The sequence below is a fragment of the Barbus barbus genome, assembly GCF_936440315.1.
Source record: "Barbus barbus genome assembly, chromosome: 29".
Lineage (NCBI taxonomy): Eukaryota > Metazoa > Chordata > Actinopteri > Cypriniformes > Cyprinidae > Barbus > Barbus barbus.
In genome coordinates this window covers 5656885-5908553 of record NC_136757.1, presented here as the reverse complement: position 1 = coordinate 5908553, position 251669 = coordinate 5656885, and the positions used below count along the sequence as shown (strand labels likewise).

Sequence of the window (251669 nt, the reverse complement as noted above, 5' to 3'; positions counted from 1 at the left end):
TAAAATGATAGCAATAAAATAAATATGAGTTCAAGAAACTAACATTCTCAGAGTAAATGACACCATATACAGTGGGGAAAAGATTATTTGATCCCCTGCTGATTTTGTACGTTTGCCCGCTGACAAAGAAATGATCAGTCTATAATTTTAATGGTAGGTTTGTTTGAACAGTGAGAGACAGAATAACAACAAAAAATCCAGAAAAACCCATTTCAAAAAAGTTAAAAATTGATTTGCATTTTAATGAGTGAAATAAGTATTTGACCCCTTCGCAAAACATGACTTAGTACTTGGTGGCAAACCCTTGTTGGCTATCACAGAGGTCAGACGTTTCTTGTAGTTGGCCACCAGGTTTGGAGGGACACATCTCAGGAGGGATTTTGTCCCACTCCTCTTTGCAGATCCTCTCCAAGTCATTAAAGTTTCGAGGCTGACATTAGACAACTCGAACCTTCAGCTCCCTCCACAGATTTTCTATGGGATTAAGGTCTGGAGACTGGCGAGGCCACACCAGGACCTTAATGTGCTTCTTCTTGAGTCACTCCTTTGTTGCCTTGGCCGTGTGTTTTGGGTCATTGTCATGCTGGGATACCCATCCATGACCCATTTTCAATGCCCTGGTCCTGATGGTACATTACCCCGTCCATCGTCCCTTTGATGCAGTGCAGTTGTCCTGTCCTCTTAGCAGGAACCCCCCCCCCCCCCCCCCCCCCCCCCCCCCAAAGCATTATGTTTCCACCTCCATGTTTTAAGGTGGAGATGGTGTTCTTGGGGTCATATAGGCAGCATTCCTCCTTCTCCTCCAAACACGGCGAGTTGAATTGATGCCAAAGAGCTGGATTTTGGTTTCATCTGACTTCAACACTTTCACCCAGTTCTCCTCTGAATCATTGGCAAACTTCAGAAGGGCCTGTACATGTGCTTTCTTGAGCAGAGGGACCTTGTGGGCACTGCAGGATCTCAGTCCTTCACGGCATAAGGGGTTACCAATTGTTTTCTCGGTGACTGTGGTCCCAGCTGCCTTGAGATCATTGACAAGATCCTCCCGTGTAGTTCTGGGCTGATTCCTCACCGTTCTCATAATCATTGAAACTCCATGAGGTGAGATCTTGCATGGAGCCCCAGTCCGAGGGAGATTGACAGTAATTTTGTGTTTCTTCCATTTGCGAATAATCGCACCAACTGTTGTCACCTTCTCACCAAGCTGTTGGCGATGGTTTTGTAGCCCATTCCAGCCTTGTGTAGGTCTACAAACTTGTCCCTGACATTCTTGGACAGCTCTTTGGTCTTGGCCATGGTGGAGAGTTTGGAATCTGATTGCTTCTTGTCTTTTATACAGGTAACAAACTGTATAAGATTAGGAGCACTGCATCTTGACAGACTTCACTAGTCAAAAACAGTGTCTAATACTTTCTAAATGAAATGAAATTAAAATAAGTGCTGAAACACACAGGATCCACTCCTAAGTGGAAGCGAGTATATCAAATGCTTTATAATGTGGAGACCGGACAATTATTTCGTTGAGTAGAGTAGAATATCATTGTATTATTAGCATTGTATAAGTAACTCAAAAATGAATGTTCTGTAGTCATTTACTCCTGATTTTATTATAAACTAGTATTACATGTTTATCTTTGGGACACAAACGGAGATATTTATTAAATATCTGATTGGGTAAGTTTACAATAGCAAAAAAGGTCTGATGTCTTTTATCAAAGAGCACACACGGAAGTCACTTTCAAACTAAGTGTCTTTCTATTGTTCACCGGTGAATTCGTGTGAGGAACTTAAACCTGCTGTGAAATCTGTGTTGGGAAATACTTTGACCTCATGCAAAATTCTTCATCGCATGGATTCCTATTGAAATGACAGGATTTTACACACTAAAATTCTCTGAGCAACAAACAATGTGTCCGCATTTTGAGTATAATTGAAATCCATTGCTTCTAGGGTTGCAACAACAAATCACCAAAGTCAGTTTTTATCAGTAATAAAAACAATTTACAACAATTTCTTTTCAATTAATTGCATCTGCCCATCTGGTCATGTCAGTTTAGAGAAATTAATAACATATTTCTATGGACAAAACGCATATGACATATAGAAGAGGACAGAGAGAGCTGCTGCTGTAAAAGTGCATGACCCAAGTTGTCCTGTACGTAAGAATGCTTTATTGCATACTTGACAGATATTTGTGCTATTTAAAGCATTTGAGATGTTTTCCTCCGTGCATAACTTACATTTCACAGTTATATCCTTATCTGTAAATGTGAAAAAGTCATGCTATTTCCATTTTGCATAAAGGCTTGTCCTGAAAGCTAGCAAATCTCTGTAAACTTCACAGACTTCACTGATTGAATGTCAGTGTATTTTTATTTTTTTTAAATAAACAGTGGTTTACGGAACAAGTTGCTCTTTCTTTAAATACATTTAGTTATAATTTTCTTAGTGACAAAAATCTACCTCAGCTTATGCTTTGAACTATAGGGAGCCCTTTTACATTATAAGGTTACAATTAACAACTTAACCCAAACTTAAATTTAATTGCTATTTAAGGTGTTGTTGTTACACAGGTTACATGTACTTACTATTAAAAATATAAAAAATATAGGAGTGCAATAATTCTACGAGAATGAAGTCGAAATTCTACGAGAATGAAGTCAAAATGTTTTGAGAATAAAGTCAATACTACGATAATAAAGTTGAAATACTAAGTTGAAATATAGTTGAAAATTTAAATTGTAGAAATTAAAGTTATAATATTTTGAGAGTATAGGCAGGGCTCGAGTTGAGGGGGGATGGCATCCCCCTGGTTGAAAAAAAAATGACAAAGTATCCCCTCAATACAACCACTGCCCCCTTACCATCCCCTTTGGATTATTAATGTTGTGTATTATGTAAAACCTATGCACATGAAATGTTAAAATTCTCACTTATCATTTATGAACTAAATAACGGTGATTGGCCAATCAGAATTTGGTACTGTAACAAGCCGCGCACGAGCTGAAGCAAGTTTTAGTCATTTTTCACGCAAAATGTTTCAAGCGCAACTTTTAGAGTTCTTTAAAAAGAAGACAACAGAAGGTTGATGATTTTTTCAGATAATTTTTCCTTGATTAGAATTGAAACGCACTGCCCTGACATAGGTTATTGTGCTGTATGTGTGACTGTGAGGGATTGAGAGACAATAGGAGAGCTTACTTGATCCGACTTTGCGAAAAACAAACAAACAAACAAAAAAAGAGTCCAAAAGTATTCACTGCGCAATGAATCCTATTAGAATGCCCTTATAATTCCAGCAATGAAACAAAAAATATTCATGAGTTGTTTTATTTTTTTCACAAGCATGGACTGACTTGTTTCTTTTCTAATTGAATTAGCTGTTTTGAATGAATCGTTTGATTTGAATGATTCAATAAACCATTTATTAAAACGGGCACTTGTTGCCACCTACTGGTGGTTTTATTGTTATATTTATTTATCCATGACAGGCTTAAACCTGCCAAGCTGCCAGCACAAAAACACATTCAGCAAAATATTGTTTAATTATTAATATTAATCAATATCAAAATTATCAATATCAATTCCTCCATTTTAGGAAAAATAACGTATAAATAATAATTAATTTAATAAGGCTTATTTTTCATTAAATAAAAACCTTTTTAAAAATAAGACAAATTTTGTAATGTAAAATTAGCGATTCGACCATTGAGTCTATATTGCGCATGCAAATGGCCCGGATTGAGAGTACCTGGAGAAGTTGCCAGGCTACTGGAATTGATTCGAATATTGTTGCATCCGAACGGTCGCATCATTTTACTGGGATGAGGAAGAGTCAATTTTAAGGACTCGCGGAAACGGCTTAATATCAAGAATATGATATTTATTAACAGACTGAACAGGGACAATTTTTTTTATCTCAACATCAGCTCACACACCCAATTGACATTCCTTTGGGGGGCGCTGTAGCTCTCTTATTGAACGCTTTTTATTTATTTACTTTTTTTATTTTTTTATAATACACTACAAATATATGTGGGATTATTAGCAGAAATCATACCATATGTCATACTCGCGGGGACAGTATGAAATATTTAATGTCTTCCATTGCAGTAGTGTGCCACCCCCCCAATAGTAATAAGCTTTTTGCTTTTGGTAGCCTACTTTTAATTTAAAACAAAGTCTCAGCTTTCAAAATCAGTTTTATAGCGAAACAAAGACTATGTGTCTTACAATAATCTTTAATGTGGCGTGACAGATCGCTGCATTTATGTGAATCAATTCATTAAATTAAAGCCTTAAATTCTTTGTGAAAATTCCACCTACTCCGCAAAAACGTCCAAACTTTCATTCCTCACAAGCAGCAATAAAACGTCCTAAAGGATGAAGTGGACTCCAACTCGATAACATAAGTTATATTGTTGTCTTTTCTGAGGTAGGCTGTATAACGTTAAGTGACTATTCACAAGCTGTTTTATTTATGGTAGGCTATAATACAGTGAATGATTGGGCATAATATTTAACGTCTTCCATGCATTGTTTGTAGCGCACCAGCCACCCAGTAATTGCAATAATTTTGTGCTTTGTTGATTTTAATATAACACAGTTCAGCTTTCAAATTGTGTCAGTTTTATCACTGAATCCAAATTATAAATGTGTTTTTCCTCTTTATTTTAAGTTTATAGCAAGATATAAAAGTGAAGGAACATCAGAAGGCATGAAAAATAAAAACAGTAGGGCCTATAGCCTAATTTATAATGAAAATACTGTCTCGTTATTGTAATCGGAAAGATGATTGACTCACATGCTGCTTAAACTGAAGGGAATACTTGTAATATACATATTCTTTGTATTCCGCTATAAAACTGACAGATTTTGAGACTTTGGAATATTTCCTGGTGCTCCCAATCCGGGCCTCTTGCATGCGCAAAAGGCTAGAATATACTCTCAAAATACTTAAATCTTTATTCTCGAAATATTTCGACTTTATTCTCGGAATTTCATCTTTATTCTCGAAATATTTCGACTTTATTCTCGTAGTATTATGACTTTAATCTCGTAATTTTTTTTTTTTTTTTGTTATCAACATTTTTTATTTTTCATACCCAACACAACATAACATCAAAAAAAACAACCAAAAAAAAAACAACAGACACATACTCAACATCTCAAAGTGCAGTCATAGGGAGGGAGAGAAAGAAGTACAAAAAAACAAAAAGAAAACACAAAAGTCACTCCTCCATACAGTCACGTATTTCAAAGAGAAAGCACTGCCAAGCATCAATGGTAGAAGGCTTGGCTCCATTGATTCGTGCTGTTGTACATTCATTAGTCACTATTTGCTGGAGGCTACGGATCCAATATGTTTTCCCACACATATGCGGTGTAAACCAGTTCTGTATTATGGTCTTCTTCGCAGCTGTAAAACCAGCAAACAACATTCTCTTTTGCATTGAACTTATACAGAGACCAGAATCATCATTAAGAAGACACAAACTTGGGTTAACTGACCAATCAATTTGCAGTAAGGATGATAAAACCAGGTTTACATGTGTCCATAGACTGCTAGTGATAGGACATTCCCAAAACATATGCAGAAAAGTACCTGATGATGTAGTATTACATATATGACAGTTGAAATTTGGTTGTAGTTTCATTTTGAATCTTTTGTAAGGAGTTATGTATGCTCTATGAATGACTTTGAGGTGAATAAGACGATGAGCCAGATTTTTAGACGTTAAACTGAGATTAGACCACACCCAAGAGTTTTTTTTTTAACGTGGCACAAAAATGCCATCGTAGATATTTGAAAGCACCAAAACAAACACGCCCATACCCCAACAGAACCTCGCCCCTATTTTAAAATCTCTGCCCCGCACGTACGTACACAACCCTGGCATAACGACGATCGCGGAAACAAGCGAAGATGCACACAAGCATATTCAAACAAAAGTCAAAACAGATAAGTTGTGTGAAACAATGCAAAATCAAAATTACTCTCATATCAAAAAGAAAAATCAACGCAACCTCGGCGTCCGATTCAAGCCCTTCCTGCTCCTTGAGTTTTCTCCACCGCTGGAAAGCTGCTCCGATATTCACGCGGGTTTTACCTCTTGCCTGGTCGTAACCCTTCTTTTTAATGTTTTGTTCCTCTTTTTTTAATCTTCCAATTCTCTCTATCTATAGTCGATCTGCTAATATTCGTCTGTGCTCTCAAATTGAGCGGTCTCTTCTCTCAATCATTAAAAGACATGCCCCTTACTACTGATTGGCTACAAGTGTGTTTTGGGACTCGGTCCGACACTGTGGTCAAAAGTGTTTTTCAAAAATAGCTTAGTGCACCTTTAATACATTTTGTTAAAATATTTCTTGTTAAACATTAAATGTAGGTTTAAAAATGTAGTTTTCTTTCAGGTCTTGCATTATGAAAAATAAAAGAGTCACTTTATTTGCATAATGTATAGCATAGCCTACATAGATGCATTCACTATTTGTTTTCAGAGCCTTCAAATTGCACATTGTTTGGAAGACAACATTGGGCAGGATGTGGAAATACATTTTTAATAAAAATTATTTTATGTTACATACTAGGAATTAGTGATATTATTTTGATTTTTTTAAATCAGTTTATTTAAAGAAATAATCGACAGATTAATCGATTATGTTAGTTGCAGCCCTAATTGCTTTATTCACCCGCTCTTTCTATGTCACATGATGTGATCTGTTTTGAGCAGGTCCCTGTTGGTGACCAGCCTGAAGATATCGAGATTCAAGTCCAAGAGATGATTCTGTCCTACATCTCCAACCCCAACTCCCTCATCCTGTGTGTCTCTCCTGCAAACTCTGACCTCGCCACATCGGTTGCCCTTAAACTGGCACGAGAGGTGGACCCAGATGGTGAGCGACATGCAGGGAATTCCAGATGTTGTTATTACACATTGAGCAGCACTGTGGGAAGGGAGTGTATTCATTGGCTGTGTGCGCTCAGGTCGCAGGACTCTGCTGGTGGTGAGTAAGCTGGATTTGATGGACGCGGGGACAGATGCTCTGGAGGTGCTGCTGGGCCGGATCATACCCGTCAGACTGGGCATTATCGGTGTGGTTAACAGGTCAGTTACCCTATTACCTCTTACTCTATCTGGATTTTAAATGTAACTTTTAACATACAATTTTAGATCCAAAATTCAGTCTCCAAAGCAACAGACTGATAGTTGTTATTCACTGATAATCTTCCCTTGTATGGGGCCCTATGATTTCCGCAATACGGAAAACGCGGACAGAATCGCAGAATCCAGTCATAAAAATTGAATTTTCTGTGTAAATTTACTTGGATGAATTAATCAAAAATAGGTCATGAATCAAATCGCGATATGGACTACTATCTGTAAATATTATGCATTGATACAATATTTTAAATTGTTCTCTGATATCTTCCACTCTCCACACAAACACACTAGGTTAACATTATATTGAGCGGCCATGTAAAGTTGCTACTACATACATCTTTCAGATGAAAAGCCATATTTGAGGTCGATAATGGATGTCCTGCCCGAGTGTATTACCACATAGACCAGCCGTTAACAATCTGTCCGTTACGGACTGCGTCATTCCCGCCCAGTCCCGCTGACATTTTTTCCTGTCCCGTCTCAATCACGTGATTCGTAGAGATTTTGTTTCCCATCCTGTGGGATTCCCGTGACCCTCGGGATTCCCCAAAATGTCAGCCTCTAGTGACAACAACTTTCACAAATGAGATTTGGGAGGTGTTAGTAAGTTTAATTTGCTGTATTAATTTATTTACAAAATAACAATTTAACATGTATTAAAATACCTATGTTATATGCATATTTACTTTTGAGTTGTAAATATTAATTTTTATAAATATTTCATATTTCAGCACCCTATTTTCAGTTTTCAGCATATTTTCATATTAATTATCTATCGTCAATAAATTGTAATGTTAATGCTGTAAAAGCACATATGGAGAACTCCGTATATCATGTACGTTTAGCTTACTTTTAAACTGTTTATTAAATATCCTCAAGAAATTTGACAGACTGGATGATGATCAGATCAGATCTCTGTGTGGAGCACTGGCTGTTGTCAGACTCCTTGTGCAAACAAACATCTCACTGGATTATTACAATTAATGGCTAAATTAATGTTGGAAATGTAAACTGATATTTCCTACTGACACAAAGATAGAAATAACTGACTTAAAACTATTTTTAGCTGGTGAAAATACTAGTGTTCTAATTATTTTGGCCACCACTGTATAAGTAATAAAAAGAACAGCATTTATTTAAAATTGACAATTTAAAAGTTGTCTGTAACAATTAAATTTTTTTTCTGTCACTTTTAAACAATTTAATGAGTCCTTGCTTAAAATGTACTTAAAGGTGCCATAGAATGCATTGATACAATATTTTAAATTGTTCTCTGATATCTACATAGAAGGTAGGTGGCTTAGGGAAGGACAAAAACTCTCTAGAAACTGTTTTACATGTGCATTTACAACCCTAGGATTTCTCCCTAGAATGAAACGGTCTGTTATTGGCTTATTTGGAAGGGTCATGATTGGCTGTTTCACAGTGCGGCTCAATGTTGAGCTCTGCTCTGATTGGCTGTTTCACAGTATGGCTCATTTCAGTAGCTCACACAGCAGGAAGGAAACACAGATATATAACACACGCAGATATATCGTTGGGTAATTATACTGTAAATAAAATGAGGGCATCAGGGAGCCGCTATTAATATGCTGGGTACTGAAACTGCTTTCAAATGCACAATCGTTTTTTAGTTTCACTTTCACTTTTGAGATTCGCGATCACACGAACTCTGTTTATACTATGGAGCGGCAGTACTTACCACACATTTTACAAGATCAGATGCTTGTCAGTGGTGCTCTGGATCTGTAAATCATTCGCCATCACCCTCAGTCATCTCTCCTTACTCTGTTTATGTGGTAAGTGAAATCGTATGTACTGTAATGTAACAGGCTACCGTTAGCAAGAAGCTATCCATGTCTCTTTAGTGACTTGCGTTATTTTATTAGAGCGCTTTATTTGTTTCTGTGCCTTTCTGAATACAGACACCAACCCATCCCTGCACTTCACATCCCCTGCACAGCCTGGAGCATAACATTTATTTCCATGATCTGCCATTTTCACTGTTGTCCTCGCATGTTTCTTCACAATACCTGCAGAACTTCTGATGGTTCGGCTGGTGGCTGGCCTAGAACATGGGCGGGTATATGCAAATGTTGGGGGCGTAACTATTATTGATCCCGACTGTTACGTCACAGTTGGTGTTATGTTCTGATTCACCTATTTTTCAGTGGTCTTTTTTATTCACGAGATTTACACAAGAAGGAGGAAACAATGGTGTTTGAAGCTCACTGTATGTCATTTCCATGCACAGAACACTTATTATTCAACTATGCCAAGGTAAATACAGTTTGCCATTCTATGGCACCTTTAAAAAAATTCCTACCTAAAAAAAAAAATCCCAATTAAAAAAGAAACACCTCTGAACTTTGACTGTTCTGGGTTTTTGTTGATTTCTGTGAAAAAAATCGTGGACACCTCTAGGACTTTTAGCAACATGGGTGGTCATGTGACCTCGAACCTGCACCAATTTGGACCTGCAGCAACATATTTCACATTTTTCAAAAATGCAGAGTCTGTTTTTTTCTCATGAGGCCGAGTAGATCATTACAGAACTCATTTACATATGAAGTCCTAGAGGCAGAGCAGCAAAAACAGCCTGCTTAAGCATAAGGGTCAGCGAGAGGGTGGAAAATGACCATGTAAAACTGCATCACAACATGCACATGAAACCTTGAATAACATTTTAAGTGCACCTCAGGGGGAAAATAAAGTGCTACAGAAGTGCAGCACGCGGCGCTTTTGACTGCAGTAGAAACTTAATCAACCATGTAAAAAGCGGTGTAACATTTTAACAGTGTAATTTTCTCACATTTCGAGTTTCTCTATCATAACCCAAAGCAGCAGTGACTGTAATATTCCCTACGCTGTTATCCTTTCCTCTCCCTCCCTGTCTATTCATGCACTAGCACCCAAGGGTACCATGTCTTCCCGCTATCAGCTACCGGAGAGCCGAGTTTGAGATAAATCATTGGTTTATTCAGCTTTGGCTTTTTGCAGTGACACTTTTCATTTCTCGACTCTCGTTAAGTTAATCAGACGTAGCTGCGGGCCGTCTCTTCGGTATTAACCTACGCTCTCTTTGAGGATTCAACCGCGAGCAGTCAAACAGGAAAGCACTTGAAGATTTCCTAAGAGAGTGTTTATGGAAAGCAAGCACTGGCGACAAATAAAAGATGTGTTCGGTACAATAGATTAGTCAGTCATTTTCGTTTTATCAGTAGTGTTTGCTAAGGGAAGCATCAGTGTTACTGTTGCTCATACTTGCGGTCAGAGGTTCAAACTAATCCCTGACCTTAAATATTAAATTTGTGCATGCAGTGGTGTTTGCGCAACAGACATAAATGATTCCTCAAATCATGTATTATTGATAATAATACGCGTAACTCCGATTGAAAGAAGAACCTGTGCCGTATATAGAGAACAGAATATCATAAATACTCGGGATAGTTACAGGGATTCATGCAGTATGAAAAAGTCTGGATATTCTTAGATATGGAGAAATACATTTCCAGTTTATTGCCTGTATCTTTTTTCTAAAATATAAAACGGAGTATTTCTAAAAATAAATTGATATTTTAAAAAGCAGAGTGGAGGAGTCACGTGACATGCTCATGAACCTAGTCACACTTGAGTAGAGCTCCGTACATTTGGCCTCTTTTTGCTGCTTTTTTCGTTTTGTTTGAAGTTTTATTCATTGGTTGTGCTTTACCTGATGGCATGCAGTCATAAACAGCAGGAGTTGTCTCCGTCGGCTTCTCCGATTAAGAAGAAATCCAAGACGCCGAACTCAAGCGATATGATGGACAAGATGGCGAACACTGTTGCACACTTTGAGGACATTCCAAGAACCGAGTTGACGGCAATGCGGAACGACTTTGCTTCTCACTTGTCAGTTGTTCAGTCGCTATGCTCTAAACTGGATCTTCTTACAGGGGAGATGAGAGAACAAAAGTAAGTCGTCGCAGATCACTATAGGCGCGTTGCCGCGCTCGAGCAACAGGTTGTGGACTTACAGGATCGCAATAGGCGCAGCAATCTGCGTCTGGTCGGATTGCCTGAAGGTTCCGAAGAGGACGACCCTATGGGCTTTTTGAAAAGATCGCTACCGACGTGGCTCCCGTCTCTGGCGGGCAAAGAGATTGAAGTGGAGTGAGCGCATCGCGTGTACAAAAGGCTCTCCTCAGATCGCACTAAACCACGGGTTTTCATCTTTAAACTGCTGCGGTACACGGACAGGGAGCTCATTCTGCGGGCCACCAGACTTCATGTCCCGGTGAGAACTTCCGACGGAGCAACGCTGTCTTTCTTTCTTTCCAGATTTTTCTCCGGTCACCGCAAAAAGAAGAAGTGCATTTGCGCCAGTTAGGAAGGAAATGAGAAGCTGGCATCCAGAATTTTCTGCTTTATCCTCTTCATTCTCAATCAAGGTGAACCTAAAATGCTACACTCCCCAGAAGAGGCAAGAGTTTTTCTCAGATCCCTTTCATCCACCAACTCTCAGTGGACTTCAGCTGAACATTTGCTCTCTAATCGGAGAAGAGATGCTCTAAATGGTTAGGTGACTGTGTCTTTCACTTGTTCACTTTAATGTTCACTTCTTAATTCATAATTCATTGTGCATACAGTATCGCTTACTGATTATGATATTTTATTTGTTTTAGTTGTATTCTTTATCTCTCCTTTCTTTCAATTTTTTTTCTTTTTTTTTTAAATAGAGATACTACCTAGTCAATATGTGACTATGGGGCCAAATGTTGGTGCTTCAGTAATGTGCAGGGTTTTGTTGACGCCACGGACTATATTAAGGGGTGCTGGCAGATCAAGGTTTGTTCTTGGTTTGATCTGCCATAGTTCATGGGAATGTGTGTTTTTTTTTTTTTAATGGTAACGGGGAGGGTGGGGGGTGGTTTAATGGTCGACTCAACTGGTTTTATTTTCAAACTTGTATTTTGTCTTATTACGCAGTAATTCTGTTTGATACCTATACCAAGTGGATGCTGCACACTGGTGGTGGTTGAGGAGAGACCCCCCCGCTTTGGGCGTACAGCAATACACTAGGGCTGTAACTAACGATTATTTTGATAATCGATTAATCGGACGATTATTTTTCGATTAATCGATTAATCGGATAAGTTTTTTTTTATTCAGTTTGATTTTTTTGTTTGTTATAACTAAATAAAACCCTAAATCAGGGTATTTATGTGTCAAAGTGTACTTTAAAAAGTGCAAAAGCCACACATTGAGTTTTACTAATATAATCTTTAATTTTTACATTTTAAACCTTAAAACACAAAAGTTTGTCCAGTTTTTAAACAGTAAAACTTCTTTAAATATCCTAAATATAAATAAACAAAACAAAATATTGAGTTGTGCTGCTCATATAAACTTCACATTATGAAATTAGGACACAAAGATGTTTGTAATAAGATATTAAGCAGCGTATTTTGTTGAAATATCAAAATTATAAATAATAAACAAACAAACGTTACTGTTTGATACAGAGGTAGAATGCAGAAGAAGAGGAAAACTGTCACTGTTCAGTGTTGGTCATAAGAACATGTTTCTTATTCACTCTTCCAAAACTTTGAATTGGAATGCAAAAATGTCAGCATGTCCACATGCTCTGGGCTGAGGCTGGCTCTCTTTTTGGAAGCTATGTTACCTGCAGCGGAAAACAGACGCTCAGATGGTGTTGAGGAGCTTGGGATACACAAGTAGGATTTAGCTAATTTTGCCAAGGTGGGATATTTATCTTTATTATCTCTCCACCAATCCAAAGGATTTTCTTCCTTGGCTAGGGGCCTCTCACCAAAGTAAGCCAGGACTTCATTTCTTATTTGAGTGTTGAGGTCCTCCTCAGCTTTCTCCTCTCTGCTCTCTTCGTCACTGCTGTTTCCAGCCTCAAGGAGTGAGTCAAGCAAAGATGTTGAAGGTTCAGCTGCGGTTCTTATGGTTGAGGTGGTAATTTGCTGTTGCACCATCTCCCTTCTTGCTTCAAGTGCTTTAGTTTGCACTTTAGCTTGAACAGTTATAATTTGCTCAGGTGACAGAAATTTCAGTCTTCTGAACCTTGGGTCCAGAGCAGTGGAGAGAACCACAGGATTATCTACCTGATCAAAGAGTGTTTCCTTCCATCTGTTTTGAAGCTGCTCAACTGCTGTGACTTGGAAGGACTTCACTGAAGCTGAATCGTAGGCTGCACCTTCAGTGGACTTCAAGAGCCCTTTCACAAGTGGAGGCAAGGAAGAGACTGTTATATATTCCTGCCCACTCATAAAAACAGTAGCACATTCAAATGGCTTAAGAGCAGTGCAAAGCTCTTCAAGCAGACTCCACTGGTCTGGTTTCAAGTCAAGATAGCGTTTGTCTCTGTGAGTGAGGGATGGGTCAGTGTTACGTTCCACGTGGACTTGTGTATTGTTTTTTTTTTTTTGCGCTGTTGTATGTTTCCATTCATACCCGTAGGTTGTGATCATTGGCTGTTTCGTTGTAGGTGACATCACTACGCCACGCGTCGGCGCTGACGTTCTACCAATTCGCTGACGCTCTGCTGGATTTAAAAGGCCATAGAGTTGCAATAGAGTTGCAGTTACAGGCCACCTCTGTTCAATCAGTCTGTTAATCATGTAGAATGTACTGTTCCATCTAGTACTTACATCCTGAACAAGTTTATGCTCAGGTGTGCCCATTTGTTTCTGTTTGTCTTTCAGCTTGCTGCAGGCTTGCTCACTTTTTTTTAAATGCTCCACAAGACATCTTGCAGCTTCAACAGCTCTTTGAATGCCTGTGTTCTTTAATGCAGCATTAATCACCAACTGCAAGGTGTGGCCAGTGCAGCGTATACTGCTCCACCCATGTTTCTCCTCCAGTAATTTTGCAGCAGCCACAATGTTCGCACCATTGTCATGTACAATGGCACAAATTTTCTCAGAGGGGATTTCAAACTTGACTGCTACTTCTTCCAACCACTCTGCAATGTTGGTTGAGGTATGTCTGTCTTCGAGTGGCATGGTGGTAAGGCAGACAGATGTCATCTTCCAGTCATTCCCAATGTAATGGCATGTAATGCCAAGGTAAGCTTCAGTGGCAACACTTGTCCATATATCAGTAGTTAAAGCCATTCTACTGTTGGTGGTGTTTATAGCACTCTTAATTTTTTGGAATGCCTCCTGATACTTCCTCTCCATTAATTTTGTGAAGTGGGTCCTTGAGGGAAGAATGTATCCTGGGTTGAGTGTGCTGACCATTTTTTTGAATCCTTCATCTTCCACCATTGACATTGGCCGCATGTCAGTTACCAACATATTAAGTATGGCATCTGTTACAAAGGCTGCTTGTTGAGGAGTGCATGGGGGATTTCTCCTCTGAACAAACTCACTCATGGTGAGCTGTTTCTTTCTGAAATAAAAAAAACAGCATTTGAGTTTGCAAGGAAAAACAATTTATGTGTAAATCAATATTTGCATTGTTTTAAATGATAATTACTGTTGGCAAGTTGACAACCATGATTAATGTAAAAAGAAAATCAAAATTATATACAACATATTATGTTTTAACAATTTTTGGTAAAACAAATTTACACAGACATGATGTTCAGATGTGAAGATATAAACCAAAACATCTAAAATATATAATCAATAATTTTTTTATTTAAAATTAAATTAATTATAAGGATATACTGATAAATTAGATATAGAAAGACTGAAAACAAGCGTGTGAACGTAGTAGAGCCGCAGTAGATCGCGTTTGAAAAGCAATTAAAACTTTTTATTACATGGCTTGGTTGAATTCCAATGTAGAATGCGGTCGGTGTGTTATTTCTTGATAACAGACCGCACGATGCAAAATATAACACATCGTTGCCATGAAAAACAGAGTGTTGCTATGGACGCAGAATTCTAACCGTAGAGACGGAATGGACTATTTTCTTTAGCGGAAGCAAAACAATCGTTTTTAAATCAATAAACTCAGGACAGGAAAAATTATGCATTCGCTAAAAACCACTGACTACAGTGACTAAAAAACAATCTTTTATTACTGCTGTTATTAACTGCCTTTATATTTAATTTGCCTTTAACCATTTAATTTAACCTATTTCTGCGGTAGAGCTATTTTAATCCATCACATATGTTGCGAGCGAACTGCTATTGAACTGATTGCGCAACCTGATGCTCGAGACAAAATAGATAGTGTGACTGTCCCGAAGTTGGTAAACAAAGCTGTTTACACAGTAGTATTGAATTATTAAACCAGACTATACTATTTTCACATCTTCATGTAATGAGGATATACAGTTGCTTACCGTGCTGATGTTTCACCTTCATCCGTGACACCAACGTGTTTCCTCTTCATGTGTTCGTGCATCACTGTGGTACTTCCATGCCACACAAGCTCAGCTTTGCATAACTTGCAGATTACAGTCTTATTTGCTGCATTTAATGTAAAATGCTCCCATGCCTTAGATGACTTGGGGCGCACACTTTTTTCTGCCGCCGATTGATCTGTCCTACTCATTTCTCTCCGATTAACGTTACTCTCTGCCATTTCGCGTGTGACTGTTGTCATGAAAGTGACGTCATCAGTAACGCTCCCCGTGACGTGAGCAGACCAACTAATCGACAATGACATTCGTTGACAACGATTTTCATAATCGATTATTATCGATTTTAGCGATTAGTTGTTGCAGCCCTGCAATACACAATAAAGCGCTATATAAATGCATCATTCATTCATTCATTCTATGACTGACCTTAATATTCTGAGTTGTAATATTAATGGGCTAAATGGCCCTCACAAACGTAAAGGTTTTCTGGATTTTTTGCGAAGAAGAAAGATTGATATAGTGTTAGTTCAAGAATCCCATTTGAGAGAGGAGGATATACACAGGTGTAATAATAAGTTTTATAAAGTGGTATCTCACTCATCTTCGGATACTAAAACCAAGGGTGTATTACTATTTTAGATAAAATATTACTATTTTAGATAAAGGCTGTGATACAGATGGTAGAATAACACGTATAAAAACAATAGTGGCGAATAGGAATATTGTATTTCTCTCAGTTTATGCCCCTTGTACTCCTGACCCTACTTTTTCTCTGTTTTGTCAACCTATCTCTTGAAGTTTTCAGATTTTGAAATTGTATTGGGTGCAGATATGAATTCTGTAATGTCTCATATCCTAGATAGATCTGGACCAGAGGAATCACTCTCAAGCTTTGTGTTCTGACAAACTTCGGCAATGTGTAACCTCATCCTCGTTGGTGGATAGTTGGCGTTTATTAAACCCTTCTGCTAAGTCTTTCACTTTCTTTTCTGCTACTCATAAATCCTATTCGCGAATTGACTATATTTTAATTTCTACTTCTTTATCTTCAGCTGTTCGTGATGCCGATATCTGTTCCTTATCTCTGTCGGATCATGATGGAAATTTGTGCAGATTATCTCTGATCCCTCGGCCATCTCGTGCCACTAGATGGATATTTAACCCTAAATATTTTAATTTTTGCAGTCAATTCAGAAATAAATTTGCTGAGTTTATTGAAATTAACCAAGGTTCAGTGGATGATCCTCGAACACTTTGGAATGCAGTGAAAGGGTTTATAAGGAATAACTAAATTGTATATGCCTCTTTCCTTCAGAAAAACCGACACAAAAAGATAGTCGAATCACAGCTCCAGAATCTGACTAGAGATAATCAGCGTTGTTTCTTAGACAATACACTCAGTAAAATCATGGCGGTTAGGTCCAAACTCAATTCATTACTGAGATCCAGGGAAGAATTCCTGATCCAAAGATCCAGGCAGGATTATTATTTTCAAGGGAGTAGACCAAGCCACCTTTTAGCCCTAAGATTACGCAACAGTGAAAAGTTTGCTAATATTTCAGCTAATATACCCAATCTGGGCTCATTATGACAGACCCAAAAGACATTAATATTGCCTTTTACTCTTTTTACTCTAACTCTATAGTACTTCTGCTGATGGTGACCCTGGCTCTTTTGCATCTTTTCGGTCCAACCTTGATTTATCTAGGCTGTCAGATTCAGATTCGGAATACCTGGCTGAACCGATCTCTCTTCAGGAGCTGGAGTCAGCAATTCGATCTATGAACAAGGGGAAATCCCCAGGGATAGATGGCATTCCAATCAAATTGTATTATACTTTTTGGACGGATTTAGGCCCCCTCATGTTAGATATGATCAATTTTTCAGCTACTCGAGGCTCATTTCACCCATCTATTAATATAGCTGTTATTTCTCTCTTGTTAAAAAAAGATAAAGATCCGACTTCCTGTTCTAGTTACCGGCCACTTTCTTTGATAGGGACTGATGTTAAATTATATGCTAAAGTACTATCTCGTCATCTAGGGAAATATATGAATAGGCTAGTTCATGATGACCAATCTCGCTCAGCTTCGGATAACTTACGCAGGTTATATCATATTAATTCAAATAATAGTTTGCCCTCTCCTTGTGCAGTATTATCTCTAGATGCGATGAAAGCTTTCGATCAGCTAGAATGGAACTATTTATGGGCGGTTCTACCGCATCTGGGTCTGGGATCGAGTTTCATAAATATAATAAAGGTTCTGTATCCCAATCCAGCAGCCACTGTTCTCAGGTGCTGTTCGCTCTAACCCATTCTTTATACACAGAGGTACTCGTCAGGTTTGCCCGCTTTCTCCTCCGTTATTTGCCCTATCCTTGGAACCCTTAGCTCAAGCGGTCCGACAATTTGAAACTATTACTACCATAAATATCCAGAATGCTCATCATCATATTTCTTTGTTTGCTGATGATATCTTATTGTTTTTGGAGAAGCTGTCACATTCCATTCCTCATGTGTTGTATTTATTTGATCATTTTGCATCTCTCTCTGGGTTTAAAATTAATTGGAGTAAGTCTTGTTTACATCCCCTCAATTCTAAAATTGATTCCATGTCCCTTTCTATATCTATTCCATTGGTTCAAAACTTTAAGTACATGGGGATAGATGTTTTTCCCTCCCTGCAGGACATCGTCTCAAAAAACTATAATGGTATTCCAGCCAAAGATTTGGAAAATTGGTGTCGTCTTCCTACTTATTTTCAGGCGCGTATATCGGTGATTAAAATGAATGTTCTCCCACGTATTGATTTATTTTCTTCCATGATTCCTCTCGCTCCACCGGTTGGCTACTGGAATAAACTAGATGCATGTGTTTCACGGTATATATGGGATGGGAAACGTCCTTGTATTAAACTGACTACCTTACAACGATGTAGATTACATGGAGGTCTTTCTTTCCCTAATTTTAGACTGTATGCTCAAGCCTTTTCCCTCCGCCCTTTAGCAGTTTGGTTTGATCCTGACGCTTCTGTGTCTTGGAGAGCAATTGAGGAATCTATTGTTTATCTGTATAAATTGAAGCATCTTGTTTTTTCGGGAGTTCCGCTTAGGCAGTGTAAATCTAACATGCGCTAACATGAAAACTGTTAATTCATGGCATTCAGCTTTTAATGTTGTCTTCTTTTCTAAAATCTTTGTAAAAATGATTTTATTGTTATTTGTTTATCTATTAATATTAATTAATATGTGTTTATTATTATTATTTATGTTATTTTATTTATTTATTTATTATTTTTAAGTCTACCAAGGGGTGGGGTGGGTTTTAAGTTTGTACAGCTGCTTTTTGTTTTGTACTACTGTTCCACAAAATAAAACTCAATAAACAGTTGTTAACAAAAAAAAAGAAAAAAAGCAGAGTGTTTGATGGCATTTGGAACAGTTTAATGATTATTTAGTGATCATTTAAAGGAACAGTTCACCCAAAAGTGAAAAGCTGTGTTTGTAAGAAACAAATCCATCTTTAAGATGGTTTTTAACTTCAAACTGTTGGTTCCAAGTTTAAATAAACTCTCTCCATCCGTAATATTGCTTTCTTCAGTGAAAAATGTATCTTGTCTGAATCAGGAGAGAAATATGCACAGATCAAGCACCGTTTACAAGCAAAAAAATTTATGAACAGATATGTCCTTGGATTTTGATGCGAGGGACAACGGGAGATGGACTTTTTCACTGGAGAAAGCTTTATTGTGGATTATTGATATTTTAGCTGGAAGCAGCTGTTTGAAGTTTAAAAAATACTTTATTATGAATCTGGAGTGGTGTGGATTATTGTGATGTTTTATCAGCTGTTTGGACTCATTCTGACGGCACCCATTCACTGCAGAGCATCCATTGGTGAGCAAGTGATGTAATGCTAAATTTCTCCAAATCTGTTCTGATGAACAGACAAACTTATTTTTGAGTGATTTCCTTTAACAAGCCTGAATGAGTTCAAGGCGCATATTTTCATTACTCAAAACTGTTTTTCTTAAACTTTATTAAATGAATGAGTGTGAGTACCTCAAACCGACAACATATACAGGGAGTGTGTGCATCTTTTAAATCAGTACTGTGCTGTTTGGTGATCATGCAACAACAAACCATGATTGGAAAGAAGGAATATATGCAGTGTTATATAGGAATATATAAAGTGTTTTTGGTTTCTTCTTTACTTGTAAGCACATTATCACTTTGAGAAAGCTAATGCATTCAGTGAGTGGATCTGCACTGCAGATGACTGCCCTATTGATTACAGATGACTACTATATAATGCTGAAAATAATGTCATATGGGCGAATACTTTATGATTGAGGTTACTGCCTGATAATCTTCACTAAATATATAACTGACATTATTATACTAGAGTGACAATATTATGAATTTAAAGTATTTAAAATGTATGTAGTGAGTGCAAGTGTGAAAGTATACCTCATGTAATCCATAAAAGTAATAGTTTAGCATTGCAATTTTAATAAAATACTGTGCATTGAACTTGTCTGGGTTTGGTGTAGAAACCCTGCAATAAGCAAATACACCAAACCCACTGAAACACCCTAGCAACCACCTAGCAATGCCCTAGCAACCATTCAAAACACGTTTTCTTAAGAAAATGTAAAAATGTGTTTCATTCCTAGTTAGCATGTGCAGAGTACTTCAGGCTTTGTTAACAGAAGCAAAGGTAGAAACTTGTGTTTTCCAGTAGTGGGCAGTATACTAACAGTTTTCAGTTTAGCTCTATCCTCTAAGAATGCACTGCAGATCTTTGAGGAAACTTTGAGTTCAGTAAGGTTTGTTTTTAAAAAGAATTTAATATTTTTACTCAGCAAGGATGCATTAAATTTGACATTAAAGACATTCAAAATGTTATAAAAGATTTGAAATTTTGGTGTGAACTTTCTATTCAGCAAAAAAAAAAAGGAAAAAAAGGCAATCACTGTTTGCACAAAAATATGCAGCACAACTGTTTTCAACATGGGTAATAATCAGAAATATTTCTTGAGCAGCAAATCAGCATATTATTATGATTTCTGAAGCAACACGTGACACTGAAGACTGGATAAATTATGCTGAAAATTCATTTAAAGTATATTAAGATAGAAAATAATTTTTCACAGTATTTCTGTTTTTACTGTAAATTTAATTAAATAAATGCAGCCCTGATGAGCATTAGAGACTTTCAAAAACTGTACAAACCCAAGCTAGTGTCCTTGCTGCTCAGTCAATAATTTTACAGTCACTGAATTTTTTTGTCATTTATTTATTTATTATAATTTCTCAAAAGATTGCTTTGAAAGGTTCCTGATTCCTGAAAAGAAGAGACCAAGGCTGCATAACATCATGTTTAATGATCTAGAACAAATTCAAATGAGCTTCAGAGATAACCAAGTAAATAGATGTGATTTTTATGTTTGTGCCCTACCACCGAATCACACACACAGAGGATTATGGGATATTATAAGAAAGAAGCAATAGATACTGCCTAAAACCTACATGATGAAAGCATCTTATCAGACAGGATGTTGAGCAAACTGAATTTGGATGCGCTCTGGTGCCTTCCTACTTCTTTTATAATTTTTCAGGCTTCGATCCAATTTTCACTGCCCAGTCCTATAATCCTTTTTTTTTTTTTTTTTCCTTCACCAGGAGCCAACATGATTTGAACACCCAAAAGAGTCTCGCCGACTCCTGCAAAGACGAGCAGGTGTTCCTGCAGCGGCATTACCCATCATTAGCCTCCCGCTGCGGCTCGCGCTACCTGGCTCGCACCCTGAGCCGACTGCTCATGCATCACATCAGAGACTGTCTCCCGGAGCTCAAGACTCGAGTCACGGTGCTCACCGCCCAGTACCAGAACCGACTCAACAGCTACGGCCAGCCTGTGGAAGACCAGAGTGCCACTTTGCTGCAGATCGTCACTAAGTTTGCCTCCGACTACTGCAACACCATCGAAGGCACTGCCAGACACATCCAGACCTCTGAATTGTGAGTACCTGCACCACCATTAGGATGTTGTTTCTGCAAATCAATCTTATTGCCTCTAAAGGTCTTTCTACATTAAAGGCATAGTTCTCCCAAAATTAAAAATTCTATCATCATTTAATCAGCCTTCACTTCACCTTGACCAAACTGTTGACGGTAGCCATTGACTTTCATAGTATTTATTTTCCATACTGTGGAAGTCAATGGCTACTGTCAACTGTTTGGTTACCAACATTCTTAAAAATATTTTATTTCAGTAGAATAAAGAAACGCATACAGGTTTGGAACAATTTGAGGTGAGTAAACAATGACAATGTTCATTTTTGGGTGAACTGTCCCTTTAAGAGCAAATGTTTATTACCACAAACAATATTTTGAATCATTAAGAGGTTTGCTTCCCAAAAGCATGATTACCCAAGCTATGGTAACAAGTTCCATCACTACCAACATAGTTCAACAATTTGATATTTCAAGAAACTATAGTTAAAATAAACATCGGAAACACTCACAGTGTCATAACTACAGCTCTCAAGCTGACATAAGATGGATCATGTGACGAATTAAACATCACATAAAGCAAAAAATAGTCAAGTAGTCCTCAGATTCTGTGGTTCTGTGATTAGTAGTAAATCTCCATCACATGCTTTCAGATGGAGCGGCATTTACTAAACAGAGCCGTAGTTCACTGACAAGCTACGCAATATCGTGTTCATAATCACAGGCGATACATCGCCGATAATGAATGCAATATTACGTAGCTTGTCACATTTTGCTCCTCATGGTTGCAAGCAGTCAGTGTAGAAAAAATTTCTTTATTTTTAATTGCATTTTCATGACTACCCCCCCCCCCCAATGATTTTGTTTGCCCATTTTTTTTTTAATCTTACTGTGAATGATTCATCCATGTATGTTTCAATGTTTAAAAAGTGTTTTAACCTTGTAATTTTTCAGGTTAAAAATGCAGGACCATATAATGTCTTATATTCAGTTTTGATCAAATTTAAGGGCATAAAAAGTCTCAAGAGTGTAGCACTATTAATTATAAGACTTAATCATTTTAAGAGGACTTTGACCCCAAAATTAAAATTGTCATCTTTTACTCACCCTCCACCAAACAGTTGATGGTAGCCATTGATTTACAAAGTATTTTTTCTATACTATGGAAGTCAATGGCTGCCGTCAACTGTTTGGTTGCCAAAATTCTTCAAAAAAATATATCTGTTGTGTTCAGCAAAATAAAATTAAAACTGATACAGGTTTGGAACTAGTGGATGATGAGTAAACAATAGCAAAATTTACATATTTGGGTGAACTGTCCATATTTGGGTGTTAAACTTGGGGACTGAAAAACAGAAATCCCATTGAAAAGTTTAGTAAAGCCGGCCAGTTAGACTTGAGCTTGTGATCTGAGAAAGCTCTTGCCATTTATGAGCGCAATAATCATCAGACAGTCAAAGAACAGCATTTGTGAAGCCACTTAATAAAGGTTTCCTTCTTACACCATGCTATTGAGTTTGACATACTGTCATTACCACGGCTACTTTCCTGCTAAATCTTTTTTTCTGTGACTTCGGCAGCGTCTCAGTCTGTCACTTTCACACTGAAACTCATGACAGATATCAAGCACACCATGTTTACTTTGCCTGCTTGGCTGAATCTGACAGGCAGATAATCTGCGAGTCTGTCCAGCTCCTTATTTACACCCTGTTCACTGTTGGATGAAATGCTGTTCATCTCTCTTATCTGGCTAAGTCCACACCAGCTATCGATTAATTAAGTGCCTTGTATTGACGTTTTCTGGCTGAACGTTTGGGTCCGACTCCAGTCCTGTGTGCCAACGTGCCTGTGAATCCCAAAAGAGCTGCATGATTTTTAATTTTCATGGATTGTGTGTGAATTTGTTAATTGCAGGTGTGGAGGAGCTCGCATCTGTTATATATTTCACGAGACGTTTGGAAGAACCCTGCAGTCTATTGACCCACTTGGAGGACTCGCTGAGCTAGACATTCTCACAGCTATTCGAAACGCTACGGTATGATATTTGCATGTTTATGCATGCATGTGTGTGTGTGTGTGTACAGATAACCATATACAGTACTTTTTGAAAATCTTTGTGGATCTTCTCAACTTCCTTTTCTCATTTTCTTCGAAGTAAAATGAGCAGTTTCTGCATCACCAAACTGCATGGCTAGTGACAAATATTTTCTAATAAGGTTTTTCCGAGACACAGTGTTGTGGTACAATGCATAGCATTCATGTCCTCATCCTGATGATTTTTTGAAACAAATGCAAATGCAAATAGATGCTGAATTTAAAAAATATATATAATAATTCCAGGCCTCCAAAAATTCTACATTTTTAGAATAAAACAAATCTTTAAAAGTCATTGAAAATGCATGGAAATGTCTGTAGTGTATAACTACACTACTGTTCAAAAGATATTTGTAATGTTTTAGAGTGAAGTCTTTTATGATGACTTATTTGATAAAAAAAAAAACTGTAATATTGTAAAATATTATAGCAATTTAAAATGGGTGTTTTGCATTTGTACATATTGTAAAATGTAATTTATTCCTGATGCAAAGCAGAATTTCTGCATCATTACTCCAGTCTTAAGTGTCACATGATCCTTCAGAAATCATTCTAAGATGCTGATTTGATGCTCAAGAAACGTTTCTGATGATTATTATTAATGCTGAAAACAGCTTCGCAACTTAAAGTGATAGTTCACCCAAAAATGAAAATTCTGTCATTAATTACTGGCCCTCATGTCATTCCAAGCCAGTAAGACCTTCGTTCATCTTTGAAACACAAATTAAGATATTTTTGATGAAATCTCAGAGCTCTCTGACCCTGCATAGACAGCAACGCAACTGAAATGTTACCAGACCCAGAAACATAGCAAGGACATCGGTAAAATAGTATATGTGACATGGAATCAACTGTAATTTTACGAAACTACGAGAATATATTTTGTGCGCAAAGAAAACAAAAATAATGACTTTATTCAACAGTTCTTCTCCTCCTCGTCATGTCTGCCGTGGCGCGCCGCCATTGTGGAGACCATTTCAACGTAAGCAGCAGAAAGTGCATTATTTGTGTCACATGGACTATTTTACCGATGTCCTCGCTACATTTCTGGGTCTGGGAACATTTCAGTTGCATTGCTGTCTATGCAGGGTCAGAGAGCTCTCAGATTTCATCAAAAATATCTTAATTTGTGTTTCAAAGATGAACGAAGGTCTTACTGGTTTGGAATGACATGAGGGTGATCCCTTTAAAAAAAAAAAATTGTGAAAACTGTTAATACACTACCAAAAGAAAAAATAAGTGAATGCATTAAATTCATCAAAAGTTATGGTAAATACATTTAGAATATTACAAAGGATGTATATTTAAAACAAGCGCTGTTCTTTTGTACTTTCAATTTATCAACAAATCCTGAAAAAATATATCATGGTTTCCAAAACAATTAAATTATTTTCAACATTTATAATAAAAAACATTATCAATAATTGAAAACCAATTATAACTGATGATAACTGAGCAGCAAATCAGCATATGATTATGATTTCTGAAGGATCATGTGACACTAGACTGCAGTAATAATGATGCTGAAAATTCAGCTTTGATCACAGGAATAAATTACTTTTTAAAATATATTCAAATAGAAAGCAGCAATGTTAAATTGTAATAATAGTTTACAATATTCCTGTTTTTACTATATTTTTGATTAGATAGGTGCTGAAAATTACACACATTTAGGTCTTAATAATTAAAGCTTAATTATTCGAGACTTTTGACTGGTAGTGTATAGATTTGTTTTTAAGTCTGAAATATTTAGAATAATAAATGTAATAATATATAACAGATGCAGACTAGATGTGGGTTGATTGTATTTGGTTGTTGTGATGGATGTAGGGTCCTCGGCCGGCGCTGTTTGTTCCTGAGATCAGTTTTGAGCTGCTGGTGAAGAAACAGATCAAGAGACTGGAGGAGCCCAGCCTGCGCTGTGTGGAGCTCGTACACGAGGAACTTCAGAGAATCATCCAGCACTGCTCTGCCTACAGCACACAGGTGCTTCACTGACTATTAATACTGTATTTGATGCAGAACATCCACGCTTATATTATAACGTGTAGTTAGATGTTAAAGCAATAGTTCACTCAAATAATAAAACTTCTTGAAAAGGTATTCACCATCAGTCCATCCAAGATGTAGGTGATTTTGCTCACCAATGGATGCTCTGCAGTGAATGGGTGCCGTCAGAATGAGAGTTCAAACAGCTGATAAAAACATCACAAGCACTCCACTCCAGTCCATCAATTAACATCTTATGAAGCCAAAAGCTGCGTGTTTATAAGAAACACATCCATCATTAAGGCATTTTAACTTTTAAACTGTCACTTCTGCCCAAAATCTAAGGACATATTTGTTTAGAACCGTTTTGGATTGTTTGCACTTGTAAACAGTGTTTGATCTTTGCATATTTGTCACCTGATTCAGACAAAACGACTTTTTCTCTGGAGAAAGCATTATTATGGGCAGAGAGAGTTTATTTTAGTTGGAAGCAATGGTTTGAAGTAAAAAACTATTTGTTTCTCCTAAGCTTCATAAAACATTAATTGATGGACTGGAGTGGTGTGTATTATTGTGATGTTTTCATCAGCTGTTTGGACTCTCATTCTGACGGCACCCATTCACTGCAGAGCATCCATTGCTGAGCAAGTGGTGTAATGCTACATTTCTTCAAATCTCTTCTGATGAAGTAACAAACTCATCTACATCTTGCATGGACTGATGGTGAGTGCATTTTCAGCAAATGTATTTTCTGGGTGAACTATTCCTTTAATGCTGTCGATACCAGTACCATTTTTGAGTAGTGCATTTTGTGACTCATAAATGTTTTGGATGAACTAGGGAGGAAGCATTGCGACATGAATGTAAGAACGTTTTCTGCATAGTCCATCAAACTCTGTTATTTCAAACAAGCATGACAAATTCTGTTTCCCATTTCTACAAATTGAAATGTGAAGAGGAGAGTGAAAGCTTTTTAGCGGCACAACAGATTGACACACACACACACACACACACACACACACAGACACTCAGAACAGCCTGCATTAGGATTCTGCTCCTCATTCTGCTCTTATCTTCTCTGTCCTGCTGCCTTCACTGTGTACATTTGTTTTACATTAAACATTTTTTCAGTTTCCTTTATTATATACATACATTTAACGTCAGAATCATGTATGCTGGAGCGAAAGCGAAGAACAGTTTTGATGCAGAAATGTGTTCTGTGAATATTATTCTTCCACACAGGAAGTGTAAAAATGCTGTAAATAATTGACAGCTGACCTGTTGTATGTATGTGTGTGTGTGTGTGTGTGTGTGTGTGTTTATATCCGAAGGAGCTCTTGCGATTTCCCAAACTGCATGACTCGATTGTAGAGGTGGTTACCAGCTTACTCAGGAAACGCCTGCCCATTACCAATGAGATGGTAGGAGCACATGCCTGTAGCTGCAGGTCACACCAACCACTTACACTTGCCTGGAGGGCTAGTTTAGGGAGCAGTTCTCTCTATTAACAAGTTGCTTATCAGCATGCGTATTACTAAAATATTGGCTGTTTATTAGTATTAATAAAGCACATATTCTACATCCCTAATCTCTACCTCATATCTAAACTTAACAATTTACTACCTTACTATTAATAAGCAGTAATTAGGAGTTTATTGGAGCAATAATCATAGTTAATAGTTAGTTAATAGTGAGAACTGGACCTTAAAAGTAAGTGTGATCTTATGAGGTTGCTATTGGATTTGTAATTGTGTATGCCCATTCCCCTTATTTTTACATGTTTACAATCTTCATCAAATCAGAACAAAATAAATATGCATTTTTCATGCAATACATTATATTGTTTTGCTGGCTAAATTCACATTGTGAGTTAAACTGCTAAATCTGTGTGGATAAATAATTCACTCTCACACAAAATTCCTTGAAATAACTGGATTTCACCAAAAATCCACAGATCGGATATTCACCAAACAAAAACAGTGGTAAATGGTAAAATCATAATTGATTTGAATTTTTAGCGTTGTATTCTAAATTTATTAAGATAAAATAGTGTATAATGTTAATATTGGCCATGACACAATCATAGCACAGTTTTGGCTAATTCTGAAAATGTGTTCTTCTCAGGTTCATAATCTAGTTGCAATCGAGTTGGCCTATATAAACACCAAACATCCTGATTTCACAGACGCTGCCCAAGTGTCTGCATCTGTCAACAGCCAGCAGGTACTGAAACTCTCACTGTCTCTCCGTCTCTCTCGCTCTCTCTCTCCAAATCCAAACAGGATTAGTTTTTGTTTTGTCATCTCTTTCACAGGCGGAGGCTGGGGATGGAGGCAAGCGATGGAAGAATGAGAAGATGCTGTCAGAGGACATAGGCACCGTGCCGGGATTTGGGAGTCCCACTAAAGCCATCAACCTGCTGGACACGGTACTATCTCATAACTATAGAAGCCAACAGTACCTGCATATTCAGAGAAAACCGTGAAAAATTAACAACTTTTGAAAATGTTTCTGTAGGCCGTGCCAACATCCCGCAAGCTGAGCACTCGAGAGCAGAGGGACTGTGAAGTCATCCAGCGGCTCATCAAGTGCTACTTCCTGATCGTGCGCAAGAGCATCCAGGACAGGTCAGATTCATAGTGCCAAATAACTGGATGAACAGGAGTCAATTCGCATCTGATGTTTTTTTCTGCTTTGTGTAGTGTACCAAAGACAGTGATGCACTTCCTGGTAAATTTTGTGAAGGAGCATTTGCAGAGTGAGCTGGTCGGTCAGCTCTATAAACAGCCTCTGCTGAAGGAGCTGCTCATCGAGTCTCAGGAAACTGCTCAGCAGCGCACAGAGGTTGCACAGATGCTGGAGGTATGTCCGTGTGTTTGAAGTACATTTAAGCCTTATAATGCATCGGTGTCAGTTTTGACCTTGAAGAAATTAATAACATTTTTTGAATAGGAACCAAGCTGTGCAAATATTTTTATTTATTTATGAGGTTTTTTTTTTTTTAAAGAGAGAACCATTTTTAAAAAGTTACTTTTTGTGTAGCCATTTTGGCTTGCATATCACCTGATATTATGCTTTTTTTTTCTCTCTCAGAAAGTTAAAAAAAAAAAATCTTATTTCCCAAACACTTTTTTCACAATTATGAAAATTAATTATTTCACAAATGTATATATTTTGTTTTAATACTCTCTAGATTAATATTGATGTTGTTTTGTTAATTAATATGTAGATACATTTTTTTTTTACTGATTTTGAGCAGCCAAGAGTTAAAATGAATTTAGCAAAATCCATTTCTCCATGCTTTTATAAATTTCATACAATGATATATTCAAATAAAATTTCTCATAAATATTGATCAATTATTTTATTGCATCACATTTTTGCTGTAGTTGATGTATAATTTGTCATTTGAAAGATTTTCTCATTTAAAAAAAAAAAATAGGTAACCCTTTATTTTAAGGTGTCCTTGTTACGCCCGTTTCACACCGCAAGCATCAGTGGCGCGTGAGCAGAGCAGGAGCAGCGCGCGCCCATTGTGCTTTCATACTGGCAGCGTTTGTCGCACGCAGCTGAACTGCAATACAAACGAGTATCGTCATTTCTGTCATATTTTCCAGCGTTCTCCTCCGAACACTGTGTGCATGATATGACCAGCATACTCTGTGATGCGACCATGTCCCCCTCCCCTCTGTCCCACACACATAAATAACATATACTATATAGGTAGTTTGCACAATAAACTTGAGCCAAGTTTTCAAGATGTGTATATGAAAAAAAATGCTGACCCTGTCAGGAATAATTATGTCTGACCCTTCTCACATTTTGTACGAAGAATATTCAGTTTTGCCATCTAACAGAAGGCTTAGTTGCATATGCTAGACTGAATTGGCTATGTTACGTAAATCTTTTGTGTATCAGTCTGTAAAATTAATAAATTAGAATTGGGGGTTCTGGGCTCTGGAAAATAGAAAGGACTCGCTATTCTAATGCACTGTAGTCGTGTGTTTATGTATATAGGCTTCTGTTGTTTTTTGTATTAAGGTGCATGCTGTGAGATCCAAGACAAATTTTGGAAAGAATTCCAACAATGTGTAATTGGATTGAATAATTGAATTAAAAAAGTAATATTAAAGCTAACAAATGACTCTAGATTTATTAATTTAACAGATCTTTGAAGTTTAGGCAAAAACTCGTGGAAGTGGGGTGTTTTCGTGCATTTAATTTTTTTCACATATGCATGGTGTGAAACACATCACTTACATGATTTTATAGTGAAATTAGTTATTTTTTAATGTTAATCGGTTTCATTTTGATCAAGAACAATGCACTGTGACTTTAATTCAGCACAAGCGGCGCAGCAAAAGTAGACTCAGCGCTGAAACGATCGCGGCACTGCTGCTCACGCGACGCTCCTGCTCCCGGTGTGAATGCACGCATTTGTTAACATGCACACCGGAAATACGCACTGCTCACGCGCCGCTCACGCTTGCGGTGTAAAACGGGCGTTACACATGGTACATGTACTTACTATAATTATAACAATAAATGATGCATAATTACCTGTAAGTAACCTTAAACCAAACCCTAATCGTAACCCTAACTATATAGTAAGTACATGTAGTTAATCAATGTTACTCAGTACTATGTGTAATTACACTGTAACAAGGACACCTTAAAATAAAATGTAACCAAAAATTAATAATTACTTTTAGCAGACAAGTCTTAATAAAAACTTTTGTGTAAAAAACTGTATATGAAACTGCTGGCAGGTTAACACAAAAAAACAACTTAGTAAAGATAGTAGCATAATTTTAGTTTCTATATTCCCCAACACTACTAGTTACTAGGTACTTAGTAGGATCCACAACCAAAAGGTTATTTATGCAGTTTGCTTTGTTTTACTAATGCTGCTCTTTCTGCTTTCTCCTTTAGGCGCTCAAGAAAGCCAGTAACATTATCTCAGAGATCCGGGAGACTCATCTTTGGTAGCCAAACGTTCTCATGAACATTCTGTCCAGGAAAGTGTTTACATGTGTGTGCGTGCTGAATGTGTGTGTGTGTACGATATAGGTCAAATACACATCATCTGAAGAAATTCAATGCCTCTGCCAGCATGAACATTCAACAAAATGTGTACAGTTTTCCAAATAGCCCTTATTTCTACTGTATATGCACTGATTCCATAGCTGTGTGTTTGACGGAGGTCAAAAGTGTGAGTGTGTTTGTACTCAGTAGCTCAGATATAGTGAACATATCAAGTCTGTGTCATTATGATAAATACTCTTTCATTCAATGTTATAAGAATTAAGTAATGTCTCAAATGCTACTAAGAGCATCCCAAGAACAAGTAAGTTCTCATACGCTCACATGATTGAAAACAGGAATCACACAACAATGAACTTCGTTATTTTTTCATCATTTACTCAACATGTCACTCCAAACCGTGTGATATTCTAGAATACAAGAGATGAAAAAATTTCACGCAGTTTTTTTCCATTCAGTGAAAACATTAAAGGCTTTCAAGCTCTGAAATGGACTAAAAGCAACATAAATGTACCATAAATCATCATAAAAGTAGTTAATGCGAGTCATTCATTGGTCTTATGTGAGGAACAGACTGAAATATAAATCATTATTCACTGAATATAGATGTGGAATGACATGACGATGAGTAATTGACAGATTTGAGTGAACTATTCCTTTAATACGCTGTAAATATCATGTAATAAACGTGGTGTCCAGATTTACAGTAAATATAAGAAACTAAAAACCGCCCCTTTATTAGATTGTCGAATTTGTTCATGTTGGCACAGTTGTATGTTACATATAAGCTTAAGTTATCACAGCCAATATGGGTGAAAAACAAAAGCAGTGCTAATATATTTGATAATGTGAATGAGATAGACAGACAAAGGAAACTCAAATGTTACATTTAGAATAATTAATGATGTAACGCATGACTGATGTCTAGACGTGGTGCAAATAAATGGTAGTGCAGTGTGAAGAGCCACAGAACAAAGAGCCATAGTGTTTGGTTGTGCTCTGAAACACTTCAAACCGTGCTTGGATGTGCCGGAGACTTGATTGCTATGTAATATTTATGCTTGTATGAATATTTATTGTGAGAGTGAGTACGCCTGTGTCAAAGAAGGTAAAATGAGGAAGAACAAAGATATGAAAACATTGGCTGTTTGAAGCATTGAACGCCAAGAATGAATAGTGTTTAGTGTCAAATACAAACAGTGCAAAATTAACACACTGCACAAATATGGCCAGTGGGGCTGTAGAGGATTTGGTAGTTATTTTATTGCCTGCTAAAACCAATATTAATGTGTGTGGGTGTTTATGTTGGGGACAATGTTGCATATTTTTTTATTTATTTCTTGTGATGGGACAAATTATGCTTCAAACATTATGCTTCTCTACCAACCAATCAATCATAAAAATAGACATGCCAGGAAGACTAGAGAACGGGGATTAATAATCAACATAAATATATTTATATACATTGTCAAATAAGTAATAAGCATGCATTTCTTGTTTACCTCAAACTTAAAACTGTTACATTGTGTCCTGCCTCATTTATTTATTTTTTATATTTCAGTGGATATGTGTGACGCAGTGAGGATGTACTGTAGAGGTGTTGTAAATTACAAGAGGTTTGAGCAGTTTACTTATTAGGCTGCTTGAGTGAAGTAGGATCCGTAGAACCGCTTCAGAGGTTGATGGGGTTTAATGAGCCCCGTTGCAATCTCAGCACTAATTACATGATGTATGTTTCCTGAAGCTGAAACCTGCACTGCAATTTGATAGTTTCTAGCATTTTTCTGAATCTCATGGAACCTGTCAGTAACATATTCAGGTCATATTTCTCACTAAAATGAAAAGAAAGTAGGAAAATCAAATTTTGCATCTAGAAAGCCTATTTCCAAAATCATTATGATTTTGCACTGTAACAATTTTCTTCACAATTAAGCACATTAATTCCCCAAATCATTTTAACTTAAGAAAAAATCTTATTCTCATAATCAGGGGCACATTACGCACGGGCTTCTAGGGGCTGAAGCCCAGGGGCCTACACTGAAAGAAAATTATATTTTTCAAATAATTATTTGAATGGGAGTTTGCAGCAGTGAGAACACCATTCTATAGACCTTATGTACGCCTGCCCCTTTTCAGTGCTGCGCTTGTTGTCTTCTGTATTCTGCTTGTATTTCCACTGCGGGAACGTAAAATCGTACAAATTTATGAATGAACTCATCGTTTAAAAAAAAAAAAAAACTCAACTCACAGACTCATACATTTTCAAGACTCGCAATGGCATTTTCGGCGATGCCCTGCTGTGTGAAAGGAACCGGACAACTAGTTTTCTGTCATAGCGAGTTCAGTAACTTACAAATGCGTGGATATAGGCTAATATGTGTCAGCTGAAGGGTTTATATTCAGTAACTGTGATCCATCAGAAATGCTGCAACGTCTTAGTTTTAATTACAGGAGGTTTTAAATCTGGGGACGGAAAAATAGGAATCGTATTATTGCTTAAATCTGATACTTTAAACCGCTATGATTTAATTAAACGCAAGCATGGCATGTTTAAAAATAAAATGCAGTTAGAATTACAAAATAGGCCACATTTATGCCAACTTGCCAAGTGATAGTTTCTATTTACTGATGCTGAGTAAAGAATATTTTGTGCAATGGTGTTTAAATCATACCTTTTCATAGTACCTCCATATAATGCCTGTAATAAGGTAGTGTTTAGTTTATGTAAAGGCTGCAAAGCTGTAGCCCAGGGGCCTCTGGTTATCTTAAGGTGCCCCTGATCATAATACAAGGAAAAAAAATCTAATTCTCATTACAATAATATCAGAAAAAAATATTATCATTACCATAATGCAGGAAAGAATACTACTAACATTACTATAATGCAAGAAAGAAAATCTTTTTCTCAAAAATATTGCTCTCATTACTGCAATACAAAACAAACAACAACAAAAAAATCACATTAATGTAAAATAAAATCTTATTCTCATTACCATAATGCAAGAAAAAAAGAAATTGTATTCTCATTACCATAACAAGAATTCGTACTCTCATTACCGCAATACCACAATTAAAAAAATAACACATTCACATTAATGTAAGAAAAAATCTTGTTCTCGTTACCATAACGCAAGACAAAAAAAAAACTTGATTCTCATTACCATAGCAAAAATTCGTACTCTCATTACCGCAATACCACAATTAAAAAAAAAAACATATTCACATTAATGTAAGAAAAAATCTTATTCTCGTTACCATAACGCAAGACAAAAAAAAACTTGATTCTCATTACCATAGCAAAAATTCGTACTCTCATTACCGCAATACCACAATTAAAAAAAAAACATATTCACATTAATGTAAGAAAAAATCTTATTCTCGTTACCATAACGCAAGACAAAAAAAAACTTGATTCTCATTACCATAACAAAAATTCGTACTCTCATTACCGCAATACCACAATTAAAAAAAAAAAAACATTCACATTAATGTAAGAAAAAATCTTATTCTCGTTACCATAACGCAAGACAAAAAAAAAACTTGATTCTCATTACCATAACAAAAATTTCTTACTGCAATACAAAAAAAGGATTCACATTAATGTAAGAAGAAATCTTTCTTATTGCCATATTGCAAAGAAAAAAAGTACTCTCATTACCTTTATTTTGGTTGTTTTATTCAAAATTTTAAACATTTTCATTATTACATGATTGATAAATGGATTGATATGATGCACTCCTATTACTGTGATACAGTACATTTTTTGCTACATTAACAAAATGCTGTTTTAATAAAATTACCATAAATTTAAACCACCCTACGTTGAATTCGTATCAGTGTTTTACAATTAAAATTTCACATTACAGAAATGGCAGTTTTGGGGAAAATGTGCTTAATTGTCATGATTTAGTCCAAAATATGCTTAATTTGTTTTAACTAAAATGTAATTTCTAATTTCTTTATGGATTTGGTGGTGAAATATGGCCAGGATAAGTTATAAAACACTGTCAATCTCTGTCCAGTCCAAAGTTACGTCTCCAGTACCTGTGTGTTTAGCATTCTTTCATAGTCTACAAGTGTGCTCAAAGAAAAAGTATATTTTAACTGTATAACTCATTTAGTCTTCCCGTTGAGCATGTGCCTGCATTCATATGTGTGTGCGGAAGAGAGTAATTGTACGTGTGAGAGTTCGCTGTGAATCATTTTAAATAACTTGCCATTTTTTTGACAAATGCCTTTAAGCACCTGCCTGCCATTTTATTTTTGTGATACATGTTGATGTGCCGTTCACTGTTCAGAACATCATTAAAATTAAATTCAAAGCTCTCCTTTCCCCTTATTGAAAGCAGCAATAGAACAGATTTTTCAATATTGTGCGGATCTCACATTATTCCTGTTATAGTCACATAATGCACTTATCTGTGCCGAAATGAAAAAAGTAACAAGTAATTTCTACAAAGTCACAAATTTTATCAGCTTGGTCTGATTTGTTTTTTTGTTTTTGTTTTTGAGTGCCTACAGGCAATAAAGCCAAATGCAGAAAGGAAAAAGCATTTTGTGTAGTAAAAACTAGACATGGTCTTTTAGATTAGTGAAGCAAGAAAACAGTAACATATTTTCCCTTATGCATGTTCTGTTTTGGGTGTGAGAGAACCAGAGATTTTTTTTACTTCTTATATATGAATTTTACTCTGAAATTAGATTAAAGTTAGATGGCTTGTGAATGCCGTTTTTAAGTTACAATCCTAACAATACAATCCTGTATTTTTAAAAAATATATAAAAATAAAAGTTCTGTCTACTGGGTTTAACTTTAGGTCACATGAACATATATATATTTTTTTTTTTTAAATGAAGGAAAATAGGTTAATTTTGGATGCGTTTTTAAATACAGCACTCTGGGACCTCAAACATAAAGACGCTAAAGTTTGAATTAACCCTTCAATGTATTAATGTTTTTCCAATAATTATTGTTGTAAATTCAGGTTAGAACCTATATCTAACACAGATTGATCTCTAAACGGCCCCAATAGTATAAAACTTTCCTGAGATTTTAATAAAAATCACAAAGCATATTTTTCGATCTGTTGGATGGGTGCATCTGCTTCACCATTAACATATTCAGCATCTGGCTAATATTGAGGATCTGAAACTTTCAATAGTTAATGTCAAAATGTTTTTGTTTTCATCATCTTCGAAATCAGCATTTTGTTCGCTGACAGCTTCGCCATCAGATCCACCGTTAAATGATGCTAGTATTTGATTACAAACCTCCCTGAGTAAATCACTGATGCATGTCAAGTTTTGCTAATGATACTTAAATATTCTTGTTTTATGCCTGCCATTGTTTATCTCGCAGTTGCGAGTTATAACCAGAATTGCATTATATAATGTCGCAATTGCGAGTTATTGCCCCGGGATAGGTTTGGAGAGGGACCACATACCCACAGCCTGTGTAGCCAGACCTAAGATCAAGGCCACAGAGCTCCCTGATCCGCCAGGGTCACCCAAGCTCCCTGATCCGCCAGGGCCATCCAAGCCCCCTGATTCTCCATGGTCATCCAAGCTCTCTGATCCGCCAGGGCCAGCCAAGCTCTCAGATTCTCCATGGTCATCCAAGCTCCCTGATCCGCCAGGGCCATCCGAGCTCCCTGATTCTCCATGGTCATCCAAGCTCTCTGATCCGCCAGGGACATCCAAGCTCTCAGATTCACCACGGCCCTCCAAGCTCTCAGATTCACCACGGTCATCCAAGCTCCCTGGCCCACCATGGCCATCCGGACTCCCTGATCCACCATGGCCATCCGGACTCCCTGATCCACCAAGGCCATCCGGGACTCCAGTCCCGCCAAGACCTCCCGAGTCTCCTGATCCGCCATGGCCATCCGGGTCTCCAGTCCCGCCAAGACCTCCCGAGTCTCTTAATCCGCCATGGTCTCCCAAGTCTCCAGTCCCTCCATGGCCTCCCGAATCTCCTGATCCGCCATGGCCATCCGGGTCTCCAGTCCCGCCAAGACCTCCCGAGTCTCTTGATCCACCATGGTCTCTCGAGTCTCCAGTCCTGCCATGGCCATCCACGTTCCTTGTCTCACCATGGCCTCCCAAGTATCCAGTCCCACCAGGACTTCCCGAACCTCCTGTCCCACCATGGCCTCCAGAACCTCCTGTCCCGCCGTGGCGTCCCGAATCGCCAGTCTTGCCAAGGCCTCCCGTGTCCCCGGATCCACCATGGTCTCCCGAGTCCCCTGATCCGCCATGGTCTCCCGAAGTCTCTGGTTCCGTCCTGGATGCCTCCCCAGTGTCCTTCTCCTCCATCGACATCCAGGGCGCCCACCCCCCTCCCCGGTATTTTGTTACGGCGCGGGACGCGCCTTCCGGGAGGGGGAGGTAATGTCACAGAATGGTCCGTCTCCACCGTCATCACGATCACTTTCACCTGCACCTTGTAATTGATCATACGCACCTGCACCTCATCATCGTCATCAAGAACAACATAAAGGCACTCACCACAGTCACTGCGGTTGTCCGATCTCGTTTATCGAACGTGGACCAACGTGGACTCTCCTGGTACGATCCTCTCATGTTGAGTATTGTCTCTGAAATCCTTACCTGTTTGTACTCACCTGCTGTTCTCCTCCTCATTGTCTCCCTAGTCTCCAGATCGTCCAACGCTGTGATTGTTTCTGCCAAAGATCTTGTTATCTCCAGTCTCCGCTCCTGTGAAGAACAAAATCAAGATCAGTGTCACTTCTTCAGACCCGCCGAACTCACAAGACAAAGACTCACCTCTCGTCACCTACTCCACTGATATCTTTCACGATTCCTGTAAATAAACTCACTGTGTTTTCACCTACCTCTGCGTCCAGAGTTATATATATAACAGTTATAAAGTCAGAATTGGTTTATATAATGTCACAATTGCGAGTTATAAAGTCAGAATTGGTTTATATAATGTCACAGTTGCGTGTTATAAAGTCAGAATTGGTTTATATAATGTCACAATTGCGAGTTATAAAGTCAGAATTGGTTTATATAATGTCACAGTTGCGTGTTATAAAGTCAGAATAGCGTGATATGTCACAATTGCGAGTTATAAAGTCAGAATTGGTTTATATAATGTCACAGTTGCGTGTTATAAAGTCAGAATTGCATGATATAAATTACGTTTCTAAGAATTTATTTCCTCTGAATTGGATTTTATTACTCACAATAGCAAGTTTATATCTCACAATTCAGCCTTTTTTTCTCAGAATTGTGAGAATTTAACTTAATATTGCGAGTTATAAAATCCAATTCTGAGGAAATTCTTAGAAATTTAATTTAAAAAAAAAAATCGCAATTACAGAAAAGGTCTTCCACAGGCATTCTTTTACATTTGTTTTTTCTCCCCTTGTAATATTGTTGATAATGAATATAGTGTGGAAAGGTGTCAAGGTGGAGGTCTAAATTCAAGAAATAAATGAGGGGGACGGTAGTGACTAAAGACCCTATTCAGGCGTTCAAGGGTTTACATATCTGGCACTGCTTGCCTTTCAGAGGGAACATATCATCAAACTGAACATGCAAATGAGATGATATTCATTCACCACTTCAGTATCAGTATCAGGTTAACCTGGAGAAATTTTCTTATAAAACTCATTTATGGGTGTCAATCCATGTAAATATAATGCACCAACACGTCTGGAAAGACAGCAGCAATTAATCACATCTGAATTACACACTATCGCTTTCCACGCTGTTACGCAGAAGTAATTGCAACAAAGCAAATATGCGGGAAAGCTGTCATGAATTATGATAAGATGACTGAGGGAGGGTGGTGTATTTTCTCATAACGTACATGCATGACTGATCTGGGGTAGCTGCTGATGTTTTATCCTGCTAAAACTTGCAACAATTCAGACGCATTTCTTATACTGTACAAATCCAAAATTTGATTTATTGCGATGTGGCAGACTTTAGTTAAAGAATTTGTGACTTTAAGTTTCTGCTCCATTAAAAAGTACTGTGTCTTTATTTGAAGACTACAATGAATATGAAACATCACTTTCAAGGTCACTTTTATGGAAACAAGATTTGGCTCATTCAGATTCTCAGAACTTTTTGCCTGTATACTCTTTTAGAATAATACATTCAGTGACAGAATGAGAAAAAAAAAATCGTGGCTTCTTAGAGAAAAAATGTCTTTGTTGAAAAAGTTTCTTTTAAAATGATTAATAATTGTTAACCAAGAAATTAGAAACTTGTTAAGTTTAATGACAGTTTTTCATCAAATTGTTCCTTTTTGTACTCTATCAACTTGTTTTGGATCGACTCTAATTCTATAATAGTAAATAATTTCTGTGCTAGCAAAAAATCTTTTTGGTGACTCTTTAAAGGTGTAGACCCTTTTCATATAAAGTTTATAATAATTTATTTCTATTACATGCCAAATTTTATATTCATACATTTATATGTTTTTTATTTTCAAGAAAGATATTGATATATGAATTCTTTAATGAGCTCTAAAAGAGACTTGTCTTCCAAATATCTGGCAAAAATAGCTTGCTAAGACTTTTAAAATAAACCTAAATTTTATTTCTGATTTGCTAATTTATATTAATTTCTGTTATGACTTGTGTAAATTTTTTTTTTTGTGTAAAGTTTTTTTGTTTGTTTTTTATGTGCAGACAAATGTGAGTGACAATTAAAATGGTAAATTTCTATTGCATAACACCTTTAATATAATATAAGTTAATTTAAGAATTTAATGTATTTTAACCCACTTAGAATATTTTGTTTGTTAATTCTTGTATTTTTTATTATTATAATTTTTTTATTTTGTTTTTTGCAAAATATTAAATATAGCATTTAAACGTTCAGACTGGAGCAATCGCAATTCTTTCACCACACTATGGAAGTCAAAGGGGACCATCAACTATTTGCTTACCAACATTCTTCTTAATATGTTCTTTTCAACAGAGGAAAGAAACTCAGGTTTGGAACAACTTGAGGGTGAGCAAATGATGACGGAATTTTCCTTTTTGGCTGAACTATCGCTTTAATGCATTTTGAGCCATTTCAGAAAAACAGAAATACTTGACAAAACTGAAGCTGGTTGCAACTTCCATTTCATGCCAACTTTAAAGCTACAGCAGAAAAATAGGCTGTTTAATTCCACAATCCAGAGAGACATGTAAAACTAAATACCAAATTCTTTGATGAAATGCTATACCTATGAGGAAAAAAGATAATGCGCTGCTAAAGTGTATGTCCATTAAAAAACAACCTAACACCTGCATTATCCCTTTTTAAACAATGTGAAATTTCATTTATATTGGAGTGCATAATTTGTTTCTCTCATTTGCCTTGCTGTAGTCTAATAGCATAGTCAAGGTCATAAGTTCAATTCCCAGGAAACAAACAGGCTCTATAAATTATTCCTCCATACAAGCGTCTGGCAAAATTACCCTAATAAATGAGACAATCCTTGTATTGCACTACAGACACAAACAAAAATGCTTCGCGATATACAAATGACTTTGAGAATGAAGGTAGTCCACGAGTCCAAAGCTAATAAATGCAGTAATAGCTCAGTTTGCCTCAGGACACTGGAGTTACTTCTTTCGATTTGTGGAATTCAGCATGCTTTGTGTTTCAAAAACTATTGTCATTATTCTGCTTCCATAGATAATGTGTATTATACTGAATTCACATATTTCTGCAGTCATGAAAATTGTTATATATCTTAGCCCAGCTATTTTAAACAGTCTGATCACATTCTAGGGTTACTATTATGCATAAAAAACCCTTATACAGCATTCATAGGAATACTGAGAAAAAATACAACCATCAACGTTTTTCAAAATTGTTAATTTTTTGTAAAATCTATCATGAAATTGTTATATTAGTGCTATCAATATTGTAACTTATTTGTAACATTTGAACTTTCAATTTAGTGCAATATTTATTGCAACATTTTAGTGCAGCTTTCACTTACAACTGCAGTTGCATTTATATGTATACCAAGTTCACTGTTATGAACATCTTATGTCAAGATGTTTACTCATTCTATGACCACACTCAACAAAACTGAATATATGTGAATTCATATATTAATACTAGACATCTTAAAGATAATGTGTACCAAAAAAATGGTCATATCTTTATGTTGACACACTTTACTAGCCTTTTGTTTTGGAGCTTTGATGCAGTCATCATCTTCTCAAGGTGCAAACAGGAAATAAACTGATCTGGTCATGTGACAATTTGCACTAATCATGTGAGACTGCACATATTTAATTGAGACCCTTTAATTTTTTCCATATTAGCAGGAAGCACTCTAAATCATCGGTTAATAAGGTTGTTAGAGCTTTATAAATTAATATTTTTTTTACGGTCACTATTGTGGGATTAAATGGGTTAAGTGATTAGATGAAAGCAAGTGTGAGTCACTAAATCCTTCATCCACAGATTTGTTTGAAAAATTATTAATTCAGGAATTAATTCATAATTTAATTAATTGCATGTGAATTGTAATTAAATAAAAAAACATTTTTTTTATTTGTATTAAATGCAATTATGTGAACTTTAGAGTGCTTTTGACCCTCTTAAGTAGGACTCAAGTACATCTCTAAATGTACATCTCTTTAAGTGTAACTGCTAAATGTACTGATAAACATTTATTGTAAGCTAAAATATACTTTAATGTCATTTCTATTGAAGCTTGCATGTATGTATTTAAATACAATTGTAATAAGACATTTAATGTAATTTAATTGTAAGCAGGTATTTTAGTGCTTTAGTATGTATGTCAACACATCAAAATAAGTGTACTTCTTTAAAGCCTTACAAAAATTATTAAAACAATTATTTAAAATATAAGTGTCACACTGCTCGAGGAGTAGAGGAGCACAATCAAAACCTTCCTTTTATTGACGCAATCACTGGAGTGGGAGACGGAGACACAGGGCTTAAGAACACTGGGAAATCAAACGAGGAAGAACAGAAACAGGTGAGGAGTAATTAAACACAGATGGAGACTAAGTAACTAATAATGACACCAAACGAGGACAGGAACAGGAAGACCAAATAAGAGCATGAGAAAACAAGAGGGAGGAAAAACACAGGGACACAAGTCTGACAGTAGTTTTGACATTTTTACAAAGTACAGTTTTCAAAAGTGTATTAAGAAGCATAGTGATGAAAGTGAACTATGCTAAAGTGAGGGAATAGGGAATTTTAAATATACTTGTATAAATTGTTGTATTGAGCACACTACGAAACTCACATCACACAACATTCTGTTTCCTGTAATATTGTTAATTTGCATTGTTGTTCATTAAATATAGCATTTATATAACATATAGGATCAACAGAGCAGACAGTGTCGGCACAGATAGTCAGAAGCTCTGCTGTATAAGAAGATAACAGCTCACTCTAATGCTGATATTCACACCAGAATAACATGCAATTATGGATAATTATTATTTTGGCTGCTTGTCCCTAATATTGGATAAACTGAGAGAAGTTTGTCCCACGGAACGCCATTCAGTTCTAAAAGTGGTGTGGTCCAGTGAGATCCAGACATAATCAATTCAAATAAATTACAGGACCAAATACATACAGTAAAGCCATGATTTCTTTGGCGTATGATGGATGGATGGATGGATGGATGGCATATGTATGTACAGTCATGGCCAAAAATATCGGCACCTTTGGTAAATATGATCAAAGAAGGCTGTGAAAATTAATCTGCATTATTAATCCTTTTGATTTTTTATTTTAAAAATCACAAAAATCTCATCTTTCATTGGATAATAAGAATTAAAAAAAGGGGGAAATATAATTATGAAATAAATGTTTTTCTCAAATACACATTGGACACAATTACTGGTACCCCTAGAAATTCTTACGGGTAAAATATCTCTGAAGTACATTCCCATTCATATTCACAATTTTGAGCACTCCAGGGTGATTATGAACATGAAATTATCCAGCCATGGCTTCCTGTTTCACAGAAATATAAATAGGAGGGAAAACAAAGCCCAAATTCCCTTAATCATCCATCACAATGAGAAAAACCAAAGAATATATGTCTGATGTGCAGCAAAAGATAATTGAGCTTCACAAATTAGTGAAGTGGCTTTAAGAAATGAGCTAGAGCGGTGAAAATTCCCATTTCCATCAGAGCAATAATTAAGAATTTCCAATCAACAGAAAATGTTACGAAACTGCCTGGAAGAGGACGTGTGTCTATATCGTCCTAATGCACAGTGAGAAGGAGAGTTTGAGTGGCTAAATACTCTCCAAGGACAGCTTGATAATTACAGAAAATAGTTGTCTCGGGGTCAGAAAACCTTAAAAAGAAAAAAAAAATTGTCAAACAGCACCTACATCACCACATGTTGTTTGGGAGGGTTTCAAGAAAAATTCTCCTAGCTCATCCAAAAACAAACTCCAGAATATTCAGTTATCAGACACGACTGGAACTTCAAATGGGACTGGCTTCTATGATCAGATGAAACTAAAAAATGAGCTTTTTAGCAGCAAACACTCAAGATGGGTTTGGTGAACACAGGGATAAAAAGTACCCCATGTGTACAATGAAATATACTGCTGTGTTTTTGATGTTGTGGGCCTATATTTCTGTTGGAGGTCTTGGACATCTTGTTCAGACACATGGCATCATGGATTCTATCAAATACCAACAGATAAAAAAAATCAATAAGTGACTGACTCTGTTATATATCTTATAATGGGCCATGTTTGGATCTTCCAACCGGACAATAATCCAAACACAAACCTCAAAAACAACACAAAAATGGGTCACTGAGCACAAAACCAAGCTTCTGCTGGCCATTCCAGTCCTCTGACCTGAACCCTGTAGAAAATGAGTGAGATGAACTGAAGAGAAGCACCAACATGGAGCTGTGAATCTGAAGGATCTGGAGTGATTCTGGATGAAGGAATGCTCTCTGATCTCTTGTCAGGTGTTCTCTAACCTCATCAAGATTCAAGATTCAAGAGTTTTATTTGTCACATACACAATTATACAGAGTATAACCAGCAGTGAAATGTAGGTCAGGTCCGCTCCAAGGACAGTGCAATTATAAAGTATACAAATATTAAGAGAAGAAAAGTAGAAAAAATAAAATAAAATAAAAGAATAAAATAAAATAAAAGATAAGATAAAATGAGTTTAGGAGCCTGATGGCCTGGGGGAAGAAGCTCCTCCTAAGTCTCTCAGTTTTTACCATCAGGCTACGGAAGCGCTTACCAGATGGAAGCAAAGTGAATAGACGGTTACCAGGGTGATTAGAGTCCTTGAAGATTTTAACAGCTCTATTTTTGCAGCGTTTGAGGTAGATGTCCTGCAGAGAGGGGAGAGCAGACCCTGAGATGCGCTCAGCTAAGCGCACAACTCTCTGTAGTGCTTTGCAGTGGCATTATAGGAGTTATCAGGCATTAAAGGAGAAAATGTTGAGCTGTTAAACTGGCAAATGGAGGTTTCAAAAAGTTTTTATTGAATAAAAGGGTGCCGTTAATTGTGGCGAATGTGTATTAGAGAAAAACAATAATTTCATAATGATATTTCCCCCCATTTTACATTCTTATTATCCAATGAAAGGTTAGATTTTTGTGATTAATTTTTTTTAAATAAAAGATCAAAAGGATTAATAATGCAGATTAATTTTCACCGCCTTTTTTGATCATATTTACCAAGGGTGCCAATATTTTTGGCCATGCTTGTATGTATGGATGGTTGAATAGATTAATGGGGGGGGGGGGGGGGGGGGGGTGGATGGATGCATCGACTGATAGATGGAAGGAGGGATTATACAGTGCCCTCCATAAATATTGGAACAGTAAAGACAAAATTGCTCTGTTGGCTGTGGAGTCAAGACATTTGCAAATATGTTTAAAAGATGAATATGAGACAAAACTACAGAATGTCACATTTTATTATTAGCCGTTTCAACACATACATGTTTTGCCAAATAAAAAGAATAGTACTTTTAGAGTTCATCCCACTCATTGATGTGAGCATAAGTATTGGGACAGTTGAACATAAGGCAGATATAAAAGATAAAAAGCTATTATTTAGTTGCAGATCCCTTGAGCACAATCACAGCAGTGAGTCTGTGACCCATAGACATCACCAGACTCTTGGTCTCATCCTTTGAAATACTTTTCCCAGCCTTTAATGCAGCCAATTCTAATTGTTGCTTGTTTTGGGGAGTTTCTGCCTTTACTCTCCTCTCCAGCTGGTGAAATTCATGTTCAATCGGATTTAAATCTGGAGATTGACTCGGGCAATCTAAGACTTTCCATTTCTTTGCTCTTATAAATTCCTTGACTGAACTGGCAGGGTGTTTTGGGTCATTGTCCTGATGCAAAATGAAACACTTCCCAATGAATCTGGTGGCATTTTCTTGAATATTGGTAGGCAAGATAGATTTGTACCATTCCAAATTCATTCTGCTACTGTCATCATACATTAAGTCATCAGTAAAGTTGAGAGGGCCTGTTCCAGAGACAGCCATGCATGCCCATGCCATGACACCACCTCCACCATGCTTTACAGATGAGGCTGTATGCTTGGGATCATTGCAGTTCCCTTTTTTTCTCCACATTAGTGCTTTCCCATCACTTAGTTAAAGGTTCATCTTTGTCTCATCGGTCCATAAACACAGTTCCAAAACTCTTCTGGCTCACCTTTGTGCTTTTTTGCCAACTCTAATCTTGTCTTTCTATTTTTGGTGCTGGTCAGAGGTTTGCATCTTGCTGTGTAGCATCTGTAATTCTGTGTCAAAGTCTCCTGAGGACAGTAGATTGTCAGAGCATCATCCCAGCTTTCTGGAAGTTGTTGATGATTTTACAGACACGTCTTTTAGGATTCATTCTCACAGTTTTTATGATTTGTCTGTCATCAACTACTGTTGTTTTCTCAGCTAATCAGGTTGTTGTTGGTTGCTGGTGTCGCTGGTGGTTTCCAAACTCTTGATTTCTCCATGCCCTTTGTTTTAGCTGGAGCTCTAATTGACTTCCTCTTTTCTTTTAGCATCCAATTTGCTTGCTTTTCTCTCATAGTCCGTTCCCTCATCTTCATCCTGGTTTGTGTGTGTCATCATCGAATACAAGATTCAGAGTGCAGAAGTAATGGATATAACTGATACGACACATTCCCTGCTTTTAATATCTGAAGAATTAATGCAACAGGACACAGCTGATCACTTAGAAAGACCTGTGAGGCAACTGTTCCAATACTTATGCTCACATCAGATAGAGGGATGAAACTCTAAAAGTGCTGATCTTCTTAGCTGGTAAAACATCTATGTGTTGAATCACCCAATAATAAAATGTGACATTCTGTAGTTTTGTCTCATATTCATCTTTTAATCATATTTGTGAATGTCTTGACTCCACAGCCAACAGAGCAATTTTGTCTTTACTATTCCAATACTTTTGGAGGGCACTGTATATGGGTGAATGGATGGATGGATGGATGGATGATACATGTTTGGTTGGATGGATGCATGGATGGATGGATGGATGATGAATAGATAGATTATCCATCCATCTATGGTTGGTTGGTTGGTTGGATGGATGGTGTATGTATGTGTGGATGGGAGGATGGGCGGATGATGGTTGGATGAATGGTGTACAGTATTTACTGTATGTATGTAGTATGTATGTATGCATGGATGGATGATGGAATGATGGTGGATTAACGGATGGATGGTTGATGAAAGGTTGGATGGATGGGTGATAGATAGACAGACCGACAGACAGTGTTTTGTAGAAGTGTATTTGAGCAGGCTGGCGTTTGTTTGGTGTTTGTCACATTAAATCCTGACAGTTTTTTTACCTCATTTCTGATAGAATGAGAATATCAGAGTAGCAGATATTTCCTCTCCAGGCTCTTCTGGGATTTGGGAGGTGCCCATTATGACAACTAACATCAGTAATATGCTAGTAAATATCAATCTCATATTTACCTTCTGTTTATTTACCGAAAATAAATGTTTGATGCTGTAGGATGAAACAATGAAGATGTACAGTAATTGGACTGATAAAACCCTGCATGACAACAACAAACCTCATTACTGAACTTTAAACCTCTCCCTCATGTTCACTAAACACGGCATTAAATACTGATAAGATCAGAAATCAGCTTTTATCACTGCGTATCAGGGCTGTAGCTGGGGTTTGCGGGGCCCCGGTGCAGTTTGTACCAGTGGGCCCTGTTTGAAATTGTTTCATTTGTATATTCGTTCTATTTATTTATTTGTGCTATTTACACAATGTTAATTAATTTTTTCAAGTTTGTAGGTGTCCAGATACAGAAACCGAATAAATGTAAAATAGCACAGCATAGTCTTTACTCTGATAATGTGAGAAATGTTGGAGTCTGAATAAATTTTGGTTTGACTGTATATTTAATTTTTACAGTTTATTTGCTATAGTTAGAAAATAGTAATAAAATGTCAAGAACTCCGAGTTAAACAGTGTCAGAACAAATTAATCTTGATAATGTCAGATAACTTTTATAGAAAGTTATGTAATGGATTACAATCAACCAAAAATTCAGACAACTGTTAGTATGACAATATCTACACCACTATCATCAAAGTACCCTCCACAAAGAGGGTAAGTCACAGACGGTCATTACTGAAAGGTGTGGCTGTTTACAGAGTGCTGTATCAAAGCATATTAAATGCAAAGTTGACTGGAAGGAATAATTTGGGTAGGACAAGTTGCACAACAGGGATGACCGCAAGCTTGAGAATACTGTCAAGCAAAGCAGATTCAAACACTTGGGAGAGCTTCACAAGGAGTGGACTGAAGCTGAAGTCAGTGCATCAAGAGTCTCCACGCTCAGACGTCTTCAGGAAAAGGGCTACCAAGCCACTTCTGAAACAGAAACAACATCAGAAGCATCTTACCTGGGCTGTGGAGAAAAAGAACTGGACTGTTGCTCAGTGGTCCAAAGTCCTGTTTTCAGATTAAAGTAAATGTTGCATTTAATTTGGAAATCAAGGTCCCAGAGTCTGGAGGAAGAGAGGAGAGGCACAGAATCCAAGCTGCTTGAAGTCCAGTGTGAAGTTTCCACAGTCTGTGATGATTTGGGCTGCCATGTCATCTGCTGGTGTTGGTCCACTGTGTTTTCTGAAGTCCACAGTCAATGCAGCCATCTACCAGGAGATTTTAGAGCACTTCATGCTTCCTTCTGCTGATAAGCTTTATGGAGATTGCAGTGTGGGCAGGTGCCAAGTCCTGCTGGAAAATGAAATCAGCATCAGCATTGTACCAAATTATTAATTTAAATGTAAGTACACAGTAGATAAGGCCACAATATAAAGTGGGACCAAATAAAGTGTAACCTTGTTATATTTTAATGTACTAATTTGTAACTTCTTCATTATAAATGTTAATTGCAAATACATTACATAAAAGTTAAAAAAGAAATACACTGTAGTATATATTAATTTACCACAAATGTTTGTCAGTACATTCAGTAGCAAAGACAACAGATGTTATTATGAAATGCATATAAATTAATACATTTCATTTAAGTAGGTCTGAAAAACACCCAACTATTCAATTAGTTCAACTGCATTTAATATTACCTATAAATGCTTTCTTAAATAACATCAATCAATCAATCAATCAGTTTACAGAGCTTAAAGGAATTAACTGGAGGATGAACTGTCACTCAAATCATATAAATCATATTGTTCAATAAACATGAAGTTGATATTGACGGACTTACATTTTAAATAATATTGCCTGTTACCAGTTTTGGGGAAAGTTACTTTAATGCATTACAATATTCAATGTTTTTATGAGGAATACTGAATCAGTTTTTGTGCAAGTGAGAGGAGTAAATGCATGTTAACATTTAGTTTAGATCTACAGTAACTATCATGTTCACACAGTGCACACAGCACCTCTTATGCATGATTTCTCTCAGCAAAGGGACAGTAGAGCTGTCAGTCAATAAATGGGAAAATAAAGTAACTGGTGTCACTTATTTGAAAAAGTAACTCAGATATTTTCTTGTAAATTAAAAAGTAATGCATTACTTTTAAAAAAAGGACATCTTATTACATACCCACGTTACTTGTGATGCATTGCCTGTTACATTGTCAGCATTGTGCATCTCTGAGCAAATGCACAGACTGATGGTTTGTCTGGAACAGTGAAGTGTTGCAGATATGATGAACTCACTCGTGCAGCGTTGCTTGTCCAATCAGATTAGAGGACCGGAAGTGCTGTATAAAGTAGAATGCAGAACAAAGCTTATTCACAGACTTCTATTTCTACCATTTTCATATTAGATAGGAATGTATACAGTGAATATTATCCTTTTTGTGATCTTTGTATACAAAGATCTTGTTTTAATTCACAGAAGCAGAAATAAGCTTGTACTGTATGTTTCTTGCCCATTGATTTTGCGCCATAAGCTCTGCTGATGCTCTTGTTCTTGTTATTCACTAGTGGTGTTTATGAGGGCAAGCATCACTATTACTATTGCTCATACTTAAGGTAAGGGAATTGAACAAACCCCTCGATGCATAAATCATCCTGCAATGGATATGAATGATTCCTCAGATTGCTTGTTGAGAAGAAATTGTATTTCTTTTCCAAATGATTTTTGCCTAGTGGACAATAAAACAGCACAGAAAAGCTTAGACTTGCATAGAAGGAAGCACTCCTATATTTCATATTCAAGCTTATTTTATTTTAATACATTTATATTTACATCTTCGAAACACTTTTTATATACATCTTTTGTCGCTCTTTTCACCAGTCATGCCCATCCTGAGATTCACTACCAATTAGAATATTATTATATATTAATAAAATATCACGATTCTACTAAATTAATCATTAGCATCATCATTAATGTGTAATGCATTTGTATGTATTATTTGTATGTTTAAATATGTGCCATCAAGAAGAAGGGTTTCCCCAGCTGAGTGCTTGTAACTTCCAAGGTTTCCTTGGACCTCCTCATCTATTTCAACATCTTGGTAAGATCTTCACGTTCGCCTTTGGCTTTGCTCACAGGGGGTTTATAAAAGTAAAATACTTGTTTTGCCTGAGAAGATCCTGGTTTGGAGGGTTTGAGTGCTTTATTATTAATTGGAGGCTGTTGTTGGCTGTTTACTTCATTAACCGAACCAGTCTGAGGTTGCATCCTCTATTAAAGGGGTTTATTCACCCAAAAATGAGAGTTCTGTTCTGAATGTCTCAGTGTTTTGCCTTCCTTTTTTGTTTGTTTTGTTTTTAATTTGATCGGTTCTTTATTTTTCTGCTTTGGGTTTGTTTTCCCACTGTCTTTGTGCTGTCTTGTCATGTTCTTGTCTTGTGTTGTGAGTGTTTCTCATTCTAGTCCAGCCCTGCCGCCTGTGATGCCCTGCCCACTGGCAGCAAGACCGGTTCAGAGTCTGCATTCATTAAGTCTGCTTCATGGTGTCTTGCCTGGTCTTTCTCACCACAATCTGCCTGGTCCTGCCACTTCTTCTGCAGTTCTCCAACCTGTTGTCATCCTCACCGTTTCCTGAGTGCCCTGTTGTTGCCTCGTCTACCCTCTTGTGTCCTGTCTGTTGTGTTAATAAACCCTGTTATTGGTCATTCTGTGTTTGGATCCTCTCTCACAGATCTTGACAAGAGCATAAATTGAGAGACAGTAGAAACATACCGAAAGCACATGGGAAAAGAAGGGAGGAAAGAAAGTGGGTGCAGAAATGAGAGTAAGAAAGAAAGATACTTAAATGCCTTGTCAGTGTCCTTTTTTATTTTCCACAATAAAAGATAGTTTGGCACAATATGATGGTGACTAATTCATTAGACTATCGGTTTAAGTTCGTGGAAAGAAAACCCGTTTCAGATTTCCTGCAGTATGGCGCTATTCTTTGCAAAGCTGCTTTGGGACAATGTGTATTTTGAAAAGCACTTTGCAGATAAATTGAGATTGAATTGAAACTAGCACAGGAGCACAGGCAAACACGCTCACATTTACTTCAGACGATGCTATAATTTGAATTCTTTTTGTGATGATCATGCAGAACAAACAGCTCAGATCTGGGGCTCCTGTGCATCTGACTGAAGAACATTTGCTGTCACGTTTGCCTCTAGAGGCAGCGACTGTTGAAATCAATATAGCTGTGCTAATGCATCACAAGTTTTATGCAGGCTGTACTCATGTCTCTGTATAGGAATAACAGAAGCAGTAAGACTTTGTTATAAAAAATACAACTCTCTAAAACGTGATAAGAGTTTTAAAGTGTAATTAACAGCGTAATTGTTGATGCTGAAGCCGAATCGTGTGGCAACGAATCAATGGAGCATCAATATATGCTGCTTGATGTGCTTAAATGTGCCATTTATTTCTGCGGTGCATTGATTCGGCTAACTTTTTATCCTGACTGGGGGTAATTTTGCTCTTCTGTAAATGCACACACAGCCTTGTGAAGGTGAGGTCACATATGGGTCTGTTTCAAATTACCTCCATCTATCAGCTCCGAGTCGCATTGGATTCCAGGTATTAGTGATTAGAGCAGATGACAGAATCTGAGAAGAGAGATTTAAAGGCAATCTCAGTAAAACTGCAGGCTGGAAACTTCAGCATTTTCTTTTCCGCAGCATCTAGACCCTTTCATCCACACACTTTCCCACTCGTCCCATTTCAGTCAGTTTACTCTCTCTCATATACACACTCCTGAGGTGCTTTGCATCTACAGTATCACCTAAATAATGATTTTTCTGCTTGTGCAGTTGAATTAATTAAAATGACCTAAAGCAACACAATAGTTGAACATTTTTCAAAACTGTATTCCATTGCATTCAGTAACTGAAAATAAAACTGCAATACTAAAAATGCATTAATCATTTTTGTTGCATTAAATAAAACTCTAATAATTCTATCTCAAGCATGTAAGCAATGAAATCTTTTTATAATTGGGATATGACTATGTAATGATATAATTAGCCTATTAAATTATTCTGCAGTTGGTCCCAATGATCAGGGGCCAAATCTGAAGGCATAGCAGACAAAGACAGGGTTTATTATAGGAACATTCTGGAGGATGCAGGAATGACATTGAAGCATATTTTCAAATTAACTGATCTCAGACCAAAGGTCCAGCAAATAAATGTAAGCTAATAAAGTTCTTGTCTAATATGCAAAGATAGGCAGTTTATAATAGAATTAAAGTCAAAGTGAAGAGTTTTGGAGGTGACATCTGTACACAGCATCTCCATAATCACATATGGGGAGGAGGATGCAGACCAAGCGTGTTTTGGCAAACAAAGTAGAAGAAGCTGCCTGGATTTCACCTTCACCTGTACGTTTGCTCCGTAGTAGTTAGATGTTTTAAACTAACATAGGTGAATACATTTCAGTCTGTTCTTGCAAAGCTATAGACTTATCTTGATATAGCTCACAGACATTACAATATTTTTAAATGTGCTTTTTGGAGCTTGACAGCTGTAATCAGCATCCTCTCACCCCTTATCCATCTGCTTTTCTTTTTCACTGATACAAAATAAAAAAAATTAAAATAAAAAAACATGGGGTTGACTTTTCTTCTTTTTGTTTGTTTGATTGGTTGGCTATTTATTCATTTATAAAATAAAAAAGGAATGTACACTGAAAAAAATTATTTTTTTCATAAAAAATAATAGTAATAAAAAAAAAATTAAAGTTAAATTGTAATAATTCATGAATGCTTTTGAATACAGACCTAAGATTGGTCTCCTTTTAAATAAGACAATCAGCAGATTATTGCAGAAGTTAAACAATTAAAAAAAAACGAAAGTAAAAAAAAAAAGTTATAAAAGTTTAAATTTACTGTAAATAACATGTACGATACTATTATTATTATATATTATATAAAATAAATATTTTACAAAATATATTTTAATCCAAATTTGGCATAAAATTAAAGCCATATGTCTAAATATGTTGCGTTCCAAATTTGAAGTTGATATAAAAAAAATTGAGGTTACTATGCAATTTTGTTTAGGTGTTATACCACAACCAGCCACCGGGTGCCATTCAAACCCCATTGAAGTTTTTTTATGCACTTTTCTGTAACAAATGGATCAATTTCTCTCTCACTGTTACTCCTATCACAAAATAACCCCCAAATATGGAATCTTGAGACTCAGACCTTTCCGATGATATGTATTTTGTCAAGATTATAAAAATTTTTGATTCTATAAGACCGTAATACATTTAGTCACCACTAAGGGGGAGGAGCCCGCTAAAAGATTTTAAAGTACCATTTCTATGGTGACGCAATATCCGATTTCAAAACGGTTTTCACGGGATGAATTTTGAGATTTTAAGCTTTCAAATGATATATAATATATGATGATTACTAAAACATGTGATAGGAAAAAAAGGAAACAAATATAATTTTTGTGTCAAAGGTCAGAGCTCCTATTATGGTGTATATGTTTTGAGGTGCGCTCTTGTCATAAATTAATCTATTACTGCTCCTACATAATTTTTTATAACAAACAGTGGTGAAATATCTATTTAGGAGTCTTGGACCTTTCCAATGATATATAGTTTGTCATGATTAGATTAGGATTTAATGGTAATATATTGAAGTAAAGTTAGGTGTCCCGTATACGGGACGGTGACAGTTAATTACAGTAAATTGTATTTTCTTGTAAAACATACTCCAATAATATTTTATTTAAAACTTTTTAGATTTTTTTGGCAACTTTTATCCAAAAAAAAAGAAAAAAAAAAAAAGACAACCATGTAGGCCTAGAAGGTTAAGTCTTAAAAAAGATTGGTTTCAAACATAATGATATTTAGTAGGCTGTGGTTTATTTATTTAGAATGATATTTTCCCTTTCGAAAAAGAAGTGCACTTAATTGTATTGAATGTGCACGTATATAAGTATGCAAGTATAATAAAAAAATGTACTTAAAGATAATATAATGTTAATTAAATATAAGGCCACTTTAATTGCAAAGTCGTCATTATGAATATGTAATAACCAATACATGTAAATGCAAGTTTCAGTAGAAAGCAGTACACAACCACATTTTAAAGACAATAGATTTATGACATGACATATAAGTCCTATTTAAGTGAGTCAAAACACTCTTAATTTCAATAACTGCATTTAATATGAATATAACCTACAATGCATTTACATTTAATTACAATTAGCATGAAATGAAAAGATTAGATTCAGTTTGCAAATTATTTTGTATATTGTAAATATATTTTCATATGATATAAAATGCACATGAAGGCTGCTGGTAGAAAGCAAAAAGACCATGTTCAAATGCGTCCTAGTTTATTTCCATAACTGCAACATATTGGCCAGTTAATCAGCCTGGATGATATATTGGTGTATTACTACTCAAACCAATTCTATCTGTCATCGTATCAGCAATGGAAAGATGCTATTATCCTGCAACACCACCCAATCACACAATAGAGTAAGTGTTTGGTTTTTCTCTATTCTAGTTCTACACTTTCTGTCCTACTAACAAGTTTCCACTCTCTATGCAATATCACAGACCTAATAGCAATTCCATCATCATCCGAGACTCACACACTCCAGTGCTTTAACATGATGAAACCTGGAGAGATGAGACATTTGTGATCGGTGGAGGCACTGAACAAGCAGAGGAGGTGATTACACATACAGCTTCTCTAAAATAACATATGATGAAGTGTCATAATGGAGCTCATCGCTTTTGATCATTTTCTTTGAAAGTGTCTCCAAATATTAGGTGCGGAATGGAAACATTTCATAATGCCATTTTATGTATAAACGTGCAGCCAGTGGTTTGTTATGCAACAGTCTTTTGCGCTTAACTTATCAAACATGTGTATCCCGAAACCTACAGGCATAATTAAAAATAATTATTAGCTGGTAAATGTGAAGGTTAACTGCGAGATGAAGCGCCGAAGTTCTTTCTAAAAAAAGAAATGCTTGTGGGTCTTTATATCTGCGGCGTTCCCTTCTTCACAATGGCAGTTTCTTTAATTAAAAAGCCAGCAGGGATCTAAATGCCATCCAAATACTGCTGCTTAGCATCAAATATGATATACATGTTTTCTGTTCAAAATAAGCTCTATCAATGCAAAGATTTGTGTTTATGGTGATGCATTTACAGCTGAAGTGTTCGAGACAGGTTATTCCAATGGGTTTAAAAGCAATGTGCAGCTTGTGGTTTTATTAAGCGCTTGTATTACATAATTCTTACCTAAAAATTTGCTTTTCGTTCAAATCGTCCTTATTGAGATGGGACAGATGGATGAGGTCCTGGTTATGTGATACTGATGTAGTTCCTGTGGGTGGATTGTCTTCTGTTAACAGTCTCTTATTGAAATTCATCTGTGTATCAAATGAAAGCCAGAAGGTTTATTGGCTTTACATGGTCGTGACTGTCAGGATTGTGGACTGTTTTGTGTGTGATTTGCTCCCCATGTGTTCCCTGTGACCCAGTTTCTCCCTCATGTTGAGTGTTAATTTGATTCCAGGTGTGTCTCGTCTTCCTCCCTGATTACCCTGTGTTTATAAGCCCCAGTCCTTTCAGTGTTGGTCAGTTCTTGAATGTCTTCCCTGTGCTCTATGTTCCCCGTTGGACTATTAAAGAGTTTACCATTTTAGGGTAAACTAAAATATATTTACATGTCATTTGTATTGAAACTTGCATGTCAGCTGGTATTTAAATATATTGTAATTGCACAATTATAATGATGTAGTTGCAGTTTACTTCATTCAATATAGTTTAACTAAGTATTAAGTCTGTTTAAAGACACTTAAGTGGCCTTTAATTTCAGTATTATTGATATTATATTACCTTCCAGTAAAAGTGTTTTTTGAAGTACAAAGTGCATATTCAAAACAATTAAGCACACTGCTTTTCACAAGGGCATGTGTGTCAAGCTCCAAAAAGGAGATAAAAATCACAATTAAAGTCCATGTGGCTCATGTGAATGCTTAAGTCTTCTAGCTTTGTGTGATGAACAAAAGGAAATTTGAGTTGTTATTCACTGAAAGTATTCCCCTCGATCATAGCCTTCCAGTCAATTATGGTGCCTTTAGAGGCATTGTATCAGATTTGATGTTCTGTTCGGTCATGCAAGAACTAGTCATTTTACTGACATCCAATCTGGCACAATGTGTCTACTCTAAAGGTATCGTGGTCACTAAAAAACAAACACAGGTTTGGAACAGCAGGAGTGGAAAACCCATGCTCTTCTTTTCCATAACAGTTTTTTTTTTTTTTTTTTAAGTTATCTGGTCTTTAATATTACTCTCAACGTCTGAACAAAAACACCTTGTTAATGTCGTTTTTTTTTTTTTTAGACATTCATCTAATGTTTTTTAAATGTTACTAATGGTTTCAGAATGTGATGTTCGTATTATGTTTGCAAAATTACAAAATGAAATGTTCCCTTAACCTTCCCATTACCAAGAAATTTAGATTTTTAAAACATTTAAAAACCTGGACATTTTGCGCATTGAGAACATTCAGAAATAACTTTTTCATAACTTAATGGGAACATTAGCATATGTGTTAGCTGGGAATGTTTTTAAATAAATGAACATTTCTGAAAATCATTTCACTCTCATGTTGTTCCAAACCTCTTTCACTTTCTTTCTTCAGTGTAACACAAAAAGAGAAATTTGAGATGTATTTTATTTTTCAATAGCCCAGAAACCAACATTCTTCACAATAACTTATTTTATGTTCCACAGACATGAGCAACATGAGAGTGAGTAGCCTAAGTGACAGAATTGGTGAGCTATCTTTTCAATTGCTGTGAAAATAATGCCACAATGACTTCCCTTATTGTCCTCCTCATATGATTCATTCTCAAATTTCATTCTTTTGATTTGAGTGCAATATGACCTGCGTGTTCTTGACAGGCTTTGTGAGATTCACTTTATTGCTATTATCATTTGTTCACATTGAGTTTTGAAATGTTCTCTGTTGTATCCAGTCCAATTATTACCTCATTATTACTTGATAGCGCTTTTATCGTCTTTCATTATCTTATGCATCTCTTCCAGTGTATGCCTATATCTCTCTCTCTCTCTCCCTCTCTCTCTCTAGGTAAGAATAAACCATCCTTATCTGTACAGGGGTGCACATGTCGTCTTAATACAACAGCATCACATTAGCAGCAATTTTTCCTTCTGAATATTCATTCCTGCATCAAAACTCTCACGTACGTTCAAACTCGTAACATGAACCATAATTGTGTCATTTTGTCTTCCCCCCTCCACCCCATCGCACACAAACGTCTCTCCTGTCCCCCCTCTCGGTCTCACGCTGATGAATCGTCTTGGATGGAGGAATGAACAAAGCCGAGCGCGAGCGAGAGAGCGAGTGTTGCTGAGGAGAGTGGAGGAACACACTCAACTCAGTGATGCTGTCAACAGTACAGAGACACAAAAGAAGCAGTGCAAACAAACAGCTGCCAGCATAACGCAAAGCAAGCCAAAAAATCCCTCAGTGACAGAAATATAAGGAGTCTTGTGGTACACTAAGATTTCATGAAGTAGTTTGTGGTGTTTACATTAAGAAACAAAGACAAGTGCTTTGACTCGCTGGCACTGAGGAAGTGCAAAGCTTCACGTCCATCCACGAGTGACTCAGGTAAGACCTTTTTAATTCACTTCAACATCATTCAGAATAAAAGTAAACAGTCGTTTTGGTTGATTTGATTGTAATCAGCTGAAACACAGACATTAGACAAGATAAGAGTAAAGAGAGTGTCAGTTGTTCTCAAACCTGGATCACTAAGGTGTGATGTTTTCATCTCATTCGGCATCTCCAAAGCTGCTTCTAATAAGAAAATGCGCACGTGTGTTTTTCTACTACTTTCCATTAACTTCTGTAAGACAGTGCTGTTTTTATTATCTAAACCTAAACATAACCCTCATAGAAACCCTTCTGCGTTTGTATATTTTCCTAAATTTTGACGAAAACCATCGGCTGGCCCTCATAATGCATGTGACTTTCAGGTTTTATCTTGGTGTGGACATCTGAAGTCTTTAAAAACACATACTCCACACCTCCAGATCTGCAAACTCTCACGCATCAGAATTATTCATCCCGTGCGAACCAGGAGCGCTGGATCTAGACGCGGCTGCTAGTGGACACATCCGTAAGCAAGTGCTGGCACTGTGCTCCATACGCTTCATCTCTCATTCTTCTGCTGCCACACGCACATTCACACTCACACTGCCTTCGATAACATATTTAATAGACCTATAGGAGACTGATTTTTTTCTTTGCCTCCAGTGCATTTCTGCCGTGTCTGGGAAACAGACGGGAGGTTATTGATACTTGTGAACTTTGGAGAGCGACTAGTGGAATGAGTCACTGTTGTTCAGTCATAAATGATGCTCACCGTCGAGATTGATGCTTGTTTAAAGTGTGGTGTCGCACACTTCACTCTTCAGTGTGTGTGTGGAGAAACGGAGGGTGGGATTCACATTACATGAGGTGGTGGAGGAGGATGAGGAAAAAGGTGAGCAGAGGCAGGTGAAGAAAGAAGGGGAGGGGGGGCTTGACTATTTTTAGCTTCCATCTGATGAGAAGGTTATATAGTCTGCCACATAAACCTTTGATTGGGTTTGTGCACATATAAACACAATGCCTTGGAAATGCTTTACAATATAACGAAACATTTGGAATAACTCAAAACAAAGGGGGTTTTGCATGAGTCTTATTATATTGATATTGTTCGCTGACGCTGCTTTATTGCATTTCCTATATGAAGGGAGTTCACTGTGCAAAAATCAATGTTTAAAACATCAGCATCCATAAACGTCAGTGCCAGTGTGGAGCATGTTCAGGTAGATTTTTTTTTTTACACCGAACCAATTCAATATGAATGCCTTTGAGGTTCATTTCTGATATTTGCATTATGCATGGTCTGATGGATTGATGGGATATTTGATCATGTGCAAATACACACGTTGAAACTTTGAGTGAAATGTTATTATTAATGACCGCAGTGGAACGGTTTCATCTACCTAGGGAAGATAAGACTCATGCATTTGCATCCGACTGTACTGTAAGTGTGCCCTTTTGAAAGGATAGTTCACCCAAAAGTGACAATGATCAATAATGATTTACAACGTCATTCAAAACCTGTATGACCTTTTTTTTCCTGGATAACAAAAGAAGTAGTTCAGAGGAATGTTAATGCTGCTCTTTTCCATAAATCACAGCATATGACTTTTATTTTTTATACAAATATATACAAATTGTCAATTTTCTCAATCTCAGGGGTGTTTCTAAGATTTCATCAGTATTAAAGGTGTCCATATTTTGCTTGTCTTTTTTGATAAAGATATAAATCATGTTTACCTGCAGCGTCGTTTACAAGCCTCATACGCAATGAAGAGTTGTTTTTCATCATTAACAAACGATATGACATTTGCACGCTTTCTTACAATGGATAAATAGCCACCTCTTTTTGTGTCTATATATAAAATATCTTATTATTTTAGTGTGAGAAACTCCTGCAAACGATTCAATTGCATGAGTGAACTGTCTGAAAGAATCAAACTGAATCCTAAACAATTTCAGACCTTTTTGCAAACAGATATTACCAATTAGTTAAAAAAAAGTGATTCATTTGTGAATCTGCGATCACTAGTTCTGCTTCTAAACAACTGAACACACGACTTGATTGAAGTATTATGAGAGAAAATTAAGATATTTTAAGAAATAGTTACCAAAACTGGTTACCAACATTCTTCGAATATCGTATTTTGTGTTCCCTGTTTTGAGTAAATTAATTATTAGTAAATTTTTTATTTTTGGATGAAGATGACTTTAATGCTATCATGTGGCTTTAAAAGACTTTTAATGTTATTATACTCTTCATTTTTTGGAGAATTACCATTGACTTTCAACGTATGGAAAAGCGCAGCTTGTACGTTCTACAAAATATCTCCTGTGTTTCCCTGAAAAGGAAAGTCATGCAAGTTTTGAACGACATGAGTGTGAGTAAACAAATCTCTTTGTGTGGCCCTTTGAGAATTCTGTACACACTAATACGTTTCTGCATGAACAGAAGAAGAAATGCATTCTCCAATATAAAGAGGTTTAAATAAAATAATTATGCAAATGTGGATAAGCGTTATAAATTAAAAGTACACAATAACAGTGTTTCAATACTCTGAGCTAACAGCAATCCCAGTACGTAAATCCCACCTCTGTTTCGAAAATGCCAACAAAATCCCTGGTTAATATTTGTTTGCAGACTATAATAGTTACACCTAATCTAAATATCTGCATGTTTGTTATTTTAATTCCTAAGGGTGCTTCAACTGTGTTCTTGGCCTCCAGCTCTGATAATAATTTAAAGTGAAGTGATCCTGCTTTAGGTGATTAGTTTAGCTGGTTATTGACATCATCCTGCGGGACATGAGAGGCAAAACAGAAGAAAGAAATCAGATTCCCTTAGACTGATCACAGCTAATTAAAAAAATCATAATAATAATAAAAAATAAAGTCATAAGGGAATTATGATATTTAATCCAAATGTAATAAATTATCCTGCTTGTGACATGAAATTATTTAAATTATATTAACAATATTAAAAATAGTTATTAAAATAATGATGGATCTCACCCACATTACTACCTTCATAATATTCGGTTCAGCTATTAGGATACTAATAAAATACTATATCTGCAAAATATAATAGACAGTGTGCACTATGCAAAACAGGCAGTATGCAACAGAGCACATGGCATTGGTTCCTGTATCCCACAATGCTGCTGACTTGACCTTGGCTGCAAATATGACTTCTTTCTTGATTCATTGTTAGATTTCAAAACGTTAAGATGTTTTTACTCTAAAAATAGATTCAGAATTCAAAATGTATTTTTATGTCAGACGCGATACTGTATATTGAAGCAACATGAATTCATGTGCAGCATACTACTAATTAATATGTGTATCGTTGCATAATTTATTCTTGTACATAGCAGACAGTCCACATTTTTATCAGACATTGATCATGTAGCCCTCTCACCATGTTTGATTCAGCAACTCTGGCTGTGTCTTGGTTATCTTTGCTTTGCTTTAATTATTTAAAACACTGCAGTAGTGAACAGTGAACTCCCAGATAACCTTAGATATTTCAGAGTCTTTTATCACGTGTTAAAAAAAAAAAAAAAAAACTCTTCAAAAGCAGAACTTGTGATATGAAAGAAAAAATATGCTCAGTCTGTCAGTGTAGGGCTCTCCGCGGGGCTGCAACCTTGACAGAGATTTGATTCCACACCATCCATCAGTCTGCTATGGCCTGAGGTTTCTCTCTAATGCTGAAAGTTTCATTTTAACCTTTTGGAGAAACGACTAGAGCTCTCCGATCCGATGCAGTGGGACACTCCAGCAAACCCCTCTGAAAACAGCCTGAGAGTCTCCAGAAGGAACAGAGAGCTGGTACAGCATTGTCAGTCATGGCCTGAGGCGGCACGCCCACGTACTGTCTGATGCATATTCAAAAAAATCACAACAGTCGTCTCAAAATGACACGCTCCGATCTGATTGGCTGGCTTCATGCAATTTCTGGGAGTTGCTGTGCACAGGTGTTTATCGGTTCACAGAGAAACAAAAGTGCAGAGGCTGCAGCAGTGCTTCCAAAGGGAGAACCATGCTCCAAATACAAACCTAATAATTTTATGCACTTTGCTTTGTTTTGTCTTTTGACGAAAATATCCTGTAAATTTGGTCAATATTTCATTACGTCATATTCATTCATTTTAGCAAGATAATATATAGTGAATTGTCTCTGAACAAATAAATAAAATGAATTATACCCAACATTCAAGCATTTAGCATTTTTATTTAAATCAACATGTTATCCTGATCTCCTGAAATATGTATACTATGAGTACGTAATGAGTGACACAATATTGTGATCTTTTTTTTTGTGTAACTTGCTATGGAAAAAGCTCATTCAGCTAAAAAAACTTGCCTGGCAACATTGCTCAAAAAAGTTGCCCCGTGTATCATCACCTTTACATATACATCCTCTCCAGTGATTTCCATGCTGCCTTCCATTTACCTCTGAAGTCAAATGTCGGAGCTGGGAGTGACGTCACACTTGACCGCTTTCCAGTACTTGTTGGAAAACCAAGGTGGATGCGTCTTTCGTTAGCCGTCTATAAAAATCCATAAAAAAAACATGATTTTACACGTAATGCTGAAGTATCATGTCCACAGATAGAGGTTGGATAGTACTGTGTGCACCACTGAGTTTACTGAGACCGATCAACAGAAGTGCTAATAAACAATATATCACTATTAGCAGTGACGACAGTTGATCAGTCAGATGAGCCTATGGGCTGTCCTTAGCTGACACGGGGCACCCTCAAAGTGCAGGGTCCAGTGCAAACACACCAGTTGCACCACCCAAAAGATTGCCCTGGATGAGCCATTCCCGTTTGCACTACTTAAGGCCATGTTAAACCCAAAGTATACTTCAGTATTTACATGTATGCTAGGCATCTATGTAAGGCATCATTTTACTAAGTAGCCTATAATTAATGAAGGCCAGTATCACTGATACCAATACTGCTGTCTCTATTCAATACATTTTCCCCTAATTTTAGCCATTAATTATAGCCATTTAACAGGCTTTGAAAAATATAACAACTTAACTGAACTTCAAACAATTTTCACACAAGCTATGAATTGTAAATGCAGAAACTTTGAATTGAACATAGATTCATCTTTATTCAAGCTAAGTTAATCAGTGAAGAGCAGTGAGTGTTTTTACATTTTCTTTTTTCTTTGATTTACATCAAAGAAAATGTAGTAATGTAAAGCAGCGCTTTTTTAAACATGCGTCTCTTTAAGTCTCTTTAAAACCTGATGCATGAGATGCAGATATGACACACACTGTATCTGGATTCCTCCCAACTCTTTACGTTCATTTAAGACTTTTTAACTCATTTAAGACTGTGTTTGCGAGGTCACTCACCAAAAAACTGCATTTTGACACATTGGTGTGTGATTTTGTCCATTGAAGCACTATTGCACCAGTACAGAATAAATTTCTTTTTTGAGTCTTACCATGCTTGAAAGCTTGATTATATAGTCTACTGTAATACTAGTCAAAGGATGAAAGGGAAAAAATGGATTGCTGCATTAAAAGAATCACACCATTAACGTGTTAATTTTGACAGCCCTAGTTTGAATGAAACAAGCAAGATTGCGGTGTTGTCATGTGACAGGCCTGAAAGAAGTGCCGACCTCAAATACAAGGTGGCATGTTATTCAGTGCTACTAATAATGAGAATCATTATCGGTAAATAACATACCTTTATTCAAGCTACTGACCAATCACGACTGAACAGTCACAATCAAGTATTCCAGTGAGCGATATAATAATGACAAGTGCACCAAGTGCACATACATCCAGAGCAATGGGCAGCCATGCTGCGGCGCCCGGGGAGCAGTTAGGGTTCAGTGCCTTGCTCAAGGGTCTCACCTCAGTCATGGTATTGAGGGTGGAGAGAGTGGTTATTCACTCCCCCACCTACAATCCCTGCCGTACATGAGACTCGAACCCACAACCTTTGGGTTACAAGTCCGACTCTCTATCCATTAGGCCAAAATTATTTATTGTTGGTTTCTGGTAGCTGTATCCCTTCTAGCCACAACTGCGAATATAACACATAATTACTGTATTTGCATGGGTAGGTTAGGTTTAGGGTAGGTTTAGGGTTGTGGTAGGTGTAGACATTGATAAATCATAATTTAACAGGTAGCATTTTTCTTTGCCGAATTGTACTACCTACTGTTTTAATGGGAGGTAGGACAATCTGACAGGGTAGCACAAGTCGACAGAGCACAGGGACCTCTATGCATTTATGCACACTCTTAAAAATGGCACTGATTGCTGACATGCTAAAATATATAGAATGAAATGTACTATATAGTTATACAATGCTTGTTTATTTTACTCAAAGTGCCTGATTTAAGTAAGTCCACATGTCATACTAACAAGAAGTTTCTAACCACAGGTTGAGAGCTGTATTTCCAAACATAGTTTTGCTATGCTGATTGCGAATGTTCAGCAGAACTGTGGATTCGGGAAACACAGTATCGTTGAACTAGGTTGATAATGATGCTTTTCCCATGAACGCCTGACTGGTATTATGATATAAATCAACCAAAGATTCATTGAAAAGATTAAACTGAAAAGAACCTAAAATCTAAATTTTGGTCTGTTAATCACACCACACTATCATGTGGCTCAAAAATTTAACATCTTTTTGTTTGAAATTAAACCTATATTAACATTGCTTAAAGTAACATTAACTAAACTGACATTTTAATTAAACTCAAAAATAGTATTAAACTATAAGCAGATTTGGAAAAGGAAGGGGAAAAAGGCTTTAGACAGCCTTCCGTTTTGTTGTTTCCTCGGTCTTTCATTTTCATGAGTCAGGAGGGAGAGAGAAAAACCCAAGCAGGTAGAAACTAGCAGGTCTGGCCCATTTCTCAGCTGCGAGTAGAGAATCCCGGTGTCTTTCACGCATGGGGACCAGCAATGACAGCACAGCAACAGCACAAGAGCAGCCATAATTAATGTGCTCATGATATGCTATATCTGCCATTGTTTCAATTCTCCAAGCATGCATGCTTACAGTAAATGGATGAAGTCTCAGGCGACATTCAGCGGGAGTTTATTGGGGACTGTTTTCCACCTGCTTCAGGGAGAAGAATTAAGCTATTAACCCTTTTAACCAACCACACTCACAGCAAGGGAGTTTTAAAAACATCAAATCAAAATAGACCCTGGTAACTAGCGGTGTGTATGTTACAATGGCAAAATTATTTGTACTTGTATTCAGATAAACCAATGTGGACTGGCCTAAAGCGTATGTTTGTCTAAACTAAAAATGAAAAGCCCATTTTAAATGTCAATTTGTTCACTTTATAGTTTACTTGTAGCAAATATACCTTGTTATGATACGTGTGGTTGTAGATGAATGAAGAGCGCTCGACGAAGGAATGAAGAAACAGGAATCTTTTTAATAGGCTTCAACTCACTAATACCATTAAACAACATACAATCTCAGACAAAGACTAAGGAAAACTCAGGACTTATAAAGGGACCAACCAAACGAGGAAACTAGATAATTAACTCAAGACAGGTGAAATGGATGAATGATAATTAACTAATGACAGGAAACTAGAACAGGAAATACCAAATAAGGGCAAAAGGGAAACTAAACAGAAACCAAACCATGACACTTGTATATAACATTAATATATATATATATATATATGTAATTTTTTTTTTAATCAAACAATAATACTAAATGTTAAATAAAAGTAACATTCAGTAGAGATTTTTGCCTGTTTTACTGTGGATTGCTCTCCCTCTTCATCAATACTGCTTTAATAAGAAATCACTCCAATTGGTGAGAAACTACAAAAACCAACAGAAAGCATTATAATCAGTGAAACAGTCTACAGTGAATGCGGTGCAGCACAACGAGTCAGTAAAGTGATTTCCCGTTCTATTCCTCAGACGCGTCCAGTACAGACAGCCTCGAGCTGTTGCAACGCACCCGATGTAGACATAGTGTTACATCACACGTCTGCTCACCGGCTCGGCGAGCGAGTAAAACAGAAAAGCATTGCATTGTATTTCAATCTTGGAGGGGTTTGTATATTTAAATACACATTTCAAATAGAATGTGTATGATGTGGTAGCCTATCTTATTTGATGTCTCTCTTGACAAGCTCTGATTTCTAAAAGATGCACAATATGCACATAGTTCAATTAGGACATGTAAGTAATTTTTTATATACATGCCTTAGAAAAAAGCATTACTGGTGTGCATCTTAAGACAAAACAAAGGCACTAATATGTTTTAAGATCAGTTAGTGCAAGTTTTTCAGTTGAAACAGCTCAGATTTACATTTTAGTCTAGGACTAGGCTTAGGCCTTGTCTGTGAAACCGGGGGTATGTTTTGTAGTCTGGAATATGTCACACAATGAAAGTAAAGTGGAAATGCCTTTCATACTGACTTTAATAAATGACTGCACGTATTGGAGGAATAGTGTAAAGAATATAAAATACAGTAAGTGGGCTAAGAATTTGTTATTATTTGGTGCAATATACTGACATCTAATATTGTGGAAGCAGATAAAAAAAAAATTTTTGGGGGGGGGGGATTTGATGCCATTATAAAAAATATTACATATTTCTCACCCATTATTAATAAGTGTCCAAATGTGTCCAATAGTAGTGTGGTTTACCATAATAAAATGAAAAATTGTTAGCTTGTCATGTGATCTCAAAATGGCACTTTAGCATACTTTTAAAAAGAGTCTTTATTACACTTAGTGTGAACTGAGTGTACTGTTTTCAGATGCTTACTTGCATGTTATTTGCAGTTAAATGAAAATAGTTTAGATTTATATTTAAGAGTGCTTTTTGAATTATTAAATTAGTACATATTTGTACATTTTTCTGTCTAATTTCATAATTACTTGTTGTTCGTCCATCGTTTTCGAAAAGGATCTTGACATCTAACTGGTTGTGGGCTGTCCACGGTGTGTCCGCAGGTGGCTGGTAAGGCCAATACGGGCACGGAATGTTCTGCCGCATGTCGAATAGACATGTGTGGGCACCACTGTTGCAGTATTTGCAGCTCTGGCTTTATGGAGCGCTCGCTTCTCTTGTGCTATGGTTGTCCTTCTAGCTTCAAATGTCTGGCAGCTTTGGTGGATCAGCGTATGTCGATCAGTCTTGTGCCAGGGTTTCCCAGGAGGTGGTGTCAATATCTAGGGACTTGAGAGAGGCTTTCAGCGTGTCTTTGTATTGCTTCTTTTGTCCCCTGTGCGATCGCTTTCCTTGAGACAGCTCACCATAGAAGAGCTGTTTGGGGATGCGATGGTCTGGCATCCTTGCAACATGGCCTGCCCAGCGTGTCTGGGTTTTCATTAGCAGGGTGTGAACTGACGGCAGAGGATGAATCTGTCAGGGCACCCAAACTTCGACATGATGCACCACAGACATTCGCGACTGACGGTGTCAAAAGCCCTGGTGAGATCCACGAAGTTGGTGTACAGTTCACGATTCTGCTCTTGACACTTTTCCTGGAGCTGTCGGACTGCAAAAATCATGTCCACCGTGCCACACTCCTTACGGAAGCCGCACTGTGTCTTGGGGAGTTAACCCTGTTCCAGGTGGTCAGTCAGGCAATTCAGCAACACTCGTGCAAGGATCTTGCCTGCGATGGAAAGCAGTGATATTCCTCTATGATTATCGCAGACTTGTTGATTTCCTCTCCTCTTATAGAGGTGTACGATGGACAAGTCTTTTCAGTTCCTGAGGAATGGATCCTTGATTCCAGAAGGACTGGAACAGCTGAGTGAGTTTGTCGACAAGCATTGCCCCACCAGCCTTATAGACGTCCGTTGGTATCGCGTCAGATCCTGGGGCCTTGCTACTGGACCAGCTGGCTGATGGCCTGTGAGGTTTCAGTCTCTGATGGTGGAGCGTCCAGGCTGTGGTTGATATCCGCCTGAGGCATTCTATCAATCGCCTCGTTATTGATGGAAGATGGGCGGTTCAATATGGATTGAAAGTGCTCAGCCCAGCGCTGTAGAATCAGAGTCTTCTCAGTAATGAGAGTTGCACCATCTAAGTCCAGTATAGGGGAGCTCCCTGAGGGTTGAGGTCCATACAAGGATCTTAGGGAATGTAGAACAGTTTGGCATCGTTTCTATCAGCAGACTTCTGGATTTCATCTGCTTTGGCACTCAACCAGGAGTCCTGTATCTTGTAAAGCTTGCTCTGTACAGTCCTGCAAGTGTTATTGAAAGCATTTTTCTTAGCAGTTGACAATGGGTCATTCTGATGAGCATGGTGAAGGTGGTGCTTTTCAGCAAGTAGGGCCTTGAACTCTTCATTGTTTTCATCAAACCATTCCTGCTGTTTCCTGTGTGAGGGTCCAAAAACCTTTAGTGCAGAAGAGTGCACAATATCCCGGAAGCATTCCCAGTCCTTCTCAGAAGTTCCCTCTAATAGTAGCTCTGAAAGTTGGTTGTTAATATCTTCTGCTAGTGAAGCTACTGTATTGGGGTTCCTCAGTTTGCTGACGTTGATCTTTTTCATCACAGCTTTGTTTTCCTGCGGGCGTCTCTTTGGCTTGATGTGAAGGCTTAATTTGGAGATGATGACTCCAACAGTGAGTCCAACAGTCAGCACTCGGCATGGCCTGAGTCACCCTTACATCCTGTCTGTCTTTCCTCCGCAAGATGACATAATCAATAAGATGCCAGTGCTTGGAGCGTGGGTGCATCCGGGACGTCTTTTTGCGAGTGGGCAGGAGAAAGATGGTATTAGTGATAATCAGATCATGACCCGCATATGTCTTCAACAGTAGTAGGCCATTGCTGTTACATTTGCCAATTAAATTTTTTCCAATGACGCCATCCCAGGCAGAGTGATCGGACCCTACTCTCGCGTTGAAGTCGCCAAGTAGAATTAGAGTAAAGCATAGAGATCTTCATAAAACTTGTCCTTTACTTCATCCGAATTTGTCATTGTGGGTGCGTAGGCATTGATCAGTGTGGCTTGCTTTCCACTCGGTAGTGGGAGATGCAGTGTCATGAGTTGGTCATTCACTGGCAAGTTTGCGGACAAGATAATTCTTAACCACAAAACCAATTCCAGATTCACGACGTTCGTCACTGCTGCGTCCACACCAGAAGAATGTGTAACCGCCTCCTGTTTCTGTGAGCTGACCTTTGTTGACTAGACGAGTTTCACACAGGGCCACAATATTGATGTTAAATCTTGCAAGCTCTCTTGCTCAGTCACTCAGGTAGACTCCGAATCCAGCTGTTGCTTCGGTCAGCGAGAAGATGACCATTAGACCTGAGGGGAGGTGTGGCCTGATTCGCGGCTTGTCGCAAGCGCCCAAAAATCCTCTATTGTGTGGTGTCATTACGATTATTTATCTGCTCCCGATCGAGACATGTTTGATATTTACGACTCTTGATCGGGCTGCCTCTGATGTGATACTCGCGATAGCCAATGAGAGCAAGCAAGCGTCACGTGTCACTGTGAAATCGTTCCTACAATCTTCAAGTGTGTGGTCTCGCGGTATACTCGAATCATCTAGTTTGCACGTTCAGAGGATTATAAGGCTATAAATCGGTTGAGCTGTCTTCATGCCTGTGGTCTCCTATGGTTTTAAAATCGGTTAAGATTTGAAAATCATCTAGTGTGCAGCCAGCTTTAGTATGTTAGTCAGCACATCAGTGTACAAAATCATAAGTAAATCACAAGTGTACAAAATATTATTAAAACTGATTTAAAATGTCCTTTAATGTAAAACATTTAATTTGATATTATTACAAAGTGCACTTTTCAAAAGTGCACTTAAGTGTTTTAAGAAACATACAGTGTTTTAGCACATTCTTTTATTTCATTAATATAATATCTGCAAGAACTTTTTTAAACATATACTTTTAAGATTGAATTACAATAACAGTGCAAATTAAATGCAGTTAAGCATGTCTTTTTCACAAGGGTTATGGAGCAAACAACAGCTTTTCTAGGCCAATCGTATGCAATTAAAAAGACCTGACAAAAGTACTATTCATTTCTTTAGATGTAAAACATTATTGAAATTGGAAAATACATATTGCATCTTTAAGACATGGTACTAGAGAATATTTCTGACAGCACCTGCTGTAATTGCTTTTATGAAATCGCATCAGGTTATTTTGGAACATACTGAATAAGCAAATATTAGAACAAATTAGAACTGGCATGTTGACATTTCAGAATATTTTCTGTCTTCTCAGCATCAAAATACAGCCCTAGTAAAGCATCATGACTCTCAGCTGTCAAAACGGACATTAACCCGGATTGCGTAAAGCTGCTGTGGTCAGCACCAGGGATGTGTATTTGGTGTGAATGATAAATTGGTGTATTTGACATCGTAAGAGGTATTACCTCCCTCTGATCTGGGGACAACTAATGTTTATTTAAGAGATATAGCAAATGCGCAAAGCATGCATAATGGTGCTGTGCTGTAAATAATGGGCCTCATTACCTGAGGTGTTAGAATGCAACATCTTACATGGTCTCTTAAGCTGTTTAGTATCAAGGCTGATACAATAAATGGATTGCAGGTCATCAGGGAGCACTGAATTAATCATGACTACTCTTCAGTCTCTAGGATTCCCTCAACAACCTACAGCTATATATCTCAGATGGTGCAACCACATTTTACACTGCAAGAAAGATTCACAAATCATTTTGTGACAGATCTGGAATAGGAAGTGGTATTTTCAAAGCAGGACACGTTTTGTGGCACTTACATAAAGCACAATGCAGTTGCTAATTTTTATTGTGGTGTAAAAGGTCATACTGCTCTGTATTGGTGTAATAAACAGTATTAGCCTGTAGTTTGACAGTGAGAGTCTAAGAAACTGTGACCATCATTAGCTTTGAGGGCAATTTTGCTATGTGAAACCACCTGTAATCACCTGGCGTACAGCACAAACTTATGTTGCAAATAGCAGTTATATCATGTGGCCATTAATTTGAACGCAGAGTAACAACTCAACATACTGAACATGTTCATAGCAGTTGAAGAATATAACGGTCAGTCCAGTGTAGCGTTATAAATATGCTTTTGTTCACACACGGTTTGATTATGAGAGAGATCAACAATTAAATAATACTATTCATTTATAAAAATAAATTAAATTTATAAAGTTTCTTGAATACACCACTTCTGTGATCAGCAAGTTTTTAATTAATGAATTATAATTGATTTAATTTAATTTAAATTAAATTCATATTATTTTATGGCGTAAACATTAAATGTCAGGGTGACACAACTGTCTTTATATCATAATGAAGAAGAGTACAAAAAACATAAGTTTATTCCATAAGTGGTAATAGTAATAATAATAATAAGATTACACATACTACTTAAGATGTTCTTTGGGAGAAATTATGGAATGATCATCATGCATCGTGGTCAAATCAACATGTAAATCACAGAACAAAAAATAAAACAAAAGGAATGAAAAAAAAAACCAGAACAAAGAGCAGAACAAAACTCAATGCAAAACAAAACATACAAAAACAAAGAACCAAACTAAACAAAGAACAGGGGAAAAACACAAAAGAGAACAAAACAATAAAAACAGTCCTTGTAGAGAAAGCCCCTGCAGACCCTCATGACTGTAAGACAAGTTCAGGTGGTAAAATGTCATGTGGTGCAACATCCCAAATTGAGGTGACGTGATGTAACGTGACAGGACATGTGGCGAAGAATGGTAACCCATACTCAGAATTTGCTCCCTGCATTTATCCCATCCAAGTGCACACACACAACAGTGAGTAGTGAACACACACACACACACACCTGGAGCATTTATCTTGTAATAAAAAGATGTCTTAACAAATATTTTACAACTTCAAGGTTCACTGACTGTGTGAATGTAGCTTTAGATTGTCTCTCTTCCTCTGTCTGTCTCTTGCTTTTTCCAAAAAATTATTCTCAGCCTAATGAATTTGTCCTCTGCTGAGGCAGATGTTGAGCTCTTTACATACTGTGGAAACAGATGTTGGTTCTCATCCTCTTGAGACGCCACTAACCAAATATCCACCTCAAAATAACCATCTTCTCCTGTGGAGAAACACAATATGCTGTCATCATGACTGAACTGAAAGCTTTACTAAGACAAAAACCAATTAAAACATCTTGAATGGTTTTACTTTGATAAATGCAAAACAAACCAAATGCGATCATATCACTGATGAATGTTTAATTATATATCCTGATCCTGTCATCATAGTTCTTTATTGATTTAGTGGTGGATTTTCGATGGTATTGAAAGATTTATTTTCCATACAGAGAAAATTGATCAGCTGAGCATAAGCAAATGATTATTGACAGACTTGCAATCACCAGAAGATTATTTCACATTCAGAATGAATTACAGATTTAATTTAGATGTTTAAGCCATGATAAAGGAAATGAAGGTCTGCTGTCATTCAATCTCTTCACATTGCTTCCCATCTTTTTCCAGCACTATCAATCAATCGATCGATCGATCAATCAATCAGCTTTGATGTGTGTAATTTTGTTGAACAACACAGGTGAGAGTAAATGATGACAGGATTTAATTTTTGGGGTGAACTATGATATTTTGTTGAAAATGAGCTGTAAAAGTCTTTTAAGACAACAAATAAATACTTCAAATGAAGCATCCATCTCACGAGAGCCCATAGAGCTGAGCTTAGCCTGCGGTGTTTGCATTGAAAGGTGACTTTTAAATGGCTCCTATCTCAGAATGCTAATTACTACCTCAACAGCTTATCAGTTTTCCAGGAGGGTTTATTTAACGCCTAAATCAAGCATCGATCCACCACAGACCATCTGATCTCAGGAGGAAAATCTTCAGAATCTCTGTGGGCCAGAGATACGGGGATGAAGCATCTGTACCTGTCTGCCTCCCCTCTTTCTCTCTCTGTCTCTCTCGGCCCCTGGGCTCTGCTGAAAGTCAATGACTTCCTGGCCTTGTGCTTGCACACAGGGCTCTGGGGGCAATCTGTGTTGAAAATGAAATGGTACAAGCTCAGCTGCCTCGGGCTGTATTGTACATTAGGCAGGTTTTACATTGGACTGCTGTCTCTCTGTCAGCAATTAGGCAGGCTTAGACGAGTTGAATGATTTAATTTTCAGTGACGCTGCCAACTGTGTGTCAGCTGCTGATAGCATGTTATCTCTGGCTCTCTTTCCCTGCTCTCTCTCTCACTAGTTCGCTCTCTCTCTTGTGTGTGAATAAGTTTAGAAATGCTCAGAGCAATGTGGGCTTTTTGACAATATCAGCATACATCCATATCGTTTGTAGTGTAAATGCAATAAAATATCTTGCAATTAGCACTGATGATTAAAGACCAGTAGTAGTGATTTTCATTTTTGATTGCATAATAATGACAATATATTCTGTGATTCCTGAATACTGAATTAAACTTGGCGGAGGTTTATTTTATATATATACTATTTTGTAAGCACTTAACAGATTAATTGGCAATTAACATTAGTAAAAACCTTTAGAGAGGTTTTATAAATACTTCTATTTTTATGTTTTGTCAACTGATGTTTTAAGAAAACTGTTCATAGTTTGTGTTATGTCACTACAAAATGTGATAGTATTAAATAAGTGGTTCTCAATTGGGGGCTGGGGCCCACTAGGGGGCCTTAGAAAACGTACAAGGGAGCCACAGGATGACTTAAAAGACACAACATCAAAAACAGATACAATCAGGAAACCGCAATCATACAGTATACACTTGAACGTCCGAAATCACAAAATGAATTGTCAATAATTAATTTCATATTAATAAATCATTTTTGAGAGAAAAGTTTAGTCATAACAGCAGAAATACCAAAAAAATATTTGCCTGGAAGGGGGGGAATTTGAGTCCACTGCATTAGATAACAAATATCAGCAAGGCATCTGTACTCAAATGCTGCTGAATCTAAAAAAAAAACTACCTTTGCTTTTTGCAATAAATATCTTGTTTCACGGTGATTCATATTGGATAGATTTTTTTAAAGGAATGCAAATTAGATTTTTTTTTCACAGTAGGATACTGATAATTGTGGGAGGATGGTTTAAATATGCTAAATTATGATGAAAATAATTTCACAATGCAGAAAAATAGTAATGCTTCCAAACTGATTCCTGCAGATATGGCCATATAGTATTCACAATGGTCCACTACTATGAAATCTCCTCACAGTTCGGAGAGAAGAATATATTATCGCACACACGCACGTGCTTCCTCTCGGTTCAGCATCTCATACCAGAGGCCAAACCATCTGTCAGCCTGATCGCTGGCCTGTGAGACTCTGTTCACTGTTTCCTTCATTTCTTTTTACCACTCACTACCCAGAGGCCAAAACCTTCCACGATTACATTTACAGAATGACAGACTTCACGGCTGTGTCCTTGTCTTAGCAGCGGCCAGCTGAGAATAACCTGCCACTCTCTTAAGGATGCTCTGTAAATCAAGTGCACTTTATCGTTGTATTCACCTGTCCAGACGCAAACTGGAGCACCCAGAAGGCCAAAAGGCATTAATGTAAGTGTTTTGTGTCTTTGTTGTAGTGGCTGCCATGGATTCGGAAGATGAACCCTTGTTGCTCCAAGGTACCTGGAACCTAAGTGAGTTTGAAGAGCAAGAGGAGGAGGAGGAGGAGGGGGAGGGAGGAGGAGGAACAGAACAAGCAAATGGAAATGAGCAGGTCTGTAAAGGTTTGTGGTGGGCTTTCGGATGGGTGTACACGCAACCCTGGGCAAGCGGACTAGTTCTGACCGTGGGATTTATGGTACCCTTCGCACTCTCGGCTTATATGTTCCTTCGCTGTGAACCGCTAGACATTGACCTTTCTTACAGTGCATTCGAGGTCAGGAGTCATGCCTCGGCAGAACGTTTTGACGCTCTCACCATTGCCCTGAAAAGTCAGTTGGGGTCTTGGGACAGACACAGGCGTGACGCCGAGGGATTTGACCTTGAAGCCAATGCTCTGAGGGACTTGTTTTTGCTCAAGGTAAACAGAAAAGGGAAGGACGTCTCTACAATGGTGAATGTCACAGAACCTGCAGGGATCTTGGGACAGAATGAGACGGGGGCACACAATGACAACAGACGGTTTGGAAATGAGAAAAACAACAAGACTAAAGAGGAAAAGACAGAATCTGTAAAACCTAACATAGCAGTAAGCCTCAATTTAAGTGATGCTGGAGATCACAGGAAACCAGACTCACCTTTAATGAGGAAGCGAAGATTTGCGGGTTACTCCTACCTCCAGACTCAGGCTTTGTGGAGGATAGAGCTAGTGTTCGTGGCCCAGGGCGACAAGGATAACAACATCTTCACCCCCGAACGCCTTCACACCATACACCATGTAGAGAGACTTTTAATGCAGCACCATCAGTTTCAACAGTTCTGCTGGAAGCCACTGGAGACGATGCGAGACTTGCCTTTGGGACCTTCCTTCTGCTCCCCTCCAAGCTCCCTCCTGTCCTACCTCTTTCCCAGTGAGCGTGGGGGGAAGATCTACTATGATGGAATGGGACCTGATCTAGCCGATATACATGGTGAGTCATTGGGGGCCAAACTATCCCACTCTCCGTTAATAATTCAGTAATCCTCATTTATTTTTAACTTGAATACTTTTGAATGCTGTACAGCATATTGAGTAAACAAAGCTTAGTTACAGCAAATAAGCTGCAGCTGGTTCTTCATGGTTTCTGGCTAGTACAAGTTGGTCAATAGTTGGCTCAAATTGGTTTAGATGGTTGACAAGTTGGACTCCCAGTTGGTGGAGACTTTGTTGATCTATAAGACCACCTTGGAGCAGAAACACACCAGCTGGATCAGGTTAAACTGGAATGGCCTGGTTTACCAGAAGGGTTAGACTTGATTAACATATATCAGTGGTGTCCAATCCTGCTGCTGGAGAGCCAATATCCTATAGAGCTCCAACACACTTACCTGGAAGTTTCCAATTATCCTGAAGACCTTGATTAATTGGTTCAGGTGTGTCCAATTGACCCTTCACAAAGACCCCCTTTCGTTACTGTTGCTATGTCCGACAAGCCATGGCGCTCTCATGCCCAAAATCATGTTCTCACGCAGTGCAAAAAACATTGCAGAACAAAGAGGACACTGACAACACACTGACAGACAAGACAGAGCAGATTACTTTAGGTATGCAACAAAGTCCCAGCTTTCAATTTTTTTTTTTTTTTTTTTTTTAAGAAATTAAATATTGTTTTGTGGCTTTAATGTGTTGTGACCGATCACTGTAATGCCACAGTTCAAGTGGCATGTGAACCAATCAGCTCTTCCTCTTTACTAGTTATAGCATGAAATATACATGAATGAACATCAGAGGTAGTAGTAGTTTCTGTAGTTGTTTCAACTACATCAAGATGTCAACACACACTAGTTTTCAAGTTCAAGTCCACCGATGTTAATCTACTCTCCAGTCTGGTTTATTTGTCAGAAATAAAATGGCAGATTCTGCATTATGATTGGTCAGATCACCTGCCAATAAAACTTCTTGCGAAGGGTCAGTTAGGGTTGGAGTTAAACTTTTCAGCAAAGTGTCTCTTTTGGAGCAGGACTGGACACCCCTCTATATATATTGTAAAGAGTAACCACAAATGGTGGCTCTTTTAATGTTCAAGGCCCCCTTCACAATTTTGTTCAAATGAAAACTGAAATCTTTTTTGATTGTAATATCCTCTTTTCTTAGGTGCCCTGAGCTTGGCCATCACTCATCCGCAATTTTACTGGTACGTTGATGAGACACTCACACCGGACCAGCTTCAGTCCTCTCTTCTTCGCAGTGAGATCCATTTTGGAGCTCCTCTCCCCTCCTTCTACTCTCTTCAAGACAGACCTCTAGAACAGAGACGTCTCTTCAGAGACTTTGTGGTGCAGTATGCGGACATCCTGTCACAACAATCCACCAGGTGGGTGTTGAGATCACAGCTAGTGTTGGGATCACTTTAACAAGAAGGCTTATTGTTTATTTGTTTGGTCTAATACCATGAATGGTTAGTAAAAGCAGAATCGATTTAACAAACATACAAACCAGGGAATTCAGCATGAGATTCATGATTGCTTGTGGTGCATGGATCCTAGTGCTTGTCATTAACCAAACATTTGTCCTTTGGGTCCCACTTTATATTAAATAGCCTTAACTACTTTGTACTTACATAAAAAATAAGTACATTGTACTTATTGTGTTCATACTATATTGCAAAACACCGTTTCTGCTATTGAGGTGGGATACGTGTAAGTTTAGGGACAGTTTTGGTGGTATGGGTATGGTTAAGAGTGGGTTAAGGTGTAACAGTGTAATTATAAATGTTATTACAGAAATTAATTACAAATGTAGTTACATGCAGGTATTTGTTTTTAAATATAAGTAAAATGTATAACATGTATGTACACAATAAGTGCTTTGTTCCAAATTATTAGTTTAAATGTAAGTACATAGTAGTTAAGGCCACCTAATATGTGACCCTGGAGCACAAAACCAGTCTGGGGTCGCTGGGGTATATTTGTCGCAATAGCCAAAAATACATTGGATGGGTCAAAATGATCTCTTTTTCTTTTATGCCAAAAATCTTTAGGATATTAAGTAAAGATCATGTTCCATGAAGATATTTAGTGAATTTCCTACCGTAAATATATCAAAACGTCATTTTTGATCAGTAATATAGAACTTCATTTAGACAACTTTAATGGTGATTTTCTCAGTGCTTAGATTTTTTTGCACCCTCAGATTCTAGATTTTCAAATAGTAGTATCTCGGCTAAATACTGTCCTTTCATAACAAACCATACATCAATGGAAAGCTTATTTATTCAGCTTTAAGATGATGTAGAAATCTCAATTTTGAAAAATTGACACTTATGACTGGTTTTGTGGTCCAGGGTCACATATAAAGTGGGACTATTGTTTTTATAAATGATGCTATCTTTCAAAATTTACTGAGGATTAGAATGTAGTCCATATTGTCCTATATAGCTGTGTGACATCTCACTGATCAACTTGGCAATATGCAGCATATGGACATTATATGCAGATACATACAAGGTGGGGAATAAAACTTCCACCAACTGGGATCTAAGTCAATTTCACACATATTTCTATTCAATATGGACTACATTCTAATCCTCAGTAAATGTTATATATATATATATATATATATATATATATTCATTTAGAAACGTCTAAACATCCTTAAAGTTATAATTACAAAATATTAGGATGTGTTTTCAAATAATTTATTTTGAATATTCTTTTTCCACCAGTTGGAAATTCCTACTTGTTTCCCCACTGGGAAATTCCTACTTGTAAATCAAATAACTTTTGCAGGGCAATTTATCGTACTAAGGTTGTTTTTTTCTGGAAACACAATAAATACACTATAAATATACTTCACAAAGTGAAGAAGGTAAATGTTACCTTTCAGAGAATAGTGCTTTAATTGCAATCAGGGCTACAGTTCAGTGTGACTGGTAACCTATTTGTCTGAATGTTGTTCTTTGTAAAATAAATTCATGCAATTCAGAATACATACATAAATAAATAAAAACATGAAGCTTTCCTGCCATGAAAAATGTCTTCCAAAAGCAATCAGTTTTGTAAAATGAATGAACTCCTTTCAGTGCTCAACTCCATTCATGGCATTTTTTATTCTAAAAGTGATGTACTGTATTAAATGAAAATTAAAGTGTGTGTGAAAATTGTCATAAGGCAGAATTTGCTTTCATAAATTTAGCATCCATAACGGCACCATGAACTTACGAGGAAAATCTCAATAGCACAATGGTGATGAATCATGGCCCAGTCCTCCTCTTCTGTGAAGCAGCTGGAGACACTGTTCGCTTTAATAACGCAAAACTAACGAGTTATATATAAATGATTAAACACACAATGGGAGACTATTAAGTCACAAAGTGTTCCTTATAGTGTCAGTGACAAAAGTCAGATGCTTTGATTTTGGCAGTAGTCGTCTTTGCAAATGAAACCCCAGAAGGATGATCACAGAGACAATCAGAGACAATAACTCAAAAATGTATTACATCTGCAAAACACCCCTAATATACTTACTGCTGTCAAGACACTGTATGTAAGCAGATGCTCTTCAAATGACAATGGTAGGAGGCCTAGAAATGAGCCAGTGGCCAGACGCAGAATAGGCATTCATTGAAGCTCTGATACTGTAATAACTCCTTTAAGAGCCCCCTGATGTAATTAAGATAATCTTTTTCCATCTGTTAATGTTCCCATCTCTCATCCCCCTCATCTGGTCCTTCTATTGTAATGTATCATCTGATGTCAACCATAACCCATATTGGCAATGCTTCTCTCTCATCCCTTGTTTTTGAATCTCTCTCTCAGTAAAGTGAAGGTGTTGTACGGGGGTACGGAGTTATTTGACGATGAGGTGCGGAAGACCTTCCACAGTGACATGTTGCTGGCTTTGTTCAGTGGAGGATGCATTACTGTCCTTGTGTATGTTCTCACCTCATTTTCTGGTAAGACACTCCCCAAGCATTCTAATCAAATAAACCTGCAGACACCACAGTGATTTTAGCACAGTTAAGGATGTTGTTGTACAGTCACCACAAAGTATAGATGGCAGTGTTCAATATATAATTATGTTTACAGTTCTTTCAAGTAACTAGTTAATTAACTGTATGCTGGTTACATTTAGCAAGCAACAGATAAACTTGGTGCATAGATTGGCTGAGCACTGATATTTATTGCATTTAGTTTTATTTGTTTGTCTGTGCTTGCTGTCAGTCTGTGCAGTGGTGGTGGGGATTTTTAAGCGAGTCTTTCTGCAGGTTATCTATCAACCTTATTTTTAACGCCAGAGCTTGCGTAGCCATTTTTAACTTGAATGTGCAGGGCTTTTAAGCTGCTTGCAGTTATTTTAGCTGTGCACTCCATAATACATTTATGCTGGTTGATGTTGCAGACTGGTATTTGTTATCATATTATTTTAGTTTATTATCATAATCACTTTAAATTCATCACTTTTAAATTCATTATAATTTAATACAAGCAGGAACACACTGGTTAGTAGCAAAAATAGTTTTATTGTACTTTGTTATTAAGGTAACACATTACAATAAGGTCCCGTTAGGTAACGCTAGTTAATGTGTTCATTAAAATGAATTAGCACTGAGCAGTTAATTTGTTACAGTGTTTATTAATCTTTGTCAACGTTAGTTAAAGTTAAAGGGTTAGTTCACCCAAAATTGAAATTCTGTCATTAATTACTCAAGCTCATGTCGTTCCAAATCCGTAAAACCTTCGCTCATCTTCGGAACACAAATTAAGATATTTTTGATGAAATCTGAGAGCTCTCTGACCCTCCATAGACAGCAATGCAACTGCAATGTTCCCAGGTCCAGAAACGTAGCAAGGACATCAGTAAAATAGTCCATCAAGGGATACAACCGTATTTTTACGAAGCGACGTGAATACATTTTGTGTGCAAAGAAAACAATAACATAATTTATTCAACAATTTATTCTCTCCGAGTTACCGTCTTCCTGCCATTTTGGAGAGTACCCCAGAATGTAATCAACATAATCAGCATAGTTTACGTTCAGTAGACAGCGTGCGCAATTAATGACTGAATTTTCATTTTTGGGTGAACTAACCCTTTAAAGTTTTAAAACTTTTCATCGTCAGTTCATGTCAGCTCAGGTCCATTAGATAATATTAACAGATACTTTTAATGAATATTAGATTTTAATAATGTATTAGTAGATGCTGAAATTAACAGGAACTAAGATGAATAAATGGTTTAGATGTGTGCTTTTTTTTGGTTAATTCATAGTTTTAGTAGTTCAACTAATGTAGGTAATTAGTGTTAACAACTGGAACCTTGTTATTGTTACCATTATTCTTCTAGTTATGTATCTATTGGCTGATGCATCAGAAATCTCACACATCCACATCCAAAAAGTTGGATGCATCAATTAGTGGCAACAAGTGACTGGCAGCATTTGAATATACTGTACATATTTTCCCACTATATAGCAGGCAAGGTATGTGAACAGAGTGTGTCTGAATTCATAGTATTCATAAAAGAGTAGGTGGAAGTACCTGGATGACCTATTACTTTTGGTGAGATTCTGAAGTGCGCATACACTTTATTATCCAATGAGGCCATGGTGAGAGGATTTGTAAATGAGAGTGAAGTGACTCAATTGACAATGGTAGGTTACATGAAAATGACCACATGGTGAATACATCAAGATTTAATTAGTTCTACCCACATTTATTCTATATAGAACATGCTTTTTTAACAGTCACAAAGTAATTACTTATACCATAAAAGTACTTAGAGAGTATGTGATTTTAGACACTGCCACTGTATGAATGAGTCATTGAATTATTCACTCAACAATTCATATAAATGCACCAATTCATTCAGCAGGGAAACAGCACTTTGTGTTGCTCTGAAATAAACTGTTGGTTTTACCTTTGATTTCATATTGAACTATATTTGTTGGAAGAGCAAACACAGATAACGTAACTGCCAATTTTGTGTCTCATATCTAACTATATTTAAAACATTATAAAAGCAGTACATGCTGCCAATTGTGCGGTTGGTTTGAATATTGAATACTTGAAACGCCTTGTGTGATTGATTTCTTGAATGTAGAATTTAATTGATGAGTGCATACTGTCTATTTTATTTATTTTATTTTAGGAATCACGAACAAACAATGCACAAAACTGCTACATGCTATTAATTTTTCTTGGTTAAATTCAAGTCGTCTAAATTAAGAGTAGCTAATGTATTATGAAAAAAGTAATTATCAATGAACAATAATATATTTCTAAATTAATGTTAATATAAATTAATACATGCTGTAAAAATGCTTAAGTCATGATGCCAAATGTATTAATATTGTTAACAATTTGTGTTGTTTTTTATTGTAAAGTGCTACCTATTTATAAAAAATAAAAAAATGCTTGTTTGATCAGATGGATACTGACTGATCAATACATGGTTTCAGCCTTACTAAAATATTGTAGCAGATATGATTCAGTGTTTTTATGATTTGTTTTTTCATTGAAATTGCAACTGAATTTCATTTTCTCGTCTACAGAAAGGCCTCAGTATGCTTTGAGTCAACAGATAAACTGCAAATGATTTCTGAAATGAAATCTGACTGATGTTTTGAACCTGCACAGACTACCCACACATGCAGCAGCAGGATTTTACAACTTTGTGCCGTATGACTTAATTAGGCACAGCAGTAAACATGTATTTCAGCTACAACTCTATTAAAAGCACAAGACTATACAGACTTGAAGGTGTACGAACTGTGACTTTGTTGTTGTGCAATTCATCAAGTAAATCTTATCGATTTGGCCGTCTCTTAGCTCCACAGCTGGTTTTCTTGGTATATTCAGGTCATTATACTATTTTTGTCAGAACATTGCTAAAATGAGGCTTATTTTCTCATAGCTGCTGCATCAACAACCGTCTGGATAATGGAAAATTGAGCACCACTTTTCCATTTGACATTTTTACAAAAAACTCAATGACGCTTTTTCGCATTATGTAACTTGACCTCTGTGCTTCATCTGAATATCATATAACCTTCCCTGAACCTTCAGAATTCACTTACGCCAGCTGCATTTGTAATGTGTCGCCTTGTTAGAGAAACAATAGAGAGCTCTCAAACGCTGTCGTTCCACTCAGCTTGTGCACCAATTTGTAAATGTTTGTTACGAAACCTTTAGCACTCTCTCTTTGCCACAGCACTTTCGGTCAATTCAGGGATAAAAGCGTGAAAGCACAGAAAACATCTTCTTGTGCTGTAAAGCATGAGGGTCAAAAATATCTTGGATAATGCTTAATTGAAAACTGTGGTTTGTAATGGTGACGTATTTCAAACTTGACAGTAAAGCCTTGGTGAACTCAGTGTTGGAGCAATTAGCTTGATTTACTGATGCAAACTTACATTTTTAAATAGCATTACTGTGGTTCAGCCATCAAAATAATGTAGTTCTCATAGTAAAAAGGCTAATGTTTCAGTTCTACTTTTGCTAGCTGTTAATTGTGTGTGCAGTAGTTCAAAATAGAAATGTTCACTGATTCATTTGAGTCCCTGTGCAATATAGCAAAATATTTTGCTAAATTGCGCTGTTTATTACTGTTTTTGACTGAATTACTACCATTGAGATGTTTGGTGTGAGAAAGATTTACTTTTATTCAGCAAGGACACATTACAATAATTAAAAGTGACAGCAAAGGCTTTTATATTGCCACAAAAGCTTTATGTTTCAAATAAATGCTGTTGAATTACAATGATTTTTGAAGGATCCCGTGACCCAGAAACTGGAGTAATAATGCTGAAAATGAATCTTTTCATCACATTAATAAATTACATTTAAATATATATATTCAAATAGAAAAGTGTTATTATACATTTTAATAATATTTCACAATTATTGCTGTTTCTACTGTATTTTTGATCAAATAAATGCAACATTGGTGAACATTTCAAAAACATTATAAAATCTTACTGACCCTAAACTTTTGAATAGTAGTGCATATAATATAGATGCTCTCTTGTTATATTAATTATTTTAGTGAAAATTTAGAACTAATAGAAGTAAATTATACTTAGTGTAAAAGTTGATATCTATGTTATGATGTTATTTCAGTGGCTGATAAATACTGTTCCGATTGCAAGTGCAATTATCAAATTGCAGCAATATAATTAAAAGAAACCTCCTTTTTAAATAGATATTTGGCTGATTTTTTAGTATCTTGGAGGGAATAGCTAACTAAAGATGACCTTTACTGTGGTTGAACTGAGTAGCTTATGACTTGCCAAGATATACTCTCAAAATAGTTTTTCCAGCACTGAAAGTGCAGTAATTTCTTGATTTGAGATTATGCTTCATAAAGTTTCCATTTCATTTCTCTGCAGTGTTTCTGACGTTCTTTGGCTTGGCCAGTATTGGTCTGAGCTGTCTCGTGGCGCTCTTCTTGTATCATGTGGTGTTTGGAGTGAAATATCTTGGCATTCTCAATGGAGTGGCAGCTTTCGTCATCATAGGCATTGGTGAGAATAATAAAACATCAAGCTATGAGCATTGTAAATGAACATATAGTTTGGTCCTACAATCTTAAGTTGAATCTTCCTCTTTCTTTCCTTCCAGGTGTGGATGACGTGTTTGTGTTCATCAGTACGTTCAGACAGTCAGCCCACCTGACTTGTTCAATGCAGCGTATGATTTACACAGTAAAGACAGCAGGACGAGCCACGTTCCTCACGTCATTCACAACAGCAGCAGCATATGCTGCAAACACCTTCTCACAGGTGCAGTCAGCCGAGCAGAATAAACATGTCCAGAAAATCAATTTTCCAAACAGAGATGTGTTAACAGTAGAAGTAAGCTAAGTAGAGTACTCAGGCTAAAACCTATTCTTAGGGAGGATTTTGTTGAGTTCACTTACATTGCTAGTCAAGGTTTCTTGCACCAAAAACAGTATTTTAGTTCCCATTCAGTCGGTCACTCCGAGTCACGTCGGATGACCGACAAAATTGGGATCTCGCCAGAGAGACCAATCGCGTGCAACTAAACGAGCCAATGGATATTGGCATGCAATCATTGCATCAAGCTGCTGCTGATCACAGCGTGAGCATAAAAGGCAGCAGATGCACCGCATTAATTCATCCTTTCGCTTCGGAGCCGAGCGGTAGTGGTGAAGCTACTCCTCTCCCCTTCCAGAGAGTGTTTCTGCGAGCGAGTGCGGGCGTTACGGCGCAGCAGCGGTGGTCACGTCGGACAGGAGAAAAAGATCGTCTTCCCGCTGACAGCCACACTAGGAGTGTGCAGTGGCCAGCTCCCCTGCGTGCTTCAGCACTAAAAGAGCATTTCTCTGAAAGAGCAATTTCTCTAAAAGTGTAACACAGGTGATCGCGTCTTTTTAAAGATGTCTTATCACCCGTGTGTTTCTGGGTGTGGTCATTTCCTGGCGCCTCAGGACGGTCACGATTGCTGCCTCACGTGTCTGGGCATTCAGCACGCTGAGGAAGCTTTCGTGGATGGTTCATGTTCTTCTTGTGGGGACATGACCATCCCAGAGTTGCGTAACAGACTCTGTTATTTCAAACATAGTGGAGTCCCTCTGCCTCTGCCGCGATCCAGCGTTCGTCACGGCACCCGGGGTGGCGCTGCATCCGGTGGAGTCAGAGGTGATTTGAGGATCACGGTGAGGGCTTCTCCAAGTGGAGCTCCTCACCCCTCAAGCACTCCGCTGCCGGTGGAGCTGCTGAAGGAGCGTGCTGGGCCCTCTGCTGGACGGGGTGCACCAGGCGTTTCCTTCGGTGCCCCCTCTGATGACCAGATGTCGATCGCTGCATCGGAGGGTGAGCGCTCTCTCTCCAGAGATGACAACTTGGCTGCGTTGCTCCCTTCGGGTGTGGTAGCGTTGTCCGTGCCAGACCGAGAATGTCCCGATCCTTCGAGGTTGGACGAGTGGTTTCTTGGGCGGGCTCGCGCTGGTTCTCAGCGCCCCCCTCCGGTGCCATTCTTTCCGGAAGTTCATGAGGAGCTTACAAGTTCGTGGAAGGCACCTTTTACTGCCCGAGACAAATCTTGTGGCTCCTCCTGCCTCACCACCCTCGATGGTAGGGCCGCTCTGGGGTATGCGTGCATCCCCTCGGTGGAGCGGTCTGTGGCCATGCAACTATGTCCAACAGCCGCTACCACCCTGCGGGGTGACCCATGTCTCCCCTCACGGGCCTGTAAGTATTCGTCAGGTCTAACTGGCAGTGCTTAAAGAGCCTGTGGGGAGGCGGCTTCTGCCCTCCACGCCATGGCGTAACTGCAGGTCCACCAGACCAAAGCCCTGAAAGACCTGCACGAGGGTGGTCACAATCTGGCGGTTCTACATGAGCTGCGAGCTGCGTGCTGCGACGGACCTCGCGCTTCGAGCGACGAAGGTGACCGCACAGTCTCTGGGTTGTGCAATGTCCACGCTAGTGGTCCAGGAGCGCCATCTCTGGCTGTGTCTCGCTGACATGAAGGAGCAGGAGAAGGTACAGTTCCTGAATGCTCCCGTGTCACAGACCGGCCTCTTCGGCGATGCTGTCGAGAGCTTTGCCCAGCAGTTCTCGGCAGCACAGAAGCAGACTGAGGCGATCAAACACATAATGCGCCGGAGGAAACCTGCTGCTTCCACCTCGGCTGCAGTCCCTCAGCCTGATCGTCGCTGTGGGCGCTCCAGCCAGCTGTACCCAAAACATCAATAAAAGAGCGATTTCCTCAATCTCAGGGTCTCAAGAGGAGGAGAGTGGTGAACCGTGCATCACGGGATCACTTCCCTCCTCCTCTCTCGCCAGGCAGCGGGTGGTTGCCCAGTAAGGGCGGTAGCACTCGAGTCCCCGCTTCAAGTCGTCAAACACCAGGCTGTCACAAGCCTCAAGCCGGGTTCCTGTGTTGCCTCAAGACTTTATCAGGCAGGACGGCGATCCCACTGAAACGCTTTCAGAGGCTCCTGGGGCATATGGCTGCAGCTGCGGCCGTAGTTCCGCTCGGTCTGCTCCATATAAGATCACTTCAGCACTGGCTTCATGGCCGAACCCTGAGGTGGGCGTGGAAACGTGGTACGCACTGGGTTCAGATTACACCGGCCTGCCGCAAAGCCTTCAGCCCGTGGTCAGATCCCTCGTTCCTTCGGGAAGGAGTGCCCCTGGAGCAGGTATCCAGGCATGCTGTGGTATTCACAGATGCCTCGGCCACTGGCCGGGGAGCCACGTACAACGGGCACACAGTGTCAAGGGTATGGACGGGTCCCCAACTGCGTTGGCATATGAATTGCCTCGAGCTGGAGACTCCATCCCCAGGCGGTCCAGCTGATTTGGAGTCGGTTCGGAGTTGCTCAGGTAGACCTGTTTGCATCTCCGGAAACCACCCACTGCCAGTGGCTCTACTCCCTAACCGAGGCAACGCTCGGCACGGATGCACTGGCACACAGCTGGCCCCAGGGCCTGCGCAAATATGCGTTCCCCCCCAGTGAGCCTACTAGCACAGACACTGTGCAAGATCAGGGAGGACGAGGAGCAGGTCTTGTTAGTGGCTCCATATTGGCCCAACAGGACCTGGTTCCCGGAACTCATGCTCCTCGCGACAGCCCCTCCCTGGCCGATTCCTCTGAGGAAGGATCTGCTTTCTCAGAGACGGGGCACCCTCTGGCACCCACGTCCGGACCTGTGGAAACTCCATGTGTGGACCCTGGATGGAACGCGGAGGTTCTAGGTGACCTACCCCATGAGGTAGCACTCACTATCGCTTCAGCACGTGCACCGTCCACAAGGCGGGCCTATGTTCTGAAGTGGAACCTGTTCGTCGAATGGTGTTCCTCTCACCATGAGGATCCCCGGAGATGTTCAATCAGAGCCGTGCTTTCCTTTTTGCAGCAAGGGTTGGAGCGTAGGCTGTCCCCCTCCACCCTTAAGGTTTATGTTGCTGCTATTTCCGCTCACCACGACCCCGTAGAGGGGAGGTCGGTGGGGAAGCACAATCTTGTTGTCAGGTTTCTTAGGGGGGCTAGGAGGTTAAATTCTCCCTCCTCTTGGGATTTGGCATTGGTGCTAAGAGCCCTACAAACTCCCCCCTTTGAGCCTTTGCAGTCAGTCGACTTGAAGTTTCTCTCTATGAAAACCCTTCTCCTGACTGCGTTGGTCTCGATCAAGAGGGTGGGGGACCTGCAGGTATTTTTGGTCGACGAATCGTGACTTGAGTTTGGGCCGGCCGGCTCAAAGGGGGGACTCCAGTGCAACACTGAGGCCCTGGCCCGGCTATGTGCCCAAGGTTCCTACCACTCCCTTCAGGGACCAGGTAGTGAACTTGCAAGCGCTGCCCCTGGAGGAGGCAGACCCAGCCCTAGCTTTGCTCTGTCCTGTACGCGCACTGCGACAGTATGTGGATAGAATTCAGAGCTTCAGGACCTCAGAACAGCTCTTTGTCTGTTACAGAGGACAGCAGAAGGGGAAGGCTGTCTCCAAGCAGAGGATGGCCCACTGGATAGTGGATGCCATCACCTTGGCCTATGAAGCACAATTTCACATGTCTAAATGTCACTTAACCCCCTCTGGGAGGAGGTGACTCCGCAGTGTGCATCTTCCAAGTGGAAGGGCACGCTTCCCAGTGTTATCCAAATCCTACTGTTTGGGTTGCTCAAGGAACGACAGTAGTTGACCTCCTCTGTGTAGAGCCCGGTCCTATCGTCTGCCTTATAGGAAGGATCAGGAGGCCTACACAGGGCACTGGAAGGGACAATTCCTGTGGCGCTTTGGTAGGGATCCCAATTTCGTGACTGAATGGGAACGTCTCGGTTACGTATGTAACCCTCGTTCCCTGAAGGAGGGAACGGAGACGTCACGTCCCGTTGCCACAGTCGCTGTACCACCGCTGAGCTGTCGGGTCACCGGCTCGGCTCCTCAGAGAAAGCATGAATTAATGCGGTGCACCTGCTGTCTCTTATGCTCAAGCTGTGATCAGCGGCAACTGGATGCAATGATCGCATTCCAATGTCAATTGGCTCGTTTAGTTACACTCGAAGTGGATTGGTCTCTCTGGCGAGTCATCTGACGTGACGTCTCCGTTCCCTCCTTCAGGGAACGAGGGTTATATACGTAACCGAGACATTTTTCTGAACTATTTTGCACAGGCTGTTTTTTGCTGCTGGAACTTTAAAGTCTGCCTGTAAAGCCTCACATATGATATAATAGTCAGAATTTTAAATGGACGTTTATGGAACCTTTAGACAAAATATTTCAAATAAATCCTAAAATAGTTGTAATACCATCTTTATCTAGTTAAATATTAAGTGTAATATCATATTTTATACATCAGGCTTTTATGGGTCATATAGTGAGGATATGGAGCTCAGACTTGAGAGGGGGAAAAACACCTTTAGTTTTTTTATTTAGAGGCTCAAACTGCAAAAAATATGCGGTTCCTGATATTTATAAGGCAAAAAGAAAAAAAGAAAAAACGTTAGATGAAATTCTGATAGGTTGTAATGTAAATCAATGTGATTATAACACACTCTCGGAAAGAAAGGTAAAAAGAAAAAAAGCTGCTTGTGGTACCCTTTCAAAACATACTCCTTTGTACAGTAACTTATTTACCCCTACAGGGTGCATATTTGTATCTAAATGCTACATACTAGTACCTTTTGAAATGGTACCACACCAGCAGGGTTTGGGAGTAACGGAATATATGTAACTTAGTTATTTATTTAAAATACAAAATATGAGTAATTGTATTCTATGGAAGCCCATTTCCGCCAATTAATAAAAAAATAAAACAAGGTAATTGCGACTTTTTATCTCACAATTCAGACTTTTTTTCTCATAATTCTGAGATATAAACTCACAATTCTGACTTTTTTTCTAGCAATTCAGACTTTTTTTCTCGCAATTCTGACTTTTTTTCTCGCAATTGCGAGTTTATATCTCACAACTCTGACTTTCTCGCACCATACCCTGATAGCACACGTACATCTCCGAGACGTATTATTTAGGGTGTTTGCTCATCTGCAATACGTCTATAGGACGTTTCCTTTTAGATGTCAAATAGACGTCTATTACATGTCTTTAAGATGTTTATGATTTAGAATGTATGTAAAACTGACATCTGAAAGACGTCTGCCAGACGTTTGTAGAGAGCAGATGCTTTCCAGATCAAGAGATCTTTAACAGACATCTTGCAGACGTACGTGTGCTATCTGGGTAGCAAACCACTCTCCGTGTAATGCTTTGCAGTGCTTTGTTCAATTTGCTTTAGATGAACTATATATTGAACTAGATGAATGTTGCGTCCGAATATGATTTTTGAACAAACATAAAAATGACTCATTATTCTTTATTTCTGTGTTTTGCGCTCACGGTTGGACAGTACCATTACCACCGGGCAGGGCACGCACAGCTTTCAGACACAACATTCTTCATTTCTTTATAGTTCTGAGTTTGAGGCAGCTTCTATCGCGTTATTTTAATAAACAGCTGTCAAGTAAAGAGCGTATTCTATTCTGAGAAAAAAAAATCCGAATTGCGAGATAAAAAGTCGCAATTACCTTAATTCATTGGCGGAAATGGGCTTCCATAGTATTCTTTTTCAATTTGAAAATCAGGGTAAATTTAACTTATTTTGTCTTCTGGGAAACATGTAAGTATCTTCTGTAGCTTCTATAGGGCAGTAGTAAATGAAAAAATATCATATTTAGGCAAAATAAGAAAAATGTACATTCTCAATAAGAAAAATGTACATTCTCCATTCTGTTCAAAAGTTTTCACCCCCTGGCTCTTAATGCATCGTTTTTCCTTCTGGAGCATCAGTGAGCGTTTGAACCTTCTGTAATAGTTACATAAGAGTCCCTCAGTTGTCCTCAGTATGAAAAGATGGATCTCAAAGTCATACAGTCATTGTTGGAAAGGGTTAAAATACAGAAAAATGCTGGAAAACCAAAGAATTTGTGGGATCTGTAGGATTTTTCTGAAGAACAGCAGGAAGTTTAACTGTTCAGGACAAACAAGGGACTCATGAACAACTATCAAAAAAAAAAAAAAACACAGCTGTGGATCATTCAGGTAACATTTGTATGTTTTGAACGGGGTAATTTTTATACATTCAACTATTTATTTTCTACTGTGGACTATATGTAAACATCTTTTATGTGAAATATCTTATAAATATCTGTGACCTGTACATTCTGTAACTTTCCTGTCATCAAAGCTTTAAGTGGTGTGATAAAACGAGCTAAAGTTCTGAGTGAACTTGAGGATTTGTATGTGACCTCCTACTTTGAAGCTCAGGATCTAACATCAATCAAAAAATAAACACCATGAGTACAAATGATGAAATAAGCCGCAAGATAATGTAGAGTAGACAGTCAAACCTTGCTTTATCTTTAAAGAGGGGTCTTATTTTATTCACGGTAGCTTTTGTACCCATGGGGCTTTTATGTTTCTGTCACCGATTAATGTTTATTCAGTAGCGTATACTGGCGTAATGAGAACCCCATTGGTTAATTTATTTTAAAACATGCAAAGTAGTCAAAAAAATTCTGACAACACCTGACGCGCGACCTTTATCTGTTTTGCATGTATCATTAGATCCCAGCGGTTCATGACTTTGGTCTGTTCATGTCTCTCATTGTGAGCTGCTGCTGGCTTTGGGTGTCCATTCTTATGCCTGCTGCCCTTTGCATCTGGAGCCAGTGTGGAGCTGCCCATGCCAACACCTGTCCCAAATGGTAGATTGTGTTATTTCTTCCAAAATGTCTTTTGACAAATGTGCATGTTCTTTCTTTATTTATTACCTGCTTTCTTCTGTGGAATACAAAAAGAGATATTTACAGATTTTTGGTCTATACAGTCGGAGTCAATAGCCACTAAAACTGTTTGTCTACCAACATTTTTTAAAATTTCTCATCCTGTTCTCATGGGAAAACTCAGCTACTTTACAAGGTGGCAATTTCATATGTATTTGTACGATGTCAATCATATTAAACATATGGGAAAAGTAAGCATGAGGGTCCACCCTTTTAACATCAGAGAGGCATAAGCAGTTTGTACAAAAACATACAAATGAATTCAGACGAACTAGCCACCATTTGACCAAAATATAAAAGAGTTATGATTTGCTTTTTTGTTGATTGTGTTTAATTGTACAATTGTAAGATTGTGTTGAATATCTTTTGTGTTTCACAGAAGAAGAAGTCATACAGGGTTTTATAACAACATGAGAGTGATGACAGAAATGTAATTTTTTGGCCAAACTATCCTTTATTTCGCCAAGAAATCCAAATTTTGTCATCAATAATGTCATGCTGTTCCAAACCTGGACGTCTTTCTTTCTTTAATGGGACACAAAGAGAGAAATTTCAACATGCCGGTTCCACGCAGTTACATTGAATGAAGACTGAACCTTTCAAGATTCAAAAAACGATGTGAAAGAATCATAAATGTATCATAAAAGCAGTCCAAATATCATGAGAGGAGTAGTGATGTCTGTTTAATGAATCATTATATTGAGTTGAATCTTGTTAATGAATCAGCTGATCCAGTTCGTAAAACTGGTCTTAAAGGTGGGGAAAGCGATTTCTGGTAGCCAATGTTGATATTTGAAATCACCAAAACAAACATGACCCTACCCCAAAAGGGTCTCAACACTATTTTGAAAGCTACGCCCCACACATAAATAGCCCACGCAACGATTAGTTCTGTGAAACTAAATTACGCCCTCTAAAAGTTAAAGACACTAAAAAAGCTCATACTTCAACAGCAATGGTAGTTTCTCCAACATTTAAAAGACATAGACGAATACACAACAAGCGAAAAGAAGAGAAAGGAATATGATCGGCCCTGGGACTCGAACTCCTGTCACTAAAAGCAACACCATATGGCCGCAATGAACGCAAACCACGGAACTACAGAAATATGATAATTGCTGCATACAGATCACTGTATGTCACAAACACAAAGGATGATAAAATTTTACAATTTGTGCACATAAGACAAATAAGACGAAGATACACGTGTAACCAATGAAAAAATAAAATCGAAATGATGAAATTCCAAAAATTGGCCGCAATAATGTTTGAAAAAAAAATCAGGGTCCTTAAAATGGATCACCATTCAGATGGACATTGTACTACACATGTCTGACGCCTACTTCATTCATTCCATCGGTAAAGTGTACAGATAGGCTTATCTGTATAAATACAAAAGCACAAATTTATAGACATTCTTAAGGCAAAACACTAATTCAAAGGACTTGTGATTTGTTGTGCATGAAATAACGGGTACAGATATAGTATGAGGATCATTCTGTGAGCAAAGAAACAATAATGCACTTGCCTTTGCTTGGATTGCCGTGTGCGCACCTGTGGATCTCTCGCGTGCATTTGTGGATCGCCCTGTGGATCCTTCGCGTGCATTTGTGGATTGTGTGCGCGAGTGTGGATCTCTTGCATGCATTTGTGGATTGTGTGCGCGAGTGTGGATCTCTTGCGTGCATTTGTGGGAGGATATGATACTGTTTTCACTCCATACTCGGCCCCTGACTCAGATTTCTAAAGCATTTTTGAAAAATTACATACCCTACCTTTAATGATGTTCATGAACCAGACTGATCCAGTTCTGGAGTTAAATTTACACACAGTGATCCATGTTTGAGTTAACAGCTCATTGGAGGGGAAGTTTATTGGTGAATAATGTGTTAAATGGTAACTCTTTAGAATAGGGAACACATGTTCACTATTAACTAAGTTTTTCCTGAACAAACTCCTAGTTTGCTGCTTATTAATAGTAAGGTAGTTATGTCATGCAGAATAAGGCATTAACATGTGCTTTATAAGTACTAATATACAGAAATTATGTCAATATTAAAATCATGTCATTCCAAACCTTAAAGACTTTTTTTTTTTCTTTCAATGTGCTGGTCACCCTTTTCCTTGCAGTTACATTAAATGGAAACAAAACCTTTCAAGATTAAAAAACAATGATACAAAAGGACCATGTATCATAAAATCAGTCCATGAATGAATGAATGAATGAATTTTAAGCTGAATCTCGATCCAGTTCTCGCGTTAAATAAAATTTTACTAAAATTTGACTAAGTGATCCATTTACAGTCGTTTTAGAGTTAACAGCTCATTGCCGGGGGACAATTATTAGCGAGTAATTTGTCTGTTTATCACTTTAACTTTAAGCTATTGCACAAGTCAGATATACCACTTTTTTTTTGCATTGCTTTTGAAGCTTGAAAGATTCAGTCACCATTCATTGTAATAGCATAGAAAAGACTGACAAGCTCAGCATTCAAAATATCTTCTTTTGTGCTCCACAGAAGACATAAAGTCATACAGGTTTGGAATGACATGAAAGTGAGTAAATGGTGACAGAGCTTTTATTTTGACAAAGAAAATCTGTCATCAATAATATCATGTGGTTCTAACCCTGTAAGACTTTCTTTTTTCCTTTCAACATGCTGGTCACTCTTTTGCAGTTTCACTGAATACTGATAGAACCTTTCAAGATTCAAAAATTATGCAAAAGGTCCAACAATGTATCATAAAAGCAGTCCAGATATGACCCATGAGAGAAATAGTGATATCTGATTCATGAATCCTTATTTTGAGTTGTAAATTTTAAAGAACTGGTCACTCTTTTCCAAGCAATTACATTGACATTTACATACAATTACTTGCTTTTTTTGTGTGTATTTTCCCTTTAACCCTGAGACTGTCGACCCTAACAGGTGGACTACTCTAAACTCTAAACTGTCCGCCAGCCCCAGTCCACTCTCAGATGAAGATGATGTTGCTCTAATAACGGTAGAAATGGAACCAGGTAATGATTGTCATCACCACAAACACTATTTCATTTTGATAAAAGATTACAGAGACAGTTTGGAATATTGGAACATTTAGAACACTGTGCACCGATGGTAAACAGGGTCTATTTTGATTTCACATTGATTTGAAAATAAAAACCATGGTGCATTATCTCAGATCATCACATTCAGCAGCTAAATCATGTTGTTGATTTCTGTCCAGGTTGCTGAGTCAGCTGCTGAGTCACTCCTTGTATTGTTGATTTCTGCACAGGTGTGTATGACTCTGAATCAGATGCGGTGCTGCTGTCGCTCTCAGCTGAAGCTCCTTTGGCCGTGTCCACTGAGGGCAGTGTAGGGGTGGTCAGCGCTCACCTTCAGAGGCTCCTGAGACACTGGGTGGCAGAGCCTGTAGTGGAGAAACGGAAAACCATTATAGGTGAGTAACGCTTGTCATGAGTTATCTGTTTTTACAAACAAGCTCTTCGTTTAGAGGTTTATCTCAGAAGAAGAGATGTGCTTTCATAATGCTTGCATTAGTTAAGCATCTTTATTTACTTGCTCTCAGCCGCAGACAATGCTCTCACAGGCCACCCACAGAGCACTGGCTTACTGTCTGATGTATGTCATGCACAAAACTACCAAGAGCTGGCTGAAACCTTTCACTCTGATTTTTTCTGGAGTTGTGCACAGATTTGTATCACTTTGTCTGGACCCAAAGTTATGTCAAATTATGGTGCAAAGTTAAGGTAATTGAGGTGATTTGCCAGTGTTTGTGAGTTTCATGTCAAATATCATGTAAAAGCTGAATTTCAGCCATTTAGTAGCATGTAAATTGGCAATATTTGAGCACATTGTGTGCCTACAGTAGCTAAAGTACAGCATGTCCAGTTTCAGATTTACTTAGCTTTTGTTAGTTTGCCCTTGTGAAAAGGAAGTGCATTTTAATATACTTTATTAAAAGTTAGTCAACACACACACAAAAAAAAGTACTTCTTTAAAGCACAAAAAATTAAATTATTTTAAATATACTTCAAGGTAAAACTTTTAATTTTACATTATTACAAAAGGCACTTTTAAAAGTGTACTTAAGTGTGTTAAGAAACACTCATGAAAGTGTTTCTCTTTAAGTGTACTTAAGTGAGCTATTATTTTATTGATATTGTAGTATCTGTTATTAATATTGTATCATTGATATTATCTATATATATTTTTTTTTATCTATATACTTTGTGTTTGAAGCACAGTGTAAGTGCCCATTTCATAGAATTGTGGAAAAAGTGGACAAAATTAGCTGCAATGTGAACCAGAGTATGATTATTTTAAAAACATACTAAACATACTATCATGACTCTCTTTACTGCATCATGAATACTCTATATAGGGTATATATATACAGTTAGGTCCATATGACACACTGACACAATTTTCATAATTTCGACTGTATGCCATCAGAACAGAATTAAAAATAAAACAATCAAGATGAAATTGAAGAGCAGATGTTAAGCTTTATTTCCAGGAGTTGAAAAACAAACAAACAGAAAATGCTTAGGAATTACAACCATTTTTATACACAGTCCCCCCATTTTCAGGCGCTCAAATGTAATTGGGCAAATAAATATAATCATAAATAAAATGTTGAGAATCCTTTGCAGGCAATGACTGCCTTAAGTCAGGAACTCATGGATATCACCAGAGACTGGGTTTCCTCCTTTATGATGCTTTGCCAGGCCTTTACTGCAGCTGGCTTCAGTTGTTGTTTGTTTGTGGGTCTTTCTGCCTTTAGTTTTGTCTTTGTTTTGTTTTGCTGCTTCTGTCCTCTGTTACATCATCACTAAACACCAGTAACCCAGTGCCACTGGAAGCCATGCATGCTCATGCAGTCACACTGCTCCACCATGTTTCACAGATGATGTTGTATGCTTTGGATCATGAGCTGTTCCAAGCCGTCTCCATACTTTTTTCTTCCCGTCATTCTGTTACAGGTTGATCTTAATTTCAGCCGTCTAAAGAAGGCTTTTGCAGAAGTGGTCTGGCTTTTGTAGATGTTTTTAGAAGTCTAATCTCGCTCTGACTTTGCCAGTGACACGTCTACCTCCTTGAAAGTGTTCTTCACTTGGCTGGATGTTGTGAAAGGGTTTTTCTTTCTAAAAAGTTTAAAAGTGGTAACGTTTCGGTCAAAGACCTTCGTGCCTGACGTAGGTCTTTGACCGAAACATTGCCACTTTTAAACTTTTTTGAATAAAGGGAGATTAACAGTGTGCAGATGTTTTTTTCTATTATTTGATGATACCCTTTGATCTTGCACCTGGCCAAGACATTTTTGGATGTGCGTACTTTGACCCTTCTTTCAAAGGGTTTTTCTTTACCATGGAGAGGATTCTCTGATCATCCACCACTGGTGTCCTCTGTGGACGTCCAGGCTTTTTTATGTTGCTGAGCTCACCAGTGCATTCTATTTTTCTCAGAATCTACCAAACTGTTGATTTGGCCACTCCTAATGTTTCTGCTGTCTCTCTGATGGATTTGTTTTGTTTTTGAAGCCTTGTCTGTTTAACTTGTATGGAGAGATCCTTTGATTGCATGATGTGGGTTCACAGCAACAGCTTCCAAATGCAAATGGCATTTAATGAAATAATGAAGGAATAGCCCACATCTGTCCATGAAAGCTTTTGAGTCAATTGTCCAATTACTTATGGTTCCTTGAAAAAGAAGGGGGGGGGGGGGGGGGGGGGGGGGGGGGTGTTAAAGTGCTGTAATTCCTTAACCTTTCATCCAATTTTCATGAGTATACCATCAAATTAAAGCTCAGTGTTACAGTACATAACTGTAACTTGAATATGTTTTGGTCAGCAGCTAAAATAGTAAAAACGTGCCTGTGTCCAAATATATATGGACACAGGCACAATATAGAAAATTGCTTGTATAGTATAGTACAGTATAGTATAGTACAGCACTGCAAAAGTCAGAGTTTTGGCATACTTGCCAAAGTGCAGTGCACAACAGATCTACTACATGAGATAGTGTATCCCACAATCTAATGCGCTTGACATGACCTTCCATTTCCAGTGTGATGGATGAACCAGTAATATCAGCCACAATCTCTTTCTTCACTCAGTATTTGATAAGACTGCCAAGTGTGGTAACATTTTTACACAAAATGAGTGCAAAATAACTGGACAGCACTCATTGAATTAAAAATGCAACGTGATGAGGTAACATGTCAACAATGTTGTGTGCTATTTGACATGTTTATTTAGAATAATACCTATTCTGAGTCGCTTACTATTTAAATGAAAATCTGAAACTTAGAAATGTAGAAAGGCAACTAACTGTAATAATAATAATAATATAAAATGAAAAAATCAATGAAAATATAAAAATAAAATCTAATTAAAACAGATGCATTATTATTTAAAATATTCATAAATGCTATAATAGTAACTTTATCAGGATTGTGTCTAAATAATTGCACTGAAATTATTTTTAAAAAATATTCCTTTACACCTTCATAAGATCTTAAGAATGGTTGACAAAAGAATGCTGACAAAGGTATAAAGGTCTGATAAATGATTATCTGAAAACGAACAAAGAGTACAATAGTGAACTCATGCAAGTCAGATTCAGATTTTTCTGCTAATGTACACACAATTTGTGCAAGAGTAAGATGAAAATTTCCTGGCTGTTTTGTTTCAGACTCTCTGTATTTTGTTCTACGTCTCAAGGTCAGTCTATTCAGTTCAAACAAAGGAGCTAAGATCCGCATCCCTTATGTGTCTGCAGCAATGCAATTATGCTTGTATTAGCATGTTGGAGCGTAGCAAGAAATTCCACAAACACCTATTGTGTAAATGCATATTTATGCACATGCATGCATGTCAATACGCTAAACTACAGCCAGGTTTCTCCCAGGCCACCACTGCTCTTTCCTCGTATTAGGTGAGCAGCCGGAGCAGTGTTGATACAAGTGTGCTATAATTATAGACTTAGAGACAGTAACAATACAGTCATGCATAATGTAGCAGGATGCATTTAACCCTTGTGCTGTGCAAAAATGACTGGTCTTTTGAAGATTGCTTGTAAATCTCACAATATGCTATGTCATCACCAAATACCGGATTCAGCCTTTTCTGAACTTGTTTTCTTTCAAACAGCAAGGGTTTTGTATTACGTTTTGGACGTAATCAATGGTAGGCCTCACTGATCTGAGCTTACACTATATGGACAAAAGTATTGAGACACCTGACCATTATACCTACAGGGACTTTAATGGCATCGCATTCTAACTACATAGACATTAATATGGAGTTGGTCCCATCTTTGCTGTTTGAAGGAAATTTAAAGAAAACAAATTGATAAAAAATACATTGAATCCAATATTAATAAGTAATATTGTAGCCAGTGCTTCGTAGATTACTTACAATTTGTAGTTTGTTACTGATTTCGAATTACGTGACAAAAATTGTAGTTAGTAAGGTAATCCATTACACATTTTAGGTAATATAATCAGACTACTTTCTGATTACTTTTAGATTATTTTTGACCTAACTCATTTATGACATTGATTTAAGTAAGATAATCATGTATCGTAGAGAAAGATAATATATTGCATTTGTTATTAAAAACATGAAGTGCGTTAAACATTACGTTGCATCAAGGTTTCACAAACGGGTTGGGTAAATAAAAATTAACGTGTTCATCAGTAGTTGATGCAGTGTTAAAATGTTGAGAAAATATTTCTTAAAATTGAAATAATTCTTGTAAATTATAGCCACCAGAGTAGTCATCGGTCTTTGTGTGAATGTCCACGAAATTGAAAGGCTTTCTGAATGTATTTGACTTTATGAAAAACGTATTGCTTTCATGTGAATAAAATGTAATCAATAAAAAGAAAGTAACTGTAGTCTGATTCTCGAATGTATTTTCAAATGTAATACGATCTAATTGCCTAATTTTTGGAATCTGATTACATAATCCAGATTACATGTAATCATATACTACCCAGGACTGATTATAGCATAATGATAAATTTATAAGCAGTTTTTAAGACATTTTTGACCACATCACAAGTATAATCAGTCAGTAAGCAAAAAACAATTATGATATACAGTATATATATTGAATGAATGAATGAATGAATGAATGATGCATTTATATAGCGCCTTATTGTGTATTGCGGTACACCCAAAGCGCTTTACAATCTTGTGGGGGGTCTCTGCTCAACCACCACCAGTGTGCAGCATCCACTTGGATGATGCGACGGCAGCCACAGCACAACGGCGCCAGTGCGCTCACCACACACCAGCTACAGGTGGAGAGGAGAGAGTGATAGAGCCAATCAAGTGGATGGGGATTATTAGGAGGCCATGATAGACAAGGGCCAGTAGAGGGAATTTGGCCAGGACACCGGGGTTACACCCCTACTCTTTACGAGAAGTGCCATGGGATTTTTAATGACCACAGAGAGTCAGGACCTCGGTTTAACGTCTCATCCGAAAGACAGGTTTATTGTTATATCCTGTTTTAGCAAAGTCTTAGATTTAGTCCAGTCCATTAATATTAGGGACACAATGAGTGTTAAATCCCAGCATTAGCTTTTTGTGATAAACATCTTTCCCCCGTCCACTTGTTCCATACTACAACCCTCTCATCCTGTCTGTTGTTGCAGGTGTGTATGTTCTGGTTCTGCTGAGCTCGGTGTGGTGCTGCTGTCTCCTGCGGCCGGCCAGTCACGCGCCTGTGCTCTTCCACAGAGACACCAACCTGCAGAGACTGCTGGACCTGCGCAGCAACCTCAGCGCCCAGGGCATCGCCTGCCATATGTGCTCGGGTGGGTCTTCTAAACATCGCTGCTTGAGTATATACTCTAGTGGCTCATTGAAAACAATTGCTTGACTCATTTGCACTGCCTTATTTAATTAGCTTACAGATTTTCTGCTTAGGGAAAGATACAGTAGATGAAGACGGTAGGCAATGAGCCGAAACATTTGCTTTTGAGTAGTGCCAATATTTGGGTGTCAGACAACTTTCATCAATAAGCCATTACATATGGGATAATGTCTAGTGTCACCCTGAAGGGATTTATTTTTTTGTTGTTTTGTTCGACTACATCGGTACATTACTCATTATCAGTTACATTGTTTTGTTTGAGCATGAAATGCCACAATTGAATCGGAATCAAGTATCCCAGAGAGAGTGCCATAACAAATATCATAATATAAATGATAATATATTCATAATATATGAATACATACTGTATAAGTGTTTGAGAACAGATTTAAAATCTGGTATTCAAAATATGAAATATAATTAAGCTTATACCTTGATCGACTCATAATATTCTATCATATCTCTCTATATCCTGACAAATAAACGTCACAAATAAAGGCCAAAAATATCAACTATACTTTGCTATACTATATACTATACTATATTACACTTTTCAAACCTATTTGAATGTTCACTACCATTGAAAAGTTTGAGGAAAAAAATTGTTTTTTAAAGAAATTAATACTTTGATTACAAGGAAGCAATACATTTATCAACATTAACGAAAAAGACTTTGAACCTCTTACAAAAATATATTTCAGACAGATGTTTTTCTTTTGAACACTCTTTTCCATCAAAGAATCCTGAAAAATAACGATCACCGTTGTCATAAAAATATTAAGTATTCCTCAAAATTAAACATATTAAAGATAACTGCTTTTATTGATGATAACCTGAAATGTTTCTTGAGTATCAAATGAGCATATTGTACTTTTTAAAGGATCATGAAGTAATCTAAAAGTTTGATTACTTTTAAATGACTGAAGACTGGAGTAATGATGCTGAAAATTCAGCTTTGATTACGAGAATTAATTACCTTTAATAGAATAGCTGTGCTATGATAAATACCACGGTACTAAATGATTACCATAGTTGTATACCTGTCAGTCATGTGTCGTGTGTCTTGTGTTTCCCTCTTGTGTCCTTATTTGGTTTGTTTCCTGTCCTCGTCTAGTGTGATTATTAGTTAATTATGTCCCAGCTGTGTTTGATTATTAGCTGTGATTATCCTGTGTATTTAAGTCCTGTCTGTTCAGTTAGTTTTGGTTTGGTCTACTCGTTACTTTCGGTGTTTCTGTGTGTCTGCCCTGCCTTGTCGGATGTTATTAAAGACCGTTAATTTGAGTTTATCCTCGGCTCGTGTTCCTGTGTGCACCGTGACAATACCATGGCATTTACATAGTACCGTACACCCAAATACTTGTAGTAATATTATTAATACTAATATTAATCTTTATTCTACGTAGTACATGCCTAAAAATTCCACTATGTCTAAATTTAAAACAAAATAATAAATAAAGTGGGGTCTAACTATTATACTAACTATTAACTGACTTTTGCCTCAATCAACTCCTAATTTGCTGATTATTCATAGTTAGTAAGGTATTTGTTAAGTTTAGGTATGGGGTGGATTAAAGCATATGGTCATGCAGAATAAGCCATACTACTAACCAGCCAATATGCTAGTAATATGCATGTTAAAACAACTAGCTGATACTAGTGAGAATTGGTGTTTTCTAAAGTGTTAAAGACTGACGTGTCCCACCTCTCTGTATCTCACAGGTGTTTTTATGGAGCGACCTCATAATCTGCACAGCACTGCTGACTTCACAAGCTCTACCTCAGGGAATCATCCCGCAATTTCCTCAAACCAGACCAAACCAGCATCCAACAACAGCACACAGACGCTCGCAGGTTTGTTTCTCTGCTCTGCTGGGAGGAAAGGGTGGAAAAACACTGACACCTGTTTTATCAAAGCTTGATCAGTCTTTGATGCAGTCCCTGCTGGAAAAACCAGGTCATAGCAGCAGAAGGTTGTCAGGCTTTTAAACTGGTTTAAGAGCACGGTTAATCAGCTCACCAGGCCTCCACCAGTTTAACTGAGGTGCTCTAACCAGCTCTAACCAAGTTGGTCGAGATGGTCGCCCACACAGGGTCTCTACTTCAGGTCCATTTCTATCCCTTCATCACTGAAGACTGTTTTATATATAAATATATATATTCAAATAGAAAACATGTTTAACATATGTTACATTGTAACAGTAGTCCATAATATGACTATTATTATATATACTGTAAATATGTTTTTACTGTATTTTTGATCAAATAAATGCAATAAATTAAGCATAATAGCATATCAAACCACTAAATAATCTTAATTATTCAAAATTTTTGACCGGCAGTGTATATTATTACTATATTTATATACAGTGCTGGGTAGATTACTTACAAATTGTAGTCCGTTACTGATTACAAATTACATTATGGAAATCATAGTTTGTAATGTAATCCATTGGATTACACAAATGTATTCTGACAACCTTTTGATTACTTTTAGATTACTTTTGACTTAAAATATATTCCATTCTTTATCAACATCATGCAGTGTATTAAACATTACATTATGCCAGGGATTCGCAAACTGGAACTACATGGGATTTGTGAGTTGATGAAAAGCAGGATGACTTTCTAAATATAAAAAACCAGTAGAATTTTAGAAAGAAAAAAATTTTTAAGAAAAAAATCTAATTATGAATCATTTACTGCCATTCTGTAAATATGTAATCATGTAATCTATAAAAAATTAACCGTAATCTGATTACGAGTAATATAGTGTAATTAGAAGTACTTAATTGTTGGAATTAATTATGTAATCCAGAGTACATGTAATCATTTACTACCTAGCACTATCAGCAATATCAGTTTTTATATTGTGTCTGGACACAATACAGCTTTCACAGAAAGTATGACAGCTGTGCTACAAAAAGCAGAACAAAATAATAGTAATAGTAATAAAATAACACTGAAATAAAAAGTTGTTGCTATGGAAATTATATATTGTTGATTCCGTTCAGTTCAGTACCAGCACAGTATCCATCAGTTATGAAACTAATTTGATTCAGAGAGCAGCTCTACAGAAGACGAAAGTGTCATTATTTGGCTACTATACTACAGCGTATCTACAGTAATTGTATAACAGCTAATGTCCTGCTAGAAACCATGAAAATCCAGTTTTAATCTGATTTTAGTGTGTATTTAGAAACTTGCTTATTTAGAAAGTCTGCTTAAAAATTACAAAGTGCATTTAAATAAAATTCTGGCAAAATTCCCACAGTTAATTAACCTAATGAACTCAGTGTGCTGTGAAAACATACATTTGGATGTTCTCTAAACTGCAGTGGCTTTTTGACGTTATTTTTGATGTTATTATGCAGTCTCTCCTGCCTACAGTAGCTAACTGAGAATATTTTTCTCTGAATCCACCCCTTACCAGCTGTAAAAAAATGCAGAAAATAAAATTATATATATATATATATATATATATATGATAGGACCCTTTTATGGGCAACATATTCATATAGATCATCACTATTTTATGTGGCGCAGACAGCTCTCACACACACCGCTCTCCTGAGCTCTGCTCCTGTGAAATCACAAAATAAAATGCGAACAAATGCTCCCCATTATTAATATACATTCACTGACATGCTTGCAATGTTTTTTAAATTCCCCTTTAAATCCAAATTAAGGTTTTGTTGCTTTTATTTCATGTCTGTGTGCTAGAGTGCACTTCTAGAGGTTTAGAAAAATATGTTTTATAATTTAATATATTCAAAAATAATCATCCTAATACCTTATACTACCTTACATTTAAAGGGTCAAATTATTTCAGCTGAACAATTTTTCACCAACTTTTGCTTTTAAAAGTTGTAAACATTACTTTTAGACATCTCATTTGCTATAACTTTAAAAGGTTGAGAGTTGGTAATATTTAGAGGTTCAAGCTTGCTGAAACCCTATATTGCACTGTAAAAAATTTCAGATCTCCCAACTCAAAATATTCTAGTGATTTCATCTACATTTTTCCATTGACTCAAACATATTATTTCTCATTGAGCCAATGTTAATAGACTGTTGCCACAATTGATAGCAGAAATTGCAATTGGGCCAATGGAAAAATTTAGATGTAATCAGTCACTAGAAAATTTTGAGTTGGGAGGACTGTAAATTTTTTTCTAGTGTGTAAATGTTAACATTCTGGCCTAAAAGTGAACGGGCAGACCAAACCATAAGGCGTAGAAACCTGAAACTTTGAGGGAAGGTGGTACCCTCCCTGTCTACAACGTCACCAAGGCTCGCTCCGAACAGCCTGACGAAAAGTATGAAATCGCTCATAACTCCGAAAGTGCTTATTGCAGACTCTTATATCACTGAAATCCTTAGGTCAAGACAAAAAAACGCATATGACAAAAACTTTTGGCTACTTTGGATTTTTTTTAAACCTACTTTTGCAGACTAGTCCTAGGGTTTTCGCACGATTGGAGCCAAACCAAAAAAACTATAAAATAAATAAAGTTCACCATTCCAAACGGGCGCCAAAACTTTTGAAAGAGACGTGGACACTTTTTCTAAAACAGCTATAATTTTTCAACGGAATGAGATATTTGCATCAAACTCAATACGCATATTAAGAACTCAATCAGAGGTCACATGAGAAAAATCTGAGTCTTGCCACTGCGTGGCGCTATAATACGTCAAAGCATAACGAAACTGGGTGGGCTTGTTTGACTCACGGCCCTAAAGGTCTATGAGAAATTTAAAATAAATCAGCCACTGGGGGGTGATATTGCAATTTTCAGATGTGTACACAATTGTATATTGTGCAGCTTTTCATACATGCACACATTATTTATATCATATGATAGACCTCTTTCATTCTGAACAACTGCCTCAAAAACCACTGCTGTCAATCAAATCGTTTAAGTATTCAAGATTATTTAAAAAACCTACTTTTGTGAACTAATCCTAGGTTTTTTGCTTAACTTCAAGAAAACCCCTGCAGTACAATTCTCTGGACTCTTTAGGTCAATAATTATCAAATAACTATTGAACTTTTCACTTTGGTTAGCTATAACAGGGTCATCTGTGACCCTGCACCACAAAACCAGTCTTAAGTGTTAATTTTTCGAAATTGAGATTTCTACATCAATGGAAAGATTATTTATTCAGCTTTCTGATGATTTATGGTTTGTTAGGATCGGACAATATTTGTCCGAGATACAACTATTTGAACATCTGGAATCTGAGGGTGCAAAAAATGTCAAAATATTGAGAAAATTGCCTTTAAAATTGTTCTTACCAATGCATATTACTAATCAAAAATGAAGTTTTTATATATTTACGGTAAGAAATTGACTAAACATCTTCATGGAACATGATCTTTACTTAATATCCTAATGATTTTTGGCATAAAAGAAAAAACGATAATTTTGACCCATACAATGTATTTTTGGCTATTGCTACAAATATACCCCAGCGACTTAAGACTGCTTTTGTGCTCCAGGGTCACATTTAGAAAATGGGTGTGGGCAAATATACCCAAAAACATATCATTCTTGATTAAAAACTCTGAACTTCACGAAATTAGCTGAGCACATGCAGCATATGATTCTAATGAAGCAATCCAAATTGTATGGATATCTGACCATAGGTGGCGCTATAACATCTATAAATATTTTAAACAATATTTCTATTGTAAATGTAATTGCCAAAAATGCTTGTTTTAATCATTGATTTAGGTGGTAACGGGCTTGCTAAATAATAATTCATGTCTTTTTTGCCTTAAAGTTTTTGAACCCCGGTAATCGCTGCTTGCAGCTATATTTATGCATGTTTTTGAAAGAAGATTTATGTTCACCAAAGGTGCATTTATTTGATTAAAAATATATAATACAGTAATATTGTGAAATAGTATTACAGTTTACAATAATGATTATATATATATATATATGTAGCTATATGTACAGTATGTATATTGGGATTCTTTAGTGAACAGGAAGTTTGTTTGAAATAGAAATTATTTGTAATATTATAAATGTCTGTACTGTCACTTTTGATCGTATTAATATACCCTTGCTGAATAAAAGTAGTCATTACTTTCTTTCATGAATAAATAAATGCATACATAAATAATAAAGACCCCAATCTTTTGAATGGTATCTGATGTCTGCTGCCTTGATCTAGTAAAGCACTGTTTCTTTGAATTTCTGCAGGTGGTCTCCTTACTGTCTATGTGTTTAAACTGGAGCTGGGCTCTGCTGTTCCTCTATATCGTTATTCACTAAGTGCCAGTGTACCTGCACCCTGGCAGGCATCATCGTCTACACACGGGGATGTGCCCTTCTTTCAGGTCTGTTTGGCCACACATTCACTCTAACACACACACAAACACCAAGATTGTGTGCAATATACTGAAATGAACTGAGAATGCCTTTAAATTCTCGTTATGCTATGAGATGAAATTGAATTAAGGAGGCAAATATGAAATTGTATTTTGGATTTAAGGGAGCAGAATTAAAATGTAATAAGATTCAAAGAAATTCATATTACTGTATGCACTCTAAAAAATGGTGCTATATAGCACTAAAAGGTGTTCTTTGACTCGTAATAATAGGGGAACCACTATTGGTGCTGTATAGCACCAAATCTTCAGCGGTTCTTCGCTGATTCTTTGGCATGACTGAGGGGCTATATGGCACCACTGCCATACAAAGAACCTGTTAAGCCCCTTTAAAGGTTCTTTACGAGCCAAAGAACCACTGTTGGTGCTGTTTTGCACCATTTTTGTTGAAGAAATACAATGCAGTATAGCACCTCTTATGGTTCCACATATCACCATTTGTCAAAGGTGCTGTATAGCTCCTTTAAAGATATGGTGCTATATAGCACCAAAAGTTGTTCCCCTATGATTACGAGCCAAGAACCACTTTTAGTGCTATATATTTTTTTTTTGTTCATTTTCACTATAAATTTACACTTCAAACTGCACCAGTGTTGTTTTCATTTTATTTTTATGTTTTAGTAATTTTATGTCCTGTCTTTTTTTTTTTTTTTTACACATTTACTTTAAGCTTTAATTGATTTTATTTCGGTTTTAGTTTAAATAATTGTAGTACTTCAACTTATTTCCTTTCAGGTGGTTGCAACATTTTCTATTTTTTAAGTTTTTTATATTTTTATTTATATATTTTTATGTCAGGTTTATTTCGATTAATGAAAATTATTTTTAATATTTTTAGTTTTACTTATCAAAAACACTGCATCTTACACACAACATAAGGACCGATGTTAAAACTAAACTATTATAAATATCCAATATTGTAAGCACCTGTTTAAATGAACCTATTTAATTTTTATCATATTTAATTATACCTTTCTTTTTATTGAACACACAGGAAACACAATTAATTTCCCAAAATGCTCTAATTTACGTAATTCCACAGATTCAAACACAGATTCAAATTTTGATATTGTTATTATTTTTTATTTAAGTTTACATTTACATTTATTTAAATTTACATTTTAATTTGAAAACAAATGTGGTGAACATTTGTGGGACTACAGCAAAAACAAAACCTGTTTTATGGCTTAATTAAATATTTTGACAGGATTGAAATATGTCAATACTAAAATATATTTTACAGGCAAATAAGTGGTGAAATGAATAATGACGGTGTTAATATTTTTTCTAGTGTTGAACTAAATTCAACTCTAAATTCAAATTCAATTCCTCTTCCTGTCATTCCAGTTCAACATCCTGTGAGCCATGGTCAGTTCAATTCAGATTCACACTCATGAATTGTTTTTGCCTGACCCAGACAAACACACGCACACAGTTGAATGTTCTCCATTAAGCAAAGAAAAGAAACAATGGCGAGCACAAACAGTCTTGTCGAGAGACAGCTGTGATAAGCCATTTTCTTGAAAACATAATTGTGACTAGCAAATGTGTTTTTCACATCGCTTAAATACCTTCAGTACACAGACAAAAGCCATTACCACCTGTCTGCTAATGCCTGAGTGAAAAAACAAAGCTTTCCATGCACACAATCTATAGGGAGCTCTCAGAATTCATTGTCCTCGGAGGAGTTTGCGCAGCGTAATGTTGTATCACCTCAGCGCGCGTCAATTGCCCTTACAGCCCTTTCCATCTGAGCTTGACAAACACTGATGGATGTGTTGTCATGGTAACAGGCCTACAGCAGTCCCCATAGCAACTTCAGCACGCGGATGAGCGTGTGCGTGTCTCACGCGTATCACCCCCGGCCGCGCTGGATGCTGACTCTGCGCTCGTGTGACGCCAGCCGGCGTTGGAGATCAGAGTTTGACTTCTACGTGGCGTCGGTGGAGCAGCAGCACAGCAGGCAAGTGTGAAAAGCATGTGATGAAATCATTTTTTATTGCTCCTCCATCGTGCAACATTTAACCATGTGTGACTCAGTGCCCCATTTCAGCATATCAAAGTGTCTGGAAGTGAGCTGGGATGATAGGAATCTGGTCTATATTTTGGGCAGGAAGCTGTATTTCGCCCAACACACGATCAGCCCGTACCCCAGTCGTGTGTGTGAGGGGCCGCCGGGGTGTGTGTTCAGCTCTGGACCGGATGGACCCACTCAGGGCAGCTTCTACGCACCTCTACCTGCAGGTACAGGCGCGGGTTTTATTGTATTTGAAGTTGTGCATTTAATTTAAAGGGACAGTTCACCCAAAAATTACAATTCTGAAGTCACCCTCATGTTGTTCTAAACCTGTATGTGTTTCTTGAACAGAACAGAAAATATATTTTGAAGAATGTTGGTAACCAAACATTTGCTGGTAGTCATTCACTTTTTTTTTTTTTTTTTGTTAACAACTGTTTATTGAGTTTTATTTTGTGGAACAGTAGTACAAAACAAAAAGCAGCTGTACAAATTTAAAACCCACCCCAACCCATCCCACCCCTTGGTAGACTCAAAAAATAAATAAAATAAAATAAATAATAATAATAAACACATTAATTAATATTAATAGATAAACAAATAACAATAAAATAATTTTTACAAAGATTTTAGAAAAGAACATTAAAACATTAAAAGCTGAATGCCGTGAATTAACGTTTTTCCCGTTAGATCCATGTATACGAGAAGTAGAGAGTTCCATTGAGATAATGTCCAACAAACACACAGTCCAGGTTCATCTGTCCATTGTGTGAGGAGGATTCCAACGGTTGACCAGCAATTGTTTTGCTGCTGTGAGAGCAGCTAACAGTAAAGATCTTTGTTGAACGGACAAGGTGAAGTCCCAAAAGTCATTCATGAAAAAATGGCGCGGAGTCAAATATATCTCAGTACCCAACAAATATGATAGGTCCAGTGACAGCTGAGTCCAAAAAGGTGAGAGAGGGGGGTTTTTTTTGCAAAAAAAATGCAAAAACGTGCCTAAAACTCCTTGGGAACAGAGATTACACTTAGGAGAAGACGACCGATTCATATAAAACGTTTCATTGGAGTCAAGTAAACCCTATGCAGCAATTTCCAATGAATCATTTGGTGATTAGGGTTTTTAGAAGACAATTTAAACATACCCCATACCTGATCGGAAAATAAAACATGCACATCCTCATTAAGATCCTTAGCCCAAAGAGTTGTAATAGATAAAGGTTTGTATGAATGCTCAAGAAGAAAGAGATAGATGACTGAAGCAGAGGAGGGAGATTCCTCAGAAGGATGGATTATTTTGCGCAAAGGCTGAACAGACAGTTGAGAGTTCCAAGGCACCCCATATGACCTAATGCGCAAATACATAAAGGAGGTGCCTGGCAGATTATATTGAGTTTTAAGACTCTGGAAGGATTTTAAACCACTATCATCATAGATATCTCCCAGTGTTGAAATGGAGTACTGCCTGACAAAAGGTTATTATTGTGGAAAATAGGCGAATGCCTATGCCATTTTGTAACTAGTTGTGAAAGTCTTTCAACATCCCTCCATGTGGAGAGGAGTTGGGTTACAATGGGACCAAACCAAGATTTACACTGCCTAAGCGGAACTCCTGAAAAAACAAGATGCTTCAATTTATACGGATAAACGATAGATTCCTCGATTGCTCTCCAAGACACAGAAGCGTCAGGATCAAACCAAACTGCTAAAGGGCGGAGGGAAAAGGCTTGAGCATACAGTCTAAAATTAGGGAAATAAAGACCTCCATGTAATCTACATCGTTGTAAGGTAGTCAGTTTAATACGAGGACGTTTCCCATCCCATATATACCGTGAAACACATGCATCTAGTTTATTCCAGTAGCCAACCGGTGGAGCGAGAGGAATCATGGAAGAAAAGAAATCAATACGTGTCAGGATTGTGGACTGTTTTGTGTGTGTTTTGCTCCCCGTGTGACCCAGTTTCCCCATGTTAATTGTTAATTTGATCCCAGGTGTGTCTCCTTAGGTCCCTCGTTATCCTGTGTTTATAAGCCCCAGTCCTTTCAGTTAGTTTTGTCGGTCGTTGAATTGTCATCCCTGTCCGTGATGTGTTTCCTGTGCCTCCCATGCTCCTAGTTGGATTAAAGATTCTCGTGTTTGTGAATTCCTCGTCTCCTGGTCTCCGTGTCTTCGTGCTCCCGGGCAGAGATGTAACAGAACGACCGACCTCATACCGAAGACGAGTTCACCGCTCAGGATGCTTGAGCTTGTGCCCGTCGTTTGCGGGGGTTCACGCCGCCGTTCGCGGCTCGCCCCTGCCCGTTCTGCGTGGGCTGTTGGGCTGCCTGTCGCGGCTTACCCAGGCCACCCGTTTTGGGGAGAACGGGTCGCCATTCGCCGCTCGCCCTTACCCACCGCCCAAAAGAAATTCGTCCCGCCTGAGACGGCGATGAATGTTCCGCCCGCGGCGAGGAGGATTCCGCCGCAAGGGGCGATGAACGTTGCGCCGTCCGCGCTGAAGAGGATCCCGCCGCCTATAACGGTTCACCCCGAACCACCGAGGAAGGAAAGACAGGTGCCGGTAGGGATTTTGATTGAGTTTGAGGGCATGTCAGTCCCTCCAGTGCCTGCTCCTCGCCAGTGCCATCCAGTGCCAGCTCCTCGCCAGTGCCATCCAGTGCCTGCTCCTCGTCTGTGCCCTCCTATCCCTGCACCTCGCAAGAGGGTCCCGTCCAGCCCTCCTGAGTTCCCGCTGGTTCCGCCCAGCCGTCCTGAAGTCCCGCTGGTTCCGCCCAGCCGTCCTGAAGTCCCGCTGGTTCCGCCCAGCCGTCCTGAAGTCCCGCTGGTTCCGCCCAGCCGTCCTGAAGTCCCGCTGGCTCCGCCCAGCCGTCCTGAAGTCCCGCTGGTTCCGCCCAGCCCTCCTGAGTTCCCGCTGGTTCCGTCCAGGCCTCCTGAGTTCCCGCTGGTCCCGCCCAGCTCTCCTGAGTTCCCGCTGGTCCCGCCCAGCTCTCCTGCGTCTCCACTGGTCCCGTCCAGCTCAGCTCTTCCCGAGCGCCCCCAAGTGTCCGCGCTTCCAGAGCGCCCTCCAGTGCCGGCTCCACGCACGTGCCCTCCAGTGCCGGCTCCACGCACGTGCCCTCCAGTGCCGGCTCCACGCACGTGCCCTCCAGTGCCTGCTCCTCGAAGATCCCCACCCTCCCACCCACTCCTGCCTCCTCCACCGCTGTCGTCTGGCAGCCCCCCCGCTCGCCCTCAGCCCTCTATCGGTACGGTGCGAGCCCCGTGGGTCTGCCATCCTCCAGCGTTGCCGGGGCTGGAGTATCCCTTACCTCCGCCTCCAGCCTCCGAGGCCCGGACTCTGCCTCGGTCCGTAGACCCAGTGGCTCCACCTCGGCTCCTAGCTCCCTCGCCTCCACCGTCACTCCTCGATCCACCAGCTCCACCGGGCTCCCTCGTCCCTCCGGCTCCGCCTTGGTCGGGCGTCGACCCGCCATCGCCTCTGGACTCCTCTCCTCTGGCTGCGCCTCGTCGCTCCGTCCCACCGGCTCCGTTGGGCTCCTTCCTCCCTCCAGCTCCACCTTGGTCCTCAGTCGCTCCGGCTCCGCCGCGGATCTCCGGGTCTCCGCCTCCACCTCGGTCACCAGAGCCCTCGGCTCCACCCTGTCCCCCCGGATCCTCGGCATCACCCTGGCTCGTTGGCTCTCCGTCTCCGCCTCGGGCTCCTCCACCACCTGCTCCGCCGCCGTTGCTCGGCCCCCTGGAGTCGGCGGCCATCCCTCCTCCATGGCTCCTCCCTCCGTCGGCTCCACCTTGGGCCATTTTCACGGCTGTGGCCTGGGTCCAGCTGAGCGCCTCCTGCTCCGGGTCCCTCCTGTCTCTTCCCTGGCTCCTCCCTCCTTCGTCACCGCCTTGGCCTCTGTCTGCCGGCCCCCTCCCGGGTATCCGTCCTCCTCCTGAACCGCCTCCCTAGTTCCCACCCGCCCCTCCCCTTTGGATGTTTCTACGGTGCGAGGACGCACCTTCCGGGAGGGGGGCGATATGTCAGGATTGTGGACTGTTTTGTGTGTGTTTTGCTCCCCGTGTGACCCAGTTTCCCCATGTTAATTGTTAATTTGATCCCAGGTGTGTCTCCTTAGGTCCCTCGTTATCCTGTGTTTATAAGCCCCAGTCCTTTCAGTTAGTTTTGTCGGTCGTTGAATTGTCATCCCTGTCCGTGATGTGTTTCCTGTGCCTCCCATGCTCCTAGTTGGATTAAAGATTCTCGTGTTTGTGAATTCCTCGTCTCCTGGTCTCCGTGTCTTCGTGCTCCCGGGCAGAGATGTAACAATACGTGGGAGAACATTCATTTTAATCACCGATATACGAGCCTGAAAATAAGTAGGAAGACGACACCAATTTTCCAATTCTGAGGATACTTTGGCTGGAATACCATTATAGTTTTTTGAGACGATTTCCTGCAGGGAGGGAAAAACATCTAACCCCAAGTACTTAAAGTTTTGAACCAATGGAATAGATATAGAAAGGGACATGGAATCAATTTTAGAATTGAGGGGAAGTAAACATGACTTACTCCAATTAATTTTAAACCCAGAGAGAGATCCTGAATGGATATGATGATGAAATATGATGATGAATATTCCGTATATTTATGGGAGTAATAGTTTCAGATTGTCGGACCGCTTGAGCTAAGGGTTCCAAGGATAGGGCAAATAACGGAGGAGAAAGCGGGCAACCCTGACGAGTACCTCGGTGTATAAAGAATGGGTTAGAGCGAACAGCACCTGTGAGAACAGTGGCTGCTGGATTGGCATACAGAACCTTTATTATATTTATGAAACTCGATCCTAGACCCAGATGCTGTAGAACCGCCCATAAATATTTCCATTCTAGCTGATCGAAAGCTTTCATCGCATCTAGAGATAATACTGCGCAAGGAGAAGACAAACTATTATTTGAATTAATATGATATAACCTGCGTAAGTTATCCGAAGCTGAGCGAGATTGGTCATCATGAACTAGCCTATTCATATATTTCTCTAGACGACGAAATAGTACTTTAGCATATAATTTAACATCAGTCCCTATCAAAGAAAGTGGCCTGTAACTAGAACAAGAAGTCGGATCTTTATCTTTTTTTAACAAGAGAGAAATAACAGCTATATTAATAGATGGGTGAAATGAGCCTCGAGTAACTGAAAAATTGATCATATCTAACATGAGGGGGCCTAAATCCGTCCAAAAATTATAATAAAATTTGATTGGAATGCCATCTATCCCTGGGGATTTGCCCTTGTTCATAGATCGAATTGCTGACTCCAGCTCCTGAAGAGAGATCGGTTCAGCCAGGTATTCCGAATCTGAATCTGACAGCCTAGATAAATCAAGGTTGGACTGAAAAGATGCAAAAGAGCCAGGGTCACCATCAGCAGAAGTAGTATAGAGTTAGAGTAAAAAGAGTAAAAGGCAATATTAATGTCTTTTGGGTCTGTAATAATGAGCCCAGATTGGGATTTCACAGCTGAAATATTAGCAAACTTTTCACTGTTGCGTAATCTTAGGGCTAAAAGGTGGCTTGGTCTACTCCCTTGAAAATAATAATTCTGCCTGGATCTTTGGATCAGGAATTCTGCTCTGGATCTCAGTAATAAATTGAGTTTGGACCTAACCGCCATGATTTCACTGAGTGTATTGTCTGAGAAACAACTCTGATTATCTCTAGTCAGATTCTGGAGCTGTGATTCCAGTTCAACTATCTTTTTGTTTTATTAAGGTCAGTCATAGAATGAATGAATGAATGATGCATTTATATAGCGCTTTATTGTGTATTGCTGTACGCCCAAAGCGGGGGGGGGGGGAGTCTCTCCTCAACCACCACCAGTGTGCAGCATCCACTTGGTATAGGTATCAAACAGAATTACTGCGTAATAAGACAAAATACAAGTTTGAAAATAAAACCAGTTGAGTCGACCATTAAACCACCCCCCACCCTCCCCGTTACCATTAAAAAAAACACATTCCCATGAACTATGGCAGATCAAACCAAGAACAAACCTTGATCTGCCAGCACCCCTTAATATGGTCCGTGGCGTCAACAAAACCCTGCACATTACTGAAGCACCAACATTTGGCCCCATAGTCACATATTGACTAGGTAGTATTCTATTTTAAAAACTCAGTAAATAAAGAAAATAAAATAAAGAAAGAAAGAAAAGATAGAAAGAAAAGAGAGATACATATATGCGATACTGTATGTACAATGAACTATGAATTAAGAAGTGAACATTAAAGTGAACAGTGAAAGACAGTCACCTAACCATTTAGAGCATCTCTTCTCCGATTAGAGAGCAAATGTCCAGCTGAAGTTCACTGAGAGTTGGTGGATGAAAGGGATCTGAGAAAAACTCTTGCCTCTTCTGGGGAGTATAGCATTTTAGGTTCACCTTGATTGAGAATTACCTTCAGCGTTGCAGGATAAAGCAGAAAATTCTGGATGCCAGCGTCTCTCATCTCCTTCCTAACTGGCGCAAATGCACTTCTTTTTGCGGTGACTGGAGAAAAATCTGGAAAGAAAGACAGTGTTGCTCCGTCGGAAGTTTTCACCGGGACATGAAGTCTGGCGGTGCACAGAATGAGCTCCCTGTCCGTTTACTGCAGCAGTTTAAAGATGAAAACCCGTGGTTTAGCGCGATCTGAAGAGAGCCTTGTGTACATAGTAATTTCTATTCAGGTTTTCACTTTTTTGCAGTTCACTTGCAGTCCTGTGGTGAGAACAACGAATTTTCAAAGACCCCATGAAATTAAAATTAGAGTTATGTGGCTTTAGTCCAAGTCTATTAGATTTGAAGCCTGCTAATCTACTCATAAAAATTGACCAAATTATATTACCATTAATAAGAAGTATGGGGTCAATCAGATTTGTTAATGAAGTCTCTGTAACACTTTAGTATAGGGACCAATTCTCAATATTAACTAGATGCTTATTAGCATGCCTATTATTAACATATTACATATAACATAATAAAGCACACAATTTTATTTGGGCTATCCCAAAACAAAAGCGATTAAACAATATGTTGCTTCTGAAACATACCCAGGTGCAATCTTTCTCATTTTAACACTAAATGCTGTCAGTTATTGTTTAATTCTTTCATAAGTGTCATCTGATCAGCTCCTACCCAGGTTAAGATCTCCAGGACCTCCGGCTTTAACCCCTGCAGTGGAGGTCAGTGTGGGAAACCAGCAGTGCGTCCTCTAGTGGACACCGGAGCCATGGTGTTCGTGGTGTTCGGCATACTGGGCATCAACCGCACTCAGCGCTCAGACAACCATGTTATCGGAGACCTGGTAAGACAAAATAGAACTCTTTACACTGAGTGCAGAAGGGAATCATGAATATAAAGTCTCTTCATGAAAATGGATAATGGATTAATCATATTCAACATCCAAAAATGGCTTGTAACTTAAAAGGATAGTTCACAAAATGAAAACAAGTCAATTGTCACTTTGAGAGTCAAAAAAAGCAACACACAATTAAGTCCTGTGGCTCCTGACGGTATATTGAGTGAAAAGAATGTAGATCTCAATATATAGTCAGGAGCCACAGGCATTAATTTTGTGTTGCTTTTTTGACTCTCGAAGTGACAGCATTGACTTGCATTTAAATTTTTTTTAGTATTTATTTTCAATTATCCCTTTAGGGGGATAATCAGAATCAAATCTCAATTGGCATACTGTGCTTCATAAATAGTTAGAGATTAGAATTAATTTGTCCCAAGTCATTTTAAAAGTGGCAAGATAAAGCTGGATAGTTAACTGTCTCTGGTGGATTTTCAAAATATGAAGCCCTGCAGGCTTTGAAACTTTTTCCACAGCTCCCACTACTATGAACAACAGAAAATATCAGGCACCCAAAAAAAAAAAAAAAAAAAACCTGCTGCATGTCATTTTATTATGTTTTGAAAGAAACATATTTCCTCTATAATTCATGACCTTGAAACTCAACCATATAAAGCATACTGCATGATTTTATACACGTTTTGCTGAAAGCTTGCTCAAAATTTAGCTGAAAAGCCCGTTGAACACAATCTACTACATGCTTTTTATAATCTGATTGATAGTTTATACGTCTTAGCAAGTAAAATACATTTTAGTATACTATTTTATTACCACCTTCAGCTTGTGGTTTACATGTCCTTTTGCCATGAATTTCTTGCTGATTTTAATAAAAAATAAATGTAAGAATAACTTTTAAGTGAAGTGACATACTTAAGTGAGTGAACGGTATTATATTGGGTGTTATATTGAGGTATTATATTGTTAATAATACCTCAAGATGAACATTTACTGGTCTGAAGCAACTTTTTGTTTACTTGATCTATAGATCTTTTTTTTTTTTTTTTTAATCATGTTCATCATGAGTGGCAAATATGATCATCAGGCATTTGTGGAACGTTTATTTGTTGATCTCTCAATCATCACTTTATTGCATTGCATGTTTGGGACTACAGAGCTTTAATCATAATATTATTGACTTATTTAATCAACATATTATTGTGAGATATACAGTCACAACTGATATTTATATGCAATTTATGTAATTCGTCTGTTGCACTGTTATACAAATCTAATTGATTTACATTACAAGGTATCAGAATTAAATTTTACTTTTAAACCTAATGTTAAAAATGTAAACATCAGCATCTGCACCAAATTGTTTTTTTTTTTGTTGTTGGTCACTTTGAGACTGAATAAATCTGAGGTGTTTTGTCCTCTTTAAGTATGAGGTCCATATTCTCTTATATCTTACTATACGAGCCATACAATCAAATATGATGCTCAAGAAAAGATTTTTCAGACTATTGTTTCATTTGTCAGACTTTAAAGGGTAATAATTTTACTTCCATCTTCCATGATTGTTGATGTGGTCTCAGTCTTTACACTGTATATTGATTGTTTTCCTTTGAAGCTGTTTTATGAATTATTAATTTAATGATTATTGATGTTCCTCTCCCTCAAAGGGTAGTGTGATCTATGATCCAGACTTTGATGTTTTTAATGAGATCGGGCACTTGTGCAAGCTGTGCAAAGCCATCAGTGCCAATACCAAGCTGGTGAAGCCTGGTGGAGCTCAGTGTTTGCCATCAGGTGAGGAGGAATCATCTGAAATACTTGCTTAACGCTTTTAAATACAACTATTATTAGGCAATATTATTGATTTAAGTGCACTGACACCATCAGAAGAGAAGAAAATTTGAACTGAATTGCGCTGGACACTAACTTTACAACATCAACACTCCTATGATGAATTAATGAACTGATGATTTAACAACATTAAAACTGTTTTCTTAATGTGAAGCTGCTTAGAAATGATCTGTATTGTATAAAGCGTTATATAAATAAATGTAGCTTTCAGTAGGTCACGTTTTGTTTCTCTCCTGCAGGTAACAGCCTCACATCCATCCTGCCGTTACTCCATCCTGAGTGTCACTCTCTTCCGGAGCCCAATCTCTTGCCTGGCCAGCTATCCCATGGTGCAGTGGGCATGCAGGGCGGTAGAGTGCACTGGATCTCTATGGCTTTTGAATCAGTGAGTGCATTGCTACAAAAGTGTCGTTCAGTCATATGAAATACTTGTATGGTGCATTTTTCACCCTTTGTGCGAGTGTGACAGCACCAAAAATAGCTTAATTACTTGACTTCTTACTCAAAGGTTGTTAAGCATTTTTATTAGGGCTGTCAATTTAATGGGTTAATTTGCTGCGATGGGGAAAAAAAAAAACATGTTAAAATTATTAATGCATTTAAAGCACCCAGACCTGTACATCATCTTACATTGCATACAGTTGCTGATGAACATGATGTGTATAATATTACAATAATAACGCGGCCTTCCATTCTCGCTCGTTCTGCAATAGCACAATGAACGCTCTGATGACGTATCATGTCTGGACAACCTATCGTAGCCCTCTGACAGAGGAATATGACTTGACGAACATTTTATGGTCCTGTGCCTTCCGCAGACGATATAGATACACATAAATACATGCAGACCACCTAAAAAACATTAATGGCAGTTTAGAACCTCATAGCATTATGTATGCAATTCTAATTGCAATGTAAATCTCAGCTAAATTAATTGATCATGTAATTAATTCAAATAAAACATTTCATTGCTTGCCAGCCCTAATTTTTATATAAGGGTTCTTCATTGTCTCTGTGTTTCAGACCACCTACAAGGGAAAGTCTTCGTTTCAGACACACTCTGATTTCCTCCGATGGGAAAGCTTCCTGCAGAAGCAGCTCGCATCACTCCCAGCATCGTCGGCTCTGAGACGAGGCTTCCAGACCTGCCAACACTGGAAACAGATCTTCATGGAAATCATAGGCAAGAGAGCAAAAATAGAATGTGGCAAAGACAGAAAGGAGCTTTGATAAAAATGGCCCTGCTTGAATAAATGAGCAATTTAAGAGCGATTAGTCTGAGGCGCAGACATCATTAACATGAGTGCTCATTAACTTCACTCTCGACAACTGACAATAATGAATCTGCAGTCAGATTCTCTATTTATATTGCATTAACCTCTTTGAACTGCTCTTTATGCACTGCCCTGTGACTGTAGGTGTAGAGAGCGCCCTCTACAGTCTGCTGCTGTCACTTGCCATTTGCATTGCATCAGTAGCTGTGTTTACTGCTCATCTGCTGCTGCTGCTGCCAATCCTGCTGAGCATTCTGGGTATGTCATACCTGTCCAAATACTGAGTAACTGTACAAAATATTAACTACTGGTGTAATTTTTTTGTTATTGTAAACCTCCGCTGTTAATTTCAACCTAAAAATCACAAGAAAAAAAAACTACAAAAACAAATGCACAAAGAAAATGTTATTATGCACAATTAATATTAAGCCTATTTTTTTTACAGTCATTTAAATTAGTTTGCATAGTGATATTATTTTTAATTAAAATAATTGATTTTGTCCCAAAATTAACATTATTGTGTAATTATTTACATTTTTAAATATTTATACATAATGTTACATTTTTAAATATTTATATTATCTAAAATATATATATATATATGTGTAAATATTATGTAGAACTGATTTAAATTTATTGAAATAATAAATTGTGTTTTAAATATAGTAAAAAATACTGCCTTGATGTCAATAGTTTGTTGACTAAAAATATTACAAATCTTTTTTTTTTAAATAAAAATAAAACTGTGTATATTTATTATGTATATATAAATACAAACACATGCATGTATATATTTAAGAAAAATATTATATTTACATATTAAATATATTTTTATATAATATAAATTATATAAACGTAAATGTTTTCAATATATATACTTTTTGTGTGTGTCTTTATATATACAATATAAATATACACAGTACACACTCATATATTATGTAAACAAAAACTTTTATTTTGGATGCGATTAATCGCGATTCATCGTTTGGCAGCATTACTTACAAACATTACAAAACAATAAAAACAAAAATTACAGATATTGCCTTCGCAAATAACTGAAATAAAATGTATTTAAATTTAAGTACTAAAAGCAAAACAGAAATAAATTTAAAATTAAAAACTAATAAAATGACAAAAGTAAATAACATAATTACTTTAATATGAACTATAAAATAGCTAATTTAAAATATTAATTAGTGTTAGTGTATAAATATTATGATTATTGATATAATGATTACAGTATATGACAGTCTAATGAGAATCAGCATTGAGAATAATGAGAATTACAACAACAACAACAAAAATGCAATGGACAACATGTGGATACATTACTGCAATAAAAATGTGGAGGTCAAATGTGCAATTACTCACAATGCAAAAAATGTAAAACTGTCTTAAAATTGTTTAATATTTCTTTAGGTAATAATGTCATTTAGTTTTTGCATGAAATGTGACCTGGACATGCTAATGTGAGATTGATTCTCTAATTTACTGTAACCCCTTGAAATATTTTACCACCATTTATTACAGCCAACTAATTTTCATCAAGGATACATAAATGCAGTGTCTCCCTTTGGATGGTGCCATCAAATGCCTGCTTCAGCCATGCTGTTGAATTTAATTGACTCATGTACGATGTACTGACGGTGAAAATCATTGCCTTTGAAATGTCCCATCTCATTTATATGTTAATACAATATGCCAGACATGACCGTAATTTAACTCTCTTTCAACCGGTAATATTATCGCTACAAGTGATTACTCAGACTGAACGAATATACAAATTATGCTAAATGAAAAGAGACTGAGAAAATCATCCCCACTCCTAGGTGTCCAACTAAACAAGGAAATAGATTTCAAAAATGTGCAATGATGCTTGAATTCAAGTAGGGGAAGGAATAATAATAAGTGTTTTTAAACAATAGGACCCTGAAACGGGAGTTTTTAAAAAGCATGAACTCTTGGCATGATGTGCGTTGGCAGGTATGGTGTGTCTGGTGGTGGCGGTGATGTATTGGCTGGGATGGGAGATGGGTGCAGTTGAAGCCATCTCTCTTTCCATATTGGTGGGCTCTTCAGTGGACTATTGCCTTCATCTAGTGGAGGGATATTTACTGGCGGGGGACACTGACTCCTCAGGACTGGCTGATCACAGTTCGGTATGATTTACATTTATCCATTACTGTCGAAATCTCCCGTGATGTTGAAATGAAAAGACAGTTCCTGACTGTTTTCATGATGTGTTCACATCCCACTTCATTGGTTGTGTTTTGGGCTTGTAACACTGAAGATATGTTGGATCCAGGGATATCTTTTAAGCTGTTCAGCCGCTGAGGTTTTCTTCCAGCATTGTGCCCCAGAGCAAGACACTGAACGCTGGGACGCTGCAGGGAACTCATTTAAACCAGCCGACTGTAAGCTACCCTGGATAAAACAGCATCTCCTAAATAAAAACCAAAAACAAGTTCATGCCCTCACTCGTGTGCATCAGGTTTTGATTAAAACTGTTGAAGGAAACATGAATATCACAGCTAGATACTAACTTAAGGTGTGTTTAATAATTAATTATAATGGTGTTCTTGATGCATTAATAATATTTTTTATATTTATTAAATGTCAATATATTATTTAATATATAATATATTTTTATTAGATTATTTCTGTCATATATTATATATTTATTTATATTTATATTTAAGTTTATTTATCTTAGTTAGCAGGACATAAGACATTATCGATACACTATAATAGAAAAAAATCAAAACGTAACAGTAAATTATTTTATTTTTATGTTCAATTTTATATTACATATTATAATATATTATGTTAGTTATATACTATATGTTTGTTTATTTTTATTCATTATTATTAATTTATTTGATATATATTTACGTATATATATCTTATGCAAGTCAGAATCTCATTATAACTGTAAGGCATGGGTGCACCCAGTGCACTAATAATGTTTTAAAGAAAAATTCATAGATTTCACATCTGAAAGAGGCGGACGTGTGTTTTCTGTGTGTAAATACATTCTATGAATCACACGCATTCATATTTGACAGATGATCGTAAGATCAAATTTAGCATGGTTTCTATGCAACATTTTATAAACGAAGCCCCAGGTCTTTCATATCAACAACAATTTTCATATTTGTCGTTAAATGTTGATACATGTATGAATATTTGGTCTGATTTTACACTTTCTCATCAACTAAATATGTTCAGCAAGAGAAATTTGACAAATTAATGACTATAAAAATGAAATACTGACTAAATTACAAAGAATATTTTCATTAGGCTAGTAGACAAAAAGTATGATTAAAACAGAAAACCGTGTAAACATGAACAGTAATCCTCTCTGACTGCAGCGTTATGGAGAAAACCTGCTGCTTCTGAGCACAGATCCAGTGACGAGGAGAAATGTCAGCATACTGATGAGATAAACACGTCTGATCCTCATGAAGCTGGAGGAGAGGAAGCAGAATGCAGAGTATATATCTCTCTGCTATTGTGAATTTAATCGCTGACAGAGTTGCCAAAACTCACCACAGATGAACTGTAAACATGAGGGGCAATTCACACTTCTTCATTTAGTAAATCTACCAGACAAGGAATTTGAAAACAAGCCACCAAAGTGAGAGTAGCGAATGTATTATTTTTTTTTTACTCATGTGAGGCTAATGTTAATATGACTTTTCACGCGTGTCATTCCCTCTGCTTCGGCTTGCAGGAGTCCTCCATCAAACGGCAGACACGGACCCTTGAAGCAGCCAATCACGTGGGCGTTGCTATAGTTTCCAGTGCCGTGACGACGGTCATTTCAACCATTCCGCTCTTTTTTTGTGTCATTGTGCCTTTCGCCAAATTCGGTCAGATTGTGGCCATTAACACAGCCATTTCTATCGCCTTCACGCTCACCGTCACGACCGCGCTGCTGGCCACGATGGGCCCCGGCGACTTCACCCGTCCTCCCAGAGCCGTGCTCAAAGCCGCTCTGGCGGTCCTGATCGTGGGGGTCTGTGGAGGTGTGCTGTGGTGGACTGGATCACAGTTCACTCCGGACACACTGATCTGAATCAGGAAGCAGGTGGATTTCAAGAGCGCCTGTGATTATTTGAGACGACATGTGTGAACTCTTTTGTGAAGCAGGTTTTGGAAAATGCAGTATTTAATATACTGTGGCGGCCAAAAGTATTAAAACACTAGTATTTTCACCAGCTAAAAATGGTTTGAAGTCAGTTATTTCTATCTATTTTTCTGTAATGTGTCAGTAGGAAATATCAGTTTTCATTTCCAAACATTCATTTTGCCATTAATTGTAATAATCCAGTGAGATTTTTGTCTGACAACAGCCAGTGCTCCACACAGAGATCTGATCTGATCATCATCCAGTCTGTCTGGAGTGACATGAAGAAACTGAGACAGACTAAATCCAGAAGAACTGTGCCAACGTCTCCAAGATACTTCAAGAAACCTCCCTGCAAAGCTACAGTACTGTTAAAAGTTTTAGGCACTTGTATAAAAATGCTGTAAAATGAGGATGCTGTCAAAAATAATGCCATAAATAGATTTTCTTTATCAATTAACTTCTGTAAACTAAATTAAATCAACATTTGGTGTGAGCATCCTTAGCGTTTAAAGCAGCTTTTGCCCTCGGTGCACTTTTGCATAGTTTTTCAGAACGTTTTTCATGTAAACTGATATTTCCTACTGACACACTACAGCAAAAGATAGAAGTAACTGACTTCAATCCATTTTTAGCTGCTGAAAATACTAGTGTTCTAATACTTTTGGCCACCACTATAAATGGCACACTGTTAGAAATTAGGAAACCCTAATATGTGAATAGTTTACAGTCTGCATGAAGGTAGCAGATGTGGGAAATGATGTCGGACACATTTAGGTGAATAACTATCAAGAATTGCTCTGTCAGGGTTTAATGTTAATGAATGACTAAGAGAGCTGACAATTCCTCAGTGTTTTGTATTTTATTCACAACCTGGACTGGAGTGACTCAGAGGGTCGTGAGGACGTGTCTTATTTCGGTTCGACTGTGAAGAGGCCCTGAAGTCTCAGAAGAGGAGAACATGAATTCTGTGAATTCATCTTGTGCGTGACAGCAGGACAACACTGGAAGAGAAAGAACGTGCAAGATGAAGCTACTTTTTCATCTTCCTTGAAGGATTTTGTGACCAAGTTGGTGTTTTATGCTGAAGTTAATTATTTGATTTCCAAATCTAGAAGACCTACTGTACATTTTGGTTGAACTCAGCATGAAATGGCATTCACAATCTATTTTACTTTTACACGCTGATATTTCTGAGTGAAACAGGATATTTGTTTTATCCAACCCAATATCATGAGAACATTTTTACCTGGTGGAAATTAATACAGTGTGATTCGTAGAAAAACAAAAGGGAATGATGGTCCATCCCTAACAAGGAAGCAGATCATACAAATTATGAATCAGATCGTACAAATTCTCCACAAGACTGTCAATTTTTAATCGGGAATTGATTAGAAAAAAGTCATGTTCACCCTCCTGAGTATTTTAACATATCACTTTGTCTTCAGATTGAAAGATTTTTGAAAAGCTGTGTTAGCTAAACAGTAACTCAATACTAAGCAAATTGGCTATTGTTCAACATTAAGCAATAATCCGCACAGCCTTGGTTATATCAGATGAAAAGGAAGAGAACAGAAACTGTTAACTATTACGTTGTTTTTCTTAAAATAAAACTGAAATTAATATATTAAATAACTTAAATTTCCTTGGTAAGTAACTGAAAATAAGTGGAAGTATTAAAATTACTAAAACAAAAACGTAAATATAAATTTAAGCTAAAAAAATATTTAAAAAAATTACAAACACAAAAATCATAAAAAGTTAAACAAAATATAAAAACTGAAAGTTTTTAATTAAAATAAAATATCATAGAAATATTAATAAATACTGTAATAGTGTATACTATTTTATTAATACTATATATTTATATTATATAATATATAACAACACTAAAATAAAAGATTGTTATATTAATATATATATATATATATATATATATATATATATATATATATATTTGACTTGATCTCATTAGAAAAATTTAATTTTTAATTTGGAATTTTGGGCAAAAATTTACAAGTTTAAAAAAAAGAAAAAGAAAAAGAAAATTCACCCCTAACCTATTCATCAGAGGAATGCAAGCAGATCATATGAAAACGTATGTATGAGCAAAAACATACAAAGCTGCTAGAAATTCCCCAAATGTAAAATAATTACAAATTGCCACGAGAGTATTCTTTGTAATTACATGCTCAATAACACCAGAAACTAGGGAAATAGGATCTATTTCTGATTTCATGTTGACTAAAGAACACAAAAGCCAACATGTTCCTACTTTAATGTAAGAGGTGACTGTAGTGTTTGGTTTTGTCCAAAACCAATGACGAGGGTTGCAGTACAGATTGTACTGCTTAGGGCACTTAGTTGTATTTCAAAGTAAACATGTTAAAAGAGTTAGTTTTTTTGTCTGTGAAATGTTAAGGGTATTGTCTGGACTTTTATAAGATAAAATCATGGTGAATTTCATGCTGGCTTTTGTAAGATTCTGGTGAAACTAATATTGAGTTCTGCAGAGTGATGTTGTGCTTCTGATGTGGTTTGTTAAATTCCCAGTGAAACCCACTGTTTGCGTTTGTCTTTCTGTACACCAAATGGATCCACTAACTCCGTCTGTCTTCATCTTTTATGATTGTTGCCATTTATCTGTATTTCAAAACATACACACACAAAGTTACAATAATCACAGGCGACGTTCAAACGGCTTGATCATTTTGACCCTTAACCAGCAGTCTGGAAATAATACAGCACTTCAGCAGCAATCCACTTTTCACTCGCTGTCCTCCTAAAAGCTCTCCGCTCCGCATGCAGGAATTCAGCACACCTTCACAGCTCTATCTGCTTTTCTTTTTTTGATATTCATGTTGAGCACTGAAATATTTCAGAGAAATATTCACACATTAACAGTTACACAAGAAATATGCTGGCATCAGCGTGTATATATGTGTGTGTATATATATATATATATATATATATATATATATATATATATAAACAATTAATACAACATTGTAATAACTATAATATAAAGCAAAAATATAATAAATTTAAAATATATATTGTGGTAAAATAATCAATAATCATTATTAGAAATATACAATTTATTCATATTACAGTTACAAGCTACTTATAGTGGATGGGTGTTTGGTTAAATTTGCTTTATTTTCTTTATGCAAATTTTCTTCCAGTCAGTTTTGGGGTCAAATTTGACCCTGGCATTTCTTGACTCACCAATTTCTTGATTCACCCCAAAATGGCTTATTGACAGAGCCCAAATCATTATTTATGGGTCTATCATATAGGTAAAATATAATATTTACATTACAACAATCAAATCAAAAATACAAAGTTTTATACCTCAATTTATAGCCACCAACCATATACAGTGCCCTCCACTAATATTGGCATCCTTGGTAAATATGAGCAAAGGCGGCTGTGAAAATAAATCTGCATTGTTTATCCTTTTTATCTTTCATTCAAAGAATTCACAAAATTCCAACCTATCATTGAAGTAAAACAATTGAAAGTGGGGGGAAAATCTCATAGTGAAATAAATGCTTTATCTAGTTCATGTTCGCCACAATTATTGGCACCCAATTATTGCAATGTCTTTTTCCCAGGGTAACAGCTCTGAGTTTTCTCCTATAGTGCCTGAAGAGTTTGGAGAACACCTGACAAGAGGTCAGAGACCATTTTCTTAATACAGAATCTCTCCAGATCCTTCAGATTCACAGCTCCATGTTAGTACTTCTTCTCTTCAGTTCATCCCACTTATTTTCTGTAGGTTTCAGGTCAGAAGACTGGGACAGCCATGGTAAAAGATTCATTTTGTGCTCAGTGAGCAATTTTTGTGTTTATTTTGATGTTTGTTTTGGATTTTTGTCGTGGTGGAAGATCCACACACGACCCATTAGAAGATTTCTAACAGAGGCAGTCAGGTTTTGATTTTTTATCTGTTGGTATTTGATAGAATCCATGATGCCATGCATCTGGACAAGATGTTCATGACCTTGTCACGAGTCCGGGTCCTGCACTCCTCCCTGGCGCCACAGGAGGCCGCCATCTCCCGTTCTCTCGGACTCATCTCCCATATCACTTACACCTGCCACATAACACACACCTGCCGCATCATCATGACACTCAGGACACCCACAGCTGTTTCCCATTTGTCGCTGACTATTTAGTATCCCCTCTCCCACTACTCTGCCTGGGTTCATTATTTGTCTTGCCATGTCGTCTACCATTGTTTTGAAGTGTTTGTTGTGCCGTGTTGGCCTTTATTTATATTAATAAATACCTTACCTGCATTTGGACCCTGTCTACGTCTGTTCACGCCTTTACCCGGGGCGTACCGTGACAGAATGAACCCAGCTATCATGGGTCCAGCAGGAAGGTTGCTTGGCATCCGCCAGGGAGACCGGAGCATTGAGGATTACGTCAGGGACTTCAGAGGATTGGCTCGGCAGACGGCGTTGGAGAAGACCTGCCTCATGGTCTTCTTTCACGGAGGCCTGGCCGAGCCCTTCAAGACCCTGATGCCCTACTGGGACCCCGAGGAGTCGCTGGAGAGTTACATTAACTTGGCTCTGTGGATGAGCGGCTCGGGCCTCAGGGTAGAGTTAGCGGCGGCGCCCGCGGATGTTGTCCCCGAGGCAGCGGAGCTCACTTCAGGCCTCTTCAAAGCGGCGACGCCCGCTGATGTTGTCCCCGAGGCAGCGGAGCTCACTTCAGGCTTCTTCAAAGCGGCGGCGCCCGCTGATGTTGTCCCCGAGGCAGCGGAGCTCACTTCAGGCTTCTTCAAAGCGGCGGCGCCCGCTGATGTTGTCTCCGAGGCAGCGGAGCTCACTTCAGGCTTCTTCAAAGCAGCGGCGCCCGCTGATGTTGTCCCCGAGGCAGCGGAGCTCACTTCAGACCCTCCCGAGAGCGCGGCGTTCGCTCACGAAGCTCCCGAGACAGCTGTGCTCGCTCCCGTTCCTCCCGAGAGCGCGGCTTTCGCTCACGAAGCTCCCGAGGCAGCTGTGCTCACTCACGTTCCTCCCGAGAGCGCGGCGTTCGCTCACGAAGCTCCCGAGGCAGCTGTGCTCATTCACGTTCCTCCCGAGAGCGCGGCGTTTGCTTACGAAGCTCCCGAGACAGCTGTGCTCGCTCACGTTCCTCCCGAGACAGCTGTGCTCGCTTCCGTTCCTCCCGAGAGTGCGGCGTTCGCTCACGAAACTCCCGAGACAGCTGTGATCGCTCCCGTTCCTCCCGAGAGCGCGGCGTTCGCTCACGAAGCTCCCGAGACAGCTGGTCTCGCTCTCAGCGCTCCCGAGGCGGCGGTGCCTGCCTGGTTTGTTCCTCCGGTCCCACCCTGGCCGTTCGCTGGAGTTCCTGTCTGGCTGGAGTCTCCCTGGTCCAACCCTCCGAATCCGCCCCGGTCTCCTGCTCGGCCTCTGTCTCCAGGCCCTCTACCTCTACACGGACCTGGCCCGCCATCCCTCCCCCTGTTTCACCATCCCCCTGTTCCACCTCCCTCCAGACTTTTGCGGTTGATGGAACGTCTGGAAGCCGTTCCTTTAGGGAGGGGTAGTGTCACGAGTCCGGGTCCTGCACTCCTCCCTGGCGCCACAGGAGGCCACATCTCCCGTTCTCTCGGACTCATCTCCCATATCACTTACACCTGCCACATAACACACACCTGCCGCATCATCATGACACTCAGGACACCCACAGCTGTTTCCCATTTGTCTCTGACTATTTAGTATCCCCTCTCCCACTACTCTGCCTGGGTTCATTATTTGTCTTGCCATGTCGTCTACCATTGTTTTGAAGTGTTTGTTGTGCCGTGTTGGCCTTTATTTATATTAATAAATACCTTACCTGCATTTGGACCCTGTCTACGTCTGTTCACGCCTTTACCCGGGGCGTACCGTGACAGACCTCTGACAGAAAAACAGGCCCACAACATTAAAGATCCAGCAGTATATTTAACCGTGGAAATGGGGTACTTTTTTTTTTTTTTAAATCCCTGTTTGTACTAAACTCATCTGGTGGGTTTACTGCCAAAAAGCTTTTTTTTTTTTCAGTTTCATCTGCCCAGAAGCCAGCATTTGAAGTTCCAGTCGTGTCTGACAACTGAATTTGCTGGAGTTTGTTTTTGGATGAGTGAGGAGAATTTTCCTTGAAACCCTCCCAAACAAAGTGGTGATGTAGGGGCTGTTTGATATATATATATATATATTTAGGTTTCTGACCTCAAGACTCAACTAATCTCTACAATTCTCCAGCTGTGATCCTTGGAAAGTCTTTGGCCACTCAAACTCTCCTCACCATGCATTAGGATGATATAGGCACACGTCCTCTTCCAGGCAGATTTTTAACATCTTTAGTTGATTGGAACTTCTTAATTATCACCCTGATGGTGGAAATGGGGATTTTCAATGCTTTATCTCTTCTTACAGCCACTTTCTATTTTGTGATGCTCAACAATCTTGTTCTGCACATCAGAACTATATTCTTTGGTTTTACTACTTGTGATGGATGATTAAAGGAATTTGGCCTTTGTGTTCCTCATATTTATAATCCTGTGGAACAGGAAGTCATGGCTGGACAATTTCATGCTCCTAGTCAACCTGGTGTGCTAAAAAATGTAAATATGAATGTGAATATACTTCAGAGATTTTACTCATAAGAATTTCTAAGGGTGCCAATAATTGTGGCCAACAATATATATATATACAGTATATATATTGTAACCAATCGCATCCAAAATAAAAGTTTTTTTGTTTACATATGTATGCGTGCTGTGTATATTTATTGTGTATATATAAATACACACACATGCATGTTTATATATTAAATGTATTTATTTATAATATGAATTAGATGAATATAAATATAGACATGTAGCCTAAATACATGTAAATATTTTTTCAAAATATATACAACACACACATAGGCCTATATTATGCAAACAAAAACTTTTGTATGCGATTAATCGTTTGATAGCATTTTTGTCACTACATTTTAATTATACTTAATGTGCACATTTTCATTGGTAAGAGTTTTCTCACCAATTTCAAAATTATTAAAACACTTGCTTGACTTTATTTAGCTCTTCCCATCAATTCTGCTCAATTTTTAATGTTGGAAACAGTAGATAGGCATTAATAATGCACTGTGGTGACCATTTATAATAGATGATATAGCAAATTCAATACTGATATGTGGTTTATTTAGAAATCCACAGTCATGAAGATGAGCAGGAGAGCCAAAGGTCATCCTCAATGTGAGCTCAAGACCATGAAACCATCAGCAGCTAATGAAATGCCTTTAATACATGTAGGACTTTTAATTTCAATGTTCAGCTTCTAGTTGAAAAACACCACAAAAAAAAAAAAAAAAAAAATTCACTGAAAGCATTCAAAATTACATGAGAGTACTTTGCCTTGAATTTCCTCTAACATAGTGCTAACCACTGTAACTTAATAGGTATATTTGGGCTTTTATTCAATTAAATGGTCAGTCAATAATTCCTGAGTCTAAAGACAAAATTTGACATGAAGCATTTCAAAATGAAAATAACATTTTATGAAATAGATGCACTTGTTAACACTATGTGCAATACATAGGTGAAAATTAGCTATACAATATAAATAAATTGCATCTTTTGTCTGCAATTACACATAGCCTTAGTTCTCATCAAGTTGTCTATGGTTTAGTGTACTTTGAATACATTAATACATATTTACATACATACATATGATAAAATGCATAAACATGTACCAAGTCTTGTGTGGGAAGGCCAGTCAGGGTGAATAAATCAAGCATACACTATTATGCTGAGGTAACGTGCTAAAACAGATAGTTTGAAGCCCGCGTTCACCCACAAAACAACTATTTCTAACAAGAAATAACAAGGGCATTAAAAACATTAATAATGCTTCGATTAGCAAAATGTACAAGTGCTTCACTACTCTAAAAAGCTATGCTAGGAAGCATATTCAAATACAGAGATGCTAAACTGAGTATTTTAGACACAAAATATAATCCATTTGAAGAACTAGGATAGAAGTTAGCTGATTTTGAGCATGAGGGTAAGCTTGCAAGATCGTGTATCGAGCAACTTGTTTGGTCACAGCACTCGTGGCTTGAGGTGAACTGATTCAAGGTTCAGATGGAAGGCATTGTCTAAAAGTTTAAAACCTCAAAATGTGTCCTCTAAAACCCATAATCCTCATCATTTGCCTTCCTGGATTTCACACATCCAAGTCAAACAGTAACCAAGTCCTGCAGCGATTCAAATCTAGTGTCTTGGAATGATTCAGTGGGTAACAACAATCAGATATCCTGAACCTGAGATTTAAAAGAGCTTTAGGTAAATCCACAAAGGCAAACAGGTGTGAAATGATATCATATGATGAAAAGAGCAGTTGAGACAGAGGAGACCAAGTCAACAGCCTTTGAAGGAGTTCTGCAGGAGACAGAAAGCGAGAGAGGTAGGGAGCAGCATACTTCACAGGTATGATCCTGGAAATGGAGTGCGCTAACACTTCAGATCAAATGATCAACCCTGGAGATCATGCTATTCGGCTATTCCACACAGATTTGACATCAAACATGCTCTTTTCCCAACTGACACTGGATAGCAATGGAGAAAGTGCGACTGAAAGGACTGGGGCGCAGGGCTCATTTGAAATAGCACCATCCCACCGCTTTCCCACATGCTGAGGTACGTTATTGATACAAATTAACATTTTACAGTTTTAACAGTTTTCCCATAGTCAGCGGTGTAAGAGCAACATCTACCTAGCAATAGGACATCTGAGGACTGCTAAAAAGTACAATCCTCTCAGATCAAAATCGTATTGGGTGTGCAGACAACGGACCTTGGTCAAGAGTATGTAATCTGGCGTGAATAAAAACGAGACACAAATTGTTCGCTCAATAGGTTTTAGGTCTTGAAGAGACAATTCACCCAAAACTGAAGATTTTGGCATCATTTACTCACCCTCAAAGGACATCGTTCCTTTCTTTCTTCTGCGGAACACACACAAAAATACATTTTGAGACTTTGTTTTTGTCCAGAAGTCAATGGGGTCCAACATTATGTTGAGTCATTGTATGAACAAAAACATTGTTCCAAATGGCTTCTTTTGTGTTTCACAGAAGAACGCAAGTCATATGAAGTAAATGATGACAGAATCTTTGGCTGAACTACCTCTTTAAGGTCATGTCTAATTTAAAAATGTTTACATTGACTACCCTGACTGAGGTCCATACACTAGTGACTCTAGTTTTGAAAACAACTTTCGGTCATGGACTGTGAGGAAAGAGCCTGAAAAAGAAGATAAAAGAAAACAGCTGTGGGATGTCAGGACACAAAAGGGCCCACCAATTTTCATGCGATTGTGCCTAATTTGTTCATGATTGGCGAAGCAGAGAGAGTGTTACGAGGACAGCACCGCACTATCATGACCTTGAAAAAAGTGTGTGCTTAATCTAACAAAAGCTAAGCATTTTCCACCATACCATCCTGTTTTTATGCAAAAGCAATTAACAGCCATCAGACATGGGCCACGTATTGTTTATTAGTCTTTTAATATAATAACTGATTCTGGAAAACCTCCTGGAGAGTGATTATTTCGGGCAGGGAACCTTCTGGAATACTGGCCAGGAAAAAACTAGTTATTACAAATGCTGGTGCCATTACGTCCACATTTCCTTCTAGCTGTACCACATGCATCTCTTTGACATACAGTGTCATTTGCTCAAGTAGCGACAAAGAAACCGGCCCACAATGGCCTATGAGACTCTTTATGAACAAGCAATGCCAATAATGTCAAGAAGAGACGGTTGGTTCCCCCACAATGCAGTGGTAAATCTCACGTTTCAAGGTTGGAAAACATGTGAGGAACACTGTCCTGGATGCCCCTGCTTCACTTATTTCTCACTTGCTCTATCCCACTGTTGCACAGATGACTGGTTTGGTGAGTTTGCTCGGTTCTCCTGCAAGAGCTCCTCAGTGTATTTGTTTTTCAACGCACTCTCGGCTTATGAAAGGTGACAAAGGGTGGGGGGGTTCCAGTATCCGATCAGCTACGCCCACCCTCCCCACCCTCCCCTTTTGATTTTGCCCCTATATTGTTATCCAGCAACTGAATACATTACACCCCTTCCCTCCTCCACATCTTGCCCCAAACGTAATAATTAAAAAAGGGTAAAAACAAGGTCTACTGCGGAATGGCTTTACTCCTCACAGTCAGTAGGGGATGCCAGAACCCCTGTGAACTTCTGAGGTGCGGTTGGCGTTCTTGCGGCTGGTCCGTCGAGTCTGAGTGTTCTTGGCGGCCGGGGGGCTCCGAGCGATGGGCGAGGCCCTCCCCCTGGGGCCCTTTCGCTTCCCCCTAGGCCCTGCACGGCCCCTCCCGGCCACTAGGGGTCACTTCTTACGGGAGTGGAGTGTGTCCTGAAATTTGGTGCTGGTGTAACGCACGTGGAAGCCCTTCTTATTGATGGTATCGTCTGAACGGAATTTGATTACGATGGAGTCGCCGGCGGAGTAGATCTCTTCTGGAGGCTGGAAACACAAAGATGGAGGAAGATGTGAGTAGGTTAGATACAACAAATTCCCTTTTATTACGTTCAATGCAACCTCATCAATCCTAGTGATTGACATTTTAGTGCAGTGGTTCCCAATCCTGGTCCTGGAGAAGCCCAACACTGCACATTTTTTATGTCTGTCTTATCTGACACAAACATTTGAGGTCTTGGAGTCTTCACTAATGAGCTGATAAGTGGAATCAGGTGTGTTTGATTAGGGATAAATCTAAAATATGCAGTGTTGGGGTGCCTCCAGGACCAGGGTTGGGAACCACTGCTCTAGGACCAGAATTGGGAATAACTGTTTGGGAACTACTTGGGGTGTCCAAACCTGTTCCTGGAGGGCCACTGTCCTGCAGAGATTAGCTCCAACCCTAATTAAACACACCTGAACCAGCTAATCAAGGTCTTCAGACTCACTAGAAACTTCCAGGCAAGTGTGTTGGAGTTGGGTGGAGCTAAAATCTGCAGGACGGTGGCCCTCCACGAGTAGGAATGGACACCCCTGGTCTAGGAGGAGTCAACATTGAGTTAGCAGAAGTCGGAAAGACCACAAACTCAGTTTACAAATGGTGTTTTTTCATTGCATGGTAGGACTTGGTAGCATGGCTCAGAAAGGCACAGCACGGCTCAGTTTGGCTCGGTTTGCGTTTTCCACTGCAGTTTAGTACCGCTTTAGAGTGGGCGGGATTATTCACGTGTCGTTATAGTTGCGCCGCCTCTACTGCTGTGACTCCTGAAAAACGTTTTAATTCCAAGTCGCTCCATAAAGCTCTCTCTGGATCTGCTCCTCGGCTATCAACGAGAGGAACGTCTGTACTTCCTTAACAGAAAATGAAACAGCCATTTTTTGTTGTTAAATGAAAGGTGTGCTCATTCAAAACAGTAGCGTTCGACCCTTCGCTGGTTGTGCTGATTCAAATCTAGCGGTTCTGTTGTGTCTCGTGCCGCAAGTTCAAGGACACAGGCAGTGACGATTTTCTCCAGCCAATCAGTGATCAGCAGAGTTTACACCTCACGTTTTGGTAACGGTACGGCTCGCTTGGAGCCTCGGCCGAGGTGGTACTAAAAAAAGTACCAGGTACTGCACCCAGTGGAAAAAAAACCCAAAAGTGAACCGTACCATGCAGTGGAAAAGTGCCAAATGTAGGCAAGTATATGATACCTATGCCGCGTCCCAAATGGGATATATCTGCCTCTGAAGGTCACTTCAAAGGGCCCTTGGGAATGAAGCATTTCGAAAGGTACAACTGATGGATACTGCACTCCCATGATTATTTACACAGGTTAATTGTGCAATGATACCACCTCCTTAATGGACTTGGCAAGACGACGCACAAGTGTGTTCCAAATAACAGGTTTTTGGTCCCCTACACCCTTCTTCCCTTCAAAGCTCTCACTCTGTAGGGTAAACTCTCTGAAGTGATTAAGGCATAGGGTCGAGCCCTTCAGAATGGAATGCAGCGATACCGTTTAAAAATCTGTTCTGATTTTGAATTTGTGTAGTGTATTCCAGAGTTTACATTGTCTTTCACCTTAGAGTTCTAAAGTGCTAACAAATTAATCAACACAAGGTGAAAGCTGTACCAAAAAGCAGGCATGAAAATTATGCTTCTATATAGGATACCTTGTTTTGGCTAATCCCATAATCCACTGCGATGAATTGAATTTTTTCTACCAATATAGATATTTACAGATATAGCTTATTCAATACTGAAAAGCAATAACAGTAGTTTCACGTAATTAAAAATTAACTAATTCATCAAATATTTGCGCTTACAACAGTAGTCTTTAGCTTAGCAACATGCTAACATTTGAATGTTTTGGAACCATGCGTTCTAGCTGAATATTTTGTGGGCTATTTGATTGGCACTTTATTTTTTGGTGAGGATGCTTCCTTGAGTCCAAAGTACAACTCAGTTTTGATGTGAATGCTTAGCATATAAGTTTGATTTTGAAACACTGGACCAGGTCGGTGTCGCCACCTTGTGAACAAACTAATTTTCGCAGAAAAAAAAACAATTGAGGTGCAAAATATGTAATATGTATGGGTGTACTGTATCTCTGTACTATGTTGATGATAAAATTTGCATTGCGCACACTGCGTCAAAAATGAGATATACATTGAGCTTTAAAAGGTATTTGCCTATGTAGTAAAAAGTGCTTAGGGCTTCACATAAGAACCGAAATCTAAAAGCATTTGATACGGTTTCAGAGTAGTTTCCATTGTGCACTGGCTCTTTTCTGACCAAGCTTAAATGGGTTATTTTGGGCTGTGACAGCCTAATGTGGCAGCACACTTAAGCTCATGTAGCTCGAGGGACATATTCCCTGCTGTTAGTAAATTGTCAGTTGCTTTGGATTAAAAGCATGCTCTAAATGGCAAGCTACCAAAACTTGATTGAGATAAACGTGCACTGTCTAACATCCTCTTGGTTCAACTTAAACAAATCTCTCAGCCGATAAGCAGGTTGCACCCCATTGCAAGTGGCAGTATCAGATTATCATGCAATATACCTTGTCTATACTCAGCATCAGTCCTTCTCATTGAACTGAAGTAAATGTAATCATGCTATTCTTTGACCTACAGAGCTGATCTCATTCACACACACACACACACACACACACACACATACACACATTTCTTATTGTTTCAGACATTGTATGATTTGTATGTTCCAGAGATTTTGTATCTCTCCAGAACTAGAAATAAGGAAAGTGCCTGACAGCCTCTTTTAAAGATCAGTGTTTATCCTATAAGGCAGTGGTTCTCAAGTGGTGGATTGTGTCCCAAAAATGGGCTACAGGTCTGTTGTAATAGGGTCATGGACAACAGAGTAAAACTGGTCAGTAAGGGCCAGTGAACACAATGTCCGACGGCTCGTAGCAACCAATCAAGCCTAACAAAGTAATTTGAGTGAGAAATGGCAAAGAAATGTGGTTCTGCATGATTAGCTGCATTAATTCACAAAGAATACTGATGGTGCTGAGTGATTGGTTGCTTGGAATTTCTTAAATTGAATTTTTCTGCATTCAGGTTTTGATGTTGTGGGCTTCAACTGGCAGTTAAAGGTATAGTTTATTTTTATAAATTAATTTTTTCATTGAACTACCCCTTTAAAAATCACTTTTATTACAAGTTTGTTTGTTGCCACAACTTCTGGCATGAAATGCAGAAGCATTTTGATGTTTGTTGATTTTATGTGGCAAATCTAAATCTGTGCTTTACCCCTGATCCACAGTAGCGGCCTAGTCTGGGTGATTTGGTGTCCGCCCCATCAAACAGCTCCATGTAATCATAGCCACAGTCGGCCTCCTCCTCGATTTCGAAGGTCTGGAAGATGAGCTCCACGCCGTAGCCCTTCTCTGCTGTGATCACCCACTGACAGTCTGACGCCCCGGGGTAGTTATTATCACCAAACTGGGCATGAGAGTAGAGGTCTTTAGTTTTCACCTCCGCTTTCAGACGGCCTCCGCACTCTGGAGAAGAGAAGAAATTGAACATGTCACTGCAAGTCAACAGTCTCTAGCAACCAGACTTGTGGCTGAGACTAGCACTCAATGATATCAACATCAGAGAGTTACTGTAGCATACTTATATTTTTATGTTGAAATATAGTGCTAAAAATGCATGCTATACATTTGGGATTGGAATTTTTTTGTCAGCTAAACCCCTTTTACTTAAATATTAGTTACACCTAAATTTTAGGTTAACATTTCAATAATTTAACCAGTCATCTGCATGTTCATGGTTCTCTAATGTTGGTTAATTGTTCAAATATACACAGGTAAACAAATTAAATATTTAAATGTTATGTTTTAATTAATTTTTAACTTTTCATCAACTCACAAATGTCCTCCAGTTCCCTCACGAACCCATTTGGGTAAAATTCAGCATTAATATAAGGGAAAATATAAAATGGATAGAGCTATCTCTATAATATAATGTATATTAAATATACATTGAATATGAAATATGAATTAGAAAATCTGAACTTGAATTGCAAATTTTGCTAAGTTTATATAACCGTCCCAAACCAGTGAAGCCAAGTTTTATCATTATTGTCTAGGAAAAAATACATAGTTTAAAAACATTTTCTTGGAAGCCATAAACATTCAAACTTTTGGCTGATGAACTATACTGCTTAATGTAAAAATTTTTAATTATTAATATTAGAAAAAGTAATTATTTATTGAACTTTAGTGTCATTTTTAAAAAGCCATTTGAACCATGTGCTTCAGTGATTTTACAATGGCCTGTTGTTAATGGCACAAAGCAGAGTACTGCATGGTTATTATTTTATTATATGAGACTACATGTAATTCCAGTATTTAGTGGTACTGTATTTAATTCAGATGGATGAGCTCACCTGCAGTATGGGAAGCCTCGAAGCCTTTCTTCTGCACTGAGTTATCAGAGAAGAAGCGGATGAACATCTTGTTGCTGGAGGATAAGATCGGTTGAGGTTTCTTGGTGCCACAGTATCGTCCGAGGCTGGGTGCCTTCCCATCCCGACCATCGTAAATCTCAATGTGGTCATAAGCACATTCCAGATGAGGCTCCATGTCGATTTCATTGAAAGCCTGAAATATACGGCTCATGTCAACGTTTGAACGGCACACACTCCAAATACTATTATAATGAACAGGGAAACAAGACTTCTTATGAAATTGAGTTCCAAAAGCTAGTGAGCTGCTTCGCTGTCTATATAGACAGCTATCGTCTAAGTGGCCGTTCACAAAGAATGTTTTTGGGTTTAAAAACATGAGACAGAGTGCAGTGGAATTTAAAAAAGGAACGTCTAGAGTCGTTTTTAAAATTTGAAATGCTGTGTTTTTAGGATGGTCTATCATGCACAAGATGATGCAACAAACACGTCCATCTAGTGCATGTTCAGATAGAAAAACAATGGAAAAGCAGCAAAGTGGAATGCAAAACTGCATTGTGTGAACGACCCCTCAAGGGCCGTTCACACAGAACTTGTTTTTGTGTTTTATTTACTCACCCTTCACTTGCATCTAACCTGTATGATTTCTTTATACTGTTGAGCACAAAAGAAGGTATTTTGAAGAATGTTGATAAGCAAATGGTTGACAGTAGCCATTAACATCCATAATATTTTATTCCATTCTATGGAAGTCAATGGCTACCATAAACAGTTTGCTTACCGATACTCTTCATATGTTGGTACTGTTACCATTAACTATTTAGTTATCATGTTGGTCACCAAACAGTTGACGGTAGCCACTGACTTCCATAGTATGAGGGAAAAAAATACTATGGAAGTCAATGGCTACCGCCATATGTTTCTTCAAAATATTTTCAAAACTTCAAAATATCTTCTTTTGCGCTCAATAGAAGAAAGACACTCATAAAGGTTTGGAATAAGAGGAGGGTGAGTTATTGATGACAGAATTGTCACTTTTGGTGAACTATTTCCTTAAATGCTGTCTAGGTAGGCAGCACACTAGGTTTTGGAACAGAGCAGTAGTGCTGTCAGGAGTCCGAAATTTTCGTATGCGCAGAAAATCGTACCCGATCCAATTTTTTTTAATGACGGTCGAACGTTTCGGAGGCAGAATGTAAACGTGATTGACAAAACATGAAGTATTTATTTCGACTCGTATATAGTCGACTCAGTGTGCAATGACCTTTAATCATTATTCAGTCTATATGTTGAGGAAGACACCTCGATATTAAACAATATTTGTGCACAAACATGCACATGATTTTTTCATTCACTGCTCTCAGGGATAATTGATCCTGATTGGTCAATCACAGCATTTTGCTTTCAAAAATTCTTGTATAATTATGCTATAGAGTATAAATGTGCCAAAGAAACCAATTTCCTACAAAGCTTTGCTAGTTACTTGCCTCATAACAATCCACAGATTTTCTTTTTAAAATAAAATAATTTAAAATGACAATTTTGTTTATTTATAGCCATGTAATTAGTGAATAATGTACAGTCCCCTAATAAACCCCTTCAGGGTGATGCAAGGCTTCACGCTGGGGTCAAGCTCACTCTGCATGGTTTTGTTTTGAACTAATGACTGTCTGGACTGTACATTTCCCAACGATGGTAAATATGGATGGAGAGGGGATGTACTATTACATACTATTTTGATCCGATGTCCCGGGGTGGTGGAGAGGGCCCAGGTGCAGGCCTTCTTACTGGGGTATTTATCTGGCCAGTTTGGGCTGGTGATGGTCCCGCTCACGCTGTTCACAACGTGATCACAGCCGGCTGCAAGAGATACCAATAACACGTGATGTCCAGCACTCAAAAACACACACAAACAGCCTCATGCTCACACTCATCATATGAGCAACGTTCAAATTCCAGACAATGAGAATCGCTGTTGTTTTTGGCACACAGATCCATGCATTTCCTAACCTCCTCAAACAACATTTTCTTTTGTTTCTCCCAAGCACTGCCACTCTCTTTCTATTTCTGCCCGCAAGAGGAAGGCGTTCTCTAAAAATATCCAGACGCTAGTTAGTGTCAGTGAGCTGAAATCGATGGTGAAGGTTTCTGAGCAGTCGTGCGCTAATAGGGAAAATAAAACAACCAGACTGCTGTTCATTTCTCAGACAGAAAACACAGTGACCTTCCAGGCATAGTGTACAGCACGTAATTCTGATACATTTGATAAATCAATTGCCAAAACCTAACCTAAAGCAATTTACAGAAAATTTTTGTTAACATGGGCTAACTAATCTAGGGTTGTGTCTTTTCTTTCTTGATAAAATAGAGTTTCAGCTCTGACTGGAAGCATAGTCAAAGCCAATATATTTCTGGAGACCTGTCAGCCTATCAAAAGACTGTTCATGCAAAAATGACAATTCTGTCAATATTTACTCTCCTCATGTTGCTCAAAGCTCTCAAAATGCTTTTGGATTTTGTGTGCGTCATAATTGAACGTGCTGCAGTCTGAATGTGTGGAATTAAGAACAAGATTTGAGAGCTACTTCAATGAAAGATTTTTAAAGGATTAAAGGATTAGTTTGTTCCTCAAAAATCAAATTGCTTCAGAAGAAGCTTATATTGTCATCATGTCGTCATATTTATGGTGCATTTATTGTGCTTATTTGTCCTTTTTGCGTCTTAATAGCTGTGATCACAACGAACAATCATTGTATGGAAAAGAGCAGCATGAACATTCTTCATCATATCTCCTTTTGTGTTTCACACAAGATAAATGTCACACAGGTTTGGAACAATATGAGAGTGAGTAAATGGTGACAATTTAAATTTTTGGATGAGTTATCCCTTTAATAATAACATATTTCATCACTTATTGAACATAGGTGTATTTTACCATATTGCTACCATTTTACATAACAATATGGCATGATTTTAAGGGAGTTTACATGGCCTATCATGACCTATTGCATCAAAGGAACACTGTCTCAGTGCATATTCACATATAAGCGTGTGTGTGTGTGTGTGTGTTTCTCACCTTCCTTGCAGTCATGTTTGTTTTCATGCAGAATGAAGCCACTTCTGCACTGACAACTGTAGCTGCCAAAGGTGTTCACACATTCATGCTGACATCCGCCGTTCTCCTTGGAGCACTCATCTTTATCTGTGAGAACAAAACACCAACTCTCAGCAAAACACTACACTGTTAAAAATAAAGGTTCTTTATTGGCATCAGTGGTTCCACAAAGAACCTTTACCATCCATGGAATCTTTTCCTTCAACAAAAGCTTCTTTTACAATAGAAAAGGGTTCTTTAGATTATTAAAATGTTCTTCACACTAAAATGGTTCTTTAAAGAACTGTTCACTGAAAGGTTCTTTGGGGAACCAAAACTGGTTCTTCTATGGCATTGCTGTGAAAACCCCCTTTTGTTTTTTAATAGTGTATATATATACATATTCCTTTTAATACTTCCATTATATATACTTCCTTTTTAACTGACTGCTAGCTATTTAAAGACTTATCCAAGCTTTTCTCCCCAAAAAAGTGAAAAATCATGTAATTTCTATCACACATAATATCAAAAACCACATCACACATTATACCAAAATGCATTTCAGTAAATGCTACAATCAGATATTTTTTCCAGTATGTAATATACAGTGCCCTGCGAAAGTATTCATTTCATTTTTTTTAATTTTTTTTCACGTTTTATGTTGCTGTCTTGTGTTAAACTGCTTTAAATTACTTTTTTCCACATCAATCTATACTCCATACACTGTAATGGTAAAGCAAAAAAACTTAAATAATTCCATTGCATAAGTATTCATACCCTTATCTGGGACAGTTGGAATTTAGCTCAGGAGCATTCATAGTGCTTGTAGGTGTTACTAGACTTTGAGTAAAGGTAACCTGTGGAAAATTCAATTGAATGGGTATGATTTGGAAAGGCACACACGTCTTAATAAAATGTCCAACAGCTGATAATGCATATCATCACTGCAACACTCCATCGATCTGGGCTTTATGGCAGTGTGGCACGACTCAATCCTCTCTTCAGTGTAGACACATGAAAACACACTTAGAATTTGCAAAAAAAAGCACATAAAGGGCCCTCAGACTGTGAGAAATAATATTATCTGGTCTGATGAACCTCAATTCCAAGCATCATGTTTGAAGGAAAGCAGGCACTGCTCATCACATGCAGAGCACCATCCCAAAAGTAAAGTGTGCTGGTAGCAGCCTCATGCTATGGGGCTGTTTTTCAGTGGCAGGGACTGAGGGACTCGTCAGAGCAGAATAAAAGCTCAATACACCAAAATATAGAGATAGACTTAATGAAAACCCAGTCCAGAGCATTCAGAACCTCAGACTGGGCAGAAGGTTCACCTTCCAACAGGACAATGGACCTAAACACACAGCAAGAGTGTCTTATAGACAACTCCGTGAATGTCCTTGAGTGGCCCAGCCAGAGCCTGAGCTTGAACTCAATCAAATATTTCTGGAGAAACCTGAAAATGTGTGTCTGCCCCCATCCAACCTGACAGAGCTTGAGAGGTGAAGAGGTGAGGAGAAGAATGGCAGATAATTTCCAAATGCTGATGAGCAAAGCTTGTTGCATCAAACAAAAAGACTTGAGGCTGTAAAGGTGCTTCAGCTAAATATTTAGTTTAGGGTACGAATACTTAGACAATGTACTTATTTCAGTTTTTCTATTTGTAATAAATTTACAAAGTTGTGATAATTCTGTTTTTGCTTTGTCAATATGGTGTATGGAGTGTAGACTGATGTAGGAAAAAAAATTAAAGCAGTTAACATAAGGCAGCAACATAAAACGTGAAAAAAAAAATTAAGGGGTATGAATACTTTCGCAAGGCACTATATCTATATCTATCTATATCTATATCTATATCTATATATATATATATATATATATATATAGATATAGATATAGTATGTGTTTAACATGGTACATAAACATTTTTTAATTTTACAGCACACACTCACCTGAGAAGAACTGGGCCTTGAAGCCCTTCTTGGAGACGGTGTTGTCAGATTTAAACTCAATGCGCATGTTGTTGTACTGAGAGGTGATGGCCTCCGGTTTCTCAGCTCCGCAGAATTTCCCGTGCAGTCTGGAGTCGGCGGACAGACCACTTCTCACCTCAACAAAGTCATATTTACACACCTGCACAGCAGAGAGCAACACACGGATCAACATCTACAAAGACCTTTCAACCACTGCTGGGCAGCAGCATCTTTCTTGTCCCAAAACACAGCATATGAGGCCCTTTTAAGAAGGGAAATATAATAGTGGAATCACTTGTATTGTTTTCTCTTTTGCATGTATAAAAGCATCTAATAAATGCAAATGTTTGAATCAAAAATAGTAAGGGGAAAAGAGTGTCATGTTTGTTTTGATGAGAAACTGGATGGATCCTTAATTTAAGTGGCGCAAAATGCTCTAAATAGTCCACTGATACTTTTCACAGCTTTTCATTTTGATTGCAACACATGAGTGCATCGCAACTTTTGCCAATAATAGTTCACAAGCTGTACACTAGTTATCTGGAGCAAATGTTGTTTTTGGCAATCAATAAAGCTGAAGCCATTCTCAACTCCTTCTATTAAACCAGAGCCAGTACACTGAAGGAATGTTCCAGGTTCAATAAGAGTTAAGCTCTACTGACAGCATTAACACAGACAATATCGACAAAACAAACGCAAAACATATTCACAGTAACGCACTTACAATGGAAGTCTATGGGGCAAGACATTCAAGAGGGCATAAAGGCACGAATGGGTGGCTTGTAGTTTAAAAGAAGCACTTGTATGCATTCTTATACAGAAACAGTGTTATTTAAGCACATAAATCATGCTTTTAATGGTGGGGCAGCTATTGTAAGTGGATGAATATCTGGTTAAACGTTATCAAACACCTTTGGTTGGAGTTTGCTCCATGTAAACAGATAGTCACATAATGTTCTTTTCTGGTATCCTTTCACAAACTTTGCAAAAGTTATTTTTGTGCAGGTTCGTGCCCTGTAGACTTTCAATGTAAATCCATTATTGCAAACAGATTCGTTTTTGTGGTCATAATTACTTTCTGTGGTAATTGGCAACATGTCACTGATGCAGAACCCGTATGAAGCCAAATCATTCCTAGCTTTAATTTATCCAGCAATTATATAGTACGCTATTAATGCAAAAACTATAAAATGCTCAGAAAAACGTACAGCTGCTTTAAACACGTTTTTATTGTGTCGTCTAATTTAGAGGACTAATAGCTATTTAAAAAACCCAGCCTGAGCTAACAGCCTCATTTTCTCTCTCAAAATCACTCTTCTAGTTTAGCACTAATGTAATGGCGTTGCTGTTATATTAAGGCAATATAACCGGCTTCTATTGAAGTTTGTGAAATTTCAAATAATGAAGTATAAAAAGACAGGCTGGAAGGCAGATGGCAACTCTTTAACAGCATAGCTCTGTTATAAACTACCTGAGTGTTTGTGATAAACATGCACGAAGCCAGAAAACTACCCTTCATCTTAACCAACAGATCATAAGTGCATTCGTCATGTGAGCTGCACCAGGCAAAACTGCCGTAAGCTATCAACAATGAACAAGTGAGAAAACATGAAGGCAATTTGGAGAAGTCAGTCCCTAAAGCCCTGTGGTGATTCACACCAATCGAGCTGAAATGAACCAGACAAACCCACCCCACGCTGAGGCAAAACCTAGTGCTCACATCGTTCCCCTCTGTCTCGAAGACGTCGAAGAGCAGCGTGATGCGGTACTGCGTGGGCGCCACCAGCTGCCAGATGCAGTTCTTGTTGGGCGGATACTCTTTGGGCCAGCCTGGACTGGTGATGGACCCATTCAACTTGGTGATGAAACCACCACAGGCAGCTGAGAAAAAGACAACAGGAAAGAACTGTAAAACAAATTATACTAATGCCTTATGGAGAAATACTTCAGCTCAGTCCACACACAACCTTTCTTGAAATCTGATTCCCAAGCCTTTTCAGTAACAGCATACAGGAGCTTTAATCTTAAAGTAGCAACAGATCTTTTCTTCCATATTGTGACTGAAGCAGATTATCGACAAATAAAAAGGCGGATACTTGTTTCTATTCATTGATTAGCAGATCTGAATTTGAGCTTGCAATGATTAAATGAAAAGACAAGATACATCACCACTGGAAGATCAAGTTATGACATTTTGATCAGTACAAGGTCAAAAAAGGAACATGTGCACGGATGAATCTTTCCTAATAACCTCAAATAACATCGATTTAGAAAAAGATAGGGTGATTTTCCATTCTGTGTCGACTTTAAGATGGCTTATTGTGAAATTCCCTTCACGTTCTCTTTATACACAGGGTTTATTATGTAGAATTATGGTTTGTTGTTTTCTTTAAAAAGTCTTTTTGTCCTTGGCTTTAAACTTCATTTGAAGGCACTCATGTGTGTTTACTTGGAGTTTCTGTGGATCGATCAAGACTCGTTTGAGAAGGAATCACGATGCATCAACAAATATACTTTTTTCCCCTCTGATCTCTACCACTATGTTTATATATTTAAGGGGGTAGTTCACCCAAAAATGAAACGTTCTCATCTAAAGTTGGTATTATGATGTTGTAGAACGTGCAAAACAACACTGAAACATTTTTTTTTTTTAATTCACAGAAAAAAAGAAAGTCATACATGTTTGGAATGACTTGAATAAATAAATGACCGAATTTTCGTTTTTGAGGGAGCTGTCACTTTTTTCCCCACATACAAAGCAATTATCCTTTTATAACAGAGCTCATTTACATACAGAAGTCTTATACAATAGGTAAATTAGCAAAAACAGCCTGGATTATTAAGGTTTAATTCTATCTTTTTTACCCCTAAAGTGTGCAAATTAGTACTTCAGAGTAGTAATATGTACCCTTAAGGTATTAATATGTACTCTTTTTGTACTATTATGCACCCTTTGTTGGTAAAGAAAGTAAAAAAGTGTCCTTTTGAGGAGACTGTCCCAGTGACAAGCTGTTGTACCCCTAAAGGTACAATGTTGGCACTTTTTTAAAGAATGTACAAAATAAATGCAAAAATGTACAACACAACACCCTTTAAATAAAACTCCCTACAACTGCTACATATTTCATGCGCAACATGCCTAGGTTACAAAGCACTCTTAAAATTTCAATTTATCAAGTTGACCAGCTTGTGGTTTGTCAAAATGGGCACCTGCTACATATAAAACAACAAGAATGGTCTTGTTTTAATTAAAATACACAGGGAATAACCCCAGGCTTCGTATCTAATCAGACACGAGCAGAAAGACAGAGTAGTTTACTTTGGTGCGGTACATTCCAAATTACCCAATGGATCCCCCTACAATGATTTCCACCGAACACATGCGCTCGGGGAGAGATGTTTCCATGGCTACCTGCATGAAGCCTTTGGACAGCCCTAGCCTTGAAGTCTTTGGACAGCCCTAGCCTTGAAGCCCTATCTGTCTCTATTCCCTCAGGACCGTCGTGCAATAAACCTGTTCTGTGAGAACGAGCGGCACAGTCATTATGATAATGTGGGATTTACTGCTGATATGATGATAGCCACCGGGAAGCTATGCTGGGCCAATCTTTCTTTTATCTAATGGACAATCATTTTCTGATCGCTCCAATCTGTCACGATTGAGCTGTTGAGTCATCTCAGTGCATGTCTGAACAAACAGACTTTTGCTCAATATAGCAGCCGCAGGGTACATGCAGTCCTAGCAACTGCCTCACGCATCCAGACGTTAGCTGATAATATAATGAGAGACATTAGCTATTGGACAACACTGTACCTACGAATGCTTTGACCCTTAACCCCAACTGTATTGTAGCACTTTGTTTGAGAAGAATATGATATAAACAGATTCAAACTTCAGCAGAATTTCCAGCCGCTCAAAAAACAGAGCAGCGCTTTGTAAGTGTCGTGCGGAGGAAGGTAGCCTGCTGCCAATGTGAGGAAGGTGCTCATAACTTGCTGGCAGCCCCGAGCCAATAGCACAAAACAGATGTCGGCGGTATGTCAACAGTGCAAGCAGGAGTAGTAATTAAGAGGATGCAGTAGCACAGACTGTCCACTAGAGGCAGAATGAGGTCAGTGTAGCTGTCTGCTCAAAACATGCACTCAGTAATTAAGGGAAAGTGTGATTTTTTTTTTTTTTATTAAAATGCTTTTTTCTTTTATCTCAGATTAATATGCATAGGTAAGCATTTTGTAGGTTGATTCCCCCAAAAAGTGTAAATATGCTATCAAAACTATCAAAGTGATGTTTGTTTGAGAACCCTGACCAACCCGCCAAGCCAATGGTGTGAGTTTGGGATGGGGCTATCTGGTTGTTTATCCAATAGAAGATAAGCGGTGTGTTCTAGAAATTAATTCATTTTTTTTCAATCCTGTGTGATGACATTAGTGGCTCAGAAATTTTCGCTTCGTCTTTAAATGTTCAAGATGGGTCAAGGTAAACATTTTCTTGGAGGTGGATTCACGAAACATTCTTAAAAATAAAATTCTTCTTAACTGCTAAACTAAAGTAACTAAGTTTATACAAAATATTGTATGAATAATTTGAATTCTTGAGAAGAATGGTAAAAATCCTTGCACATAACCTCTAAATGTTAGTATAACATTAAACTTGTCTTAAATTCCTATAGGTAAGATGTTAAATTGAATTTATTGATTTATTAACTGAATTTTTCTGGTCGTTTCAAATATTAAGCATTACATAACATAACATTACCTACATAGAATACATATATTACTAGGAATCTGCACGAACACTCTAAAAACCATTGATCGATGACGTAAAGAAAGATTGGTCAGTTATGTGTAATGTGTCTTTTTGCCAAATTTGAAATTCAACAACAACACTACGAAAACAGACATTATTATTAATTTTATAATCACAGCAATTTTCATTACGATTTTGATTATTATGGTAATTTGCATGCAGCTCATCTTGGCTTTTGAGATGATCAGCAAGTCTTTGTCAAGAACCACTGTATAATCAAGATAACACAAAAGCCTGTCATTTATTTCTTAAGAGGAAAAAAAAATACACGTTCTTAAGAACATATTTGAGAACTTACGATTTTTTCAGGAACTGAACTTTAGTTTCTTAGAAAATTCTTAACTCCTTTTAAGAAGATTTTTGTGGAATTGACATATGGTCTTTAAAAACTTTCTTTGCCCTAAAACTTGCCTTTATTACCACACACACAGAGTTAGCGTTATTTGTTCGTATACTGTGAGACAAATCCATATAAAAATGGAAAATGTACTGGTAATTTTCTGCCAGGACATTATCCATTAAGTTTAAGGACATTTTCTTTAAGCATAAAAAGCAACACAATGCAATGCATAATTTAAAATATGGGTAAAACATGTATGAAAAATGAATACGGAAAATTCCTTTATATTACCATTTATATTACTTTATCTTAGAATATTGGGCCCTATTTTGACAGACTTTTCTAAGAGTGTACAACTTTCCCTCGATGCTGCCATAAATATTGCTCTGGCTCGTATCCAGCACTGAACTGTTCACATACTAACCCTCGCAACTCCGTTTGTCTGCCGCCAGTTCGTACCCAGGGTCACAGGCACACTTGTAACTACCGAGCGTGTTGACACAGCGCTGCTCACAGCGACCATTGTCGGGTCTGGAGCACTCGTCCATTTCTGCAACAACAAGAACATCAGAATTTGAGTTACAGTACCTTAAAGGAGCGATGCTAATATCTAATATCTAATATCTTGGAGATATTGAGTGCTAATATACTATCAGGGATTCTCTTGTTCTTTCCTTGAATTTTTCATCATGTTGGTTATTGGCCAAATATTTTATGTGCATTCCTGAATTTCAAAAACGTTGAACTATAATTTTAAAACTATAAAGCCAATCATCACTCCTATGAAATTTCCATAGATCAAATCCAAGATGAAACCAAAAAGCCAAAACGTCCACCTCACCTTTGAAGAAATTAGCAGCAAATCCAGCCTTGTTGACAGAACCATCAGACACAAACTTCATCCAGAGCTGGTTGGAACTGGATTTAATATCGTCGGGTTTGTCATAACCACAGAATCTGCCCAACAGTGGGCTGCTTTCTGAGTTCCCATCTCGAACCTCCAGGTAGTCGTACGCACAGTTATCGTGCCTCTCGATCTTGGATTGAAAAGAGGAAAGATAATGGAGAAAAAGGAAATGGAAAAAAGTAAATTTAAACCTGAAAGACCTGAAAAGCATTTATTTTCTTTCAATGCAAGGCATGCCATTCAAATTTGATAGCAACCAGCTATGACCGCAACCAACCTTTGCATCAAGGTCTAGAACATCTTTAAAAAAATCAAGTGGAAAACACGCTGAATGTTTCCCCCCTTTTCTTTTACAGATCCGCAACATCTCTTCGTTCCAAAGACAAAGATCATGGGGAGTTTTGGGTTTATTTACACCAGCTGGTTAGAGACAATCTAAACCAAACCCAGAGCCAATGCAATGACACGACAAAATCAGAGTCAGCCAGACGAATAACACAAACAATAAATTAAAGTGATTGAAAAATCCTCAGCATTTAAGTATACTCAGTTTATATAATCAAAGAATGGTATGACTGATGTAAGGGTCTTCCTTTTACATTTTTAGCAATCCCTAGTCTGCAGAGTCATTTTTTTCAGTCCTATTAATGTTTGTTTCTAGATATACACTGTCTTTTCTTGTTTAGGACACACTCTAACACTATAACAGTGTATAAGCAATTAATTACATGCTTATAATGCAGTAATAACTTTTTTTAATCATACCTCAAACGACTGGAAGGTAAGGCCTACATGGTAACCCTGAGCCACAGTGATCTTCCACACACACACTTTGTTAGGTCTGTAGTCGTCTGGGTAGTTCGGAGACTGTATTTGTCCATTGTCTTTCTTCACCTCCCCACCGCAAATAGCTGCAAGATAAAAGATTACAGTGCAAACAAGACAGTAAAGCATGGCAATTACTTCTTTCACAATAGGAACAACTGGAAATGGATATTGTTAGGTGTTCACCTAATGGAAACTCAGTAATTCAGTAGTTCAGCTATGGTTGGATTTAGGTCTGTGGGCCAAAACACTTATTACGAACAAATTTGACAGTGTTTTCTGTTAACATGCTATTTTGAGCACTCTGGATTTGCCCTAGACCGTAGCCATGAAATTGCTGCTGTGTTTTGGGCTAATTTTGCTCACAACCTCTTGCAGCTCTATCGACATATGAAACTCAAGGCAAGTAAGAAACTGTTGCTGCAAATTATTAAATATATGAAGGTTTACACGAAAATGTCAATGGTATGAGCTAAAGGCACATTTTTTGAGACTGTATGTACACACATGTAATATAGTACTCCTTCATACATTTTTTCAATGCCAACTAGCACTTGTTTTATAATATTTGATAGTTGTTGATTTGGTTGCATGCGGGTACCTTCGTAAACAGCAGAGAAGCCCTTTCCCACCCAGTTGCTACTGCTGCGAAACTCAATCCAAAGGCGACTGTCTGTAGAGACGATCGGCTCCGGTAATTTATCCCCACAAAATCGACCTGCATACAGAGGTACAAACAAATAACTCAAAACTAATTAAGATTCACTTTGACTTGCTCATATTGTTCTTTTGAAATGTCAGGCGTTCATCTTAAACCTTTCAGTGGTGCTTTCCTCCAATATCCATCTCTGATCTCCACATGATCATACCAGCACAAATGACTCCGGTATAAATCCATAGATGTAAAGTTCAGAACAATCTTAGGGAAGAAAATTTAGTTAATTGTTACTGGAGGACAGTTGGAAATCTTTTTTTAATAATTTTTTTTAACAATTTAAATCATTTTGCAGAGTATAAATTACTCTACTGTAATCAGGATGTTTGTTTTAAAGTAAAACAATATAGTGAGAAACATAAATAACAATATTTGATGGAATATTTTCTTCAATCAAGCCTCTAAAATGGTAAAAATATATATTTATTATGAAGTTCTAAGTAAAACAGATTATTGGAGTACGTTTTACCAAGAAAACAAATAAACAAACATTTTAAATACAAATTTCACTCTTTCTACGTTAAAATTTCATGTTTAATTTACCATGTTATTTGCAGTGTTGGAGAAAGTTACTTTTAAAAGTAATGCATTACAGTATTGCGTTACACCATAAAAGAGTAACCAATTGTGTTACTTAGTTACTCTTTATGGAAATTAATGCATTATAGTATTGCATTACTCCATAAAAAGTAACCAATTGCATTACTTAGTTACTCTTTATGGAAAGTAATGCATTACAGGATTGTGTTACTCCATAAAAGAGTAAACAATTGTGTTACTTAGTTACATTTTATGGAAAGTTATTCAATACTGTATTGCGTTACTCCATAAAGAGTAATCAATAATGTTACTTTGTTACTCTTTATGGAAAGTAATGCATTATAGTATTGCGTTACTCCATGAAAAAGTAACCAATTGCATTACTTAGTTACTCTTTATGGAAAGTAATGCATTACAGGATTGTGTTACTCCATAAAAGAGTAATCAATAATGTTACTTTGTTACTCTTTATGGAAAGTAATGTATTGCAGGATTGTGTTACTCCATAAAAGAGTAAACAATTGTGTTAATTAGTTACACTTTATGGAAAGTAACTCAATACTGTATTGTGTTACTCCATAAAGAGTAATCAATAATGTTACTTTGTTACTCTTTATGGAAAGTAATGCATTATAGTATTGCGTTACTCCATAAAAAAGACTAATCAATAATGTTACTTAGTTACTCTTTATGGAAAGTAATGCATTATAGTATTGCGTTACTCCATAAAAAAGACTAATCAATAATGTTACTTAGTTACTCTTTATGGAAAGTAATGCATTATAGTATTGCGTTACTCCATAAAAAATAACCAATTGCATTACTTAGTTACTCTTTATGGAAAGTAATGCATTACAGGATTGTGTTACTCAATAAAAGAGTAAACAATTGTTTTGCTTAGTTACATTTTATAGAAAGTAATTCAATACTGTATTGCGTTACTCCATAAAGAGTAATCAATAATGTTACTTTGTTACTCTTTATGGAAATTAATGCATTGTAGTATTGCATCACTCCATAAAAAAGTAACCAAATGCATTACTAAGTTACTCTTTATGGAAAGTAATGCATTACAGGATTGTGTTACTCCATAAAAGAATAATCAATAATGTTACTTTGTTACTCTTTATGGAAAGTAATGCATTATAGTATTGCGTTACTCCATAAAAAGTAATGCATTACAGGATTGTGTTACTCCATAAAAGAGTAATCAATAATGTTACTTAGTGACTCTTTATGGAAAGTAATGCATTATAGTATTGCGTTACTCCATAAAAACGTAACCAATTACATTACTTAGTAACTCTTTATGGAAAGCAATGCATTACAGTTTTCCGTTACTCCATTAAAGAGTAACCAATTATGTTACTTAGTTACTCTTTATGGAAAGTAATGCAGTACAGTATTGTGTAACGCCATAAAAAAAGTGACCAATTGCATTACTTTGTTATCCTTTATGGAAAGTAAAGCGTTAATTAAGTTACTTTCGTGTTTCCTTTTGTTACCTTGGCTAGGTTTGCTTATTTGTTTTTTAATAACAAAAAAGTTCTATTTTTGGCAACTGTAAAGGCCCTTTGACACCAAAAGTGAAATTAATAAACCTTAGCTTCTCACTCCCAATTCCTCTCAACACAGGGACAGGAGAGCTGTCAGTGAATAAATGGAAAAACAAAGTAACTAATGTTACGTATTTGAAAAGGTAACTCAGATATTTCAATGTAAATTTAAAAGTAATTTGTTACTTTACTAGTTACTTGAAAAAGTAATCTTATTACATAACTCACTCTATTTGTAATATGTTATCCCCAACACTGTTTATTTGTCACTTCTTTGCTATTAATTGTGCAATTTACTAGCAATTTCTGAGTAAAAAATGGTTTTAAAGGTTACTTTTTTCACTGTAATCTGAAACTGTGAAATGCGGTAATGTATGTGAAAAAATTGTTTAAAAATGGTTTGTGGGAATCTCTGTGAACACATTTCAGTAATGACTCTGAAAACTGATTCACTGAAAACAACTGTGAGGACAAACCGAGTAACTAAAATGAACTGGACTTCCCAACTCTATGTGGGACCAATATCACAATTTACTCAATTCCATAAACTGTCCACAGGCCTAAAAACATCTCTCACAGCAGCTAATCAAAGTGATTCACCAGCGCTTCTTCACCTTTTCTCCCGGTGTGACTGAAATTCTCCATATGCAGTGCATATATGCTGAATAACCATTGGGAAAACCAGGTGAAGAGAAGTTTCCACTACTCTCCTGCAAACTGTCTCCACATCCTAAGAAAGACAGAATGAAAGGTCATGAGCTGTCAGTGTTCAAGAAGGGTTAAGATGTGAACAGTTCATTACACATAAACAAGATGCGATCAGTTACACAACGGTCCACAGAGACAGTACGCTGCCTGTATATAAAACATTGTTGTGCGTCACAGAATGCAACAAAGACAAAAGACCACAAAAAAGTCTGGATTGTCTTTCACAGTGTGTGCCTTGAGCACTTTCATGTTATGAAGCACATCTGCTTCTAATGTTACACACCTGCCTGATATTCACAGCAAAGAGCAAGAGAAGGAAATAAAACCGATGCAAAATTCAAATCAAAAGAGTTTTCATTTATATGGTGCTGCGTGCAATTAAAATGAAACAGTTCACAGGCAGCATACTTTATTAAATGTGCTGGGTAATTAAACGCTCTGGTGGTCACTATGGAAATACACATGGCAAACCAGCATTGCTTCACTAAAAAGTCAAAACAACAGCAGTTTCATAACATATTCATAAAACATAACATATGTAATGGATAATGTACAGCCTGCTTTATGCTGGGGTCTTGATTACCCTGTCAGCCCATTATTTTGTACATTATCCTGCTTAATCACACAACTACTAACTAATTGACTAAATAAATAGACATGAAACATTAGTCTGACGTAGTATAATTCCATCTAAAAAAGACAAAACACAAAGTAAAATAAAATAAAACATTAAATAATAAAACTTGCATAAATTACCAAAAATAATAAAATAAAAAATAAAATAAAATAATAATGATTTTGACATGAACCTTCTTGACAATAAAAAGAGGCACTACAACACCACACATACAGGATTACATGATCACCATAAAATAAAATAAAACATAAAAAAATAAAATAATATAGAAAATAATAATGACACTTACAATGCTGACAATAAAATGAAATAAAACATTAAAAAATAAAATAATATAAAAAATAATGACACACAATACTGACAATAAAATAAAGATTTAAATAAAAAAGAAAAGAAAATAATCATATATATCTGATTCTTCCCCAACATATCAAGCAAAATCGTATGCATTTATTTTTTTCTTACTAAAATGCATATAAAGTTGATTAACAACCAGACATTTTTTAAATCCATTTAGGACGGGTTTAATGGTTGGTCATCTAGCAGCCAAGTTTCTCCCTAACTTTCCCTCCAGAGGGCTTGAAAATGTACCTTGTTGAGCTGTTCACAGTAAACATTGTCATAATTCATCAACAGCAATCATTTGGTATAAATGTGCGGTATTCACTAATTGCCAACTGCACTCACAAGCCAGTAGAACAAGGCTGCGTTTTTACGTTGAACTTGTTTTAATTACACTTTTTAAATAGTTTTAATTAAATAAATATGTAATTAAATTGCAGCCTTTTGAAGGCTACTATTCGGTTTAGGCTGCATCACGGTTCCTGTTTTTATGCATTAATATTTTTATTTAATTTTAATGATTTATATTCAGTTTGCAATTAAAATGAAACAGTTCACAGGCAGCACACTGTATTTCATGAGCTGGGTAATTAAACGCTCTGGTGGTCATAATGGCAAACCAGCATTGCTTCATTAAATGTCAAAATATCAGCAGTTTCATAACATATTCAGAAAATGTCATGGATAATGTACAGTCTGCTTTACACTGGGGTCCTGATTGCCCTGTTGGAGTGGGGTAAAATAAAATAAAATAAAACATTATTAATATGTATTTTTCATACACATTACGTTGTGGTGTTATTTCATGACATGTTCTCCAAAGTGCAAACATCTTATTTTCCCTGCTTTTATTTAATTTTGAATGATTTTTTATGATCTTAAATTTGACAAAACCACATTTAAGACATTTTAAAAGCTTTTAAGTACCACTGGTTTGGACGTATTTGCTTGAAGGTTTACACTCATTCACTCACTGGTAGTGTGTGTTTGAATATCTCTGTAAAGTTTATGTGAAAAATGTCTTGACCCCCTTGTACTGCGTTTAGTTGCTGTCTCCTAGAAAGCAAGCGTTCTCTCCTCTGTTTTATCAGGGAAAGAAGACAAATTACAAACTTCCTGTGCTTGACCAGTGTTTACTCTGCCTTCCCGAGCCAGGAGTCACAGAGACCGTCGCCAAGATACCGCACCACATCAATTGTGGATGCCATGTTATTTCCAGACAACATAATCTCAGCGTGTACCACCCAAGACACGAAATGGGGGCAAATGACACACCAAAAAAAAAAAAGTTTTTCATCAGGATTTTATCTTGTTTTCTATAAAAATATCTAAAATATCTAATATTTATATCCTTTAACAAAATGTGCCATCGGTGGTCATTCTGAGGATTTTGCTTATGTATGTACTGTATGTATATAGTGTTGGGTGTGATGCATTACAAAGCAATTAATTACTGTAATTTAATTACTTTTCTCTTGAACAAGTAGAGGGACTACTCTTCATTTCTCTGTAATTTAATTACAGTTACTTCTAATGTAAGTGAATTAAACAGACTAGAAAATTTTTACATCAAAATATGACATATGATATTAAAATGCATAATTTTAAATGTAACCTTCTCCCTTTAAATACTTTGGTCAGTTCAAGAATAATTTAGGCGATTATACATTGTGGCGGGAGGAGCCAACGACAGACACAGTGGGCGTGGCGTCAAGCCTCAGAGAGGTTTTTATTAAACAATATTTAAAATAAAGTGTCCAAAGGGGGAAAAGTGTCCAAAATAAACAGGGATCTGGTGTCCTCGTTGTGCTGCGGGGCTCGTGAAGGAGGGCAGTGTTCAGGAGGGAAGGGTCCAGGTAAGGGGCGGAGTCCGGCGGCCGCACGCGCTCCCGTCTGGAGGTCCCGGGGCGCGGGTGACGGCGGCTTCTGTGGCGGCTTCGTCCATCTCCTTCATCCCCGGGTGCTCGACGGGATTCCACGGCCCGGCTTCCTTGCCCGACGGCCGTATCGCGGGTGCAGTGTCGGCCGGACTGCGGGTCCGGCCGCTCGCGTCTCTGACGGCGGCAGGTAGTTCCCTCTACGCTCCCTTTCCTGGACCCACGAGGACACCAGCGTGCATGCACGGGGAAGAGACCGGTCTCTCGAGGAGAGGCGCGCTCGGCGTTTAAACGGCGGCGGTGATGAGGCTCCATTCACGTCAGGTGCGCCTCATCACACGCCGCCAGCCCTGCGTGTTCAGCGCCCCTCCTCTCTCACACACCCACTCCCGTCGGGAGCCTGGTGAAGGGCGGCGAATACGGGACGGGGTGGTGATGATGGACAGGGGGGAGGCAGCCGACTCGTCACAACATTTATTTGAAATAATTATAAGAGCATTTTCATGTCTATCCTTGTATTGTTAAATTGTTAAATATATATTTTATTCATTTATTTAGGTGTTTTGTTTTTTTGTTTTGTTTTTTACTGGAAAAAAATTAAAAAACACTGACTGAGATTTTTGTTTTTGCATGATTTTGCTGTCTAGACCTGTTTTCATGATGAGCTTACAGTTTCCAATGACCCAGATTTTCTATCTTCACCATCTTTTACTCTTATCGAGTCTGAAAGGAGCTTCTCCTTATTTATTCTCCTGGGGGAAGTCGTGGCCTAATGGTTAGAGAGTCGGACTCGTAATCCAAAGGTTGTGGGTTCGAGTCTCGGGCCTGCAGGGATTGTAGGTGGGGGGAGTGAATGTCCAGCGCTCTCTCCACCCTCAATACCACGACTGAGGTGCCCTTGAGCAAGGCACCGAACCCCCAACTGCTCCCCGGGCGCCGCAGCATAAATGGCTGCCCACTGCTCCGGGTGTGTGTTCACGGTGTGTGTGTGTTCACTGCTGTGTGTGTGTGTGTGTGTGTGTTCACTGCTGTGTGTGTGCACGTTGGATGGGTTAAATGCAGAGCACGAATTCCGAGTATGGGTCACCATACTTGGCAGTATGTCACTTCACTTAAACAGAAGGATGATGATGTGACACTTTAGCATTCTGTAATTCTGAACGGTTTATGTGTGTAATTTTCTTACTTGGACACTTGTAAAGTTTGCGTGCTTGTGCGATGTCTCCTTTGCTCAGTCTGGTTCTCTGACCGATGGGCGGCCGAACACCATTCACATCATATCGTGGCAGAATGGTGTCCAAAAATATCCCTCTGTCAGGAAAAAAAGACATTACTTCAATCAAAATGAACAGACGCATAAAGACAAATCTGTCTTGTTATTTTAATCCCTATTCACTCTCTTTTGTTTCCTGGAATGTCTAGCAAAACTCTCCACACCCACACACAGAAACATGGGTACTATAAACACAAATGTTATCTCACACTTTAAAATACTGCAGTGGCAAGTTTCAGCAGATGTACAGAATGTGGCGGTTAGGACACGGCAAGCTGTAAAGTCATTTGTGGAGCAGACAACAATCCGAAGGGAATTCAAGCCAAGCCGTGTTATCAGTGAAAACAGTCATGGAAGCTGCGGCCTGTGGCTCGCCTGCTCTTTTCTTTTTATTTTCTGTGTAACACTATATGCAATGTTGAGTATACTTTGAGAGGTTTGCCTTGGTCTGCAAAAATGTCATGACTCCGATTCAGTATTTTCATGTATTATTTTAGTCCAGCGCTACAGATGCTGTAATCTGACAGTGTTTTATAAAGCAAAAACAGAGACAGATATGATCCATATGTATACAAGTCAACTGCTATTGTATATGGGGAGTGTTGGGTAAGTTACTCTAAAAAAGTAATTAATTACTAGCTACTAATTACATCTTCAATGTAATTAGATTACTGTAGTAAATACTCTCTCAAAGTATTATTACTAATTACTAAATCCCATATCAACCTCAACCAGTTGAATAATACAAGGATAAACATTGAACCTCCTTTTTTAATTCAAATAAATACTATAAAATTTTATAAAATATTCTAGAACTTACCAAAGCATTTAAAAAGAGAAGGTTAGAATCAGAATCAGATCAGAATGAGCTTTATTGGCCAAGTATGTTTACACATACGAGGAATTTGTTGTAGTGACAGAAGCTCCACAGTGCAACAGAGAGACTGCAACAGGACAGGACACAGATAATAAAGAATAATACAAATATCCAAATAGGCAATGTACAAAACAGCAAAAACACAATATATAATCTAGACAATTATGTGTGTACAGGTCTGATATGTGCAAATTTTAAATGAAAAAATTAGATAAATAAAAAACTAAGCAAGCGTGGACACTTCCGCGTTTTATTGTCAATGATCATCTCCACAGTTTTGAGCATGTTCAGCTCCAGGTTGTTAAGACTGCACCATACAGCCAGCTCCTTAACCTCCTGTCTGTAAGCAGACTCATCACTGTCCTGAATGAGGCCAATCAGTGTGGTGTCGTCTGCAAACTTCAGGAGCTTGACAGAGGGGTCTTTAGATGTGCAGTCGTTGGTGTAGAGGGAGAAGAGCAGTGGGGAGAGAACGCAGCCGAGGAGCTCCAGTGCTGATGGTACGAGTGCTGGATATGGATTTACCAAGCTTTACTAACTGCTGTCTGTCTGTCAGGAAGCTGGTGATCCACTGACAGATGGAGGTGGGGATGGAGAGCTGAGACAGCTTGTTCTGAAGGGTGTCTATGATGATGGTGTTAAAAGCGGAGCTGAAGTCCACAAACAGGATCTTCACATAAGTCCCTGGTCTGTCCAGATGTTGCAGGATGAAGTGCAGTCCCATATTGACAGCATCCTCCACAGACCTGTTTGCTCTGTAGGCAAACTGCAGGGGGTCTAGTAAGGGTCCAGTGATGTCCTTCAGATAAGCCAAAACCAGTCTTTTCAAATGATTTCATGGCCACAGACATTAGAGCCACAGGTCTGTAGTCATTAAGTCCAGTAATTTTGGTTCTTTGGGACGGGGATGATGGTGGAGCGTTTGAAGCATGAGGGGACTTCACACAGCTCCAGTGATCTGTTAAAGATCGGTGTGAAGATGGGGGCCAGCTGATCAGCACAGGTTTTTAGGCAGGCTGGTGACACACCGTCTGGGCCTGGTGCTTTCCTTCTTGCTGGAGGTGGGGTTGCTGGAGGTGTTAATGGTTGTGTGGAGAGGTGTTCAGGGCGGGTGTGGGTTGTTTTTTCAAACCTACTGTAAAAGTCATTCAAATCATCTGCCAGTTGTTGATTCTCCAGAGTGCTTGGGGATGGTGCCTTGTAACTGGTGATATCTTTCATACCTTTCCACACTGAAGCAGGATCACTGGAAGAGAATTTGTTCTTTAGCTTGTCAGAATAATTCCTCTTTGCCACTCTGATCTCCCTTTCCAGTGTGTATTTGGCCTGTTTATACAAGACTTTATCCCCCTTTCTGTAAGCATCTTCTTTGGCCTGACGGAGCTGTCTGAGTTTTGCAGTGAACCATGGTTTGTCATTGTTGTAGGTTAAATGAGTTCTGGTAGGAATGCACATATCCTCACAGAAACTGATATAAGATGTTATAGTCTCTGTGAGCTTGTCCAGATCGTTGGCAGCATTTTCAAAGACAGTCCAATCAGTGAGAGAGAATCAGGCTTGTAAATCCCACGCTGCTTCATTAGTCCATCTTTTAACAGATCTTAATACAGGTTTTGCAGATTTAAGTTTCTGCCTGTAGGACGGTATGAGATGAGCCAAACAGTGATCAGAGAGTCCTAAAGCTGCTCGTGGAACCGAGTGATATGTGTCCTTTATTGTTGTGTAACAGTGATCCAGTATATTACTATCTCTGGTGGGACATGTGATGTGCTGTCTGTATTTTGGCAGTTCGCAGGAGAGATTTGCTTTATTAAAGTCCCAGAGAATGATTACAACAGAGTCCGGGTGTTGTTGCTCACTCTCTGTGATCATATGCATATTTTATCATATAAATATTTTTACATAAAAATATATATTTTAACAGTAGTTGCATATCTTCAGTGCAATTAGATTTTTAGATTTTTGTAGTTAAAAAAAAAAGTCTAATTAAAATTTAAGTGTTTTTTCCAGCTAACTATGACGTTTATGGATCTTTCCTGAGGTAATTAATGTTATATGACATTACTGTTTTCAAGCATTATTGTTTACAAGTGATTACATGAGACATGATACATTTCAGTTAGATGTTCTGTTTCTTTCAGTATGTTTTTGATGTTTATTCATGTTTATTTGGTGCTATAACTAGTAGTCAAGTAGAAGAGTTGATCGGTTCACATGAAGCTGCTACAGCGATATGTTATGCCACATTCTAGAGTGTTTTTTTATCTAGCTAACTATCGAGTTTATGGACTTTGATGTTACATGACAATATTGTTTACAAACATTATTGTTTACAAGTGATTACATGAGACATGATACATTTCAGTAAGATGTTCTGTTCCTTTCAGCATGCTTTCTGATGTTTATTCATGTTTATTTGGTGCTATACCTAGTAGTCAAGTAGAAGAGATGATCGGTTCACATGTCGATTGAACTGAAGCTGCAAAAGCGATCTGTCACTCCATATTAAAAAGCGTCAAAACCATGTTTACTGTTTGTATTTTGTGATAAAACTGACAGAATTTGAAAGCTGAGATTTTGTTTCATATTAAAAGTAAAGCACAAAGATTATTGTGATTATGGCAGGTGTGCTGCAAATAATGTTTATTGAAGATCACGCGACCGAAAACAGCACAGACTAAAAGATCGATCTTGAGATTTAAGAAGCCATATCAATATCGATTAAAAATTAGAAACTGATATTGTTAATCTAGAACTGCCATCCACACAGCTGACAGGTTTACCTGTTGTAGTTTTTACACAAAATAGATGCTGACACAGTCAAAACACGCGGTAACACTTTAGAATAGGAAACACTTATTCACTATTAACTACGACTTTTCCCTCAATAAATTCCTAATTTGCTGCTTATTAATAGTTAGTAAGGTAGTTGTTAAGTTTAGGTATTGGGTAGAATTAGGGATGTAGAATAAGGTCATGTAGAATAAGGCATTAATAAGTACTTGATTACTACTAATTAATAGATAATATTATATTAATATGCATGCTAATAAGAAACTAGTTAAGAGACTCTAAAATAAAGTATTACCATCGGAGAAACAAAATACTGTTTCAGCCTCCCAAAACCAAAATTTTGGCGCATCACCATACTCTTGCATAATGTTTGGTCATAATGAAATGCGTCCACACAGCTCACATCTTTACATGTTGTAGCTAATTCACAATGTGAACACAAAATAGACAACTGAGTCGGACACCGTTATAATGCTAATAGAAGCGCCAATTAAACGGCACTGTTTCTGGGCAGATATTTCAGTCAATGAAGGCCAAAAATGACAATATCTTCATCAGTTTTCTGTAAAAGTGAAGACATTAAAACATGCATTCAGAATTTATGATTATTTTTGTGTAATAATGTTCCAATATTCTGAAATATCCACACAGTAACAGAGGTATTATATTACATGATTCTTCTTTAGCTGGTTTAAGGACCAAGAGACAGAAAGACAGTATCGTGACAATGCTAGTTCACTTTGGCTACTAAAATCTTTATCAGGTGATTCGATCAGCTGAGACGGATTGCAGTTTACTTCTGGTTTAATAGGTCTCAAACGAGTCTGTGACCACAAATGTTTCAGGTATATTTATAGCCTTTTCCAAACGTCCAAAATGACTTGGCTTGTTTTGTTTTAGATTATTTGTTATGCATCAGGACACATTCGCATTTACATTACAAATCTGTTGCGGAACCGGCCTGGACCACCTCTGAATGTGGTTTATGGGAGCAGATCACCAAAATTTTCCATCAGACCAATCAACAGGAGTATGGATGTTGATGACTCAAAGCATAATAAAAACACCACAGGTCTGATGACTCCACAGCACCAAGAGAAAAACAATGACCTTTCCTGGGACAGTCACTAAATCCGGCAGGCCTGAGACAGAGAGTGACCACTAAACTGGCAGCCAAAACATGACTTAAATTCATGTTCTACTTGGCAACCTCACACGGCACAATAACCTCCTGCATGACGTCAAAGTGCTGCTGATTGGCCGCACCAGGCCTGATGCTTCCTTAAAAGTCATGACATCATGTGGTTGTAAGTAAGCTATAAACAAAAGAAATGTTGAGTATTATGAAACAGATTTATGCTTTCCAACACGTTCCGTTCTCCAGTCCTACTAGCTCAGGCTGAAAAAACGTTTGCTCAGTTCAGCAAAGAGTGATTCAGTATCAAAAACCTGTCTGTTTTCTCGCCCTTCTTTTCGTACTTTGACACTCATTGCTAGTTTATCATCGAGATTTTCACTCGACGGTGGCCAGCGAGGGTCTGCTCATTTGTTTGTTCCCATGGGAACCTTCCAGTCAACAGCAGGCATGTTCAAATAAGGAAGGGTGGAGCTCAACTTCAAGCTTTATATGAGAGAAATCAGCAGAGAAATGCAAACCACATTTCAAATCAATAACATTGCAGTGATTTAAATATGTACTGTCTTCAGGTTCAAATCAGAAAAATGTAAGACTCTTACAGCTACAAGAGACAGCCTAATTTCAGTTAAAGGATAAAAACCACCATTATCTGTGAATCTCATGAAAGCTTATAAGATGAATTCCAGGTCATACTCAATCGAAAAAGTACACTTTTTGTTGTTGTATTAAAAAATACCAATTTAATTTACATTTTTAATTTATTTTTTTAAATAAAATACATATTTTTATTTTTTATAATAATAATAATTATTATTATTATCATTATTATTATTATTGTTGTTTATAGCTGGTTCTGCTAAATATTTTCTAATATTGGCAAAACTTTGGTGTATCACTACTACAAAATTTAAGCTTTGGCAAAATGTACATATAGAACTTACATTATATTCGATATTTGCATAAATATAATAATATTCCCATATTCACTGTAGTAAAAATAATTGTGTAAAATATAAATAATTAAATAATTTATCTTTTTGTGTACATGTACACACACACAAAGAAAAAAAAAACTAATATGTTTTCCATAATTGTTAGGCTATAATTAGAAACAGTAATACAATTCATTTATAACAATATAATTTTCCTTATTATTATTGTTGTTGTTTTTTTTACATATTTTAAAAATAGGCATATTTTCCTCTACAAATTTGCATCTCTGAAATGCAAATAAAACACTAAACAAAATAAAATATTTTAATTATAATAATGCTAAAAACAATAAAGGCAATAAATGAAAATAAAATATTTAGGCCTATTTAACATTATTTAAATATTAAATAATATGAAATATTTAAATAATATTAAATAGGCCTAAAAAAATGTGTTTAATATTATTTAGCATAATATTTTTAATCAAAATTTTAATGCTAAAATCAAAATAAAAAAAATCACTATCTATTTAGTGTGTTATACAATACCTATATTACAGTAATATAAGATAACTACTTTTCACAATAATGAGAATTACGGGAAAAAAAGCTTACAAGTATTGCATTACTGTGAAAATCTGTAGAAAAATGTAGTTAATTCTCATGAAAACAATGTCACAAACTTGAAAATAATGAAAAAAATATTTTTTTTATTTATATAAAATCTTATTTTATCTTTTGATTTTGTGGTGAAATGTGACCTGGGCATGTTTTTGTAAGTTTCAGCCTTATTGTGGGTCTGTGAGTACAGGGCTGAACAGTAGATGTGTGGGTTGGTGTCATCGCACACTGAAGACATACTGCAAGCTCTTTATTTGCTTTTGGCTCAACTTGCCAGTACCAGTTTGAAGAAGAAAAAGCTCTGCGAGCCGGGTGGGTGGAACGGGGGCCAGGAGACAAAGGAGGAGGTCGGAAAACATGTCCCAGACAAAAAGCTAGGAGGATCACCCGCTTCTCCAGGAGAAAAGTCTGAGGGGAAAAAACCTAAGGGAAGGCCATGAAATCCTCCCGATACAAGTACAATCAAAGAGCCCATCTTCCCACGGAGATTTACAGTACGAGTACTCTTCAAACACAGCAGGGACGATGGGAAAAAAGACAACAGGACAGTGGACAAACAGACTGTTAGCTTCTCTCAAGCTGCTGAGAGCTTTCTGATGTCCTGCTTACAAAGCCAAGTCGCATAAATCCATCTAACTTACCCTCTCATTTCTGGGTAAAAACATCTGAGGGTCAAGAGAGGAGGAATATATGATAAACTCAGAGAATCTAGTAATCATTTAATAATCATGGGTGGCTCTGAAATGAGAGGAAGCCCTGGATGAGTTCACCATGTCTATATCTGCTCTGCTATACTTAACTCTGGGAGTTTTCCTGTACACTCCCAGAAGGGAGACACGGAAACCAGTCCTTTAGAGTCCTTGCTAACAAATACATACAACTTCCATCCTCACTTTACCTCTCACACAAATACCTGGAATACGTAAGGCCTACTAAAAACTGATACTCCAGATTTCCTCTCTTTACTCTGAAACGGTAGGTTTTTCACTCGAACGGAACCATTTCAACAGTAACATAATAATCAAGGCCTGTTTTCCACTCATTCGACATGATGAAGAATTACATTTTTCATTTAAATTCACCAATATCACAATATTCAACCACACGTTTTTACACTCAAACAAATGAGTTGCTGCGTTACAGATCTGAAGTTCGAGGAACTCAAACACCATTTCTGATCATGTCAGATCAATCAGATCATGAAACCAAACATAAGGGCCAAAAAAACAACAACTTTATATTAAAAACAGCACAATCACCATGTTGTTTCAGTTCTTGGTCTATAATAGCAAAAATACTGTCAATATTTTAAGTTATATATAAGAATCAATAATTATTAGCATTAACATACACTGAAATAAAATGGTCTGTGAGATATTATAAGACCAGGCAGATAGAGGAGTAAAAATATACACAAATAATATTAATAATACTAATGTAAATAATAAATATACTAACATTAATGAAAATAAACTATTATTTATAACACAATTAATGTGCTATAAAGCACTTTCAATGCATATTTCTTTATAGAACCTTATAAAAAGAATTATATTAAGCAGCAATAATTCTGCTGTTGTTGTGAGTTCAAGAACTCTAATCTGGAACTGTTTAGAACCATTTTCTAAGAGAGTAGAAACAAGTTCTACTCAGAAATTGCTAGTAAATTTTTCACAAACAATCCCAAAGAACAGTAACAACTTGAATTAAATTCAGATATTTTTAATTTATTTATTTGTAAAACCTGCTCTAATGATCCTTGTTTTATTTGCAACTTCAAAAAGTAATTACTACACTGAATAAAGAGGAACTAGCAGGAGTTTGATTGATATTTTGTTTGTAATTGTGAGTTCTTAAGTGATTATGCAAAAGCAGAGCTGACGGCTCTAATGTGTCTATATCAAACAACATTATCTGCTAAATTTCCCCTGCGGGATCAATGTAGTCTCTCCTCTCATTCTCTCCATCCATTTATGTCAAGTTAAATGAAAGCATTACATGTCTCGAAGACAGGCTCCTTTAGTTAAAAGTTAAAATCCAGTGAAAATAGGGTGTTTTCTCTTAGGAGGTAAGGGAGGGAGGGGATAAAACAAATAATAATAAAATAAAATAAATCCAAAAAACAACACAGCAAAATATAAAGTTACATAAATATGTTCTTTTATATATTATTGTTGTTTATCAAGCAATAAATAAATAAATGTCCCTTGTTTTTAATAAATATGCTTATATTTAGGGTCAATTTGATGTATTCTGCCTAATAATCTGGAAATTGTGTAAACAAAAACTGGAGCAAAATAAAAACTCACTCAAACAGACACATGCAGAGAGAGATTTTCACCTCACAACACTGCAACTCAGGTTTTATCAAGAAAATCCCTATTCTTCCTAGAAGCCTACAGCTATGAACAAAGTGCAGTTTGTTTAAAAAAAAAAAAAAAGCAATATGGATGCCAAAACAGGCTTTCCTGTAGCTCAAATAGTAGAGCATGGCGCTAGCAACGCCAAGGTCATGGGTTCGATTCCCAGGGAAAGCAAGAGCTGATAAAATGTAGAAACTGTAACTTGAATGCAATGTGCTAAATGCATAAAAAAAAAAAATGAGAACAAAAGGAGAGGAAACAGATGGTTCTCATATAGACGTGTGTTTGCGTGTGCCTTGACTCGAGTTACGCTCGCTCTGGGGGAATGTTGCCTGTAGGCTGTCAAAACTAGTCAGGAAAAACTTTTGATAAATACATGAAATGGGAATAACATTCTACAATCCCATCAGCAAAAGCTTTTGAGGACGATCCAAATGTTCCTGTACAGGAAGATGGAGATAGCGAGTCTAAGGCATCTCAATCTCCAGCTAACATTTCTTTTCCTCGTATATAGCATGCTGTAGTGTTTCTCTGTAGGCTGAAACCAAAATTCAATTTACACAAACACTACAGTTCAAAAGTCTCTTCGGCTTACCAAGGTTGCATTTGTTTGACCAAAAATACAGTAATATTGTGAAATATTATTTCAATTTAAAATAACTGTTTTCTACGTGAATATATTATAAAGTGTAATTTATTTCTGTGATCAAAGCTGAATTTTCAGCATAATTACTCCAGTCTTCAGTGTCACATGATCCTTCAGAAATCAGTCTAATATGCTGACTTGCTGCTCAAGAAATATTTATTATTATCAATAAAAAAATATATAATGAAAAAGCTGTGCTGCTTCATATTTCTGTGTAAACTTTTTTTTTTGATGAACAGAATATTCAGTGTAAAAAGTCTTTACTTTTACTTTTGATCAATTTAATTCATCCTTCCTGAATAAAGGTATTAGCTTAAAAATAAAATAAAATGTTTTAAAAAAGTGTAGTCTTAAATTATAATTATACTATGTATATTATACTGATATATTAAGTATTATATTTGGTTAGATTTTGGCATAGCTGAGCACTGACATGCTTAAAACCATATTGAAAAAGCCAATTCCAAAAACAACAACAGGTTGTTGCAAAAAGACAAAATGAAAGTGTCTCAAACTGTGCTTAGCATAATGCTAGCCAGTGTTTCCAGCTCAAATCCAGAGCCACAGTGATAACACCGTACACTTTGCTAAATGACAGGATAACCGTGTGGTTTCACAGACGTCATCAACAGAAATGAATTGGTGTGTGTGTGTGAGTATGTGTTCATCTGAGAATTGAAAAAGAGGTCACAGAGATGAGAAAACCATTCCATTAGTGTCTTTTAGACAAACAAATGCCACATGAACATCATCATAATACAGTTAAAGTCAGTAAAATGTTTTAAGATGAATATAGAGCTCATTTGCTTCTGTCATATAAGAAGAGACCTGCTTCAGTGGCAGCGATAACTGCACAAACTGTGCCTATCTTTTCTGTTATCTGTCTATATTTGTGCTGCAATTATTTTAAATTGTAATAATATTTCACACTATTACTGCTTTTACTCTATTTGTGATTAAATAAATGCAGTCTTGGTGAGCAGAAAAGGCTTCTTAAAAAAAAATAATAATTCTATCTATCTATCTATCTATCTATCTATCTATCTATCTATCTATCTATCTATCTATCTATCTATCTATCTATCTATATTGTTTCAAATCTGGCCAAACACAAACTTGCATTACACAGTTACTCTGATCCAAAATCCTATCATGAGGCATGAGGAGAATCAGGAAGTTAATTAAATTAATCTAACACTGAGAGATTGAATAGATGATGTCTGAACCAAGCCTTTCCACACATATGGAAACCGACCGGCTCCGACTGCTCTGTGAACAACTGACAGGCACTGAGAAGCACAATAGCGGCGTTGTGAAAGCTCAGCAGAAAGAGTGTAAGAGGAGAGAGATACGCAGATAGACATCCCGCCTCAGAACTGCTGATGCCTCGCTCAGAGGTCACCCTGAGAATAATGAGAAGCGCGGGGAGGCTGCGCCAAATACAGCATCATTCAGCATAAAATACTGCAAAGAGGAATTAGAGGTCGACCGATAGTGGATTTTGCCGATACCGATATAGGTTGGACCACACTGACCGATATCGCTTAAATCAACCAATAGTTTTTTTAAAATGGATACTGAACAAAAACTAAAATAGTGCTTTACTATAAAAAAAAATAAAAACACTACTGAACCATACTTTATTCTAAATGAATAAAATATTAATATACATTTTTTTATTGACCATTAAAGTTAGTTTATAGCATTAAATCATGTTAACAGAAGACACTTTAACATGCAATTCAAGCGGCGGCCTAAATGTGTTTATTTAATCACCAAACAGGCAAAACTTCAAAAATGAACAAAGTGGCATAGATGAGTTTAAAGTTCGGTGTTTAAAAACAGAGCAAACGGAAAGAGAAAGTGGGATCTATATTATAGCAAATAGCTAGTCTTTGATTATAGCTCTCTAAATGAAGCATACTTTATTAGAGCCGCAGAAAGACAAGCGTTTCGCTAAAAAAAGGAAACAACACACAATTTTACAGCCTAGGATGAAGTCACTATATACATTAACAGCGATAAATATAATTTAATGGAAAACTACACTGAAAAAAACTTTTTAAGGTAAGTGGTTGCAAACAATTTATTTTAGCTACATTTAAATAAAAAAAATAATGTTGAAAGTTAGTCAACTAAGTTTGTTTATTTAAATGTAGCTAAAATAAATGGATTGCAACCACTTACCTTAAAAAAAATTAGTAAATTCAATTAATCATTTTTTTTTCAGTGTATGTGAATGGCGCTCTGTGGCGCGACAGTATTTAAATCCGCGCCTGAAGTGTCCCGCTCTGTTCAGTACGTGATTTCCGCCTCTAGAGCCAGCTCTCGCTCTGTCCCAGTCCAGCAATGGACGCAACCCGGAAAACTATCGGCATGGATTTTGCTGATAGTAGTTCCAGCAATCAACTATCAGTGCCGATTATTCGGCAAAACCGATACATCGGTCGACCTCTAAGAGGAATCCTCATCAAAAACAAGCAACAATCAAGCAATGTGAATAACTGAGCTGTCTGAATCATGACTATTACAAGAATAAAAGACAAAATTCCTGAAATGCATTTTTTTTTGCAAAACAGCGAGGTTTACAACTGTCAGAGACATCCATCTCACGTGTTTATGAAGAACAATAATTAAAGAGCAGTGCAGTGGAATACAAAACCACTTTCTTAGTGAACCTGCTCATAAACACTATATATTTTCTTAAAGGAACAGTTCACCTAAAACTTAAAATAATTTTGATGTATATTCTTCCTCATCGTTCCAATCCTGTGTGCTATTAGTTTTTGCTTGGAACACAAAGTAGAAACGCAGCTTTTGTCATATGATGACAATTATGTTCCTGAGCTCATATGATGGAACAGACTGAAATTGAATTTATTAAACACTTATAATATTGCTTCCTCCTGAAGCTCATGTCTGTCAGTCCTTGTCTTGTGGTTCCCCTCCTCTCGTGCCCATATTTGGCCTTCCTGTTCCTGTCCTCGTTTGTCATCATTGTTTAATTAGTCCCTAGCCCTGTGTTTTGATTAGTCCACACCTGTTCCTTATTTCCCTGTGTTTATAAGCCCTGTGTTTCCTAGCCCCTGTGTCCGGTCTATCGTCAGAATCGTCATAGATGTTCGTCTCTCCCCATGCTCCCTGTCTGTCTGCTGGATTCCAATAAAGAACCCTATTTGGAACTTCCACGTCTCTGCACCTCCTTGTATCCCGAGAGGGAACGTGACAGAAGACCGGACCGACAACAACACTGATCTTCGTCCAACCCAACCCGAGAACAACCCGGCCTCACCAGCTCACCGCTCGCCAGGACCCTCCACATGCCCTGCCAAATGTTCCGGCCACCCAACTCTTCCCAGCACTGCTGCTGTCCTCAGCCCAGAGCACCCGCGCAACCCGGCGCTTCAAGAGCGCCCTCCTGAGTTCCCACTGGTTCCGTCCAGCCCTCCTGAGTTCCCGCTGGTTCCGTCCAGCCCTCCTGGGTTCCCGCTGGTTCCGTCCAGCCCTCCTGAGTTCCCGCTGGTTCCGTCCAGCCCTCCTGAGTTCCCGCTGGTTCCGTCCAGCCCTCCTGAGTTCCCGCTGGTTCCGTCCAGCCCTCCTGAGTTCCCGCTGGTTCCGTCCAGCCCTCCTGAGTTCCCGCTGGTTCCGTCCAGCCCTCCTGAGTTCCCGCTGGTTCCGTCCAGCCCTCCTGAGTTCCCGCTGGTTCCGTCCAGCCCTCCTGAGTTCCCGCTGGTTCCGTCCAGCCCTCCTGAGTTCCCGCTGGTTCCGTCCAGCCCTCCTGAGTTCCCGCTGGTTCCGTCCAGCCCTCCTGAGTTCCCGCTGGTTCCGTCCAGCCCTCCTGAGTTCCCGCTGATTCCGTCCAGCCCTCCTGAGTTCCCGCTGGTTCCGTCCAGCCCCGCGCTTCCCGAGCGCCCCCAAGTGTCCGCGTTTCCAGAGCGTCCCCAAGTGGCTGCGCTTCCAGAGCGTCCCCAAGTTTCCGCGCTGCAAGAGCGCCCCCAGGTGTCCGCGCTTCCCGAGCGCCCTCCCGTGCCGGCTCCTCGCACGTGCCCTCCAGTGCCGGCTCCTCGCACGTGCCCTCCCGTGCCGGCTCCACGCACGTTCCCGCTGGTTCTGTCCAGCCCCGCGCTTCCCGAGCGCCCCCAAGTGTCCGCGCTTCCAGAGCGTCCCCAAGTGGCTGCGCTTCAAGAGCGTCCCCAAGTTTCCGCGCTGCAAGAGCGCCCCCAGGTGTCCGCGCTTCCCGAGCGCCCTCCCGTGCCGGCTCCTCGCACGTGCCCTCCAGTGCCGGCTCCTCGCACGTGCCCTCCCGTGCCGGCTCCACGCACGTTCCCGCTGGTTCTGTCCAGCCCCGCGCTGCAAGAGCGCCCGACAGAGTCCGCGCTGCAAGAGCGCCCGACAGAGTCCGCGCTGCAAGAGCGCCCGACAGAGTCCACGCTGCAAGAGCGCCGGACAGAGTCCGCGCTGCAAGAGCGCCCGACAGAGTCCGCGCTGCAAGAGCGCCCGACAGAGTCCGCGCTGCAAGAGCGCCCGACAGAGTCTGCTCCTCTGTGGCTCCCAGGGGGGAGCTTCCCCAAGAAAATTTTGGGGGGGGGTAAGAGGGTCACAGCCTGTGTGGCCGGGCCAAGGGCCAAGGCCACACGACCCGAAAAAAATAGGCCGTGGCTTCCCGAGTCTCCAGATCCGCCATGGCCTCCCGGATCCCCTGACCCGCCCTGGCCTCCCGGGTCCCCTGACCCGCCCTGGCCTCCCGAGTCCCCTGACCCGCCCTGGCCTCCCGAGTCTCCAGATCCGCCATGGCCTCCCGAGTCTCCTGACCCGCCATGGCCCATGGAACGGGCACCGCCCTGGAGGCCTCCAGAGCGCCCACCCCCCCTCCCCATTGGATGGTGTTAGGCGTGAGGACACGCCTTCCGGAGGGGGGCGTAATGTCAGTCCTTGTCTTGTGGTTCCCCTCCTCTCGTGCCCATATTTGGCCTTCCTGTTCCTGTCCTCGTTTGTCATCATTGTTTAATTAGTCCCTAGCCCTGTGTTTTGATTAGTCCACACCTGTTCCTTATTTCCCTGTGTTTATAAGCCCTGTGTTTCCTAGCCCCTGTGTCCGGTCTATCGTCAGAATCGTCATAGATGTTCGTCTCTCCCCATGCTCCCTGTCTGTCTGCTGGATTCCAATAAAGAACCCTATTTGGAACTTCCACGTCTCTGCACCTCCTTGTATCCCGAGAGGGAACGTGACAATGTCTAGTCCTACTTAAAATCCTCTTCTGAACTGTTATATTATTGTTATATTACTACTGTTACATTGCAAGAGTTGCATAAATACTCTTCAAAAGCCATATTTATATTTTACAAAAGTAGAAGCATATTTAGAAAAAGGATGACCGATTTTTAATTCAATTTTTTTATTATTAATATTTATTTTCTTCAATGAAAGTCAGTGAGATTTTGGTCTGTTTTTTTATCTGCCAGAAAAAAAAAGTTTAATATTTGCTAAGTGTAAGTGATGGTGTTTGCATTTAATTTATATTGTATACATTGAAGTAAAAAAAATCTGTATGTAAATTATAATGTATAAAATATATGCTATTAATACTTCCAAGGTGTGATGATTTACTTAATTATATATTTTCATAATTAAAATTATAAAATTATATATTTTAAATAAATATGTATATTGTGTGTGTGTGTGTGTGTGTGTACTTTTTGTGTGTTTATGCCACATAGTAAAGGATAGTAAAACCTGACATTTTTGACATTGTGGGGACAGGCCTGCGGTACCAACTAGGGAAAAAATATTAAAAATATAAAAGATGTTTATCTGAAACTAAGAATGCAAACAGGTTTTCTGTAAGGGGTAGGTTTAGGGTTAGGGATAGAAAATATTGTTTGGTCAGTTTAAAAGTTATAAAAGTCTATGGAAAGTCCCCACAATTCACAGAAACAAACGTGTGTGTGTGTGTGTGTGTGTGTGTGTTTTATAGTAATTATGATTAATTAAGGGGTGGACATTTTGGCATATGGAGGGAAATTATTAAAACTATGACAATACTTAAGAGGTTCTTACCTGGAGAAAGTGTTTCTTGCATAGTGCATGATGCTGTCGAAGTCATAGACCTCTCCGAGTGAGTCCACCTCACCAGGCTCCATCTTCAGGAAGTTGTACTCCTGTCCTATGAGACGAAACCAAGAGTGAGACTCAGACAGGAAGTTATGTCAACAGTAAGAGCCCATACTGATCATTCAACAAAACAGGCCATCTGCTTTCACAAGATTGTTTTTTTTTTTCATCATAACATTATTACATTTATTTACTAATTAATTACTATTATAATTATTCTGTTCATTATGATATATTATACTTAAAATGTGTTATTATGTCAGAGAGTATGTTCAGTAAATCTGAGCACTGTTTGTCCAGCATGCACTGGGAAAATGTCCAAGTATTCCTGGGTGGTCCGCATGACAACACCACACACGCTCAAGCAGCACATTTCATGTTTGCTGCCACTAATTATTAAGAAACTCTTAAATAAATGTGCTTCGAAATATGTATCGTAATAAAAGGGCAAAACACTGTTACAAATAATATTTTTATAGCCTCTATCATAAGTGAATTTTTAAAGTTGCAGACATTATGAATTTTCCTCTCTGCTGAGAATCATTCTGTGCCATATAATGAGTCTGTAATGAGCTCCATTTGCACAGATGTCTAACAACAACCATTATTTCAGCATATCTTGTTCATTAATGCTGCCTAAAAAGTGTGAAAAATATCGGGCTCTTCATCAGACAGATCAGATCAGGAGGCACAGCTGGTCGGGAGTCAAAATATGCCATGGTTGAGATATTTCTAGGCACACAAGGGCCTTGTAAATATTTGGACAGTTAATTCACACTTAAAAGGCCTGAGCTTCACTGCATTGGATATAAAATACCATAAAACAAATGCCTTCTGCCAACAAGCGCTAGAGTTTCTCCAGTGTTTTGGCTTTCACACAGGTGTTCTTTCAGACGAACCACAGGTGAAGAAATTCATATTAACTACCAACACGATCCACTAATGTTTCATAATCACAGAACATCACAAAAACGTGTGGTGTTGTGTGCATCATATAAAACGGAAAAGAAAAAAGTGAAATGTTTTGCTTTGAAAAGTGTGTTGGATAACACGGTAACACTTTCTATGAAGCCTGTATTTATAATACATTATAAAGGTATCCTTAAGGCATTATAATGAATGCATAATGCTTTATAAATAACTTTATAATATGTTGTATCATCTCTCATAAGAACAGTTGTAATGTATTATAAGTCTGATATCTTGCCACGTTACTGATGTTACTTTACTAAAAGCAGACAAAGACCACTTATAAGTAATAATAATAACTATATATATTTATTTTCTCAAACAGCCACAAGATTAGATATTAGATCAGTGTGTAATGTGACATTTGCTTTGAACATTTTTTTTTATATATAATATCAGTTTGATTATTTTGATGGCACCCCTTAGACAGCTGTTGATAAGTAACTCTGCAACTACATATCATCTAGCAGTCATGAGAGTATTAGTAGTGTATTTGCTGAATATACTGTATGCCAACACTTTATTTTGATGGTTCCTCAACAGAAAAACTGAGTATAGGATACTTTGCAAGTATGTGAACATTCTACCTACCCTACCCAAGTCTACTAATACAATTAGTTTTATATATATATATATAAACTTTGCACTCAAGAGATGTAGTAAGGTACTGTGCAGATCTTAATAAACAATGTCAAGCTATGATATATCCCATTATAAATGAAGTAGATTTAATATGCTGTTCATTGTGTTATAAATAACCATACTGTTAAAAGTTATAACCACAAATACGTAGGTACTAGAATCTATTATAATTGTTGTTATGATTAATCATGAGATTTTATAACACATTATAAGGTTTTGTATAATGCCTTATGCATTCATTATAATACCCTTATAATGTATTATAAATACGGGCTACATAGAAAGTGTTACCAATGCATTTTAACTTTAGTTGCAATTATTTCTGAAAATATATAATGCATTACAACCTAGATTATGAACATAAATGCACTATGCATAAAGACTTTAAGTAAAATAAAAGCCATTTACTGCGAAATTCTGCTATCAAAAACACTTTTATGTGTTTTCTTGAAGGAAATAATTTCGTTATGTATTCACCTTCATTTGTCCAAACCTGTGTATTATTATTTTTATCATTAATAAATAATTTAATAATAAAGTTGACATTTTTAAAGAATTGTTACGGAGCTCTTGCCATATAATGATAGTAATAGTGACCAAGACCTGTCAATCTTCAAAAAAGCACCAAAAATTCTAAATATAATATCTATGAACCTTGCTATATTTATGAACTAACATAATGTAACAGACTGAAATGAATTAAACACTAATAATATTGCTCTAATATTGTCCTAGTCTTGTTGTTTTATTGCAAGAGTTGCATAAATATTCTTCAAAAGGTATAGTTATATTTCACAAATATACAAGCATACGGGTTTGGAACGAGTAAATAATGACTATTTGGTGTGATATTTTATCAAAAGCACTTTTATGAGTGTCAGTATGTTTGAGGCCACTGTATATTAATCATACTGTTGCAGCCAGCAGTCAGGGTTCATGAGGTCTTAGGTAAAAGTAACAGATATTTTGCCCAGCATTGATCAGAAATGAGTGCAGTGGAGGATTTATGCTGAGCTCAGCAGTCAAGAATTTGTTTTGTAAAGAGGGCCGTGTCGTTCCAAGCAAATGCTGCAACAGCTGCTTCTGTGGAAACTGAAATCGTCTTTTATGATTGAAGTTGGAGTGTTGACCTCACTTTTCTATGTATTATCATGATAGTTTTCAGTTAGCAATACATGTTATGTAATCTGAGCACAGAATCTTGAATACAGTCAGTTCACACAAATGTGAGCGATATTCTGCTGCTGTTGTTTTTTTCCTACCTGGCTGAATATTGTCCCGTATGATACTGACATGGTCGTCTCTGTCGGGTCGCGTGTGCTCATGCCAGAATCCGATCACGTGACCAAGCTCATGCACCACAATCCCAAACTTATCACAGTTCTTCCCGATGGATATGGCCTGTGGACCTCCTCCTCTCCGGCCCACATACGAACAGCACCTGCAGACAATTATAACATCACAGACCATTTTAAATATATAATATAATATAACTAGTACTGACAAATGATTAATTGTGATTAAATCGTTTTTATTTACACAATATATGTATGTGTACTGTGTATATGTATTATATATATATATATATATATATATATATATATATATATATATATATATATATATATATATATATATATATATATATATATATATATATATATATAAAAAATACACACACATACAGCATATATTTTGAAAATATTTACATGTATATGCATTTATATATTTATACTCTTATATTTTATATTAATATATATATATATATATATATATATATATATATATATATATATATATATATATATATATATATATATATATATATATATATATATAAACAAAAACAATTCTTAAATATATACATGCATGTGTTCGTATTTATATATACATAATTAATGTACACAATATACACATATATTATGTAAACAATTTTTTATTTGGGATGCGATTAATCATTTGACAGCACTAAATATAATATAATAATTAATATTTAGTAATTATAATGTAATATAAATTATACATCTTAATATGAAAACATTTTAAATAATACAGCATTCATATTTAATGTATAATTACTTGATTTAATACATATTTCTAATATTTTTTATATTTATTTATTAATATATTAATTATCATAAAGAAAATTAAACCTATTTTAGGACCATTAATATATATAATATATATATATATTTTTTATTTTTTTAAAGTTTGCAATTATTATAAAAGACGTGCTTAAAATATTTACTACATTATAGAACTGCAGATGAAAAGTAGTTATTGTAACTAATTCTGGCATATTTACATGGTGTATTTTTATACAACAATGTTCATGAATATGCATGGTCCCTATTAAATAAACCAATAAAATAAAAAAAATAAAATAGGAGGTAAAACACTATTACAAATAATATTTGTATAGGCTATATCATTTGTGAATTCCTAAAGTCAGAAACAAGAATAAATATTAATTATAGATAGAATATTTAAACATTTAAGTAAATATATGAAATTTAACATACCACACTAAATATAAACTAAATATTGTTAGGATCGTTCATATTTTATTTTCATGGCATTTTTCATTAAAAATTACTGTAAAACAACAACAAAAATATCTAATTTAATTTCCATTACACAATGATTTTTGATATTTCAACAAACTTTGCATAAATTAAATTTAGTAAAACAAGGAATACTTCAATGTATAAATACATAAAATGTTCACATTATAAAATAAGCATTAATTTCTTTATCCAAATTATAATTTCCATTTTTTTTTTCTTTTAAACTTGAGTGAAACATTCTTCTTATCTTGCATCATGTAATATGTTTGTCTCCTCTCAACGACAAACAAGCAAGCAAAGTCACAAACTGAAACAGAACACAACGTGAACTCGAACAAAATGTCATGCATCGTTTGTTTTGTAAGTTTGCGTAGAGCTACGTGTTGCAAAATCCAGAGAGAAACAGGGGAGTCACAGCAGTAAGACACGCACCAACACACAAAACACACAATCAAACGATCCCTTTCTCAAAGCGCAGGGCTATGTGGGAGAAAAACTGCTGATCTGCGCACACACAAACGAAGCCACATGTGCAGCCTGTGTGGGTACAAAAGATCAGTCTTTAATTACGGAGCAGCCAGCGGCTTGCTCCAGAAACTCTGCCTTGAACTTTGCACAGAACGGCAGGAATCACCTGAACACACACACACACACACACAGGGGCTCATCAGAGCATGGGCTACCCATTGGCAACTACTGTTGCATGTAAAGGGGTTTCATCACCTCCACACACACACACACACTGTTTGTGTGCCCATCATGGCCTGCAGTGGGACATAAAGGCCCCCTGTACTTCCACACAGAACCGAAATGTTATATTTTCTGAAGTTTCCCCTCGCTGCCCGACTGCAACGGCATGTCTGCTTAAACAGTGAGAAAGCAAACAGTCTGTTACATTTGTCTCTGTCAGTATGACTTACTTTCTTCATTTGTAAACAAGTTCACCGAGGAAATCATTGGTTTGGTTTTGTGTCCGTCTCGCTTATAAATGTAGGGAGTATGAGACAATGTATGCTCTGGATAACTTCCCAAATGAAACTTTCATCGCTCAGATCGACATATGTTATTTATTGCACTTTAATAGACATTTCACTTCAGGTAGCAGCTCTGTTCCTCCTAAAATTCATTTGGATCAATAAAATAGACACCATTGGGACGGTGTTATCTTAGACTAACAGAATATGAATGGCCAGCTCTGATCATCTGTTTTTTGAAAGATGATGAAATTGTCATATTAAGATCCCTGACTTGTATCTATTATCATCTTGTATCATTTTAATACATCAATATTATTTTCACATTATTGTAGCAGTACTATAATTATTTTAGTTTATACTAGAATGAAAGAAAGTTACACAGCATTAACTGTGCATTTATAATTTGCTTTTGCATGCGTTTTTATTCAACCGTTCTAGGTGTTTTGCTTTTGTTTTACCGTAGTATTGTTATTTGAGTATTTTAGCAATTTTCTTTTAAATCATTTGAATTATTAGTTTCTGTTTTTGTATTCTAAATTTTCATTTTCATTTTTTTTTCAGTTTTTAGACATTTTTATTTCTGTTTTAGCTTTCTGTTATTTTAGTACATCAAGATAAGCTAAATGAAAAATGCAAATTTTGCTTAGACAACTAGCTAAAATAAAATTAACGTTTTTTATTGTATTTCAGTTAAGTTTTATTTTAAATAATAAAAATATTTAAGATTTTAGTAGTGCAGTCAAACGATTAATCGTGATTAATCACATCCAAAATAAAAGTTTTTGTTCACATAATACATGTGGGTGTACTGTGTATATTTATTACGTATATATAAAGACACACACACATACAGTATATATATTGAAAATATTTACATGTATTTATGTGTATACATAGTTATATATAAATGTATTTAATATATAAACATTACATATTTTTCTTAAATATACACATGCATGTGTCTGTATTTATATATACAAAATAAATAAAGAGTACACACACACAACAAAAACTTTTATTTTTCATGCGATTAATCGCGATTAATCGTTTAACCGCACTAAATTTTAGCTTTAGTGTACTATAATAACCCTGCATAGTAGTGTTTTGTTTTGTGTTTGTTCTGTGAGAAAGAAAAATCGTCAATATAAATGTGGAAGAAGTAAAATCTGATTGCAGAATTTTGTATTTTAGTGAAGTTTGAGCAAATTGAGACATTGTTGACATTTCTTCAAAAACTGTTAAGAAACATAATATAATATATATTTTTGATGCAATTTGTCTATGGTTTAATTTTATAAACTTTATATAGGTGCAAAAAGAGGAAAAAAAACTTTATTAATTTGTTTATCAACTATCCAATCAATTCAATTCAAGTTTATTTGTAATGCGCTTTTCATGATACCACTCATTGCAAAGCAGCTTTACAGAAAATTTTAAGTTTCTACATTACATTTAGGAGTAGGTTATTAGTGGTGACCAGGGCTCTGAACCGGTTCAAGGAACGAAAACTAACAAAATTTTGACTGGAACAGAACCGGAAACAGAAACGAAATAAAATGTTATAGTTCCGAACAGAATCGAAAATATAAAATGGCCATTAACCGGTTAATAACGTTATTTCCTCGTTCCATTTAATATTTGAAATTTGCTGTCAATGTAATGTAATGCTGACGCATCCAGCGAGTGAAATGCCGGAACTCCAATCGGGTCTGGCAGCAAAATCTGACAGAGTAGCACAAATTGTCAGAACACCGGCGTTAGAGTTTATCCGACGACAGTGTAAGATGGATTCAACAGATCTTACGCACCTGCGGCGCTTCTGTGAATGGAGAAAACACAATAAAACTATAGGCTTACATAAAAAGCAATATATATGCCTATACACTAAATATATTTCACGTAAATCATTGACAGATTAATAAAACGAAAGAAAAAAAAACATGCTGAGTTAGGCCTACGGTTCATTCTGACGCATTCCAACGTTCTCGGAAAGGAAAACGAGACAGCAGAAAGTAGTTTTCTTTATTTTGCAAAAACGTTACATTTTTATTTGTTTTGCAATAGCTTGACAGTTTTGAATGATGTCTTGCATCTGCATAACCACCCAGCGTTGGTATGGGCATATCGCGCTGGCGCCTCGCACACAAAGACAGTATAAAATACAGTTAAAGGAACGTGTAATAAGTTACAGTGCACCGTTGTCCAATCTGTTGCGTTCAGCTTGACCACCGCCTCACTGTGCTGTTATTGCCAATGCGAAGGATGATGTTTTACATCGATGAAAGTAAAAGCCAATAAATAATATTTTAGTATACGTTGAGAATATGGAAACATCTGAGTGAGAGAGGTAGGCATCAGTTTCACCTTTAATTTGTTTTTGGATTTACGTTTTTATAGCCTATAGGCTATATCCTTAAGTTTAGAGGATTTGTTGTGGAAAAAAACTAATAACTGTGTTTATAATGTTTGTAAACATTTTTGATTTACCAGCATTTTAGCCTTCATCATTTCTGAATAATAGCCTAATAAAATGCGACGCGGCTTAGCCTTTGTTTTGTTTTTTCCTCAAAACGCAATTTCAAGTATCGTTTTTTTTTTTTTTTTTTACAATTTGCAGTAAACATTTTTAAATATCTTTAAAAAAAAATACTTTAATGTTTTTAAAGCATTAATATATATTTTTGTTCTTTTGTTTAATAGCCTACATTTAGAAATGCAAAAATCTAGAAAAGATGATGCTGTATAGCCTATTAGCGCAGCGGGTTAAGATACCATCTCTTTCTGTATTTTTTTTTCTTTTTTGTGTAAAGAAAACACTGTTCTTTATTATTATTATTATTATTATTAATAATATTATAGGCAAAGACCATTTTTAAAATAACGGTATTAACCGTTATTTTTTCTACTCGAACCGGTTTCGGAACGGTAATAATACAAAGGATAAACGTTAAAACGTTAAAATATCGATTCTGCTCGGAGTGAACCGATTGACATTTTTTTTTTCATTTTCAAGCCCTGGTGGTGACTATGGCAGAGATTTACAATAAGTATCATGCAGTTAGTTACAAATTACACGTAATCAAACAGACGGTGAACACTATTAACTGCAACGATTATATGTTGCGATTAAACTTTGCGATTAAGCAAAATTTGGTAGTTTTATATGTTGTTCCAGGGTTAGCAATCAGTGGATTTTTTTTATTTTTTTTTTATTGGGGAAGTATGTTTATTTTTTTGAGATTAGGACATTAAATTAGAAGCTTCAGTTTATATTTGTCATTATTTAAAAAAAAAAAAAAAACAGGTCAACTACAACACATTTTCCAATACCATTTGCAACAAAATCCCACCTTGCCACCTCCTGGGTATCCTTGCCATAATAACAATGTTAAATGAGGGGTACGGGATCTACTTTCAAGGTAACAGATTGTGCAAGTTTACCCTTTAAACAATATTTTATTTCTTCAATGTGCAAGTTGTAGCTTTTATTTAACTGTTCGTTAGTATAATTGTTACTCAAGAAGTCATATTCTACACTTCTGCAATTTCTTTGACCGATTATGCTCTTAATCAAGGTTTCTTGCATCAAAAATGTGTTGTTTTTCTTGACCTTCCACACTCTCTCTGCACCTCAGAAATTAACAGGCTTTTTGGTCCTAAGATTTTCACATGGAAGCAACTTTATAAATGACCAACATATGTATAATCATACATATGCATAAACATTGTATAGTCATTCATCCTAACAGGCCGAGATGCTGAACACTGAATATGTGCTGATATTCACATCTTTGCAGCTTATTTTCTCTAAATGTTGCGTGTGGCCTGTGGAGAAGCTTTGAGTAGTGAACCTTCGTCAACCGCGCATTTCAAAAAGCTAAATAAATCCTGTTTTCCAGCAGACAGAAGCATCTTAAGAGCAAAACCGACTTGCCAACACGGCATCCCGGGGACTGATTTGTCTCCAACGGATGTGACCGTCAAGCTGGTCTCTGAACTTCTGCCACGCAACTGAAGCATCTACAGGGAGCCATTATGCACGGATAAAACACACATGTTCAGGTGACAGTCCCGTGGCGAACAGTGTGACACAAACGGCTGGTATTTCCTCAGCAAAGCACAGAGTAATCGCTAGGTCAAGACATGAGAGCCCACACACACATAAACACACAAATCCGTCTGTTGGCACACAAAGCAGATAAGCGGGAACAGAGGAACGGATCGGATGGAAAACCACTTGAGCGATAAATCAGGAAGAGACCGAAAAGAAAGAGGAGAGAGCGAAAGAAAAGAGTGAAAAGCACACGGACCACATGAGCGAGAGAAGCGAGCTTGATTCCTTCCTGGAAGAGTCAAAGGTTTCGTCCTCCTGCTGTGGAAACTCTCTGGCTTTGACACACCCAACACATACGCACCTCTGTGAAGCTCGCACGTATCCGCTAACATGCACACTTACCCAGTTTAGGGGTACGTAATTTAATTACAAAATAAATGTAACTAACCCATTACAGTTAAGGTCATTGCACACTGAGTCCGAAATTTTTTCATCCGTTTTTCCGTATTCCCCATCCTTTCCTATCAAAATGCATGCTACGGATGCGAAAACGCAGAAAATCAAACCTGATCCGAATTTTTTTTGACGGACGAAAGTTTCGGAGGCAGTGTGCAGTGACCTTTACTGAGAACAAATGTGTTAAATTACAGTTACTTATGAAAATGTTAACGATTACAAAGGGGGTTACATCTGAATATTTTCTGCAAAAAGCAAGGATATGTTGAATAATATTATTTTTATTGTTTTGATGTGCACAATGCCATTTAAAGGCTGTTAAGTTAAAGGGTTAGTTCACCCAAAAATTTAAGCATCCTAGGTGTGTATGACTTTCTTCTTTCAGACGAATCCAATGGGAGTTATATTAAAAATTATCCTTGCTCTTCCAAGCTTTAGAATGGCAGTAGGCGGGGTTTTTTTTTTTTTTTTTCAACAGTCCAATAAAGTGCGCGCATCCGTAATAAAACGTGCCTCACACGGCTCCCGGGGTGGGGTGAATAAAGGCCTCCTGCAAGCGAATCAATGCGTTTTTGTAAGAAAAATATCAATATTTAAAATGTTATAAATACTTTTTTTCTCACTTCTGCTATCTGTCATACGTGGAAGCCATTCTGGGCGGATGATGATGTCGCGCACGCGCCGGTGATTGGTAACGAACGCAGAAGCGTGGAGGAGAGACAGCAAAATTAGTCACAAATTAGAAACACAAAACAAGGATTTGTAAGGAAGAATGTCAGAGTATTTCGATATAAGCCAGGAGGAGACTGGTTTTCCTTTGCTAAAGTAAGGAATCTTTGCTTCCTTTGCTCCTGTAAACAAACTCGCGAGATATCATATCTCGATGCATACGTCCTACGTCATCCGCCCGGAACGGCTTTTGCGTACGACAGATAGCGAGAGAAAAGTGTTTATCATGTTTGAAATTTGGATATTTTTCTTACCAAAACACATCGATTCGCTACAGGAGGCCTTTATTCACCCCCCAGAGCCGTGTGAGGCACGTTTTATTATGGATGCACATGCTTTATTTGATGTCTTTTGGACTGTTGAAAAAAAACACCCGCCTAAAGCCGTTCTAAAGCTTAGAAGGACAATTTTTTAATATATCTCCTATTAGATTCGTCTGAAAGAAGAAAGTCATATACACTTAGGATGCCTTGAGGGTGAGTAAAACATGGGCTAATTTTCCTTTTTGGGTGTACTAACCCTTTAAATGATGCTATTGTGATGCTTTTGATTGGTTTTCTTGTTTGAATTTGTAGCACATGTAATTAGTGTTGAGTACTACTGTAAGATTAACCCTGGATAGTTTACATTTGAAAACATTAGAAAAGTGAGAACGTTAGAAAAAATTTGTAGAAAAAAGTAATCAAAAAGTAACCAGATGTAATCAGTTACATTCCTTTAAAAAAGAAATTGAAATAGTTACGTGACTTACATTTTGAATAGGGTAACTTGTAATCTGTAATCTAATACACTTCCAAAGTAACCTTCCCAATATTGCACTTACCCACACGGCCGATAGGTGAAGACGATGTAGCTTTCTTCTGTTGTTCTCTCGATGAACGTCACACATGTGTGTTTTTCCCAGTGTCTCATGGCCTGTCTGAATATGGCTCTCTGGCTACCTGTACAACACATACGGGACTAGCAATGAGTAGGGCGACCAAACTTTGGAGACATTAGTGAAATTTCAGTGATTTCTTGTGGACAAAAACGACCACTATCTGTTATCAGTAGTGTAGCGATTATATAAATCAGAGCTCAGATAGTTGTCAAACCAAGCAGTTTTCTGCAGCAAATTTGCCTGACGACTTGAACCTGTTGCGAAATATCAATCCCACGCAGAACTCCCAATTCATGTGGATTCATATGAAAGTGATGCAATTTCGCCAACAAAAAATTGCCAAACAACAGTAAATCTGGCCGGACCATTTGTTCACAGTATGATTAATTTTAACACTTTCTCTGCCAATGATGGAATACTCCGGCGTTCTGTGTTTTCACTGTTATACGCTAGGTGGTGCTATTACACATCTTCTGAAAGAATATTGAATCCCTGGATCAAAACATGGCGAAGAAGTAGAAACAAGCAATGGCATATGTAAGCAGATGCATTTGTAAAATAACGTAATCAAACAAACAGCATATAAATCAAAATGGCCAAATGTTACCGAATGAAATGTTGATCCAGGAAATGGTATAGGACCGTGAAAGCTTTGAGGTGTTGATGGAAGTGATCTACTCCATATGTGTTCTGATTATCGTTCTGAATCTGATCCGGACAAAAATGCAATTTTCAAAAGTTTGATTTTTTTATCAAATGTTCACACATTCAAATGTTGATAAAAAAGAATGCATGAAGCTTGAATACAACTTTGTTTATTTTGTTTAAAAGCAGAGGCTCAGTTCTTTATTTTGACATATTGTATGTTCATACAACAAAGTATTCCAGGTGCCATGAAATTTTTGTGAAAATAGTCAAAAATGCTGGTGGTGACTGGCAACATTTTTCTAAAAAATGCTGGCGGGGAAAGAGTTAAATAACAATATTATAATATTATATGTCATAATATTGTGGTTTTCTTCGCAAAGTCAACCAAAAAAATGTTTCACATACAAATCACCTGCATTCAAAGTCTAACTGAAACATGGCAAGTACGAATAATTTTATACAACAATTTTATAACAATTATTATTGTGGTTTTCAATGCTAAGTCAACCAAAAATGTTTCATTTACAAATCAAATAGACTGAAAATCTTTACTTATAACATTTTAAAATTAATTTAAAACAGAAAAACGATGAATAAACTGGCAAATAAAAACTGTAGGTCAATAATGAAAAGTAATTTTGAGACATTGGGTGCGTCCAAATTTGTGCACTTAAGCATTATTCAATGCAGTTTTGTAGTAAAAATAGTGCAATTAGTGTGTTCATCACACTGAAAATTCAAAAACAAAAAAGTGCACTTTAAATACTCAGATGATGCACTTAAATAACCGAGAAAAAAAATGAAGTGTGGAATGCTGGACACTTCATGCACTCAACTGTCGAGATTTAATTAAGTAGCGGCGGGCAAGGAGCTATCAGACACTATTATGAATGACAAAATAAGCTTATAAAATTCATACACTACAGTTGAGTACATAGTGCATAGTGTATAGTGCATCATTTGGGATGCAGCTATTGACATCATGTGATTCATCACGTGACGGTCAGATGTAAACGTGTCTGAATTTGGGTAAAAAAGCACCTCTCAAGCAATTAGACCATGTATGAAACAAATAATTATGCAAGTTACTAAACACTGGTAAGGTAGCTGTGAAACTCTATGGGCCAGTTTTACTAACAGCTTGCGGTAGCGCAAACTTTCTTTTGACGTTACAATTGTACTGTCAGGTTTGACAAACTAGCGCTGAAAAGGAGTGGACCTTATTGAATATGCATTTTTAGGAGTTTCCCTTTGAGACGCAAAAGTTATGAGGAGCGTATTTAAATGAATCACGCAACACGTTTTACTAACTGCCATTTGCGGCATTATTTAACGCCCAAAAAAGCATGTCAAACTATTTTGCGCTTGAAATGGCTGCAATTATTGTTGCTAGGAGGAGGCACGGGCAGGGAACAGAGAGCCCGTGGTAGAAGGGAGAGGATTTTTTCCGCATGTATTGATTCATTTGGAATTCCAGAAGAACACATTATCCGAACATATCGTTTGCGCTGCGCTTGGTATATTGCATTGGTCGATGTGTAAATGAGATGTTGCGTCTGTGTTCTTTAATTTGCGCATTGCTAATAAATCACCCACAGAAATTTCCTCTCTCATCTGCGCTGTTTTGGAATTGCACTCTCTAATTTACTCTGTTTAGTAAAACTGGCCCTATGTCTTCATCATATCCAATGACCTTCAGTAACTAGGTTCTTACAATAATCCCAGGTTGGGAAACCCTGATCTAATGTAAAGTTTAATGCATTTAATGATGTTGATTTAAAAAAAAACTTTTTTTGATTTTTTTATATCAATATGGTAAGTTTAAAACAAGTTTGATAAAAAAAGTAATCTAAAAGTAATCTAAAAAGTAGTCAGAATACATTACCTAAAACGAGTAACCTAGATTACGTTATGTAATAAACTACAATTTGTGAGTAATATATGCAGCTCTGACTAGAATTATGCAACTTAACCAAACAGATGTTTTCAATCACATGATGTTGTTTTCTACTAAAACTTAAACATGAAAAGCTATGCATGTGTATATGACTTACCGCTGAAGTTCCCGCTGATGACGTAAGGAATGACGCCCTCGGGCCAAACCCTCTCAGGTCTGGACGTCGCTGCCCTCTTCCTGCGATGGGACGCCGTATTGTTTGTGTTCGTCTCATTGGAAAGTGAACCTACCATTTCCAACATCAGGGTTAATTAGGAAACTGTCATCTGGAACATCATCATCTCAAGTTTCAGAGAAAGAGAGCTTACATATCAACTTCTAATCTTACATTTACATTTAAATAAACGCAAACACACTTTTGGCCTGTTCCACTAACATCTGGCAACCCGAATCAGTCCAAATACTTTTTGTGTTCATTTTAAACAAACTTAACTTTTTTATCAAATGTTTTGTTTGATATTCTTTTATCTATGTCAATAGTGTCCAAATACATTTTAGTGGTCAACGTATGTGCGATTTACAAATATGTGACTTTAAATTGTCTACTGAGCTCAACGGTAACCACTAATTCATATCCGTTTCAACATTTACAGCACAGCCTGTTTTTTTTTTCTTCTATTGTTTTGAATGCTAACTCCTACACACAAAGACTGTACTGTCCTGAAGTTGAATTCTGTCCCTTGTTTACATTTCTTTATCATCTCATGTTTTTTTCTCTCCTCTGCAAACTTTCCTTCTTTCCGATGTGAAAATATGATAAAACTAAAGGCTAATTACGAAAAGATTTGCTGTCATTTAGTCAAATCGCAGTTGCAGTGTGTTGTTGTGTTTGGGAATGTGGGAATTGTTTCTCGACAGGCTTTTCTCTGTTGGTTTAATAACGTATGGCTTCAACTTCTCTTCCTGAGTCTCTGACGGCCAATTAAGCCTGACACAAAGTTTATATAAAGCAGGCCCATGCACTCAAACATGCACACTTACCCGCATCTGTGTGATTCAGAACTGTGACCGTTCTCTCTGCTAAATTCACAATGCGGTCCACTGTAAACATGCGCATATCTTCCTCATCCAGCGCAATATCTCCGAGATAAGCAACTGAAACAAACACAGAGAAGGGTGCTATTAATTTCTCATTCATTGGTTATATAAAGTAATGATTATGTAGCACATTAATTAGAAAAAAGGGACAGATTTTGTGGTGTCTAGTTAGCCAATACAACAAAACAAATTGGTTTTAAAAACAAATAAATCTAAAATATATTATATACATTATATATGCATACTGTACTGATTTAAAGTTTAAGAGGGAATTTTTTGAAGTAATTATCAAAAAGATGCATTAAATTGGTCAAAAGTGACACAAAGATAAAGACAATCTTACAAAAAAAATACTGGTCTTTTGAATTTTCTATTCACTGAAGACTGGAGTTTTGGAAAATTCAGCTTTGATCACAGCAATAAATTACATTTTTATATATATTCAAATAGAAAACGGTTATTTTGTATTACAAAAATATTTAATAATATTACTGTTTTTACTGTATTTTTGATAAGTAACGGTGAGCATATAAGAGACTTCTTTCAAAAACATAAAAAAATCCTACTGACCCCAAACTTGTGAACTGTATATATTATTTAGGGTTTCTAAGTACATTTAGTTGGTTAGTGGTTAGTTCAAATACCTAACCAAGTAAGAGCAATTGTAAAAGTGATGCTTGCTTTAGTATGAATCAATAATTTGTACTTCAAATAACTATAAGCCTTTTTGCATCGTTCAAATTATTTGTGCATTTGTTTATGTGAGCTAATTGATGAGTAGTGAATGAAATCCAATTTTTAAAAAAAAGGTGCACATTTACCAGGATCTTCAAACGGCTGTTTAAAAACAACCCCTACAAGAGTCCAGAGACACCTCATCTTTTTTAATGATCATCAACGATGCCATTTATAGCTGGGGTCATCACTCGTGCCATGATAAATAAATCATCCATCAAAAGAGAGAAGTTGATTAGCGACGATGACTGCACGCTTCTAATGATCTACACAACAGGATGCTGCTGACCTACATGAGAATGGATGCATTCGTAGAGTTTAATTAGCTCGACAGGGACTAATTGCATCTTCAGAAGCACTGCCACTTTGATTGGGATTGAGAGAATCAACTGAATCTTCAGATTTAAGGGCAGCTAATTGACACAAGTGTGCAACGATGATTAAATGAATGACAATTAAATGGAAGCATATTTTTATGTGTATACCGTATATACACACACACACACACACACACACACACACACACACACACACACACACACACACACACACACACACACACACACACACACACACACACACACACACACATATATATATATATAGTATGCATGAAAATGCATATTTTTCAATTAAAGACAGCTTATAGATTTAATACGGGCTGCTTTTGGTGCTTGACACCTCTTTATTGGTGACTTTGTGTTTCAAGAATAAGGTCCAAGGTTAAGAATTATGCTACTTAAACATATAATGTTTTTCTCCATTTAGAGTGTGTTCTTTCACTGCATGATTCAGTCTAATAAAATGCACTAAGAATGATCACAAAATTCAAGATATGAGAGCAGAAAATGTGTATGTGTGTATAATATATATATATATATATATATATATATATATATATATATATATATATATATATATATATATATATATATATATATATATTATACCACCATATTGCCTGTTTTTGTTCCATTTCGAAACAGTTCCAAACAGCCACAGCACTGTTTTGCGTCTCTGAGCAACATGACGATGTTGTTTCGTTCCTGAATTAATCAACGGTTTAAATGATTCGGTTCAATTGCAATGACTCACTTATTAACAGTGAATTGCTGCCACCTACTGACGATTTTAATTTCACATTCAAAGTATCTTTTCATTTTAAAATCATTTCAAATATCAGTATTCAATGTTTTAGGTTTAAAATATCAAAACATTTTTATGCATTTGTAACTGCAGGTTAAAGCACTCCTTGCCCCTCTGAGCTGCATTAAACAGTGTGTAAATGCATCTAAATGCCACTTCAAATGCAACTTCTGCAAAGATTAATTTTGTTAATACTGGTTTCATTTGTTTGGTAACAACCTAAATGTCTTATTATGCTAACTGACTGTTTAAATATAACAATTTGATTCAAATGATGCACACTTTTAGGAAAAAAACATTGCTTTATTAAAAGTAAAATTGCCCATAAAAGGTAAAAATTTATTTAAACTTATATGAAAAGATTCATTTCTATTAATGATGTGAACTGAACAGAATAAGAATAATATCAAAAACGGCAGCTGTCCACGGTAGTCAGATATCAGCACAATAACACACTCTGCAAAATAGCGTCTAATTATCGTTATCGAAAAAATACAAAAAAAAATTGTTTTCAATATCACACACCCCTAATATACATAAATATATATACATACATATATACACACACATACACATATATAATTACTGAATAAAATAAGCTCATTTCAAGATCTAAGACTTTTTCTTGGTACACAAAAGGCCTATTTCTCCCAAATATTGTTCACAAATCTGTCTAAATCTGTGTTAGTGAGCACTAGTGAGGTTTTTGGGAAGTGTTTCCTCCGTGTCACCCCTGGTGGCATTTTGGAGAGTATCACATATCACATACGTGTGACTTAGCTGACACAGACCAGCATGCATTGTTTACGTTCAGTAGATACTCTCCAAAATGGTGCTATAGGGTCACGCGGAGGAGACGAATTGTTGAATAAAGTCTTTTTTTTTCTTTGCGCACAAAAGGTATTCTCATAGCTTCATAAAATTACGGTTGAACCCCTGATGTCACACTGATTATTTTACTGATCTCCTTGCTACGTTTCTGAACCTTGATCGTGGTAATTACATTGCTGTCTATGGAGGGTCTGAGAGCTCTCAGATTTCATAAAAAATATCTTAATTTGTGTTCCGAAGATGAAGGTCTTACGGGTTTGGAACGACATGAGGGTGAGTAATTAATGACAGAATTTTAATTTTTGGGTGAGCTAACCCTTCAATTACCAACAAACTATTAAATTCAGTTCATTCAGTTCACAGTGTATCATTTTAACATTTATAGTTGTTAGATACATAGATAAATAACATAAAAAGAGCATTTAATTCAATAATCTGATTCAAATGTATTTGTATAGCATGTTCCCCCCACAACAAATAATCATAAAGTGGTTTTACAGAGAACATAACTTTAAAATCCCCAGTGAGCAAGATAAAGATGACAGTATATCTGCCAGTTAAAAGACACTGAAAAAAACACACAAAGCCTTTAGAAACATTGAATGCTTTTTCAGAACCGCTCAATGAAAGATTACATGAACATACGCACGTCATGCACAAATTTGCCTGCTAGGAAAGTTAACCATTATAAAAAATTACCACAGAACAGTTTCTGTCAAAAAAACTAAAAATGCTAGTTATTGTTACTAATGTAAAATTATAATGAATAATACTCCCATGTCCTCCTAATACCCTATGAGACTTTCACAGACTTTAAATTAAATTTATTTTAATTTTTATGACCGTGAAGGCAAATACTAAGTTAATGGTTTTTAAGCATCAACAATATGTGTCTTATCCAAGGTGCTTCAAAGAATACCAGGTTGCAAGCCCCCAAAAAAACATAGCATTACCATGGTACGTGTCCAAACAACCAAGGTATTACAATGCTATCATGCCTAAAAAACGTGCATCTTAGTCATAAACGCAGTTATCCAAATATGTCTGTGTACCATATCTTGTTTGGGCAAGAAAACACTACACATTGTTTAGTTAGCCAACACCTGGAAAGTAGCTCACATTCTTTTCCTTAATGAGGTTTGAAAAGAACAAAGAAGGCACTTTATGAGACTCGTAACACAGGCTATTTGCTTCTATATGCACAGCGCTGTGGCAGTGTGTGTGTGTGTGTGTGTGTGTGTGTGTGTGTGTGTGTGTGTGAGAGGCCCGAGGCTAGTGTTTTTTTAAAGCCTATGAACATTAGCATGTTTGTTGGATTTACGATGTATTCCAGGAGGCGTGTGTGCGTGTGAGAGCGCCGGATCAAACGGGACGTCCAGCCCCTCATAACCCAGCCCGAGGCAGTAGGGCAGTGGAGCAGAGACCTGCAGCTTCCTGCACTGCACAATCAAGCCAATTATTCTTTAGAGTAACAGTCTGCTGCTGCCGGGTTGTGTCAGAGCATTTTGATACTTTGCTTATTGGAGTCACACACATAACTCTATTAATCAACTCTGAAACGGCTGTTTGCCAAGCTATGAGCTACTAACAACTTGTTCTAACCCAGTTTCCAAAGACTTGGAAATATTTTGTCTGCTCACACTTACGGTGAAAATGTTGTGCAATGTGACAAAATAACACTACATTAGTACATAAGTGAAAAGTTGAAAAGTTTGATGGCAGTGGGATTTTTTTATTTTTATTAAGGAAATTAATAATTATATTCAGCAAGGATGCATTAAATTGATCAAATGTGAGATTAAAGACTTTTATGATGTTACAAAATATTTCTATTTCAAATAAATGCGGTTCTTTTGAACTTTCTATTTATCAAAGAATCCTGAAAAATAAAAATGTATCACGGTTTTCACAAAATTATGAAGCAGCACAACTGTTTTCAACACTGATAATAATCATAAATGTCTCTTGAGCAACAAATCAGTATATTAGAATGATTTCTGAAGGATCATGTGACACTGAAGACTGGGGTAATGATGCTGAAAATTCAGCTTTGATCACAAGAATAAATTACATTTTTAAATATATTCAAATAGTACTAAGTTTTCCTAAATTGTAATAATATTTCAAATTATTACCATTTTTGCTATAGCTTTGATCAAGTAGCCTGTGGGATATTTGTTGTGAGCTATTTTCTTGAATAAATTAGAGTAGGATATTTTTTATCAGCCACAAAACTGATGTGTCAATGAATTATGTACAAAAATATAAAATACATACAGAATGAAGAAAAAAGCAACATAGTAAAAATGTAACATTCATTTTGCCACAAAAAATAAATAAATAAATGCTGCACAGTGATATCTGGGAACAATATTAACTCAAATGACTCACTGAATCATTTTTTTAATGAACTCATTTGCAAGCAGGTGTTCCTACTAAATCTGAATCAAGCTGAAGCATCACATGAGCAAAGCTGTCTGAACTTGCATTGGTAGTTGCACATCACAGAGCATGTGGGGAAAAAAGTTCAACTTCGTTTTATCACCAACAGTCTTTGACAATCAACTCAATTTCCTTATTTCCATAGAAAAACGAATGACATGGATTTGTGCTGTCCTCACAAATCACTGTCACTGTAAACCATTGGAACGTTTGAGTGTCAAACAACACGATATAAACAACAAAGCAGCTTTTTGCTAATCTATACTGTTACTGGTTAGAATCCTTTCTAGTATGAAGATCAGTGCTGAGGATCTGGGCAGCTCTCTAGGTCTGCAAACAAACTTCATTGAACCCCTGTCTAAAAACAGAATTAAAAACAGTTAACAGAACTGAAATGACAGGGTTTTACTTCTCAAAGCACATCCACAGACAACAACAGGCCATGAGATGCAACGCTGATGAAGCTCCAAAGAAAACAGCTGCGATAAAACATTATAATGTAAATTGTGTTACATTAACTGGACCATTTTTTTGAAATCGGATTATTTTCCATGACATTTGCTTCCATTAACAAATCTTCTTACGGCAATGTCCATGCAACAAAAATACAGCAAAACCTGCATTATGGCATGAAGAAATTAACATTTTAAATCATGTTTTGCCAAATTCATAATTACTTTAATATAGTAATATTATTTAAATTGAAATATGAATCTAATTTAAATATAATTAAAAGTACTAATGTTAGACATGCTTAAAAACAATGTGCTAATGATAAAATAAAGATAAATTAAATAATCTAAAGATATATTATCTGAAAATAAGTCTTATGCAAATTTGCTTTTAAGATGACACTAGATATTTTTCTGGAATACTAGATAATGTGATTTGTTTTGCACTGCGGTCTCTCTGTGTCTCTTATATGAGAGTAGTTTTAGTAAATTTACTTTATATGAGGCTGCGTTCTAACATTGACCAAAACAAAGGTGTCAATTCTCTCTGACAATACCAGACAAGCTCAGAAGACGGTTCTGGAGAAACATGCCAAGACCAAAAGATCCTCTCGCTAACCCTAACATCCCTCGCAAACGCACGCACGCACGCACGCACACACGCACACACGCACAGATAAAAGAGTGTGGATGAAAGGTTCAGAGCTGACAGCGACTGATGACATGGAGACATGGAGACGCTCTGGAGACTGAGGACGCAGGCAGATGTCTTTCACTCTCTACTGTGTAAAATGATGAATAAATCCTTATCTGGGAATCACAAATGACTGTGATTGGTCCATCCTGACCAGTGCTGAGAACATCATCGACATGTGCAGCTTCAGTGGAAGTCAAAACTATCCTTTACAGCTCAATCATCACACTTTAATAAGAAACTTATTGAACTGAAATTATAAAGTAATAAAAAAATATATATATATACACACACACACAGTGGTGTGAAAAAGTGTTGGCCCCCTTCCTGATTTTTTATTTTATTGCATGTTTGTCACACTTTAATGCTTCAGATCATCAAACAAATTTAAATATTAATCAAAGATAACACAAGTAAACACAACATGCAGTTTTTAAATGAAGGGGTTTTTTTATGAAGGGAAAACAAAATCCAAACCCACATGGCCCTGTTTGAAAAAGTGTTTACCTGCAGGCCTCACTTGCCTCAGTTAAGGTCAGTGTTCATGACCCCACCATAAGAAAGAGACTGGGCAAAAATGGCCTGCATGGCAGAGTTCCAAGACGAAAACCGCTACTGAGCAAAAAGAACAAAGGCTTGTCTCAGTTTTGCCAGAAAACATCTTGATGATCCCCAAGACTTTTGGGAAAATACTCTGTGGACTGACGAGACAAAAGTTGCACTTTTTGGAAGGTGTGTGTCCCATTACATCTGGCGTAAAAGTAACACAGCATTTCAGAAAAAGAACATCATACCAACAGTCAAATATGGTGGTGGTAGTGTGATGGTCTGGGGCTGCTTTGCTGCTTCAGGACCTGGAAGACTTGCTGTGATAAATGGAATCATGAATTCAGCTGTCTACCAAAAAATCCTGAAGGACAATGTCCGGCCATCTGTTCGTGACCTCAAGCTGAAGCGAACTTGGGTTCTGCAGCAGGACAATGATCCAAAACACACCAGCAAATCCACCTCTGAATGGCTGAAGAAAAACAAAATGAAGACTTTGGAGTGGCCTAGTCAAAGTCCTGACCTGAATCCTATTGAGATGCTGTGGCATGACCTTAAAAAGGTGGTTCATGCTCGAAAACCCTCCAATGTGGCTGAATTACAACAATTCTGCCAAAATTCCTCCACAGCGCTGTAACAGACTCATTGCAAGTTATCGCAAACGCTTGATTGCAGTTGTTGCTGCTAAGGGTGGCCCAACCAGTTATTAGGTTTAGGGACAAGCACTTTTTCACACAGGGCCATGTGGGTTTGGATTTTGTTTTCCCTTCATAATAAAAAACTTCATTCAAAAACTGCATGTTGTGTTTACTTTTGTTATCTTTGATTAATATTTAAATTTGTTTGATGATCTGAAACATTAAAGTGTGACAAACATGCAAAACAATAAAAAAACATCAGGAAGGGGGCCAACACTTTTTCACACCACTGTATATACACATACATAATATGGCATGCCATTCAGGAAAATTTGAGGATATGGAATGGAATGAAACTTGAATATATTGAATGAAAGTTTGAATATATGGAATGAAAGTCTGAATATATAGAACACAAATTTGGATATATGGGACGGAACTTGAATTGGGTGGATGATTGACATTAAAGAGTTTTTTTTTTTTAAAGATATTTTGAAACAAGTGAATGGTATCTTACTGATAAAAAAAAGGAAGACTTGCTTGTGTGAACAGCACATTTGTGTAGTTCTGTAGTAATCTACATCAATGCCAATTTTGTCGACAAATAAAAATGAGACGAAAATGGCCAGTCAGAACTGACGTCCTGTGTGATATGTGATGTGTGTGAATTGTAACGTTCCGATCTAACCGCGGGAAAACTCTGAGCTGTTGCACGTTCTACAGGCTCGAACAAAAGCACTTCAAACTGATTCGGAGCGGTTTGCAATAAATGAATAACATTTATGCCAGGCAACTGCTTATGAACTAATGCTGATTAATTATAGCGATGTTTACTTTACAATGTGTATATGGTAATGTGTTTTAGACGGTTGTAAGAATGCATTTTTATCTCCCTCATGCTTGAATGATCAGCCTGCAAATAAGAATTCCAGTATATTTCGGTCTTGTTTCTGGGATTCCAGTTACAGGAAGCAAAGACTAAGGACATTATTTGACATATTATTCAATAAATAGATTTTACTATCAGGATCATTATAGTTAACTAGAACCATAAAAAGGATGCGTTAGGCCCTGATGAGCACAGAATTAAGCTCTATTTTGTGTCTTTTCGCACTTGAATTGTCAAAAAATTATGTCAAACTGTCAGTTTAGTCATGTATTCAAGTAACAGTTGTGTGATACTTAAATGCTTAATTAATGCATTACAGTTTAACTAAAGTCTGTAGATTTTAGTCGAATAAAACTAGAAACTAAAACAATTCAAATTACTAAAATAATGACTAAATCTATACGGTATTTTAGTCAAAAGACTAAAACTAGGCTAAATCAAAATGCTGTCAGAATTAACACTGTGTGTAATGTCTGAGATGATGGGATATCAAGATGATGGGATGTACACTCAAAACTGTTTGTATTGTTTGGAATATGATAGTTCAACACAATATTGGAAACTTTGAGTAAATTACATTATTAAAGTCATTCAATTCAGAAAACTATTGCTCTGATAACAAGGATAGCTACAGTATATTATTATTCATTAAATACTGTCAAATTTGCATTTTAATTCCATAGATTTCATTCCATATATTCAGACTTTCATTCCAATAATAAAACAGTACTTTTGTGATTTTTTAAAACTGTACTCTATTTGAATATATTTTAAAATGCAATTTATTATACTGAATTTTCAGCATCATTACTCTAGTCTTCAGAGTCACATGATCTTCAGAAATCATTCTAATATACTGATTTGCTGCTCAAGACATTTCTGATTGATTATCAATGTTGAAAACGGTTGTGCTTCATATTTTTGTGGAAACTGTGACATTTCTTTTTTCAGAATTGTTTGATGAATAGAAAGTTAAATCATGCATGCTTGCTATATAAAAGTTGTAGTTTTTTAAAACCATTCAAATTTTGAACTGTAGTGTGTATATACACATATAATATATGATACATACAGAGAATATATATCTTATATATATATAAAATAAATTCTAGTGCATAGGGTGTATAAAGGAACACAAAACAATTGTATGTGAAAAAAGTCTCTTCACCGCCACGATTGAAAACCCAAATAAACAGTTGCTAGGCCACCAGCCTGTGTCTGATCTCACAAACCTGCTCTCCAAAGGCACCAACAGCAGCAGTGCCAGAGAGCACCAGCGACACACAGCCAGACCGCTGGAGATCCCCAACTCAGCCTCCCGAGGGAGCGACGCAATCCTCCATATCTCCACAAGCCCCTTAATCTAGCGTGTAATTGTGCTCCATCAGATGCCAGGACTGGTGAGAGCAAGTGCCCAAACGGCAGCCCAGCCTCCCTCCTTTTATTTCTCCGTCCAGTTGTTCCGGCGACGCATTTTATCCACGTTTCCTCGAGGGATTCCTGTTTTAATCCTCTCTGTCTTTCTAGCTCGAAATCCTCACAGACGAAATCCCAATCCTCATGCTTTCTATACACCCAAATGAAAAAGAGCTTATCGGAGCGCAAGGCCTAAACACCCACAGAATCTCATCGCACGAGGCCTAAAAGGATTCACGTTACAAATCTGAAGCACAATGGCTGTGAACTAATGAACTTCAGCGAATGCACCAAAAGAGGATCTATAAATCACAAGAAAAGATGGGACATCTTTGATGAAGTGGAATAAAGGAGTGCGGTGGCAGATTGGGGTTTGACGCTGGTCTTTATCCAGACACATTTATTACAGAGACTCTCAACAGCTGCACCAGAACCTCAGGACACACTGTGTGCTCTTGATTTAACGTTTCAACCTAAAAAAAGACAATGAGGAAGAATTTATCCATGTGACTAACAATTTGTTGGGCTCAAACGACTGGACTTCATGAAGATATGCAAGTTTTAATTTTGTTTTGGCGTTTTAACATGCACTCTGTAATTGTTTGTTTATGTTGCCCTAGCTGATATGACAATAATCTTGGACTATACTGACACCCAGTGGCGTGGATGAGGAGTAAAGCAAAATCAAACATTTTATTTAAAAGAATAACAAAAAAACATTTACTGTTGTTCAAAAGTTCTGTAAGATTTTGTAAGACTTTTAAAAGAAGACTCTTCTGCTCACCAAGGCTGTATGCATTTGATCAAAAATACAGTAATATCATGAAATATTATTCTAATTTCAAATAGGCTAACTGTTTTCTGTTTGAATACATTTTAAAATGTAATTGATTGCTAATTTTCATAATCATTACTCCAGTCTTCAGTGTCACATGATCCTTCAGAAATCATTCTAATATGCTGCTCAAGAAACATTTATTATGGGAGAATGAGAATGAGCTTTATTGACCAAGTATGTTAAGGACTTTTTTTCTCAGAATTGTGAGATATAAACTCGCAATTCTGAGAACATAGTCTTTTTCCCACCCTCAAAAGTTTATATCACGCAATTGTGACTTTATAAATCGTAATTCTGACTTTAACTCGCAATTGTGAGTTCATATCACGCAATTCGGAGAAAAAAAAAGAGAGAATTGTGAGATAAAAAGTCGCAATAACCTTTTTAAAAAAAAATTATTCAGTGGTGGAAACGGACTTCCATAGAATAGTTAAAATGCGTGCTTGTAAAACAATTGCATGTGTTCAAACTAAGAAAATTGTTGAAATTTAAACTAAAAACATTCACACTTTTGTCAGAATGATGTAAATTATTGGTCGGCTATCTCTACAGAGCATGATGTATAATATAAACAATTTTTATGACAGCAAATCAGATTTACCCAAAATTGCTGAAAACAATTGAAAAAAACATTTATTTTATGAAACAAATTTGCGTTACCCAGACCAACACAGTTATTATCTGATGTCACTTAAGTCAAAATAGCAAATATATCAGTCTATCACTAAAACACTCAGGAAGCTCATTTTTCTCATTTAAGTAGACCTCAAAATGTGCAAGTCCTTTTAATCATGGTCTCCTGCTGACAACTCAGTGTCTGTCTGCAGTAATCTACGCAATTATGACTGTCAATCACACCCTCCACCACCCATGAAGAGAGATTTGCTGCAGAGACAGAGAGTAAAAGCCATTAAAAGAGAACAGAAGCTCTACTGTAGATGGATTGGTTTTGAACGCCTAGATTTGATACTTTTAAGAGGATCTGTATTTGTGCTCCAGCTGGGCAAATTTTTTTCTCTCTAATGCGTTTTTCATTGCCTGGCCTCTCTTGATGATCACCTTGGATCCAAACACAACAGCACTTTCATTAACAAAGGTCAGTTTGGCACCCGTTTCACCTAGACTGGTTCCTGTTCAGAGCCTGAGGGAATCACATGTGAGGTCTAGACAGGTCTTAAAGTTACCACCCACAAAACCAGAGATTTCAGGCCTTCAGCATCTTTGAGGTGAAGAGGGGGAACGTCTGGGCTGGGGGTCGTAAGGCAGATGCACGTTAAGACTACAGGCCTGCTGCGCATGAGAATAGCTGTCATGCTACTGCTGTCACACCTCCTGAAATGTAAACGCACTATTCACATTCATAAGGACCTCGGCTATTAGGCAGGTCTGAGTTCACTTTCTCAGTTTCACTCAATGTCATCAGTAGGTGTAAAATCAAGCAGCCAAACGATGTAGTCGCCCATGATTTAGTATATTATTTATGGCAAATTAAATTGAATTTAAATTGTGAATTAAATTTTTTTTTACTGTAAAAAATATTTATTACAACACCACTGAACTAATAATTCCAACAACCCTAATAATTTCAAATTATTAAAATATATAATTATTAAAAACACTACACTGTAAAGTGTTTACAACAAAAATATTTATGCTGCTTATATATGTGAGAATGCAGTAAAAATACTTGCCTCACTATAAAAAAATAAAAAAATAAATAAATAAAACATAAGTAAAATGTTTAGATGCATTGCAATAATGAGAATTTGGGGAGGCAAATAAGGCATCATGTTTTTTTTCTCTCTCTCTCTTTTAAATAAAGTAATATACTTAAACTATATACTGTGACCTGGACATGGACTAGTGAGATTCATCCAGATAATCAAATGTCCAGGGAAATGTTGTTGATTTAGAGTGTCAAGGAAATATTTACAAGTATGTACAAATCCAATAATAAACTGACATTTCCCTGGAGGAAATTACATCTCTTTTCTTGTAAGACAAACACATTTCTTCTCTGGACAGATGGAGATGGTGCTGAGCGTTAGTGTTAGGACCGCGGGGATGAGGGAGTCTTGTAAACAGCGCAGCCCCTTCACTCGTCTCTCCTGTAAAAACACTTCCAGCTGTTCTTCCTTAGCAAATGCTTACCTTGACATTTCCTGACACTGCAATTTGGACATCAGGCGGCAGAAGCCCACGGGGCTGCTGCTTTTGAAGACCCTAATCACAGTCTACGTCCCAGACCAGACTCCAGCCACGGACTGGGGAATGGGCTTTATGTGTCGCCTTCAGGGATTGTCAAAGGGAGGCCGGGATGAAGAAAGTGCGATAGAAGGGGCGACTGCTTTCAGACGGCTGGACTCTCAGACGGCCCGTTGGGAATGATCGTTGACTTCTGAAGGCACACGACCAAAGAGATGCCAGCCGTTTGGAAAACAAACAGGTCGTTCATCGTGCTCACTGTCGTTCTTGATCGGCACACGTTAGTCGCAGAGCAGTCACTTTTCAGAAAGTACAGTCTACCATTCAAAAGTTTGGGCTCAGTAAGGTGTTTTCTGAAGAAGTTAACTTTTGATCAATTTAACGCATCCTTGCTGAATAAAAAATACTGTAAAGACATTGTTTTACAAAGTAAATTGTTATAAAAAAAAAAGATTATATTTCAAATAAACACTTTTTAAACTGTCACAGTTTCCACAACGATATGAAGCAGCACAACTGTTTTCAACATTGATATTAATAAGAAATGTTTGTTAAAAAGCAAATCAGCATATTAGAATGATTTCTGAAGGACCATGTGACACTGAAGGCTTTGCATCACAGGAATAAATGACATTTTACAGTATATTAAAATAGAAAACTGTTTTTAAAAATTGCAATAATATTTCAGAATTTTACTGTGCTATGACTTTTCCAAAAAATCTAAAATTCGGGGGAACAATGAAGTGAATGACAACATAATTTGAAAATTTTCTACCAAAATTTTGTGGTTGCTAGCCCCAGGTGATCGGAAACTTGGACTATTCTTTTGGTCTTTTGAGTAAATATATGTAAAAGGTTTCAGCGTTTTCACCAGGTTGGGTCTGTGTGACTGCACGTGCACAATTAAACACACACTTAAATGTGTGTGTGTGTATGTGTGAGTGTCTGTGTTAAATGGAAACAGTTGCTGTAGGGTAACAGGGGGTCAGAACAGTGGCTGCGGCCCGTCTAACCATAAACCAATTACTGCCAACATCAGCCAGACCGCCCTCGTTTTACACACCAATATTAATGACACCTGATGAGCGGAAAGATGTCGGGGTGTACGACCGATTTTTGCACTAATTTTCCTTTTCATTGTATATGCTAGCTGCATTGTTTTTAATCTGAGATCTGAATATGTGAATAATGGCTCCTCTAACCATCCAAACACTTAACCACTCATTACATTTGCATTTTTAAACCTTACTAAGCCTTAGTACTCCACAAACAGTTATACGCATGTAAAGCAGAATCTAGAGTCGACTAAACAGCAGTTCAAAGGTCACACTATATTTACTATACTCTCCAAAGTCTCTGCTAGGACGACGGGATGAATTATTCAGAGCTACATAAACGTGGCAGAGGTGTCGCTAATATAATGAGTGAACCAACACTCACATGGTCAGTTTGCGTTCTCATTATTGTGGCTAATTAGGTGTGAACGAGATGAGTGGACAGAGAACTCCCAAGGTTTTTGTGATCGTTTCACACCAACAACAAAGCATATTGTTCCCTCTAATGCATCACGCAGGGCTCATCTTTATTTAGTAGACAATGCACGCACTCTTGTGAGGCTAATTAGATGAAACCTTCAGAGAGTGTGGACAGACAAACTTCATGGACAGGAACCACAAATACTAATAGTGTTGGGGAAGCTACTTTGAAACTGTAGCTTGCCAAGCTACAAGCAACCTTGTAGTTGTTAGCTACTTCAGTTACAAATGCTAGTTTGTGAGTTGTTAACAAAAAGTTGCTAACTACACTAAAGCTGTTTAAGGGGTAATATCTTTTAAATACATAAGTTAACCGTGTCATTTACTCATGTGGGAAGCTACTCTGAAGCTGTAGCAGGCCGAGCTACAAGCAAATTTTACATAGCGAAATTAGGAGTTGCGAATTTAGCCTGATTCGGACAGTAATTGTTTCTCATATTGACGTCTGTAAAAATAAATTTACATATCACCTCAGTAATAAAACTCATGGATTCGGATGGCGATTTATTCGCAGTGGAGGAGCGAGTTCTGTGAACCCAGGAACGCGTTTGCGCTGCTCACGTGGCCAGTCGCATGATTGTCTGCTGGAAATATTTTATTTACAAATTTATTCTTGTGTAAAACGTATTTTAAAATACTTATTATATAAATGTGTTCTTATTATTCCAAGCATATATAATCCGATTTATTATTTGATTATTTAAATTTCCTGTTTAAAAATAGGCGCTATAGTTGTATATAATTATACGCAATATCAGTTTATAATAGGCCTACACATTTTAAAATTGTATTGCATACCTGCTGCTGCCGTAATAAAGACCCATTTCGAATTTGTAGGTGCTTTTCTTCTCTTTCTGCTCTCACTCGCTGTGGTGGAGCAGTTCTGAAGTATTGTGTTTCCAGCATTTCAGAAACAAATATGCAAATTACACCAACGTACAACAGACGTACGGTGTTCGGGAGTACTCAAAAAGGGTTTAAACACTGAATTTTGAATCGATTTCTTCTTGTAAACTCAGAGATGTGGATTCGGATGGCAATTAAATTACCACACGACCTTGGTGTTTATCAAAAAACAGTAGGTAATTCGGCCGGGGATTTTTACACGGGTGGTGAGAGAAAAACACAGACATCTTGGATTCGGACGGCATTAAAATCACCAACTACCCCCTGTAAATGATGAAAATCACTTACGTCCCCCTGAGAAACAATTACCGTCCAAATAGGGCTTTTGACAGCTTTAAAGGGGTCATCGGATGCAAAATTCACTTTTACATGTTGTTTGTGTGTTGGCAGTGTATGTACGCAACCACCTTATATAGATAAAAATCCACCCAGTGCTTTTTTTTTTCACTAACGAAACACCGCTGTATGTTGCTTGGAGACGCACACATATGTTCATTGGAACTATTATTGTTTTGTTGCAAAATAGAACAAACAATATTGACAATATTCTGTTTAAAATATAGGCTACATTAAAAATGTCAAATGTTCACATAATATTGCCTTTTTTGTTAAACTGTTGTAGAAATTAATGTCACATTTGCCATCGTTTGGATATTCAGGGAAATTTGCATTCTTGCTCGTATTTTAAATATGAAAAACCATAACACGCACAGGGTGTGTCTGTATCGAAGAGAGTTTAAATCGATCTCAGTGTACAGTGTCAATATTTGCTCTTCATGCTATCAAGTGCTAAAGATCTACTTTAAAGACACTGAACAGCAGCGCGATTTGCATCGCTGCTTGTGTGGATGCAGTCAGTTTTGACAGCAAAAGATTAGGTAATTTGATTGGATATCTTGTATTTGACCCTTTACGGCACTCCCATTTTCATGTTTTTACATTAGATGCAGCATTTTGCTTGTCAGAAATACATGCTCTGTTTTAATGTTACTTTTAGTTGGGGTAGAATTAAATGAATGCCAAAACTCAGAATTTGATTCGCGTACCCCCTCCATCACCTCACATACCCCAGTTTGAGAACCACTGTCCTAAGCGACTGAGGTGTTTTGTTGTTGGATGTAATAATGAACATAGCAGTCGTCATTTACTCCCGACATCTGAGCCGCTGAAGACACAGTGGATTACTTTTGTTTGTGAAGGGAATGCACCTCCGATCTGCCTAAATGCGCCTATGTTCGCGCGAATCATTCACGATCCAGCTTCATCTGCAGAAGAAGTGAGTTTTTAAAAAAAAAAAAAAAAAAAAAAAAAAAAAAAAAAAAAAAAAAGGAGTGAGTTTAAGGTTTTATATGAATCTTTGCAAATCGTCTTTCCTAATAATGAGCTAGTTAGCAAGTTCCGCAGCTAAATGCGGTTAAAGTTTACAGCCTCAGAGAACTGTGTCACCCCACAGAAGAGAGGGGCGGGGTGAGCAGAGCTCATTAGCATTTAAAGGGACAGGCACCAAAACGGCTCACTGTAAATAGAGCTATTTTTGACATGGTAAAAAGGGTGTTTTTTACACCACCATTGAGAAATTTGAACCAAAGTATGTTATCGACTTTTCATTAAGTCCCTAAAGAATTATATCAACTTGTGGAAAATGTCTCATCCAATGTCCCCTTTAAGAAACTAGCAACAAAAAAAGTTCTTAAAAAAACAAGCTGTTTAAAGTGCGACATTTTTTCAAATACATAATTTAGTTTACTTTAAAAACTTATTAAACCAGCTAAGACCAGCCAACCAGCTCTAGGCTGTTTTTTTTTTTTTTTTTTTTTTCTTCCAGTAGGACAATATTTACCTCAATGTTATTTAGCTACAGAGTCAAATTCTTCATTAGCAAATCTAGGAACATTCTAAGGGGCCATTTACACCGAACATGTTTTTGTATTACCTTGCATTTCCATTGTTTTGCTGCATAAACAATAGTTCAGACAAAAATGAAAATGTGCTAAGAATTTACTCACCCTCAGGCCATCCAAATTGTGTAGATAAGTGTGTTTCTTCATTAGAGCAAATACCATTTCCAAGTGAAAATAGGGCTAGGCGATTTTTTCGATTAATTTGAATTTAATGTTTTGCCACGATTTAATTTCTTTCTTCAATTTTGAATAGAAATATTACCAAACTTTAGAATTAGACATTTTGACAATATGCCAATAATAAAAGTAAAGAGAAAAGAACGATCCAACCGCATATCAGCGCATGTGACTAAAGAGATTTACATTTTTTTGCCATATCGCCCAGCCCTAAGTGAAAACGGACCAAAACACTTCTAAACAAATTGGATTTTAATGTAAGAGGACAACAGTGGATGGACATTTTCCACTGGAAGAAGTGTTATTATGGATTATGAACTCATTCTTCGTCCAGTAGCGAATGTTTAAATTTAAAGTCTCGATGGATTTGTTTTTTACATACAGGCAGCATTTCTCTATACAAAATGGACTGGAGTGATGTGGATTATTGCGATGTTTTTATCAGCTGGTTTAGACTCATTTTGACGGCACCCATTCACTACATTTCTCCAAATCTGTTACATGAAGAAACGCTCATTCACATCTTGGATGGCCTGACGGTAAGAATATTCTCAGCAAATTTTCATTTTTGGGTGAACCAGTGCTTTAAATGTTACTCTATAACACTGGACAAATCCTAATAGTAAAAACGGTAGAAATGAAGGGCACATTACAATAGACGACAACAGTAGCTTACTGTAATGTTTGCATGTAACAGCATAAACGTGTGAGAAGATATCTGCCTGGCAAGGAAGAAGAAAAAAAATAATTCTCTAGAGTAAATCTCTGGCTGAGAGCTGAAATTTGCCGAAACCAAAATAAAAGTTGACCTGTGACCCCATGTTACAGAAAGCCAATGAACACACAATGAAATCCTCTTACCGCACATATAACACCCACATCAGTGAAACGCTCTCAAGCCTGCTTAAACAGTTCCCTGAGGAACACATGCCTTACTCTTCAGATCACTTCATTACTTACTGCCCGCTCACATCAGCACGGCTCACACATATATAAACATCCGTACACACATGCTGAAGACATCGACAGGGCTTGCGTTGTTTGTTAGATCCTGCTGTGTCATTACTTGAACAAATGGAGTGCAATGCTTCAATGCCGGAGGTGGCAAACAGGCTCGTACTAGTGAATAATGCGAAAAGCATCTTCAGACTGAAGTTTCTCTCTTTCATGTTCTCTGCTCATTTGTTTTGGAAGAAAATTGGAAGGGTGAGTGCTTATTGGGCAATAAATATAAAAATGTACTAACAGCCAAACAATTGGACATTAGGTTCTTTACAGGTTCCTTGAGGAACATCTATTAACCTTTCCTTTGGACAAAAGGTTCTTTAATAGTAGAAAATGGTTCTTTAGAATAATAAAAAATTTCTTTCAGACCTCTTACGCAAATATTCTTTGGAGAACTCAAAATTGTTCTATTTAAACTTAAAAAAGGTTCCTTTTGGAACTTTCATTTTTAAGAGTGTATCTGTTTGTCATGATCTAAAAAAAATGACGCTGATTATTATCCCAAATGGTGCAAGTCCAAGAAAGCATCAATAATATTTAGAACTAAAAATTCTAAGAACTTTTTAAAATAACATTTCAGATGTGCACAATTTCTAGGACACTGATCACGTGACTTTGTACAGACAGTCAGATGTTCTGGATCCCACTGAAGCACAAGATGCTCTGTTTGGATCATTATCAAATCATGCCGGAGAACATGATCATTCGATCAAAGTGTGGAGCTCATCCAGCTTTAGTGCTTCTGTTATGAAATAAACATTTCTACTGAAACTGTTGTGCTGTTAATATAATTTATTATTCTTTCCAAACTTTAAAACGAGTGCCAAATAGAAGCATTTAAACCAGAGGATGCAGACTTTTGGACCTCACTGCACTTGGCAGAGGAGTTTTTGCTGCCGGGCAATGGATTTAGATTGTTATAACTCATTGAGCAGAATGCAGCATACTAGGGAAAAGAGAAAAGAAACAGGAAGTTACTTCCTGACTTGAAAACCAGTATCACAACATATAGTTTCTTAGAATGGCAGATGTATGAAAACCAGATGTCCTCCTCCTCCTCCACATGGTTCTTCCACGCTCTTTTTTTTTTTTTTTACCTCTCTTGACTTTCTCTTATCTGATTGAAATGTACAAACTCAAGCTGTTTGCTAACATTCAGCTGAAAGCCTGAGTCCACTAGGTTTAAATGCTGGACGTTTTACCACCTAAAGAAAATTCTAGAAAAGTCTTCTAGAAAATTCCTCTCTGTCTCTTTAGTATAGGGTTGGGAGGTCTGATTCATTTTAGCGGATCGCTTGGTTTGGACAGTTTGTTTTGGCAAACTGTTTTTCAGAACATTTCAAGGAATAGCCATTTATCAAGAGGTTTTTGTTGTCTGGCTGTTATATTATTATACTGTATGTACATTTATGTGTGTAAATTGGTGCTGTTATTCTAATTTAGTAATAAAAATAGAATAACAGCAATAAAACAAAATGTATGCTTTTTAAAATGAAATGATAAAATCTGATCTATTTGAAAGACATTGCCTGGTGAATAATATATTTGAACTAATTGGTGAACTATTTTCAATTAAATATTAAATTTGCTAAATTTACAAAAATGTACTCCCTCTCAGGCGGTCCAAGATGTAGATGAATTTGTTTCTTCATCAGAAAAGATTAGGAAAAATGTATAGTATCACATCACTTGCTCACCACTAGATGCTCTGCAGTGAATGGGTGCCGTCAGAGTCCAAACTGCTGATAAAACCATCACAATAATCCACACCACTCCAGTCCATCAATTAATGTCGAGTGAAGCGAAAAGCTTCAACAAATAAATCCATCATTAAGGCATTTCTTTAAACTTCAAACCATTGTTTCTGGACATAATCCATAATATTGCTTTCTCCAGTGAAAAAGTCATCTCATCTGAATCAGGAGAGAAATATGCACGGATAAAGCATCTTTTAAACAAACAATTCTGTGGATTTTGATGTAAAAGGACAACAGAGGATGGACTTTTTCCTGGAGGAAGCGTTATTATGGATAGACGACTCATATTTTAGCTGGAAGCAACGGTTTGAAGTTCAAAACGACTTCATAATGAATTTGTTTCTTACAAAGACGCAGCTTTTTCACTTCATAAGACGTTAATTGATGGGCTGGAGTTGTATTGATTACTTGTGGATTATTGTGATGTTTTCATCAGCTGTTTGGACTTTCATTCTGACGGCACCCATTCACTGCAGAGGATCCATTGGTGAGCAAGTGATAGAATGCTACATTTCTCCAAATCTGTTCCTATGAAGAAATAAACTTATTTACATCTCTTTTAAGTTGTGGCCCTGATTCATTTGATAACATTAGTAGCACAGAAATTACACACTTGACCTATAAAAGTAGCTTATAGCTTTAACAATATCAAGGTAGCTTACCCAACAATGCATATGGCTGGGGGTAACATATAACTCTGTGCAGTTCCAACCTAAATCGTTTAAAAAAGCAGCCTCTGAAATGGGTTCAGACGTGCAGCGGGGTGATGTATGGTTCACGGTTTAGCTGCCAGAGGGGTCTGAATGCGCCGCAGTCACATCAGCTGGCAGACAGACGCAGAAACCCGCAGGACCGGGCCATGCTGGCATGCACTGAATGACCTACAGTCTGCAGGCACACTCACCTCATCTCATCTCACTCTCCTATATCTAGCCCTCATTTTCTGTGATCCTCACCCAGAGGGCAAGAGGGGGAGGAAAGAGAGGAAACCTTTGGCTCGGTTACAGTTATAAACGTCCATTGCACAACAGCAAAGATGGGCTCAATGAACCAACGAGTGCAGCCAGGAAACTACAGCACCTAGAGAGTTTAGGTGAATCATGGAGCTTATGGAAATGAGGTCTTACAAATTAAACTTTTTCATTTGTTGTCCTGAGGCTGGATTATGGAAATAATGTTGACAGACATATATGTTACGCAATGCAGCTCTCCAATTCCTTCAGGAAAAAGACAATGCAGTTGGATAGGCGTACAGTAATTGTGCATGACTGCTTCTCATTCATTTTTCAATCCATAAACGGGAGAATTTATCTAGATGAATGCACCTAAAGTTCCCAGGAGGGCTTTCAGGTTAGAAATACAGCCATATATTTTTAAGCAGACAACTTCACTATTTAAGTTCCTGAGATTCCTATAATACTGAGAGAGATTTCCCTTACAATCAGCACAAAACAGCACAATGTTTTCATAACACAGAGCCAGCCACAAGTATTTAACCAGTAGATTACTTATAGTGGTGCATATTAAACTATAGGATAGGAAAGAGTATTTTGGCGCTTTAATGAATGCGATTACAACTCTCTATTTCAAGAGTTATGATGAAATCCAGTGTGCTAGAATCACAAAGCATACTTTGGTGTGTGAGGTAGTTTTAGCACTCTATTCCACATATGTACCTAAAACTACTACATTTCACTAATTTTTCCAACAGATACCGACTGCTAAACTGTTTGGAATTAGGCAGAATCACTTGAAAAGTCATTAAATAACCACCAATCCTCTCCAAAAAGAAAAATGAACCATGGGAGTGTATGATGTCACCAGTTGTGCATGTATGACAGGCTCCAGCTGAACCGTCTGTGCTTGTGGTTTTCCACGCCGAGCTATGAGACAGACTCTGAAGACACAAAAAGAAGGAATTTAAGCACCACGTTTCTTGGTGAGTGGTGCAAAAGGGAATCAGGTCAAAGAGTGCTTTATGAAAACCATGCTGGGGAAAGAGACGGGGAACAACATTTGCCATGTGAGAACTACAGCTGAGTGCAAGCCAGCAGTCAGAGCTTTGCAGCCTCTCTGTATATTTGTTGTCTGGTTTGTTTCAAAGAGTTTATGAATTAAGCACTTACATAAGACATGCGAGAGAAAGGAGGACAGAGCTATAAAGTTCGTTTCACAAGTCTACGTTCTCACATTCAACATGAAATCAAAATCATCCTATTGACATTCCTAAGGAAAGTTAAATAAAAATGCACTCATCATACCCATGATCTAAACCTGATTTTTTTTTAAGAATCCTCACAGTGTTTCTTAATCAAAACAATAGCTGATAAATTCCAAAAATTACCAAAAAAACATTACAAAAGAGCTCCATGCAACTCCTGCACTATATTTCAAGTCTGCTTAGGTCATACGAAAAAATGTGAGGAAAATGCCTAAACTTAAGTGGTTATTCATGATAATTTTGCCTCGCAATGAGCTGTTAAAGTCACCATGAAATGGATGTAGCGACAGATGTTTTCTTCCATACTGACATGGATCTGTGTGAAACAGATTATCGATAAAAACTAAATGTAGTGTGGAATTTAGGGTGGGGTGGGTTCCATGCATTGATTGTTGATTGGTTGTTGAGATGTGGGCATTGCACTCAAAAGTGGAAGTAGATGAAGATGAGCTTGAAGAGGCGGGGGGTTTAAGCAGACTAAATGATTGGAAAAGTCTTGCATAAGTCTGGTGTTTTCACGGGAAGGTCCAGTTAGGACATTTTCAATTATGAGGTCAAAAACTTTCAAATGTTAAAATTAAATGTACAAGGATGAAATGTTCACAATAAGACCTATAACTTGCATTTTGAAAATATATTTTCCATTTCATGCTGACTTTCAAGCCAAAGGTATGCCTTTTTCTTTTTCTTTTTTGTTATTGCACCAGTTGGTGGATTCCCTAGGTGGCAAGTTTTTGAACAACTGGTGAAAAAAAAAAACTGATAAGGTCAATAAAAGTGGAAACGACAATATTTGACATGTGAGGAAGTCAAAATGTTGCCATGATTGTACGACTTGAGTTTAAAAACAATACAACTTTGTGTTGCCCTCCTACAGGCCAGGTGAAGTATCAAAAGTCGAACACATGGTCGTGGTCAACTGAGGTCATGGTCATTTGAGAATACTTTGAAGGCTACAACATTAGACTGTGCCTGAAACATAACAGCAAGCGGAAAAACTAAGTACACCCCAGGCTTAATGGCATAGTTCACACATAAAGGAAAACTCTGGCTTTTAGTCTGTTGGGCTTTCTTTCTACGGTTGAACACAAAAGAAGAAAAACTGAAGCCAGTGGGGTTCAAAATCACGTTATTTTGGAGTCCGTTGACTTTCAATATATGGAAAAAATGGGTCTTCAAATTTCTCTTCTACCACTCAGATCTGAGAGGGATGAAGGGTATGTGCACATGTGCTGTTCTCCAAAGTTATAGACGTGTTTACAACAGTCCAATCAGGTCAGAGAGCCAGGCATTATGGGTATTGACATCACAGTTGAGGTATTAGGGGTAATGAAGGATCGGCCAACACTCTTTCCTGACCAGCGCAAACTTTGACACAAAAATGACTTCCGCAGTAGCATCAACTCGCAAAATCTGTTTGTTCGGAAATTGTGGTGACGGAGCTATTAAACTGTTTATAAAAGGAGGAGATAAACAGCTGTAAATGAACAGATAATCGGCGTGTCGCGTCATAATGGCCAGTGAACTCTGAGTCACACCAACCTGTGTAAATACATCGCTTCCTTTCTACGAAAAGTTCACGCACCAAAAAAAACAAAAACAAATTTATAGAGAAAGCCAACAGGGCCACTTCTCGTAGCTAAGCTAACTTGAATGATGCATGAAATGCGATAGCTAGGAGTCACCAACCAAAACAGAATCACTTTGGCTTAACGTCGCTGGAGAGCCTGAATCACAGAACAAAGACAGAACAATCCGGGAAGTTAATCCTAGTATGAGATCGACGCCCCCTGAGCCTTTGCGGGTCAACCAGCCTAATCTGCCTGGAATACCAATTTCAGCTGGTGGTCTGCGTTATTGTCCTATAGCCACTTGTTAAGAGGAAAGTCTGTCTCTCAGAGGGGTGAAAATGTAAAAATGAACAGCCAAGGGCCCCATTCAGCTGCAAATGAGGACATAGAAAAAACAGTCCTGAAAGAATAAAAAAAGAGGAAGATGAAAGAGAGGGAGTTAGGAAGGAGGTGGAAAGGAGTAGCAGACAAGTTAATAGAGACCAAGATCCCTGAGATTTAAACGTCTCCGGAGTGACCCCTGTGTGAGCTTCAAGAAACTTGGATTCATTTCAATCCATCCACTTAACAGTGTAAAAACCAATCAAATGTCAACCTGCAGGTGGCAAAACAAAGGAAATCCGTAACATCCCACCACAAGCTGAAGATTAGGGTTAATGTTTTGTTGCCGTGCTTTCGTCCATAGAAACTTCATTCAAGTTGTATTTCTCAATTTCGTAATAGATCAGTTACAGCTTGATCTCTTCAAGTGATAGTTGAAATGAAAATACTGTCATCATTTATTTGCTCTCAGGTCATTCCAAACCTGTATTAATGATCATTATGGCACTGAGTATAAAGTTACTTTCTAGTATCATATATTGCTAAATAAACTGGTATCCCAAAAACTCCCCTTGTCTGTCATTGGTTGACCAAAAAGGTAATGCCGCCCCAATCTCACCCCATAGGTTAGGCCACGTTTGCTCTGTTGGGTCAGGACGTTCAAACAAACAGCAATGTTTTGATAGCACCACAAAGTCAGAGAGTTTACACTCTTTAGAGATATCAACCTACCAACAGATTACTTCAACCTGTCTCTGTATATTAACTTGGATTGGAGAAAGTACTTTAACATCACCTCAATATAAAGTTTAGGCAGGCACCTTTAACAAATCTCAAGCATTAGTTAGATACTCAAAGTTTAGGCATGCCATATTTGGGACCATTCCTTCTTAGTAAACATTTTCAGCTGAAACTCAATAACTTCTTGGCGAACGACAAAATAAGGGCACTTGCCCTGACAACACGAAATGTGAAAATAGACAGTGCTTCTCTTGGGACCCAAAGAATTAATTACTTCCCTAGAGCTACTAAACCGTAATTATATCAGACATAATTGGTTGAATTCAGGTCGAGATAAAGTTATCCTCCGGAATATGTGGGTATATGATACAAGTCTGGTCTAGCCATGAAATTGGGGACATCAAGCTAAGCGCTTTTTATAACTTTGGTTGTGTGCCAAACAGCATCTACACACTACATTTGCAGTGTATAGTATGTGACTTTTAATTTGTGTAACATAAGTAATATTATGATTTTACAATTACTCATTTCATTGGTCTGCCAAGAGTTTTTTTTTTCGCATTTACAAATGCAAAATAACCATGTTTATTTCTGAGATGACAACTTTCTGAATTAAATATGAGGAAGTCATGTGACAACAATGCAGCATACTACTCTTACAGTTTCACATATTTAACATAAAAAAGTATGCAATAATAACTGTTGGTGATAAATTGCATCCCCTATGTCATAATGCAATTTCTGTGATGGATGACGTAGTGCACCCTTTACAGGAAAACGAACCGTACGTCATTCAACAGATGGACATGGCAAAGGGGGGATGTTCCAACCCCAAAACTGAGAACACTATCTAGGGAATAAAAATGCATTATTGCAACCCAATCTGCAACTTTGTTGCATTCCATCCCATAATAACAATTAAAAGGTTTGCACATACTTTTAAATGCAATTTACACTTCAAATAAATAAATGTCAATCGCTGGCGCGCGGTGCGCAAAATTCAAACTTTCGCGAAACTTTTCGTAAACAAAACGAAGAAAAACTTTCCGGCTGTGATTTGGCGAAACAAAACACCGCCAGTTAAATATAGTCGTGTCTGGTGTCAAAACATCGCCTAATCGTTCAGAAATCGTTGTGTCAAAGTATCTTTGCGCAAAGTATCTAGGTGTTTACTGACGCCGCGTATCGCGTGTTTATTTCGCGCTGTCATCTACAGTTTATAGTTCACACTGTATCCTTACGTGGCTTGCGCGAAAGCTTGCATCTTATCAAAGCAGGGTAGATAAATGTCTTTCGGGCTCACCAGCTTTGCAGGGATCTTTGTAGTCGATCACATCTGACGGGCTGCTGGTCTCCATATAGTAGCCTGGGTCAATCGCGTCCAAATCGAGCGCTGCGAGCACGGCGAAGCTGGAGAGCAGGAACGCACACCTCGCTGCGAGGTCCATGATTGGGCTAGTGGAGCAGGAATAGAGGTACAGACGGAGAGAGATGATCGAGGGAGGGAGGAAAAATGGGAGGACGTAGGGGAAATGAGATCCCTCTCGAGGGCGGGTTTAAAAGCGCAGCTCTGTCTCCACACACACACACTCAGAGAGGGACACACTCGCATTGTGTTCCCATAGCAGTGAAGTGATTTGTGCAGCTGGGCGGTGTGCCAGTGCATAGGTTACCAACTTTGTAGGAGAGAGGTGTTGGTGTTTCTCATACTGGTTTGTGACATGTCTCTGTGTATGCTGAGATCCGGTGTAGCTATGTTGTGTTTCCAGTGTATACTGTGGTCTGTGTTATAGCTATGTTCACTGTAGTTCAGTATATATAGTGTTCACTGTGAGTGCTGTTCTCTATGTATAGTACACTGTCACTGTAAGCTGTCACTCAGGCATTACCCATTCAAAAGGTAGCCTACCAGTATGGTGTAAATAAGGTACAAAGGTGTATGTTTTGAAAGCGTAACGCCTCAGTGACAGCTTTTGTAACTTTTTTTCCTAAGAATTTAAGGTAATAGCTACTTTAATGTTCCAAATGGACATTTTAGTGTATAAAATTCAGTTTGTAAACACTCTCTGTGTGTGTTTTCTGTTTTTACAAAGTGTTCCATGCATGTTCTTTACATATCCATCCATCTAAATGGTCAAATATATCAGTATTTTTATGTTATGATGAAAGCTTGTTGAGGTTGTGGAGCTACCTACATAGTGTACACTATCACTTTGGCTGAAAACATTATGGAAAATAAATATTCAATATATCGCTTGTAGTGTAGACACAAGCCAAGATATGTCTCTCAGGAATACTGTTGTTCTGAATGGTGAGCTGTGGTAGTATAAATAAACTGTATGTTTGATTCCATACAATTCTAGATTAATTTCAAGTGTATCACTCAATAATTGAATCTCAAATTGCGTCCTGATTTGCTTGAATTTATTTTGCAGTAATGATGATTTATTGTTTTTATGTTCATATTTTAGTCATTTAATTTATTTGCAGTGTTACTGCAGCTCATAAAAAAGTCTTGCAAAGTCTTAATTCACCCTTCCACAATTTAAGGCCTCAGAAAGGTCTTAAATCACAGCAGATAGTCATAAATTCATTGAAAGTCATTGCATTTTAAAAGAACATCATCAGTATTTTTGTTTACAGATTCAAATATCTACATTTACTTGAGATGAGAAGGTAAAATTAAGTTTTAAAAACCAAACCAAATTAAGTGAGTTTATGCTCAAAACCAGAACAACCCATCTAGGCAAAGTTGACTTATCTGAGCCTATTGGCAGATGCTTGTTCTTGTTTTAATCATGATCAATTTCTATTAAATCTGACCTCATCTTGTGTCATTTCGCTTCTCAAGTAAATGAATCTTGATTTGGGAATCTTCAGACATTTGCACTGGAAAACAAGACAAAAATGCTGATGAAGAACATGACTTTTTTATATAGTGTGATCAGGGGGTATGGTAGAAGTTTTTTCTGTATTCTAGTGTTTGAGAGCGGAGCTATTCAAGATTTATTTACATTAAGAGAAGGTTTTGTGTTTCCTTTAATGTATTCTTTCAAATTTCTTCATTTGGTCTTAATTAGGTCTTTAAAAAGTCATAAATTTACCTTCATAAAAGCTGCAGAAATCTACCACATTGCTACAGACTGACTATATCACAGAGCAAATCCATCTCAGTAAGTGATGTTATTGGTGGCGTCACATTGCATAAACAACGCCCTGTCATTTGTCACAAGTCAACATACAAACTAACAGCACATTTCATACTGCGAAGGCATGGTTTTCATTGAGTGAGAGCGTCCAAGCATGTAATTTGTTACAGATGAACATTACTTAGAATGTATTCGCCATCAATAATTTAGTTTTGTTGTACATATATTACATGATCCATGTGTCTAGTTTTGTGTTTCCTCTTTCTCTGGGAATAATATTCTTTATTCTAATTCCCTCGTGTAATAAACTCCATGATTTATGTTGGATGGACGTTTCAAATCATATACAGAAACCATCATAATCCAGATATAAAATAAACTCTCCATTTCCCATCGATTTTGTAGTGTGCCTGCTTCTTTTCTTTCTGTTAAAGGAGAATTCCATATTTTTTAACCTCAGGGCCTTTGTAGCACTAATCTGTGGAGAGGAATAGTGGAATTCCCCTTGCATGCATCTGTTTGGGTATGTGCTGTTACTTTATTATGTATGTAATGATGATGCACAGCTTAACATCTGACCCACACTGAATCACAGTACTGCTTGTATGGATCTGATACAATATGAGATCCCAAGTGACATCGTGTTCCCATCAAATTATGCCAAAACATGAAATAAGTCTTTAGTCACTTCCTTTCTATACACAAATTCATCATAATGATACTCAAAGGAAAATCCCTCCTGCATTTGAGTCCATGTCAAGTAGAGGGAATTTTAAGATGTCTCACACTATTTGTTTATTGTTCACCTTGTCTAGACTTTATATTGAAATGCTCACAACAGCAAGGTCATGGTTTCGATAACATAATATGTCTCTTATACCCGGAAAACAAGCATTTGCCAAATGCAAATAAATTGATATTCCACTGGACTCGCTGCATATGTTTAGTGGCCTGTTGTTATATGTTGCCTATTTGAAACCAATATAATCAAGAAACTGATATTTTATTAGAATATATAGAGTGTTTTGGTAGTCTATGTTTCAAGAATGTATCAATCAATTAGTCAATGTAGCCAAATGTCTGTTATTTTAATGTAAAGCTTTCTTATCTTAATAGCCTACAGTTGCATGCAATAGCTGATTCTATTTCTGCATCGTCAAATCAGTGATTGTGTTCAATGAAAGTTTTTAAATTTGAGTTTGATCATTTTGCATGACATTAGTGACAGTGACAAAGGATTATTTACCTCATCTTTAAAATAAATAAACAAATAAAAGGAACAAGAACGACTGCAATTGAGGCTGATATTAAGTCATTTTAATTTTAGTTATTTAGCACAATGCTGCCACAATGTTATTTTTTATCCACCACGATAATAGTTTCCAACTTGGTGAAGCCAGAAAGAAAATTGTTGCGCTTCTCCGCATTCAACAGACTGAATGAATCTGTGATTCAAATGAATCGGTTGAAAGAATGATTCGATGACTCACTTATAAAGACAACCACTGGTCGCCACCTACTGGTGTAATAATGAAATGTAAAAGGAAAAGGAAATCAGCATCTCCATAAAGCTTGTCAGCAGATGGAAGCATAAAGTGCCCTAAAATCTCCTGGTAGACGGCTGCATTGACTCTGGACTTGATAAAACACAATGGACCAACACCAGCAGACGTCCCGGCACCCCAAATCATCACTGACTGTGGAAACTTCACACTGGACTTCAAGCAGCTTGGATTCTGTGCCTCTCCAGTCTTCCTCCAGACTCCAGACCTTGATTTCCAAATGAAAAGCAAAATGTACTTTCATCTGAAAACAGGACTTTGGACCACTGAGCAACAGTCCAGTTATTTTCTCCACAGCCCAGGTAAGATGCTTCTGACGTTGTTTCTGTTTCAGAAGTGGCTTGGTAGTCCTTTTCCTGAAGACGTCTGAGCGTGGTGACTCTTGATGCACTGACTCCAGCTTCAATCCACTCCTTGTGAAGCTCTCACAAGTGTTTGAATCAGCTTTGCTTGACAGTATTCTCAAGCTTGCGGTCATCCCTGTTGCTTGTGCATCTTTTCCTACCCAATTTCTTCCTTCCAGTCAACTTAGCATTTAATATGCTTTGATACAGCACTCTGTAAACAGCCACCACTTTCATTAATGACCGTCTGTAACTTACCCGCTTTGTGGAGGGCGTCAATGATTGTCTTCTGGATCATTGCCAAGTCAGCAATCTTCCCCATTATTGTGGTTTCAAAGAACAAGAGATAATTAATTGAAACTCATTAATTGAAACTCAAATGTAAATATTTTAATATTTTTAGATACTGGATTTTTGACTTTCATGAGCTGTAAGCTCTAATCATCAAAATTAAAACAAAAAATAACTTTTGAAATGTTTTACTTTACATGTAATGAATCTAAAATATATGAAAGTTTCACTTTTTGAAATAAGTTACAAGAAAAAAATGAACTTTTTCACGATATTCAAATGTTTTGAGATGCACCTGTATATATACAATATATATATATATATTAGTGCTGTCAAACCATTAATCACATCCGAAATAAAAGTTTTTGTTTACACAATAAATGTGTATTGTGTATATTTATTTTGTATATATAAATACACACACATCCAGTATATATTTTGAAAATATTTACGTGTCTTTTTATTTTGGATGTGATTAATCGCGATTAATTGTTTGACAGCATTAATATATATTTGATTATGTTTTTCCAGAGCCATTAGAGTGGTGAACATTTTCAGCTAGTAGAATAAAGAATAAGGAAAACTGTTAAACGTAACTGTTTGAGTACCTGTCCTGATTGCTGATATCGAAACAAGTGAAGTGATTTCTGGGAAAATAGCGGTCATAATGTGAATACAAAGTCTTGATAATATTTCATCATGATTTCAATGCGTCATAGAAGTGTCAGTGACTTCAAGGATTTGGAAAGACACACTGATTGTAAACAATTTGGGTTTTCTGTGACTTCCCATTTTGAGTCAATGTTTAGACAACAACCTAACTTGATATAAACATGTTATTTTTTTGTGATTATAGTCAAGTGTGTATATCCTGTTTGATATGAATCAGAGGTTAAAGCAAGGGAATTAGTTCTGTTCTGAAAGATTTTTAAATTTCTCATCCACTATCTGTCAAGGTTTTGCACCTCAAGATTTGATTGACTTAAGTTTCATCTTTATCCTTCAGGTGGGAATCTCATGTCTAGAAAGCTCTGTTAGTCTCTGGCCAACAGATTATAGAAGAACTGCAGCGTTTCTGAGATTAAAACCATCTTTGTGTCGCACAACAAATTTCATTATGCAAATCCTTCACTGGAAACACGACTGGGAATTCTTTAGAAAGTATAATCAATTTTGATGTACACAATCCTGGAAATAATCTTAAAAGACCTCACTCCTGGATGTCAACCTGGATTTATGATTCTCAGAAGAGGAACATTGCATTTTTGTGTCCTGATCATCCAGGAATCCCCCTCCCCCCCTCCCTCTCCCGAGCCCTCTAGGCATACTGTATTGAGACTGGAAATTAAACAATGGCACCATTATATCACAACCTTTCAATTTAGTTAAGCGGGACATGATGGAAAACCAGGACAAGTGGTTTTAATAGTAGCGTGCCCACGGGAAATTGTGGACTGAAGAAACGAGATGGAAGGAACAGGCAATATGGACGATGCAGGGACGATGTTCATCCAGAACACCCCAGCAACACCCTACGAATGAAGCTTTCAACTGGGCCACGAGGGAGTCTTAATTAGGAGACGCATTATTATCCCCATTGGCACAATCATAACAGCTATTTGAAAGACAGCTACATCCTGATGTCGTGAGGAAAGATTGATGCATCGATGCATGACATTCAAAATATGAAAAAAATATATATATATATAAATCTATGAAAAAACTCATGTCATCTTCTAAACGTCTTGAATTTATTATCAGTATTTTGACAGTTAATGATCCATTTCTCTCATGCTCTTTATGGCTGTGAGGAAATAAAGCACAGGTTCTGCTGAGGTTCTGTGCAAAACGTTTAACAACAAACCTTTCTGCCAAAATCAAACAAATATGATTAGGACAATTGCCCATGATGTTAAAAGAATAAGGGAAATAATATTAATTTAAAAAAAAACAGACAAATGAATAAGTCAAGTTTTCAGTCCATGTGTGCAAGAAAGTGTCAATAGATGGCGCTCTTGCAAGGTGTAAGGCAGTCTTTTTAGTCTTCAACCTGGGTTTCTGTGTTTGATTCCTCTCGGTTCATCTTTTGGATGATCATTGGAAGTGTGAATGATGCCCATTTCAGAGTTTCTGGTCACTGCAAGATAAAATATTGATTGATCACATGACCATAACGATATAATACAGTACTCTGGATGAGTGCACAAAGACAACAGATGTATTTGTTTAATATAAATCATTACATTTTTTACATGATTTGTAATAATAATAATACATATTAATGAGAATCACATTGGGTGACCCATATAACAATAATTGTGAAATTATAAAGATAATTACAAATAAACCCTCAAAACTAAAACAATACAGTGATGTGAATTTAGTAATAAATTTTGGATTTCAACAAAATGATTATTTTGGTGAAATATGACATTCATTCATTCAACAGTGGCTGTTATTCCTGTAATACCTCTAAAATACATCTCTACAGAGTTTACTGAACTAAAGTTACGCTGTGGTCAGTGCAGTCGTAGTATTTTTATAACTCACAAGCATTCTTAATGAACCAAACCACTATGAATACCTAAGCTGATCCAAAACAAAAATGACAAGCATATAATTATGCTCTTTAGAGTGATTAAGCTAATAATTACACCTCATCTCTCTGCATGGTCAGTGAGACGGTTACTACAGCAACCGCTCTGACTACACACTGCAGAGCGAGTAAACATCATCTGACAGGGAAAAAAAGGATAAACTCCCCTAAACGGACTAATCAATGCTAATGAAAATCCTAAATGACTTTGATGAGCTCCTCTAATTTGTCGAGCGTGAGTCAAAGCAGAGGGAGGCCTAAAGCCACGGTGAAGCGACCTGCTGTTCTGTTTGGCTCTGCTGTGTGTGTATGTGTGCGTTTTTGTGACAAATGAGGAAATACATTTGTATAATGACATGGGTATGACAGGTATTACAAGGAGAAGGTGAGTTAGGACATTGGCCCATGTCCCCACTTTTCAAAACGCTTATAAATCATACAGAGTGAGGTTTTTTTTGGAGAAAGTTTCCTGTGAGGGCTAAGTTTAGGTGTAGGGCAATAGCACATACAGTTTGTACAGTATAAAAACCATTACGCCTAAGGGATGTCCCCACTTTTCACAAAAACAAACGTGTGTCTGTGTGTACTTGTTTATGCTACATTGTGGGGACCCACAAGGATAGTAAAACCTGACATTTTTGATATTGTGTGATATGCGGTCCCTACAAGGGGAAAAAAAAAAAAAAATATATATATATATATATATATTATAAATAGTAAATGATGTTTATCTGAAAGTGTAAGAATTCAAACAGGTTTTCTGTATGGGGTAGGTTTAGGGTTAAGGTTGGATTAGGGGATAAAAATATAGTTTGGTCAGTATAAAAATAATAGAAGTCTATGGAAAGTCCCCACATTCACAGAAGCCTAGCGTATGTGTGTGTGTGTGTGTGTGTGTGTGTGCCGACGGCGGGGCACTCACCTGGTGGTCTGGTGCGCTGTGAGCGGGAATTCTGCTGGGCTGTCCGCGCAAAGTCACCGTGATAGTGGTGGGAGCTTTCAGTCCTGCACACAATACACACATATTTCTGTTTTATGGGGACTTTCTATAGACATAATCATCGGTTTCACAGACAAGGATTAAACCTGGTCCCTGGAGTCGTTTCAACTGAAAGAACCTTGCACTGACTGATCTTAAAATATCTCAAGATGGACACCACACCAGTAATGTTTATTGTTGTTGTTGTTTTCTAAGGCACGTTTATAAAAATGACTTAAATATCCTAATTGAACTGTGGCCTAATCCTGGTTTAATCTAAACCCTGACCTGTGAAACCTGAGTTTCATGCTGTGCAAACCAATAACCCTACCCCTAAACACAACCCTTACTAACTTCCTTTACATTTTCAAAAAACATCACGATTTATAAGCGGTTTATCCAAAGTGACTTCAAATAATGACAATGGAAGCAATCAAAACCAACAAATGAGCAATAATATGGAAGTGCTGTGAAAAGTTTCGGTTAGCCTTTTTTTTTTAATAATAAATGAAAAGTAGATGGAATAGAAATACAATAGAGAATGCTAATGTTAGAGGGTCATATTTTATAATTCAAAAAAAAGATAAAATAGAATTAGAATATAATTGACAGTGAGAATTCACCATACTCATATTTAAAGTGTAATGTTTTGTCTAACTTGTAATGTGATAAAGCACATTCACCATAAACAAGTAGTGAATAAATTAATATTTGTCTACATGAAGCAGGTGAATGCAACTCATAAGAGCGACAAAGGTGATAAAATCAGAATTATTTTTTTTAATTCACCTCCTATAAAGCCTATAGTAAAAAATACAGTTAACTATAACAACAGAAACTAACAATTTTGTTTATCTTCTTTTAGAGGCATTTCATAATTTATATGCACTTTTATCTCCTATGAAAGAGCAAAACAGGCCATTCGGTTCATACTTTTTAGTTTTAGCTCCACCAATATTAAAAGACTTACCTAATAAAAATGAATCCCTGCTGATTTAATTATTTTGAAGCGTTTAGTCCAACACATTCCAGTATTTGATCCCAGTTTTTTTCATGTGCATAATCCATTTTGTGAACAATAATCATCCCACGTTTGTGGGATGAGACTGCTTTGTGATGAGGTGTCAACTGGGAGTTGCTTAATGAGCGTATGAACAGTAACACTATACTATTATATACTACATAAATGATACTATCACTGTTAAACATGCTATATGCTATAATAATGCTGGTCATCTAAATACCATTTAGTTTGCAATGTGAACCAAAAAAATCTTGTCAATTAGATCAATTCTGTTTGCTGCAGAGTATACGCTACCTAACATAAAAGTACATAACGTATACAGTCCAACACTTAGTATTGCATTTGACCAAACAACTATATATTAATAATCCATAATTAGTTTTTTGGTTTTGTTATTTATTTGAACTGTATTTACATAATGTAAACTGCTGCAAAAATAAAGAACACTTGTGCATGCAGTTAGGAGATGAAAAAAGAAAACAATAATAATGACAAAGAAAAATGGTTTGCTGTTGGGGATTTAATGAATGTCTTTGTGAGTAGAGCAAGCCTTATGATTGACATACTCCTCATCCAACAACAACAAAAAACAGGTAAACAAATAAAACCGAGAACAGAAGCAAACAGAAAAATGGAACATACAACAGCGAGGTGGTCACATTAAGCACAAGTGAAGCTGCTGATGTGGGAATTGATCAAGAGTCATTTTTACAGCACTGCCATATAAATATTCTGGTCCTCTGGACATAACAGCCGTTTGAGTAAAAGGTCGACCCCTAAAATGAACAACTTGTGTAAAAAGTACATTAGTTTGTAAGCTGAACCAACCAAATATTGTAGAAGATCACCCAATAAAGCTCTTTACGTGCATTTAAAAACAGTACAAATCTACACAAACGTTTATGGTACATATTTACATGTTTCTCATGGACTCGACCTTTGACCTTACAGCTACTCTAGTGTCCCTACTCATCGCGGACGCCTCTGTTTGGATCGCTGTGTCATCAGCGGCGACGAAGACGTACCCGTGCTCTGACTGGAGACATGGGCCAGTCCTGGCAGACTACTGGCTAGTTTGGCCAGGCCGCCGTTGGTAAGGAGCTGGTGGATGGCTGTGGTTTTGGTTATCCCAGCTCCTGTCGACACGACCGGCACCGTCCGCACGAGTGTGCCGCTGCCACCCGAGCTCAACACCTGCCCCTGACACTGCGGCTTCCCTCCGGACACCTGAACAACACCACACACAGACGGGAGCGGCTCAGTGGGAATTACACATCAAGTTTATTATAAAGGAAGCAATACAGGTATTAGCCAGAGATGTGTTTTTAAGCAGTATGCTGTGTGACGGCCGGCACCTGTGTGGTGGAGGGGACGCCTGGTGATTTAGTGTTGATCTCCTGCAGACTGAGGCTGAGGCCCTGCAGCAGACTACTGGCAGAGGAAGCTAAACACACACACACACAAAGAGTCAGAAAGTTTTAAATTTAGTGTTAATGCAGCATTGCATCACTTTCTCACCACTGGATGCTCTGCAGTGAATGGGTGCCGTCAGAATGAGAGTCCAAACAGCTGATGAAAACATCACAATAATCCACACCACTACAGTCCATTAGTTAATATCTAGTGAAGCGAAAAGCTGCATGTTTGTAAAAAAGAATCCATCAAGTTTTTTCTTTTTTTTTTTTTTTCTTTCCAACCATTGCTTCAAGTAAAATACAAGTTCTCTATGCATAATATTGCTTTCTCCAGTGAAAAACGTCTGAATCAGGAGAGAAATAAGCATGAATCAAGCACCATTTACAAGTTATAAAAAGTCCGAAACCATTATAAACAAATATTTTGGTGGATTTTGATGTGAGAGGACAAGAGCGGAAGGACTTTTTTCACTGGAGGAAGCGTTATTATGGATTACAGAATATATTTTGGACAGAAGTGATGATTTGAAGTAAAAATGATGGATTTGTTTCTTAGAAACACAGCTTTTTGTTTCACAAGATGTCAATTTTGTTGGTGTTTGGACTCATTCTGACGGCACCCATTCACTGCAGAGGATCCAATGATGAGCAAGTGATGGAATGCTAAATTTCTCCAAATTTGTTCCCATGAAGAAACAGCAATTTTTTCATTTTTGCATGAACTATTCCTTTAAAGTGCAGTCACATTTACTTTTCATTTTTACTCTGTGAAATTTAATGGGCAAATTTGAGCAAATTTTGTGGATGTCCACTCATGGCTTATTTGACTTGCTTATTCATAATAGTATCTATTCTATTATCATACTATTATATAATTAGCATGGCGCATGGTAGCCAGGATTAGGTAAAACAAGGCAGAAAGTGTCCTTTTTAGAGAAAAGATAAATGGATTTAAACTCCTGACATCTGGCAACCCCAAGCAATAAAACTCAGAGCCTTGCTTTTGTTTTTTTATTTCAAATTGTTTGTTGAGAATGGTTTTTATTTTTTAAACTAGGTTAGTCTTGTCTTTTTTCCATCCACAATACTGCATGTTGATATAGTTAGAGTGTTGCCTCATCTAGGTAATCAAGGAACCTATTTTTATCATAATTTTAATAAACGAAATGAACACTGATTGAAACAAAGAGCTTTCAAATGATCTTGTTGGCAGAATGTAATGGTGGCGGCACCTTGTGCAGTGGCAGGGGCCTGAGCCTGGACAGGAGAGGAAGAACCGGACATCATGCTCCCCTGCAGGCTGTGAAACGGCCCTTCACTGGAACCCAAAGCTCCAGACACGTCTACCAAACCTGACCTGAGAGCACAAGACAATTTTGTTTTTTCTAGAAGTTTATACATAGATTATATGTATAAGTGGAAATTACAAAATACAGTGCAGATGCAGGGTAATGGATTTAAGTGCTGGAACATGATCTGATCCAATATGTGACCCTGGACCACAAAACCAGTTATAAAGGTCATTTTTTAATTTAATAAATAAGCTTTCCATTGATGTATGGTGTGTTAGGAGGACAATATTTGGCCGAGATACAACTATTTGAAAATCTGGAATCAAAAATCTAAATATTGAGAAAATTGCCTTTAAAGTTGTCCAAATTATGTCCTTAGCAATGCATATTACTAATCAGAAATTACACTTTGATATATTTACAGCAGGAAATTTACAAAATATCTTCATGGAACATGATCTGTACTTAATATCCTAATGATTTTTGGCATAAAAGAAAAATGGATAATTTTGACACATACAATATATTGTTGGGTATTGCTACAAATATACCCCAGCGACTTAAGACTGGTTTTGTGGTCCAGGGTCACATATGGCATGACATCGCATATATCACACAAATGTCACAATAAAAACAGCTATCAAAATCTTACAATTAGGCGATGTAGAGCAAGATCATCAGTACACAGGAATACAAACAGCACTGGTCATTTCCTCAAGATTAAAATCCTGTTCACACCATCATGAAAGTTCCGTGGGAAAATTTGGTGAGAACCATTTTAATTCGAGTGAACTGCTGTTAATGCAGTGTTCAGACCGACAGAAATCATGCAAAAAAAGCATGAAAATCCTATTTTGATTAACCTGGGTATTTCTGCTTTTCTGTAAGTGCCACTTATTGTCAGAAGGAATCTGCATTTTCATTCTATTTTGTAACACATTTGCCTGAACAGACAAACCGTATGCGAATTTCGACTACATTTTTGTGCATTTGTGTTGGTGTAAAGAGCCTTAAGAGTCTTTGTTTCTCTTGTACAGTCTGGTGTGAAAAGACAAAGTTACCTTTGTGCACTGAGAAGCTCCGACAACTCTTTGGCCCCCGATACCGTCTGACCCACTGTCAGTCCGAGGGGCTTTCCTGACAAACCCACTGCACAGAAAACACCAATACAAATGTAAACACCTGGAGGCACAGCAAGACCGTCTGAGACACATTTTCCAAATTTTATGTTCTTCGCAAGTTTTTTTTTTTTAAGTAATACTTTTATTTACTAAGGATTGCCAAAGGTAACAGTAAAGGCATTTATAATGTTACAAAAGATTTCCATTTCAAATAAATGCTGTTTTTTTTTTTTTTCATTCAAAGAATCCTGAAAAATTCATGGTTTCCAAAAAACAACTGTTTTCAACATGCATGATAAACAGAAATGTTTTTTGACAAGCAAATCAGCATATTATTATGACTTCTGAAGGATCATGTGACACTGAAGAATGGAGTAATGATGATGAAAATTTAAAAAAATACTATGGGTACCATGGGCATAAAACATAATACGGGCATATAACTCGGTACTTTTAAGGGCATGACCGAATTACATCAGCACTACCCCAGAGTACCGATTCAAATGAAATGAAATGAAATTTCGGTACCTGAGAACAGGGCTGCTCGATTAATCAAAATGAAATTGCAATCGCGATTAGGCAAAAACTGTGATTGTCATGCGTATCTTGTCAGTAAAGCAAGGTTGAACTCTGAAGAAATGAACTCTGGACCTTTTATCTGCTCACTGTAATTGGGATAATGAGGGAATAACACACACCTGGCCATGGAACAGCTGAGAAGCCAATTGTCCCATTACTTTCGGTCCCTTAACAAGTGGGAGGCACATATGCAAACTGTTGTAATTCCTACACCGTTCACCTGATTTGGATGTAAATACCCTCAAATTAAAGCTGACAGTCTGCAGTTAAAGCACATCTTGCTCGTTTAATTTGAAATCCATTGTGGTGGTGTATAGAGCCAAAAATGTTAGAATTGTGTCGATGTCCCAATATTTATGGACCTGACTGTAGTACCTTAAAAAAAAAAAAAAAAAAAGTAGTACAGGAAACTAGTTGTAAACAGTAGTGAGACATTGTCTCATAAAGGAGATCACATGTAGTGTATGCTGTGTGGATCTGACCTGTCTAAGTCTAGCTTGTACAAGCAAACATAATTAAAGAAATTGCTTAACAACAGGCCTGAAAGGCATAGTTCACGCAAAAATGAAAATCGTCAACATTTACTCTCCCTTAATTTGCACCAAACCTGTATGCATTTCTGAAGATATTTTGAAGAATGTGGGTAACAAAACAGTTGACGGAAGCCAATTAATTTTTTTCTTTTCTTTTTTACAGTAAATGACTTTCCATTTTTGGGTGAACTATAAAGTCATCAATCTGACTGAACACTGCATAAATGCATAAATCATTTTCTCATTCTGCCCAAATGCATCAATACGCCTCAGAGGCTCAGTGGGCTGAATGAGGCCTTTGTTTTCATTACCTTCCTGAGAAGTGGATCCAGCCGTGTTTCCCGCCGCATCTCCGTGGGAGACTATGGTGACTTTGATCTTGGCTCTTTTGGAGGCTTTGGTGAGAGTGGGACTAGGAGTCTGTCTTCTCTTGAGGTGGAGCCTCAGGTCGTCTCGATCCAAACCCTCCACCTGCTCACTGGGCACCGGCACTGAAACACATGATGCTGAAGGGTTAAGCACCAAGTCTCAAGCTCACTAAGGGTTCAGAAGGTGCCAATACAGGCAATCTGAAATACCGCAGAGGTCTGTGGGTACAGATTAAGATTCTTTCAATGCACATTTAGTTTGCAAAGTAATTTCAACATCAGTGTTTGGTTTGTGTGAAAGATGCTTTCTGAACTCTATTGCAAAACATGAAAATGCACTCGAGATTGCTTAACAACAGGGGTGCATAGTTCATTGGAGCATTGAAGGGATAGTTTACCAAAAAATGAAAATTCTGTCATCATTTACTCACCCTCAAGTAGTTCTAAACCTGTATGAATGTATTTGTTGTGCCGAACAGAAAGAAAGATATTTTGAAGAAAGTTAGTAACCAAAAATAAAAACACTATGGAAGTCAATGGTACCCCAGAACTGCTCTGTTTCCCACATTCTTCAGAATATCTTCCTTTGTGTTCAGCAGAACAAAGACATTCATACAGGTTTGGAACTACTTGATGGTGAGTAAATGACAGAATTTTCATTTTTGAGGGAACTATCCCTTTAAGTTCACAATTTTAGTATGAAAAGTATCTGGCCTTATTTGCAGAAGTGAATCAGTATTAAATGGCGCTTTTCCACTGTGTGGTACGACTCGGCTCGGTTCAGAACAGCACGTAACGGCTCAATTCGGCTCGGGTTGTATTTCCACTGCAGTTTAGTACCGCTTTAGAGTGGGTGGGATATTTCACGTGTCGTTATAGTTGCGCCGCCTCTACTGCTGTGACTCATGAAAAACTTTTTAATTCCGCGTCGCTCCATTAAGCTCTCGCTGGATCCGCTCCTCGCCTATCAACGAGAGGATCGTCTGCATTCCCTCAACATACAATGAACAGAAAAGAAAGGTGCACTCATTCAAAACAGTTGAGTTCGGACCTTCGCTGGCTGTGCTGATTTAAATCTAGCGGGTCTGTTGTGTCTCGTGCTGCAAATTCAAATGACGCAAAAAAAAAAAAAAAATCCAATTCACACAGGATCCTTTGCATGGATGGACCATCACATATATTTTATGCAGGTTACAATGCACGCTAGAAGATCTAACAGCTTATATAAAATAAATCATAAATGATGCAATATTAACTACATTTTTTCATTAGGCAGACGATTTAATTTGTGTGTGTGTGTGTTCACCTTAGTAATGGGCGATATAAACGATATGCGATATAAACGATACAAAATTGGCCTACGATAGAGATTTTAATTCTATTGCACTATCGCGATAATGCATGTTGATGACGCAATCTACCCGCGAAATTTAGAGCAACGACCTGCAGCCGGCTGCAACGCATCATCATATTCGTCATCTTGAATAAACATGGCTGAAAGCGTCAGCGAAACAGAGGAGCTCGTGAAAAAGACTGGTGCATAGGGTGACCAGACGTCCCGAAAAATTCGGGACAGTCCCGAAATCTAAGCTGCTGTCCCGAATCCCGCTCTAATTGTCCCGAAAATTATACTGAAGCAAAATCTTAAATAGTTATTGTCTGATAAAACATAAAAAAACTGTCCGTGGAGCGAGGGTGAGTCATCCTGCAGCCTGGCAACCAGCCCCCGCCGGCTGCTCATTGGCTGCAGCATCTTGTTTTTTTTTTTTTTTTGGTTCATTAACTTCAGTTTGAAGTATAAAAATAGCCTAACGTTACTTCTATATTATATAAAATTATATGTATATGTAGGCTACTTATATTAATAAAAACATGATTGGTTCAGTCACTTTCGTTTGAAAGTCATTATCTTTATTATTCATTATTCATTATTGAAATTACCAGGGCCATAACTGTTTACTTGTGTAAGGACTTAAGAATTTTCCTTTATTTAAAATAGCCATGCCTAATACTGGAAGTATATCCCTAATTCAGTGTCCGTTCCTTTATTAACAAGACACCAGTTTTAATTTCATTAGGACAACACAATGTTTAAAACCAAATGCGTTACCTTAGGCTGCAGGTTTGAAATATGTTTTTATTTAAAGTATCTGTGCATTACACAAAATAATTTTCTTTGCCTAATTAATACTGGAAGTATTTTCAGTACAGTGTATGTTCCTTAACTAAAAAGACACCAGTTTTTTTGTTCCCTGCAACTTGGGTGGCATTTAAGAACCAAGGACTTAAGTGTAGTGCCTTTTAGAAGGAAATATTTTCTTTTATTTATCTGCAACATTGTGTTGTATAATTACAGTTTTGCTTTTGCACAATAAATGTTATCAAAACGACATACAACATTTCTTTATTTCTTAAAAAAAAAAATACATTTAGCAGTTTGGTTTTCCTAAGGGTCTATGTAACCTGTTCTGAAATGGTTCTACTATAATTTATATATCGCAATATATATCGTTATCGCAAGAGGCTGCAATGTATATCGCAATATGAATTTTAGGCCATCCCTAGTTCACCTGATCGGGAAGTTGCAGTGACAGAAACGGTGACATTCCAGATAAAGTTTAAAAGGAGTAAAGCCTCTGTTAATGCTATTGAGTAGGCTAATATGGCCAAAGAAAATATTTTGTTTTATTAATAAAGGTTCATAGAGCGGCCGTGATCAGCTCCGGTGCTCGTGCCAAAGCCTGCGCTCCGCAGACGCGTGCAGTGATCTCTAACGTCACTGAATCTGCTGTTAAAAATGAAGCATACATTCATAGTATCATAATGCAAAACATACACGACATATTGCAAATTTTTCATTGTTTCTTGAAATGTCATAGGATTTCCACACTGGTGATGACTGCAGCATATGTCCCCATGCATCATATACGCCGCCACACGTTGACGTCATCAAATTGTGATCGGTACATGAGATCGGCCAAAAGTATGAGTACCGATCGAGTCATAAAATGTGAATATCGGCCGATACCGATCTCTGGCCGATCGATCGGAGCATCCCTACTTTATTTTCTACCTTTTTGATTATTTCCTTCATTTTTTGATAATAAATGCCTTTCTGAAGTGATGTGACATTTGATAAAAGTTTCCAAAAAAAAGGAAAGGCGGATTCGAACTCTGGTCGATCACGTCAAAAAGACTGCGAGTATGCGCTTTACCACTTACGCCACTGGAGCCGTTGTTAAATAATAGTCTTTTGTAGTGTTGACCAGCCCCAATCACTCATCGGTGGGTGGAGTAAGTGTAAATAGCTTCTGCTAATAAGGCAGGCTATTTGCACTTAGTTTAAAGAGACACTCCCAGGGCTCGACATTAACGCTTGTCCGGGACAAGTGAATGTTTTGGACGGGCAAGTGAAAGAGAAATTTACTTGCCCAATCGGACAAGTAACTTGAAAATGTCAATACCAAAAACAATAATAACTGCCTTTATTTGTGATATAGCCTTTGTTATAGAGCTGTGCGATATATATCGTTTGCGATAATAACGTAATTGTTATTTGAACGATGTGCGATTTGACATTATCGATTATATTGCAAGAATCAAACAAAACACACCAACGGAGTGCACGCATACATTACGATTACGTAAAGAAGTCTAGTAGGTTAGACTAGCACACGTACGAGTGCGTTCTTTCACTGTATGATTCAGTATTAAAATGCATAAAGAATGATCAGAAAATTCAAGATATGGGGCCAGAAAATGTATCTCTCATTTCATATAAGTTAAACAATATAACATGAAGATCGAGCGCCATTTTCTTTTCTTTTTTTCCTCTCCAAATCAGCATGATTTCAAGTGTGATTTTATACAACAGTTCAATAAACGAAGTTAATATTAAGAGACTTACATTTTAGACACCATATTGCCTGTTTTTGCTCTTTCGCCAACAGAAATAATTCCAAACACAGCAACAGCACAGTTTTGCATCTCTGAGCAACATGACGGTGTTTCGTTCCTGAATGAATCAACCGTTTAAATGATGCTGTTCAATCGCAACGACTTGCTTATTAACAGTGACATGACGCCACCTGCTGGCGGTTTTAACTTTACATTTACAGTATTTTTTTTATATTTCAAATAATTTCAAATGACAGTATTCAATGTTTTATGTATCAAAACATTACTTATTCATTTGTAACTGCAGGTTAAAGCATTCCACGTCCCTCAAAGCTGCACTAACAGTGGGTAAATATATCTATTCCACTTCAGATGCAGCTTCTGTGTTTCCGCTGCATTGCAAAGATGGATTTTGTTGATACTGATTTATTTAGTAACAGCCCAAATGTCTTCTACTAATTGACTGATTAAACTTAACTCTAATTAAAAAATGTAAAATGTACGTTTGAATATGAAAATTCATATATAAAAATAAGTAAATATTAGCATTTTATTTTTAAGTTTACTATAAAATAATTGTATTTGTATTTAATATAAACATTTAACAATTTTTTTTTAAATAATCACACTATTATTTTGTTTATTTAATTTTAAAAGAAAAATCTAACGAAAACTAAATGTGACATGCTCACAAAATCGACTACATATACTCTGTAAACACTATACTATGTTTTGTATAACTACAATAAATAATTATATTTATAACTCAATTTAAATTGAAAATGTATGTTTTATACTCAAATGACAAATTTAACGACATAAGAATGCTTAATGTCAAGCTTAATTATTAAAAAAAAACAAAATAGGCCTATGCGATTTATCAGTCAAATAATACTTTTAAATGTTTTGAAGGGTCAAAAACCAAACAATGCACCTGTTCTGTTAGGGAAAATAACAAAAAACATGAGAAAAAGAAAATAGTTTTTTTTTTTTTTTTAACCCTCTCCCACTGATTTAAGATGCATTCTGCCAAGAAGAATGTAAGTTTTCAAGCAGTCATTACTTTAAGCATTCACTATTGCTAGTGTCTTTAGCAAACACAAGCTGGTGAAACAGTAAAAGTGGCGTCACTATTGCTAGTGTCTTTAGCAAACACAAGCTGGTGAAAAAGTAAAAGTGACGTATGTGACACAGACAAGACAAACAATTTTTAGTAGAGAAGGACAGATGAAAGGGGCAGACTGATGGAAGACAGAAGGAAAAAGAGAGGGAGAGATACTCACCAAAGAGACATGATGGGCTGCCAGGAGGAATGCTTTTCCTCACCAGCATATTATGTTTCATAAAAGCAGCGAACTGAGCTGTAGCGAACGGAAGACAAAGATGGAGAGAGTGAAGAAGGAAAGTAGAGGGGATAGAAAAGACAGCAATCACACATAACATTACTGCTTGATGGGATTTGAGACTCTCCTCAATACAGGGAAGACGTAACTGTAAATCCCAGAGGGTTAACGTTAGCTTTTCAACTGTAAACTGCGTAGCCCTTAACATGCACAAGCATCGGCAAAACAGCTCAGGGTTAAAAAAGGCCAATCAGGGGTAACAGTAATGCAGATACACACAGGACACACTCTCGTGTTCAAAAACAAAAATAGAGTTAAAGGCAGGGGACAAGAGACACATTACTACTGGTTTTGTTATGAACAATGTATATTGTATAAGGTTGCCAGTCATATATTTCGTGCATTTGTATCCCACCAGGCAAAACAACCTTAGCACCACAAATTACAGCACATACAAAAATGCATCCTGTGTGTGGGGTTCTGGGGCTGAATCTGTGTTTACACACCTTGTGCTTGCTTGTGTGTGAGCACAGTTCCTGAGCGCTGCATGTGGGTCTTCAGCAGCTGTGTGGCAGTAATGAGACTGGATTTCTGAGCTGGAGAAAGCCCGACCATCTTGGGTTTGGGACTGGCTGTAGGACTGCTGCAGACACTGGACATATCCTGCAGGGGAAACATCATTGAGGTCTGAATTACTTCACATGATCCACTGCCTCTTTATATTAACTAAAACAACATGTTCTGATTGGTTTTAGGCAGGTTACTATGTGGTTACTAGAGTTTTTAGGGCCCTATGAATTCCGTGATGTGGAGAAACACTGAATTCTCACTGCATACCACAGTTTGCAGAATTTTGGATGAATAAAATAAAAAGTAGAGCTGTACACTTTTATCAAAATAAATAATCTAATAATAATCATTATTATTTTTATTACTTAAGGAATAATCACATTTTGTTCCTCAATGTCTTTATTTAAAGAGTGCATCTCTGTTCTGCAGTACTTTGCCAAAGTACAGAAAAAAAAAAAAAAAGGAATTCAGGGAAAAAAAAAAAATGGAATTTGGGAAAAATAAAGCCGAATAGAACATAATAGAAGTTTTCTATGTAGTTGAAGATAAAGCTAACAAAGCTTACACATATCTCATGGTGTATTCAGCATTTGTTTTCAAAATAGTATTCTTACTTCTGACCCAGATGGGGAGATAGGTACCCTCACAGCAGGTGAAGAGGGTCGTGACCTCTCAAGGTCAAAGGGAAGCTCACGACGTGGTTTCTTCTTCTTCTCTGCATCCAAATCTCGAGTTTCACCAGAGCCGTGGCCATGGCTCTCAGTACGGGTCAAAACTCCTGTCAGAAAATCAACTATCTCATCCTGAAAACAAAGGGAAAAAAAGATTGTTGCTAAAGAATATAGAGGGCACACAAGCCCGAGCACGCATCAGAGCGAACTTTTAAAATTCACTTTCACTAAAATTAGACTTTAGCTGGTTCTGGCCTTTATTTTCACTCTGAATGGCACGTGAACTCATGCTTAACTGATCTGAATACTATGCTTTTAAATGTGGCGAAGAGAAGTGAGAAGTACTGACTTGAATGCAGCGATCTACCATGGTCTGCGTCAGGCCTTCTGTCTTCATCTTAGTGGAGTTGATCCTGTAAACAAAGCCGAATGCTTTCAACCAGTCTAAACAGACATGTCTAAACACACATGTTTGAAGACACAAACCTCAAGTTGTCATCTGACCCTCCAACAACTACCATGCTGTTATCAGCCTGAATCTTCTCCCTGAACTCCTCCATGTTCTCAGGACTGCACTGAAGAGCGTTCTGACCGACCACAAACAGCACTGGAGTCTTCATGTCCAACAGCGGATCATCAACATCCTGACAAACACAATACAAACTTTATACTTCAGCCAGCAATGTTAAATGTATCTGCTAAATGTTTTCATGCTGCTCATCATGGCAAAAAGCAGTGAGCAACTATGAACTGTGTTTCCTCTTACCCCTCGGGGCCCACTGACGGTTTGGAGAGGGAAACCCAAACACACAACAGCAGTCACATACTCCATAAGGGACACCTGGACGCAAACACAGAGCTCTATGAATTCATCAGTTTACAGCCGATCATAGACGGCAAATCAGAAAACTAATGTTAAGAGAGACTTACATGACAAGAGATCAATGACCCCACATTCCAGCCCACCAAGATGATCGGCTTGTGAGGAAAGTGACTGTGAACCTAGAGCAAAAATAAACAAATCTTTAAATACACCTCATGATTGATTTATTATTTGCCATGTCATCACTCAACACAATGACAAATAATAAACAAATCTGTGCAGAGTTTTAAAAATATATAGAGAAACTACAAAAGGAATTGTAAATTGATAATTTTTCCTTTTTGTATCATTTACAATTCAAATATGCTGGTGAGACCTTCTTAAAAAACTGTCTAATGATAATAAATGCAGGATTTATGAATGATATACAAAATTTTAAACAATATATATATGTCTGAGATCAGAAAATACAGAAAAACCACATTGCTGGTATAAACTTAATTTTATATACTTGGTTAAACTTAATTTTAAAGTGTCCCTGTCACAGTGTATTTATACATTTAAGTACCGAGTAATATTAATTAACTACATGTTCTTACTATATGGTCAGGGTTAGGATTTGGTTTAGAGTTACTTGCTTGTAAATATGCATAATTTATTGTTATTATAATAGTAAGCGCATGTAACGTGTAACAAGGACACCTTAAAATAAAGTGTTACCATATATTTTTTCTGAAAAGCAAAAGTGTAATTGGCTAGCTGGTCCTGTGTGTAGTTTTGTACCTCAATAACTTTTCCTCTGACTGTGCCGATCATGTGCTCTAAACACTGCGTGATTCCGATGTTGGCTCCACTGCCCACATGAACGTTAATGGGAATGACCTAAATCACCAAAACACTGAACTGGTTTTATTTGAATCAGAACCTAAAAGGACTCTATGAATGAAAGAATGATAACATTAATACAATATTTTTTTGACAAATTATGCTAATCTAAATGAAACCAAGCCTAAATCAGAAATTATGATGAACACAAAATCAAAGTGTTTGTGACAGCTGTATTTGCCTGTGATTCTGCATACCTTCCCTAGACAGGAGAGCTGAGATTGCCAGAATCTCATTCGTCGAGAGGTAGAGAAGGCGGGGTTTGTTGGTCCTGAAGGGGCTATCAGGATCAGGGGGGATCCAGGGAGTTTACTCTGAAAAAATAAACACGAACACTCAGATTAGATTCAGACAGCAGATGTTTCCAGTTGAAGTCTTTTATATTACATAAATACTACCACAAACAAACAATTTGGTGCATATGCTGATATTTATGGCCAAAAAGTGAGATTCAATTCTGGTAGCTTGTAATGCAAATCAGTGGGATGTTTATATAACAGTACAGCAAGCCACTTACATCAAATGCATATAAATTTCAGTTGTCACTCTGTATCTCCCAATAAAATGTCTTAAGATGATATTTAAATGTTTGGTTTTATAATCAAAGCTCTGCAGTTTTTTGTATTGTGGGGTAAAACAAATAATGCAAACCAATACAATGATGGCTGAGAGATGAGTTATATTTGATACTCATAATTTAACATTTTTCTAAAGAAATGATGTACGGATAATTAAGTAAATCTCAGTTACTTCAGTCCAGTAAGTATTCATTCAGAGCAAAAACACATGACCCACAAACTGAAAGGCAACATTTTTACAATTAAACGAAAAGATATTGCACCTTTTATTTGCAAAAAAGGTATGGACTTCCATTTAGACGATAGATGGCATGTAGTAGTATAATACAGTACAGGGATCAGAGGAAATAAAGCATCAAAATAAAGTGCAGTACATACTGGTTTGTTGTGTGACAGCACACCCACAGCAGGGTCCCAGGGCCGCTTAAGGAGCAGAGAAAGAGCCTCAGCCCCAGCCGCTCCTGTTTTTACTGAGGATGACATCAACATCCTTTCGATCAGGGATGGTACCTAAAAGGGTAAATGTGGACATGTCACAAGAGAAGAATAAAAACAGTCTTCTGTAACCTCCTGCTATGGACTCTATGCAAACAGTGGTAATATATTAATAAAGCATCCCACCTTGCTTTTGAGTGTCTGCAGTACATCAAGGTAAGCCGCCAGCATAGCAAGACTTAAAGACTCCACAAGTGTGCTGTGAAGCCAATGTGTCAGCTTTATGTCCCAGTTGATGCTAGCCAGAGCATGGCGGACCTTACGAGCACATTTATCCACTGCTATCCTGCGTAAGACAGGTTCATTGCAGGCCTGTGAAGAGCAGAGACACAGAGAGTGAGTGAGAGAGAGCACGTCTGCATTAGAACAACCATCTATACTGTATCATGTTCCTCATTTGGTTTTATGGCAGGTCTGTTCTGACAGCAGGGACAAAAACATCCAAAAAAATCCAAATAATCATGCATAGGTAAACAAATAGGATTATCAACTTTTAAAAGGGAACAATGGATCTCATATCTTTTGTTGTTGACATTAAACTGATACTGATATTAGTAGGGCTGGATGATAAACAATATCATTTTGCGATCTTGATCAAATTTATATTGATAATGATGATAAGTTCTGGAGATTTAACAGTATCACACAGCAGAATAAAGGCAACAGCAGCCAGTATGTGCATGTCACTATTAAGTCTGCATGATCTGTGTGTCTCTGTGTGAATGAAGGGCATAGTTTCGTCTGACACACAAACTCAAACACATGTGACACTGAAAGTGTTTTCAGCGTCTGCATCTCAATATATCAGGACATGAACTTCATCTCCAGAGATGCTCTGAGAGTCACAAGCTTTTTACTGTTTTATTTTAGAAAAACCATAATCAAATATAAACATATATTAAAACGGAAAGACCTTCATCAGAACACGTCAAAGTTGGGTTTAACTTGAAGAAATTATGACAGAGATTTTACAACAATACACTAAAATGTACTTCTCAAAATAATAATATTATTTTTAAGGAATAATCATGCATTTTCATCCAAATTAATTGTTATACTTCCATTTGATTAAAATTTAAAATTTAAAAGATTGATTAAATTGTTAAAGTTGAATTATTTCATTTCATTAGACATCTTTGATAAATTAGTAATAAATTATAAAACACAGAACCTAGAAAAATAAAATGGAAACCGAAGAATTTAGAAGAAAATAAAACAGATTTCATGGGGCCATAAATTAAAATAGTTTAATTGTAAAAAAAACAAGTTATGTTTAAATTCATTGTCAATGTCTAATAAACAAGTGGAAAGCATTTCCTCCCCATTAATGAACATCATGATAAATATCATCAATATTGTATGATACGCAAAAATATATTGTGATCGAGCCTCAGTAATTTTAAATAAATGTGGTTTTACCAAATAGAGGTCTTAAGAAGACCCAAATTTGTAAAAATAATTTATTAATAAAAAAATATGACTATAGCCTAATTATTTTCTGCTGTCTGCAAATCTGTAAATTACCAAACCTAAAGTGGTAAAAAGGAGGATTAGAGAATGAATTTTACCTTCAAAAAAGGTTTCATATTTTATCAACTCGGGCTGGGTTTTTCTTTTGTTTAAAAAAATAATTTACGCACATTAGGTTTGACCAGGTACACATCTTAGGACCTGAACAGACTTCTAGTATGCACTCTAAGACCACCACTATTACAACCAGTGAACAAATACTGTCAAGCTCCTTTGATAAACAGCAGCTCTTGCATTTAACTGAACAAAACAGAGCATGCAAGTTAAACCCAGTTTTGAAAACTCACACCCTCATTGGCCAGTCTGCTGAGTCTTTCTGCCTGCAGTGCTTTCAGTACTTTATTGAAGAGCTTGTTCTGAGCCAATGACCAGCCAGCCCTAAAACAGATTGAAGAAAAGTTGATCACAAACAAGACATCTCTGAAGTAAGACGAAAACCATATTTTGATACAAACTCCCTCGTTCTCATATATCGGCAATCTTGTAGTGACCCGTCAGCAGCTTTTCTTACTTGTTGATGTGTTCTTCCCAATCATCGGGAGGAGGTGGTCCATCAGCGATGGTTCGGGCAAACAGAACGTGACGTTCACACTCGTTCATCACACTGCGGGCTTTCTGATTGTCATAGAGAGGCATTGGATTGGGTGTGACCGTCTCTACGTCGATGGAAATGTCCGAATCACTGTAGCAGATAACATCTCAACCCATTATATACTGTATTATGACTTTATATGCGTTTACTGATAAATAGATAACTAGCTTTAAAATGTCTAAGGCCCTATGATTTCAGCACATCCGCTGTTGTGCAACACCTTGTTTACCAACAAATACAATTTAATATCATTACACTTAAAAAAACCTTTCATTCATTCACAAATTGTTAATATTATGCCTTCTTTTGATTACAAACGTTTTAGATAAATTTATACACAATAATTAAAAAAACAAATTTAAATACACCCTATTAAGGTCTATTATTGTAAAAAAATATACTAAATGATTGAAATGATACAACTGCAGGAATTCAGTTAGAATAGATATGTCTTTTGATTATTAAAAAAAATAACTAAACCACTGAAATGTAAAAAAAACAGAAAACAGAATTTGGGGAAAAACAATATGGAAATTATACAGAGATAATACTGAAAAAACATAACATAGCATATGGTCCAAAAAATTTAACTTTTTATAAACTTTTAATAAATTGTTAGATTGTACAAGTTTCATGATTTAGATTAATTAGACATGCTTGATTAGTAAATGTTAGTGGTGCAACGGATCACAAAACTCATGGTTCGGATCATACTAGATCGGATATTGAGTCACGGATCGGATCAGCAAATAAAAGTTTGCTTTTCATTAATTATTAAAAGCTTACTTTAAGTACATCTGTACCCCAGCAGAAACTACTAGCTTAACTACTGTCAGTAATAAAACAAGAACAATTACACAAATTACAAGCATAGATGAACAGCATATAACATAAAATTGTAAATAAAGACAGTAACAGCAGTATTCAGGTGCAGAAATGTAAAAATTAAACCGTGATGTATTCTCCTGTTTGTGTAGATTTATAAACGATTTACCTTACAAATCTGATGAAATGGCGCACGTTGTGTTCCCAGATGAGCATTATAATAAACCCAAACTCACAACAACATGCAGAGATGAGTTTGAGACGCTCAACACATGTAAATGATAACAGTTTCTGTGGAGCTACTGTGAACGGAGCCGCTGTGAGACGCACGTGCTTAACCTACACGCATGTAAATAAAGCACATAAACTGTATTAGAACTGCATTGCATATAATTATTTAAATCGTAGCGTTTGTGAATTCACAATTATGCTTAATTATGCATTTTATTTTCATGAAATAAATAAAACAGTGGGCATTCCAGGGCTTGGCATAGCTTCATGAAATAAAATATATATCATGAAGCCTTGGAAAACAGTCTAATAATGTGTTTTATGGATTCTCGTCCGTGAAATATGCCACTTCCGGTATTTTGTCGGTTAGTCAAACAGTTAATCCGTGAATCACATGCGTGCCAAACAGTGGGGACTGGTCCGTACGGATCATCTACGATCTGTTGCACCCGAAGTAAATTTTAACTCGAGCTGATAAAAATGTAAAAACTGTAACTTGAATGCAATGTAAGTCGCTTTGGATAAAAGCGTCTGCTAAATGCATAAATGTAAATGTTCAAAAAATTAAAATACAAAAACCTGAATTTGAGAATTTATAGGGCCCTAAAAAATAAAAACTCAAATCGAAATGATAAACAGCTGATGTCATAGTTGCAAACAGGTGTTGTGAAATTTGTTTTAGGCAATCTGATCCATTAACAGAGACACATTTGAGCTCCAGAAGACATACTTGAGATGCTGGAGTTGTTGATACCAGGTGTGAAAGATAACTTGTGAAACAGATGTCAGTTACAAGTTCTTCACTCACACAGAGGGCTCCGGCTGCCGCCGTGGGGTGACGAACAGCATGCGGGTGGGCCGCGCGCTGCTGGCATCCGGGTGGGCATTCCAGGGCTTGGCATAGCTGTGGTCAAGAAACACGAGGTCCAACTCTCGCTCATGAACCGACAGCTGGAAGAGCAGGGACGTTCCCATCCTTCGAGCCGACGTCTGGAAGTCTCCTCCAGGACGGAACATGGTCCTCTAGCCCCGCACCGAGGCTCTGCGGCTCCCACAAAAACAGGACGCTTGGACCGCAAACATCAACCCTGCAATGAAACAGTTAGTCAATATCATGCATCCCGCTAAATAAAACAAGTTACAGTCTTAGAATGGGTATATTTGTAGCAATAGCCAACAACACATTGTATGGGTCAACATTATAGATTTTTCTTTTTATGCCAAAAATCATTAGGATATTAAGTAAAGATCATGTTCCATGAAAGATCATGTTCCATTCAATTTAATACTGTAAATATATCAAAACTTCATTTTTGATTAGTAATATGCATTGCTAAGGACTTAATTTGGACAACTTTAAAGGCGATTTTCTCAATATTTAGATTTGTTTGCACCCCCAGATTCCAGATAGTTGTATCTCGGCCAAATATTGTCCAATCCTAAAAAAAAAACCCATACATCAATGGAAAGCTTAACCTATTTATTCAGCTTTAAGATGATGCATAGCCCTAAATCTCAATTTCAAAAAATTGACCCTTATGACTGGTTTTGTGGTCCAGGGTCACATATGATGTATAATGGAAATAATATAGTTACAAAAAAATGAATTTGCATGCAAACTGAATGTAATGTTTTGAGACACTTAATAGCACATTACTTGCAATTAAGTTTATCTGAAGCACACTTTTTTAAAATATAGGCTACTTTTACCATTTAAAGTACACAGCAAATGCACATTCAATACAGTTAAGTACACGCTTTTCACAAATACCACAGGTCCTAGCAGTTATTCTACTTCAGTAAAGTGCTAAATTAATGAAATGGTATTTATTTTGGTAATGACAGCAGTGGCTAGTGCAAACTCACCACAGGTTTACTGTAGCAACTACAGCAGAAACGAAGTTACCATGGTAAATGCTTCTAAAACCCCAAGAACATGGTGTAAACCTCACAAACACAGTTCTTAACAGAAACCAACACTGCTAAAGTAGTTTCTAAAGCACAGCATACGGAGGTGGTTGGAGGTACGGGGCTTAGCTTTGGTAAATGACGGTAAACTGTATTTTTAATGTAATATTTTCAGTTGGGGGCCATGAGTAGCGATGTGATCCAGGCTTCATTGTGTTTGACGGCCCGCGCCACACAGTCCCTCACATTCATGCCTGTTTGCTAAGTTACCCTTGAGCTTTTAATTCACAATAAATTACCTGAAATATCCCCTGTATTGCTTGACTTATGAAGCAAAACGTAGAAACCCGGAAACGTTTAGGTGTAGTCGTTACAGTGCTATAACGTGATCTGTCAGGCTGCTAGCTCGGAGGCTAACTCGTTTCACAACAACGTTACTCACTGTTCAGTATCAGGCTCCTTTCATGTCATTTCAGTCCAAAGAACGGTCTTCTGAATAATGTAGGCACTACTGAGGGAATCGCGTTCATGCGACGAGAAAACAATAACCTCCAACAATAATATCCACTATAATGAAGGTTCAGCTACGGCCGACTGTCTTTTGTTTTACTACCGCGCCACAGCGGATCAACGGAAAACCCGGACTGGACTTCTAAAGCAAAAAAAAAAAAAACCTTTCTGGGGAAAATTATGAAAAATTATATTTTTGCTTTTACATTTTAGAGACTTAATATGAAAAAAAATTGATACTAATTTAATACATTGAAATAAATTAATACCTATTAGGTATTAATTAGTATATACTTTGTATATACTTTGTATAGTATAGTATATACAGTAGCATATCCTAATTTAGGATATGCTACTGTATATACTATACTATACTAAGTCATGTGACATAAACACAGTTTTCACCCAGAGCCTTTTGGTCTGATACAACATTTTAATAAGGGAACAATTAAGTCTTAAAAACTTAATAAATTCAGTAGGTCGGATGAAGTCATCCTATGGTTGACTCCCAAAAACTGGTGACACCAGGATCAGTGGATCATCAGCTGGCTTTAAAGCACAACTGCAGTGATCCCACAAACCCAAATGACCGTCAGTGATCAACTCAGTGTGAATTTGTGAGACTTCTTCAATAGGCTCATGCTTAAGAAATACAATGCTTTTATTTTGGATGCTGAAAGTCATTTTCTTTACAAAAACAGCCATTATTACAGCTGATCTGTAGCAAAAAGTAGCTATTATGTGTGCAAGTAAATATTTAAGAAATATACAAAACATTTTATTAGGTAACGTTAGGCTAAATGAGAGAAACCAGTGGCGTTGGGTGGCTTAAGCCCCTGATGTTATGCCAAAAGATGGACCATTCACTTGGACCAAAGATGGACCCCCTGATGTTTTGAAGATGGACCATTCACTTCACAAATAAAATATGTTTTATGAATTTTAATTTGTTCACCAAGTACTACAAATCCAGCTGTCCGTGATGAAAAGCAGTCTGCACTGCTGGCTGCTTCATTAACTAAACACAGCTTAGAAGCTATAATATACATTTATTTTGTGCTAGGTATTCTACAAACACATTTAGCCTACATGTTTATGTGCTTAATAAAAATACCCTGCAATTGTACTTTTGGTATAACTACTAAACTGGTATAGGCTGCTAAATCGGAACTAATTGTGTGCGTATGCACTTTAATATTGTGTGGAAGTAGTGCTGAAGTCCAACTAAAGATATGTGATTGTGCTAAAGTGGAGCTATTGCAAGTCAAGTTCACTTTAAAAACCGATAATATACAGAGATCATACAATCCTTATTAGTAGTGATATTAAAACACATTTTAGGCATTATATTAAGAAATGTGCAATAAATAAATACTCAAAATGAAGTTAAATTAGAATTTTATATCAGCAAGTGTGTCAAAAATATGTCAATAAATGTTAAAATATAAAATCAGCCGCTTACTTTTGATGCAGTCTTACTAATACAGTAAATTAGGCTACTATTATGAGTTTGTGCTGCCCGTCCTGACGGAAATGTGAAGCCCAAATGTAAACATCTCTATTCTGCCCTGTCAAAAACCCGGGATAATCGTTTGTTTGAAATATTCGTATATTCTGTGTTCAGTAGCCTATTCTGTTCAATAACATTAGCCAGTAGATCCTATTATTATTACCCATTTATATTTCTGTTATACTCATCTCTGTAAGTTATTATATAAACCATTGAAATGTGTTGCCCCGCCCACTCCTGGTAGCTATAACAACCAGCCTTATTATGATGTAGAGGTTCTATTTGGAATTATTGTTTAGCTGCTTCAAAGCTTTCAAAAGATTTCAGTCAAACATTTTTACTTTTTATCTGTAATCTGCAAAGAAAACTGAGATGTATTGCTCAAGAATTTCAAATTTGCCATTTTTGCATAAACCAGATGGCATCTATATATCCACCACCAAGAGCCACTTTAGACTCATTGACAGCAGCTCCATCCCTGTCATTCAACCTAAGATAACCCACCTCACAATGAACAGGACAAACTTTAAAATGACTTCTGAGGACAGGAGTGGAGACTTTGTGACCACTCATTCTGATTTCATGATCCTGCCAATGTCCAAAGCCAAACTTGTTCGACCAATTACCAAAGTCAGAATAAGTGTGCCGGAGGGAAAATATCCCGAGCCGACATACAGATCCAGTTACGCCAAACATGAGGTGTCTCCAATCCATATTGCAAAGGAATCAGGGAGCGCAGGTCAGTACTGCACACTCATATTGACCTTTTTGTTTTTTGCTATTTTTTGAACAGATGATGCTTTATTTTTTTATTAATCAGGTGTTGGATCAAGTCTAAAGCAGGAGAACAAGAGCAGATATGACTGTAGTTATCAAGAGCAGTTCCTGTACAGAGGGTGCCCTCCTCTTTCTCCTCTGGAGTCCATAGAGAAGGTAAATGCTGGGTGTAATGCATTCAAGTGAATTCATTTCTGTAATTTAATGACTTTATAAGGGATTACTCCTAATGTTTCTGTAATTTTAATGACAGCTAAATACTTCTGATGTAATTGCAATAAATACTGTGTAGACTATGAAACAATTATGTAACTATATATAGCAATAGTGGATTTAACCTCAAAATTTTATGTTAAAATGTATGTTTTTAATGCAGTCGTCTCCCTTTGGATAATTTATGCATTTTATATGATTTATTTGAAAGAATTAAAAGAGCAGTTTCATATCTATCCTTGTATTGTTCAGTGAGTTGAGGTTGATATGGGATTTCGAATAAGTAATCCAGTAGGCTACTTTTAGAGTATTTAGTACAGTAATCTAATTACACTGTTGAAGACGTAATTAGCTAGTATTTAATTACTTAGCAAGAGTAATCATTTGGTGGTAGTTTCAGAGAGTGCAATTAAAATTGCAGTTCACTCTTTTATTTATTTTTAAATTTTCCATTCAGCAACGAGTTCAGTATTCAGCTGTACCAATGGGAGACCGAGAAAAAATACAAGACAAGCAAACAACTTATTCCAGCTTTTTCAGACAGTCAGGTGACCACAGGTACTGATGCTGCATCAAGACATGCACATTTTAACAATCGCATTGTGTGAAGTCTGATTATAGAAAATTCAAGCTCTTGAAATAACATTGTATCACATCGAGTTATAGGTTGAGATAAAGGTGAAACCATGTGGAGAATCAGTAACTTTTATTTTTTTCAACAGCCCTGAAAGTCTGCTTTACAAGAGAAAGAAACCTCAGCCTTTCAAACTTCGAGAACTTCGTGATGATGAATGGACTACATTATCATCTGAGGAGTTTCCTTCACACAAATGCGGTATGTACAATAACTTTTCATTATGCCGTAGATGTTCTTCAGTGCAGACTATCAGTGATTTTCCACAGGAGTTAAAGCATGAACTTAATATATTAAATGTTATCAAAGGAATGCAATATTTGAACACATTTATCAAATGTAATATTACTTTTCAGTTCAGAAGCACTTTATATTTTATGAAGGGGGTTCCTCACAAGTTTTCTAAAAAATAAACATGAAATATTCATCAAGTGTATCAAGTGTGTCACTTTAATAAGTTTGTTTTTACCAGGCCCTATTCACCTAGAGAGCAGATGCCCGACTCTCAGCTCTGTGTTCAAAGGAGAGGAACTTACAGGCAACCAAGAGAGACTGTCAACAACAAACCAGTCCTTCCTCTCAGAGGTGTATGACCTGCTGCAAATTAGGTTAAAATAATACAAAGTAGGTTGTTTCTAACTCAGCAATGTTTGTTTTATCAGATAAACCGCTCAGAGTTCCCAGTGCATGTGGATGGACCCAGTATCAGGACTTTGAGCAATGTTACATTCGGGAGGCCTGATCTGGCTGGAAAATACTACAGCACAACAGCACAGGAGCAGTTCCCATCAAAAGAAGTGCTCCGTCCCAAGCCATTGGTTTACCCACCCAGCCACATGCTGCTTGAGCAAGGTACTTTTGGTTTACTAACATGTATTTTCACAATAATCACCTAAAATGACCTGCATACGTCACGTTAACCTTGGTTCAGTCATATAAAATAATATTTTTAAGGAAGAATAAAAGCAATTCATTTAAATGTTACTACATAAAGAACATGTTTAGGTTACCCGATAAAAAAAAAAAAAGACGATATACATAAAAAAATACTCTATGTAAAACATATAAAAACAATATGTAAAATATAAAAGTAAATAAAAATATATAAAATGTAAAAATATGTTGTTAGTCTCTGTAATATAATATTGATTATTATCAAATAATCTACTTGTATTTTTAGAGTCAGACCGGATGCTTTCAACCATGCAAAAAGATTTTGTCCCCCTGAACTCCAGAAGACAGGAACTGAGCCCTAGTCAGCTTCAGCGGGTACAATTTTACATTTATTCTCCAGTCCATGAGAAGCGAACAAAGTTTTGGTCAAAAGTTTACTTAAAAGTAGTGCTGTCAAACGATTAATCGCGATTAATCGCATACAAAATAAAAGTTTTTGTTTGCATAATATATGTGTGTATTTTGTGTATATTTATTATGCATATATAAATACACACACACACATACAATACTGTATATATTTTGAAAATATTGTATTTACATTCATATAATTTATATTATAAATAAATATATTTAATATATAAACACAATTTTTTCTAAAATATATACATGCATGTGTATTTGTATATACATAATAAATATACACAGTACACATACATATATTATGCAAACAAAAACGTTTATTTTGGACGCGATTAATCGCGATTAATCGCTTGACAGCACTACTTAAAAGTGTCCATTAAATTGCATTGACTATGTTGACATAAGGCATTTTTGCCTGATGCTAATAACTATTTCTGAACTATTTTCCCCACTTGAGAGCTGACCTTCAACCTTCAACTAATCTCTTACTAGGTTAAAGACAGCCATATCAGGCCACGGCACAGCAAACATGACTTCAGGACGACGCACAATGAAACTTATGTGTCCAAACCCTACTGCAAGGCATCCCAGGACAACCCATCCCAAAGAAATATCAGCCATATGCCATTTTAAAACAACTTCCAAATCACAGAAAAGCGTTGCACTCTATACAAATGGGGAATTTCTGCTAAAAGCCTGCTTATTCAATAATCTTATTATACAATAATCTATACCTGTTATCAGGTATTTGTCATTAAACATAATTGAACTCAGCCCTGAACATTACACATGGGGACTGAAAGATTCTCATTAATAGTAGCCATCATTTACCTACATTAATATGTGACCCCCAAAAGCCATGTGAATGATTTTTTTCATTCACATGGCTTTGTTTAGAGTGCAGAGCTTTTTTTTGTTTTTGGCATTAAACAATAAAATGTTTAAGACTTGCATATTTCAAAGCATCGTTTTTGTCTGTGTGTGGCATGCGGGGAAGACCAGAATTAGGCACATTATGTTATTATCTCCATAACCACAGTTGATACACAGAAACTCTACACTGAATGTCTGTGATACAAAGTAAATTTAAGAAAATGCTTTCTTTACTGAAACATACAAAAGACAAAAACAAAATACTTAGGCCTACGTCATTCTGTACAATTCTTCATTTGATTTTCAACTGGTCAAGATCCACTGCTTTATTGGGCATGATAAAGAAATACTCAAGACTACACCAATGTATTGGTACTAGATATCAATGTAGTTGGAACTGTTGTTGAGATCTGTGATTTGGTGGGAATGGTTTTCTAAATAGATAATTACAGAACATTGTAAGATATAGTTTAGTATTACTAGTATTGTTATACAAAACCAGAACTGAGGAATGAAAATATCTGTCTGTTAGGTAATTTAAGTAATTTAATTGCTGATTGAATTTACAGTTTATTTACAGTTTACAGGGAAGCATATCACTAAACACAATGTTTCTCTTAGTAATAAATGAGAGTGAATGGGTAACCCAAAATCCCCATGTTCATTAACTCATTTATTCATTAAGTGAGTTAAATTCATTTATTTGTTTAAATCTATTTAAATAAATTATTAATAGTATTATTATTATTATTATCAAGCATACAGTTGGAACACTTTTTATTTTTATATTACAGCTCATTAACATATTAAATCAACTTACTCTTATTCATTTACTAGCTGTGGTGTCAGATGTAGTTGTGGCCTACATCACTTCATTCCAAACAACTAGGCCTTGACAGCATCTGACACATTAGGGCTGTACTGCAGTTGATACAGTTTGTTTCAGCTGTGAAGCACAATGATCTTGAAGGGCACTGTGTTCTCTTAGAGCACAAGGGAGAATCACATTTTCAGAATCAGAATGAATTTTATTGGCCAGGTATGTTAACACATACAAGGAATTTGTTGTAGTGACAGAAGCTCCACAGTGCAACAGAAAGACAGCAACAGGACAGGACACAGATAATAAAAGAATAATATACAAATATCCAAATAGGCAATGTACAAAGCAGCAAAAACACAATATATAATATAGACAACTATGTATGTACAAAATAATTTGCCAAATGTAAAGCTGCTCTTTCTTTTACAGACATTCAAAGTAAACAGTACACTGGCTTTCAAGCTCCAGAAACAAAACATAGAATAGTCTGTATGATTTGTATGTAATAGTTCACCAGCATCACTGGCAAGTTATTTTCAGGGCTTGCAAATTAATGACGGATATATACACTCTTAAAATAAAGGTTCTTTATTGGCATTGATGGTTCCTTCCATGGGATCCATGGGATCTTTCCATTCCACAAAAAGTTATTTATACACTGTAAAAAAAAAAAAAAAAAAAAAAATTGAGCCAACTTAAAATTTTAAGGCAACCAGCTTCAGCAGATTTTTGAGTTTTCTCAACTTGTTGTTTTAAGTTTATACAACAAAAAGTTGAGAATCTCCTACAAAAATAAGTTGAGAGAACTCAAAAATCTGCTGAAGCTGGTTGCCTTAAAATTTTAAGTTGGCTCAACATTTTTTTTTTTTACGGTGTAGTGGAAAAAAGTTCTGTGGCTTATTAAAATATACTTTGCTCTAAGAAAATAAAAAGTTATTTGGGGAACCAAAATGGTTCTTCTATATATGGCTGCGAAAACACCCTTTTGGAAGTTTTATTTCTGAGAGCGTGTAGAAAAAAACACTGCATTGTAGTAAAGTGGGTATTTCCCACGGAGCCCCTCAAGGGACATGGTGGTGGAAAAAATTTGGGGTGGAAGGAAAACATATTTTTAAAATGTTTTGCGTTCTCTTGCAAAACTTTTGCGTTCCCTCACAGTGGGAAGTCGTGGCCTAATGGTTAGAGAGTCGGACTTGTAATCCGAAGGTTGCGGGTTCGAGTCTCGGGCCTGCAGGAATTGTAGGTGGGGGGAGTGAATGTCCAGCGCTCTCTCCACCCTCAATACCACGACTGAGGTGCCCTTGAGCAAGGCACCGAACCCCCAATTGCTCCCCGGGCGCTGCAGCATGGCTGCCCACTGCTCCGGGTGTGTGTTCACGGTGTGTGTGTTCACTGCTGTGTGTGTGTGTGTGTTCACTGCTGTGTGTGTGCACTGTGTGAGTGCACGTTGGATGGGTTAAATGCAGAGCACGAATTCCGAGTATGGGTCACCATACTTGGCAGTATGTCACTTCACTTCAAAACGTTTGCGTTCTCTTGCAAAACGTTTGCGTTCCCTCACAAAACGTTTGCGTTCTCTTGCAAAACGTTTGCGTTCCCTCACAAAACGTTTGCGTTCTCTTGCAAAACGTTTGCGTTCCCTCACAAAACGTTTGCGTTCCCTCACAAAACGTTTGCGTTCTCTTGCAAAACGTTTGCGTTCCCTCACAAAACGTTTGCGTTCCCTCACAAAACGTTTGCGTTCTCTTGCAAAACGTTTGCGTTCCCTCACAAAACGTTTGCGTTCCCTCACAAAACGTTTGCGTTCTCTTGCAAAACGTTTGCGTTCCCTCACAAAACGTTTGCGTTCCCTCACAAAACGTTTGCGTTCTCTTGCAAAACGTTTGCGTTCCCTCACAAAACGTTTGCGTTCCCTCACAAAACGTTTGCGTTCTCTTGCAAAACGTTTGCGTTCCCTCACAAAACGTTTGCGTTCCCTCACAAAACGTTTGCGTTCTCTTGCAAAACGTTTGCGTTCCCTCACAAAACGTTTGCGTTCTCTTGCAAAACGTTTGCGTTCCCTCACAAAACGTTTGCGTTCCCTCACAAAACGTTTGCGTTCTCTTGCAAAACGTTTGCGTTCCCTCACAAAACGTTTGCGTTCCCTCACAAAACGTTTGCGTTCTCTTGCAAAACGTTTGCGTTCCCTCACAAAACGTTTGCGTTCTCTTGCAAAACGTTTGCGTTCCCTCACAAAACGTTTGCGTTCTCTTGCAAAACGTTTGCGTTCCCTCACAAAACGTTTGCGTTCTCTTGCAAAACGTTTGCGTTCCCTCACAAAACGTTTGCGTTCCCTCACAAAACGTTTGCGTTCCCTCACAAAACGTTTGCGTTCTCTTGCAAAACGTTTGCGTTCCCTCACAAAACGTTTGCGTTCCCTCACAAAACGTTTGCGTTCTCTTGCAAAACGTTTGCGTTCCCTCACAAAACGTTTGCGTTCCCTCACAAAACGTTTGCGTTCTCTTGCAAAACGTTTGCGTTCCCTCACAAAACGTTTGCGTTCCCTCACAAAACGTTTGCGTTCTCTTGCAAAACGTTTGCGTTCCCTCACAAAACGTTTGCGTTCTCTTGCAAAACGTTTGCGTTCCCTCACAAAACGTTTGCGTTCTCTTGCAAAACGTTTGCGTTCCCTCACAAAACGTTTGCGTTCCCTCACAAAACGTTTGCGTTCTCTTGCAAAACGTTTGCGTTCCCTCACAAAACGTTTGCGTTCCCTCACAAAACGTTTGCGTTCTCTTGCAAAACGTTTGCGTTCCCTCACAAAACGTTTGCGTTCCCTCACAAAACGTTTGCGTTCTCTTGCAAAACGTTTGCGTTCTCTTGCAAAACGTTTGCGTTCCCTCACAAAACGTTTGCGTTCCCTCACAAAACGTTTGCGTTCTCTTGCAAAACGTTTGCATTCCCTCACAAAACGTTTGCGTTC

The 251669-nt window shown here is 37.4% G+C and overlaps 6 protein-coding genes across 10 annotated transcripts in view; 4 read left to right on the top strand and 2 right to left on the bottom strand.

The window, feature by feature from the left end:
* Positions 1 to 34956, top strand: part of LOC306849170 (dynamin-1-like protein) — a 38716-nt gene extending 3760 nt beyond the window's left edge. For both annotated transcript variants that reach the window (XM_079384026.1, XM_079384027.1), the window contains 11 exons: positions 6735 to 6897; positions 6989 to 7109; positions 21178 to 21516; positions 23425 to 23545; positions 25435 to 25590; positions 26925 to 27014; positions 27718 to 27816; positions 27908 to 28021; positions 28111 to 28220; positions 28296 to 28455; positions 30526 to 34956. In XM_079384026.1, the coding sequence (XP_079240152.1) occupies positions 6735 to 6897; positions 6989 to 7109; positions 21178 to 21516; positions 23425 to 23545; positions 25435 to 25590; positions 26925 to 27014; positions 27718 to 27816; positions 27908 to 28021; positions 28111 to 28220; positions 28296 to 28455; positions 30526 to 30582 (1530 nt within the window). In that variant the 3' untranslated portion in view covers positions 30583 to 34956. The remainder of the gene's footprint in view (positions 1 to 6734; positions 6898 to 6988; positions 7110 to 21177; positions 21517 to 23424; positions 23546 to 25434; positions 25591 to 26924; positions 27015 to 27717; positions 27817 to 27907; positions 28022 to 28110; positions 28221 to 28295; positions 28456 to 30525) is intronic.
* The window catches only part of LOC306849172 (uncharacterized protein), a 419330-nt gene extending 374965 nt beyond the window's left edge, over positions 1 to 44365 (top strand). The window contains exon 3 of the mRNA XM_079384029.1: positions 44300 to 44365. The gene's annotated coding sequence lies outside the window, so the exon portion shown is untranslated. The remainder of the gene's footprint in view (positions 1 to 44299) is intronic.
* A 29462-nt stretch (positions 44366 to 73827) lies between these two features.
* On the top strand, positions 73828 to 122472 carry LOC306849166 (protein dispatched homolog 3-like; the record flags this gene model as incomplete). Its single annotated transcript, XM_079384019.1, has 20 exons — positions 73828 to 74812; positions 75976 to 76195; positions 78639 to 78775; positions 83210 to 83344; positions 83442 to 83602; positions 90410 to 90549; positions 93558 to 93649; positions 93907 to 94071; positions 99301 to 99462; positions 101244 to 101375; positions 105734 to 105870; positions 107715 to 107888; positions 108039 to 108165; positions 115088 to 115263; positions 116937 to 117063; positions 117360 to 117505; positions 118144 to 118303; positions 118539 to 118652; positions 120378 to 120553; positions 122128 to 122472. The coding sequence occupies 20 exons, from the start codon at positions 73828 to 73830 to the stop codon at positions 122470 to 122472; spliced, it is 4011 nt and encodes a 1336-aa protein (XP_079240145.1).
* A 7347-nt stretch (positions 122473 to 129819) lies between these two features.
* Positions 129820 to 213903, bottom strand: LOC306849419 (bone morphogenetic protein 1-like). The gene is made up of 20 exons (XM_079384421.1): positions 213753 to 213903; positions 187426 to 187539; positions 186542 to 186670; positions 183783 to 183900; positions 175439 to 175617; positions 172512 to 172617; positions 156997 to 157121; positions 152861 to 152976; positions 150252 to 150354; positions 150037 to 150153; positions 149376 to 149521; positions 148545 to 148740; positions 148128 to 148253; positions 144277 to 144437; positions 142536 to 142716; positions 140566 to 140691; positions 139222 to 139349; positions 137472 to 137685; positions 136331 to 136581; positions 129820 to 133078 (listed from the first exon to the last, which is right to left on the bottom strand). The coding sequence occupies exons 1-20, from the start codon at positions 213895 to 213897 to the stop codon at positions 132941 to 132943; spliced, it is 2919 nt and encodes a 972-aa protein (XP_079240547.1). The 5' UTR covers positions 213898 to 213903; the 3' UTR covers positions 129820 to 132940.
* Positions 213904 to 219158: 5255 nt separating this feature from the next.
* Positions 219159 to 242696, bottom strand: LOC306849167 (KAT8 regulatory NSL complex subunit 3-like). Of its 4 annotated transcripts, none has more exons than XM_079384020.1 (22): positions 242493 to 242690; positions 240951 to 241230; positions 239006 to 239176; positions 238782 to 238872; positions 237091 to 237276; positions 236848 to 236979; positions 236089 to 236205; positions 235790 to 235888; positions 235114 to 235185; positions 234950 to 235024; positions 234670 to 234827; positions 234533 to 234596; positions 234127 to 234315; positions 233449 to 233605; positions 232883 to 232960; positions 227646 to 227825; positions 226163 to 226250; positions 225042 to 225166; positions 223750 to 223838; positions 223420 to 223621; positions 221314 to 221396; positions 219159 to 219932 (listed from the first exon to the last, which is right to left on the bottom strand). In XM_079384020.1, the coding sequence occupies exons 2-22, from the start codon at positions 241157 to 241159 to the stop codon at positions 219930 to 219932; spliced, it is 2568 nt and encodes an 855-aa protein (XP_079240146.1). In that variant the 5' UTR covers positions 241160 to 241230; positions 242493 to 242690; the 3' UTR covers positions 219159 to 219929. The 4 variants fall into 4 exon arrangements, with proteins under 4 accessions (XP_079240146.1, XP_079240148.1, XP_079240147.1 ...); XM_079384022.1 differs by having other exon boundaries at positions 240873 to 241230; positions 242493 to 242679; XM_079384021.1 differs by lacking the exon at positions 232883 to 232960 and having other exon boundaries at positions 242493 to 242696.
* A 1675-nt stretch (positions 242697 to 244371) lies between these two features.
* LOC306849815 (uncharacterized protein) lies at positions 244372 to 247963 on the top strand. Its single transcript, XM_079385138.1, has 8 exons — positions 244372 to 244809; positions 244891 to 245003; positions 245518 to 245618; positions 245783 to 245895; positions 246167 to 246279; positions 246357 to 246546; positions 246875 to 246963; positions 247504 to 247963. The coding sequence occupies exons 1-8, from the start codon at positions 244443 to 244445 to the stop codon at positions 247642 to 247644; spliced, it is 1227 nt and encodes a 408-aa protein (XP_079241264.1). The 5' UTR covers positions 244372 to 244442; the 3' UTR covers positions 247645 to 247963.
* Positions 247964 to 251669: the final 3706 nt, after the last annotated feature.

Coding starts and splice junctions, on each gene's coding strand:
- LOC306849419 (XM_079384421.1), bottom strand. CDS start 213,897: ATGGACCTCGCAGCGAGGTGTGCGTTCCTGCTCTCCAGCTTCGCCGTG. Junction 175,618..183,782: donor TTCACCTATCGGCCGTGTGG/GTAAGTGCAATA, acceptor AATTGTCTGCAG/GTGCTGTTCGTATGTGGGCC. Junction 172,618..175,438: donor ACGGGACAATATTCAGCCAG/GTAGGAAAAAAA, acceptor TTCGTCTCATAG/GACAGGAGTACAACTTCCTG.
- LOC306849167 (XM_079384020.1), bottom strand. CDS start 241,159: ATGTTCCGTCCTGGAGGAGACTTCCAGACGTCGGCTCGAAGGATGGGA. Junction 239,177..240,950: donor CGGCAGCCGGAGCCCTCTGT/GTGAGTGAAGAA, acceptor TATCTGCTACAG/TGATTCGGACATTTCCATCG. Junction 226,251..227,645: donor TGGATCCACTTCTCAGGAAG/GTAATGAAAACA, acceptor TTTTCTGTGCAG/TGGGTTTGTCAGGAAAGCCC.
- LOC306849815 (XM_079385138.1), top strand. CDS start 244,443: ATGTATTGCTCAAGAATTTCAAATTTGCCATTTTTGCATAAACCAGAT. Junction 245,619..245,782: donor AGACAGTCAGGTGACCACAG/GTACTGATGCTG, acceptor TTTTTTCAACAG/CCCTGAAAGTCTGCTTTACA. Junction 246,280..246,356: donor ACCAGTCCTTCCTCTCAGAG/GTGTATGACCTG, acceptor TTGTTTTATCAG/ATAAACCGCTCAGAGTTCCC.